A 283,094-nucleotide genomic window follows, 5' to 3' on the forward strand; every position below is an offset into this window, starting at 1 on the left:
GGTCTTCTCTGCGGGGGCAGCAGCCTCCAACTCCTGACCGTCGCAGCGTGAAACAGTGCTGGCCAGTGTTAAGTCTCAGTAATTAAGACTTCACGCTGTTCGACTTTAAAAGCTCCTAAATGGGCCTCCCGCAGCCCCCCGACCCTCCCTGTTGAAAGTAATTTATTCGATTTGACGTGAGTTGTGCTTCACCTCATCCTCGCCTCTCCCGCAACACACGCCTGTGTTGCGGAAGAACAATAGAGTTCCTCTCCTCCTTTTGTCTGTATTTGCTTTTGTCTTCCCCACTTCGCTATATGATCATGGTTGTGTTTAATTAAGTCACAAGTGCCTCCCTTTAAAAGAGAGCTCAGATGATTAGGAAGTCAAGTGGTCAATCAGGAAACTATTGTAAAAAGACACAAAAGTCCAAGACAAAGAGAGGCACTTCCTCCCTGCCATACTAGGACGATCTTCTGGGGTGATGAATTATTGTTGCTTTTCAGTCCATTATACCCTAAAAGATCCAGTGAGCTTCTTAGTTTGGTTCAGTTTGTTTTTAATGTTGCTCGCAGGATGGCAGTGTCAGTCAGTCGGTCTGCCACTTTTGTCCAGACTGAAATATCTTAATAACTATCAGATGAATTGACATGAAATTTTGTGCAGACATTCACATTCCCCAGAGGATGAATCTCACTGACTTTTTCTATAGCTCTACCATGTGGTTGACATTTATGGTTTTTATTGAAACTTCTGGATGCATTGGCAGGAAATTAGGTACAGATATCAACAATGCGCAGAGGATGAATCATAGAGATTTTGGTGATCTCCTGACTATTAATGTAGCCCCAGCCTCAGCATTTGCCAGATGGATTGGCGCACATGTTGCACAGACAGTCATGATACCCAGAGTGAAAATCCTAGTGTGTTGGTGAACCCTTGACTTTCCCTCTAGCGCCACCATGAGGTTGAAATTTGTGGTTTAAAGTAAAATGTCTCAAAAATGGATTGCCATGCAATTTAATGCAAACTATAGTGATCTTCTGACCTTACATTTAGAACTTGTATAATACATTTCATCTAGAAAATGTCCAATACTGGCTTATATATTGTAATAGTTGGGTTTTCTTTACTTCACAATGAGTATTGCTAGTTTGACTGCACACTCTTAATCATGTTTTATTTGTGTAACTGCTTAGTTAAAATCTGAGGTTAGAAATAACAAAAAAAAAAAAAAAACTCAAACAAAACAAAATAACACGTTTCAAGAATGCACACAAAATGCACAAAAGACAACTTAGTAAGTGGAGTATATGTGTTCAAAATTAGAAAAAACAATATGTCTGATAAAAGAAAACAAGCAACATTATTCAGTAAGATAATAATTATATAATAATAACAATAATATGGCATGATATGACTATATAAATCAGAAAATGAATGGAGTTGTACTTCGAAGAATACAGGCCTCTATCTGCTTTAGATATGGGAATGCTCTGTCTACTTCTGCAATAAGTCAGAGCAATAAATCAGATACGTTAAGGCCGCGCTGATATTGTTGTAGCAGAAAAGCACATGTTCTGACTGTAAGCCCGAGCCCTGGTGATACATCATCCAGCCGAACAGCTGAGTGTGACAGGCTCATCTGTCCCAGTCAGGAAAGGTCTCCCTGTTAGATAAAAGACTGAGAGGTGGGCAGCAAACACAAGTAAGAGCTAAAGTGATGATAAAACATTATAAAACCTAAACTAGCCGACTGATTAGTAATAAGCTGAGCTTGCCAGGGCTTACAGTAATGTGAGGTGAAGGTTTATGACCACTCATCTGCTCCAAGGACTCGGAACTAACAACAACAGCCTCCAGTGGTGGTCTGCTGGCTGCTGAGCTCTGACAGCACACACTGAGGCAGGCAGCAGTCACATATGAACGTGCACAAATGTTCACAGTTGGTGGCAGCAGAGCAGAGAGTGGCTGGCCGGCCCGGCTGTCAGACTGCATCCAAACAACCCGAGCCCAACTGTTCACGGGAAGCATGCAGAGTATCAGACGCAGGGAGTGTCAGATTAGATGCTGTTTCTTGGGCCTTGTAGTAGTTGTGGGCTGACAGACAGACACAGGCAGGTGAAGGAAACAGAGCTTTAACACTAAAAATAACAAGGGAGGTCTCAGAGGACAGCAGGCATGCAGACAGACAGATAGGCAGACAGACAAAAAGACAGACAGAAATCCCTGTAAGTGATCGATGGTGGGCTTTTTTTTTTACTACTTTGTAATGCCAGAAAACATTTGCATTGCATTGCTGTCGGAGGCATGGAACCACGTAATGTCAAAGAAAAATGAGAGCAATGCAATTTGAGGGCAACAAGGGGGATTTATAAGAGCATTCAGAGCCCGAGAGGTCACATAAAAGACCAAGAAATCATTTAGTTCAAGTGAAAGCTTTTCCAACCATAACAGCAATATTATAATACATTATATGTATAATATGTTCAGGACCATAAGAAGAAATAATGAGGTCCACATCACTCCAGTGCACAGATTTGTCATGTTTTATTTAGTCAGTTAACTTACTGTATCAGCTATATTTTATTTTTTATTCGGTACTGTATCAGTTATATCTTCTGTAAATGTTACTTACCAACATGAAGGTCTAAACGCTCAAGTATTAGGCTTATTTAGGTGTATTTACCTTTTCTTTGATCAAAAAACTCATCTTATCAGACTACATATTATTTTCACAAAACTTTTCATTTAACATTGATGCATAGACCAGTTGTGTATAATATGTTTAGTAAAAAAAAAGAAAAAGGATGAAAATTTAAGTATATCGAGTCTGAACAGGGTCTGTCAGTCAATGAGTTCAGACTGAAATATCCAAACAACTATTGAATGGATTGCCATGAAATTTGATACAAATACGCCATCATCAAGTATAAATATAAACAATAATAAAACTAATGGCATTCCCATCAGGCTTAGCTTAGTCTTAACTGTATAACATAAACTTCCTCAGGCACTTCATATATTTTTCTAACTTAAAGATGCAGGACCTCTCCATTTCTAGCTGTATTTGAATTGGTTCTGTACAACTGTGTGTTGTTGTTTCTGTTTATATACCCTGAGGACATTTCCCAGGGAACATTGCATTGTTTTGTAGGGATTAAAATTCACTGAAGATTATATCTGCTCCAGCACTGCAGAACAATGACGGGGGATGTGGGGGTCTCCCTGTCACAGCCCGTAAGATGGCTGCCCACCCATTCTGATCAGAGCCTGTAGCATGCCATGAGCCCAATTAGAGCCTGATCCATAAGAAAAACTTGGAGCCTTGTATGTAAAACTCATGTAATGGTGTGCCCCTTTACTCTCCAACAGCTGCCTGTGTCATCAGTGGGCAGCAGCGATGGTCAGTCTGCCAAAAGGAAGAACGATCCTATGGATATTTTCTTACCATCCTCAATTCCCAATCGGTATGTTTATACCTTATTTATTAGGCCCCAGAGAAAACCACTCTGTTATCCCAGTTTAATTTCATATTGTGCAATAAGATATGCTGCTCTCAGTACTTTTCTTTAAACTGTCTCTGGAAAATTTTCTGAGTCAGCACAGAGAAACGCAGCCTCACAGTGCTTCAGCAGCAAGCTTTTCCACGGCAGCAGAGCGGGCTGGGAAAAGCACACGGGATCTGTGAATGGCCCCCAGTGCAATCTAGAGTAACAATGTGGCTCATCGATGAAAACCTTCATTGTCTTTGCTCGCTGTCTCAGAGGAGTCGCTGCACAAAGGGGTTTTTGTCCCCGTGCCCAACCTCTCGTCTTTGTCGAAAGTACGCCCATCTATACTACAAACAAGTCAAATTTACTGCTGAGAGGTGAAGTATATGTAGGATGGTTTGTGTGATGATTCAGATAAAAAGCAGTGAGCTTTTTATCAGAGAATTTTCCTTTGCTTCTGCCTGTGACAGAAAGAAAAGCCTACAGGAAGGCATTTCTGAGATCAACACTGCAGCACAACGCAGATAATTAAGACTACTTACATTATGCCTGTCACGTTGGTGATATACTGCGTCATTCAAATCCTCCATTGTACATCAGTATGGTAACCCTGTATTTGTGGCCTGTAAATCACAAAAGGCAGAGTGAAACAGTAGCTTACAAACAGTCAAACCAGAGGCCACAGGCTTTTTCCAGTGTTATGCTGCACGGTTTCTTACAAAGGCAAGAACAAAGAATGGAAGATATTTTCTTTTGTCTGTTTGCCTTTGTGTTGTTTGGACTTTGTAGGTATGTGTGGATGTGTTAAACATTCTTTCATTTACTGCTTTACTTTGCTCATTTGTTTGGAAAAAAAGAAGAACAGAGGAAATTTTTAAAAACACAAAACAAAGAATGAAAATCTATGCGTGGCCTAAGATTAGGTCATCATATAAAATTACCTCTCTCCCAACAAATTAACCCAAACAGCATACGGAGGTGGGCCACTTCAGGTGATGATGCGCCTTCTTCTGGCCCAGACAAAATGGATGTGAGCCTCAAATGGCCCACATATAAAATAGCAAATATGGTAGAAATATCCCAAATCAAATGTGGGCCTTTTATTGGTAAAGATGTGGTGCTCTCAGGTATGTGTATTCTTGATGTGGGCCAGTTCTGGTTTATTTGGTTTGTTCTTGGTTGACATACGGCATCGTAATGGCTTGCTTGTGGCCCAGATCTGGGAAACAGGAGCGGATTGCCTAAGTGCATCATTCCACGCAATATATGGGCCAGATGAAAGTGCCGAAAGTAGCAAAATTATTTGTATTTTGTATTTGAATAACAGAAAAAAAATCCTCTTTTTATTTTTACTACACTTATAATTTTAGGATATTTAAGTGTCAGGTATTCTTCAATAACCTACTCTAACCCCAGTCTCCCAGACCACGGACATCTGTGCTGACCAGTCAGCCACAGCTCAGCTCCCAACCTACGTGCTGTTATTTGAATGTTGTCTTTTCTTCCGGAGAACAACATTTTAAAAATATTTGCATGAAATAAATATTCATAAAAAAACAAGGTCCAAAATGTATGTATGCATGGGCTCATTGGGAGAGGAGGTTTAAAGAGACAGAAGCTAATACGACCTGTTTCAGACAGAGGCTGAACTGAGGGGCTGCATAAAGGGCCATTATAAGATAAATAAGGAGTAAATCATGCATATTCCAGTAAAGCCTCAGAATATAAATATAGTTCTGGAAATGTGCATGATACGTCCCCTTTAAGAGTCTACAGCCATAGCTTTGTGAGGCTGTACTTTGGCACAGGGGCACTTTAGTTAGCATGCTAACATTTGCTAATTGGCAATAAACACCAAGCACAGCTGAGGTGATGGGAATATCATGTTTTACAGGTATTTGGTCATAAACCAAAGTATCAGACAATTCAAAATTGGCACTAGAGTAAAAAGTTATGGATCACCAGTTATTAAAATGAGAGAGACATGAATATGTGTACAAAATGTCATGAAAATCCATCTAATAGTTGAGATATGTTAGTCTGGATCAAAGTGGTGAAACAACTAAGCAACTTTAGCATTCCTATAGTCACGCCACTAGCATGGCTAAAATAGAAATAGAAAGAATAACCGGACTGCGCACTGAGACGAGATAATCTAAAATCAGCTTCTCCTTTGTAAAGAGAAACAAAAACAACGGCCAATGCCTCTGACTCAGAGAGATTTCTTTTTCATAGTGTCTCAGCCACAGGTGGCTGCGGCCCTGAAGCCTCACACACTTCACACCGAGAAGAGGGGCAGCGAGACCGCAGGCCATGTGACAACATTTTTGTTGTAACTGCTCCGCACTCTCCCACCCTCTGCAGCATTTCATTATTTCCAAACCCATGAGCTCAAACAATTTGTCTGTTCAGCTCAGTCAGCTGTGGCCTTTGATGTGAGCTCCCCGCTGCTGTGGTCGTGTTCATTAGCTAACAATCAGTGTTTTTGGAGAGTAGGCGGTGGGAGCACAAAACAGAAGTGGCTACCTCTCTCTCGTCTTCAGTCTGAATGAATAAAAGCAAGAAAAGTAAAAAAAAAACAAAAAAAAAACAAAACAAATTGCACACTGCTGATACGCAGGAGAAAACAGGATTTCTTTTACAAGAATAGTTTCTAAAGGTTAAATTTTGATGCCGAAGTCCATCTCCACGTTAACGTCTTTGGGTGGGGGCTTTAAAGAATGTTGAAAGGACCCGCTGCTGTTTTACGAGGTAACAAAACACATTTTGCTGACGGATTCATTAAGTGTGAAAAAATGCCCCTTGCAGCCATCTGCCAAAAACTTAAGAAGGAAAAAGGAGAGGTAACCCAAGCCCACCAACACAGCATTATTTACCCATACTGCCTGCACAAACATGCAGATGGTAGCAGTGATGGATTAGGCCGGGGTTATCCCAGTCAGGCAACACCGTGATAATAGAGTGAGTGCTTTTGGGCCAGGGTGACGTGGACGCTGGAGTGATGAAAGTGAAGTCCAAGAAGGGAGTTTACTGGCCAACATGCCATAGAGGATTAAGTATCTGGTTTCTCCTCCTGCTCTTAATCTGGACTGGAGGGAATGATTGTCACTTTCCTAAACAACATACATTGATAGTGTTCATGGCACTTCCAAAGCCAGGTTAACGCTGGGGATTAAACACAGGCACTTAGAGTGGGAGGGCCTGGATTAGGGATGCCATTGTAAATTCCTTTGTAAATGTTTTGAGGGCATGATTTCAGCATGACAAATTCACAATATTTAACCAGACACATCTTGCTCTCTGAGGGCTGCAGGGTGACACGAGGTAGCTGTGGGTGGTCAGCAACCCTCCAGTCAGCACAGGTGTGACAAAAACTCACTCGTTTTTCCCTGAACCGGTGATGAAGAGGGTGCTGAGTTAGACAGGATGGAGAGTTGCGTGAAATGGGTTACCGTCACAGGTGTGGACAGTCCAAGTGGCTGAAGATGACAGAGACTGATGGCCACCGGCCCTAAAAGAGACAAATGTCTTCACTTTATCTGTGGAGGAGAAGAGGCACTCTCTTTAAATCTATCTTATATCATCTTGATAACTCATCAACTAACCTGTCCTGTTATTTTTCTGATTTATTGATTCTTTATTTAGTCAATAAAATGTCAGAAAATGACTCCAAAGTCATGAGGTGATGCTCAGTTCACTTTTTTGTCCAAGAAATGGCCCAAAACACAAAGTGACTGAATTCACTGTGATATGAAACAGAAAAAAGCAGCAAACCCTCACATTTGGAAAGACAGAACCAGCAAATGTTTTATATTTTTTGTAACAGGCTAAATGAATAATTACTTTAATCAAAATAGTTAATTTTCTGTCGATCAACTGATGCTTCCTTCTTGAAGTTGGAAATATCCATCCATCCATTTTCCACCACTTACCTTGGACATATTGGTCTGACAACAATTCTTAACTAAAGGGCAACTAACTAGATTTCTTCTGGTGGTTTCAGCTGCATCTCATGACCTTTATCAGTTGGTGGAGCTTGCTTAATTGTCATTGAGATGGTTAAGTTGTCATCTCATAGCCTAAAAATGTAATTTTAGTCATTATTGATTGGTTATAAGATGGTGTCTATAACTAGAGGCAAGGAAAAAATCTAGTAAGAAGGCCTTGAGTTAATTTATGTAACTGATGGGTTATTCAATTTACTAGTTCAGCTTTTAACTTGCAATCCTGACTTGATAGTAGCTGTGACATTATATATTTTTGAAAATTTTGTAAAATGAGGTGATGTGGCTAAAAAAGTCACAAAAATAATACTGAAAAAAAGCAAAGAATGAGTTGACCCTCACCAATACTGACTAAAGACACTTCAGAAGATATTTTCTCATCACTATAAACTAAAGCCTAAAAATAAACGCTAAGTTGAATGAAGAATCAAGGGCTGTGACGGTCTTAAAGGGGAACAATTTTACACATCAAAGTCTGTTTACAGGTCTTGTGGATAAGGAGTACTCCCAATTAAAGGGGACATATTATGCTTCTTGTGACTTTCTGTTATTTATTTCATTTCATAATGTCGGATATCTATGTTAAACATAGTCAAAGTTCCCAAACTTGAAGTTAAGGTACGTAGAAATGCTCCGTGCAAATCAAACTCTAAATGCTTTGTTGGCTACTTTTTTTCTACCTTGTCAATGAGCTGACGTTAGATCATCGAGCATGCCCATAAACAGCCGTCAATTACATCCTTTACATTTCAAGTAAAGAACAGAAAGTAGTGAAACCCTACTAAAAAAGGCCAGTATAAGACAAATAACAAGTTTTTTTTAACTGTATATCATGCAAAAAGATTCCAGCCAAGCCCCAGATTAAAAATATAGACCTGTAAATGTGCATAATATGTTCCCAATCTGGCTGATGTGAATGCTGAAGTGAACGCTCTGGTTCAGGTCTGATTAAGTTCAGGCACAAAAACCAGGGGGTTTGATCATGATCTTTAGGGAAAGATCATGGTTTGGGTCAAAATTATCACTTTGTTAAGGTTAGAGAAACATGTTGTGTGAGTTAAAAATAGGCGACCTGCGTCGTCAGGCTACAATAACCACAGGGTTAAGGTTAGGGGATGATCGTAGTTATGGTTTTTAAAAAACTATCCTGGCTTGTTTGGAAATGTGAGACTCGTGGGTGGAAACGGGAACCGAATAGCAGTCTCCTCAAGTAGCAAAGTCCACTGTTGGGTCGATGAAAAAAGTGATGTCCCTTGAGTCAGTCGGGACTGAAGACTACAAAGTCTGAAAATGTAAAACATCTGTGGGTGTGGAGTTAGAGTGAGGTTAGACCTTTGTAGCTTCCTCCTCATCTCTGCTGAAGGCTAGTGTTGCTCAAGGCTACGTTAGCCGTCACTAACAAAACACATCTGAATCTGTACAGCCAAGTCGAGTTGGATTGTGGGTAATGTAGGCGCCTAGTTTTGACAAGGAAGACATATGCGTGGCATAAAAAAGACATTATCTCTTCAGCTGCATAAATTTTGATCCTCTTCTATTAAACTGTCTACCATATGTCTAATATGGGAATGCAATACTCTTTTTAACAGAAAACTATTTATATAGACATTGTACAGGTTTTTTTGTCTGTTATTTTAGGTATTGTACCTATTTTAAGTTGTTTTTGTAATTCTGTCCACCCCATATCTATCTATCTATATATCATCATCATCATCATATTTACACATACTCATCCAGTGAGGCTATGTAACTTTTGAAAGAAATGACTTAATCTTTGTTACATCCAATACACTGTATATTGCAAATACAGCCTTACTTGTTCTGATATGACCAGACATCAGTCAGTTTGCTTCTACTTTCTTCTTGTGCTACCGTTACACTACATTTTAGTGTTTATTTTACAGTTTAAACGTTTGTTTTAATCACAAAAATGAAACACAAAGAACCTCAACTGGAGACATGTTTATTATTTCTGGCTTGTGGCTCAGTCAGGTCGCCTCTAGAGTGACAGACCAAAGAGAATCTTTAGAAATGAAGGGAAATCGTGCCATTATCTTGTCATTGTGGCCACAGCGGTCAACGAACTTGTCACACTGAAGAAAAAGGAAGATGTCATCTCTGAAAGCAGAATGTCAGGACACATGTGAGTGCAATAATGGTGGTCTTTTATTGCAAACAAAAGGAACAAACTACAATCTACCGCACTTTCATCGCTGATTCCTGTGAGACATCAATCATTCAAAGAACAGCATACAAAATAATTGGTCAGAAACTCTCCAGAACAAATATAAAATGCAGTGAAAACAGGATTGCTCTCTATGTATCATGAGACAAGAGCTCCTCAAACGCTCGTAAGATAAACTAATACTCTGTGAAAATTACAGACCTCATACAAAAAATAAGATTTTTTTTTTTCAATAATAATAAAAAAACAGCCAGCATATATACAGGACAATAATATTTTCTATGAATCTGGCTTGCCTAAATTCCCAGTGAAACCTTACTTATTATGATTTTCTCAGTAACTAACTCGTTACATGTGTCCATTCAAAATGTATAAGGCATGACAATCAACCTTTTGTCTAATTTGATGTTTTTGATAACAGCAATTCTTAAATATCCAGATGGAAGACATTTTTAAAAAGGACCAGTCAGTCCTCCTCTCTAGTGATATTAGTAGCCTTTACTTTGATCCTTTCAGTAATTGTCATATTTTAAAGTTTCTGTGCATTGCTCAGCCCATCTAAGGCACCAACTATTCAGTAGGGGACTCCAGAACAAACTGTACATGAACTTATAAATCAAACGTCCGCTGAGATGTCAGCTGATCCTACGCTAACCTATTAGCATTATGTACATGTATATAAACATTAGTGATGAGAAATAATGAGCATAGTAGGCGGCGAATAACTTAATTTACATGCAGCCGGCTGGTGAGTGACCAAAACGGATCCGAAAAGGATAAAGAACATTCATCACTTCAGCTCATTATGCTTTTGTCAAACAGTCTTTAGAGATTAAGCAGAGGCAGATAAAAAGATCATTCTTTCCCTGGAATTTAAAAGCGGAGTTGGAGCGACTTTGCCAAATACAAAAAAAAAAAAAACAAGCTGACAGCTATGAATCAGCCAAATAAGAAAATGTGTTCATGCAGACACGGATGTGCTATATATCACCGAGTTAGAGCACTTAGTTGCCAAGTGTGATGAGAAAAAAATAAAAGTTAATTAAAAAGCTCAAGGTTTGAGGTGAGGACTGCTCTTTGAATATGGGCTGCAGAGAGCAGATGTATGGTGCCGGGTGCGTGTGTGCGACGATGAGAGTGAGAGCGAGCTCAAGAGATTAAAGTAGTTTATTCTCAGACTTCTTAAACCTTCGACCAAAAGCTCTGGCAGAGCCGTGTGGGAAAACAAGGGTGGAGAAGGGTTAAAAAAAAAAAAAAAAAAGTGCACCCACAGTCTATAAAACCCCAATAAGACACAAGGAAACCTCAAAATATACCTCCCTTCCCGTTCAGATCATAATGTAATACCCATATATTGTGCCTTGTTCTAGCAACACCCTGATTGATTGAGCAGGGATCCTTCCCAAAAAGGGTATGTTTTTCCTTTCCTGTGCGGCTTTGCAGAGGCCACTTTGATCCATGTATCATTCCTGAGGAAACAACACTCCCCCCCCCCCCTCCTCCCCCTCCCCAAAAAAGCACTAAGTAGAAAAGTGCAAGGTCAAATCAAGCAGTGAGAGATGAGATCACTGATGATGTCAACTCTTTTGTTTCAACTTAATGTCACTGGGTTTGTTGTTTGTAGGAGAGAAAAAAAAATAGTATATCCCTTGGAGAGCCATTACACAGACAGCTCTAACCTAGAGGGTTCTTAAACCAATTTTTTCACTTTGTGGATTAAATTTCTACTTTCCATGATGGCTGTGTATCCTCAGAGGAATTTCTGAGGAGCCAAACCTCAACTTAAGCCCGTTCTGTGATCAGTAGTGATGTCAGCCGCTCACAATGTTTCCAACTGTGTCGTAAGGTATTGGGATAATCATCCATCCAACACATGCAAACTGAAGCTTATTAATGCTTCTTTTTCTGCGCCGCCCTTTCAACAAGTATTTTGCTTATTTACCATCATAAATAACGACTGCGGAGTGTCGAGCGGGAGCAGTGAAAATGTCGGTGGTTTATGGAGCCGCATAACTTCAGATGATGACAGCTGGGATCGTCACATCTGGTATTTATAACACATCGCTTTGATCCCGCTTTTAAAATAAAAAACTATAATGACCAATTGGTGTTAGTCTTCCAGACAGAAAATCAGAGGATACAGAGGAGGCAAAATGGAAAAGGCAGCGATATAGCCTGTTATCATGGCGAGGTGGAGAAGTCGAGGGCTCGGTTGGCTTCTTTTTGATGTTTGCTGACAACTGTAATAGCGGAGTTGTGCTTTTTCACAGCGAGAATGTGACTGAGTTTACACATTTCAATACTGATGATAGTGTATTTGGTTAACGACAGCGATACGTGTAAAATAAATACGTTAAACTGAAGCTGAAAGTAAAATTACTCTGTCTGGTTTACCATTTCATGAATAATTTACAGAAGATATTGCAAGTTTGCCAAAGCCACTGAAGAACCACTGAGCAAAATTTTAGAAGGGGCAGTGTTTTTTTTTGTAACACACTTGCATCAGTCAGCTTGCTTTTCCCTCTGTAATTCTCCCTTTTAAACATGTGACTTTCCCTTTAACTTAATGATATTTTGTTTTTTTTTTTAAATCATGCAATATAACTTGCTTTAAATACTAGTTGCAGCCATGATGAACACCTGTATGAAAATGCTGTAAGCAATCAAGAGACCGTTTTCAAAATGCCACAGAAGTTGTGAGGTTTTATGTCAGTCAGGGATATAAATACTTCACTAACAAGGGTCTGAACACCTGACCTGTGACCTGTGTGACAGACAGGTGCACGAACATACAAGCAGAATACAAAACCTCATTCACATCAGTCGAAACTTCACCGTATGCCAAAGCCTCTTGAGCCTGCGCAGATAATATCAATGAGGCATTCCAGCGTATTTTGTAGCTCCGTGAAATGCTACAAAAGTGGTAACACAATCCACAAACAAGTCCTTAAGGTTAAGTGGTTACAATCAAGGCAGAGCAGTATTGTTCAAAGCGCTCGTTGTGAAACTGAGCTGAGAAATTGTATTCATCCTTTAACTGAAATGAAACAACCTTTAATGATACTTATATCTGTCACTTGTTAAATTATTCTCAGTCAGTCATTTGTCCGTTTTTTTTTTTCCTCCCCTTTCCTCACACATACCATTCCCTGCGTGAGATCACAGATCCGTCCATGTGGGACACATAGTCGCTGTCTGTACCATTGTCATAGCAGTCCTCCGGGAGGTAGGGGGAGCCGTTGTTCACTATGGGGCTGTGCACTGGAGGCCCGCAGGGGTGCATGTTTTGGGTGTTGTAGTGATCAGGGTAGTAGTTTCCCTCCGTGAGGCCCCTGTGGCCCTCCCCCCTGTCGACCCAGTCGTCCCTGTCCTTGCGCTCAGGGGTGTAGTCGGGGTAAATGATGTCTCCACCCAGTTTGGGTTTAAGCTCCTGGCTGCCTTTGCTCGTCTTGTCCCCGTAAACCTCCTGCAGCTCATGTGGCTGCAGCACGTCCAGCTGAGACTCCTTCTGCATGTCGGAGGGTCCCAGGTACTGCTTGGTGTAGTAGTCCCCTCTGAAGGTTCTGCGCTGGCGCATGAAGCATGCCCCACCCAGGATCAACAGGAGGATCAGGAACAGGACTCCACCCACCGCCCCGCCAACTATAGTACCCAGGCTGCTGTCAGGTAAGGAGGCCAGGGTCGGGGAGGTGAACGGGGCTCTCCGCTGGTCTGCAGCGGTGCCGGTTCCAGAGGTGTCGTGCAGCAGGGATGCGGTGGTGCTGGGGGTGGTCGTGGTAGGGGGAGGATCTGCAGAGTGAACAAGTGATGAGAAGATTAAACGAAAGAGGAAGGACGGCAGATGGACTGAGAAGTCATAAAAAAAAAAGAAAGACTGCACTTTATGTTCTGTAACGAATGACAAAGCAAGTGTGAATGGTTCTTAGATTAATTTATAACAACAATGTGCGCTGTTAGAGCGGAGACATGCCTCTCGTGAGACCAAAGAATCTATTAAAACTGTGCTGTAGAGCAAAAAGGGGGAAATGAGAGGGGCAGGAGGAGGTTAAGTGCAAAAAGTCATCGTGTGTGAGCATGAGAGAGACAAAGGAGGAGACAGAGAGGGAGAGAAGGACAGAGGATATGCACTCATGAGCATCTGACTGAGTGTGATTAGCTCTCCCCCCCTTTCTTTCTAAACCCTGCTGTGGGGAAGTCATGTGAGAAGATGAAACACTGTGATCGATGTGAGGTTCCTGCATCTGATTTGTCCTCCGGTGGCTGGCGTTTGTGATAGCAGCCAGAGCCAGAGACGGGCTTGCGCGGAGCTCAAGGTCAGGATAAGTGTCTCCATTCTGACCTGCAGCCTCTGGGGCTGAGAGCAGCCTGATACCACTCGTCGATCTCTGCAACAACACATCAAAGGCCTGACTACAAAGCAATATGACTCGTATTAACAGAGGTCTGCATCTCCGGGAGGTTTTTAGGTACTAGTTATCAAAAACCGGAATCCCTGTAGAGCTATAATGATTTCCACAATTTGTGTAACCGACTAAGAATCTAATTACTTGCAATTATATACTGTGTGTGTGTGTGCCCGAAGGATCAAGGATAATGGAGACAGATCAAGGTCAGCGAACTGATATACTGGCAATCACCTCCTTCGTCAGTCACTATCAATCCCACCCTAGAGGGGGACATTTTAAGCTCTCGTAGGTTATGAGCATCTGCAAACATGTAGCCGATCATCTGAGAGATGAGCAGCCAAAAACCACAAGGCCACAGGGACAACTGGGAATGTGAAACAGCTACACCAAGCAGTCACGGCGGGGGAGGGACTGTAGCTGCGCTCAACCTGGCTATCTCTACGGGGGGAAGAGAGGCGAGAGGCCGCATGCCCAATTCTTAATATTTGACAAGAGAGGCAAGATAATTGCTCAGTGCAATTCCTTCCTGGACAGGATGTCAGCTGTGCTTTCGTTTGGAGCAGGATTCCAAACCGGGCCTGTAAACAGATGGAGCCTGACAGCCTTTTTTTTGGGGCTTCTCCAACTCTTTCCTCTCGACAGTGAGAAACGACAAGAACTGTGTGTGTTAGCCGAAAACGTGTCCAAGAGCAGCAGTTGCTTTGTTTGGAAAAGGATTAAAAGGAGCAGAGGAAAAATGAAAATAAAAAGAGATGCCGAGTTCTCAGGATCCACACCCTAACTTTACAATGATGAACTCAAGTAGCAAAGCACGGACAGACACAGGAAGCAGACAGGAGTTGTTTAGTACGCTGTGAGTTTTCTGCTGAAGATTTATGTCAATAAATAACCAACATTTAACAAATCAGAGTCAGGAGACCTCCTCTGGATGATTGTGGGAGGTCCTCTGTCAGACCCACAGCTTTAATTTACTGTATGGAATGCTGGCCAACTGTTTTAAGAGTAAAATATACTGTTTAATAACACATTTTATGGGTTATATTCAAACTCCTGTGTTCTGCAAATCTGCGAACACAATTCATTATGTCCCTCTGTGAAACTTGACCTTAAACAAAACAAAGAAAAAGGCTACATGGGTGCATAGTTTGCTGAACCAGCAGGGGTAAACACTCTCTTCCTTATCTGAGAGATCTAATGTTTCCAAAACCACAATACTGGAAACGTTTGGTACTGATACTCTTCATCTGCACTCCGTGCTCCTCTGTTGCCAGGAATGTGTGAAAGTGGATCTGGGCAGGGACATTTATATGGAGACTTAACTCTGCTAGAAGTGTTGAACTGAGGGTGATCATACTGGGAGGGTAATCTTACTTCAAATAAGCCCGACGAATGTCAAGAAGAACATGGAGATTCAACTTAACCAGCAATTAAAGATCATGAATACAAGTGAGCAGATGGTAAAATCAAAAAGTACCTTGTACCCAGAACTTTACATCTTTACTGCGGAGACCGATGTCGTTCGTCACTTCGCAGCGGTAAACTCCGGAGTCATTGCGCTCCAACGGGCGAATGAAAGCAAAGGTGTTGTTCGAGATCTCAACACCCTCGGGCATCAATCCATCCAACCTGTGCAAAAACGATATATTACAGTGTGAAGAGCCGCATAAAAAACCTCAAAGTATACACGTTGTTGTGTTGTAACGTAGGAGACATCATTTGAAAAACCAAACGTGACTTGCAATGACATCACTGCTCTGCCGGTTCAGCTGGCCTGTTGCGACTATAATATGATCACATGACTGTGATAATTCGAGCTGACTGCAGTTCCATCAGTCAAATGAAAGCTTTCTACATGAAGACAAAGTTTTAACATCTGGAAAACAAAAGAAAATAAAGAGCTTGGCTCTCTAGACTTTACTGGTACTGTCAGCTCAAATGAGACCATATTTCTCCTTTTCAAAGCAAGATGATGACAAAGAGCTGCCAATAGGCCAGTGTTGCTCTGATGCATGAACTGTTTGGAATCTTTTATTTATAGCAGGGAGTCTTCCCGATGGGTGCAGCCGTGCATTCGACAGCTCCAGTGTCCAGGCTTCAAAGCTATGCTCTAGGTAATTATAGACAGTCGCTTCTTCGCTGCTTCATTTAAGTTTGTTTAAACACAGTTGAGATCTGTGCAACTGGACTGAACAGCAGCTGATCTGTCATGTAATATTAGTGATAACATTAGTCACTCAGAAAATGTACATCTTTTGGTTATTTTGATGATCAACAAAACAAATGCACACGCAGAAAGCTCCAGTTATATATTCTAAAAAGTTAGGACTACAGCTGGATCATATACAAAAAAAATAATTCATTATCTCCAGGAAGTTGCATTTCAGTCCACCGTAGACTCAAAAAGTCCATATTTAGATGTATGTAGCTCAGGTAGCCTATAAGGTGCAGCTCTGACTGGATTGTTCAAATAGTGCTGTTTTATTTCATATCAAGATACCCACCCATACAAGCCTTATTATCTAACAATTAAAACAATAACAAACTGAATTTCAGCCAAGAAACTCCTTAGAGAAAGGAGTCAGACTTTGAAAAAAAAACATGACTCTGTATTTCCAGTGAGAAGTTGAGGTTTTCCTTCATCACTTCAATCCAGTGAGGTTTGTTTTGGAGCCAACGTTGAGTCACCATTAGAGAAACAGCATCTTGAAACACTTCTGCATTAGCTTTATGTGTTTGTGGTTACTTGATATCACTGCATGTTATGGATTCAAATCATAACATAGTCTCCGACGCAGCTATCTCTCCTCAGCTACGGGACGACAACAACTTCTGAGACGGTTATTTGATCTGAGAGTTTTTCCACATCAAAGTAGTTTTTGGAGGGATACTGACCTGGTCCATGTGAAGTGATGGGCACGTGGGTTAGCTTTGGCACCACAGACGAATTTCACATTTTCTTGTCCCACATACCAATTTTTGTCAATTCCTATTATTGATACCATCGGTGCGACTGTAAAACAAATTTAAACAAAAAGTTAAAATGTTGACAAAATAAATAGCATCATTTACAAAGAACAGAAACATTTTTTTTAAAGTCTGTTTTATTTTTTTTTTATCTGCTGCAACAAGGTAAAACACTATGGGCTTAATAATCAGTCATTACGATCCAGGGCAGCCTGATGACAAATGAGCTTTTCCAGAAGGAACAAAGTGTGCATTATAAGCACAGTAGCGATGACAAAAACAAAGGCTTTACAGGACTGCGGCAGGGTACAGGATCTGCTGGTGAATGCAAGCCAAGAGAACAAACGAATGACCCTGGGTCGGTGGAAAGTTAGAAAATGACAGACTCACTCATACAGTAGATGTACTGCAGCCAATAATACACTCCACTGCCTCACCATGACAAAGAAAAAAAAAACAAAAGGAAGCAGTAGGAGTCCTAAATGAACCCAACACATGCCACTGTAATAAAACACAGCAAACACTGACTTAGATATCCAATTTTTCATTTTGATTTCTCTGGAGGACAAATGAGGAACTCATTACTGCACACAGGAAGAAGCCTCTGCTCGTGTTGTCCGCTGACCCTTTTCATACAGTTCAACGTTGAAATTGTGCTTCTTTTGCACTTAAAATCCCTTGCCTCTGCGTTTGACATGATTTATTGAACTGGAAAGCCTCTCCTCCTGTATAACCCTTGTTTTTTTTTTTTTTCTGCCTCTCTCCATCCGCTGCCCCTCCAGCAGCCTCCTGCTACTTGTGTTGCTGCTGAGGCCTGATCAATATTTCATAAAATACCTTCATTAGCCTGCACTCACACAGTCCAAACAGAGGCTAACCCTAGGTACCACTCGCCAGGGAAGTATGCATCAATGATTATAACATTAAGATGAGTCTTAAATGGCTCTTTTATGGGTGAGGGAGTAGAGGTAGTGAGCAGGCTATTCATAAATCAAGCTATCAGCACGGGGTAATATCGCTAAGATATACTGTACCTCTCTCAGGGCTGACAATTTAAAGCTTTAATAATCATTATTTTCTTAGATATTGTGATTATGATTATACATCTTGGTTATTTCAGGAACTAAATTATTTTGCTCTGTTCTTGACTGACAACAGTGGAAATTCAAAATTTCAATAGTGATTTCTGTATACTGCATAACTGTACGCAATTAGTCGAGCAGCCCAATACAAAGTGGTGAAAAACAGTTTGGTGCAGTTGGTGAAACAGACGGGATGATACCACAAAATCCCCCCGGACTAAAATTTGATTTGATTTATATCTATCGAAACATTTTGAGTTGGAGTTTAAAGGATAAGATATTCTATATTTTTCTTACTGTCATCAAATCCCACTTAAAGACCAAAACCAACAATGTGTTTGTCCGTCTTTCAATATTACTTCTCTGCTCTGTCTGTGGCACTCAGCCCCAAGCAGCCCATTCCTTCCTACTAAAGACATAAATCTTTAAAAACAGAGCATGAATATATACTTTCATACCTAAGAAAACATTGCATTTGTTGTACATTTGTTGGGGACAGCGGGCGTAGTGTGCTAGTGAGTATTTACACCAGCAGGATGGAGTTTGAGGAATTGACTCAAAATAAACTGCAGTGTCCGGGTTCATCATAATGAAGAGATATGTCACACAGCCACAGTACATGTACACAAAGTGTACAAAACACACCCACATCTTTCTTGTTCTGATTCTGAGTGGAAAATACTGTGACTGTGATTTCTGCCTCCCAAGGACTCGCAACATTGTTAAGTGCCTCTTTTAAAGTTTCCATTTCATTACATTATGAAAAGAACAACACTGAGCAGAACGTGTTCTTCTGTACTTGATGAAAAGCCAATTTTTATTACTTTTCCTAAAGCAATAAAATAGAAATTTGAAAGGTAGCACTTAATGTTATGAGTCGATTGTTTGGACAACAATGGAGGCCTGTGACACAAAGGAGTTACATCCGGCTTCAGTGACACAGGCAACACTTAGGTTCACGTAGGTTCAAGTCATTGTTGGTTTTGCTGTTTTCATGAGATTTGTTGACAATACGAAAAAAAATACATCACCAGCCTCATTCTTTAAGTTGTAAGAAAAGATAGGAACTGTATAATTCAACACTTACAGTGGACATTTAGCGTGTAGGGTATGCGGAACTCTGTTTGCAGGGCCGGGTGCCGCACCACGCAGGTGAGCGTCTTCCCCTGGGCGTAGCTCTGCGGCTGCCACAAGTAGCGCACGTGTACGGTGGTAGTGCCGTTGAGCTCATCCTGACTGTGGTTCTCACTTCTCCCCTTCAGCTCCGTCTCCCAGAACACCTCAGCGGCTGGACGGCCTTGCTCCGCTCTGCAGGTGGCTACCAGCGACTCGTTCCCGCCGTCCAGCAGAGCCGTGGGGCCGGCGGACACGAACACCTTTGGCTCCACTGTGTGAGGGAGAGCGAAGAGGGGGAGAAAATATTAGTAAATGAATATCGATCTTATTGTATACGTATATGAATAAATAATGTCCATCAGACATGTAGACAAGTGTATGGACTGAAGGAAGTGGCCTCAGTACACTTAACTGCCAGAGAGAGCAGATTGACGTCTTCCATTTCACATGTATGCATTAAAAATTGATGAAGCATGCTAGTCAATCATATGGAGGCATTTCAGTGGAGACTCTTTATTGTTGTGTGTTAACTGTCAAACATATAGTGTATTTGAGAAAGCATCTATTGGTCGTACTGTATGGATCTGACAAAAGCATATAAGTGCGTAAACTATGCATATGACTTTGGGAGGAAAAAACCCTGAACAAAGCAGAATCCGAGGTGGTCAGCACAGTGGTGTGTTTGTGTTTGACTGTATGTTGCTGGAAGATGAGAAGCTAAATTACTGTACACTTCTGCTTTAGAGCTGTGGTAATGTTACACTGGCTTTCTGAGAATAATAGGAGGTTTCGACATAACAGAGAAGCAAAACAGATCCATGAAAGAGGGATGTGGCCAAAATGACGCAGCCCTCTCTACCTGCGACACAAAGCAGTAAAGCAATTTATCCTACATTATTAACGTATGAGGGCCTGTTTAATAATCACAACCTGTCAGAAACGACACTTGGGGAGAGTTCAGCGAGCAAAAGGAGGATAAAGGACGGTCCAGATACAAAAGAGAGTCTGTTGAGGGAGAGAAAGGCCACGTCGGAGAGAAGGCACAGTAAACTGGCTACACAGGTTACACGAGACACTGATACCAAGCTGATTTTCCGTTTTCATCATTGCTTCCACTACTTGTACCATTCCTAGCCTTTCCCTCAGTCTTGTGTTCATTTTTTCCCTTTTTCCCTCCTACATCTCTGTCCCTCTTAAAAGAGCACTAACAGCTGTTCCACTTACTGCAATGGTGACAGTTTTAAAGGCGGCACGTGGAGGCACACACTGATCTAATCCACAAGACAAGGCCATCACCTTTAAGACATCTGCCACCCTCCTCCTCCCCTGCCGAGCACCGACTACAAATTCAAATAACTTCTGGCACCCCTTCTCCCAAAAATAACCTGGCGTCTCCTGTATCCAGCACATGGGCGGGGACGCGGTCCTCAGTCATCCACCTCACATTCTTCACTCACTTCTCTCTGCCCCTCCTCACAGGCATCCGACTATAAACAGTAGCTGCTCTATGTTTGGAGGCGAGCTGGCTGAACCTTCAGAAAGACTAAATCAGAGAGACGTGTTAATTTGGAGTCGCTGTCAGGAAGGGAGGGGAGCGCTGTGGATGAGTGGGAATGCTTTAGGGGAAAGGGTAACGATTTGCCTTCAGCAAACTGGCTGCATTGGCCCTTTCTCGCTAACATACACGCAGCTCTATATATGCACACTGAACACTGACGTCAGAGCGGGAACCCCTATGAAGAATGTTCAATGATTAGACATCATGTTTTGGACATTTTTACTAAGAAATATATCAACAAAAAACCTATAAGATGGCAGTTTTTATTGTTTAAAGCAGTCACTTTAGTATGATGATAATTTAGGAATTAGCAGCCACATTTTATGTTATAGATTTCGGATGCTGTGATGCACAAAGCTGTTGATGATAAACAACAAAGATTCAATGCTGTCGAGCACCAAAACAGGTTTTTAGTAAGAAAACCGTTAGCTAAGGCTCGCCTCATTAGCTGAATTAGTAAAACATGAGATTGTAGAACATTGAATATAGCTTGCTGTCATATTCTATGCAGAAAATACAGCATTATTTGAGAAGACTGAGAGGAGAAATGAACAACAGAAACACTTTGATGCTCTTCTTCTCTTTTGGGCTTTCATGAGTAAGCAACTCTTGATATCTCTGTGTGGCTGATTTTTCAATTTTATGACTCAGCAAAAAAAAAGAGCTGCATTATTGGCCACATGAATGAGCAGACAACTTTCCAAAATAAGAAGAAAAAAGAAAGCTGTTCATAGTGTGAGGATGAAGTTTGAATGCTTGTATTCATACGTAGTTGGAGAATTATCTGCAGCAGTGCTGTTTGTCATTAACATCAACCTTGTCAACTGAGCGTGTGTCTATGTTTTGTTTTTAAGAAAGTCGATTATTGTTCAGCAGATTTCCCATAAACCTGTCAGCAGTATAAAACAAAAGGTCATTCTAATTCATTCAGTGTGCATGTACTTCTCTCCTCTGCTTCCTTCCTATTGCTTACTGGTTGGGACTTTTGGCTAACGTACTGTCGCACACTTCCTCCTTAAGAGTTTCTTAAATGCTTGAGCCTTTTTTATCAGTAGTTGCAGACACACAGATGAAAAAGAAAGGAAGAAAGCTGTGAGCCAACAACGGGCGGGTGACAAATTAAAGGAAAAACCAACATGAACTGTCTCACTGAGGTGTTGAGCCACGACGTGCCGCCGGAGATCTGGTGACTATGAAGGCCGTAGCCTATGATTCACATCATTTTCACGCTAATCAAACCACTCAGTGAGCCCTCGTGCCCTTGTGAAAGTAACATGAAAGATTATGGGTTTATCGTTTATTGCTATATTGTGTGCTTTTTTTCTTTACTGTTGTACTACATGTCTCTGTCACGGGAAACTGTACGTGTGCGCTGGAGCTTGTGAGAGCATGATGTTGAACTCTGAACGCTGCCTTATATAAAGATGTACTTATCTTATGTGCCATTTCCTAATTAAGCAGGTTAAGCTTTAGCTAGTTTATCTTGTTTTTTCAGAGAGGTTAGTCGACTTATGTAAGCAGGACAACCAATTGTTTAAGACTCTCATGTTCTTTGGAACTATGAAAAAAAAAAATCACTATACCTCTCATTCCCTTGAGATGGTAGACTCCTGTGTTGGAAGGTTATGTCTCCATATATAGTCATAATATATTCATCTTCAGCCCTCAATGCTTGTGGGTGTTTGTTTCTTGAGTGCTAAGTATTTGCAGGCAATTTCCACAACATCCTGTGAATTGGGGCATTGTCATCCTGTCATCATTGTCATCATGGAAGAGAGACCACTCCCATCAGGATAGAAATGTTTCATCCAAGGATAAAGTTGATCACTCAGAACAGCTTTGTATTGATTGACCCTTTCTCCTAAGGGAAGGATCACTAGGCTAGTTTCTCGTCTCCCTCTCTGGAGGGACCTAAACCATGCCAGCAAAATGCCACCCACAGCATAAGAGAGCCACCAGATCCCCTCGCTGTAGGGGCCAAGCATTCAGGCCTGTACCGTTCTCTTGGCGTACACCACACATACACTTGCCCACTTGTCAAGCATATGGTGAAGGATGACTCATCTGACCATATCACTTTTTCCACATCTCTGTAGACCAGTGCCTGTCTTTTGCACCGCTGAACTCTCGAATGTGAATTCATCTTTGTAATGAGGGGTTTATGCACTGCCACCCTACTATAATATCCCTCTCTATGCAATTGTCGACGAACTGTTCTTGCTGACATTGACATTCTCAGTCACCTGAGGAAGAGTTGCTCTTCTGTTTTACCTTACATATCGCACCAATGGCCAAGAATCAAAGTCATCAAATGTGCACTGTCGACCATAATTTCCGACCCTGTTTAATGAGATATTTCCCATGGATCTAGATGCAGATGTCATTTTAGTCTCTGTTCCTATTGAAACACTAGCCAGTCGAGCAGTCTTTGTGACTCAAGCTCCTGCTATCCGTGCCCCGACACTGAATCCTCTTTCAAAGTCACTTGGATCTTTTTCTCTTGCCACCTTGATACAAAATCAGAATCAGCTGGGCCTGCTCGGTATTTTTCTACATGACACAGAGCATGATTGGATGTTGATTGCTTAATTGTACCATGCAGTGTACTGGTGTGGAAGCATCTGCATTCATTATGTTTCTCCACTCAATTATTCATTGTCTTATTATTGTCTTGTGATACTGATTTAACTGTAATGCTGTTATTGACAACGTTTCTATAAAGTGTGATGTCCACTGCACCTGGTAATCGTTATGATGTGTATTGTGACTTCATGGGTTTGAGCCTTTGTTCATTGCTTTGGTTCAGTTCATTTGAAAGGAATGAAAATTAAGTCAAGTGCTCTGTCATAAATCTCAAAGTATAAATATGAATCAAAACTGTGAATTATGAGTTGGAAAAAACAACTGAAATTGAAACAAATACACGCCGAATAACCAATATTCAGTATATTAGAACAATATGTTAATCAAATCTGGTTTTACATTAATATATTCTCCAGAATGTTTCCGGATGCTGCTGTTGCACCTTGTTCTCTCTCTAAACAGTCTTGTGAAAAAGGTACGAGTCAACCCAAAACAAAGCAGAGATGAGAAAGCACTTTCTCACTGCAGCCTTGGGAATTTGAATCTGCTGAGCTGAGGTCTTGTAATTGTAAGAAAAATACCCTATGGGATAACCTAATTCCCACATGTCATGTATCAAATTGCCCAGAACATACATTTCTACTATAATCACACCCTAATTACATCTGAATTGTAAAGGAGGCCTAAGCATGTGTTTGTGAATGGGTGTGTGTATATATATGTGTGTTAGTGTGAAAAAAACCACACCTGAGAAGCTGCTCAGAGAGGAGAGCAAGGTGTAATTGAACTCTGTGAGGTCCCAGACACTGTGGCTGTCACAGCAGCACTTAATGTACCACTCATTAGTCATCAGAGTCTCCTTCGGTCTCTGGGGGGGAGACGAGAAACTACTGCCTATAGTGCAGTCTCCTCTCAGCACTGCCTGAGTGCAATCTAACCACCCATTTAGGCCTTGAAACATGCTCTGCCCAGAGAGAAAGTTCAACACTCATGGCTCTCACAGAGGAGGGGCTATTGTGTCCATACAGTGCAGAGTATGGATGTACACATGACTGCACAGACTGTATAACATCATGTATGCCATACCCTGGGAAATCAAAAATAAAAGGTTTTTCACTCATATAATCAGCAATAAATAAAGTCTTTTTTTTTTACATTTATTACATACTGTGTGGCCAAGTTTTCTTTATCACAGAAAGGCAACCAAAAGCACCCCAAAGTATAGTATTTTTTTAATACACGTTTTACACTGCAGATTGCAGAGTATACCATCTGCTTGTTCATTGCTCCTCCTGAGAGCTTTACAAATGCTGATAACTTAGCCTGAGAAACACAGAGCCCAAGTTTTAGCGACAATTACTGGGGCTGAGGATGAAGAGGGCACGACCGACAACAACCTTCACTACCTAAAGGAAAATAGCTGCATATTGTACCATTAAGAATAGCGCTATATATATATATGAAACTTTTCCATGCAGCTTGGTTGAATGTAACCGAATTTCATGAGAGTTACTGTGCATCACACCCTACAATTAACTTGTTGTTGCATGCAACTTAATTGCAATACATTGGGACTGTCCGTACTTTCTGCATTCTGTTTATGTGTTTGCACAAGTACATGCTGTAGTCTGCAACTTGCATGAATATGTAATGGGGCTTACTGAGGAATGATGAAAGATTTCTAAGAAGAAATTATATTGACAAAATATATAAAAGAAGTGACAAAGCACTTTTTTTTAGGGTGAGTGACAGTGCAGTGAGTAAGATGAGTGGGACCACACCGCAGCAACGTAAACAGCTGCAGATTCCTACTGAGATTTAAATGTACATGGCATCTGTCCAGGTAGTTATTTTAAAGCTAGGTGGATTCAGGGAGTACTATTCCTGCTGGGCAAACACTTAGTGGCTCAATCACGACCAACGATGTCCTGCTTTGAAAAGTAAGATTAAAGACAGCACGAGGAAGCACTCAACACGATGAAGATGAAAGTGACACAGGTCTACTTTACCTAATACATTAACGTAGGCTGATGCTTGTGTATTTCCCAGAGGAAACGTCGCCACTTTGCAGGTGTACGACCCGACATCTGCGAAGCCGACTCCTTGAAGGATAATGGTGGCGTCTCGTATGGAGGGGGAGACGAAGGAGATGCGCTTGGAGTACTCTTGAGAGATGGAGATTCCTAATTCGGGGTTGAACACTGCCAAGGTAATGGTGCCTGAAGGGAGACGACGTTCCCAGGAACTCTGTGTGAGACTGAGGTTGGAGCCCACCTCTATTCTGCAGCCCAGTGTGATGTTCTTCCCCAGCACCGCATTCACTTTCTCAGGAACAATCACCTGGTTACTGCTCACACCTGCCGAGACAAAAGGATAGAGATTAGATTCGAATAAACAATGGGAACACACCATTGTTGCAGCTATAATTAAACTTGATTCAAAGATTACAGTTTTTGTTCTCTGGTGTCTGGCGGTGAATTAAAATCTAGATGATAGGAATAACATGTAGGTACGGGACTATTTTCTCCTGAAGTCGTATTATATGGTTTTGCAAGAAAAACATGGATTATAACGTCAATGAAAATGTGGTTTTCTACATGAGAAAATCATGAAATAGATTGCAATGTAATGATTGTGCTCTTTTTCTTCATCTTTTGAAGATCAGGACACAGAGCGGAGAACAGGGCTGTTCCTCTGCAATGACATGCTGTCAGTGATTTAAGGACCCTTGTTTCCCTGGAATGTACATACACAAGAGAACAAACATTTGTCTTTTTTGTAATACTCCTCAACAATTTGAGCCACTATGTCCTACTGCAGTAGCTCTCCTCCTCACCATGACATGTCATTTTTTTTAAATGTTAAAATTAAATTGCTGGGAATGTGTCTCATAGAGGTCTGGATACTGCTCTGTCACAATAGCTTACTCCTGTGACGGCTAAAACACCACTGAGGCAGACATGCTGACAACAGACAAGATGATGTGAGCGAGGGTGTAAAAAAAAAAAAAACAACCTGCTTCTCTGGAGTGTCATGTAGTCGAGGATAGTCATGTTGACGCTGGGATATAGGAGAGTGGTGTATCCTGATGTGATACGGTGCGTCTAACTGCACTGATGCGCATGTTACTGGGATTACATTTGTTTTATTGTTACTAGTGCCAACTCAAAGAACCATAGACCAAAAATATTAGGTTTTCCTTATTACAACCTCAAAATTTTTATATCAAAGCAGTCGTCCAACTTATATTCTTATTAAAGTCTTGATTATCTTTCTACAAGCTGCAGTCATGAATTCATTCCCCTCACTCATCGTCAATATTACTAGTCCTCCCATAGTCACACTAACATCCATTATTTATTTCAGACACGTTTATTCCTCGGGTTGAAAAAAAGACCAGACTTCATCTGTGCCACTCTGCTTTCCCTCTTAATAAGCAACACACATTCACCGCAGGACACTCAGACTGTCCCTTTTGCTAATTATCAGAGCACCTTTCAAGCAGGAAAGAAAAGAAACAACTCTGGACCGAGATGAAACAAAACGTGGAATTTGATGGTTTTATTCCTTCTTTTTATGAGGCCCTTAATTTCACTTAAGCCCACCGCAAGTTTTTCTTCTTTTTTGAGGATGATAGAGTTATTTTTAAGTAATGCAACATGTAAACTCTGTTTAGTACATTTAAGGCTCCTTTGATGGCTGTAAATTATTAATGTCCTGAAGTCTAAGACAAGATGAGCACGTGACACGAGCGAACAATCACGCTTCGACTTAAATAAAGAGAAAGATATCCACGTTAAAGATGATGTGATTTCATGTTAATAATGTGAGGACTATATGTTATAGTTGATGGCAAAAAAATTACCAGCTTTGTGGGAATGAATACAGTATCTTGGAAAACTAACCTGAAATAAATCCTAAATTACAGGTTATGGCTGCAGCTCTGAATGGAATAAAAAAATCCATCATAGGCTCAGGTTTTTTTGTGAGCACAATAACACATGAGTCATTGATAGAAACGCTTGAACACTTAAAAAAAAGAGTCTATACAAGGATTTACAACACTGGTCAAGACTGAATTGTAGAGTAAATTCACATTAAACCTTGTGAAAGTGCTTATTTTATAGGTAACGTGTAAAAAGGCTGATTTCATTCAAAATATTCAAACCATACATCTCAGCTTTCTTGACATGGTTGCAGTCAAGAGTAAGCTATATTTGGGAGCCATAAATTTCCACTTTGTACGTAGTCTCGGATGTGTATGGAGTAAAGCTTATAAAAGTGGTCCTCTGGCTGATATTTTGAGTCTTTGGCATGAATGCGAGCGGTAAGCCACAGCAATGCTATCTTGGTTTGTGAGGAATACAGCCAAGGAGGCTGAGGCTCCTTGTGCTCCATTACGTCCCCTGTAATTTCAGTGATTACACACACACACACACACACACACACACACACACACACACACACACACACACACACACACACACACACACACACACGGTTTCTCTCTTCCAAAATAAGGAATAAGTGTGTGATCTTATGTCTAAGAGTCAGGCATTTTGTTTGAATGGCTGTTGGATCCTAAATGTATGTTGCATTGTGTTGTGAAGTTTCCTGCTGTGCTATAATACTCGGGCAGGGTTTCCGCCAGAAAACTTGTTAGACCCAAGGGGCAGGACAGGGGGGCGCAGAGCACGAGTCTGGCCCGAAGTTGTCGTTAACTTCAGGGCTAACCCCCTTCACCTCAGCTGGGTGGCGAGCAAGATAGGGGAACTTGGCTAACACATTTTAGTTTTAATAAACATCTTAAAAATGCATTTTAAAAAAGAATTCTCCGATGCTTCGGCCCAGCTGGGAGTCAACTTAGGCCCAGCGGCCCACCGGGCTCGCAATACGCTGGCGGAAACCCTGCTCGGGCTTTCCTGTTTGTTTTTTCCTCTGCTGAGCCTGACCCACATTTTCAAAATATTTTCCTTGTATTTCTTGACTTACTGTTTAAACTAATCTGCACTGTATTTAGGCTTTTAACCTATTAACCTAAAGCATTTAATTCGGGCTGCCTTATATGCCATTCACTTGGAAAAGTCGCATCTCTCCACAATAATTTAGGGATCCGTTTACATCTTTTTTTCCCCCACTGTTGATTCATGAGCTGGTCTAAAAAAACCCTCACACTGCTATAATGCACTTTGCAGTGCATGTGTTGCCCAGTGTTTGCATTGCGTCTGCCAGAGTCCTCTGGGTGCACTGGTGTGGGGGAGAATCAGGGTCAGAGCTGTGTACGTTACGCATTCTCTACTTCACAGCAATCTGAGTTGACATGACAGCTGTTTGTTGTCACCTCACCAGTGCACCTTGGTTGTTCTACTTGACAAAATATAACAAAATTATACCATAGTGACAAAAGCTTGACTGTGAGGTAAATATTTACAAACAGACTGTATGTATATAATTGGTACAAGAATACAGATGCAAGAATAATATATCTGCAGTAGATGACTGATACAAATCCTCATGCAGCACCGGTTGCCTGTGTAATAAACTAACATGCTTGGCATGCATGACATTGTGTTGATGCATGCAGATTGCAGACACGTGTCTCAGACCAGGCCTCTTCCGAACATGCTCCACATACTGCAGCTACCTGACACGACACTCCAACTGCTACCGTACGTAGTTTGTCTATCTCACTGTGTCAGCTTTCAGGCCTGTCAAAGCATACGAAGAAACTGGACTCCATCCGTGCTATGTTCTGTTTGTTTTACAGTGAGCATTTGGGACTAAGTAGGAAAGCAGGGAGAGAAAGGGGGGAGTGCTTAAAGTGGGCTCCACCCTTACCGTTAGGGGAGGAGGCGAGACAGATGGCCTCTGCATGGGATACCTACAGCCAGGAGGAGAGTGGGGAAACTTGGCACCGCTAGCAGAGACCATGAAGAACACGGCCAGCGCTCGCAAACTAGAGCAGCGTGAAATATTACCTAAAATACTGCAGGCAAATGAAATGTAAACAGTGTGTTAGAAAAAGCTGTCATGCTGTTTCATCAAGGAAATAGGCATACAGCTGCAGAGCTCAAGACCGTCATTAGTTTCATTACTGGTTATCCGTCTTAACCAGCAAACCAACAATGTTCAGAATTTTAATGCGATTCACAGGAAAAACTATATTTCGGTTATGCTGCGTCACTGTTTTAATGTTCTGCAACCCATTTAGTTGACTCAAAATGTGACACCCTGCCCCAAAGAACAGGAACTGCCCTTGCCTGCAAAAGTTAACTAGACTGAAGAGGAGTAGGCTGCACTTTTGCCCCTTTTTCCTTGAGAAACCCAAGGAAAGAATGAACTCATGGGAAGGATATGCCTGCCCTTTGAAGAAATGCTTCATATTTGTTTCTCTCCCTCCTGACATCACTAATTGCGACAAGCTGCTCGAAAGACGCAATGCTAAATCAAAACCTTCCTCTTTGCCTGGCAACTAGCTTAAACACTCCACGTAGGCCGCTTGATGAGCCAAAATCTCCACCTACTCAGACCTGACCTAGCTTCAGCCCTGACCTCCCAGAGGAGGCTGTCTCCTGGCTGGAGATCCTTTCAGTGAAGCCTGCAATGCATGTCAGAACTGCGTGAGACAAGAGGGATCCGAGGCCAGAAACATTCATAAGCAGCAACAAAATAGACAATATGTCATGTTCATGTAGACAAACTCCATGCATAGATTATCATGTCAAACAGCACTCATGAGGGACTGATCTAAAGACCTCACAGGAGAAGAATGCAGACATGAGATCTGTGCAGCAGGGAGTGTGGTTTAGGACTACAGCAAGAGGAAACGCTGAATGCTCAGCATTCAGAAATGAATGAGGACACAAAGCAAGAAATAGGGCAGCTATTGAGAGGAAATTCAGGGATGAGGTGGACGGAGGAGAAACTGTGTGAACTATCATTTTTACAAATTCCTATGAGTACATGACAGGCAATGAGTCTGACAGATTGTTCTGTTTACACAGACTTGAAAGTTTCTGCTTTTTATATCTTTGGCTATCGTCTCTATTAGTTATGATAACATTGCACTTACTAAAGCAATGGTTGAGATCTGGGAACGCAGCAACAAAGCTACAACCAAGTCCAACCGGGCACAAAATATGATCAGACAGGTTGTCAACAAGCCAACAGTTTAGCAAGATTATCTAAGCCAAGTTAGCACACTCGTAATGTTGATTATTACCCCTCATTGCACAGGAAAACTGGGTGTACTATGCAGAACTACATAAGTGCAGTAGGTCAAAGTTGAACCAGGAATCGGGTCCATAAACTGGGATGGATGATTACAACAGAAGGTTTGGGTCACTATTTTACCATCCACCTTTGTTTTATCTCCCAAATAAGTTTGGTTAACCAGGTGGTTTATTTAAATCCTGAATCATCATCTGATTGTTAAAGTTTCTTGCCCCGTCGAACCACTTACTTTGGAGAATGCAATGTTATTACTGACAGAAAGGATGTCCAGACCTACAAACATGAGATCCAAGTTATACTGAACTAGAATTTTGGGGGATTAAACTTGGCATTAAACACTCTCTCCTCGTTAACATTTAACTACTGCAGCAAAACTGACTCTGCCCTGTTTAGTGACATCATACTGAAGATTTACAGGTAGTGGGCAAAAAGTTTAGGGTGGGTCTGGCTGTTTCTGTCACTCTCCAAAGTGCTAGCCTAGACTTAACACTCTTTCTCGCTTCAGTAATTTTCAAATGTGTGTAGGAGGTAGGTCCGGGCTGAAGGGCAGTGTCTCATCACTGTTTAATGAGTTCAGCAATTCACACTCCTTCCAGGCACTAAAGTCCCTTAGTTCAGTGTGGCCCAATGGCAACATTAGCTGACTATTAAACTTCCATCTGATTGTCAAGGTCACATTTCAAAACGTCCATTAACACACTTTCTGTGCTGGATAACAAACCGTTTTTATCATCTGAAAAACTCTGCCAACCTCACACAGAACAGCACCCAAACTGAATCCAATAAATGACTGATGAAGTGATTTAGTCGTAAAATAATCAATTATTCAATGGAATTTAAGAGCCCAAAACAACAACATCAACAAATCCTGACCTGGTCCAAGCTCTCCAAGAAGAAAAGCAAAAAAAATAGTTAAAGAGTAAGTAAGTTAGAGAAAAGCAATGGAGATTGACCTTCCTACTTTTTCTGAGTCATCTGTGCCTTTAAACACTGCAAACTCAATGGAGTCAATAGGCAACGTAAAGCCATTTGTTTGGTATTGTTACCACCTAGAGAGGAAAAAAAAAACAAATCACACAATGCCTATATGCGTAACACAGCCTTTGCACTATTGTGAGGCCTATAACTCTGACCCGATCAGTTAAAGACAGGATAGGCTAAGTGGTTTATGTTTTATAGCACGTCTTTATCGTAAGGAATATTTGTGCAGTGTGACAAAAACATTAGTCTCTACACCAACTCTAATCTACCCCCTTCCTTCCTAGCATTGTATCCTGTGAGGGTGTGAGGTTTTTTCAGTGGGCTAATTCATGGTGGAGACAAACACAGGCTGACAGGCCTTTAAAAAGAGGCGGGCGGGCCTCATTCACATGTCACTGTCCTCTTCAAAAACCTTTTCTCTTTCCTCCCCCATAGCGGTGGGGACTTCTGTGCCCTTCTCGTCCGAGTCACATTTGATTAAAGATCGGTGCTTAAAAGAAAAACATCAATACTGTTGACAAACAAAGCGTCAGGATAGGTTGCAACCTCTCTTCAGAGTCAACTGCAGCTACAGTTGTAGGTCTTGTGAAGGACAATGTCTGCCACTGTGTACCAAAGAAACACAAACATTCCTACAGCGTCCCGCCTTATTGTGTGGGACTTGTTATTGTTTGATGTGTGGGTTTGTGGTATTTTTAGTTATGTGCACACAATGCTATGGACTGAAAGATGGCAGTTATTTTGTTTTTCCACGCAGGTAGATTAGGCTATGTGTGAGAAAACATGCAATTATGGAATAGCAGAGACCATTTGCAAAAGGCACAGGCTGTTACAGGAGGCAAGAAAAGGCATTTTTCAATCTGCCTTGATAGTCTTTCTCAATTAGAGCTTAAGTGTATGACATCCCTGACACGTTATTGCTAATAGAGAGTGCACAACAACTGACATCACACCACAGTGTTGTTGAAAATTGCACTGCGGAAGTGCTGCAAACCACTCTTGTACTTTTTTTTAGGTGGCCGAGTGTTCTCAGAAACTCCTTTTCTTGTCTAAAAAAAGTTGACAGCCACAAATTGTTAAGACATTTCCTATATAAACCAGTTAGCCTTGTTTAATTAATTTCAGTAAATTATTCACAGCATCTCCTAAAATCTACTGTCAAGCCAAACAAAGGCAGCACTGACAGGCCATCTGGTGCTGACATGAAAGTCTAAGTCTCTACAACAGCCTCATAATAAAAGATTAACTGTTGAACATTTGCTTGACTTTGCCTCACTGCAGTTCCATCCCTCCTGAAAAGACACCACCCACCAACATGTCCTACACAACTGTGCTCCCAAACATTTTGGGAGAGAGCAGAGAAATGCAGTCTCCTTAACAATGATCAAGTGTACACCCAGAAATGTGCAATATAAACACACTTATGAACCAGATGCCATTTCAGAATGATACATTGTGCTTAAGCACAGGCTGATTCACCAAATTCAAACAACTTAGTTTGGAAAATACTGTAATTTTCTGATATAAAATCTTATAAACCTAAACATAATTTTCTTTCATTAGGACAGAAATAGATCTGGCCCATGTTGGGTGGGGGTGGGGGTGGGGGTGGGTGGGACTTTGCAGACAAGAGAGGAAGGGCTCTCTACTAATCACAGACTCCACTGCCCTTGACTGAGTCTAAATGGGCTACTGTACTTTCATTAGGCTGATCTAACATAATGGAAACATAGTTTCCCACATGCCACAGAGACCCCAGAGGGAACGAGACTGTTTTTCTTTAAAATGATTCCCATGATTGTCCAATTTTAGATTTCTTGCATGACGCCTTTATCTGCCAACAACATGTATTTTTCAAGGATTTACAGTGTGTCAGTGACTATCACATGTAGGCTACACATACTGCATATTTATTATCTGGAACTAACATAGATGTCTTTTATATTATTGGTGTAAAAGAGACGAAGCTAATGGTACTCATGGGTGGTGAACAACAAAATTTTATATAACCACACCATTATATCCAGCAGGACAAGTATGACAGACTACGAGTGAACAATCGTCAGTTAAAAAAAACTCTATTTGAACGTATTTATCGCCCTTTTTATTGATACAAGAAAAAAGCAACTCTATTTGCTATGTCTAGTCAATGTTTTCTCTTTCGCTTTCTCTTGGTTGACTGCTTTGGGGCAGCAGTGTTGAGAAGCGGGGGGAGGGTGGGGGGGGGGCAAAACTCTGGAGAGACTCAGCAGTTCAGCACTTCTCTGTTTAGGAGTGGCTGAGATTGACACTAAAATGAGAATAGCTGGTCCACCTTAAAGGTCAGTCACCGTAAGTGAGCCTGGTCAGTTTAGGCTAACCCCCTTCAGTCTTCCAGCAGTTGGGGAAACAACAGATGTGACTTTTCTTCATTTTGAGGACCTGTAGCATTTATTAACTGATACACTGTAGCCTGTACTGTACATTTAGTGCCAGACTGGCAACTTACTATTAACCTTTTCCTCTGATCTGCTCGTATTCACCGTCACTTTTCTGCCGCACGCTGTCTCCACTCGCTCAACCACACACACAATACGCACTCATTATGCACTGCCCTATTCCTTAAAGTCTATGTAAAGCAATAATAAATGTGTTCTGAGTTTTTCACACCACAGAAAAATGTCTTATTAACCACCCAGCCAAATTTGATTGATTAAAAAAGATTGCAGAATATAAAATAAGTTTCAAAATCGTGGAAAAACAAGCAGTATTCTGAACAGCCTGAGCCTCTGACAAATGCTCATGCCGAACTCCCTTAAAAAATATAAAATTTAAAATAGGCCTTGTTTGTTGTGTAAGACAAGCAACATGGATGATATTTCAAAAATAAAGTAATGCTAGTAAAGTAATGTTTAATTCAGCACATATTTTGTAGGTAAATGTGGACTTACTTCAGTAAAAATGTAACTTATATGAGTAGTTAACATGCGATCCATCATTATTATGTTAAATTGTCGTTTTTTTCAATGAAGTTCAATAACAACATTACTTCTTCACTGAGAAGCGCTGGCGAGGGGCTGAATGTAGCAGCCACAGGAGTACCAAAAGCACCGGAGTAGCGTCTGCAACGCAGACGCAGAGGCAGCGAAGGTGACACTGAACAGAGTGGCAGCCACATAAGCGTGGCTCCTGCAGCAGTGCTGCACCAGCAGCAGGCATGGATATATCCTCTGGGTGAACTGGAGCTTTAATACTGACTCTGCTTGTCAACAGATGCTTCAGCTGGGTTTGAAATGACACCTTGAGCACTATCATTGACCGAAAATGGCCCCATTCACCACTAACAGCTACTACCATGACACTGGCGGCTATCAACCCGGCTACGCCGGCCAGGACAGAGTGTAAACAAACGGAGCAAGAGAGGAGTGCTAAGGGCTATGAAAAGACTAACTCCTCATCGGCTATCCCTACCCAGCATTTCCCTCGCCAATGTATGGTCTCCGGTGAACAACATGCATGAACTGCCAATGCAGATCACCCCTCATAAAAGGATTATGGACTGCATCGTCATGATTTTTACGGAAACATGCTACATCCTCAGGGCAGATATAACAGTTAATGACCCTGGTAAGACCAGAGGGATGTGGGGGACTGTGCATTTATGTCAACAACGCTCGATGCACAGACAATGCAATTATCAAGAGGCACTGCTCTGCTAAACTAGAATATCTCACAGTTAACTGTAGACCTTTCTATCTGCGCAGAGAGTTTACATCTACTGTTTCGACTGCAGCATACATCCCCCCGGATGCTAATGCTAAGCCTGCAATGAAAGAATTGCATGCTGCCATTAGCAAACAACAGACTCCACACCCAGCTGATGCTAAGGTGCTCTAGTTATTATATAGTGTTAGGGGAGGGGTAGGGCTAGTTACCCCTCTATGTCATGGATCCACCATTTCAGGCCCGTCCAAAAAATCCTGTACACAGAAATGGTGACAAGCAGTTTAATGGTCTAACTCCACAATTCAGAAGTACATAGTTCACAGTCTTTTCACAGCTCATTGATATTAATGATCGTTTGAAATTTTAGCAGCAGTGCTCATAATTCTGCAGCGGCACACAAATATAGGGGAAACTGCTGCTAGTGCTTTGAAATTTGTCAGCACATAGGTTGAATAGTGACAGAAGGGAGTAGGTGCAATGCAGGTTTAAGTGACATTATTTGTGCAAATTCAAATTCACTTGCTTGTGTTTATTTAATACTATATATTGTTAAAATAACTAATATACATGGATTTGGGGAATAAAGGCCACATAACCTGTAAAAAACACAAGCAGCAATATAGAGTTAGAATAGGGAGTTATATGTTTTGATATAGGTTATAGATACTATTTGAATTAATCTTAGTTAGGCTTTGCTGTTTTACTGATATTTTTGTTTTTGGATTTGCCAAACCGTTTCGAGGTTCGAAGCAGCTCCTTCCATAGAATATGGATGCGATATTGATTGAGTAATGTGCTTTGGGCTTTCTCAAGCAATCAACACCACTGCACATGTCAGCAATCACCACTTCACGACAGGGGAGGAAGTAAAGCAGCCCAACAAAAACCTCTGTGCTGTGTGTATCCAGTGGTCAATAAAAACAGTAGTTTGGTTAGTGTGGCATTCCACCAGCATTATCCTGGTCAGAGGGAAGTTCATTTTCCTGGCACACCCACTTTTCCCGGCACCAACTCTCACCCTGTTTCTGCAACAGATTAAAGTGGCACTCTTGATTTACACTTACCACCCACTCTGAACAGTGGGAGCAAAGAGATTTGGTGCACAGGTCACTTGGGACACATAGTTTAAATAAAAATATCACAGCTGACATCTATAGTGACCTCAAAGAAAGCCACAGGTACATATATTTGACAACATACCAGGCGAAACCTTTAGCCCACTCCTCTATGATGACATTTTACGCCCTACATCCTGTGCAACTACTGTATCTCTCAACTTTATTCAAAGGAAGAACATTGACAAAATGTCAAAAGGAAGTCAGGTCTGTCTTAGTGATATATACTGGCCAGAAATGAGAGAAGTCCATCCCTTTCTAAATCTACAATGTCCACAGAGATTCAATTTGCTAAAAGACTAAAAAAGCCAGCAAAAAAAACATCCAAGTGTATTTTTCTGAGACTTAGGTTACATGTCTGATTTGACATGGTGTTCCCATAATATGAAGCTCACTTGGATTTAAAAGACCAATATTCTGAGAACATAAAAGGCAGTTGTACCCCATTTATTGTTGGTCTAACAGCTCTGGGCTATAAGATGCAATGCAATCCATGCAATATCTGATATTCCAACATTGTTTTTCCACCCTAAATAGAACTGGCCACTTGTTTTGTTATGATCCTTTTCACAATCCAAGTAGAGGCAAAAATAGCAACCACATTGAACTATCATGTTTGTCAGCAGTGAGCAGTAATCTATGACTCCAAAGTGTGACAGAGCAGCTAAGCTGTTAAAAAAGATAGCAGACTGTATGTTTTATCTTCTTTCATCAATACTAAACTGTAACTAATAACTAATCAAAAATGGGTAGTGTATTCAGCTTTACAGTCTATTTGAAAATAAAGAGAGCATCAGCAACTAAAACAGAAGCATGGAAACTTAAGTATGGGTGGGGGTAATGTGGACATGTGAGGTGTAGCAAGGATGGAAGGGCAATATAGGATAATTTGGCTGAATACATGCAGGGATATAGTTGTACAAAGTCCTATTCAAGACATTACTGCAATATATTTGCATCAAGGACCAGAGCTGCCTAACAAGCTAAATCAGGGAACTCCAAGTTAGGGGACAAGCCTTTTTTCCAGGGTACAAATTGCATGAAGGACCACTCCTTAAATCCTAATACAGCTTTGTCACAGACAAACAGTCTGCATATAGTGATGTAAGTGTTCCTGACTGAAATACAGGAATGAACTGCACCCTCACTAACAAGAGATTGGCTGGCTGATTCGACTGCTTTGGACTGTCACTCATGAGCAAGTCCATTATAGTAAATAATGCATGCAGTGAACATTTCCTGCTCAGTTATGGTTTTGGACCTGTTATCTCGGGATAATAAATGCTATGCTTTCTGTGTTTCCACTGCTTCATTCAGTTGCGTGTACAAATGGTTATTTGTTGATAAGCCTTAACAGAAGCTTCCCCTCAAATAGCGAAGACTAGATCAACTTTGCAGGAAGAGATTAAAACTGTTATTAACAAAAGCCATGACTGTGGTTGACTGACTTTGCTGAAATTGCCCAAATATCTTGAGCCAAAAGTCTCTTTTTGTTCTAAACACATATCACAGATTTGGAGACTAAATAAACACAGTGCTTAGAACTAGGATGTGGGTTTGTGTAATACTGACAGCACACTACCAAATTCAGATGGCTTCACATCCAGGCTGGACACAGAGGGCAGATGAAGTATCCAAGTTGCAGGTGTGACAAAAGCAATGAGAGATTTGTTCCATCAGTGACAGCATACTGCATGTCATTGGTAAATGAGACAACACCACTGATACCCCACAGACTACAGTCAGCATGGCCCAGTATTTGACTGGTGGGTGTAAATAATCTCCCACTTGGGTGGTAGGGGTGTGTCAATGTATACAACTGACTGTGTGCTCATCTCAAACATTATAACCACCTGACAGCTGAATGAGTGAAACAAATAAGGCTCGGAGGGTGAAAAGCAGCCACACCTGTTTCCCATAACCCCGGTGCACTTCTCCTGGGGTATTCAACTGCTGACTGTGCACATCCTGCATGTATACCTCTTTAATATAGACTGTGAAGCCACAGTGTATCCAAGTGACCCTAACCTCGGGCACATACTGTGATCTGCTCTTTCAGGGGAAAACCTTGACTGCTGAAAACAGCAGGCAAAAAAGGGTTTTAAAGGTTTCTCTCTGTTCATTCACAGTAGGTAATTAACCATGGAAATATCTGGAAGCCATTTATACAGCGCAGTTTCCTATGACTCAGTGATTGAAACAGTCAGTTCCTGTCTATGCTAGATTTACTCAGTAAAGACATACAAGCTAAGGCACATTGAAAAAATAGCTAATATTAGCATTCTCTATGTATTTTTCTGCCTTTTCCTCCCAATTTTGAATGGTTAATTACCCATGCACTGTGGTCCTAATGACTGCCAACTCTCAATGTTGGCCTAGGGAGGAAGTAGACACAAAATAATTGATACTACCAGAAGCACTGTGAATGGGTTGGGTTAAAGGCAAAGGCTAGCGTGATTCTATATTTGTGTCATTGTCATTAAATCCCATGCAAAGACCAAAATCAACATACATTAGTCTGTCTCTCAATACTTTCCAATTTCCCAACCCTGTATGTGGCCCTCAGCATCACAAATATAAAGGGTTTTTTTGTTTTTTAAAAAAAGCCAAGTTATTTCCTAAAACAGTGGGCTACAATACAACAGTGTGGCTCACTGATGTGTTTTTAATAGTTTCTAGACAACTATGGAGGTCTGTGGCACCTAGGAATAAACTCTATCAGGCTTTGGCTACGCAGACAATTCTCCTTAATAAAACCAACAATACATTGTTGGTTTTAGTCTTGTCATGAGATTTCTTGACAATAAGAACCAGTCTCAGATACAGTTAAGGCCTTGAGATGTTAAGGTTTAAAATTGGAAATGACTCTATTAGAGTTTAGAGAAGGGCTGTGACTAACGCCTACTTTGATTATTGATCAATCTGCCGAATAATCAAATCCTCACATTTAAGAGGCTGCAACCAGCAAATACTTGGCAGTTATGCAAATCTAGTTAAGATTACGGCTGACTGGGGTTAGATTAGGTGAAGGTTTATGTTTATGGTAAGAATACAGATGAAAGTTCAGTCTCTGCCCATTACTGCAGTGGGACTCATAAGAATGCAATTTAGACGGCCACATGTTTTCTACAATCCACATGGAGTCACCAAGCACTTTTTTTCTTTTAAGACAGGAGCTGCACTGAGAGGGCATATCTCCCATAGTTCACTCTACCGCACTGTTTCATTATAATGATCTGAGGCACAGCTTGAAGCTCAATTTGACCACTCACATAAGAACCCCCAGTTACAAAGTATTACGCATTTTCACTTCCTAATTTAATAGATTTTATCTGTCACATTTTATGAACAGCAATAAACACATTCAGAAATCTCTGTTTATTAGCCTGAATGCAACTAGACAAGTGAGTTAAATTATGAAACTGGTTACTGGAGACGGTCCTAAATGGACCAGTCATTGATGCTCATTCCTATTGAAAGCAGTGAACTGAAAGTGATCTACAACTGACTGCGGTGTCACAGACATTATTGTCCTCTTATTTATTGCAGTTACAGCCACGTCCAGAGATAAGCCAAAACTGGAAGTTACAGCTCTGAATTCACTAATGGACCACCGGGGAACAGCTCGCCCTACAGAGCCTCTGACAGTCACATCTGTCGGGGGAAGAGGAAGCAAAGAGTGGAGTCAACAGAAGCTGGTGACCACAGCCTGCTCCCTGAACCCCACACACTGCCACCATGTCCCACAATAAAGCAGCCCACTCATCTGCTGATGGCTTTCCTTCAAAAGGAAAACACAGCATGCATTTAATGTGGAGGGGTTTTCAGTCTGCTGCCTCACAACTGAGATTTGAGATCAAATAAGAGGATCGGATGAATGTAACAGCTGCGACCCACAGATGTGCATCCAAATGCTAAAAACTTACATTTAAGTCAATTCTTGCGTAAAATTCCAACAGCAAATAACCAGTGGGGATAATAAACCCCAGCCCTCACCCAAAGTTTGCCATATGGTGATGTATTTTGTCACTGGATTACAAGTCAGTATACTTTTCTAAGTTATGTTTAACAATATCCAATCATCATTTGGAAAAAAACATGGTAAAATATCAAGTGAGTCAAGTAAAATTCATTATCACAGCAAGTTTATGTCTCTACATACATGTATATAACACAAATGTTGTGTTCAAATTGACAATAACATTAAATGATCGCCTCCTCCAAACAAAAGGTCACAAAGAGTAGCCTGACCTGATCTGCCCTTCCTCATACAGTGACAAATCTGTAACTGTTTGGATTTTCAACGACGAACGTACTTTTTCTTAAACTACATCTTGTTGCTAATTAATAACCACTGAAGCACATTAACCTCTATATGGACCAAATTTTGCTCCGTCAGTGCACTGCTTTTTCAAATCTATTTCTGTTTTGAGTCTGTAATTTCGGTGGCTCCATTACTACATTATTTATTTAGATTGTGAATCATGCAACCCCAAGAGAAGAAACCACAAAACTATGGTCTTCAATTACAGACCTCACAGCCCATAGCCACGCCTTAAATGAATCCCCTCCTCACAACCCCTGTCTACACTACAGGGCATCAGAAAATGACACAGTCAAGAAAACTGACATCAAAACTGTTTGTGTCACTATGTCCTAAGTCACTAAAAACATCTGTGTTACGCTAAACACACAACAGAACGCCCAGGCCGCATGGGCTCCAACCATATGCTACTGACGGATAAAAAAAAAACTGCACAGATTTTTGTTCCAAACACAACACCTGGCGATTCTGCTGGTTAGTTTGTCCTCTGTATTAATAATCTGTGAATTTGGTTGTTGAGGTAATTGGTCTGAATGTGAACCTGCATACACATGGCACCGAACAGCACATGTTTGGAAGCTAATCAGCTTAGTTTACAAGAGTGCATTGTTTATCAGTTCTCTGTGTTGATTTATGAACCAGTGTTTTGTGGTTACAGACTGAAAAGTATGATGTGAAGACAGCTGTGCAAAAGTATGCAAGTGCGTGTGTGTGTGTGTGAGTGTGTGTGTGTGTGTGTGTGTGTGTGTGTGTGTGTGTGTGTGTGTGTGTGTGTGTGTGTGTTAAGCAATACAGAGATGACACCAGCGGCAGCAGTAGAGATACGACAGACTAAAGCCAGCTCCAGAAATTAACGTGGCCAATATATCACAGATGTTATGGACATATACTGCATGTTGACTGATAAATTTCAGGAAATAGCAGCGCAAGATGTGTCTGATAATAAATATCTTGGTTACAATTCTGTAGAAAAAAAAAATGTTTGATTGTGTTTATATGAAAAATATGGAGATCAGAAGATATATCGTCACTGGACTGTCAAATGTTGATATTGGCCACAAAAATCCAGTATAGACTGTGCTACACAAGCTCCACTACACTTTCAGCACTACTTTAGTAATCAGGAATCTGATCAACAGAAAATCTGTGGTCCTTTTTTTGTGTTAAAATGTAAAAAAATCACATAGTTCTTGTTCTCAAATGTGAATGTTTACTAGTTACCTTAGTTCTTCTTTGATTATAAAGTGAATATCTTTGGGTTTTGGACTGTAGATCAGACAAAATAAGGCATTTGAAGGCATCACCTCGGCCTCTGAGGAAACATCGTTTTCTGATGTTTTATAGACCACGCAATTAATCGATTAATCAAGTAAATAATCAGAAGATTATACAATTAACTATTAATTGCAGCCCTATTAGTATAGGCTTTCTGTATTTGTTATATGGAAAATGTTTATGCTCCTTTTTTTTTTAGAAACTGCTACTGCAAATCTGAAAAGTTTTTAATTGACCTTCAGGTAAAAAAAAAGGTGCATTCCTAGGCAGTATTTACTTTTCTATCCATCTGTCTCTTCTTTTGTCTTTGCAGGCCTGTCATCTATTGTAATCCCAGCTCAGTATAGGGATACAGCAAAGCTCTCCAGCTGCACCACTCGGGTCGGTGTGAAGACTGCAAGGGGCTCCGGCTGGCATGCAGCCCAACTGCAGGTCAATACTTCCAGAGACTCTGCGACTGCAGTGCCTCCCTCGAAATATGTCTTCATTTCCCCTGCCACCCCTCACGCCCAAAGCGCAGGAGCCTGCTCAGCCTCCCTTCTCCTGTATCACATAACGTTTATCCCCCCCCCCATCTGTAACCAACCACTTGGCAAACTTTTCACAAAAGAACCATAAGACACCCAGAATGCCCTTTCTCGTTTCTATTTTGGTACACCACGAATCACTGGTGCCTCTCAATGAGTCGCTGGCCATATGAGTGGGAGAAACCAGACGGTATTTCCCCTTCACTCTCTGAGTAATGTTAGCTATGATGTGACACACTGGAAGTAATGTTAGCTAGAAAATGTGCGCATAATTACCAACTAATCAGTGCCGCGCTTAAAGTTATCTCCTGTCCCGTGTAGTCATTTGGGCTGAACATTTCATTGAGTTAGCTTGTGTGTAATAAGCAGTTTCTCTCTGTTGTAGAGACATTAACATTAACTATTGTTGGTGACGTTAAAGGAGTTGAAGTCAAATGGGAAAGGCGAGCGAGGTTTAGCTAACGGTGAACCGACGCCAGCAGCTACTTTCCTAACGACGTAATGTTAGGATAACTGTCCAAAGGCAAGAACCGTTAGCTTAAACAAAGCTAGCCGGCTTTCATCGGAACATATCCCACTTCAATAAAGCAAGGACTAGCCGGTTTTGGCCGTATTGTATCGGTGACTAACGGTGGACAGCACTGCGAGCAGCTCCGCCGCAACTTCTTTGAATGGCCTCAAAAAAAAGAAGTGTGTGCGAAATGACAAAGAAACCCATAACTCACAGGTAAGTCCGTATAAGGTGAGAAGTGATGTTAAAAGTCGCAGTCCGTTTGATGGCAAAGTCCTCCTGAGCGGTGATCTTTTCTCCATGATTCCTTTCTGTCTGTGTGCGCTTTGGCACTGTCGGATCCGTCCCTGCTCTCTCTGCTGGCTGCTGGCTCGTGCTTCTGGTGGAGCTGCTCTCCATAGCGACCGATCCGCGTGGGCTGTACCACTCCTGCAAGACAACAAACAGACACACACGCAGCCTACGCACGCACGCACGCACGCACACGTCCCAATCATTCCCAATTCTCACTTTGCTAATGTACAATTTTGGGGTACTTGTACTTTATTTGAGTATTTCCTTTTGATGCTACTTTATACTTCCACTCCACTACATTTCAGAGGGAAATATTGTACTTTCTACTCCACTACATTTATTTGACAGCTTTAAGTTCCCTTTCAGATGGAGATTTGACACAATGAATAATATAACAAGCTTTTAAAATACAACACATTGTTAAAGATTAAACCAGTGGTTTCCAGCCTTTTTGGCTCTTAATATCTTACAAAAAGCAGTGTGTAGTCGAGGTCACATTTCAGATGTCTGTGACAGCTCCACCAAATAGTGATTTTTCCCTCTGAACTTCTCACATGATTTCATTTCAATAAATGTTCCAATGATCCCATATTTCACCAAAACTCAAAGATCAGAGAAAAATTCCAAAACCTGAAAACAGATTTGTGTATCAGAACTTTGTTTTTTCTTCTTTCCTCTCCCATTAATCATCTCACGACCCCTCATCTATATCCGGTGACCCTTTGGAGGGGCCTAGCCCCTAGGTTGGAAACCACTTGACTGAATTAGCCAACTGTATAAGTAGTTCAAACTAGCTCCACCTCCAGCAGCTACAACAGTAACATGCTGCTTACACACTGATGCTTTAGTGTTAGTTATCTAATGATGTCATATATAATAATACAAAGGAGTACTTTTATTTTAATACTTTAAGTACACTTTGCTGCTAATACTTATGTACTTTTACTTAAGTAGGGTTTTTCATGCAGGACTTTTACTTGTAATGGAGTATTTTTACAGTGCTGTATTGGTACTTTGACTTAAGTAAAGCATCTGAATACTTCTTCCACCAGTGATGGTAACTTAGCGGTACATCTGTTGAAGTAGTAACAGTAGTGATGCTACATAAAGTGGAAGAAGTAGGGCAGTAAAAAAGAGGAAGTTGAAGAAATAGAGATTGCTTAAATAGATTCACATACTGGATCCTCATGCATATTGCTTCCTGAAAATATTTGAGAGGACTTTTGCTGTTAAGTAGGACCAAGGCTGGATTATCATTAACCACTGACAGGTGAAGTGAATAACATTGATTATCTCATTATGATGGCACCTGTCAAGGAGTGGGATATATTAGGCAGCAAGTGAACTGTCAATTCTTGAAGTTGATGTGTTGGAAACAGGAAAAATGGGAAAGTGTAAGGATCTGAGTGACTTTGACATGGCCTGAATTGTGATGGCTAGACGACTGGATCAGAGCATCTCCAAAACTGCAGGTCTTGTGGGGTGTTCCTGGAATGCGGTGGTTTGTACCTATCAAAACTGGTCCAAGGAAGGACAACCAGTGAACTGGCAACAGGGTCATGGGTGCCCAAGGCTCATTGATGCGCATGGGGAACAAAGGCTAGCCTCTCTGGTCTGATCACACAGAAGAGGTACTGTAGCACAATTTGCTGAAGTGCCCATGCTGACCCCTGTCCACTGCTGAAATTGCCCACAATGGGCATGTGAGCATCAGAACTGGACCATGGCAAAATGGAGGAAGATCGCCTGGTCTGATGAATCAAAGTTTCTTTTACATCATGTGGACAGCCGGGTGCCTGAGTGTTGTTTACCCGGGGAAGAGATGGCACCAGGATACACTCTGGGAAGAAGGAAAGCCAGCGGAGGCAGTGTGATGCTCTGGGCAATGTTCTGCGGGGAAACCTTGGGTCCTGGCATTCATGTGGATGTTACTTTGACACGTACCACCTACCTAAACAGTGTTGCAGACCAAGTACACCTCTTCATGGCAAAGGTATTCCCTGATGGCAGTGGACTCTTTCAACAGGATAATGCACCCTGCCACACTGCAAAAATTGATCAGGAATGGTTTGAGGAACATGACAAAGAGTTGAAAGTGTTGCCTTGGCCTCCAAATTCCCCAGATCTCAATCCAATCAAGCATCTGTGGGATGTGCTGGAAAAACAAGTCCAATCCATGGAGGCCCCACCTCACAACTTACAGGACCTAAAGGACCTGCTGCTAACATCTTGGTGCCAGATACCAGAGGACACCTTCAGAGGTCTTGTGGAGTCCATGCCTCGACGGGTCAGAGCTGTTTTGGTGGCACAAGGGGTACCTACACAATATTAGGCATGTGGCACGAGGTGTACCTTCACAATATTAGGCATGTGGTTTTAATGTTCAGATCAGTGTATACTTTTATTATTTCAGTTTATATTGCACTTACAATACATTATGCATATCCTTAAATAAAATTGTGCTTAATCAGATTCCTGCAAATTAATTACTAGTTACTTATACAGACACAATATGCAGAAAGTGAGAGAAATAAGGGGGTCAGTAGGAGCCCACGGCTCATTTTTGCCCCAGGCCCTTACAGGGTTAATCTGACCCTTGAGAGGACTGAGTACATAAGTGGATAGCTGTTAATTATTTACATGGGGATTATAGAAAAGTCTAACATTGTGTGGATAAGTAGAGGATCCTTTTATTCCCAAGAAACACTTTTAAGATCCAGCATACTAAACTGAAACCATTAACTGTACAAATAAATGTTTTAATCATGATTATCTTCTTCATGGCAGTGACTGAACAGATGAAGTCTCCTTGAGTGAGACACTGAACCTTTATCTGTTTTCGGCAGGCCTCTTGGGTTTTTGTGAGGAGACTTGCAACTGTCACACTGTGGTTACACTGTCATCTCTCAAACCACTTAACCCACCCTACTTTATATTGTTTCATGTGCAGTTTTCTAATTGTTTGCTGATATAACTGTTGTTTTTCAGTCTACACATTTGGAAGAGCTTGCAGACTCCCATAGCAGGTTCAATCGATTAGAATGCGGCTACCATTTAAAGCCACAGCTATTATCACGTCATGCTAAGTAGAGTAAAAATATAGAATTATACACGTTTTTTGAGCCTATTAAGACATAATAGGCATATTTATCGTCAATTGGAAGAAACCACTAAACAGACCTAAGTCTACCTAAATGAGCAGACAACTAACATGATGATGACAGTCTGTGATGATGGTAACCAGTGTTATAAAAGTGTGGTGAAAACAAGGAAGTGAATGTGAAAGTTAATATAAACTCCAGGAAAACAGCTGCTGAAGGACAAAGAAGTCACATGCAACCAAAGCATCATTGATTTCCGTGTTTGAAAATGTGTTTTCTCACCAGCTTCAGAACAGGAACACTGTGACTATACTGTCCTAAAACAATGTGGTAATGAAACTCTTTCTTGCATTGTTCATCTTCTTTGAGATAATTACAGCTTTTAGACTGACACATTCAGGAATCCAGCGTTGTGTGCAGCACAGTGTTATTATCATGCACTGTACTGTACCTTGAACAGACAAACTTGCTCCCTCAGCAGTTTTAGACATCATATTTATTCACTGAAGATAAGCAAAAAAATGCTTGTTTCAATATGGTACGCTCATGCTGAGATACCTATTTCATTCTTCTGTGACGTCTTCATAGCCTGTATTAGCTCTGAGTCCTCATCAGGGGACATGAACTCTGCAGGGCTCTTCCATCTCCTTCAAAATTGAACCTGCTCCCTCTCCAGCGCTACAGCTCAGCTTCACTGTGATTAAAGCATGACCCATGATGTGTCACCACACTATACCCCCTGCCTTTATACCCTCTGGTGGTTTATTTATATCCTCAAAGAGCTATAAATCCCCAGGTGAAAGTGCTGCCCTTTTCACCAATCAATCTCCCCTCCTGGGCACTTTGCATCGCAACAGAAAAGTCAGTGCAACGAGGAGGCTCATGTATTTATGACATGATAAATCACATCTTATTTTCTTCCACAAAACATTTAATGTGTTGATAATGCCACCAATTTGGGTGAAGCAGCTTCAGTTCAACTTTTTCACACCATTGGCATAGATAGTTGAGCTGCATAAATGCTGCATAAATACTCAAACCCCCTCAGTAGCACTAAATAGTTTATGAGCATTTATGGCCCATGACCTTTGTAATTGTGGTTACCTCATTGAGGGTTTATGCTGCAAAAATACTTCCCTGTAAGCATTATTACGTTTTCTTCCAGGCAGGCAATGCTGCACTGGCACCACCTCCCCTGTGACCAGTGGGTGCACATCCACACAGACTGTCTGGGACATTTGGTTTTACAGTCTGTGAAAACAGCCTTTGTTAAACACAACATTCCTCTCTAGTCACACTGATGAGCCAGTCCTTGCACACCTCAAACCTCCCTCCCTCCCCCCTCCCATCGCCACACTCATGGTCTCATCTCCTGCCAAGGCTTGACCATCTAGAGCAAGGAGAGGTCACCTTGCTGCTGACACTACACTATTGTGTTTGCAGCTCCACATAGGTCTTCCCCATAATGAGCTCTGTCTGAAATGACCCTCTGCAGTGCACAGTGACCTTTGGAAGGCATACGTGAAGACAATTAAAGCAGCTTACCTGTCACCTCGCATATTTACACTACTAAAGGATACGATTCTACACTGTGTAGATTTGGAATAGACTTGTAGGTTAGGTGTGCATGTTCAACTTTCTCAAATACTTTATCAGTGTACAATTTACTGTGAAGGAAAGCACATAGGTGAGAGCAAACTGGCATAAATGGACTACATGTTAATGTAAGTTTACAATATAGTCTCATTAAGAGATCTCCAACAATGTAGGGTTTCAATTTAATCACAATCGCCAAACAAAATAGTATGGATCAGATCTGTTGGAATAAAAAAAAGAGATGGACAGTTTAGATATGAAAGTGCAAATGCAAGGAATCCAACTGAAGTGATACAAATTAAAAATGTGTTGCAATGTATTTATATCGCCATCTGCTGGAATAAAGCAAACAAAACCAGGCAAGTTATAACAGAATAACTAAGTGATTTCCTGTCTGTGTGAAGTCCTTTAAATAGAAAACTATCCAAATTTATAAAATATATTCTTGTTTTCCTCATATTTGTCTCATAAAAACATCATGATCCAACCAGTTTTCTTTTTAAACAAACAGCAGACAGCTTTGTTTTCTCTTCTGTCATAGTGTGGAAAGAGGTGACGCTGTAGATGATGTGATGACAGGGGGAGTGAGAAACAGTCTAAAAGCTCTACAGAAGGCAGTCAGGGTACGGGTAATTTGCAGTGAAGGTAGAGTTGTTGAGTGAAAAAGAGAGATACAAACAACAAGTAAAACAACACCACCTGCAAAGATATGCTCAGAAGATGTGAGTGGGAATCATTGGGGAATTCGTTCAATAACACTAACAGTAACATGCAAAAATGAATGTGGTACCTCCAACTGAATGATCGAATTTCACAATTACAGAGTTATTTAGCCAACTGTGTGGTGTCTCCGGGTTTTACGCTATTTACGAAGCAGATTCTGGTCACTTCAGCAAACAGAGCGTTTTCCAAGATGACCACAGAGGACGTTCTGTTCACATAGTTGGCACAAACACCTCTCATGTACGATATCCGATCACACCAACAATTAAATCCAAACAAATCTGAGATATGCTGTTTTCAAACTCATCCTTTGGCAACCTTATGAAATGGAAACATTGTTTTGCATCTATTTTTAGCATCGGTTAAAAATGTTTTTCAGTCATTTACACCCACTTGATGTTATAAAAGACTAGCCTGAGCAAGCTACATTTCATTTTCTGGTGGTATTGTGCAAACAGACAACCAAAAATAAAGTTTTGTGCATTCGATCAATACCTTTCCTTTATTATAATCAACTTTGATAAAACATAAACACAATTGAGTCTGATGCTGGTCAAGTCAAAACACAATACATATACAACACAGTCTTCTATGCTGCAGAGAGTTGATTACCATTCAATTCAAAACATCAAAACCAAACAAAGTGCTGAAATAAAGAGATGTGTCTGCATTATTTGATGTGAACATATAAATTTGAACAAAATCTAAGAATGAGACATGTAGTATGTTGCAGACATTGTAGAGGTGATAGAAACGTACTCAGATGTCATGGTTGTTGTGGTAGTGGTTGGTGAAAGTCATATTACTTTGAAGGCATATAAACAATTTTTAGGCTTTCCCCTATCTTCTGATACCTCTGGGTATTTGTTTCAGTCCTCTCGGAGATATGCCTCAGGCACGTCTTCCTCATCATTATTACTCTCTAAGGAGGCAGCGTGTTGAGACATCCGTTCAACCTCCATCACTTTAGTCTCAGCCAACTTCTTATCTGCGTCTTGTGAGAGTTTCCGTGCTTCTTCCACCTGGGATTGGGCCACCTGAATGTTTGTCTGCACCGTGATGGACGCCTGCTCAGCTCCTGGGAACACACACGTACAAACACACATTTTTTTGTCAAACTGCTGAGAAAGTTTAAGGGTTGACATAACACCACCTCAAGTTCAGACATTAGACGCAGGCACTCCTGTCCGTCATCTCCGTTTTGTTTTACACAAAGCCCTACCGAGTGACAGCAAATGATCCGTACACTGTCCAAAGTGTAATACTGACAGCAGCTGAATAGGAACAGGCGCAAGCAGTAGTGTATAAAGCTTTGAGGAGATTATACACAGCCACATGCTTTAATTCATCATAACAAGAGCCCTGAGAAAACCTGCCTCCACCCTTCAACCATGACATCCAGAACCATTCAATCACACAGCCGTATAACATGCAGACATTTTCTTTTTGCGCACCTGACGTGTACGCAGCCTCAGCTGCTGTTTCACACAACTTGACGGCGTTGACCCAGGTTGACTCGAAACGCCTGCATTCATCTTGTCTGTCACTAACCTGTCAGGACAGAGAGAATAACATAAAACACAAACAGCTCTGCTGCAGGTCCGCTGTCATATTTATGGTGTGGCGATAAGTACATGAGCACAAAAATTGATTGCTAAGTTCAGGTTTGTTTCAAACAACCTTTCTCCAAACATGACAACACAAACTAACCTCCGCTCGCTGGCCAATGATCACTTGCCAGATGGAATCCTCCTCTGCTGCAGTCAGTTTTCCCAGGGAGGCTACATAGCGTCTTTGGAGAGCAACGAGTGTGTGCACAGCCTGTTAGGAAACAGAGGGAGAACATATGCAGTCATTCACATTTAAAATTATGAACTATGGAGGCAGAGCAGCATAGAGGGTGATTTTCTGGGGGATGGACAATTTTCAAAGCATAATATGAAACTTAAGAGAAAAAAAAAAGCTGAGAACTGTTCACTGAGGTCTGTAGATTATCGCTGATGATCCTGGAATGAAATGTTTTTTATGCTCTGAGCACCACAAATAAAATGTTCACATCTTTTGTATTGCAGTGGCAGCAGAAATCTAAGAAATGGAGATTTTAAAGTCATGCCCAATAAAAACCAAAATTGTCTTCATGTCTATCACTTAAGTTAAGTGGGAACAAAATTACATGTTTTGTGTGATTTGGGCCTTTAAAGAGACATGACTGTGACAGATCTGTAACAGCTTTCACTGTGGTTTACATACGGTGCCAACATTTCCATCAACTCGTCTCTACACTACATTCTGCAGCACCAGAACATGGACAGACTTTTGCTTTTGCTTGATAAACATCATCAGGAGCTAGGAAATTAAAGGAAACTGAAGTTGTTTACATGACTTTGAGAGGATTAGGTTCTGGTATGTGTTTAAGTTCTCTCTTGCAAACAGTTTATGCACCGTCAGCCTTGTGGATACAACTGTTGTTTCATAACACCTCTACCTGCTCCTGCTTTAAAGGCAGAACTGAAAGTTTCAAACAGCAAATACACCTCCTGTGGCATTTATTTGAGTACACTTACTCTCATAAAACAAGAAAAATCACCATATTTGCCAAGAAGCCATGACAGCTCATTTACTTTTTCCAATAGATTTAAAAAAATCGAGCTGCCACAAGCACCACTGGCCCAGTTTTATACATATTTAATCTAATAACATTCAAGACATCCTCCATTACTTCTTGCTGTGTACAGCTCAGTGTCAACACGTCACATTGTGTAAATTTTAGCAGATTGTGTGGAGGATTAATGGATGAGATTGTTTACTATACATGCAGTACTTGGCAAATAAACTTCTTGAATCTGCATATGGTAATCCTAGTATCTAGGGAAAATGTTTAACACAAGATGAAAACTTACCTTTGAATACTCTGTGATGGCATCTATGAGTGCTAAGGTGGTCTGAGAGAGAAAAGTGCTCGAACTGCCTGTAACCAGAGAGGCTGCTCGTCTGATAAGAGAATCATGAGAAAGATTATCCACCTGCCAAAGAAACAGAATGTATGAATAAACAGTTTCACAATACACATTAGTTATACAGAACGCTTCGGTTATTTATTATATGCATTACCTGTGTGAAAGGGACAGCACAGAGCCCACCGCCCACGGTTAGAGATGCTATACTGGTGTACAGAATATTTGTCCATTTTCCCAGTTTGTGGACTGCAGGTTTCCTGCTGCTGAACAGGACACGAGAAGAACTCCTGTAGACAATAAACAGGGTACAACTTTATTTACAGGTCCCTTAATTTTACACTAATTTCCTGGAAATTTTCTGAGTAATTTGCAGGTATTTAACAATACGTTTTTAGGACTTTTGGTGCAATTTGGTACAAATTATAAGAAAAAAAACAGGGAAAAAAAGTATTAAGTTGGTTTAGTTTTTAAGTACAAACTCATTATATTTGTGTTCATTTGTAGTTGTTAATTTGCATAAATTCTTAATAAATTAGATTTACATAGATTAGCATATTACACTCTTTCTTATTACATGCTAATATGCTAATATAACGAGAGTCTAATTTATTAAGAATTTTTGCACATTAATAACTACAAATGAATACAAATATAATGAGTTGGCACTTACCAACAAAACCAAACTATTATTTTTTTTAGGAAATTTTACAGTAAGTGTGGTGCAATTTGGTAGAAATTATGAGAAAAAAACAAAAAAGTGTTAAGTTGGTTTAGTTGTTAAGTGCCCACTCATTAAATTTGGGTTCATATGTAGTTTGAAAAAATTCTTAATAAATTAGACTCAATATATAAGCATATTAGGATGTCTCTTACAGAGTTTTAAAGGAATAATCTAATATGCTAATATATTGTTTGACATAAAACTACACACAGAAAACTAAGTAATTTCTGTCTGTTAAAGAATTGTTGCGAGTCTAATTTGTTAAGAATTTATGCAAATTAACAACTACGTATGAACCCAAATATGAGTTTGTACTTACCAACTAAACCAACTAAACACTGTTGTTTGTTTGTTTATTATAATTTGTACCAAATTGCACCAAACTTTCTGTAAAATGTCCTAAAAATAATTGTTAAATACCTGTAAATTAGTCAGAAAACTTTCAGGAAATTAATATGAAATTAAGGAGCCTTTGAAGTTAAGCGTTACCTATAAAAACGTGTTTATAATTAGTTTTTGACAAGACTACGACATGTTAAATCCAGAGATTTTATATTACAGCTCTGAACTGCTGTCTGTGCTCGCTAACTAACAACGGAGGTTAGCTTCAAAATATATTCAACTGTGCCGTAATTTACTTTTCGTCTTGCATATCTGTGTGATGCTCTACAATCCAGAAAACGTGTACATATTGATCATTTTAGACAGTAAAAAGGTAGGTTTAAGGTGTGCACTGACAACTTCCGGTTATCGTTGCTAGTACTGATATCGAACAAAACATCCTCATTCATCAATGTTAAAGTCGACTGTGACATTTCATTCTTACGACACAGTTAGCGTAGTATACCATGCTTAAAAGAAATTACAAACTTTACCAATATAACGTTATCTTACTGTAGTACCTTAAGAAATTGAGGCAACCCGCCCACCTCCGGAGCGCTGCCATGTCGGTCCGCACAATAAAATGTTCCTCTCACTGGTCAAAGGTTCCTTTGCTTCTTTTTCTTCTCTGGGTTTTAACGGCAGCTTGCATCCTTGGTGTTGCATTACCGCCATCTTCTGGACTTAGTTAACTCCTACAGTGTCCGGTTTGTCAGATTTTTCCTATCAATCCTGTTTGATAAGAAAGCAGCTGACCAGGCACTTCCTGCCCCTGTTAGCCCTGATCTTTTCAGTCCCTCCATCATGTCCTTCTTAGTAATTTGGTAATTTTTCTATATCCTCCCCTATTTCTCTTAATATCTACTCTATTTTGTATTGCATGTAGTTGTCTTCCTCTTATCTCCTGATCACAGTGCTGCTGCCACTCTTTATTGGTTTTTTTTTCCATGCAAAACCCTTTCCCTCTGCTTTTGAAAGTTTAACTGGAGTGTCTATGTTTTGTTTTATTTTTTTAACAGCTTGTTTGGCTAGTTTGTCCACTCTCACATTACCCACAATGCCTATGTTCACAGGAACCCAAATGAGTGTGACCACGGTGCCTTGTTTTATTACTCGTGAGTGTATTTCCAGTAGGGGTGCATTCCAATACCCATACTACCATACTATTTAGTATTCCAGAAAAAGATTTAGTATGTCCCTATATATAGTATGTCATATGCAGTATGCCAAAAGTACTAGGATGTCCTACTACATCCAGTTGCATTTTGCAGTATGCAAGCCAGCATGTTTTTCTGGTTATTCTGGTCCACAATCCTCTGCACGGCGGAAGATACGTCACATCGACTGAGCCGCCGAGAGAGAATAGACCAATGACAGTGCATTGACGATGACAGATGAAGTAGTATGTCCCAATTATATGTATACAGCATGCATACTGCATTCAACAGTATGTACTAAAAGTAAAAAGTAGAAGTATTCGGAACGCAGTAGTTTTCCTTTGCTGCTGCACCCGCTTCATCTTCTTCTTCATCCTTGAGGTTAATTGGTGGTTGGCAAACAACAAATTGGTGCATTACTGCCACCAATTAGTATGCAGTTTAGATCAGAATGTCTAGTATTTGCAATATCTCAATCAAATTAGTTAGTCTAAGATACTGAAATAGGATTCAATAACACTAATTTCTTGAGTTCTTATGTAGAATATCTATTAGATTAAAGTGTACTTTTATCTCTAAGGTTTTGAATCAAGTGCCAGTGTAGCTGGTGTAGTGTAGCTGCTCTACTGTTTCTTCTTGCCCACAATATTCACATCTGCCTGTATTATGTTTACCTATTTTGAATAGTGTACTGTCTAGTCCACTGTGTCCAAATCCAAGTCTTGATATTATTGTTTCCTCTCTCCTGTTCCTTCCTGCACACCTCATTTCTCCCACTTTCCTTTGAACTCTGTAAAACCATCATCCTTTCCTCTCTTCCTCCAATGACTTTTGCCACCTTTCCTTCAATCTCTGCTTAATAATGCTCTCGATTTCTGTCTTGCTGAAGCTAACTGCCAAATGAATGTGATTATTTTTTGTGGCCTCCTTTGCAACCTTATCTGCCATTTCATTTCCTCTGATACCAATATGTACTGGTACCCGTAAAAATATTACTGTAAGACCCATCATTGGAATTCTGTATAATGTTTGTTGTACTTCTATCAAAATGTCTGGTCTGCTGTCTGAATGGCTGTACTGTAAACTGGCTAGTGATGAGCTTGAATCTGAAAAAATGATTGCTCTCAGTGGTCTTGTATATCCTCTATCATACTGCACCTTCTAAATGTCATGTCGATTAAAGCTGGAGTACTTATGAAGGAGAAAGACTTGGATTTTCTGGTAAACACCTTATTCATTGATAAATAATTAAAGGTTAAGACCCATATCAGTGGATGGAAGAATGGACTCAAACTATTTGCAAAATCTCTTCAGTTCATGACGGAGAGAAACACCCCAAAACCTTTTTCTTTATTAGATTTGTTTATGCTGCTTGAATAGGACCCTCACTCTCAATTTTTTGTTTTATTTTTGTCTTTGGTGCTGTTTCAACACTGATGTACGTTTTGTATTGTTGAAATATGCCATAAAGGTTTGTATTTGAATCTCGGAGAGTTTTTTTTTTAAAAAAAAGTAATTTTGTTATAAACCTAAACTGCAGTCTGTTCAACATCACCTGTCATGTCGAGGGTTTTTTTGTAGGGACCTGGCAACATTTCAGTGTGCAAAATGCACTTAGGCCTGTGCATTTGACGATTTCTACAGAGGGAAACACAGATATTATGTCCAGATGCAGAATCTGCTTTCTCTCTCTCATTTTCCCTGTGTAGTTGTGTGTTTCAGGGCATCATACCTCAAAGAGAAATGAGGGCAGTTTAATGCTTTTTTCATTTTACATTCCAATCATTGAAGGATAAAGCAATTACAATCTCCCTGTGAACACAAATTGAATGAATGAATTAAAATGAGAGTGAATTAAAGGTGAGTTGTAATGATGGCAGAGGATTGAAAGGGACTACTGATGACAGAGGAGGCAAATGTGAGTTGTGTGTGCTGCTAGTAACATAATATTTTTCTCAGTCATACTACGAGATCACAAGACATAAGGAAGCACTGTGTCAGCTGTGGAAACCTTCAGGTTTCTGGGATCTACAATCTCCCAGGACCTGAAGTGGGAGTCCAACATCAACACTATCATTAAAAAGGCCCAGCAGAGGGTGTACTGCGCCAGCTCAGGAAGTTCAACCTTCCTCAGGAGCTGCTGATCCAGTTTTGAGTCTGTTGAGTCATTGAGCCTGTTTTCTGCACATCCATCACTGTCTGGTTTGGGTTGGCCGCCAAACAAGACAGGAGTCAGACCTCTAGATTCAGGAAACAGGCAGGGAAAATCACTGCAGACCTCTCACACCCTGGACATAACCTGTTCCAACTTCCCCCCTCTGGTAGGCGCCACAGAGCCCTGTACACCAAAACTACCAGACACGGGAACAGTTTCTTCCCACACACCATCACTCTGATGAGCAGTTACCTTAGTCACTAAAACCTCTGCTGTACCTCCAAGCTATATGTGTTAATTTCAGTTTAAAATACAAAATGTGCAATAACATGTGCATATAATCCACTACTGTTAATTATATATTTGAGGAGGCTGTATATATACTGTGCATAACCACCTACTGTATATATATAAAGTAACATCATTTTTTATCCATATAATATTTATTTCAGCACTCTTTGATTCTTCACACCTTTGCACTATTTGTATCCAATAGAGAGAGAACAGTTTCACCTGTATATAGACACTCTATGTTGTTGTCCACTTGTTGTTTCTACATGTTTCAATTTTTCAATTCAATTTCTTTATCTATATAGCGCCAAATTACAACAAAAGTCATCTCAGGGTACTTTTCACATAGAGCAGGTCCAGATCGTACTCTGTAATTTAAAGAGATCTAACATTTCCCCCATGAGCAAGTACTTGGCGACAACGGCAAAGAAAAGCTCCCCTTTAACGGGAAGAAACCTCACGCAGAACCGGGCTCTAGGTGGGCGGCCATCTGCCTTGACCGGTTGGGTTGAGAGAGGAAGAAAGAGAGAGAGAGGGGGAAGGACAGAGAAGCAGAATAACAGCAATAATGACAATAACAATAGTAATAATAGAGATATGACTAGCAATAGCAAATAGCAGCAATAGCCGGAGAAAACACCAACAGGACCACGCCAGTATCCCGGCACTACTCCTGCAGTGAAGGCTCACAGCCTGGAACCCGGGGTTTCCTGCGAGATGAGAAAGCACAAAAAACTCCAGGGAAGAAGCCAAATTAATAACATGCATTAATGGTACATGAATGCATACAGATGGAGAGGAGGAGGAGGAGAGAGGAGCTCAGTGCATCATGGGAAGTCCACTGGCAGTCTAGGCCTATAGCAGCATAACTAAGGGCTGATCCAAGGCAAGCCTGGTCAGCCCTAATTATAAGCTTTATCAAAAAGCTTAAGCCTGATAGCTGAAGGTTCTGCCTCCCATTCTACTTTTGGAGAAACTAGGAACCACGAGTAAGCCTTCATTCTGGCAGCGCAGTGTTCTATTGCGGTAATACGGTACTATGAGCTCTTTAAGATTTGATGGTGCCTGACCATTAAGGGCTTTGTAGATGAGGAGAAGGATTTTAAATTCTATTCTGGATTTTACAGGGAGCCAATGCAGCAAAACTAAAATAGGATTAATATGACCTCTTTTTCTAGTTTTTGTTGGTACACATTCAGCTGCATTCTGGACCAGCTGGAGACTCTGTGTTTGTGTTTGTGTACACATACTTGGCCAATAAAGCTGATTCTGAGATTCAGCTAAAGGAGGTGTTTCAAGATTATTATATATAACTCAGTGGGGTGTATCATATTTATCTAAAACAGTATTTTATTCAAAATATCTGTTTACGCAACATGAGACATTGTAGTCTGGCCTTTAATGATTAGCACTTCTCTGCAGCGCCAGGAAACATTGAAAGTTATATTTGAGTGCAGGGTTCAACAATATATTTTATAAGAGCTCTGTAAAGTCATAAAAGTGCTGGCGATGATACAGATTTTTTTTCTAGTTGACTGCAAAAAACTATGTAGCCAAGTATTAAATGTTAAATATAAGATAACAGCATAAAATAATGAAAATAACACAAATATGTACACCTTACAACTATTAAATAAAGGTAAAATTACTGACAAAATTATATTCTATATTAAAAGATTTTGCTGTTAGACATAGTGACCATTTAAAGCACAACTAATGTGTTTAATGTAACATGCAAGGGGCATATGTTACATAAGCAATCATTGAAAAAAGTAACATTCATGTGATAGTCTGTCCAAATAATAATTGATTTGCATGCACATTTGTTCCAAAGTTCTGTGTTGTGTTTTGTGTCAGGAGTAATTGACAAATAAGTCTAACTATGTTTCCCTCTTTTTTTTTTCAGCACTGACTCAATTGGGGAAGTGAGTCCTTGCATCTACTGTATACTCCAGTGTCCAGTGTGTAAACGCAGCACGGTAGCATAGCACCATAAGCTACACTACTGGCATGAATCAACAAAGGGCAGTGTGGTAGTTGAAAGGTCTGCAAGGTCATAGGCTCAATATGAAACAGCCTGGTTATTGACTAAATTCTTCATTATTCTGCATTATAATAAAGTTATTTTTGCCACACGTCAAATTAAGATGTGAGTTATAACTACACTACTAAAACTGATTTTATTTAACTATAGTTTCTTATATATCAGAAACTGGAACATATTTTAATATAAATTCTGACAATATTAAATTCAAACATTTCTGTATCAGTAGTACTTTTATTCAAGATTGTTTTGTAAACTTTTAGGAGGTGTATTCATTAAGAACAGACATCAACAGAGTAGTCTTTAAATAATTAATGATGCCATTAACCATCACTTGTAATTAGTTTCACTGGAGTTCATTATTGCACACAAGAATACACATAGCTGGCTAATTATCATCATCATTACATTCAAGAAAACATGATCACATGAAGAAAAACAAGCCAAGACTTTGGACAAACAATAATCCCTCATGATATTCGAAAGTTAACTATCAGAAGTTGATGACTGTGCAGGCCACATACTGAACACAGCTGTGCATTTACATTACAAATATACTATATTTTTTTGATGTGTGTGTGATTAAGCACATTATAAATACTTATTGTAAAGTAGTATAGACCTTCCTGATTTGTTCGTTTATTACATTTCCATTCAATTCACACAATTTTGCATCAAAGATCAGAGGAGGAAAAAAATGAAATTTGAACATTAAAAACAGGCATCACATACAATACAAATCACTAACATTAAATAGTAACACAAATGCAGACATGCATATATACTGTATATTATATATGTATGTATGTACATGTTAAAAACTCCAATTCTCATAAAATACAAATAGCTGCTACACCGCACGAATATCATATGTGCAGCTTAATAGGATTTAGGGCATTATGAGCTACAGGTTCTTTACTGTCTCCAAACTGCCTACATTTATATGTGAAAGTCCTTATTGCTGCATAACAAATGGGTATATGTGGACGGTGTTCAAACATTCATTCATTTCAATAAGGCCGCAACAAAGCTCAGCGAGGGTCTTCAGCAAAAGATGCAGTGATGTCTGGCAAAAAAGTTGAACATGGCTCAATTTTGCCACAGTACAATGCAACATCATCCAACAACACTGGTAGGGCTGCAACTAGAAATTATTTTCATTATCAGTTAATCGATTAGTCTTTTGGTCCATAAAATCTCAGAAAATGGTGAAAAATGTCAATCAATGTTTCCCAAAGCATGAGATGACGTCCTCAAATGTCTTCTTTTGTCCCAACCAACAGTCCACAACACAAATATATTTAGTTTACTGTCATAAACACATTACTTCTCACATCACATTCGAGAAACTGGAATCAGAGAATGTAGACATATTTTCTTTAAAAATCACTCAAAACAATTAATTGATTATTATCTATATGTGTTTAAAGTCACATCATAGTGTGCAGAAAAGAATTAATTGAACACAATGTACAATTGTACAATTAATGCACCTGAGGCTTAAAATAAATTCTTACTTAGTATCTTATCTGATTATCATTGTATACTGCAGGTGTGTTTATATAAGTCATATTGGGTATCTGCAAATTGCATTACATTTTAGCACAATGATAATAGCCTGAGTCAAACTAAAAGAAAAAATAATAAAAACAGGGGCTTGCTGTGTTTTATTTACTGTTTTGTTGAACGGTAGCTGAGAACTGATTAAAGGAGCCCAACTACTGATATAACTCAAAACTTTTTTCCATCATTCAGTGTGTCTAATTGAAGGTAGCCACCAGTATGAGAAACATTTTTAGTGAGAGGTGATGACGACATCGAGGTGAAAAGCTAAAGGTGTTGTTATTCTCCTCAGTTTCTCTCAGATGGCTGAATCAGCATTAACTTCTGTCTTGGGAACTGTGTGCCATGATGCCACGTTAGTGCTGGGAGGGTTTGGCAAACTGAAGTAACTGATGTCTTTTGACTGTATGTGAGATACTATAGATGTATATTGTGTTTCCTCTGGTGAAAGTAAACTTCAGCTGCAGCTGTGATGCTTTAAAAAATGTTGATCTTATTATAGCAAGTGTTTCAGTTTCAGAATATGTTGACAGACACAGTTTAGATAATGACACATAATTTCTTGATTTCAGCTCTGTCTTCAGATCCAAATGGTCTGTATTCTGTATTTAGTTACAATACTGTTGATATATAATATAAACAAAAATGATGGACTTATTGTCTCATAAAGAATAGTTGCAGTGTAGAACAGTGTTGTGTGAGCTTGGTGAAACTGAGAATGAGGTTAAAGAATAGTTACAGTTGCAACCTTATGTGAAGTATAATTTAAACAAAAGACAAAGATCCTTATGTGCACAGTTACATTCAGGACTATTACCATTTGCCCTAGAGACCAGCACGTTTAATTCCACTCCAGAGGAGGACAGACTTTGTTGTATGAGCTCAGTGAAACTGAGAATGAGGTTCATTTTTTGTTTTACTGTCCTGTCTACGAGGAGGTAAAGGATGTAGTTTTAAGTAAAATGTCCTCCATTTATGTTGATTTCTTTGGGCTGGATGATTATGAAAAACTTGAGTTGTGCTTCAGGAAGAGAATCTTTTTTGTAGCAGATTTTATTTGCCAAGCTTGTAAGAGACGGCAGGATATTTTGTTGAAGACTGAGCTGTATAATAATCTATAAATTTGTAATGAAATTAAATGTCTGACAACAGCAACTATTATTTAGGTGTCTTGTAAACCCACAAGGGTTGGGCACTTTGTGTGCATGACACGAAAATAAAAGAAAATCAATCAATCAATCAATATTGAAATATATGGCTGATAATAACTCACTGGTTGGTGGTCAACCCTTATTGCGAAAGCTCAATTATCGGGTCATTTTAGTTCAGGTTTTGGTGACATTGTTCCTTTATATCAACTTTCTGCTGATCACAACCTTTTTTATGAAGCATTTCTTCTACACAACCATGCGCTACATCTTCTTTGCTAATACATTAGTGTCTGACTGTCTGATTTTAATTTTTACAAATACCTTGCTGATCATGAGCTATTTTCCTTTTACTATACAGACGTGGTTGTGTCTTATTATATACATTGTTTTGTCTCTGTACACTTTCGTCACACCAGTTACTCTGACAGCAATGACACTGGAGCGCTTTGTGGCCATTTGCATGCCCCTGCGGCATGCAGAGCTGTGTTCCACACGCAGAGCCCTGCACTGCATCCTCATCATTCACGGCCTCAGCTCCATACCCTGCATTGTTTTTCTCTCTGTCTTCTTTGCATCTGCTACCCACAGCTTCTACAGCCAGGACAGAATATGCTCTGTGGAGGCGTTCACAATTCACAGGTGGCAGGGTCATCTTAGGTCAGCTATAAGTCAGTTTTACTTCTCTATCATGTTTATAACCATTGTGATCTCCTATATTAAAATAATGAAAGTGGCCAAAGCTGCATCAGGAGAGAATAAAAAGTCAACATGGAAAGGGCTCAGGACAGTTATTCTTCATGCTTTCCAGCTGCTCCTCTGTCTCATCCAGTTATGGTGCCCTGTCATAGAAGCTGCTATACTTCAGATTGATTTCATGTTGTACATTGATGTCAGATACTTTAACTACATTACTTTTATTCTTGTTCCAAGATGTCTGAGTCCTCTCATTTATGGCCTCAGAGATGACAAGTTTTTTCTTGCACTGAAATATTATGCTCTCTGTGGCTTGTACAAGAAAAAGTCTTATGATTTTTCCTCTTGATAAATTAAAATCACCATTCTGTTTATGTCATATACAGTTTATTGCATTGCATCATGAACGTATCTTATTCATTCAGTTTCTCAGTATGTGTTCACACTTTGGTCTGTTTCTTGTTATGAGCATAACTGTGATTACATTGCTCTGATGGACACACTGTTCAACCATTAATGCCAAATTGAATATTTTTTTGCATTTATTTAGATTGTATTGACATCATGTAGTCCACAACTGGTTAATCCATCATGCAGTTGAAGGCCTCCTTTTGCACATTTCTGGAATGAGATAGTTTCAAAATGTCTTAGGTGATGTCAGTGACCTCAATGTCAAGAGTTTTGTAATTCTGCTGTGGCCTGTTTTACTTTCTGTAGACTACTTGTGTGGTTTGTTTGTCATTTGTGTTATGGTTCAATAAAAAGCTAATCACAAAAGAAGTCTAATGATTTGAACAATTTAAGCCACCACTTAAATTAAACATCCGGTTACATATTTCCTGAAAGAAGCAGCTTTGTTTTGATATTAAAATAATCTGTGCTTTGCATTCCTAAACACCAAAGCACACTGCTGGATTAATAATAATAATAAACTATATCAGGACATTCCCTTTGTCACTATCTATAGGATGGTGACAAAGGGAATGTCTTAGTCACAAAACACTAAAGTAGTGACTGTTATGTGAGCCACTGAAGCACTGCTAGCCTGTTAGCAGGGAAAAGTGGATGACAATGTCAACAAAGAGAGAGTATACCTTTTATTTACTTTGAAGAAGATAGAGGTCATATGACAAAAACAAGATGAAGAATTAATACATTCGTACATCAACTGTACAAAGATCAACCATCTCTTCTAATCAAACAGTAAATTAAAAGACAGTGTTTAAATTCAATTAATTCAATTTTCAGTTTTTGTTGACATTGTCAGAAAGGTGATAAGCAATATTACACAAGATGGTGTGTTTTACTGTCATTACTGGCATGACAGTGATGCAGTCAGGAATGAGGTGCTTGCACCGAGTTCTGTAAGCATCACCCTGAGGGGGTGCACAAAATATGTATAGGCTTGGTAAAAGTAGAATTTATGGCAGAGCTTACATTAGATTGCACAGGTGTTCCTTATAAAGTGCTTGGTGAGTGCATGTTTCGCTGTGAAAGCCAGTCTTGGTAGGTACAGTTAGGGATTCAGAAAGCAGACGTGAAACCCAGCAAAACCATCTGAGGTGAGCGACACTCCATCCACAGCTGTCTTCTCTGGTGTCTCACAAGCTCTCTACTCTGGTCCTCTGGAAAGTTTGTAATAAAAGAAAATGTTTTGTTATGTTTAAAACAGATGTCTTAAATAAATATGATAAATGTTCATATGATGGCCCAGGACCAAATTTGGACCAATGGCCCTGGACAAAAACTGCTAGCTACATAGGTAATTGTTTAATTAAGCCAAATTCCACATCCATGGGCCAGTTAAGTATATTTACGGTAATTATTTTCATTCTCTCATTCAACCCACAACCCAACTCGATTCGATTCAATATTGATACGGTTAGGTGTATTTCAGTTACAACACCAATTTTGCTTGGACATTAAAGAGATTCTCAGAGAACTAATGTGTAAATTGTACAAGGGACCCTCTTAAATGCATTATTAAAAGTCATTAATGTTTAAATTAAGAATTTACCTCAAAGCAGTTACATTGACGTACTTTTTATGTGTTAGCTTGGTTAGCTGTCAGCTCTGTTAGCCATTAGCTCTGTTAGCTGTTTGAAATATTATCTGTGAAATATGACATACTGAAGTTGCAGGGGTGCACCTCTGGGGGTATGGAGACAGTTATGTAACAAGGTCCGGGACGTTTTACCCTTAAAGGACCTAAAAACTTTTTTCTCATTCAGTTTCTTTCTATAATCAATGAGGTCGTACATCTGCTAAAGTTTGAACAGTTTTGTTTATTTTTGAGATTTCTGTATTTGTGGCCAGTTTGTGCTTTTCTCACTGGTTTGACATGGGTGGGGCTCTGATAGAAAAACGTGATGTCATGTATGTTGGTGCACCAATCAGCAATGTTAAGCAACATTTCAATCAGAATTTGATGACAGTTGAGGGGTTGTTATCTTATGTTGCTAGGCAACTGTCAATCAAGTCTGATCAAACCATGCCCATACAGTCCTGATGAAACAGATTTCTTCAGCATTTCCCTTTTAATAAATAATAATTAAGTATATTTTCTTCTTTCTTAACTTTAACTTAAATATTTTCTCATTTAGTCGTACAGACTTAATGTAATGAAGAAATACTTTGCATTTGAAACCAAGTTTTCAGGGGCTTTAACACATAAATATCCGGTAAAGCTAAAGGTAAAGGTTGTGCCTTGTCCTCTTCTGTCTTCTTCTTTGATAGTGGAGCAGTCATGCTAAATAAGTCACAGGAAAGAATCATGTGTTGCATGATGTTTTGAACTCTAATTGTAATACAAACATGTTGATCATAGTTTTGATAATACTGAATTCTTACAAAAATTGTCATACAAATAAAAAGTTTTCCAACTATTGTGTCATCCATTTTCACTCAGAGCCCAAATCAGCAGAGGATAGTTTAAATAATTAATGAGCCTATTACACCTCACCATTAATGAGTTTCACAGGAGTTTAGTCACCATACGAGAATAGTGATGATCAGCTAATTTGCATCACAGTTCTGTTTGGAGTCTAAATCCACATGGAGGAAATCAAACCATGACTTCAGAGTGCCACCATCAGTGCAACAAAGACAGCAATCCAAAACCTTTAACTATCCAAAATCCTAGGAAGTTTCATCATTGGCATGGTGTCCAAGAGTTCAACTCTGACTTTTCACTCTTACAGTAGCTATGCACACACACAGATTTTCTATGTAGTGAAGGACCTGCATTTCAAACCAGTCATATCCAGATAAGTGGTTTAGATAATACAGCCAAACTGTGGCTGTTTAAAACCTTGTCCTGTTGAACACTTTGAACTTAATTTCCCTTGAATCAATGATTTGTGCGCACAAATTAAGAAACAATCTGCTACATTGTAAAAAAGTAATGCCAATGAAAACACATTGTGTTTACTATCCTAAACCTAAAAAACAGTGTTGTCCCAAGCAGTTCATTTAAATTGTATGTTTTTTTGGTAATAGATGGTGCACATGCAACTATCGACCATCAAGGTACAAAAAAAGTCAAAACAACATCCAATGTAGCATCAACACCATGGGCATCAGCCTGGGCATTCCAGGCTGTAGCCCTGAAGATTTTTTCTTTAACACTGAATAATTCTCCACAGCAGTTTATCACTAAAGACGACAGTATTGTAATTTTGTATTTTCAGTGACAGGAATGGACGTAAGACTGGTCGACCAATCAGAGAGGGTTTATAGGAAATATGTGGAAATATTCATGTCTCATTGGCTGACAGGTCTTTGTGAATTCTTCAATTGACGGGGTTACTATGCCAAACGCTAAGGAAAAAAATGGATAAAAATGGATATACGAAGATTTTTTACCGGTAAAGGGGTTGAAGCTGAGGCAGTGGCACAAACATCCTCCGAATCAGGAAAACAAGGTCTGTAAATGTCCTTAGGAATTCTGGGTTACGTGAACATGATATGAGCAGAGCATAAGTTATATACAGCTAACGTACTTTGCATTGCACAGCTAAACCATTAGCAATGATAGCTTAGTTGTGCCTCCCCTTGGCTAGCGACACGAAACTAGTCTAGTGTTGTGTTAGATAGCTAAAAAGTTTTATATTATATAGGTCTGGTAGTCTTAAAAATAGTTTTCCTACCTGTACCATTGAGGTGGAAATTGTGGTTCATATCAAGTAGGTCCATTAGCAATGATTTTGCAACCAAATTATGAAAGTTTACTCGTAGTATTTGGTACTCTTACTTAGTCACTTTGAGTAGTTAGCCATTTTCAACTCACATTCATGAAATTGCCATTGTATTATGGGTTTTGAGGATTTTCCATCATGTAGGCCTAATAATAATGATAGTAGGTATCTGATATGACCCATTTAGGTTTGAGACATTTGAGTGGCTGGAATGTGCAGATTATATTGTAAATCAAATCCAAAGCCCTTCTGTCTCCAATTTTCACATTATCTAAGAAATGTGTAACCCTCACATGCCCTTGCAAGAAAACAAGACTAGGTTCAAACCTAGTATATGGCTGGACTGTGTATGGTCAATGTGCGAAATTCTGGCCAGTTTGTTACAGGGATAGTCAGTGTTAGGGTCTATAACGTCAATTCCTAGATATTAAATGTTCATCTGCAATTTTCTGCAGTGGTCCAAGAAATATTTGTTGTTAAAATGTACTGAAGTAGCATATCACATAATATGGTTAAGCTACATTTGAGTAATATAAAACATTATAAATGCATTGATTGTTATTTAGGGTACTTTAACTGTGTGCTCTCCCTCATGCCACTGGTGCAAGGATAGCTGTTTTCTCTCCTACTCTGCAAGCTAATCATTTAATCAACTAATTGTTGCAGCTCTCCATCCAGTGAGAGTAACTTGTAACATTGATGGCATTATTTTACTGTTTACATCATAAAATGTATGCACACTATGAGTACTTCAGTGGCTTAAAGTAAATGAGGAGCAGCAAGATCTTTGAAAAGGGTGTCAACATAAAGTAGTAAAGTATTTCAGTGCTAAGTAATATTTTGTTGTAGTTACTTAATACTAAAAACATAATACCTCTTAACAGGCATTAAAAATCTATATGTGCTCAAAGCCACATCATAGTGTGCAGAAAAGTATTAAACATTATATTAGTTAATGCATCTGAGGGTTAAAATAAAGTGTGACTTAGTATCTGATTATCTAAGACATTGTATACTGCCAGTGTGTTTATATTAGGGATGTGCAGAGGGCCCAGTATTTGTATTTGTATCTGTATTTGTACAGGCAGCAAAATTATTTGTATTTGTATTCAAATAAAAGTGGAAAGAGGCTTAAAAATCCTATTTTTGTTTTTATTATGCTTTTAGTTCTCTTTCATAATATTCGTTTCAGTGTCTCACTATGGGATGCACGCCTTACTAATGGAGGCTTAAATTCCTCACACCAGAGGTGATGGAGACTCCAGGGCCCGTCCCCTTTCGCTGTAGAAGTAAGATTTCAAGCAAAGGCACACACCAGATCTACTCGAGCTGCCTTTGGCTGGAACATGCCTGGCTAGCTATCAATGTTCCCAGCTTGTGTCAACACTGCGCTGTGTTCACCGTCAAAGGTCTCCACAGATGGCTAGCCTGCCAAGCTAGCTTGTCTGAACACGACCCCTACCTCCCCACCAGCGACCACCTGGTTGAAAGCGGAGGGGAGAGGGAAGTCACTGTGGGGGTTACACTGGCAGCTAACATCAGCTGGAGCTCATGGCTGGACCTGGCTCCGGTTCCCCCACCAGAGGAGGACGTTCTGGAATTGGACTATGGAGAAGGTGAAGATGACGCCTCAGATATCCTCATATCAGAGGATGACGAGGAGGATGGCATTTTCATCACTCCACCGCCTCTCTGGATGGAGATGAGAGCAGCACACCAGCTTCTCCTCTCCCCAGCTCGGACATGCTCGATGTGTGTAGTGTGTAGATGCGCTGCAGACCGACTGGCCATCCCCTGGCCTGCTGTCGTAATGGAGACCACCAGATCCCGCTACGAGGGGAAGAAGTTGCCCTTAGCTAAGAGTGCGACAAAGCAGGGCCAGGGTATGCCTCCGATGGAACCACTTGTTGCGGCCCACCTTCACCCGCAGCTGTCAACAATGTCCTCGAGGAGCCATACACAGCCATCTAAGTCTGACCAGTTTCAGTCAGCCTTGACTGAGAAGGCTCACAAAGTGGCAGCACTTTCGGCCAGAACGCTTAATGTCCTCTCCATGTTCAAGGCATACCATGCCGAGATATGCGAGCATTTTGTGCAGACACGGGACCCAGTTATGTGGGAGGAGATATTGGTTATCACTGACTTATGTCTCCGTATCCAAATCTGTACAGTCCAGGCCACGGGAAGAGCATTGGGAACCATAGTCCTACAGGAACAAGCATGGTGGCTCAACCTCACCAACCTGTTGGACAGAGAGACAATATCCTGGACATGCCCATTGTCCTGGAGGGTATCTTTGGCTCTGTGCTAGCTTCTATGCAGCGGCGGTGCAGGGGAGAGAGACTGAGATAGTGATGTAACTGACCTGCACGCTGGTATTTAACATTTGTATGAAACAAATATTCCTAAAAAACCCGCTATATGTGCTTTTCCAAATAACGTATTTTGTATTTGGGCACACCCCTAGTTTATATAAGTCATATTGGGTATCTGCAAATTTGCATTACACCACTAAACAATCTTTACAGTATGGCACAATAATAATAGCCTGAGTCAAACTAAAAGAAAAAATAATAAAAAACACGGGTTCACTGTGTTTTATTCACTGTTCTGTTGAATGGTATCTGAGAACTGGTTAAAGGAGCCCAACTACTGCTATAACTCAAAACTTTTTTCCATCATTCTGTGTGTCTAATTGAAGGTAGCCACCAGTATAAGAAGCACTGGTAATGAGTGGTGATGACGACATTGAGGTGAAAAGCTAAAGGTGTTGTTATTCTCCTCTCGCACATAAGATTTCTCTCAGATGGCTGACTCATTAACATCCGTCTTTGGAACGGTGTGCCACGATGCCCCATTAGTGCTGGGAAGGTTTGGTAAACTGACGTATCTTATGTGTTGATATATGGTATAAACAAAAATTATGGACTTATTGTCTCATAAAGAATAGTTACAGTGTAGAACATTGTTGTATGAGCTTGGTGAAACTGAGAATGAGGTTCATTTTTTGTTTTACTGTCTTGTCTACGAGGAGGTAAGGGATGTACTTTTTAGTAAAATGTCCTCCATTAATGTTGATTTCTTTGGGCTGGATGATTATAAAAAACTTGAGTTGTGCTTCAGGAAGAGAATCTTTTTTGTAGCAGATTTTATTTGCCAAGCTTGTAAGAGAAGGCAGAATATTTCCGAGCTGTGTAAGAATCTGTAGTTTTGTAATGAAATGAAGTGTCTGACCACAGCAACTGTGGACACTCTTTTGGTGTCTTGTATACCAACAAGGGTTAGGCACTGTGTGCATGACACCGAAATAAAAGCAAACTAATCAATCAATAGTGAAATATATGGCTGACAATAACTCACTGGTTGATGGTCAAGCCTTAATGCGGAAGATCAATGACCAGGTCATTTTAGTTCAGGTTTTGGTGACATTGTTCCTTTGTATCAACTTTCTGCTGATCACAACCTTTTTTATGAAGCATTTCTTCTACACAACCATGCGCTACATCTTATTTGCTAATACATTAGTGTCTGATTGTCTGATTTTAATTTTAACAAATACCATGCTGATCATGAGCTATTTTCGTTTTACCATACAGACATGGTTATGTCTCATCGTGTTTATTGTGTCATCTCTGTACAATTTTGTCACACCAGTTACTCTGACAACAATGACCCTGGAGCGCTTTGTGGCCATTTGCATGCCCCTGCGGCATGCAGAGCTGTGTTCTACACGCAGAGCCCTGCACTGCATCCTCATCATTCACGGCCTCAGCTCTATACCCTGTATTGTTTTTCTCTCCGTCTTCTTTGCATCTGCTACTCACAGCTTATACACCCAGAACAGAATATGCTCCGTGGAGATGTTCACAATTCACAGGTGGCAAGGTCATCTTAGGTCAGCTATAAGTCAGTTTTACTTCCTGATCATGTTTATAACCATTGTGATCTCCTATATTAAGATAATGAAAGTGGCCAAAGCTGCATCAGGAGAGAATAAAAAGTCAACATGGAAAGGGCTCAGGACAGTGGCTCTTCATGCTTTCCAGCTGCTCCTCTGTCTCATCCAGCTGTGGTGCCCTGTCATAGAAGCTGCTGTACTTCAGATTGATTTAATGTTGTACATTGATGTCAGATACTTTAACTACATAACTTTTTATCTTGCTCCAAGATGTCTGAGTCCTCTTATTTATGGCCTCAGAGATGACAAGTTTTTTCTTGCACTGAAATATTATGCTCTCTGTGGCTTGTACAAGAACAAATCTTTAGCTTTTTTCACTTGATAAATTAAAATCACCATTCTGTAACAGAAAATACTGTTTATGTAGTATGCAGTTTATTGCATTGGATAATGAATTCATCTTATTCATTCAATTTCTCAGTATGTGTTCACATAAAAGTTACATAAAAGACAGCTACATAAAATATCATCCAAATGCTAAAAAACAATTAAAAATACATTTAAAATCTGATGATGACATGCTGTTAGAGCTAAATTATGTGAACAAATCAATCTAAGTAAGGCAGGTGTATAAAGATACATACTAAACGTAAGACTGTTCCAAACCTGAGGTGTCAGCCTGGAAGGGTGCCTGGCCATGTTAAGTCTTTTAAGTGATGATTAGGATTTTAAAAATGTATCCTAGAATAAATGAGTTACCATTGGAAAGTGATAACTCTCTCTGTCCATCAGACACTGGGCCCCGTGTTCAGTCTTCACAACCAGCTGCTGACACATTGTTCAGCCTTATGTACATTTTCTGTTCTGTTTTACTGACAAATCTAATTATACACCCCACACACTTCCTGTTTTATTGTAATGCTGCTTAAAGGATAGTTATATGATTTTTCAAGTCTGTCCTAAAACAATAGTGAGGTGCCAACATGTACATTGAAACTGGGTTTTCTTGCTGTTATTGTTCCTCCTTTTCATACAGCCCTCCTTCTCTGCAGAAATGTGTGAAAAAGTTTTTTTGAAGCTAATATGAGGCTTCAGCTGTCCAAATCAGTCAAATCAAGTCAATAGAATAATAACTGATAACTGATGTGAAAAATTTAAGCCACAGCTTTTTGTTGTTGTACTCTTGTGTAACTTTTTACTTGCCTGGATTTTTCAGAAGCCTTTGCTGTATACCACATTCTCTTTCTTCTTTGCCTGTACCAATAAAAGTGAAGCTGCTTGTTGAATCCATTTTTCATTATATGACTCTCTTGGAGTGTTTGGTAAAATACAGTGGCCAAACTTTCCTAAACTTGGACAACAGTGAGGGAATTTGTTTTTAGCACAATATATTGGAGGAAAAAAACAATAAAATGGGAAACAAACATTAATAACAGAAATGAAATGGTCCTACATGTGCTGTGTTTTAAACTAATCCAAATGCATCCACTGTGGTATAATATCATGGTATATTTACATTAGTGACTCTCTGCTAAGGTTATTTTTTGGGCTTTCCTCATCAGTAGATTATAAAGATTACAGTAAAGATACAGAAATGAAACATGGGGGTAGAGAGAGAGTTATGCAGCAAAGTCTGGGGACGTTGCATTTACATCTTATCCGACTGGTGATTTTTACCCTTAAAGGCCCTAAAACCTTTTTTTTCTCATTCAGCTTCTTTCTATAGTCAATGAGCACTTTTATAATACACAAGCACTCAATTTTCTGCTAAAGTTTGAACAGTTTTGTTTATTTCCAAGATTTCTGTATTTTGTGCTTTTCTCACTGGTTTGACGTGGGCGAGGTTTTAATAGAAAAATGTGATGTCATGTATTTTGGTGCACCAATCAGCAATGTTAAGCAACATTTCAATCTTTTAATGACAGTTGAGGGGTTATCTTATGTTGCCAGGCAACTGTCAATCAATCTGATCAAACCATGCCCACACAGTCCTGATGAAACAGATTTCTTCAGCGTTTCCCTTTTAATAAATAATAATTAAGTATATTTTCTTCTTTCTTAACTTTAACTTAAATATTTTCTCATTTAGTCATACAGATTTAATGTAATGAAGAAATACTTTGCATTTGAAACCAAGTTTTCAGGGGCTTTAACACATAAATATCCGGTAAAGGTAAAGGTAAAGGTAAAGGTTGTGCATTGTCCTCTTCTGTCTTCTTCTTTGATAGTGGAGCAGTTACGCTAAATAAGTCACAGGAAAGAAGAATGTGTTACATGATGTTTTGAACTCTGTGTTGTTTTGGTGCTGGTTGCAATTAAGTACAAAAAATTGTAATACAAACATGTTGATCATAGTTTTGATAATACTGAATTCTTATAAAAACTGTCATACAAATAAAAAGTTTTCCAACTGTTGTGTCATCCATTTTCACTCAGAGCCCAAATCAGCAGAGGATAGTTTAAATAATTAATGAGCCTATTACTCCTCACCATTAATGAGTTTCACAGGAGTTTAGTCACCATACAAGAATAGTGATGATTAGCTAATTAGCATCACAGTTCTGCTTGGAGTCTAAATCCACATGGAGGAAATCAAACCATGACTTCAGAGTGCCACCATCAATGCAACAAAGACAGCAATCCAAAACCTTTAACTATCCAAAATCCCAGGAAGTTTCATCATTGGCATGGTGTCCAAGAGTTCAACTCTGACTTTTCGCTCTTACAGTAGCTATGCACACACACAAGTTTTCTATGTAGTGAAGGACCTGCATTTCAAACCAGTCATATCCAGATAAGTGGTTTAGATAATACAGCCAAACTGTGGTTGTTTAAAACCGTGTCCTGTTGAACACTTTGAACTTAGTTTCCCTTGAATCAATGATTTGTGTGCACAAATTAAGAAACAATCTGCTACATTGTAAAAAAGTAATAGCAATGAAAACACATTGTGTTTACTATCCTAAACTTAAAAAACAGCTTTGTCCCAAGCAGTTCATTTAAATTGTATGTTTTTTTGGTAATAGATGGTGCACATGCAACTATTAACCATCAAAGTACAAAAAAGTCAAAACAACATCCAGTGTAGCATCAACACCATGGGCATCAGCCTGGGCATTCCAGGCTGTAGCCCTGAAGATTTTTTCTTTAACACTGAATAATTCTCCACAGCAGTTTATAACTAAAGATGACAGTGTTGTAATTTTGTATTTTCAGTGACAGGAATGGACGCGAGACTGGTCGACCAATCAGAGAGGGTTTATAGGAAATATGTGGAAATATTCATGTCTCATTGGCTGACAGGTCTTTGTGAATTCTTCAATTAAAGCAAAAAATGGATGAAAATAGCTTAATTGTGCCTCCCCTTGGCTAGTGACACCAAACTAGTCTAGTGTTAGATAGCTAAAGAGTTTTATATTATATAGGCTGAGGTCTGGTAGTCTTAAAAACAGTTTTCCTACCTGTACCATTGAGGTGGAAATTGTGGTTCATATCAAGTAGGTCCATTAGCAATGATTTTGCAACCAAATTATGAAAGTTTACTCTTAGTATTTGGTACTCTTACTTAGTTACTTTGAGTAGTTAGCCATTTTCAACTCTCATTCATGAAATTGCCATTGTATTATGGGTTTTGAGGATTTTCCATCATGTAGGCCTAATAATAATGATAGTAGGTATCTGATATGACTCTCATTTAGGTTTGAGACATTCGAGTGGCTGGAATGTGCAGATTATATTGTAAATCAAATCCAAAGCCCTTCTGTCTCCAATTTTCACATTATCTAAGAAATGTGTAACCCTCACATGCCCTTGCAAGAAAACAAGACTAGGTTCAAACCAACCAATTTGTTACAGGGATAGTCAGTGTTAGGGTCTATAACGTCAATTCCTAGATATTAAATGTTCATCTGCAATTTTCTGCAGTGGTCCAGGAAATATTTGTTGTTAAAATGTACTGAAGTAGCATATCACATAATATGGTTAAGCTACATTTGAGTAATATAAAACATTATAAATGCATTGATTGTTATTTAGGGTACTTTAACTGTGTGCTCTCCCTCATGCCTCTGGTGCAAGGATAGCTGTTTTCTCTCCTACTCTGCAAGCTAATCGTTTAATCAACTAATAGTTGCAGCTCTCCATCCAGTGAGAGTAACTTGTAACATTGATGGCATTATTTTACTGTTTACATCATAAAATATATGTACACTATGAGTACTTCAGTGGCTTAAAGTAAATGAGGAGCAGCAAGATCTTTGAAAAGGGTGTCGACATAAAGTAGTAAAGTATTTCAGTGCTAAGTAATATTTTGTTGTAGGTACTTAATACTAAAAACATAATACCTCTTAACAGGCATTAAAAATCTATATGTGCTCAAAGCCACATCATAGTGTGCAGAGTATTAAACATTATACCAGTTAATGCATCTGAGGGTTAAAATAAAGTGTGACTTAGTATCTGATTACCTAAGACATTGTATACTGCCAGTGTGTTTATATTAGGGATGTGCAGAGGGCCCAGTATTTGTATTTGTATCTGTATTTGTACAGACAGCAAAATTATTTGTATTTGTATTCAAATAAAAGTGGAAAGAGGTTTAAAAATTCTGTTTTTGTTTTTATTATGCTTTTAGTTCTCTTTCATAATATTCGTTTCAGTGTTTCACTATGGGATGCATGCCTTACTGCAGCCCTCAGAAGCATTAATTTCATTACACCAATCCTGATTGGCTGGTGAACGTGTTCTTCCGCACCAGGTAGTGCCACCTACCTTAAATTGCTGATGCGGACACAATTTCATTCAAACAACTCTTCTCACTTGGCGCACATCTCGGGTCGAAGCTAGCCATCCACAGATGGATCTTATGTAGCTTCCGTCGCCGGACACTAGCTAACTTTGGATTTGCTTCTTCCTCCGATCACACTAGATCAGATATGGTGTTTTCCTCGCCGTCCATGGCTTGGTCATCGTTTCTCAGCTCCTCACCACAGTAGCTTGAGCTCTGTCGGGTGTTAGCATTCTAGCTAATCCCTCGGCTTCTTCACAGTTAGCACACCAGCTAGCTTCCTCGACTCTCTGCCTGCACACCAGCTCGTGAGGAATGGAGGCTAAAATTCCTCACAACAGAGGTGATGGAGACTCCAGGTCCCGCCTGTAGAAGTAAGATTTCAAGCAAAGGCACACACCAGATCTACTCGAGCTGCCCTTGGCTGGAACATGCCTGGCTAGCTATCAATGTTCCCGGCTTGTGTCAACACTGTGCTGTGTTCACCGTCAAAGGTCTCCACAGATGGCTAGCCTGCCAAGCTAGCTTGTCTGAACACGACCCCTACCTCCCCACCAGCGACCACCTGGTTGAAAGCGGAGGGGAAAAGGAAGTCACTGTGGGGGTGACACTGGCAGCTAACATCAGCTGGAGCTCACGGCTGGACCTTGCTCTGGTTCCCCCACCAGAGGAGGACGTTCTGGAATTGGACTATGGAGAAGGTGAAGATGACGCCTCGGATATCCTCATATCAGAGGATGATAAGGAGGATGGCATTTTCATCACTCCACCACCTCTCTGGATGGAGATGAGAGCAGCACACCAGCTTCTCCTCTCCCCAGCTCGGACATGCTCGATGTGTGTAGTGTGTAGATGCGCTGCAGACCGACTGGCCATCCCCTGGCCTGCTGTCGTAACGGAGACCACCAGATCCCGCTACGAGGGGAAGAAGTTGTCCTTGGCTAAGAGTGCGACAAAGCAACTTCTCCATGTCTTCCTGGAGCTGCGAGATGAGTTCACACGTTCATGGAAAGACTGCCCTTACAGCAGCAGGAGCCCGATACCTGGTGCCTTGTCCCTCGACTGCGAAGCAATGGAGAGCCAGGGTATGCCTCCGATGGAACCACTTGTTGCGGCCCACCTTCACCCGCAGCTGTCAACAATGTCCTCGAGGAGCCATACACAGCCGTCTAAGTCTGACCAGTTTCAGTCAGCCTTGACTGAGAAGGCTCACAAAGTGGCACCGCTTTTGGCCAGAACGCTTAATGTCCTCTCCATGTTCAAGGCATACCATGCTGAGATATGCAAGGATTTTGTGCGGACACGGGACCCAGTTATGTGGGAGGAGATATTGGTTATCACTGACTTATGTCTCCGTATCCAAATCTGTACAGTCCAGGCCACGGGAAGAGCATTGGGAACCATAGTCCTACAGGAACAAGCATGGTGGCTCAACCTCACCAACCTGTTGGACAGAGAGACAATATCCTGGACATGCCCATTGTCCTGGAGGGTATCTTTGGCTCTGTGCTAGCTTCTATGCAGCGGCGGTGCAGGGGAGAGAGACTGAGATAGTGATGTAACTGACCTGCACGCTGGTATTTAACATTTGTATGAAACAAATATTCCTAAAAAACCCGCTATATGTGCTTTTCCAAATAACGTATTTTGTATTTGGGCACACCCCTAGTTTATATAAGTCATATTGGGTATCTGCAAATTTGCATTACACCACTAAACAATCTTTACAGTATGGCACAATAATAATAGCCTGAGTCAAACTAAAAGAAAAAATAATAAAAAACATGGGTTCACTGTGTTTTATTCACTGTTTTGTTGAATGGTATCTGAGAACTGATTAAAGGAGCCCAACTACTGCTATAACTCAAACCTTTTTTCCATTGTTCAGTGTGTCTAATTGAAGGTAGCCACCAGTATGAGAAGCACTGGTAATGAGTGGTGATGACGACATTGAGGTGAAAAGCTAAAGGTGTTGTTATTCTCCTCTCGCACATAAGATTTCTCTCAGATGGCTGACTCATTAACATCTGTCTTTGGAACGGTGTGCCACGATGCCCCATTAGTGCTGGGAAGGTTTGGTAAACTGACGTATCTTATGTGTTGATATATGGTATAAACAAAAATGATGGACTTATTGTCTCATAAAGAATAGTTACAGTGTAGAACATTGTTGTATGAGCTTGGTGAAACTGAGAATGAGGTTCATTTTTTGTTTTACTGTCTTGTCTACGAGGAGGTAAGGGATGTACTTTTTAGTAAAATGTCCTCCATTTATGTTGATTTCTTTGGGCTGGATGATTATGAAAAACTTGAGTTGTGCTTCAGGAAGAGAATCTTTTTTGTAGCAGATTTTATTTGCCAAGCTTGTAAGAGAAGGCAGAATATTTCCGAGCTGTGTAAGAATCTGTAGTTTTGTGATGAAAAGAAGTGTCTGACCACAGCAACTGTGGACACTCTTTTGGTGTCTTGTATACCAACAAGGGTTAGGCACTGTGTGCATGACACCGAAATAAAAGCAAACTAATCAATCAATAGTGAAATATATGGCTGACAATAACTCACTGGTTGATGGTCAAGCCTTAATGCGGAAGATCAATGACCGGGTCATTTTAGTTCAGGTTTTGGTGACATTGTTCCTTTGTATCAACTTTCTGCTGATCACAACCTTTTTTATGAAGCATTTCTTCTACACAACCATGCGCTACATCTTATTTGCTAATACATTACTGTCTGATTGTCTGATTTTAATTTTGACAAATACCTTGCTGATCATGAGCTATTTTCGTTTTACCACACAGACATGGTTATGTCTCATCATGTTTATTGTGTCATCTCTGTACAATTTTGTCACACCAGTTACTCTGACAACAATGACCCTGGAGCGCTTTGTGGCCATTTGCATGCCCCTGCGGCATGCAGAGCTGTGTTCCACACGCAGCGCTCTGCAGTGCATCCTCATCATTCACGGCCTCAGCTCTATACCCTGTATTGTTTTTCTCTCCATCTTCTTTGCATCTGCTACCCACAGCTTCTACACCCAGAACAGAATATGCTCTGTGGAGTTGTTCACAATTCACAGGTGGCAGGGTCATCTTAGGTCAGCTATAAGTCAGTTTTACTTCCTGATCATGTTTATAACCATTGTGATCTCCTATATTAAAATAATCAAAGTGGCCAAAGCTGCATCAGGAGAGAATAAAAAGTCAACATGGAAAGGGCTCAGGACAGTGGCTCTTCATGCTTTCCAGCTGCTCCTCTGTCTCATCCAGCTGTGGTGCCCTTTCATAGAAGCTGCTGTACTTCAGATTGATTTAATGTTGTACATTGATGTCAGATACTTTAACTACATTACTTTTTATCTTGCTTCAAGATGTCTGAGTCCTCTCATTTATGGCCTCAGAGATGACAAGTTTTTTCTTGCACTGAAATATTATGCTCTCTGTGGCTTGTACAAGAACAAATCTTTAGCTTTTTTCACTTGATAAATTAAAATCACCATTCTGTAACAGAAAATACTGTATATGTAGTATGCAGTTTATTGCATTGGATAATGAATTCATCTTATTCATTCAATTTCTCAGTATGTGTTCACATAAAAGTTACATAAAAGACAGCTACATAAAATATCATCCAAATGCTAAAAAACAATTAAAAATACATTTAAAATCTGATGATGACATGCCGTTAGAGCTAAATTATGTGAACAAATCAATCTAAGTAAGGCAGGTGTATAAAGATACATACTACAAATACAGATACAAAGATACTAGACAGAAGACTGTTCCAAACCAGAGGTGCCGGCACAGCAAAAGCTCGACCCTGGAAGGGTGCCTGGCCATGTTAAGTCTTTTAAGTGACAATTAGGATTTTAAAAATGTATCCTAGAATAAATGAGTTACCATTGGAAAGTGATAACTCTCTCTGTCCATCAGACGCTGGGCCCCGTGTTCAGTCTTCACAACCAGCTGCTGACACATTGTTCAGCCTTATGTACATTTTCTGTTCTGTTTTACTGACAAATCTAATAATACACCCCACACACTTCCTGTTTTATTGTAATGCTGCTTAAGGGATAATTATATGATTTTTCAAGTCTGTCCTAAAACAATAGTGAGGTGCCAACATGTACATTGAAACTGGGTTTTCTTGCTGTTATTGTTCCTCCTTTTCATACAGCCCTCCTTCTCTGCAAAAATGTATGAAACAGTTTTTTTTTTAAGCTAATATGAGGCTTCAGCTGTCCAAATCAGTCAAATCAAGTCAATAGAATAATAACTGATAACTGATGTGAAAAATTTAAGCCACAGCTTTTTGTTGTTGTACTCTTGTGTAACTTTTTACTTGCCTGGATTTTTCAGAAGCCTTTGCTGTATACCACATTCTCTTTCTTCTTTGCCTGTACCAATAAAAGTGAAGCTGCTTGTTGAATCCATTTTTCATTCATTCATTCATTCATTTTTCATTTTCGACTCTCTTGGAGTGTTTGGTATAATACAGTGGCCAAATTTTCCTAAACTTGGACAACAGAAATGAAATGGTCCTACATGTGCTGTGTTTTAAACTAATCCAAATGCATCCACTGTGGTATAATATCATGGTATATTTACATTAGCGACTCTCTGCTCTGAACAGTTTGACCAGAGAATTATTTAAAAAATAAAATTAAGGTTATTTTTTGGGCTTTCCTCATTAGAGACAGAGTTATGTGACAAAGTCTGGGGACATTGCATTTACATCTTATCCGACTGATTTTTACCCTTAAAGGCCCTAAAACCTTTTTTTTTTCTCATTCAGCTTCTTTCTATAGTCAATGAGCACTTTTATAATACACAAGCACTCAATTTTCTGCTAAAGTTTGAACAGTTTTTTTTTATTTCCAAGATTTCTGTATTTGTGGGTTTGTTTGTGCTTTTCTCACTGGTTTGACGTGGGCGAGGCTTTAATAGAAAAACGTGATGTCATGTATTTTGGTGCACCAATCAGTAATGTTAAGCAACATTTCAATCAGAATTTGATGACAGTTGAGGGGTTTTCTAATGTTGCTAGGAAACTGTCAATCAAATCTGATCAAACCATGCCCACACAGTCCTGATGAAGCAGATTTCTTCAGTGTTTCTCTTTTCAGAAATAATAACTAAGGGTGGTTTTTCTTTCTAAACTTTAACTTAAACACTTTCTCATTTAATCATACAGATTTAATGTAATGAAGAAATACTTTGCATTTGAAACCAAGTTTTAGGGGCTTTAACACATAAATATCTGGTAGCAAAGGTTGTGCACTGTCTTCTTCTGTCTTCTTTGATAGTGGAGCAGTCATGCAAAATAAGTCACAGGAAAGAAGAATGTGTTACATGATGTTTTGAACTCTGTGTTGGTTTGGCGCTGGTTGCAATTAAGTACTAAAAGTTGTAATACAAACATGTTGATCATAGTTTTGATAATAACAAACTCTATTAGAAACTGTCATACAAATCAAAAGTTTTCCAACTGTTGTGTCATCCATTTCCACTCAAGAGTCCAAATCAGCAGAGGATAGTTTAAATAATTAATGAGCCTATTACACCTCACTGTTAATGAGTTTCACAGGAGTTTAGTCACCATACGAGTCATGATCAGCTAATTAGCGTCACAGTTCTGCTTGGAGTCTAAATCCACACGGAGGAAATCAAACCATGACTTCAGAGTGCCACAATCAGTGCAACAAACACAACAATCCAAAACTTTTAACTATCCAAAATCCCAGGAAGTTTTATTACAGGCATGGCATTCAAGAGTTCAACTCTGACTTACCGCTCTTACAGTAGCTATGCACACACACAGATTTTCTATGTAATGAGGGACCTGCATTTCAGACCAATCATATCCAGATAAGTGGTTTAGATAATACAGCCAAACTGTGGTTGTCTTTAACCATTCCTTGTCCTGTTGAACACTTTGAACTTAAATTTGTTACCCTGAGTCAATGATTTGTGTGCACAAATTAAGAAACAATGTGCTCCCTTGTAAAAAAGTAATGGTAAAGAAAACACATTGTGTTTACTATCCTAAACACAAACTTCACCATGCTGACATTGTGGGAGCAGACAACCTGTTTCCAAACTACCTACATCTAACAATAGGCTCTTTTATACAGAGATCCCGCATTATAGCCATAAAGAAGATCTGTCATTAAGCTACCTTTGCTTTTTTACACTGAACCAAACAAAGGCAGCATAATGCTGCCCTTGTGTGTGCTTTTACATAGCATGCTGGTGTCCTGGATTCAGAGGTGTGACTTGTAACACAACAGTGTCAGCTCCCTGTCAGCCCTGTCAGGGACAAAGGCACATGCCCCGCTCAGTTGAACTGCTCCAGAGGGGAGAACAAACATACACAGGACAAAAAAACAGGGTCAGAGGCAGTAAAACTAGTCAATACGAGCATTTAATTAATTAATTCCTTATCATTTTAATTGATATGTTCGTCAATTGATACATACAGACGGGTGGCAAATTAAAGGAAAAATGGGTACCAGTCTGAATGCTTGACCCAGTGAGGGGATCTGGTGGCTCTGTTATGCTGTGGGGGGCATTTTGCTGGCATGGTTTGGGTTCACTTGTCACCTTAGAGGGAAGGGTCACTGCAAATCAACACAAAGTTGTTCAGAGTGATCACTTTTATCCTATGATGAAACATTTCTATCCTGATGGGAGTGGTCTCTTCCAGGATGACAATGCCCCAATTCACATGGCATGAGGGGTCAGTGAATGGTTTGATGAGTATGAAAATCATGTGAATCATATGCTATGGCTTTTGCAATCACCAGATCTCAACCTAATTGAACACCTATGATTTTGGACTGATGTGTTAGACTGCGCTCTCCACCACCATCATCAAAACATCAAATGAGGGAATATCTTTTTGAAGAATGGTGTTCCTCAGCCTTGGCATTGATTTTACAAGTCTCTGGAACTCTTCTGGAGGGATGGACACCAATGAACTGAAGGAGAAGCTTTTCATAAAGCATAAAGCAGCAGATAAAACATCAGATACTGTAAGAATCACCTACATTCATTTATAGATCAGCGCAGACTGATATAGACTGATACGACTTTCCTGCTTTAACAACATTTAATGCTATTTTGTGTAGTGATTTTGGTTGAAGAGTGTTTAATTGAAATAAATTATTTATATTCTAATCATTAATCCGTTGTTGTAGCAACATTCCAATCTTTTAATGACAGTTGAGGGGTTATCTTATGTTGCCAGGCAACTGTCAATCAATCTGATCAAACCATGCCCACACAGTCCTGATGAAGCAGATTTCTACAGTGTTTCTCTTTTAATAAATAATTACTAAGGAATTATTTCTTACTGAACTTTAACTTAAACATTTTCTCATTTAATCATGCAGATTTAATGTTATGAAGAAATACTTTGGATTTGAAACCAAGTTTTAGGGGCTTTAACACATAAATATCTGGTAGCAAAGGTTGTGCATTGTCTTCCTCTGTCTTCTCTGATAGTGGAGCAGTTATGCTAAATATGTCACAGGAAAGAAGAATGTGTTACATGATGTTTTGAACTCTATGTTGTTTTGGCACTGGTTACAATAAAGTACAAAAAATTGTAATACAAACATATTGATCATAGTTTTGATAATAACGAATTCTAATAGAAACTGTCACACAAATCAAAAGTTTTCCAACTGTTGTGTCATCCATTTCCACTCAAGAGCCCAAATCAGCAGAGGATAGTTTAAATAATTAATGAGCCTATTACACCTCACTGTTAATGAGTTTCACAGGAGTTTAGTCACCATACGAGTCATGATCAGCTAATTAGCGTCACAGTTCTGCTTGGAGTCTAAATCCACACGGAGGAAATCAAACCATGACTTCAGAGTGCCACAATCAGTGCAACAAACACAACAATCCAAAACTTTTAACTATCCAAAATCCTGGGAAGTTTCATCACAGGCATGGCGTTCAAGAGTTCAACTCTGACTTACCGCTCTTACAGTAGCTATGCACACACACAGATTTTCTATGTAGTGAGGGACCTGCATTTCAGACCAGTCATATCCAGATAAGTGTGATATGACTGTGATTGTTTAAAAGAAGGGTAAAGGAAACACACATAACTGAGGTAGGAATCATGACAGTTTACTGCCTTAAACACAAAGTGTTTTTAAAAAAAAACAAAAAAAAAACGGCTTTGTCCCAAGCAACTCATTTAAATTGTAAACTTTTTTTGGTAATAGATGGTGTGCATGCACTTATTCACCAGCAAGCCAACGCAGAAGTGCCAAAAACTGCAGTTCCTCAAATGGTCACTTGAGGCTGGCTCCAAAAGTGAGTCAATCCCCATAGACCCCCATGTCAAAATGCCCAACTTTACAGCAGAAATAAACATGTTTACATTCTGGTAAAATAAAACGGTTTTGCTCTCTAGAGCTAATTTCCCTGTTCATGACAACTGTACAGGGCTGGTGCCTTGCTTTGGATGAATGTTTCCTTTTTTGCTGGATCATCCAGTGAATAGCTGTCAATAGGAGTACTGTTTCAAATGTGACTACACGACCAATACAAATAAACCAATTCTAGTTTCTTGCTTCTTGTTTACTGTATGATGATGTTGATAGGTCAGAATTTTTGAGTTACAGTGCATTTTGCAAATGCCAGATTGCGAGCAGCGAGCAGCCTCTGCTCTTTCACTCAGTGTACAGCTTGCACATTGCACAGAGGAACAGAAGCCTACCGTCCACTAGCTACTTGCTTTTAATATAGGTTAAGATAAAAACCATGGCGAAACGAAGTAGTTTGCTTAAGATTGTCGAGTAGTAACAACACAGGCATGGCTGCTAATTCAGCAGCAACAAGCTGTACTGTTGAAAGACTCTTTTCAGTTGTCAGTGGGATAAAAATTGGCATTGCGGCATCAATGATGACATACAGACTGAAATCTTTGTCCCTGCTCTGCTTGGAAAGAGAACTGACTGAAGCGTTGGACTATAATGAAATAATTTCAGTGTTCAGCACCAAGCCCTGTCGTCTCCTGTTGTAATCATCAAAAGTAAGCTAATTGACCATGTAGTAGCCTATTGCCTCTTGCAATATTATTGTTTATTGGGTATAGTTTTTATTGGGTGTACAATTGGATTTTACGCTGATTTTGCTACATCTGTCATCAGTGTGTGTGTGTGTGTATGTGTGTGTTGGGCCTGGCGCCATACTCTTAGGTGGCTTAGCCCCCTTAGTTGTATTTTTTGCCCCCTCTGTTTAAGCTCTATGTAAGAAAAATAGCAAAAATAACAAAATTTTTGGCCAAGATACATGTGACTTTGTTTAGTTGTTTCAGAATTATGGACAGCGCTGTTTGTTGTGTGTATCATGTTAAATGTACAATATTTCCTTCTGAAATGTAGTGAAGTGGAAGTACAAAGTAGCATAAAATGAAAAAACCCAAGTAATGTACAAATACCTCAAAATTGTACTTAGTTATATTCCACTTTACACATGCAGCAGTAACTGGCGATGACGACACTGTGGAGTGCAAACATTCATCGTTCCCCTTGTGTTACCGTTGGCCCTATAAAGTGTTCATCCACAGTCGTCTGTTAGAGGGCTGCAGAGATCTTAGCAGGAGGAGTCTGCCTTTGTGTTACTTCAGGTGTGCACTTTGTTAGTTTTGGTCAGTGCAAATTGCACTTACCTTATTGCCACTGAAGACAGATTTTATTTGGTTATTTGGTTACAAGACAGAAATATGGCTAAAAACAGCTCACTGGTTGGTGGTGAATCCTTAATGCGAAGCATTAATTACAGAGTCATTTTAGTTCAGATTTTGGTAGCAGTTTTCCTTTGCATTAACTTTCTGCTGATCACAACCTTTTATATGAAGGATTTCTTCTATAAAACCATGCGCTACATCTTATTTGCTAATACATTACTGTCTGATTGTCTTATCTTGATTATATCAAATATCCTGCTCATCTTTGACTATTTTCGTGCAACCATGCAAATCTGGTTATGTCTCATTTTCTATATTTTGTCATCCGTGTACATTCTAGTCACACCGTTTACTCTGATGGCAATGACCCTGGAGCGTTACGTGGCTATTTGCTTGCCTCTGCGGCATGTAGAGCTATGCTCCACACACAGAGTTCTGCCCTGCATCCTCATCATTCACAGCCTCAGCGCTATACCCTGTATTGTGGATCTCTCTATCTTCTTTGCATCAGCCACACTTAACTTCCATAAACAATACAGGGTATGCTCTGTGGAGGTGTTCACGTTTCAACGCTGGCAGGGTCATCTTAGGTCATCTATACATCAGTTCTACTTCTTTATCATGTGTGTAACCATTGTGTTCTCTTATTTTAAAATAATGAAAGTGGCCAAAGCTGCATCAGGAGAGAATAAAAAGTCAACATGGAAAGGGCTCAGGACAGTTATTCTTCATGCTTTCCAGCTGCTCCTCTGTCTCATCCAGCTGTGGTGCCCTTTCATAGAAGCTGCAGTACTTCAGATTGATTTCATGTTATACATTAATGTCAGATACTTTACCTACATAACTTTTTATCTTGCTCCCAGATGTCTTAGTCCTCTCATTTATGGCCTAAGAGATGACAAGTTTTTTCTTGCACTGAAATACTATGCTCTCTGTGGCTTGTACAAGAAATACTCTTTTCATTTGACAAATTAGAACCTTATTCCTTGTATAAAAATGTCAGTGTAATATACTGTTTATTATATGTACTATACTATATTTATTGATTTTTTAAATCAGTGAATATTCCCTCCAATCAGTTTGTCTTCACAGTTTATGAATACACTGTTCAGCTATAATCTAAATCTTATGGTCAAATTATACAGCATGCAGTTTGTGTTCTGATGCACAGACATCAGTATATATTTACTTCTATACTGCTTATATTAATGGTGCTGCTGGAAAAAAAAAAACTTATTCTTGATCTCTTTGTGTACAGCTGTTGATGAATGGTTAATCCTCTCTGTGGTTTTGCTCTGTAACTCACACAAATTTCTATTAGTTATTAGTTCCAAACAGGCCTTTGTCCCTTTTTCAAATGTAATGTTTGTTTGTTTTTTTATGTCAGTTATTAATCATGTGGTTTACTTGTTGTATATGGTTCAATTAAAAAAAAGGATTGCAAAAAAGTATCCAGGTGTTTACAGTTTAAATCACAGTTGATTCTCTCTTTTCTTGTATTGTTGCAGCTTTTTATTTGAGATGACCTCCAATGTAGCATCAGAACTAGAAGAGAAAGAGCATGTTGAAGGAAAAGGACAACAGGAATGACTACAAATAATTTAATATCAATTTTAAGGCAATTAATATATTAGCAGCCCTGTAATAAAATATAGCTGTTGCTGAACTAGGCAGTTCAGGGGTAAAAGTGATTCAGGGCTGTAAATTATTAGTTTGTTGCAATTGAAATTTAATCATTAATTTGTGCACACTAATTAAAAAAAAATGTGACCACTGGTTCTTGGGAAGGTCACAACTAAACAAACGAGACCTAGATTAGGACAAAAAATGGGAATTTTCCTTTAAGATTGCAGGGGTTCAACAGTGTAGAGAGGGAGAGGTGAGCGTTAGCCATTCATTCACTCCTTTCCAGTTAACCCTCTGGTCACAAACTTGCCTGCATTTTAGGCCAACACTGCATCAATGACATACAACTTTTATTTCTGTGCTATTTGCAGGCAAATGTTTGTGTATCTGACATTTACTGTCAATCATACCAATGTACTACATCCATTTAACGCTGTTGAAATGGAAAATAATTCAAAATAATATTAAAATTTGAAAAAATAAAATTAACAAAATAATTTTCCAAGGGAATTCAATAGTCATGAATTCATGACATAGTCATGAGGCCTTACCAGGGGTTAAAGTGGGCTGGAATAATCCGGAACGGCGTTCCAGCACCTTCAATTAATAAGTAAATAAATCTGATCGACAGTTTCATACATAATAATGTCAAGTGACTTCATTTTTCATGGAGAAGGGTCTGTCTGCTGCCTGTAGACCAAGCTGCAACGTCTGGGGCTGAAAAATGAAGCCAATGCAGAAGTGTCAAAAACTGCAGTTCCTCAAATGGTCACTTGAGGCTGGCTCCAAAAGTGAGTCAATCCCCATAGACCCCCATGTTAAAATGCCCAACTTTACAGCAGAAATAAACATGTTTACATTCTGGTAAAATAAAACGGTTTTGCTCTCTAGAGCTAATTTCCCTGTTCATGACAACTGTACAGGACTGGCGCCTTGCTTTGGATGAATGTTTCCTTTTTTGCTGAATATCCAGTGAATAGCTGTCAATGAGTATTGTTTCAAATGTTACTACACGACCAATACAAATAAACCAATTCTAGTGTCTTGCTTCTTGTTTACTGTATGATGATGTTGATAGGTCAGAATTTTTGAGTTGCAGTGCATTTTGCAAATGCCAGATTGCGAGCAGCGAGCAGCCTCTGCTCTTTCACTCAGTGTACAGCTTGCACATTTCACAGAGGAACAGAAGCCTACCGTCCACTAGCTACTTGCTTTTAATATAAGTTAAGATAAAAACCATGGCAAAATGAAGCAGTTTGCTTAAATTTGTCACAAGATGCCGTGAGGAGCAGGAGGAAGAGAATTCAGCTCAAGTTCAGTCATCATTCTCAACCTAGACACCTCCTCATGTGCCAGTTTCTCCTCAACAAGTGCAGAGTAGTAACAACACAGGCATGGCTGCTAATTCAGCAGCAACAAGCTGTACTGTTGAAAGACTCTTTTCAGTTGTCAGTGGGATAAAAAACTGGCATTGTGGCATCAATGATGACATACAGACTGAAATCTTTGTCCCTGCTCTGCTTGGAAAGAGAACTGACTGAAGCGTTGGACTATAATGAAATAATTTCAGTGTTCAGCACCAAGCCCTGTAGTCTCCTGTTGTAATCATCAAAAGTAAACTAATTGACCATCTCAGACTGTAAAAGCCTATTGCCTCTTGCAATATTATTGTTTATTGGGTATAGTTTTTATTGGGTGTACAATTGGATTTTATGCTGATTTTGCTACATCTGTCATCAGTGTGTGTGTGTGTGTATGTGTGTGTGTCGGGCCTGGCGCCATACTCTTGGGTGGCTTAGCCCCCTTAGTTGTATTTTTTGCCCCCTCTGTTTAAGCTCTATGTAAGAAAAATAGCAAAAATAACAAAATTATTGGCCAAGATACATGTGACTTTGCTTAGTTGTTTCAGAATTATGGACAGCACTGTTTGTTGTGTGTATCATGTTAAACGTACAATATTTCCTTCTGAAATGTAGTGGAGTGGAAGTACAAAGTAGCATAAAATGAAAATACTCAAGTAAAGTAAAAATTAAAATTGTATTTAGTTATATTCCACTTTACACATGCAGCAGTAACTGGCGATGACGACACTGTGGAGTGCAAACATTCATTGTTCCCCTTGTGTTACCGTTGGCCCTATAAAGTGTTCATCCACAGTCGTCTGTTAGAGGGCTGCAGAGATCTTAGCAGGAGGAGTCTGCCTTTGTGTTACTTCAGGGATGGTTTGGTAAACTGAGGGATTTTGAGCTGTTGATGTGTTTCTACCACATTTATTGTGGATATACTGTATAACATATGCTACTGGTGTGCACTTTGTTAGTTTTGGTCAGTGCAAATTGCACTTACCTTATTACCACTGAAGACAGATTTTATTTGTCTTGTATATTTGGTTACAAGACAGAAATATGGCTAAAAACAGCTCACTGGTTGGTGGTGAATCCTTAATGCGAAGCATTAATTACAGAGTCATTTTAGTTCAGATTTTGGTAGCAGTTTTCCTTTGCATCAACTTTCTGCTGATCACAACCTTTTTTATGAAGGATTTCTTCTATAAAACCATGCGCTACATCTTATTTGCTAATACATTACTGTCTGATTGTCTTATCTTGATTATATCAAATATCCTGCTCATCTTTGACTATTTTCGTGCAACCATGCAAATCTGGTTATGTCTCATTTTCTACATTTTGTCATCTGTGTACATTCTAGTCACATCGTTTACTCTGATGGCAATGACCCTGGAGCGTTACGTGGCTATTTGCTTGCCTCTGCGGCATGTAGAGCTATGCTCCACACACAGAGTTCTGCCCTGCATCCTCATCATTCACAGCCTCAGCGCTATACCCTGTATTGTGGATCTCTCTATCTTCTTTGCATCAGCCACACTTAACTTCCATAAACAATACAGGGTATGCTCTGTGGAGGTGTTCACGTTTCAACGCTGGCAGGGTCATCTTAGGTCAGCTATAAATCAGTTCTACTTCTTTATCATGTTTATAACCATTGTGTTCTCTTATTTTAAAATAATGAAGGTGGCCAAAGCTGCATCAGGAGAGAATAGAAAGTCAACATGGAAAGGGCTCAGGACAGTTATTCTTCATGCTTTCCAGCTGCTCCTCTGTCTCATCCAGCTGTGGTGCCCTTTCATAGAAGCTGCAGTACTTCAGATTGATTTCATGTTATACATTAATGTCAGATACTTTACCTACATAACTTTTTACCTTGCTCCCAGATGTCTTAGTCCTCTCATTTATGGCCTAAGAGATGACAAGTTTTTTCTTGCACTGAAATACTATGCTCTCTGTGGCTTGTACAAGAAATACTCTTTTCATTTGACAAATTAGAACCTTATTCCATGTATAAAAATGTCAGTGTAATATACTGTTTATTATATGTACTATACTATATTTATTGATTTTTTAAATCAGTGAATATTCCCTCCAATTACTTTGTCTTCACAGTTTATGAATACACTGTTCAGCTATAATCTAAATCTTATGGTCAAATTATACAGCATGCAGTTTGTGTTCTGATGCACAGACATCAGTATATATCTACTTCTATACTACTTATATTAATGGTGCTACTGAAAAAAAAACTTATTCTTGATCTCTTTGTGTACAGCTGTTGATGAATGGTTAATCCTTTCTGTGGTTTTGCTCTGTAACTCACACAAATTTCTATTCGTTATTAGTTCCAAACAGGCCTTTGTCCCTTTTTCAAATGTAATGTTTGTTTGTTTTTTATGTCAGTTATTAATCGTGTGGTTTACTTGTTGTATATGGTTCAATTAAAAAAAAGGATTGCAAAAAAGTATCCAGGTGTTAACAATTTAAACCACAGTCAATTCTCTCTTTTCTTGTATTGTTGCAGCTTTTTATTTGAAATGACTGATTCTTCAAGTGTTTGACTCCTGAAGTATTTAGATGTCCCAAGCCAATGCTGAGGATAGGTATCAGAGGTAGGCCTACATTATCAGTTGTTGCTAATTGACATTAATTCTGTGAGTAACTTGATGACAGAACAAAATGAAACTTGGCTGTTGTTTATTTTGTTCTGTCATCAAGTTACTCACAGAATTAATGTTAATTAACTACAGCTGATGTGGCCTGCAAAAGTTGTTTTTATGTGCTATGCTATGTGCTGAGGTTTATGTGCTGTCTCTGAGCCTGTACCTGTACTCATCCAGAGATCATTTATGATGGGAGAAACTTATTTATTAAAATGATCTATCAAATCACCTCATATCAATGCCAGGAGTGGCATTCACCCAGTTAAACTTTCATTCATATTAATCATTGGAACTGATCAACTTGATAGTCTTGAACCAGGGCGTTCAGTGTTTGGATTAAGTTGCTCATAAAAATAAAATGTGCCAAATTTAGTTGACTACATCTGTTATTTCAATGTAGCAGATACATATCTAATCAACATTTCATAATATTGTGCTGCTATGTAAATATGGGATACCTAATATTAAAGGACTTGGATCTGGATCAGAGCAAAAAAACTCGCTTGGGACATCCCTAATTTAAAAAGAAATCATGTGACCTGAGAGTAGGTGGACTGAAAAAATCAATATAATTCTTGATTCCTTTACCTCTGAGCATACATTTTTGCGCAACCCTGTGACAAGAGTAGTCAGAGTATTCCATATTCAGACTCTCCCAAAAGAGGTACCAAATATATGGGAAACCAGGTGGTTAATCCTGCGTTATCATTCTCTGCAAGGACAGCAATGGTCAACAATGCTCTACAGCAGACTCTATAAGGACCAAGAGGTTATCCTGTTCTAGTGTCTCCAACTCTGCAAGCTGGCATTTACTGACCAAGAGCCTACACTTTGCATTAATCTAAGAATTCCTCAGAAATTAAACCTTTGGATAAGAATTCATACTCACAACTCAACTCACATTGAACTTACAACTGACTCTGTGTTCAATTCTACAATAGATGACTGTACTGTAGCTCCCCCTTCTGCCACTGCTTCACATGACCAAAAAAGAGACAAACAAAATAGACATCAGCAGGCCTCAGTGCTATCCTCAGCTGGGGCCCAAGAGATGTACCACTCTCCTGGACATGGGAAATGGATGACAAGAGTCATAAAGCCTTGAGCTGATGTTTCCTATCTGATGAACAACACAGTCACACCAGGATATGTGTACAATCTAAAAATTTGATATATAGCACAGTGTTTGACGCTGCCCCAATGCCCCAGTATTGCTGACAGTTTTGCAGCTATTCAAACTATTTAATAGTTGTTTTATCAAATGTTAAAAAATAAAGGTAAATGGCTGCATTTATGTAGCGCTTTTATCCAAAGTGTTTTACAATGATTCTGCTGCTGACTCACCCCTTCACACACAAACACCGATGGCAGCAAGCTACCATACAGGGTGCTGGCGCAACCATCGGGAGCTATTTGGGGTTCAATATCTTGCCCAAGGACACTATGACATGCAGACAGGAGGAATCAGGGATCAAACCATCAACCCTCTGATTAATAGATGACCCATTCTACCTCCTGAGCCACAGCTGCCACTTTTCAGACTTCCTTCAGAACAAAAGTTAGCAGAGCATGGTTTAAATAATTAATGACCCATTTAACTGTCACATTTGGTGAGTTTCACAAGAGTTTATTATCCATACAGAAATAGAAATGGCTAATTAGCATCACCGTTGTGTTTGTAATCTAAATCCACATGGAGAACAAGCCATGACTGCAGCGTTCACCATTAGTGCAATATTCCCTCATGATACGAACATTGACAACAATCCAAAACTCGAGTGAAAGAAAACCAACTTTTTACTACTTTGATCGTTATACTTAGCAAAACTATAGCTTATACTTATTTTTACCACATGAATTGCATTTTTATCAAACATGAATAAATACCAAACCACAAAGACTTGAATGCAATAACAGAAAAAATATTTATTACAGGACCCAAAGAAAAGAACCCAAAGAAGATACTATATCATTGGCGCACTTGTTGGAGCTCATTTGAAATCCTGAAGTAAAATACTGTCTGCACTCACTGATCCTTTTAGACTCAGACGGCTGTTAGTAACTGTCTTTTCAAACCCTCTGTCCAGCGGTGAGCAGTGCTTTGGAGAAACCTGTTCTGAGGCTCTGTCCATTTGCAAAAGGCAGGTTTCTCTGGCATACATCGGCAAGTCCTGAGCACCTCTACTGCAGCAGCATGTGCCTCTTGCAATATTATTGTTTATTGGGTATAGTTTTTATTGGGTGTACAATTGGATTTTACGCTGATTTAGCTACATCTGTCATCAGTGTGTGTGTGTGTGTGTGTGTGTGTGTGTGTGTGTGTTGGGCCTGGCGCCATACTCTTAGGTGGCTTAGCCCCCTTAGTTGTATTTTTTGCCCCCTCTGTTTAAGCTCTATGTAAGAAAAATAGCAAAAATAACAAAATTTTTGGCCAAGATACATGTGACTTTGTTTAGTTGTTTCAGAATTATGGACAGCGCTGTTTGTTGTGTGTATCATGTTAAATGTACAATATTTCCTTCTGAAATGTAGTGAAGTGGAAGTACAAAGTAGCATAAAATGAAAAAACCCAAGTAATGTACAAATACCTCAAAATTGTACTTAGTTATATTCCACTTTACACATGCAGCAGTAACTGGCGATGACGACACTGTGGAGTGCAAACATTCATCGTTCCCCTTGTGTTACCGTTGGCCCTATAAAGTGTTCATCCACAGTCGTCTGTTAGAGGGCTGCAGAGATCTTAGCAGGAGGAGTCTGCCTTTGTGTTACTTCAGGGATGGTTTGGTAAACTGAGGGATTTTGAGCCCTTTGAGCTGTTGATGTGTTTCTACCACATTTATTGTGGATATACTGTATAACATATGCTACTGGTGTGCTACTGGTTAGTTTTGGTCAGTGCAAATTGCACTTACCTTATTACCACTGAAGACAGATTTTATTTGTCTTGTATATTTGTTTAAAAGACAGAAATATGGCTAAAAACAGCTCACTGGTTGGTGGTGAATCCTTAATGCGAAGCATTAATTACAGAGTCATTTTAGTTCAGATTTTGGTAGCAGTTTTCCTTTGCATCAACTTTCTGCTGATCACAACCTTTTTTATGAAGGATTTCTTCTATAAAACCATGCGCTACATCTTATTTGCTAATACATTACTGTCTGATTGTCTTATCTTGATTATATCAAATATCCTGCTCATCTTTGACTATTTTCGTGCAACCATGCAAATCTGGTTATGTCTCATTTTCTACATTTTGTCATCTGTGTACATTCTAGTCACATCGTTTACTCTGATGGCAATGACCCTGGAGCGTTACGTGGCTATTTGCTTGCCTTTGCGGCATGTAGAGCTATGCTCCACACACAGAGTTCTGCCCTGCATCCTCATCATTCACAGCCTCAGTGCTATACCCTGTATTGTGGATCTCTCTATCTTCTTTGCATCAGCCACACTTAACTTCCATAAACAATACAGGGTATGCTCTGTGGAGGTGTTCACATTTCAACGCTGGCAGGGTCATATTAGGTCATCTATACGTCAGTTCTACTTCTTGATCATGTGTGTAACCATTGTGTTCTCTTATTTTAAAATAATGAAAGTGGCCAAAGCTGCATCAGGAGAGAATAGAAAGTCAACATGGAAAGGGCTCAGGACAGTTATTCTTCATGCTTTCCAGCTGCTCCTCTGTCTCATCCAGCTGTGGTGCCCTTTCATAGAGGCTGCAGTACTTCAGATTGATTTCATGTTATACATTAATGTCAGATACTTTACCTACATAACTTTTTATCTTGCTCCCAGATGTCTTAGTCCTCTCATTTATGGCCTAAGAGATGACAAGTTTTTTCTTGCACTGAAATACTATGCTCTCTGTGGCTTGTACAAGAAATATTCTTTTCATTTGACAAATTAGAACCTTATTCCTTGTATAAAAATGTCAGTGTAATATACTGTTTATTATATGTACTATACTATATTTATTGATTTTTTAAATCAGTGAATATTCCCTCCAATCAGTTTGTCTTCACAGTTTATGAATACACTGTTCAGCTATAATCTAAATCTTATGGTCAAATTATACAGCATGCAGTTTGTGTTCTGATGCACAGACATCAGTATATATTTACTTCTATACTGCTTATATTAATGGTGCTGCTGAAAAAAAAACTTATTCTTGATCTCTTTGTGTACAGCTGTTGATGAATGGTTAATCCTTTCTGTGGTTTTGCTCTGCAACTCACACAAATTTCTATTAGTTATTAGTTCCAAACAGGCCTTTGTCCCTTTTTCAAATGTAATGTTTGTTTGTTTTTTTATGTCAGTTATTAATCGTGTTGTTTACTTGTTGTATATGGTTCAATTAAAAAAAAGGATTGCAAAAATGTATCCAGGTGTTTACAATTTAAACCACAGTTGATTCTCTCTTTTCTTGTATTGTTGCAACTTTTTATTTGAGATGACTGATTCTTCAAGTGCATGCTACAGTGCATGCCATGTTGATTATACTTGACTCCTAAGGTATTTAGATGTCCCAAGCCGATGCTGAGGATAGGTATCAGAGGTAGGCCTACATCATCGGTTGTTGCTAATTGACATTAATTCTGTGAGTAACTTGATGACAGAACAAAATGAAACTTGGCTGTTGTTTATTTTGTTTTGTCATCAAGTTACTCACAGAATTAATGTTAATTAACTACAGCTGATGTGGCCTGCCAAAGTTGTTTTTATGTGCTATGCTATGTGCTGAGGTTTATGTGCTGTCTCTGAGCCTGTATCTGCACTCATCCAGAGATCATTTATGATGGGAGAAACTTATTTATTAAAATGATCTATCAAATCACCTCATATCAATGCCAGGAGTGGCATTCACCCAGTTAAACTTTCATTCATATTAATCATTGGAACTGATCAACTTGATAGTCTTGAACCAGGGTGTTCAGTGTTTGGATTAAGTTGCTCATAAAAATAAAATGTGCCAAATTTAGTTGACTACATCTGTTATTTCAATGTAGCATATACATATCTAATCAACATTTCATAATATTGTGCTGCTATGTAAATATGAGTATGGGATACCTAATATTAAAGGACTTGGATCTGGATCAGAGCAAAAAAACTTGTTTGGGACATCCCTAATTTAAAAAGAAATCATGTGACCTGAGAGTAGGTGGACTGAAAAAATCAATATAATTCTTGATTCCTTTACCTCTGAGCATACATTTTTGCGCAACCCTGTGACAAGAGTAGTCAGAGTATTCCATATTCAGACTCTCCCAAAAGAGGTACCAAATATATGGGAAACCAGGTGGTTAATCCTACATTATCATTCTCTGCAAGGACAGCAATGGTCAACAATGCTCTACAGCAGACTCTATAAGGACCAAGAGGTTATCCTGTTCTAGTGTCTCCAACTCTGCAAGCTAGCATTTACTGACCAAGAGCCTACACTTTGCATTAATCTAAGAATTCCTCAGAAATTAAACCTTTGGACAAGAATTCATACTCACAATTCAACTCACATTGAACTTACAACTGACTCTGTGTTCAATTCTACAATAGATGACTATACTGTAGCTCCCCCTTCTGCCACTGCTTCACATGACCAAAAAAGAGACGAACAAAATGCACATCAGCAGGCCTCAGTGCTGTCCTCTTTGCCTGGGAGCTGGGGCCCAAGAGATGTACCACTCTCCTGGACATGGGAAATGGATGACAAGAGTCATAAAGCCTTGAGCTGATGTGTCCTATCTGATGAACAACACAGTCACACCAGGATATGTGTACAATCTAAAAATTTGATACATAGCACAGTGTTGCCCCAATGCCCCAGTATTGCTGACCGTTTTGCAGCTATTCAAACTATTTAATAGTTGTTTTATCAAATGGTAAAAAAAGGTAAAAGGCTGCATTTATGTAGCGCTTTTATCCAAAGTGTTTTACAATGATTCTGCTGCTCACTCACCCCTTCACACACAAACACCGATGGCGGCAAGCTACCATACAGGGTGCTGGCGCAACCATCGGGAGCTATTTGGGGTTCAGTATCTTGCCCAAGGACACTATGACATGCAGACAGGAGGAATCAGGGATCGAACCATCAACCCTCTGATAAGTAGATGACCCATTCTACCTCCTGAGCCACAGCTGCCACTTTTCAGACTTCATTTAGAACAAAAGTTAGCAGAGCATGGTTTAAATAATTAATGACCCATTTAACCGTCACATTGGGTGAGTTTCACAAGAGTTTATTATCCATACAGAAATAGAAATGGCTAATTAACATCACCGTTGTGTTTGTAATCTAAATCCACATGGAGAACAAGCCATGACTGCAGCGTGCACCATCAGTGCAATATTCCCTCATGACAACAATCCAAAACTCGAGTGAAAGAAAACCAACTTTTTACTACTTTGGTCGTTATACTTAGCAAAACTATAGCTTATACTTATTTTTACCAGAAGAATTGCATTTTTATCAAACATGAATAAATACCAAACCACAAAGACTTGAATGCAATAACAGAAAAAGTACTTATTACAGGACCCAAAGAAGAGAACCCAAAGAAGATACTATATCATTGGCACACTTGTTGGAGCTCATTTGAAATCCTGAAGTAAAATACTGTCCGCACTCACTGATCCTTTTAGACTCAGAAGGCTGTTAGTAACTGTCTTTTCAAACCCTCTGTCCAGCGGTGAGCAGTGCTTTGGAGAAACCTGTTCTGAGGCTCTGTCCATTTGCAAAAGGCAGGTTTCTCTGGCATACATCGGCAAGTCCTGAGCACCTCTACTGCAGCAGCATGTGTGGTAGCATCTGAAGCAAACTACCCAGAAATTCACAAACACCAACAAATTTCCTGTCTTCTAAATATAAATGTCCATTTCAGACTTACTGTACTCACTTAGTGTCCATACTCACTCAGAAACTCGGTGCAAAATGTGTTTCCCACACACACTTGGTCTCTCTGCTAGCAAGGGCGATAGCTAATGTTAACTAGCAACAGTTTATGGGTATGGTTATGGTTATCGCATTTACGCCAGTTTAGTAGAACTGACAACTTGCAGAGGCTCCACAAGTCTTTATAGCACGTGTTCTCTTTTGTCAGAAAGTGACTACACAGCAAAAAAGGAAAATAACTTTGTAAGAACTATTGTGGTACGCAGAACAAAGTAAACAAAGACCAGAAATGGTAACAAAGAAGACACCATGAGGACAGGAAGGACAGAGATCTCCTGAGAGCTCAAATAGCTTCGGACAAGCTTTTGGGGTCCATTTCCTCTGTCACTCGTGCTTTAAGAGGCTGGAAGAGGAGAAGGCGCAGCTGAGCCACCATCTGCCACTTGCACCTTCTTCTAGCCAGAGAGGAGACGAGGTGCATCATTGCAACACCACAGTGAGGAGAAAAGCGTGCAGGCTGGACAGAGCACAACCAGCTCCTGCCACATCAGCCATCTCCCAGAGTGGCCCATGCTGAGTTGAAAAACACAGACAGATCCCCACAGAAGTTGGCCTACGCAGGGGGCAAATCACAACAAAAGTCATCTCAGGGCACTTTTCACATAGAGCAGGTCTGAACTGTACTCTTTAATTTTCAGAGAATAGACAATATGTTGCAATATATTGGTGAATTTAATGTTACTTGATTGTGATTCCTGCCCTTTTAGCACAATTTAGCTCAAAAGTAGCTAAAATCAGCCTAAGTGTGCACAACTCAGTATGCTAGCGCTTGCTTCGGTTGGAGGTAGCAGGGTGTGTTTCCAGAGTGTGAAAGGCAACACCCTGCACTCCCTATTTGGGAGATCCTGGCTCCAAAAGGAAAAGATGTCACCCACCATAAGGTGCAAATTAGACTTTAGTCTTTAACACTGGCCCACATAACATATACAAGCTTTCTTTCTACACTGTTTGTAATACTGTATGTATTTGTCGCGTGGAAACACTGTAACCCCTAATATTTGCTCAGAATAGGCAGGTTACTTATGTATTGCATATTTGATTGTATATAACTACACACACACGCACACACATACAAACATACTTTGCAAACCTGATATACAGTAGGCAGGTATTATGAGTTGTTTGCATTTCTGTGGGAAAAAACAAAAAAAATCTGGAGGACTTGATGGTGCATGTTGTTGCCCTGGCTCTGTTGTCCAACTGCTCCTATAAATTCTGCACTCATGTACAGCCCTCTCTCAAAAGGCGACACAGAACTCTGCAGAGGGCACTCTGCAGGCATGGTTTGGTAAACTCAATTATCTTATTGTATGCTCTTGACCTGTTGATACATTTCTTTCAAACCTTCATATATGCCATATAATATTGCTGGGTTTTGTGTTTGTTTTAATCAAAGCAAATGTTTGTGGACTGAAATTATTTTATCTTTCCACCACAGAAAAGCACCTTCCTTTAGAAAACCTTTCAGATTATAGTAACACAGTTTTTATATAGATCATTTCTTTAATTTTGATTTGTGTTTAGAGATAAAGGAATTGTGCCTAAACTCCTTGTGTATTTGATTATAGCAGAGAAATATATGGCTGATAATAACTCATTGGCTGGTGATGAATCTGTAATGCGAAAGATCAATGACCGGGTCATTATAGTTCAGGTGTTGGTGTCAGTTTTCCTTTGCATCAACTTTCTGCTGATCACAACCTTTTTCATGAAGGATTACTTCTACACAACCATGCGCTACATCTTATTTGCTAATACATTACTGTCTGATTGTCTGTTTCTAATCATGACTAACACCCTGCTCATCTTGAGCTATTTCCATTTTACCATACAGATGTGGTTGTGTCTTATTATATACATTGTTTTGTCTCTGCATACTTTTGTCACACCATTTACTCTGACAACAATGACACTGGAGCGATACGTAGCCATTTGCATGCCCCTGCGACATGCAGAGCTGTGCTCCATACACAGCACTCTGCAATGCATCCTCATCATTCACAGCCTCAGCTCTATACCCTGTATTTTTATTCTCTCCATCTTCTTTGCATCTGCTACCCACAGCTTCTACACCCAGGACAGAATATGTTCTTCACATATGTTCATGTTGCGGGGTTGGCAGGGTCATCTTAGGTCAGCAATAAGTCAATTCTACTTCTTGATCATGTGCATTACCATTGTTTTCTCTTATGTTAAAATAATGAAAGTGGCCAAAGCTGCTTCCGGAGAAAACAAAAAGTCAACATGGAAAGGACTCAGGACAGTGGTTCTTCATGCTTTCCAGCTGCTCCTCTGTCTCATCCAGCTGTGGTGCCCTTTCATAGAATCTGCTGTACTTCAGATTGATTTAATGTTGTTCATCAATATCAGATACTTTAATTACATTACTTTTATTCTTGCTCCGAGATGTCTGAGTCCTCTCATTTATGGCCTCAGGGATGAAATGTTCTTTCATGCACTGAAATACTATGCTCTCTGTGGCTTGTATAAGAAACAATGATCAGGTTTATTTTGCTCAACAGATTAAAGTCATGATATTTGGTACTAAGATAAAATGTTTTGCATTTTGTTTATAACTTTATTTATGATGCTATTTTATGGAAACATGATTTATTGAATCCTGTTGCAACAACGACAAAAATGATAGAAAATCATGCATGTTTTTGGGATGTTTACATTTGCTATTCATGAAGTGTGATTACGTTGTTCCAGCGTGTACATTTACTAACAAGATATTACACTGACTCATACAATATTCTGCTTTTCATTCCTAAATTGCTTTTAATTTGATATCATTTATTTACTTACTTACTTACCTATTTATTTTGAAAATAAACACTTATGCTGTCTATTTTGCATGTGTGTGTGTTTCATTATAGTGAAGGCCCTGGCTCCATGAATCCACTGCTCTTTGAGTTGTTTTTTCAGTGTGTCCCTCTCACGAAGGTCCAACAGCAGAAAGTGTTATTACATCTTCTGCCAGGCAGGCAATATTGCACTGAAGCCACCTTTCCGTCACATAGACTGTTGGAGCATTTGAAAACAACTTGACATAACATTCATGGCATATTGGTGAGCCAGTACACTTAAAAGACCCCTCTCATCTCACTACTGACACAAATCACTTGCTTTTGCAGAGATGTGCAGATCTTTGGACAGTGTACTTAGCATTATCTGATGTATTTCATTCATTTTGGTACAACATACTAGGAGTACAAGTGTAAGAGTAGTAGAATGAGAGACTTAAATGTGTTATGATTTAAAATAATTAAAATCCATGCACAATGGCAAGTTTACAAGCTGGTTGAGAGAGAAATAGCTAGAGGTACACATGAATGGTACATTTTTCCATCCATCATGGACCTCACAGGCCCACAATAGAGTTTATGAGGTGAGGCTGGGCTCACCCAACCTTTTCATTACCACTACAGACATAAAATAACTCTCAGCCAATAGTTTCACTTGGCTGTAGACTGCAGAATGACTACAACCGTAAAGATTATACTATACATGAAGGTTACCAAGCTAGAACAGAGTTGCTGCTTATGGTTGGTGGCATCTTTTTTATTTGGAGCCAGGACCTTCAAAGTAAGGAGTGTGGGGTTTTGCCTTTCACATTCTGGAAACATGCCACACTACTTCAGACCAACTCTACCTTACTGGGAACACTAAGTGGTGCACTTGAGCCCCAGAACCAGGGAGAGCAGCAGGTGAGCAAACAGCAATGCCCACATGGCAGACATCAAAGCTACTATAAGTCTTCAAACCTTATTAACAGAGCAATGATTTCCAAAATCACCACTAGAACACTTATTAGAGGACCTGAATGTAGCGATTGAGACCAATATGACTTGCTTAAAAAAGTGATTGACTTAGTATTTCTAGGGAGATGTTGACACTATTTTGGTAAGTGAGACTGCTGCTGAAGCTTTGTTACCCTCAGATGAACTTCACAATGCAGTTTCATTTTGCACAACTACTTAAGAGTGACACATGCCCACTAGGGATGTGCAGAGGGCCCAGTGTTTGTATTTGTATCTGTATTTGTTGAGGCAGCAAAATATATTTGTATTTATATTTGAATAAAAGTGGAAAGAGGCTTAAAAATTCTGTTGTTTTTATTACACTTTCATTTTTAGAAAATTACAATAAGTGTTCATGAATAAACTACCTTATGAAGGAGGTCCCCACAACAGGTCTTGAACTGGAGTCTTTCAGATCATAGATGACTGTGCTGACTACTGAGCTAAAACTTTACTCATCGCCTCATTGCAGACAGACCTCTACCTATTTATACACCCATAACACAGAGACAGCACACTGTGTAACGTGTAGAGAAGAACTAATAAGGCGACTGTTGCTTTGCACTTTTCATTTATTGCCTATTTTTATACAACCAAAGTTTGTGGAAAGGAGAAGGGGAATAACAGGTTATGGAGAGTCCCTCGAGAGCACTTCCCATGTGTCACTAGCTCAGCTTTATCTCTGAAGAACACCCCCAACTCCGGGACTGATGTCCAAATAAGGAAATGTGCGTCATGTAGCAGGTGGATGTGACTCCCCTCACTGAGACCTGCTGATAGACATAACAGCGGAGCAGAGGAGAGACTGAGATAGTGATGTAACCGACCTGTGCGCTGGTATTAGACATGTTTTTTTTTTCTTTCCGAAAACAACCAGGACAGTGGTTCTTCATGCTTTCCAGCTGCTCCTCTGTCTCATCCAGCTGTGGTGCCCTTTCATAGAATCTGCTACACTTCAGATTGATTCCATATTGTTTGTCAGTGTCAGATACTTTACCTACATTACTTTTTATCTTGCTCCGAGATGTCTGAGTCCTCTCATTTATGGCCTCAGGGATGAAATGTTCTTTCATGCACTGAAATACTATGCTCTCTGTGGCCTGTATAAGAAACAATCATCAGATTTATCTTGCTTGACAAATTAAAGTCATGTTATTTTGCTACTAAAATAACATGTTTTGCATTTGTTTCTAGCCTTATTTATGATACTGTTTTATTGAAACATGATTTAATGAATCCTGTTGCAACAACAAAAATGATAGAAAATCATACATGTTTTTGGGATGTTTGCATTTGCTATTCATGAACAACTGTGTGATTACATTGTTCCAGCCTGTACATTTACTAACAGTATATTACACTGACCCGCACAATTTCCTGCTTTTCATCCCTAAATTGCTTTTAATTTGATATTATTTACTTGTTACAATGAGAACTGTCTTGAAAATAAATACTCTTGTGCTACCTATTTTGCATGTGTGTGTGTTTCATTATAGTGAAGCCTCTGGCTCCATGAATCCACTGCTCTTTGAGATTTTTTTCTAACAGTGTGCCTCTCTCACGAAGGTCCAACAACAGAAAGTGTTATTACATTTTCTGCCAGGCAGGCAATATTGCATCAAAACCGCCACTTCATCACATAGGCTGTTGGAGCATTTGAAAACAACTTGACATAACATTCCTGGCATATTGGTGAGCCAGTACACTTAAATGACCCCTCTCATCTCACTACTGACACAAATCACTTGCTTTTGCAGAGATCCTCTCTATGTGCAGATCTTTGGACAGTGTACTCAGCATTATCTGATGTATTTCATTCATTTTGGTACAACATACTAGGAGCACAAGTGTAAGAGTAGTAGAATGAGAGACTTAAATGTGTTATGATTTAAAATAATTAAAATCCATGCAAAATGGCAAGTTTACAAGGTGGTTGAGAAAGAAATACCTAGAGGTACACATGAATGGTACATTTTTCCATCCATCATGGACCTCACAGGCCCACAATAGAGTGTATGAGGTGAGGCTGGGCTCACCCAACCTTTTCATTACCACTACAGACATAAAATAACTCTCAGCCAATAGTTTCACTTGGCTGTAGACTGCAGAATGACTACAACCGTAAAGATTATACTATACATGAAGGTTACCAAGCTAGAACAGAGTTGCTGCTTATGGTTGGTGGCATCTTTTTTATTTGGAGCCAGGACCTTCAAAGTAAGGAGTGTGGGGTTTAGCCTTTCACATTCTGGAAACATGCCACACTACTTCAGACCAACTCTACCTTACTGGGAACACCGAGCGGTGCATTTGAGCCCCAGAACCAGGGAGAGCAGCAGGTGAGCAAACAGCAATGCCCACACGGCAGATATCAAAGTTACTATAAGTCTTCAAATCTTATTAACAGAGCAATGATTTCCAAAATCACCACTAGCACACTTATCAGAGGACCGGCATATAGTGATTGAGACCATAATGACTTGTTGAAAAAAGTAATTGACTTAGTATTTCCAGGGAGAAGTTGACGCTTTTTGAATGGGACTCAGTTGGAGCCAGTTTTTGGAGCCAACATCCAGCGGCTGTTGGTGGTATTGCACTTTAAGGTACTTCCGCGTTGGCTTCAGCCTCAAGCCATAGAAGTTGCTACTTGTGTCTGGTGCCAGGACAAACACAGATGGTAAACCTACTAATGACTACCAGCACAAACCTACTAGATTTTGGTAACTCAGACTGCTGCTGAAGCTTTATGTTAACCTCAGATGAACTTCACAATGCAGTTTCATTTTGCGCAATCACTTAAGAGTGACACATGCCCACTACCACCAAATTAGGAAAAAAACCTTCCAACATCAAAGGGTACGTTCAGTTATTATCAACATAGAATATTAATACATTTCATCCAGTGAACAAAAGTGTTTTTTCTCTGGAGGCTCCTTCATCATGGTTTTGTTTGCAGGCCATAGTTAGCTTGCTTGCTCAGGCTTCTGCATACCTTACAAATAGACAGTGATGATGACCACAACACATTCATTACATTGTTCACTGCATTAATTTAAATAGGCAATCTATAATTAAATATATATAATTCCATTAGGCCTGCTGAGATGTGTAAATATATAGCCAGCTGTTTTACATTGTGAGGCTTTTTTATTTGGCATGATAAAATAAAATTCTCAGAGTGAAGTAAAAAAACATAAACATTTCCTATGGAAAGGAGCCTAATTACTGAGGTCACTCTAGAGATTTTTAGATTCTAACTATGGATAGCCAATTAGTGATACTAGTAGTAAGGGGCAGTGATGACACTGCGTTGAGCACCAAGTTTCATTTGGTATCATTCTGGTATGTTCTAGTCACTCCTATAAAATCTTCCTGCACCACCTGTACAGAGCTCAGCTGAAGCCATTACTCTTTGAATATGGGCCACAATGTGGCCCACATTGAACAGCCACATGTTACTGAAGGGAAGGTTTGATTTTTGTCTTTTACCTATACTGTAATAGCATCTAATGACTTCAAAGAACAATGGGCTTAACATTTATCTTTATGTAATAAGATATATGTAACATATATGATATTGTTATTATAAGATACATCAGTTAACTTTTGGTAGTGCCTAAAATATTTTAGTATGACTAATGATTCATCGGTTGGTGGTGCATACTGGCAGCGTTATGGCCAGGTCATTATAGTGCAGCTTCTGGTGGTAATCTTCCTTTACATCAACTTGTTGCTCATTGTAACCTTTTTTTCAAAGGATTTCTTCTACAAAACCATGCGCTACATCTTATTTGCTGTTACACTGCTGTCTGATAGCTTGTTATTAATCATGTCTGATATACTGCTCATTTTGACCTATTTTCGTTTTACCATGCAGATTGGCATGTGTGTCATTATGTCTATTGTTGTGATTCTTTACACTTTTGTCACACCAGTTACTCTGACAGCAATGACCCTGGAGCGCTTTGTGGCCATTTGCATGCCCCTGCGGCATGCAGAGCTCTGCTCCACGCACAGCGCTCTGCAGTGCATCCTCATCATTCATGGCCTCAGCTCTATACCCTGTATTTTTATTTACTCCTTCTTCTTTGCATCTGCTACCCACAGCTTATACACCCAGGACAGAATATGCTCTGTGGAGATTTTCATCTTGCGTAGTTGGCACGATCATTTTAGATCAGCTATAAGTCAGTTCTACTTCTTGATCATGTGCTTCACCATTGTTTTCTCTTATGTTAAAATAATGAAGGTGGCCAAAGCTGCATCAGGAGAGAACAGAAAGTCAACATGGAAAGGGCTCAGGACAGTGGTTCTTCATGCTTTCCAGCTGCTCCTCTGTCTCATCCAGCTGTGGTGCCCTTTCATAGAATCTGCTGTGCTTCAGATTGATTCAATATTGTTTGTTAGTGTCAGATACTTTACCTATATTACTTTTTATCTTGCTCCGAGATGTCTGAGTCCTCTCATTTATGGCCTCAGAGATGAAATGTTCTTTCATGCACTGAAATACTATGCTCTCTGTGGCTTGTATAAGAAACAATCATCAGATTTATCTTGCTTGACAAATTAAAGTCATGGTATTTTGCTACTAAAATAACATGTTTTGCATTTGTTTCTAGCCTTATTTATGATACTGTTTTATGGAAACATGATTTAATGAATCCTGTTGCAACAACAAAAAAAAAAGATAGAAAATCATACATGATTTTGGGATGTTTATATTTGCTATTCATGAACAACTGTGTGATTACATTGTTCCAGCCTGTACATTTACTAACAGTATATTACACTGACCTGCACAATTTCCTGCTTTTCATCCCTAAATTGCTTTTAATTTGATATTATTTACTTTTGCATTTGAAAACAACTTTACATAACATTCCTGGCATATTGGTGAGCCAGTACACTTAAACAACCCCTCTCATCTCACTACTGACACAAATCACTTGCTTTTGCAGAGATCCTCTCTATGTGCAGATCTTTGGACAGTGTACTCAGCATGATCTGATGTATTTCATTCATTTTGGTACAACATACTAGGAGCACAAGTGTAAGAGTAGTAGAATGAGAGACTTAAATGTGTTATGATTTAAAATCATTAAAATCCATGCACAATGGCAAGTTTGCAAGCTGGTTGAGAGAGAAATAGCTAGAGGTACACATGAATGGTACATTTTTCCATCCATCATGGACCTCACAGGCCCGCAATAGAGTGTATGATGTGAGGCTGGGCTCATCCAACCTTTTCATTACCACTACAGACATAAAATAACTCTCAACCAATAGTTTCACTTGGCTGTAGACTGCAGAATGACTACAACCGTAAAGATTATACTATACATGAAGGTTACCAAGCTAGAACAGAGTTGCTGCTTATGGTTGGTGGCATCTTTTCCATTTGGAGCCAGGACCTTCAAAGTAAGGAGTGTGGGGTTTAGCCTTTCACATTCTGGAAACATGCCACACTACTTCAGACTAACTCTACCTTACTGGGAACACCGAGCGGTGCACTTGAGCCCCAGAACCAGGGAGAGCAGCAGGTGAGCAAACAGCAACGCCCACACGGCAGATATCAAAGTTACTATAAGTCTTCCAATCTTATTAACAGAGCAATGACTTCCAAAATGACCACTAGCACACTTATTAGAGGACCGGCATATAGTGATTGAGACCATAATGACTTGTTGAAAAAAGTAATTGACTTAGTATTTCCAGGGAGAAGTTGACGCTTTTTGAATGGGACTCAGTTGGAGCCAGGGAGATTTTGGAGCCAACATCCAGCGGCTGTTGGTGGCATTGCACTTTAAGGTACTTTCGCGTTGGCTTCAGCCTCAAGCCATAGTAGTTGCTACTTGTGTCTGGTGCCAGGACACAACACAGACAGTAAACCTACTAATGACTACCAGCACAAACCTACTAGATTTTGGTAACTCAGACTGCTGCTGAAGCTTTATGTTAACCTCAGATGAACTTCACAATGCAGTTTCATTTGTGCAATCACTTAAGAGTGACACATGCCCACCACCACCAAATTAGGAAAAAAACCTTCCAACATCAAAGGGTACGTTCAGCTATTATCAACATAGAATATTCATGCTTTTCATCCAATGTACAAAAGTGTTTCTTCTCTGCAGGCTCCTTCATCATGGTTTTGTTTGCAGGCCATAGTTAGCTTGCTTGCTCAGGCTTCTGCATACCTTACAAATAGACAGTGATGATTATCACAACCCATTCATTACATTGTTCACTGCATTAATTTAAATAGGCAATCTATAATTAAATATATATAATTCCATTAGGCCTGCTGAGATGTGTAAATATATAGCCAGCTGTTTTACATTGTGAGGCTTTTTTATTTGGCATGATAAAATACAATTCTTAGGGTGAGGTAAAAAAAAACATAAACATTTCCTATGGAAAGGAGCCTAATTACTGAGGTCACTCTAGAGACTTTTAGTTTCTAACTATGGATAGCCAATTAGTGATACTAGTAGTAAGGGGCAGTGATGACACTGTGTTGAGCACCAAGTTTCATTTAGTATCATTCTGGTATGTTCTAGTCACTCCTATAAAATCTTCCTGCACCACCTGAACAGAGCTCAACTGAAGCCATTACTCTTTGAATATGGGCCACAATGTGGCCCACATTCAACAGCCACATGTTACTGAAGGGAAGGTTTGATTTTTGTCTTTTACCTATACTGTTATAGCATCTAATGACTTCAAAGAACAATGGGCTTAACATTTATCTTTATGTAATAAGAGATATGTAACATATATGATATTGTTATTATTAGTATGACTAATAATTCATCGGTTGGTGGTGCATACTTGCAGCGTCAGATCAATGGCCAGGTCATTATAGTGCAGCTTCTGGTGGTAATCTTCCTTTACATCAACTTGTTGCTCATTGTAACCTTTTTTTCAAAGGATTTCTTCTACACAACCATGCGCTACATCTTATTTGCTGTTACACTGCTGTCTGATAGCTTGATATTAATCATATCTGATATAATGCTCATTTTGAGCTATTTTCGTTTTACCATGCAGATTGGTATATGTGTCATTATGTCTATTGTTGTGGTTCTTTACACTTTTGTCACACCAGTTACTCTGACAGCAATGACCCTGGAGCGCTTTGTGGCCATTTGCATGCCCCTGCGGCATGCAGAGCTCTGCTCCACACGCAGCGCTCTGCAGTGCATCCTCATCATTCATGGCCTCAGCTCTATACCCTGTATTTTTATTCACTCCTTCTTCTTTGCATCTGCTACCCACAGCTTCTACACCCATAACAAAATATGTTCTGTGGAGATTTTCATCTTGCGTAGTTGGCACGATCATGTTAGGTCAGCTATAAGTCAATCCTACTTTTTGATCATGTGCATCACCATTGTTTTCTCTTATGTTAAAATAATGAAAGTGGCCAAAGCTGCATCAGGAGAGAATAAAAAGTCAACATGGAAAGGGCTCAGGACAGTGGTTCTTCATGCTTTCCAGCTGCTCCTCTGTCTCATCCAGCTGTGGTGCCCTCTCATAGAATCTGCTGTACTTCAGATTGATTTAATGTTGTTCATCAATATCAGATACTTTAACTACATTACTTTTTATCTTGCTCCGAGATGTCTGAGTCCTCTCATTTATGGCCTCAGGGATGAAATGTTCTTTTATGCACTGAAATACTATGCTCTCTGTGGCCTGTATAAGAAACAATCATCAGATTTATCTTGCTTGACAAATTAAAGTCATGGTACTTTGCTACTAAAATAACGTGTTTTGCATTTGTTTCTAGCCTTATTTATGATACTGTTTTATGGAAACATGATTCAATGGATCCTGTTGCAACAACCACAAAAAATAATTAAAAAAACAAACATTTTTTGGGATGTTTACATTTGCTATTCATGAACATGTGTGCAACTACATTTTCCCGGCCCCTTTCCTGTACATTTACTAACAGTATATTACACTGACTCACATGATCTCCTGCCTTTCATCCCTGAATTGCTTTAGATATCATTTACTTGTTACAATGAAAACTGTGTTGAAAATAAACACTCTCATGCTGCCTATTTTGCACATAAGTAAGTAAGGAAGGAAGGAAGTAAAGTTTATTTATATAGCACCTTTCACAGACACTAGTCACAAAGTGCTTCACAGGCACACACAAAAAAACAATAAATAAATAAATCAAAGATAAACATCAAATTAAACACACAGGAGAAAAGCAGGCATAAAACACAAGGAAAAACATAAAATACCACATGCTACCTAAATGCCTGTCTGAACAGATACATTTAAAACTGCTTTTTAAAAGAGTCCACAGAGGGGAGACTATTCCAAAGCTTAGGTGCTGCCAACTGGAATGCATGCTCTCCTTGAGTCTAAAAATGTGTTTGAGGGACACTTAGGAGCCTGGTTAGAAGACATAAGAGCTTGGTTCGTGGTGTGGGGGTGCAGAAGGTCCACGATATAATGTGGAGCCTGGCCATACAGGGCTTTATAAGTGAGCACCAAGATTTTAAAATGAATTCTAAAATTAACAGGAAGCCATGTAGAAAGGTAAAAATAGGTGTTATGTGTGACAATCTGTTGGATCATGTTAAAAGCCTAGCAGCAACATTTTAGACAGTTTGTAAGTGGTCCAAGGAAGATTTATTAAGGGAATTACAGTAGTTTAGACGTAAAAGCATGTATTAGCATCTCCAATTCAGCTCACATACCTGCCTTTGGCTATGTTACTGAAATGAAAGAAATATTAGTCTGTCAGCGTCCTAATATAAGCATCAAAACTCATGGATTGGTCAAAAATCACACCAAGATTACGCAGACTAAACCGAGAGCAAGGATAAGGCACCAAGGTTCTGTCTGATCACTGAATGAAGGTGATCAGGAGCAATAATCAAGACTTCAGTTTTATCTGCATTTAACTGCAGGAAATTATTTGCCATTCAGTTCCTAATTGCATCTAAACAGTTGTTCAATACAAACAGTCAATATGGATTTCTTCAGCAAACAAATGATAGGAGATGTTGCGGAAACAAAGGTTATGATATTGTAACCCTAGCTCTATAAGCACAGGCAGAGCCCTCTACTGGACTCTATGGGTAATACTCTCCTTCAATCACACTCACTGAAATTTGCATGTGCGTAGCCTGCCAATCAGGACATGCCTACCGATTACATGTCTCCCGCACCCTATATAAGCAGCATCTCGCTGCCGCGCACCATCCAGAACCACTTCAGTGGACAGCCTGGGAGCAGTAGGGTCCCACGTGTGGAGGGCTCCGCCTGTGCTTATAGAACTAGGGTAACAATATCGTAACCTTCATTCTATCTCACACAGGCTCCGCCCTCTACCGGACTCCATGGGTACAGTTGGCGGAGTCCGATGAATGTATGCCTTGCCATGCCATATCATCAGACTGCCTCACTGAGCCTGGCCAGTGCCGCGGCCCACCTACTGCTTTATAATCCCAGCCGCTTAGCAAAGCAGTAGGGGGCCAAACCCAGTCAAGTTAACATGGACCAGAGCTGGGTGAAAAAAAATGGCCTAACCTCGCAGGGGTCATAGGTTATATACCAAAGACCCTGCACACCCCATTTCCCGTGTCATCTTGAATCACAGGAGAATACTGGCGTATAATTGCCCAGGGGGGGGCAATTATACGCCAGTATAATTAGAGGTTACAAATTTAGCAATAATGACTTGTTGAAAAACGTGATTGACTTAGTATTTCTAGAGAGAAGTTGACACTTTTTGAATGGGACTCAGTTGGAGCCAGGGATTTTTTGGAGCCAGCAACTAGCGGCTGTCGTTGGCATTGCACTTTAAGGTACTTCCACATTGGCTTCAGCTTCAAGCCATAGTAGTTGCTGCTTGTATCTGGTGCCAGGACAAACACACACAGTAAACCTATTAATGTCTACCAGCACAAACCTACTAGATTTTGGTAACTCAGACTGCTGCTGAAGCTTTATGTTAACCTCAGATGAACTTCACAATGCAGTTTCATATGGCACAATCACTTAAAAGTGACACATGCCCACCACCTCCAAATTAGGAAAAAATCCTTCCAACATCAAAGGGTACGTTCAGCTATTATCAACATAGAATATTACTGCTTTTCATCCGATGCACAAAAATGTTTCTTCTCTGGAGGCTCCTTCATTGTTGTTTTGTTTGTGGGCCATAGTTAGCTTGCTTGCTCAGGCTTCTACATATCTTACAAAAAGACAGTGATGATTATCACAACACATTCATTACATTGTTCACTGCATTAATTTAAATAGGCAATCTATAATTAAATATATATAATTCCATTAGGCCTGCTGAGATGTGTAAATATATAGCCAGCTGTTTTACATTGTGAGGCTTTTTTATTTGGCATGATAAAATAAAATTCTCAGCGTGAAGTAAAAAAAAACATAAACATTTCCTATGGAAAGGAGCCTAATTACTGAGGTCACTCTAGAGATTTTTAGTTTCTAACTATGGATAGCCAATTAGTGATACTTGTAGTAAGGGGCAGTGATGACACTGTGTTGAGCACCAAGTTTCATTTGGTATCATTCTGGTACGTTCTTGTCACTCCTATAAAATCTTCCTGCACCACCTTAACAGAGCTCAGCTGAAGCCATTACTCTTTGAATATGGGCCACAATGTGGCCCACATTGAACAGCCACATGTTACTGACGGGAAGGTTTGATTTTTGTCTTTTACCTATACTGTAATAGCATCTAATGACTTCAAAGAACAATGGGCTTAACATTTATCTTTATGTAATAAGAGATATGTAACAATATATGTGATATTGTTATTATAAGATACATCAGTTAAGTTTTGATAGTGCCTAAAATATTTTGGTATGACTAATAATTCATCGGTTGGTGGTGCATACTTGCAGCGTCAGATCAATGGCCAGGTCATTATAGTGCAGCTTCTGGTGGTAATCTTCCTTTATATCAACTTGTTGCTCATTGTAACCTTTTTTTCAAAGGATTTCTTCTACACAACCATGCGCTACATCTTATTTGCTGTTACACTGCTGTCTGATAGTTTGATATTAATCATATCTGATATAATGCTCATTTTGAGCTATTTTCGTTTTACCATGCAGATTAGCATGTGTGTCATTATGTCTATTGTTGTGATTCTTTACACTTTTGTCACACCAGTTACTCTAACAGCAATGACCCTGGAGCGCTTTGTGGCCATTTGCATGCCCCTGCGGCATGCAGAGCTCTGCTCCACACGCAGCGCTCTGCAGTGCATCCTCATCATTCACGGCCTCAGCTCTATACCCTGTATTTTTATTCACTCCTTCTTCTTTGCATCTGCTACCCACAGCTTCTACACCCATGTCAAAATATGTTCTGTGGAGATTTTCATCTTGCGTAGTTGGCACGGTCATGTTAGGTCAGCTATAAGTCAGTTCTACTTCTTGATCATGTGCATTACCATTGTTTTCTCTTATGTTAAAATAATGAAAGTGGCCAAAGCTGCATCAGGAGAGAACAAAAAGTCAACATGGAAAGGGCTCAGGACAGTGGTTCTTCATGGTTTCCAGCTGCTCCTCTGTCTCATCCAGCTGTGGCGCCCTCTCATAGAATCTGCTGTACTTCAGATTGATTTAATCTTGTTCATCAATATCAGATACTTTACCTACATTACTTTTTATCTTGCTCCGAGATGTCTGAGTCCTCTCATTTATGGCCTCAGGGATGAAATGTTCTTTCATGCACTGAAATACTATGCTCTCTGTGGCTTGTATAAGAAACACTCATCAGATTTATCTTGCTTGACAAATTAAAGTCATGGTATTTTGCTACTAAAATAACATGTTTTGCATTTGTTTCTAGCCTTATTTATGATACTGTTTTATGGAAACATGATTCAATGAATCCTGTTGCAACAACAAAAATGATAGAAAATCATACATGTTTTTGGGATGTTTGCATTTGCTATTCATGAACAACTGTGTGATTACATTGTTCCAGCCTGTACATTTACTAACAGTATATTACACTGACCTGCACAATTTCCTGCTTTTCATCCCTAAATTGCTTTTAATTTGATATTATTTACTTGTTACAATGAGAACTGTCTTGAAAATAAACACTCTTGTGCTACCTATTTTGCATGTGTGTGTTTCATTATAGTGAAGCCTCTGGCTCTATGAATCCACTGCTCTTTGAGTTGTTTTTTCTAACAGTGTGCCTCTCTCACAAAGGTCCAACAGCAGAAAGTGTTATTACATTTACTGCCAGGCAGGCAATATTGCATTGAAACCGCCTCTTCATCACATAGGCTGTTGGAGCATTTGAAAACAACTTGACATAACATTCCTGGCATATTGGTGAGCCAGTACACTTAAACGACCCCTCTCATCTCACTACTGACACAAATCACTTGCTTTTGCAGAGATCCTCTCTATGTGCAGATCTTTGGACAGTGTACTCAGCATGATCTGATGTATTTCATTCATTTTGGTACAACATACTAGGAGTACAAGTGTAAGAGTAGTAGAATGAGAGACTTAAATGTGTTATGATTTAAAATCATTAAAATCCATGCAAAATGGCAAGTTTGCAAGCTGGTTGAGAGAGAAATAGCTAGAGGTACACATGAATGGTACATTTTTCCATCCATCATGGACCTCACAGGCCCGCAATAGAGTGTATGAGGTGAGGCTGGGCTCATCCAACCTTTTCATTACCACTACAGACATAAAGTAACTCTCAACCAATAGTTTCACTTGGCTGTAGACTGCAGAATGACTACAACCGTAAAGATTATACTATACATGAAGGTTACCAAGCTAGAACAGAGTTGCTGCTTATGGTTGGTGGCATCTTTTTTATTTGGAGCCAGGACCTTCAAAGTAAGGAGCGTGGGGTTTTGCCTTTCACATTCTGGAAACATGCCACACTACTTCAGACCAACTCTACCTTACTGGGAACACCGAGCGGTGCACTTGAGCCCCAGAACCAGGGAGAGCAGCAGGTGAGCAAACAGCAACGCCCACACAGCAGATATCAAAGTTACTATAAGTCTTCAAATCTTATTAACAGAGCAATGATTTCCAAAATCACCACTAGCACACTTATCAGAGGACCCGCATATAGTGATTGAGACCATAATGACTTGTTGAAAAAAGTAATTGACTTAGTATTTCCAGGGAGAAGTTGACGCTTTTTGAATGGGACTCAGTTGGAGCCAGTTTTTGGAGCCAACATCTAGCGGCTGTTGGTGGCATTGCACTTTAAGGTACTTCCGCGTTGGCTTCAGCCTCAAGCCATAGTAGTTGCTACTTGTGTCTGGTGCCAGGACACAACACAGACAGTAAACCTACTAATGACTACCAGCACAAACCTACCAGATTTTGGTAACTCAGACTGCTGCTGAAGCTTTATGTTAACCTCAGATGAACTTCACAATGCAGTTTCATTTTGCGCAATCACTTAAGAGTGACACATGCCCACCACCACCAAATTAGGAAAAAAACCTTCCAACGTCAGAGGGTGCATTCAGTTATTATCAACATAGAATATTACTGCTTTTCATCCAGTGTACAAAAGTGTTTCTTCTCTGCAGGCTCCTTCATCATGGTTTTGTTTGCAGGCCATAGTTAGCTTGCTTGCTCAGGCTTCTGCATACCTTACAAATAGACAGTGATGATTATCACAACACATTCATTACATTGTTCACTGCATTAATTTAAACAGGCAATTTATAATTAAATATATATAATTCCATTAAGCCTGCTGAGATGTGTAAATATATAGCCAGCTGTTTTACATTGTGAGGCTTTTTTATTTGGCATGATAAAATAAAATTCTCAGCGTGAAGTAAAAAAACATAAACATTTCCTATGGAAAGGAGCCTAATTACTGAGGTCACTCTAGAGATTTTTAGTTTCTAACTATGGATAGCCAATTAGTGATACTAGTAGTAAGGGGCAGTGATGACACTGTGTTGAGCACCAAGTTTCATTTAGTATCATTCTGGTATGTTTTTGTCACTCCTATAAAATCTTCCTGCACCACCTGAACAGAGCTCAGCTGAAGCCATTACTCTTTGAATATGGGCCACAATGTGGCCCACATTGAACAGCCACATGTTACTGAAGGGAAGGTTTGATTTTTGTCTTTTACCTATACTGTAATAGCATCTAATGACTTCAAAGAACAATGGGCTTAACATTTATTTTTATGTAATAAGATTTATGTGACATATATGATATTGTTATTATAAGATACATCAGTTAACTTTTGGTAGTGCATATAATATTTTAGTATGACTAATGATTCATCGGTTGGTGGTGCATACTGGCAGCGTTATGGCCAGGTCATTATAGTGCAGCTTCTGGTGGTAATCTTCCTTTACATCAACTTGTTGCTCATTGTAACCTTTTTTTCAAAGGATTTCTTCTACACAACCATGCGCTACATCTTATTTGCTGTTACACTGCTGTCTGATAGCTTGTTATTAATCATGTCTGATATACTGCTCATTTTGACCTATTTTCGTTTTACCATGCAGATTGGTATATGTGTCATTATGTCTATTGTTGTGATTCTTTACACTTTTGTCACACCAGTTGCTTTGACAGCGATGACCCTGGAGCGCTTTGTGGCCATTTGCATGCCCCTGCGACATGCAGAGCTCTGCTCCACACACAGCGCTCTGCAGTGCATCCTCATCATTCACGGCCTCAGCTCTATACCATCTATTTTTGTTCACTCCTTCTTCTTTGCATCTGCTACCCACAGTTTCTACACCCATGACAAAATATGTTCTGTGGAGATGTTCATCTTGCGTAGTTGGCACGATCATTTTAGATCAGCTATAAGTCAGTTCTACTTCTTGATCATGTGCATTACCATTGTTTTCTCTTATGTTAAAATAATGAAGGTGGCCAAAGCTGCATCAGGAGAGAACAAAAAGTCAACATGGAAAGGGCTCAGGACAGTGGTTCTTCATGCTTTCCAGCTGCTCCTCTGTCTCATTCAGCTGTGGCGCCCTTTCATAGAATCTGCTGTGCTTCAAATTGATTCAATATTGTTTGTCAGTGTCAGATACTTTACCTATATCACTTTTTATCTTGCTCCGAGATGTCTGAGTCCTCTCATTTATGGCCTCAGGGATGAAATGTTCTTTCATGCACTGAAATACTATGCTCTCTGTGGCTTGTATAAGAAACAATCATCAGATTTATCTTGCTTGACAAATTAAAGTCATGATATTTTGCTACTAAAATAACATGTTTTGCATTTGTTTCTAGCCTTATTTATGATACTGTTTTATGGAAACATGATTTAATGAATCCTGTTGCAACAACAAAATAAAAGGTAGAAAATCATACATGATTTTGGGATGTTTATATTTGCTATTCGTGAACAAGTGTGTGATTACATTGTGCCAGCCTATACATTTACTAAGAGTATATTACACTGACCCACACAATTTTCTGTTTTTCATCCCTAAATTGCTTTTAATTTGATATTATTTACTTTTGCATTTGAAAACAACTTGACATAACATTCCTGGTGTATTGGTGAACCAGTACACTTAAAAGACCCCTCTCATCTCACTACTGACACAAATCACTTGCTTTTGCAGAGATCCTCTCTATGTACAGATCTTTGGACAGTGTACTCAGCATGACCTGATGTATTTCATTCATTTTGGTACAACATACTAGGAGGACAAGTGTAAGAGTAGTAAAATGAGAGACTTAAATGTGTTATGATTTAAAATCATTAAAATCTATGCACAATGGCAAGTTTGCAAGCTGGTTGAGAGAGAAATAGCAAGAGGTACACATGAATGGTACATTTTTCCATCCATCATGGACCTCACAGGCCCGCAATAGAGTGTATGATGTGAGGCTGGGCTCATCCAACCTTTTCATTACCACTACAGACATAAAATAACTCTCAACCAATAGTTTCACTTGGCTGTAGACTGCAGAATGACTACAACCGTAAAGATTATACTATACATGAAGGTTACCAAGCTAGAACAGAGTTGCTGCTTATGGTTGGTGGCATCTTTTTTATTTGGAGCCAGGACCTTCAAAGTAAGGAGCGTGGGGTTTTGCCTTTCACATTCTGGAAACATGCCACACTACTTCAGACCAACTCTACCTTACTGGGAACACCGAGCGGTGCACTTGAGCCCCAGAACCAGGGAGAGCAGCAGGTGAGCAAACAGCAACGCCCACACAGCAGATATCAAAGTTACTATAAGTCTTCAAATCTTATTAACAGAGCAAAGATTTCCAAAATCACCACTAGCACACTTATCAGAGGACCCGCATATAGTGATTGAGACCATAATGACTTGTTGAAAAAAGTAATTGACTTAGTATTTCCAGGGAGAAGTTGACGCTTTTTGAATGGGACTCAGTTGGAGCCAGTTTTTGGAGCCAACATCTAGCAGCTGTTGGTGGCATTGCACTTTAAGGTACTTCCGCGTTGGCTTCAGCCTCAAGCCATAGAAGTTGCTGCTTGTGTCTGGTGCCAGGACAAACACAGATGGTAAACCTACTAATGACTACCAGCACAAACCTACTAGATTTTGGTAACTCAGACTGCTGCTGAAGCTTTATGTTAACCTCAGATGCACTTCACAATGCAGTTTCATTTTGCACAATCACTTAAGAGTGACACATGCCCACCACCACCAAATTAGGAAAAAAACCTTCCAACATCAAAGGGTGCATTCAGTTATTATCAACATAGAATATTAATACATTTCATCCAGTGAACAAAAGTGTTTTTTCTCTGGAGACTCCTTCATCATGGTTTTGTTTGCAGGCCATAGTTAGCTTGCTTGCTCAGGCTTCTGCGTACCTTACAAATAGACAGTGATGATGACCACAACACATTCATCACACTGTTCACTGCATTAATTCAAATAGGCAATCTATAATTAAATATATATAATTCCGTTAGGCCTGCTGAGATGTGTAAATATATAGCCAGCTGTTTTACATTGTGAGGCTTTTTTATTTGGCATGATAAAATAAAATTCTCCAAGTGAAGTAAAAAAACATAAACATTTCCTATGGAAAGGAGCCTAATTACTGAGGTCACTCTAGAGATTTTTAGTTTCTAACTATGGATAGCCAATTAGTGATACTAGTAGTAAGGGGCAGTGATGACACTGTGTTGAGCACCAAGTTTCATTTGGTATCATTCTGGTACGTTCTTGTCACTCCTATAAAATCTTCCTGCACCACCTGAACAGAGCTCAGCTGAAGCCATTACTCTTTGAATATGGGCCACAATGTGGCCCACATTGAACAGCCACATGTTACTGAGGGGAAGGTTTGATTTTTGTCTTTTACCTGTACTGTAATAGCATCTAATGACTTCAAAGAACAATGGTCTTAACATTTATCTTTATGTAATAAGATTTATGTAACATATATGATATTGTTATTATAAGATACATCAGTTAACTTTTGGTAGTGCCTAAAATATTTTAGTATGACTAATAATTCATCGGTTGGTGGTGCATACTTGCAGCGTCAGATCAATGGCCAGGTCATTATAGTGCAGCTTCTGGTGGTAATCTTCCTTTACATCAACTTGTTGCTCATTGTAACCTTTTTTTCAAAGGATTTCTTCTACACAACCATGCGCTACATCTTATTTGCTGTTACACTGCTGTCTGATAGCTTGATATTAATCATATCTGATATAATGCTCATTTTGAGCTATTTTCGTTTTACCATGCAGATTGGTATGTGTGTCATTATGTCTATTTTTGTGGTTCTTTACACTTTTGTCACACCAGTTACTCTGACAGCAATGACTCTGGAGCGCTTTGTGGCCATTTGCATGCCCCTGCAGCATGCAGAGCTCTGCTCCACACGCAGCGCTCTGCAATGCGTCCTCATCATTCACAGCCTCAGCTCTATACCCTGTATTTTTATTCACTCCTTCTTCTTTGCATCTGCTACCCACAGGTTCTACACCCATGACAAAATATGTTCTGCAGAGATGTTCATCTTGCGTAGTTGGCATGGTCATTTTAGGTCAGCTATAAGTCAATCCTACTTCGTGATCATGTGCATTACCATTGTTTTCTCTTATGTTAAAATAATGAAAGTGGCCAAAGCTGCATCAGGAGAGAACAAAAAGTCAACATGGAAAGGGCTCAGGACAGTGATTCTTCATGCTTTCCAGCTGCTCCTCTGTCTCATCCAGCTGTGGTGCCCTTTCATAGAATCTGCTGTACTTCAGATTGATTTAATGTTGTTCATCAATATCAGATACTTTAACTACATTACTTTTTATCTTGCTCCGAGATGTCTGAGTCCTCTCATTTATGGCCTCAGGGATGAAATGTTCTTTCATGCACTGAAATACTATGCTCTCTGTGGCCTGTATAAGAGACAATCATCAGATTTATCTTGCTTGACAAATTAAAGTCATGGTATTTCGCTATTAAAATAACATGTTTTGCATTTGTTTCTAGCCTTATTTATGATACTGTTTTATGGAAACATGATTCAATGGATCCTGTTGCAACAACAACAAAAAATCTTTTAAAAATCATACATTTTTTGGGATGTTTACATTTGCTATTCATGAACATGTTTGCAACTACATTTTCCTAGCCCATTTCCTGTACATTTCCTAACAGTATATTACACTGACTCACATGATCTCCTGCCTTTCATCCCTGAATTGTTTTAGATATCATTTACTTGTTACAATGAAAACTGTCTTGAAAATAAACACTCTCATGCTGCCTATTTTGCACATAAGTAAGTAAGGAAGGAAGTAAAGTTAATTTATATAGCACTTTTCACAGACACTAGTCACAAAGTGCTTCACAGGCACACAAAAAAAACAATAAATAAACAAATCAAAGATAAACATCAAATTAAACACACAGGAGAAAAGCAGGCATAAAACACAAGTAAAAACATAAAATACCACATGCTACTATCAAAACTCATGGATTGGTCAAAAATCACACCAAGATTACGCAGACTAAACCGAGAGCAAGGATAAGGCACCAAGGTTCTGTCTGATCACTGAATGAAGGTGATCAGGAGCAATAATCAAGACTTCAGTTTTATCTGCATTTAACTGCAGGAAATTATTTGCCATTCAGTTCCTAATTGCATCTAAACAGTTGTTCAATACAGACAGTCAATATGGATTTCTTCAGCATACAAATGATAGGAGATGTTGCTGAAACAAAGGTTATGATATTGTAACCCTAGCTCTATAAGCACAGGCAGAGCCCTCTACTGGACTCTATGGGTAATACTCTCCTTCAATCACACGTACACTCACTGAAATTTGCATGTGCGTAGCCTGCCAATCAGGACATGCCTACCGATTACATGCATCCCGCACCCTATATAAGCAGCGTCTCGCTGCCGCGCACCATCCAAAACCACTTCAGTGGACAGCGTGGGAGCAGTAGGGTCCCACGTGTGGAGGGCTCCGCCTGTGCTTATAGAACTAGGGTAACAATATCGTAACCTTCATTCTATCTCACACAGGCTCCGCCCTCTACCGGACTCCATGAGTACAGTTGGCGGAGTCCGATGAATGTATGCCTTGCCATGCCATATCATCAGATTGCCGCACTGAGCCTGGCCAGTGCCGCGGCCCACCTACTGCTTTATAATCCCAGTCGCTTAGCAAAGCAGTAGGGGGCCCGACCCAGTCAAGTTAACATGGACCAGAGCTGGGTGAAAAAAAATGGCCCAACCTCGCAGGGGTCATAGGTTATATACCAAAGACCCTGCACACCCCATTTCCCGTGTCATCTTGAATCACAGGAGAATACTGACATACAATTGCCCGGGGGGGGGGGGGGGTCAGGTGAACCACAGCTGACACACACACAACCCTTTTCACAAGTCCTGAGTCGCACAAGGCGTAGACCAGGATGTCGCCATGCATATATCCTCGACACTCACTCCACCAAACAAGGCTGTAAACGCTGCCACACCACGCGTGGAATGCGCTCAGACCACAGTGGGGGGGTCCTTTTCCTGCCTGACTGTAGGCTTGGGAGATGCACTCACAAAGCCAACTAGCTAGGCGCTTCTTGGATAGGGCTTTACCAGCCACTCCTTCTCCATAGCACACAAACAGCAGTTCAGTGTGCCGAAAGGGGGTTGTACATTCAACATAACAGCCTCCCTAGCGTCCCCATGGGGTGGAGGACAAAATGCCTCTATCTGAATAGTTTTTGACCTAAACGAGTTCCTTATGTTCTTAGGAACAAAAGAGGGTTTTGGTCTGAGAGTAGCACCACTGTGGTCACCACAAAGCAGCAAACAGCTGGGGTGAACCAACAGAGTGCCCAACTCGCTTACTCTCTTAGCTGAAGTCAGCACAAGTAGCAAAGCTGTCTTGAATGACAATGCCTTTAACCCCTTAACATCCACCCTTTTTGTAGAATTTTCACCTATTTGGCACACCCAAATGGAAAAGCTTATAACAGAAGAACTGTAAGGCCACAATGCATGTATTAGGCTTCATTTGACAAGTGACATCTTCTAGTTTCTGGAAATGTGCTTGTTTAGCATGTGGCTAAAACACAAACAAGATTACATCAGTTCAAATAAGGCTCAAAAAAGTGTTTTTGGTCCTCGTCTATCATGAGTCATATTTAAATAACAATAATTTGGACATGCTTTATGCCACAACTATGCAGAACACCATATACCTTCTATGTCTTGTCAACCTGTATAAAATACCAGACCTCTAGGCCTAACCTCACGGGAGGTCAGGAGTTTTTAGTTTGTGCTGTCACTGGTGTCCCCGAACCTCTCCAATCATCTCCAATTGGCCAAATTGTGCCAACTGCTTTTACTCATTACTGCATGATGCTACCACCTACAACTGGCTTAAGTGGGTCGCCAGCTACCCGGTGGATTTTAAAGGATTAAAGAGGAGTGCTCTAGAGGCTCATAGGGATCACTCACTAGAGCACCACAGGCAGTTCCCACTGGGGGATGGACACATACCTCATCAACCGTTGTCTCCTGGCCCCTTGCAGGAAACGCTTCACAAAGGGGTGGGCGAAGACAGGTCTGTCCCGCCCTTGCTGCTGAGAGGTTGGCCTAACATGGGCGGTGTGCCTATCGAGCCCACTTCCTGGGACAAAGTCCCCCACACCTGGGGAATAGACCAGGGCTGGGCACCAACATCTGAGCTATCTCTGCATACCACTGCACCAAACAGCAGTTCGTGGCTATCAGGATGACCGACAATCGCTCTTGTCTCACTCTCTCCAGCAGGGAGGGAATGAGACAAAGAGGGGGAAAGCGGTAAAGCAGCCTTTCAGGCCATGACGTGTGTGCAAACGCTTCCACCCCCAAGGGTGGATCGTTGTGTGGCATCAGGGAGAACCAGAATGGGCAGTGGGTGTTGTTTCTACTAGCAAACAAGTCCACTACTGCTCTCCTGAACTGGTTCCAAATCTGCTGCACCACCTCGGGTTGCAGCACTCACTCATCTGGCAGAGGGCCACCCCTTGACATGAGGACGCCCCTGTTCACCAGACCTGGAACATGGAGGGCTCTCGGAGACAGAAGATGTTCTGAGGGCCAAACCAACAGGTTCTCCGCTATCTTCAACAGGGCTGTGGACTGGACTCCACCCTGTCTGTTGATGTAGGCAACTGTGGTGCAGTTGTCTGTTTTCACTGACATGTGTCTCCTCTGAAACGGATTCAGGGAGTGTTGGAGAACCAGGAGCACCGCCTGAAGGTCAAGGAGGTTGATGTGTCGGTTTTCTCCTGAAGGCCACACACCACCTATCGCTCTCCCGAGACAGGTGCCCCCCCCATTCCGTCAGGGACGCAATCGTAAACACTGCTATGTATGAGGTCACTTGACCTAGTGTCCCTGCCAACAGATGTTGTGGGGACTCCCAATAGAGCAGGTCCTCTGCTGGACCACTGCTTATGGTCGGCGCCATCTTTTCTCTCTGGAGCCAGGACCTTCCAAGAAAGGAGTGCGGGATGTTGCCCTTTGTGTTCTGGAAACATGCCCCACTACCTCGGACCAAACGCTTCCTTACTGGGAACACCAAGCAAGTGCACTTGAGCCTACTGTAAGTCTTCAAATCTTGTTAATGGAGCAATGATTTCCAAAATCACCACCAGCATACTTATTAGAGGTTACAAATTTAGCAATAATGACTTGTTGAAAAAAGTGATTGACTTAGTACTTCTAGAGAGAAGTTGATACTTTTTGAATGGGACTCAGTTGGAGCCAGGGATTTTTTGGAGCCAGCAACTAGCGGCTGTCGTTGGCATTGCACTTTAAGGTACTTCCACATTGGCTTCAGCTTCAAGCCATAGTAGTTGCTGCTTGTGTCTGGTGCCAGGACAAACACAGACAGTAAACCTACCAATGTCTACCAGCACAAACCTACTAGATTTTGGTAACTCAGACTGCTGCTGAAGCTTTATGCTAACCTCAGATGAACTTCACAATGCAGTTTCATATGGCACAATCACTTAAAAGTGACACATGCCCACCACCACCAAATTAGGAAGAAAATCCTTCCAACATCAAAGGGTGCATTCAGCTATTATCAACTTAGAATATTACTGCTTTTCATCCAATGTACAAAAGTGTTTCTTCTCTGCAGGCTCCTTCATCATGGTTTTGTTTGCAGGCCATAGTTAGCTTGCTTGCTCAGGCTTCTGCATACCTTACAAATAGACAGTGATGATGACCACAACACATTCATTACACTGTTCACTGCATTAATTTAAATAGGCAATCTATAATTAAATATAAATTTAAATATATAGCCAGCTGTTTTACATTGTGAGGCTTTTTTATTTGGCATGATAAAATAAAATTCTCAGAGTGAAGTAAAAAAAAACATAAACATTTCCTATGGAAAGGAGCCTAATTACTGAGGTCACTCTAGAGATTTTTAGTTTCTAACTATGGATAGCCAATTAGTGATACTTGTAGTAAGGGGCAGTGATGACACTGTGTTGAGCACCAAGTTTCATTTAGTATCATTCTGGTATGTTCTAGTCACTCCTATAAAATCTTCCTGCACCACCTGAACAGAGCTCAGCTGAAGCCATTACTCTTTGAATATGGGCCACAATGTGGCCCACATTCAACAGCCTCATGTTACTGAAGGGAAGGTTTGATTTTTGTCTTTTACCTATACTGTAATAGCATCTAATGACTTCAAAGAACAATGGGCTTAACATTTATCTTTATGTAATAAGATTTATGTAACAATATATGTGATACTGTTATTATAAGATACATCAGTTAACTTTTGATAGTGCCTAAAATATTTTGGTATGACTAATAATTCATCGGTTGGTGGTGCATACTTGCAGCGTCAGATCAATGGCCAGGTCATTATAGTGCAGCTTCTGGTGGTAATCTTCCTTTGCATCAACTTGTTGCTCACTGTAACCTTTTTTTCAAAGGATTTCTTCTACACAACCATGCGCTACATTTTATTTGCTGTTACACTGCTGTCTGATAGCTTGATATTAATCATATCTGATATACTGCTCATTTTGAGCTATTTTCGTTTTACCATGCAGATTGGCATGTGTGTCATTATGTCTTTTGTTGTGATTCTTTACACTTTTGTCACACCAGTTACTCTGACAGCAATGACCCTGGAGCGCTTTGTGGCCATTTGCATGCCCCTGCAGCATGCAGAGCTCTGCTCCACACGCAGCGCTCTGCAATGCGTCCTCATCATTCACGGCCTCAGCTCTATACCCTGTATTTTTATTTACTCCTTCTTCTTTGCATCTGCTACCCACGGTTTATACACCCAGGACAAAATATGCTCTGTGGAGATTTTCATCTTGCGTAGTTGGCACGATCATTTTAGATCAGCTATAAGTCAGTTTTACTTCTTGATCATGTGCATTACCATTGTTTTCTCTTATGTTAAAATAATGAAGGTGGCCAAAGCTGCATCAGGAGAGAACAAAAAGTCAACATGGAAAGGGCTCAGGACAGTGGTTCTTCATGCTTTCCAGCTGCTCCTCTGTCTCATCCAGCTGTGGTGCCCTTTCATAGAATCTGCTGTGCTTCAGATTGATTTAATGTTGTTCATCAATATCAGATACTTTACCTACATTACTTTTTATCTTGCTCCGAGATGTCTGAGTCCTCTCATTTATGGCCTCAGGGATGAAATGTTCTTTCATGCACTGAAATACTATGCTCTCTGTGGCTTGTATAAGAAACACTCATCAGATTTATCTTGCTTGACAAATTAAAGTCATGGTATTTTGCTACTAAAATAACATGTTTTGCATTTGTTTCTAGCTTTATTCATTATGCTTTTTTATGGAAACATGATTTAATGAATCCTGTTGCAACAGCAAAAATGATAGAAAATCATACATGTTTTTGGGATGTTTGCATTTGCTATTCATGAACAACTGTATGATTACATTGTTCCAGCCTGTACATTTACTAACAGTATATTACACTGACCTGCACAATTTCCTGCTTTTCATCCCTAAATTGCTTTTAATTTGATATTATTTACTTGTTACAATGAGAACTGTCTTGAAAATAAACACTCTTGTGCTACCTATTTTGCATGTGTGTGTGTTTCATTATAGTGAAGCCTCTGGCTCTATGAATCCACTGCTCTTTGAGATTTTTTTCTAACAGTGTGCCCCTCTCACGAAGGTCCAACAGCAGAAAGTGTTATTACATTTTCTGTCAGGCAGGCAATATTGCATTGAAACCGTCACTTCATCACATAGGCTGTTGGAGCATTTGAAAACAACTTTACATAACATTCCCGGTATATTGGTGAGCCAGTACACTTAAACAACCCCTATCATCTCACTACTGACACAAATCACTTGCTTTTGCAGAGATGTGCAGATCTTTGGACAGTGCACTCAGCATGATCTGATGTATTTCATTCATTTTGGTACAACATACTCGGAGGACAAGTGTAAAAGTAGTAAAATGAGAGACTTAAATGTGTTATGATTTAAAATCATTAAAATCCATGCACAATGGCAAGTTTGCAAGCTGGTTGAGAGAGAAATAGCTAGAGGTACACATGAATGGTACATTTTTCCATCCATCATGGACCTCACAGGCCTGCAGAAGAGTGTATGAGGTGAGGCTGGGCTCACCCAACCTTTTCATTACCACTACAGACATAAAATAAGTCTCAACCAATAGTTTCACTTGGCTGTAGACTGCAGAATGACTACAACCGTAAAGATTATACTATACATGAAGGTTACCAAGCTAGAACAGAGTTGCTGCTTATGGTTGGTGGCATCTTTTCCATTTGGAGCCAGGACCTTCAATGTAAGGAGTGTGGGGTTTTGCCTTTCACATTCTGGAAACATGCCACACTACTTCAGACCAACTCTACCTTACTGGGAACACCGAGCGGTGCACTTGAGCCCCAGAACCAGGGAGAGCAGCAGGTGAGCAAACAGCAACGCCCACACGGCAGATATCAAAGTTACTATAAGTCTTCAAATCTTGTTAACAGAGCAATGATTTCCAAAATCACCACTAGCACACTTATCAGAGGACCCGCATATAGTGATTGAGACCATAATGACTTGTTGAAAAAAGTAATTGACTTAGTATTTCCAGGGAGAAGTTGACGCTTTTTGAATGGGACTCAGTTGGAGCCAGTTTTTGGAGCCAACATCCAGCGGCTGTTGGTGGCATTGCACTTTAAGGTACTTCCGCGTTGGCTTCAGCCTCAAGCCATAGAAGTTGCTGCTTGTGTCTGGTGCCAGGACAAACACAGATGGTAAACCTACTAATGACTACCAGCACAAACCTGCTAGATTTTGGTAACTCAGACTGCTGCTGAAGCTTTATGTTAACCTCAGATGAACTTCACAATGCAGTTTCATTTTGCGCAATCACTTAAGAGTGACACATGCCCACCACCACCAAATTAGGAAAAAAACCTTCCAACATCAAAGGGTGCGTTCAGTTATTATCAACATAGAATATTAATACATTTCATCCAGTGTACAAAAAGTTTCTTTTCTGCAGGTTTCTTCATTGTTGTTTTGTTTGCAGGCTATAGTTAGCTTGCTTGCTCAGGCTTCTGCATACCTTACAAATAGACAGTGATGATGACCACAACACATTCATTACACTGTTCACTGCATTAATTTAAATAGGCAATCTATAATTAAATATATATAATTCCGTTAGGCCTGCTGAGATGTATAAATATATAGCCAGCTGTTTTACATTGTGAGGCTTTTTTATTTGGCATGATAAAATAAAATTCTCAGAGTGAAGTAAAAAAAAAACATAAACATTTCCTATGGAAAGGAGCCTAATTACTGAGGTCACTCTAGAGACTTTTAGTTTCTAACTATGGATAGCCAATTAGTGATACTTGTAGTAAGGGGCAGTGATGACACTGTGTTGAGCACCAAGTTTCATTCAGTATCATTCTGGTATGTTTTTGTCACTCCTATAAAATCTTCCTGCACCACCTGAACAGAGCTCAGCTGAAGCCATTACTCTTTGAATATGGGCCACAATGTGGCCCACATTGAACAGCCACATGTTACTGAAGGGAAGGTTTGATTTTTGTCTTTTACCTATACTGTAATAGCATCTAATGACTTCAAAGAACAATGGGCTTAACATTTATCTTTATGTAATAAGAGATATGTAACAATATATGTGATATTGTTATTATAAGATACATCAGTTAACTTTTGATAGTGCCTAAAATATTTTGGTATGACTAATAATTCATCAGTTGGTGGTGCATACTTGCAGCGTCAGATCAATGGCCAGGTCATTATAGTGCAGCTTCTGGTGGTAATCTTCCTTTGCATCAACTTGTTGCTCACTGTAACCTTTTTTTCAAAGGATTTCTTCTACACAACCATGCGCTACATCTTATTTGCTGTTACACTGCTGTCTGATAGCTTGATATTAATCATATCTGATATACTGCTCATTTTGAGCTATTTTCGTTTTACCATGCAGATTGGCATGTGTGTCATTATGTCTATTGTTGTGATTCTTTACACTTTTGTCACACCAGTTACTCTCACAGCAATGACCCTGGAGCGCTTTGTGGCCATTTGCATGCCCCTGCGGCACGCAGAGCTCTGCTCCACGCGCAGCGCTCTGCAGTGCATCCTCATCATTCATGGCCTCAGCTCTATACCCTGTATTTTTATTCACTCCTTCTTCTTTGCATCTGCTACCCACAGCTTCTACACCCATGACAAAATATGTTCTGTGGAGATGTTCATCTTGCGTAGTTGGCACAGTCATGTTAGGTCAGCTATAAGTCAATCCTACTTCTTGATCATGTGCATTACCATTGTTTTCTCTTATGTTAAAATAATGAAAGTGGCCAAAGCTGCATCAGGAGAGAACAAAAAGTCAACATGGAAAGGGCTCAGGACAGTGGTTCTTCATGCTTTCCAGCTGCTCCTCTGTCTCATCCAGCTGTGGCGCCCTTTCATAGAATCTGCTGTGCTTCAGATTGATTTAATGTTGTTCATTAATATCAGATACTTTAACTACATTACTTTTTATCTTGCTCCGAGATGTCTGAGTCCTCTCATTTATGGCCTCAGGGATGAAATGTTCTTTCATGCACTGAAATACTATGCTCTCTGTGGCTTGTATAAGAAACACTCATCAGATTTATCTTGCTTGACAAATTAAAGTCATGGTATTTTGCTATTAAAATAACATGTTTTGCATTTGTTTCTAGCTTTATTCACTATGCTTTTTTTATGGAAACATGATTTAATGAATCCTGTTGCAACAGCAAAAATGATAGAAAATCATACATGTTTTTGGGATGTTTGCATTTGCTATTCATGAACAACTGTGTGATTACATTGTTCCAGCCTGTACATTTACTAAGAGTATATTACACTGACCCACACAATTTCCTGCTTTTCATCCCAAAATTGCTTTTAATTTGATATTATTTACTTGTTACAATGAGAAGTGTCTTGAAAATAAACACTCTTGTGCTACCTATTTTGCACGTGTGTGTGTTTCATTATAGTGAAGCCTCTGGCTCCATGAATCCACTGCTCTTTGAGTTGTTTTTCTCATCAGCTGCAAGGTTCAAGGGCAATATGTCACCTTTTTTTTAATGAAGAAAATCGAATTTGAACATTTCATCTACCCATAACCTGAGTTGTGCAACATCAACATTTGCACATTTGCTATTGTACTTTATACCTGGGTAATATTTTCTGTATTAAATAAACTGCATTAAACAAATTATAAACAGACCCAAATATCATTGACTTGTTACTAGGCGTGTCTGGAAAACAATACCGTTTATTGTTTTAAGTGTTTTACTTTATCTGTAATAATGCAGCTTATCACTTTTTCAATGAGCTGAAATAAAAAATGAATTTAAAAACACTGTGCCTCTCAAGAAGGCCCCTGAGCAGCATTGTGGCTTTTAGTATATTCAGATTACTTGTGAGTCATGTTTCTACACTGGTAAATAAATTGTGTTGTTTTGTTTGGTTTTTTTTCAAATGTATTAGTCTTTGGTTAAGTATTGTAGGAGAAAAAAGCATTGGAGAACAAAGAGAGTTGTGACATATGTGCTTGGATTCTACAAATCTGCATTCATGGCTCTTTATTAATTGGTTGAAAAGTTTTAAAAGGTCTCCAGAAAGCTTAGGATCTATAGAGTCAAATGCAGCTTTCACACAACGTATTCATCTTCAGACAACCCGTTAAAGGTAGAGATGACAAGGATTCAGACCCTTCTTGTTGTGAGGTGACTGTTCAGTTGTAGGAGCCACATTACAGTAATTTAGGATTACATGATATTGCAACAAACAAGACCCCATTGACACATATATACTGTATTGAATCAAATACATATTTTATTTATTATTATAATCTGAACAATGAAAAAACAATACAAACAATAGTTTTATATAAAAAAAAGAACTGTCTTTGTGGCAACCAACACACAACAAACAACACTGTGAGCCCATATATACTGGAGATTTGATAATAATTTTCCAGAAGCTCCAAAAGCATTCACTAATCAAATAAATAGTCTTAAATAATGATTGATGCAGTAAAGAATTACAAATTGTTAGCAATTTATTTGATTCCCTTCTCAAAATTAGATTTTCTTTGTGTAAAACATCCTACAGGCTCAAAAAAGAAGAGACGTAATAGGGAAATAATACATTGTAGAAAGCTCAAAGCTTTTGAAGGTGAATCCATGTCAATATGAAATTAACAGCACTTTAACATGCACTTATTTTTTTCCGGCTATCTAATATCTCTGACTATTTGTCTTAGTCCTCCCGTAGATAGGCCTCGTGAACCTCAAGCTCCTCACTATCTTCTAGGGAGGCATTATATTCTGCCATTCTTTGGATCTCTTCTACTTTAGTCTCGGCCAACTTCTTATCTGCATCTGCTGACATTTTCCGTGCCTCCTCCACCTGGGACTGAGCCAACTGAATGTTTGTCCTCACTGTGATGGACGCCTGCTCAGCTCCTGGGAACACACAAATGCAAACACACATTTAGTCAAACTATTTGAGTAGATGTTGACCTTAAGAAAACTTTTTAAAATGTAACACTGACAGCAACAACACTATTCCTAAATACCACAATATTCAGCATTAAATCATGCCTCAGGAAATCCAGCTGAATAGTTACTTAATCTGTCACCAGAAATGATAATTATTATTTAGTTAAGTTGATTTATTGAACAGTTCAGGCACACTTTCTACTCACCTGAAATGTACGCTGCCTCAGCTGCCATTTTACACAAATTGACAGCATTGATCCAGGTCGACTCAAAACGTTTGCATTCATCCAGTCTGTCACTAGCCTGGCAGGGCAAAGAGACAAGACAAACTCAATATGATACCTCTATTTTCTTAAATTGATGAATTTGATAGGAGAAACTGAATGATCGAGTAGTTTTAAACAACTTTTCTCCAAAGAGCACAGCACAGACTAACCTCAGCTCGCTGGCCATTGATCACCTGCCGGAGGGAGTCCTCCTCTGCTGGGGTCAGTTTTCCCACTGAGGCCAAATAGCGTCTTTGGAGAGCAACACGTGTGTGCACAGCCTGTTAGCAAACAAAGGGAGGACATACAGTCAGGGACAGTACAGGGCAATTTTTAAACACTAACCATTAGTTTGACAGTAGTTTTTTTCTGATCAGACAGGTGTGTCTATTCTTCACAAAGGCGTAGAACAGATTTCGTTTTTTAGTCTTATGACTCCAGCCCAAAGGATGTGTAAACCTCATATTAAATGCAGAAACAAGACAGACAGGAAGACTCTATATTTAATTATCACTTTGTGGTGCAAGTGTAGAAAAAATGGAAGACCAAATTTGGAGACAACTGCCAAATCCAAAGTAGTTTTCATGGTCATTACTTAGAGGTATTATCCTCACTGTGATATACTCAAATTATTTTCAATATATATGGACTTCAACAAACTCTGAATCGTGGTGATGTACCCTCTAATACAACCATTTCTCCTAATGATGAATGAAACTCTACGACTTAGGTTGGTAATCCTCATATGTGGATAAAATGTTTCAAATGAGATTCAAACCTACCTTTGAATAGTCTGTGAGGGCATCTATGAGAGCCAAGGTGGTCTGGGAGAGGAAAGTACTTGAACTGTCTGTGACCACTGAAGCTGCTCTTTTGATCAGGGAGTCATGAGAGAGGTTTTCCACTTGCTACAAGAAGAAGGGAAAAAAATCTGTATTTTAACTCCATCCTTCAATTTGTATGCACAACGTATGAAAGAACAGGAAAATGATTTGTGCAGCTGCAGGACATTGGACTAGTGTATGTATATTATATTCCCACCCACCTGTGTAAAGGGAACAGCACAAAGCCTGCGGCCAACACTTAAAGACGCTGTGCTTGTCTGTGCAGTATCTTTCCATTCCCCCAACTTCTGGACTCCAAGATTCCTGCTGCTGAAGAGGGCATTCTCAGAACTGCTGGAGAAAAATTAGGACAGGTTGTAAGTTACTATGGTCATGAACAATGGCTCAAAGTTTGGTAGTGCTGTGAGTTGAAATGATAAAAATTTTAATCTAGCGGACAAGATCACAAACAAAATCTTTAGGGGATGTTTGAGAAGTCAAATCTATAGTTGACATACACATTTTTTCTGTTAAATATATCTTCCATGTAAGAGTGGTAATGCTGTATAGGTTACATTCTAGTTTTCACAGGAAGAATGGCAAAATCACAAGTAAATAGCTGAATGCCTAAAATTGTTCAGCTTTACGGTGTGTTTTTAATGCATAAGATGTCTTGCAATGCAATGTGCACAAAGTGTTCAAATCCTTTGCATGTTTTTGTTGGCGTAACATCATCTAGATATCTATAACCTACCTTAGGAGACGAGTGCAGGCAGCTCCTCTTCTGAGCACACTCTTGTTGGTCCTCAGCAGTGAAATGTCTGCCTGATTTCGCAGAAGTCCTCCAGTGGTACGGCTGGCGCACACTGAACACTGTCGAACGGCTTGCATTTTGCAAATAAATTAGATCTGCTGCAAATGTAGGATGTATTTGCTACGATCTGTCTAAAGTAACTTGCTGCTGGCTGTAGGTTTTCTTCCTTTTCACAATTTAAACTAATCTGCTGTCCACTCACAGTAGATTTGTAGAATTTATCTTGGTAAAAGCAGAGAGAAAAGTCTTGCTTGTAACCCTTCAGTCTGCTTGTCGTCTACCAACTGTCATGTCCTGTGAGTATTTGTAAGGCCCCAGCACCCTCTCCTTGCGTAAAACACATTGATCTGTTGACTCTGCCAGCAAATGTGCGTATTTGGCCTTATCTGAAAAGGCCCACAGAGACAGAAATTACGTTAAGGTTGCAGAACCTGATGTGTTAATTGTTTGTACAACACTTGTTATTCACTCACTCACTACTCTTTATACACAGTAATAGACATTTACTATATTGTCTATACAGTTAGCAGTATTTTTTTTAATTTTATTCATATTTTATGATTTCCACAGACAAAGGACAAACTGTGACATGACGTAACACTCAACATTTACAAAACATACACAATGTTGGGGAGGAAGAGGGTACTATGACCTTTTTTTTTTGTGAATCAGTTCAGGCTTTGCACTTTCTCAGCAGCTCTCCTTACTGATAATATATGTCTTTACATACAATTTACTTTGTCCAGTGTGGTTTTGTTAAAGGGTACATCCTGCTTGTTCCATCGTTAATATGTCCATATATTCTTTGAACTAGTTATCCAGTCTATAGCGGTCCTCTTTCTGTATTTTCCATTTCTTTAAGATTGTCTGTCTTACTACCAGAAATGCAGATGTTACAAGGCCCTGTGTGTTTGCTTTTGTTGTACATTCTGAAGTCATCATAATTAATCTAATCATCATAATTTTACATCATCACTGACCACTGTAGAGTCAACGACAATTTTTACATCTATAAAATGTTGCACATTGCATTGTGGGATTGTAAATTATATACAATTAATATAGAAGTGCATTATCTGAACAAAAATACTTGGAGCTCCATTTTTGTATTACTGGTTCATAAATGTCTGAAACAAAGATGCACATCATATACTATATATGTTATACATATATAGATCTGCTATATACTATAGATAAGCCAGGTGTGGACTGTGTTATTAGATCAAATATACAGTGCCAGCTTTTAGGGTGTTAACCGCCACATAATATGAAACATATAGGAACTGTTATGCATTGTCCCCCAATTTTAGTGGCCAAAAATAAATATAAATATCTATGACTATAAGAAGTCTACAACCAATAGACATCAGCACACACTTGATATCTTCCTAAGTGGTGCTCTGCCAGGCCTGTTCTGCAGCTACCGTCACTTATTGCTTGTTTTGAGGCATTTTTGTCTCAACTGAGCTGGCCAATCAAGATCCTTCCACTGTTTAGTGAAGTCTACGATCATGCTAGCAGCTCCATGCCATGTCATTGTGATTCATCCTGCACTTCACACAAAACCAAAAATGTGGCATTAAAGGAAAAGTCAGGAATCAGTAAAGTCAGTATGTAGCACACCAACATGGTCATATCTTTGATTCCTCCCTTATCATCTACAAGAAATATAAGGTATCCTTGCTGGAGACGTTTATTTTAGGATCATCTTAGGTCATCTATAATCAGTTCTACCTCTTGATCATGTGTGTCTCCATTGTGTCCTCCTATGATAAAATGATAAAAGTGGCCAAAGCTGCCCCTCTGTCTCACCCAGCTTTGGTGCACTTTCATAGAAACTGCTGTACTTCAGATTGATTTCATATTGTTCGTTCAAGTCAGGTACTTTAACTACATCATATCTGTTCATGCTCCAAGATGTCTGAGTCCTCTCATTTATGGCTTCAGGGATGAAACTTTTTTTTTTTTTTGAGCTTGAACAGAAAAGAATGGCCTCAGTTCAGTTTCTTTGTAGTTACAATTTAGAAAGATGTTCTCCATTTCTGCTTTTTCTATTTCTATTTCTTGTTATGAGCATGACTGTGATTAAATTGCTATGATAACTGTTAACACTGTTAACAACTTCAGTCTGATGGTATAAGTATGAACAACTTAATGACAATTTAACCTGAACACTTGTGTCCTATTCTTGTCTATTTGTCTTTTACAGGACTGGACTTTTTAAAAGTCTTTATCTTAATGCTGTTGATTATAGACCTATGTAGCAAATAACCTGGTAACAATTAATGTCATACACTTGTTAAAAGAAGAGCTGGTTCTGACAATAAATATTCCTGTAATTCATAATTGTTATTTTGGCCTGCACTTTGAAAGTTGTGTCCTGCTCTGTCAATCCACTTTACAGTTTCTCAGTATGTTGAATTGTCTGAGTCAGACTGTGGCCAAGTTTTATTAAAGATGGACAAAAAAGCACAAAAACTGTACTGTACTTTACTTATGATCATGTTTAGTTTGTTCTCCTACTCAGTCATGTTTGTCACCATCATATTCTCCTATGTCATTAATGTTATAATGAAACCAACCAATATACACATTACATAAATTGTGCCAGAGGTTTTCTTCGTGTGTGTAAAATCTGTATTGCACCTTTACTATGTCAGCTTTTTAATTAATTAATTTGAATGAATATAGCCTTGTTTCATTTGTCCATGTCATTTAATATTTCACTAAAACTTTTGTTGCCAAAAGTTTGGCAATGGCTGTCATTCTGCCTGATAGCCAGCAAATATATTATCTGCTGAGGTTGCATTCACTGGGGCTTAGAAGCAGAATTTGTTTTGGACACAGATTTTGGTCCAACCCCCTGCAGTCCTGATTACTGACGCAGAACTTGCGTAAAGAGCTGACGAGCCTAAGTGAGCCGCTCTCAGCAGAGTCAACTTGTTTGCCAAATAAATGGAAATTTCAGGTTGCACAATTAGACTCAGGAGCTTTATGTTAATAATCAACAGGTCTGTTAATTACTAAGCAGGGAATACAGGACTTGCTCTCTAACTGTGCTCTAGAGATATCACACAGTACGTCTCTCCAGTTCTGCTCATTAAACTGTAGGGATGTCTCTGTATGTATGGGTTTCATCATCTTCTTCAAAACAATACTGATTCTACTCCTGTAAGTTACCGCTCTACTGTGATCACTGACCTCAAAATGCATTAGTGTGACACTGGAGTGCTGTCAAAAAAGATAATGCATTGCATCAAAAATACCACCTGTTCTGTGTCAGATGAGGTGTTAGTCAAGGTGTTTGTTCATCTTTTGCACTGGAGTTCACAAACATCTGAGCAGCCTTATAAACATGTATGCAACTGGAACCAGTGGTTGAAGAATAGAAATTTATATGGCACATTTTGCGAGACCGGAGTCAGGTTAATCCAGGTAAAAATATTTATCATCCCACCCACCAAAAGTGCTATCTACTGTTCATCCTTTATTGATATTTAACTCCCAAAAGTTTCTAATGTAATTACCATTATATATACACACTCACTGAGCACTTTATTAGGAACACATGTGCAATGTAATGCAATCCAATATGAAAGCTTTGTCATAAATTCTACTTTTATGAACCTTATGCAAGTGTTCCTAATATTTTTCATACCCAATTACCATACATGAGGGTGACAAAATATTAGGAACACTTTTCAATAGGAAAACTTTGGCATTTTGCCAAGTGCTTCTGAGTTGGCACAAGGGTTGTCTATGGAAATTGGTGTTTCAGTGACTTTTCACTCCTGACTAACAGGACATTGCATGAAGTCAACTTCTATGGACGACGTCAAAGAAGAGAACCATAGCTCACAAAATGGCACAAAACTGCAAGATTAAACTTTGCCAAAGAACATTACAAGAAGCCTGATGAATACTGGCGGCACATTCTTTGGTCAGATAAAAGCAAAATAAATTTGTTTGGAGCAGATGGGGCCCAGCATGTTTGGCGTAGACCTGGCCAGGACTACCACAGTAATGATGGTTACGATATTGTGACCCTAGTTCCATTAAGCACACACCCAGCCCTCTACTGGACTCTATGTGTAATATTCTCCTCCAATCAGACACACACAATCACCCACTGAAGTTTGCATGTACGTAGCTGGCAAATTAGGACATGCCTACCGATTCCATGTGTCCACACAGTATATAAGGCAGCGCCTCACTGCCTCTCTCATGCAGAAACCACCTCAGCGGATAGCATAGGAGTGGCAGGGTCCATAGGTAGAGGGCTCCGCCTCTGCTTACAGAACTAGGGTTACAATATCATAACCTTCATTCTATCTCTCACAGGCTCCACCCTCTACTGGACTCTATGGGTACAGTAGGCGGAACCCAATGAAAGTTCGCCCTGCTGCGACATGTCATCAGACTGCCTCACTGAGCCCAACCAGCTATAGGTCAGTTGCTGCAGCCCACCTAGTACTTTATAATCCCTGTCCCTTAAGCGGAGCAGTAGGGAGCCCAACCCAGCCCAGTAACATGAACATGAACTGGGTGAAAACATGGCCTAACCTTGCAGGGGTCACAGGTCAAACAAAAGATATTCTTCTTGAATCACAGGAGAATGGGGGGTGGAGGGGTCAGGTGCTTTGCCTGAAATGTACCATCAACCACATCACAACGAAAGCTGTCTGTATGTAGCCTAACTGTTTATCTGAGTTTGCCACGTATCCTAACATTTGGCAAATTTAGTCATTGGCTGGGACAGTCTTAGCTGAGGCGTCTGGCAGTAGCAGTGGCGTCAATGGGGCACTGGATGAAGCGAATGATGGGACTCATCATTGACGCAGGGGTCTATCTCAAGCTTCAGGTCGCTCTCATCACAGCAGAGCAAGATGTCATACAGCCGAAAATGGTCCCACTGTTGCCGGCGTTGAAAAGGAAGTCCAGGGCAATAAATGCAGAGCGGTGGCTGCATCATGCCATGAAGCAGAAGAGATTATGAAGCACGACAGGCAGGAACAAACTTGCTGGAGCTCCATCTGTGGACAGGTAAGATCATTGAGCAGATTCACCGTTGCTGAAGAGAGAAGGATGAGGGTGGCAGTGAGGCAATGACTTATATCAAAATAGATGGAATTGGCATGTCGTGATTGGCCAGCTACGTACATGCAAATTTCAGTGGGAGATTGTGTGCGTGTGATTGGAGGAGAGTATTACTTATAGAGTCCAGTAGAGGGCAAAGCCTGTATGAGATAGAACTGCATAGTCCCAACCAAGAAACATGGAGGTTGGAGTGTGCTGCTTTAGAGCTGCATGTGTGCAAAAGGTGTTGGGGAGATGACATTCACAGATGAATGCAGGTTTGTATATCCAAATACTGATTGAAAAGATGACTCCCAGTCTCAAGAAGATTGGCAGGAGAGGAATTTTCCAATATGACAATGATCCCAAACACACTGCAAAAATCACACAAGAGTTTTTAAAGAAGAAAAAAGTGAAAACTCTGACCCGACTAAGTATGTCCCCTGACCTGAATCCAATAGAACACCTCTAGAGTACTTTAAAGAGGAAGGTAGAGCAACAAAATCCCTCTAGCAAAGAGCAGCTAAAAAGATCTGTGAAGAATAACAGAACATCTCTCCACAGATTTGTGCATGACTGGTATCATCCATGCCCAGGAGGATTGAATCTGTCATCAAATACAAAGATACAAAGGACATGCAAAATATTAAAAAAAATTAAAGAATAGAGTCTCACTAATGAAGGATATGCCGACTATTGTTGCAGTTCGTTGTTAAATATGTACCTTTCATTATAGTTTAATTGGTCAAACATACTGTTTTTCAAATGAATTGGCTTAGTACTTCTTGGGCATTGTCTAAGCACAAATAAAATCATATTAAATGGAAAGGATTTGTAATTACTTAACATTTTAGTGATATAACCAGGGTGTACTCAGTTTTGTTATATACTGTATATATGTGTCAGTTTGGATTAAAAAAAAGTGGAATAGATGCTCATAAATCCAAAGTTGCAGTTTATATTTTGCACAGAGTTGATGCTCTGTTTACAAGCAGGTATACTGTAGCACAATGCGCCTAATTCCAGGATAGCAAGCAAACAGTAGACAAGTACAAATATACAGTATTGACAGTCCTGATCTTTATGTTGACTGTCAACACGATTTAGCCCCATTCTCTCTCTCTGACCAGACTGGTAACATGTGTTCAACCAAATGGACTATAACTTCCATTTGAAGTGCAATGTCCATTACCCCCTCACTTTAACCCTGATCATGTTATGTGCCCATGTTGTTTATGTGTCTGAAGTTTATGTCAGATTTAACCAAAGTTGCTAAATCTATCAGCAAGAGTATTTTCAGCTTATTGGCTGCTGATATAAACTGATAGGTAGTTGAATATATCTTACTTACTGCACCTTTTGGAGAGTCAATTGAAACAATACACTTTTAAATATCTACTGATGCTTTGTTAAGAGCCAACAATGAACTGCAGTGCAGTAATAAAGTGATAAGCCTACATAATACCAATATACTGACACTTGAGTTTATTGACGGCATCATGTACAGCTCACAAACATAAACACTGACTTCTGCAGTCACACCAGATTTGGACTAAACACCATTATAAACGCTGAGGGCCCCTGCCAAAACATTTTGCTCACAAACTGCACTGTACAAGATCTAGCCGGAACAAGTGAGGCAGCTCGCTTGTGGAAAATGACCACTCAGCAAAATCATCACAGTGCCAACAATCAATACGACAACTCGCCCTCCAAGCTGGAAAAGACTCAGTTCAGAGTCTGCAGTTGTTGGAATTTTTTTTTTTTTCTCCAATTTCTACTTACTGCAAAGAAGAAACGCAGCAAATATGTGGCAGTTTATCAAATGGTAACAGTTTTTTTTAACTAACATGTATTGTACAGTGTAACAGTTCATTTGATTGTTCACAGCTTGTAGCTTCAAGAGTCCCCTGATCTGCTGCATTAAAGATTTTGAATTAATGAATAAATGAGTCAAAACAGTTGTCAAAATTCATCATACAAACTGATATTAATATACTGTGTAATAATTCACCATATTTACGCACCTGATATAAGTACTTAAAAGAAGAAAATTGTACATTAAATGTTAATTTCATTCTTTTGAAATAAAAACAACAGCCACCAAAAGGAACATGTGGCATTTAAACAAATTTACAAGTTAATAATTATTAACACAGTTTATATCACTGCTTAAAACAAGAAAATCATGTGGCATTACTCTGAGGATCCCTCTGTGTCAATGTTGCAGGAGTTGGATCCGGCGCTCTCTCCTGGAGACAGCGAGGCCTGCAACAACCCCACTTAGTGGGTTTGCTCTGAAATATTAAAATACTCTTCTGTTACAATGGTATTTCATTCTCAAAGTCAATCACAAGTCTTGCGGATGAGCGGAAAATCATTTGCATGGTGAAGAAAAACCCTTTCATGACTGCACAGCAAGTCAAGAATGCTCTCCAGGATGTTGGAGTACATGTTTCCTTGTCAACAGTCAGGAGAGATCAGGACATTATGACCATAACCTCCAGTCCTCCACAGTAAGATTGGTTGATTTAGTGAAAGAGAGAAACATGAACAGATATTAATGCACAAATTGTGCAAGGTGGAATACATAAATTAGGGAGTCTAAAACTAACCATGGACCAGAGTAAAGTTTTTTGTGATGGTGTCTTTGCTCTGTCTTGAAGCTAAATTTACAACCAAACAGGTGCATAACTGTAATACTACAAAGAGAGAGAGAATGCAGTCAGGATCATTTAAATGTATGTATCTCATGGGTCCTAATAACATTATAGAATAGAATTTGTGATTTCCTTTAACGGATGTCTCTGTGTGTGTGTGTGTGTGTGTGTGTGTGTGTGTGTGTGTGTGTGTGTGTGTGTGTGTGTGTGTGTGTGTGTGTGTGTGTGTGTGCGTGTGCGCGTGTGGTCTTCTTTGGCACAAGCACAATGCACACAGAACTGACAGCCTACCACCAGCTTTAGCAACTGTCTACCCATAAACTGAAAACAATAAAGACAACCACATTTTGGTATAAGTTACTGGACAACTTCAAAGCATTTGGCCAATTCTGTCTGAAAAACTGTAACCATGTATTTTAGTTAGCTTGAGGTTTTAGGTTACATACTACTTGGATTACTGGCATTGACTTTACTCCAACCACTATTACTGAAATATGAAAAATTATGCTTTTGCCTGGGTTTTTGTTCCTGGTTCTTACTGTTTGCTGGTCAGTGGAACGTCACATGGAAGATTTTTTATTGTTGTACTCAGATGGAAAATGTTCTTTTTTCTATCATTCTTATGCTATACATCATTGACTTGACTGCCTGTTTGATTGTCTGGTAAACCACATCAATACTGTCTCTACATGTACTACACATTAGCTTCATTATTAACCCATTAGCCCCATCTCCCTACTGAAATGTGTTGCTAATGAGAAAAATAATGCTTCATGACGATAGCATGGAATTAATGTATCTCTGGAGGAATCAGGCCTGAATCAAACATACTGGAACCAGACCAAACATATCAGATAAGGAGAGGATCATCCCAGAGATGTTTCTCGTTGAAGAAACATTGTATGATAAGTATAAAGCTCGGTCAGTTCATCTGACTGATGAAAACATTCTTAGGTGAGTGATCATTAATTCTGAATGTGGAAATGTATAAATTGTTAAAAGTGCAAATAGTCTCTTTAAAAGGGTTAATGAGGAAAGACAAGGTATTTTTTCTTGGCGAAATTGGTGTTTGTCTCTCAATTGTTAAGCATTTATAGACAGTATGCTGCTCTTTAATCTGTATTTTAATCCTATTTAGATAATAAGTGTGTATTTATTTTAAATTTCTCAATATGTACAAAGGCCTTTAAGTTATTTCTCTCTTTAACAGGTTTGCTCCAGTCCACGTGCACATGAAAAAATGCAGAATCTGACTGAATTTCCACTCAATGCAACATCCCACAAAAGCCTGTCTGTGATAATCAAAGTGTGTGTGGTTATCCCCTTCTTCTGCGTCTTCCTCTGCTGCATTGTCCTCATGCTTCACATCTTTGCGTCTCACAGGCAGTTTCTGGACACCTCACGCTACATCCTGTTTGCCTACATGCTAGTCAATGACACCCTTCAGCTCCTGTCCTCTGTCTTGCTCTTCCTCTTTGTCATGGGCCAGGTAAAATTTGCCATTGTCTACTGTGTTCCTCTGCTGTTCATATCCACAGTCACTTTCCAGAACACACCCTTAATCCTGGCCACCATGTCACTGGAGCGATACGTTGCCATCATCTATCCTCTCCAGTGCCCGGCCACCTGGCGCTCAGACCGCATCTGGATCATTATACTGTCTCTGTGGCTCATCAGCTGTATCTCCCCTGTCATTGACTACTCCATTGGGAAACGTTACCCTGCTGTGGATGCCTTCTCTACACCTGTGCTTTGTAAAAATGTCGTCATCAACTCATCTCCAATCCAGACATTAATCAGAGCAGCTGCGAGTGTGCTCTTCTTTGCAGTTGTGGCTGTCATCATCCTCTTCACATATGTGAGAATCCTGCTGGAAACCAGGAAGATGAGACAAGACCGAGTGTCTGTGAGCAAAGCCATGCACACTGTGCTGCTGCATGGCTTTCAGCTGTTGCTGTGCATGTTGGCCTACACTCTCCCCATCACTGAAACTCTCATAGTGCTGCATGCCAACTGGCTACCAGAAGACATCGCCTTTTTCAATTACTTCTGTTTCATCCTCATTCCACGCTTTCTCAGCCCCCTCATCTACGGTTTTCGGGATCAGAGTCTCAGGGTCTACATTGGGAAAACTTTCCTCTGCTGCACAAACAAGGTCAAACCACGTGTCAGAGGCAAACCGCAGGACTGCTTTTTAAACTGACTGATTTAGTTTTGACACAGCTCTTAAATAAAATATACAAATGACAAAAGATGTATTTGTCATGTTTAAAATATTTTCTTTATATAGAAATACAACAAATGATTAAGTTTTATTGTAATCTGAAGATTTACAAACTATAAAACATTTAGAAATGCTGAAAAAAAATCAAAAACTCTAAACAAGAATTTCTCATTAATAGAATAGAACTCTTTTAACCTCTGCTGCCCTCAGAGAGCAATCATAACCCCTTTCTTTTATTTACACATTGGCACCGTTTTTAGAGACAAGTTCAACAGTTTTATAGATCTACCTCAGTTAAATATAAACCAGGCCATGACCGTACATCTGACCCAGTATCATCAATAAGGAGAGAGTTAATTCAAGGTGTTCTACAGTAAAGTTTAGATTCAGTCTCCAATTCTGGCTGCAGTGCTGATCACACAAGATTTATGATGAACTGTGTGACTGAGTTGCAGGGAGGCTGACTCAAAATGCTTCTGGCCTTCTGCCACTTACCTTTATTAGGCTCTATATGCACAAATATTTAAAAGACAAAAACTCAGAAATCAGACAATCTGTGCTTTGTATTTCAAGCCCTACTTGCAGATAAGCATTGTAATATTTGGATGTAAATCATGTATGAATTGAATGTGTATACATATAGTTATCATATTTGATTTTTGTCAGACTGTGTTACAGGTCTCAATTAAAACAATCCTGTAAGGCGTTGTCACCCTTGGGGACCTGTAATGGGAAATTGCTGATCACTCAATAAACACACAAAGAGAGCATTGTCAGGTTATGAAATAATGTAATCAAATAATACAATCAGAAGTATAATGCATCATAGTTCTGGAGACAAAGATACATACCACCTAGCTATCTTTTCTTTGTCTGAAAGGTTGGCACTCAACCAGTCCCTTAAATACTCGTACAGAATTTAAGACATCTGTTTACTAACCTTATAGGTCAGCAACCAACCCTCAGATAGAAACATAAGTCAAAAGTTCAGCTAACCTAGGAACAGTCTTTCCTCACGACCATATATGACAGTACATAAGCATGCACCAAGTAGCATCACAAAACAACATTACTACTATATTAAATTAAGTACAAACCACACTATCCTCTAAAGCTTATCAGTTTTACACATAAACATCTACATAACTACAGTTTATCTTATCACTGGCTCAGGTAAGGGTATAACAGAATAAACTTAACTGTTAAACACACAACTGCCTCATCTTACACAGCAAAGAACTAAGTTTAGAATAGACATAGCACAGAGGAATTTAGATCATGTGTGAAACACGAACTAACACTAAACTGAACTTAAACACTATCTGAAACATGTATGATATATTCAAGAAATCAAATGATAACCTATTATTCAGTTTTCTTTTACAGACCCAAATATTCAAATTATGTGTGAAAATGTGTACTTTCTTTGTCATAATTTAACTATGAATTTGAATAATACCATTTCTGTACAGTTTTTATATTTGCGCTTTCTATGACAGGGAAACTATACAGAACAGATATCAATATACTACATAATTATTCTTTTATTGTACTTTTTTATGCATGCATGTCATACACTTAGTTATAAAATGATGCATTTATTTGTTTTGGGGGAAAATAATAATTTTTAATAAGTTGTTCCCTATAAAGTCATTGTATGCTGGTTTCTTGTGTTATTTTCAAATCAAATTACTAATGCCACTATTTATTTTTATATTTAAGTTAGCTTATTTTGTGATGATAATAATTTAGCTTTTTTTTTTTTTTTTTTTACTCAGCCCATCATTTTTGTTTTTTCTGATTTATATTAAGTGGCTGCTGTACCACTGTGTAATTTCCATTTGGGATTAATAAAGTACTCTATCTATCTTTTACTTTATCTATCTATCTACTACTGTTTAAATAGCACATATAATAGTATGAAATAACACTATATAGCGATAATTTACTGCTCTCTCTCTTTCTCACTCAAATGCTGAAATGTCTGAACTGAACAGTTTTATTACTGCAGCTTGTTGTGCAGAACATCAACCTGCAGGTGTCGCTACAACTCCAAACTCAATACCAATATGCACAAGTATTTGATTAAAGATTTAACATGAAATACACATAAGATTTAGCCTAATTTTTTTAAAAAAAACTTTTTTTTTTAAAGTAAATGAATGATGATACCGTGGTATAATTAATTTGCATGCAGCCAAGCACAAACTGAACGTGCAGCTGGTTTAATCACAAACTGGCGCTGGACACAAACTCAATAAACTTTTACGCAGCCTATTTTTGTGATTATTGAGCTAATAAAGCTGTCACGTGCGCGCGGTAATGTGAAAGTGCTGGTGCTTTGAATGCAGGCTGCAGGTCTGTCCCATGTCTCAGACCTGAAGGAGATCCCAGAGAGGACTGTAGAGGCACGTTTGTGAACCAGGGGAGAGCCAGGAGGCGCAAACCCTGAAGATCCTCAGTGCTGTTCAGTACACTGAGAGGAAACAGTCAGTAGCTGCTGGAGTAACGCCAGCTTTATTCTCTGTCTTGGAGATGAAGTGCATTGCATGTGTTTACATAAATTGGGGTCTCCTGGCTTCAGCTGTGATCCCCGTTTCTGTAGGTGAAATGTATACGTCGCTGCTGAACGTAAAGCAGGCGATCAGTGTTGAACGGAAGCTGATCAATTACTTGAGAACTTATATTGACCACGAGGTGGAGAGACTGGAGGACATCAAACGGTGAGTGACAGGCATGCAGAGATTTTTGATAAGAGATAGCATTCCTTGTCATTTGCATGCCAGAAGTGTAAATAATCAGTCTAGTAGTGAAAAAGCGCCAGAAACAGCCTTGTACCTCTCTGTAGGGAGACAGTCTATGGAGAAATAAAGGAAAAATCCACACTAATCCACAGCTTTGTTTTAGTTGGAGAAAAACTTGAATCTCTCCTAATAGCAGAGACACAAGACCGATCGGTGACAAATCCTGGAGCTGTTTCACAGACAGTGAATAATAATTGAACAAGCTTTAGAAATGATGATGACAGCACATGTGGAGGTTTTCACAGGATGTGGTCACATTTTCTGATGCACAGCTGGGAGTCCTGCATCCAAATCAAATAGTAAACCTCATTTGGATCTCATTTTTCTGACACAGAAATGACAAACATCATTAGCTCATATTTGACTTATACTGTCAAAACCTATTGGGATAATATTAACTAGAAGGAAAATGAAATGTTAGGTTTTACAGGCGGTACATTCCTCCAGTCAGAAACCCCCTTCATGACTGCACAGCAAGTCAAGAATGCTCTCCAGGATGTTGGAGTACATGTTTCCTTGTCAATCAGGAGAGATCAAGACATTATGACCATAACCTGCAGTCCTCCACAGTAAGATTGGTTGATTTAGTGAAAGAGAGAAACATGAACAGATATTAATGCACAAATTGTGCAAGGTGGAATACATAAATTAGGGAGTCTAAAACTAACCATGGACCAGAGTAAAGTTTTTTGTGATGGTGTCTTTGCTCTGTCTTGAAGCTAAATTTACAACCAAACAGGTGCATAACTGTAATACTACAAAGAGAGAGAGAATGCAGTCAGGATCATTTAAATGTATGTATCTCATGGGTCCTAATAACATTATAGAATAGAATTTGTGATTTCCTTTAACATTACAGATGTCTGTCTGTGTGTGTGTGTGTGTGTGTGTGTGTGTGTGTGTGTGTGTGTGTGTGTGTGTGTGTGTGTGCACGTGTGTCCGCGTGTGGTCTTCTTTGGCACAAGCACAATGCACACAGAACTGAACTGACAGCCTACCACAAGCTTTAGCAACTGTCTACCCATAAACTGAAAACAATAAAGACAACCACATTTTGGTATAAGTTACTGGACAACTTCAAAGCATTTGGCCAATTCTGTCTGAAAAACTGTACCCATGTATTTTAGTTAGCTTGAGGTTTTAGGTTACATACTACTTGGATTACTGGCATTGACTTTACTTCAACCACTATTACTGAAGTCTCACACTGAACAGTGAGTGAACTATGTAGTTTGCTTGATACCATTTTTATTTTGCCTCAACACTCTAACAATGAAATACGAATATAATGAAAATTTCTCACTTCCCACTTATAAAAGTGCAGGGGTCACACTAACTTGCAGGTTGTAGCTCCCGTCTTCACACAGCTTGTACATGCCTAGATCCACACAGCTGAGCAGGACCATCAGTAACCACGGCAACCATGTGGAGGGAGAAGTTAAGGTCAAAACATACAGGATGCAATATGTTCATTCATTCATTGACATACCTACAGTAATATGACTAATAATGACAATAGTAGTAGTAGACATGGGACATGTGGATTGTCAGTGATAATTTGATTATTGGATTATTGTAATCGATGCATCGTGTAAGCAGCATTTTAATGTTGCAGCTGGTCAAGCTGCAACTAGATTTAACTACTTCATACACTTTTCTTTGCTTTAATCAATAAAATGCATATATTATAACCACATCATTTTTTTGTGTGTATAATCTGAATATACAAAGTAACTACCGGTAGCATCAAATAAAATTGCTCAAGCCATGGTGCAAAGAATACACTGTGATTGTGCATGAATATGGGATTATTAGATGTTAGGAAAAAAATAAATATGAGAAATAAAGCTTTTGCCTGGGTTTTTGTTCCTGGTTCTTACTGTTTGCTGGTCAGTGGAACGTCACATGGAAGATTTTTTATTGTTGTACTCAAATGGAAAATGTTCTTTTTTGTATCATTCTTATGCTATACATCATTGACTTGACTGCCTGTTTGATTGTCTGGTAAACCACATCAATAATGTCTCTACATGTACTACACATTAGCTTCACTATTAACCCATTAGCCCCATCTCCCTACTGAAATGTGTTGCTAATGAGAAAAATAATGCTTCATGACGATAGCATGGAATTAATGTATCTCTGGAGGAATCATGCCTGAATCAAACATACTGGAACCAGACCAAACACATCAGATAAGGAGAGGATCATCCCAGAGATGTTTCTCGTTGAAGAAACATTGTATGATAAGTATAAAGCTCGGTCATTTCATCTGACTGATGAAAACATTCTTAGGTGAGTGATCATTAATTCTGAATGTGGAAATGTATAAATTGTTAAAAGTGCAAATAGTCTCTTTAAAAGGGTTAATGAGGAAAGACAAGGTATTTTTTCTTGACAAAATTGGTGTTTGTCTCTCAATTGTTAAGCATTTATAGACAGTATGCTGCTCTTTAATCTTTATTTTAATCCTATTTAGATAATAACTGTGTATTTATTTTAAATTTCTCAGTATGTACAAAGGCCTTTAAGTGATTTCTCTCTTTAACAGGTTTGCTCCAGTCCACATGCACATGAAAAAATGCAGAATCTGACTGAATTTCCACTCAATGCAACATCCCACAAAAGCCTGTCTGTGATAATCAAAGTGTGTGTGGTTATCCCCTTCTTCTGCGTCTTCCTCTGCTTCATTGTCCTCATGCTTCACATCTTTGCATCTCACAGGCAGTTTCTGGACACCTCACGCTACATCCTGTTTGCCTACATGCTAGTCAATGACACCCTTCAGCTCCTGTCCTCTGTCTTGCTCTTCCTCTTTGTCATGGGCCAGGTAAAATTTGCCATTGTCTACTGTGTTCCTCTGCTGTTCATATCCACAGTCACTTTCCAGAACACACCCTTAATCCTGGCCACCATGTCACTGGAGCGATACGTTGCCATCATCTATCCTCTCCAGTGCCCGGCCACCTGGCGCTCAGACCGCATCTGGATCATTATACTGTCTCTGTGGCTCATCAGCTGTATCTCCCCTGTCATTGACCACTCCATCGGGAAACGTTACCCTGCTGTGGATGCCTCCTCTACCCCTGTGCTTTGTAAACGTGTCATCATCAACTCATCTCCAATCCAGACATTAATCAAAGTTGCTGTGAGTGTGCTCTTCTTTGTAGTTGTGGCTGTCATCATCCTCTTCACATACATGAGAATCCTGCTGGAAACCAGGAAGATGAGACAAGACCGAGTGTCTGTGAGCAAAGCCATGCACACTGTGCTGCTGCATGGCTTTCAGCTATTGCTGTGCATGTTGGCCTACACAATCCCCATCACTGAAACTCTCATAGTGCTGCATGCCAACTGGCTACCAGAAGACATCGCCTTTTTCAATTACTTCTGTTTCATCCTCATTCCACGCTTTCTCAGCCCGCTCATCTACGGTTTTCGGGATCAGAGTCTCAGGGTCTACATTGGGAAAACTTTCCTCTGCTGCACAAACAAGGTCAAACCACGTGTCAGAGGCAAACCGCAGGATTGCTTTTTAAACTGACTGATTTAGTTTTGACACAGCTCTTAGATAAAATATACAAACGACAAAAGATGTATTTGTCATGATTAAAATATTTTCTTTATATAGAAATACAACAAATGATTAAGTTTCATTGTAATCTGAAGATTTACAAACTATAAAACATTTATAAATAAATATCTCAACCATAAGAAATAATTGAAACAATCCTGTAAGGCGTTGTCACCCTTGGGGACCCAAATATTCAAATTATGTGTGAAAATGTGTACTTTCTTTGTCATAATTTAACTATGAATTTGAATAATACCATTTCTGTGCAGTTTTTATATTTGCACTTTCTATGACAGGGAAACTATACAGAACAGATATCAATATACTATGTAATTATTCTTTGATTGTACATTTTTATGCATGCATGTCATACACTTAGTTATAAAATGATGCATTTATTTGTTTTGGGGGAAAATAATAATTTTTAATAAGTTGTTCCCTATAATTTCATCGCATGCTGGTTTCTTGTGTTATTTTCCAACAAATCAAATTACTAATGCCACTATTTATTTTTATATTTAAGTTAGCTTATTTTGTGATAATAATTTAGCATCTTTTTTTTTTTTTTTTTTTTTTACTCAGCCCATCATTTTTGTTCTTTCTGATTTATATTAAGTGGCTGCTGTACCACTGTGTAATTTCCATTTGGGATTAATAAAGTCTTTTACTTTGTCTATCTATCTGTAAATACCATGTATTTTAGTTAGCTTGAGGTTTTAGGTTACATACTACTTGGATTACTGGCATTGACTTTACTCCAACCACTATTACTGAAGTCTCACACTGAACAGTGAGTGAACTATGTAGTTTGCTTGATACCATTTTTATTTTGTAACAACAAATAAATGTTTTTATAGAGATTGTCAGCATATAGCTGGTGCATGTTCTTTTTCCTTTACCTCAACACTCTAACAATGAAATACGAATATAATGAAAATTTCTCACTTCCCACTTATAAAAGTGCAGGGGTCACACTAAGTTGTAGGGTGTAGCTCCCGTCTTCACACAGCTTGTACACACCTAGATCCACACAGCTGAGCAGGACCATCAGTAACCACAGCAACCATGTGGAGGAAGAAGTTAAGGTCAAAATATACAGGATGAAATATTCAAGATTCAAGATTCAAGATTTTTATTTGTCAATTCTCTACATGTGCCAAACATACAGAAGAATCGAGAAAACGTTTCTCAGTATCCCGTGGTGGCAACATTAAAGTAAGACAAGTAAGACAAAAAAGTGCACAACAAATAGACATATACTAAAATAAAGACTATGCTATAATAATAAATAAAATAAAAAAATAAAATATATATTGTCCTGTAGTGCAAATAGTGCAGCAGCATGATATTGTGCAGTGGTAGTGCAAAAGACAGTCCGTTTCTGAAGGTCAGGGTTCAGAGTCCAGGGTGTCCAGGAGGGAGTGGGAGGGTGGGGAGAGAGTTCAGCCTCCCGACAGCCTGGTGTATGAAGCAGTTAGTGAGTCTGGTGGAGCGGGCACGGAGGCTTCGGTACCTTCTCCCTGATGGCAGGAGGCTGAACAGACTGTGTGCGGGGTGGCTGGCGTCGCACACAATCATGGTCGCTTTGCGGGTGAGATGGGTGTTATAAATGTCTTGCAGGAAGGGGAGTGGGGCACCAATGATCCTTCCAGTTGTGTTCACGATGTGCTGCAGGGTTTTCCAGTTCTGGATGGTGCAGCTCCCGCCCCACACAGCGATACAGCTGGACAATATGCTCTCAATGGTGCCCCGGTAGAAAGTGCACATGATGGGAGGGGGAGCTCCCGCTTGCTTAAGTTTGTGGAGGAAGTAGAGGCGCAGCTGTGCTGTCTTCGCCAGTGATGCAGTGTTGGTGGTCCAGGATAGGTCCTCACTGATGTGCACCCCCAGGAATTTGGTGCTGCTCACTCTCTCACTCTCTCCACCATTGATGGTCAGTGGAGGGTGTTGAGTGTGGCCTCTCCGGAAGTCAACAACTATCTCTTGGTCTTGCTGACGTTTAGCAGGAGGTTGTTGTCTTTGCACCACGTGGTCAGAAGTTTGACCTCCTTCCTGTAGTGGGTCTCATCATCCTTGGTAATGAGACCCACCAGAGTTGTATCGTCCGTGAACTTCACCATGTGATTTGAGCTGCAGGTTGGTGTGCAGTCATGAGTCAGCAGGGTGAAGAGCAGGGGACTGAGCACACAGCCTTGGGGGGGCCCTGTGCTGAGTGTGATGCTGCTCGAGATGTTGTTGCCGACTCGTACTGCTTGTGGCCTTTCACTAAGGAAGTCCAGCAACCAGTTGCAGAGGGAGGTGTTGAGCCCCAGCTGGTCCAGTTTACTGATTAGCTGTTGTGGGATTATGGTGTTTAATGCTGAAATGAAGTCTACGAACAGCATTCTCACATATGAGTCTTTTGTGTCCAGGTGGGTGAGGACTGGGTGGAGAGCAGAACAGATTGCATCCTCTGTGGACCGTTTGGCCCGGTATGCAAACTGGAAGGGGTCCAGGGTGGGGGTAGGATGGATTTAATATGTGACATGACTAACCGTTCAAAGCACTTCGTGATGATGGGGGTCAGTGCCACAGGGCGGTAGTCATTGAAGCTGGATGGAGCGGGTGTCTTTGGCACAGGTATGATGATGGTGGACTTCAAACATGATGGAACGGTAGCCTGCCTCAGCGAAGTATTAAATATATCTTTGAAGACATCTTTAAGCTCCTCTGCACAGTCCTTCAGCACACGACCAGGGATGTTGTCTGGACCTGTTGACTTGCGTGTGTTGATGGCGAAGAGTGTCCTCTTCACGCTGGCAGCTGACAGGCACAGAGTCTGATCGTGGGAGGGGGGTGGAGTCTTCTGTGGGCGTGTGTTGTTTTGTGCTTCAAAACGTGCAAAGAAGCTGTTGAGGTTGTTGAGCAGAGAGATGTTGCTGTTGCAGAGCTGTGGTGCGGGTTTACAGTCTGTGATGGTCTGAATGCCCTGCCACAGGCTCCGTGTGTCTCTGCAGTCTTTAAATTGGCTGGTTATCTTGTTTGTGTATTCCTGTGTTGTTTACCTGATGCCGCAGGACAGGTTGGCTCTTGCTGTTCTCAGGCCAATTTCATCCCCAGCTCTGTAGGCGTTGTCTCTGGCCCTCAGCAGCCGATGGACATCCCCTGTCAGCCATGGCTTCTGGTTAGCCCGAGTGATGATGGTTTTTGTGTGGGTCACATCATCGATGCACTTGCTGATATAAGAAGTAACAGTGTCTGTATACTCCTCAATGTCTGTGAGGTTGTTGTGTGTGGCTGCCTGCTTAAACATTTCCCAGTCTGTTGTGTCAAAGCAGTCTTGGAGGGCAGAGGAGGCCCCCTCTGGCCACACCCGTACCTGCTTCTGAACCGGTTTGGTGACTTTCACTCTTGGACTGTATGCTGGTATTAGCATAACAGTGATGTGATCAGAGAGTCCGATGTGGGGCAGGGGTGAGGCCTTGTATGCCCCTTTGTGGGTAGTGTAGACCAGGTCCAAAATGTTGTCTCCTCTTGTTAGGAAATCAACATGCTGGTGAAGTTTTGGGAGGAAAGTCATGTTCATTCATTCATTGACATACCTACAGTAATATGACTAATAATGACAATAGTAGTAGTAGACATGGGACATGTGGATTGTCAGTGATAATTTGATTATTGGATTATTGTAATCGATGCATTGTGTAAGCAGCATTTTAATGTTGCAGCTGGTCAAGCTGCAACTAGATTTAACTACTTCATACACTTTTCTTTGCTTTAATCGATAAAATGCATATTTTATAACCACATCATTTTTTTGTGTGTATAATCTGAATATGCAAAGTAACTACCGGTAGCATCAAATAAAATTGCTCAAGCCATGGTGCAAAGAATACACTGTGATTGTGCATGAATATGGGATTATTAGATGTAAGAAAAAAAATAAATATGAGAAATAAAGCTTTTGCCTGGGTTTTTGTTCCTGGTTCTTACTGTTTGCTGGTCAGTGGAACGTCACTTGGAAGATTTTTCATTGTTGTACTCAAATGGAAAATGTTCTTTTTTGTATCATTCTTATGCTATACATCATTGACTTGACTGCCTGTTTGATTGTCTGGTAAACCACATCAATAATGTCTCTACATGTACTACACATTAGCTTCATTATTAACCCATTAGCCCCATCTCCCTACTGAAATGTGTTGCTAATGAGAAAAATAATGCTTCATGACGATAGCATGGAATTAATGTATCTCTGGAGGAATCATGCCTGAATCAAACATACAGGAACCAGACTAAACACATCAGATAAGGGGAGGATCATCCCAGAGATGTTTCTCGTTGAAGAAACATTGTATGATAAGTATAAAGCTCGGTCAGTTCATCTTCTTAGGTGAGTGATCATTAATTCTGAATGTGGAAATGTATAAATTGTTAAAAGTGCAAATAGTCTCTTTAAAAGGGTTAATGAGGAAAGACGAGGTATTTTTTCTTGACAAAATTGGTGTTTGTCTCTCAATTGTTAAGCATTTATAGACAGTATGCTGCTCTTTAATCTGTATTTTAATCCTATTTAGATAATAAGTGTGTATTTATTTTAAATTTCTCAGTATGTACAAAGGCCTTTAAGTGATTTCTCTCTTTAACAGGTTTGCTCCAGTCCACATGCACATGAAAAAATGCAGAATCTGACTGAATTTCCACTCAATGCAACATCCCACAAAAGCCTGTCTGTGATAATCAAAGTGTGTGTGGTTATCCCCTTCTTCTGCGTCTTCCTCTGCTGCATTGTCCTCATGCTTCACATCTTTGCATCTCACAGGCAGTTTCTGGACACCTCACGCTACATCCTGTTTGCCTACATGCTAGTCAATGACACCCTTCAGCTCCTGTCCTCTGTCTTGCTCTTCCTCTTTGTCATGGGCAAGGTAAAATTTGCCATTGTCTACTGTGTTCCTCTGCTGTTCATATCCACAGTCACTTTCCAGAACACATCCTTAATCCTGGCCACCATGTCACTGGAGCGATACGTTGCCATCATCTATCCTCTCCAGTGCCCGGCCACCTGGCGCTCAGACCGCATCTGGATCATTATACTGTCTCTGTGGCTCATCAGCTGTATCTCCCCTGTCATTGACCACTCCATCGGGAAACGTTACCCTGCTGTGGATGCCTTCTCTACCCCTGTGCTTTGTAAACCTGTCGTCATCAACTTATCTCCAATCCAGACATTAATCAAAGTTGCTGTGAGTGTGCTCTTCTTTGCAGTTGTGGCTGTCATCATCCTCTTCACATACATGAGAATCCTGTTGGAAACCAGGAAGATGAGACAAGACCGAGTGTCTGTGAGCAAAGCCATGCACACTGTGCTGCTGCACGGCTTTCAGCTATTGCTGTGCATGTTGGCCTACACTCTCCCCATCACTGAAACTCTCATAGTGCTGCATGCCAACTGGCTACCAGAAGACATCGCCTTTTTCAATTACTTCTGTTTCATCCTCATTCCACGCTTTCTCAGCCCGCTCATCTACGGTTTTCGGGATCAGAGTCTCAGGGTCTACATTGGGAAAACTTTCCTCTGCTGCACAAACAAGGTCAAACCACGTGTCAGAGGCAAACCGCAGGACTGCTTTTTAAACTGACTGATTTAGTTTTGACACAGCTCTTAAATAAAATATACAAATGAAAAAAAGACATATTTGTCATGTTTAAAATATTTTCTTTATATAGAAATACAACAAATGATTTTCATTGTAATCTGAAGATTTACAAACTATAAAACATTTATAAATGCTGAAAAAAAATCAAAAACTCTAAACAAGAATTTCTCATTAATAGAATAAAACTCTTTTAACCGCTGCTGCCCTCAGAAAGCAATCATAACCCCTTTCTTTTATTTACACATTGGCACCGTTTTTAGAGACAAGTTCAACAGTTTTATAGATCTACCTCAGTTAAATATAAACCAGGCCATGACTGTACATCTGACCCAGTATCATCAATAAGGAGAGAGTTAATTCAAGGTGCTCTACAGTAAAGTTTAGATTCAGTCTCCAATTCTGGCTGCAGTGCTGATCACACAAGATTTATGATGAACTGTGTGACTGAGTTGCAGGGAGGCTGACTCAAAATGCTTCTGGCCTTCTGCCACTTACCTTTATTAGGCTCTATATGTACAAATATTTAAAAGACAAAAACTCAGAAATCAGACAATCTGTGCTTTGTATTTCAAGCCCTACTTGCAGATAAGCATTGTAATATTTGGATGTAAATCATGTATGAATTGAATGTGTATACATAAGTTATCATATTTGATTTTTGTCAGACTGTGTTACAGGTCTCATGGGTTAAATATCTCAACCATAAGAAATAATTAAAACAATCCTGTAAGGCGTTGTCACCCTTGGGGACCCAAATATTCAAATTATGTGTGAAAATGTGTACTTTCTTTGTCATAATTTAACTATGAATTTGAATAATACCATTTCTGTACAGTTTTTATATTTGCACTTTCTATGACAGGGAAACTATACAGAACAGATATCAATATACTACATAATTATTCTTTGATTGTACTTTTTTATGCATGCATGTCATACACTTAGTTATAAAATGATGCATTTATTTGTTTTGGGGGAAAATAATAATTTTAAGAAGTTGTTCCTCATAAATTCATCGTATGCTGGTTTCTTGTGTTATTTTCCAGCAAAATTAAATTACTAATGCCACTATTTATTTTTATATTTAAGTTAGCTTATTTTGTGATAATAATTTAGCTTTTTTTTTTTTTTTTTTTTTTTTTTACTCAGCCCATCATTTTTGTTTTTTCTGATTTATAGTAAGTGGCTGCTGTACCACTGTGTAATTTCCATTTGGGATTAATAAAGTACTCTATCTATCTTTTACTTCATCTATCTATCTACTACTGTTTAAATAGCACATATAATAATATGAAATAACACTATATAGCGATAATTTACTGCTCTCTCTCTTTCTCACTCAAATGCTGAAATATCTGAACTGTGCAGTTTTATTACTGCAGCTTGTTGTGCATAACATCAACCTGCAGGTGTCGCTACAACTCCAAACTCAATACCAATATGCACAAGTATTTGATTAAAGATTTAATATGAAATACACATAATATTTAGCCTAATTTTAAAAAACAAAACTTTTTTTTTTTAAAGTAAATGAATGATGATACCGTGGTATAATTAATTTGCATGCAGCCAAGCACAAACTGAACGTGCAGCTGGTTTAATCACAAACTGGCGCTGGACACAAACTCATTAAACTTTTACGCAGCCTATTTTTGTGATTATTGAGCTAATAAAGCTGTCACGTGCGCGCGGTAATGTGAAAGTGCTTGTGCTTTGAATGCAGGCTGCAGGTCTGTCCCATGAACAGAAAGCTGATCTCAGACCTGAAGGAGATCCCAGAGAGGACTGTAGAGGCACGTTTGTGAATCAGGGGAGAGCCAGGAGGCGCAAACCCTGAAGATCCTCAGTGCTGTTCAGTACACTGAGAGGAAACAGTCAGTAGCTGCTGGAGTAGCGCCAGCCTTATTCTCTGCCTTGGAGATGAAGTGCATTGCATGTGTTTACATAAATTGGGGTCTCCTGGCTTCAGCTGTGATCCCCGTTTCTGTAGGTGAAATGTATACGTCGCTGCTGAACGTAAAGCAGGCGATCAGTGTTGAACGGAAGCTGATCAATTACTTGAGAACTTATATTGACCACGAGGTGGAGAGACTGGAGGACATCAAACGGTGAGTGACAGGCATGCAGAGATTTTTGATAAGAGATAGCATTCCTTGTCATTTGCATGCCAGAAGTGTAAATAATCAGTCTAGTAGTGTCAAAGCGCCAGAAACAGCCTTGTACCTCTCTGTAGGGAAACAGTCTATGGAGAAATAAAGGAAAAATCCACACTAATCCACAGCTTTGTTTTAGTTGGAGAAAAACTTGAATCTCTCCTAATAGCAGAGACACAAGACCAATCGGTGACAAATCCTGGAGTAGTTTCACAGACAGTGAATAATAATGGAACAAGCTTTTAGAAATGATGATGACAGCACATGTGGAGGTTTTAACAGGATGTGGTCACATTTTCTGATTCACAGCTGGGAGTCCTGCATCCAAATCAAATAGTAAACCTCATTTGGATCTCATTTTTCTGACACAGAAATGACAAACATCATTAGCTCATATTTGACTTATACTGTCAAAACCTATTGGGATAATATTAACTAGAAGGAAAATGAAATGTTAGGTTTTACAAGCGGTACATTCCTCCAGTCAGAAACCTCCATTAAACTAGAATCAAGATGACTGAAGGGGAACAAGTCTTGAAACTTTAATATAAATTGGTGGGTCACTCCCTACCAATTTATATTTATATGAGCCCTTTTGATCATGCAAGTTAAAACAGTAATTGATCAGCCTTTATTCATCTGCCCCGACATAATGATGATGATGATGATAGCGGCTTCCTGCAGGTTAGTCACAGTCTCTGTTCTTTCCCTACAGTTTTTATGCCAAAGTGTCTGACCTGCACGCTCAAGTTTACAAAGGTCCTGCAGCTGCGATGGCGAACCCGCTGGTGGCATTCACTCTGATCAAGCGCCTGCACTCAGAGTGGCTGAACGTCGTCTACAGCAACGAAGCCATGGAGAACACACAAGGTTGGCTTCTTTACAGACACATCTGGTGGTGATAACTAAGCGCCTTCCACCCACTTCTCTGCTGTCACCACCCAACCCCCGCCCCCCGTTCACCTTTTGGCCTTTCTGCTGTCCAGCCCTCAGGTCCAGTTACGAGGAGGAAGAGGCCGGTCTGCCCAAACTGGAAGACCTCCAGGGGGCCGCTAAGGGGCTGATGAGACTACAGGATGTGTATGCTCTCCAAGTTGCGAGTCTGGCAAGAGGTCGATTCCAGAGGGTCACTAATGGCAAACCTATTGATATCTGCATACCTGCAGTGTCTGTCCCACTATCTGGTGATGACTGCTTTTTGGTTGGAAAGGTACAGCATGCATGACTTTCCTTTATATGGCAAAGAAGTGTGATGGGAGTGTTGAAAGAAGTCTGTTATCTTTCTGTAAAATAAGCTATGAGTGCTCATGTGAGGTAATGAAATGGAGAGATTTTTGGAGGATGCGGTGAAAATTTCCATCCCTGATTAACGTCTCATTCCAAAGGTCTGCAAAATAGTTTTAGTCCAAACCTGTCAGTCATTGTGTGGTGGGACAGTCAGCCTGGAAAAAGTGGAATTCTTCCCATTACGTGCCTGGGAATAATTTTAATATGAAGATGAATATAATATTATACAAATATGAAAGAAAGAAAAATAAAGATTTCCCCACAATAAGTTCCACTGTTTATGTACAGTGGTGATGTGTAAGGGCAGGGCACTGTGTGGGAGAGACATCCTCCTGTATGGAAAAGACATTATCTCACGCAGCAGAAGTCTAGAAGTGTTTGGAGCAAAAGAGCAGAGCTTGCCTTCACTTGTTCAGAGGCTGAGATTATCTGAGGCATTCTGTAAACAGAGATGCTTAGTTTAAGGGTGCTGTCAGCCTACACATGCTTTTATATGGCTGTTAAACTGTCCTTCAAAACAAACAGAACGTTGTAGCTGGTCAGTTGCTTTAGGAGAAAGTTAAAAAGATGTTTGAATTGTTGGAGGGAACCATCCTCTTACCACTGATGCTTCATTTAGGCAATAAAAAGCTCTGCAGACTATTTTGTCTTTTTTCCTATTAAACTATTTTTAAAAATTCATTGGCTCTTTAGGCTATTGCCGTAGCTCACAAATTATGGGGTGTAATGTTGTGAACTGGTTGTAAACTCATGGCAGGGAAGATAAGTCGAAGTCAGTGTGTCTGATTAGTTGAGTTGAGCTTGTGTGTGTTTGTGTGCTGTCTGGAGGGATTGTGGCTGTAATCTGTGATGGGAGGAGCCCAATGCCACCTTGTCTCTACAGTATGTGGGTGCTGTCAGTCCTTTTCTCAACACCTACTTAATCAAGTCCTGCATGTCAGTTCCAAGCTGGGTTTGAGACCATGTTTGCAAGTCTGAGACAGAACAGTGTTCATAACTTTTTAAATGTATAAATAATGCTTAAGGTGTTTCTTAAGGATCAACAGACATGTCGCTCCATTCACTGAGATGGCTTGATATCAAATCTCAATATTGTGATGTACTGAAAGCTGACATCAAATGTTTGGTCAGATTTATAATCATGTTGACTTCTATGATCAGAAAGTTCTTGCACAGCTGCTTGTGTTTAAACATGTATTTATGGAGTTTAACTCATTTTGTTGAATAGAAACTGGGTTTTGGAAAAAAAAAATTTCCCCTTTATCATTTCCGAATGATACTGGGCCATCTGGACAGTCTATGTTTCATCAACTTTAGGAAAAGGTCAAATATGAATGGAAATAGTACTTTAGGGTGTTTTCAAACCGCTTGTGCGTTTTCTCCAGTCTGAGTCAGTGGATGAGTTGTTAAACTTGGTTCATTTTATTCCAAGCAAACCAAAATGCATCAGTAAAAGCAAGATGAGAACATTCTTTCCTCTCATTGGTCAAATGTGTGTGGTGAAGGAGTGAGAACATAAACACAGAGAAATTCCTGCAGAAGCTCCTACGAGCCCAAATTGTACTTTGTTGTTAGTCCAGGTGTAATCTCTAAATTTGAAAATGCATGAAGATGGACTAGACTGAGAAACAAAGCCAGATGTCAAAACCCCTAAATGGATGAGACTAAAGCAGCCATGATAGTCAATTAATTGATTAGCTCATCAAAAGAAAATTCATCTGCAACTATTTAGATAATAGATAGATAGTTTGAAGACGTCACTTTAGGCTCTGGAGAAACTGTGAGCGTCCTTCAAGACTGACATTGTTATAGACTAAACTATTATTCAAGAAAATAATTTGGCAGATTAATAAATAAATAAGATAACTGTTGCAGCCTCTAGATAAGACCAAGAAAAGTCAAAACGGGCAGAAGATCAAGGTGGTATTCAACCATTATGGCAATCCAGCTCACATTTAGTCCTCTAGTAACAGAACACACCAGAGCGTGCCAACACTTAGCTGCCATCTGAATGAGTGGGATGGCTATCAGGGACAAATACCATTTAAACTGCCAAATATCAGTAATTAAAAGTAACCCAGGTGTCACTTTTCACAGGTGGCCTATGAGCAGGAAGACTATTACCACTCAGTGCAGTGGATGGAGGAGTCGGTGCGTCTCTTCAGGGGAACAAGAGGAGAGTGGAGCCCTGAGAATGAGGGGACTTTAGAGGACGCTCTGGATCACCTGGCTTTCTCTCACTTTAAAGTCAGTGAAAGACCTCGAGAAAAACAAGCACTTGTAAAATGTTTGATGAATTGCACTGCTCTAAATTCCTCTCATTGTTTCAGACAGGAAACGTCTCCTATGCTCTTAGTCTGTCTCAGGAGTTACTGCATCACGGTAATTTTTTTTTTTGTCTCTGTCATATATATACAACTCTCTTCACTGCTGGTACCTCATAAAGAAACATGTCCTGTAATGTATTATTATTCTACTTATGTGTTTCTTCTCAGATCCAATGAATGGAAGAGTTTTGCAGAACGTTGAGAAATACGAGAAGCTGCTGGTTACGATTCCACCCAAATCAATCAGGAGTGATGGGTTGAGGAGACCTACTTCCAATTATTTAAGGACCAGGGACACTTATGAGAGACTCTGCCAGACCCAAGGCTCTCAGGTATTTTCCACCATTAATCATTCTGTGCACGCACTGTGTATCAAGAAAATATCCGGGCAGGTTAATACGACCACTAGAGTAATCTTAATTGTATAATACTAACCACATGTGAACAAGAATGCTGCTTTTTCAATGCAAGTTTATTCCACCAGGCACATATAAACATTTTCAATTGTTTTTCAGTTTGGAAAAAGTTGTTATTTACAGTTTAGCCAACGGTAAGTTAAATGTAGAAAGAGGATGTTACATAAGCAGTTTCAGAGCAGAGCAGGAGTATATTCTTTCATTTAAATCATATTCAGTTAGTTCTCTTGTTTCAACCTGTATCCAAGAATTTACCCAGAAACAAGTTTGTGATTGAACTTTTCTCTGCCTTGTCAAGACTTGTAAAACAATTTCAAAGTTGCATTTTCCTTTAAAGGGGACTTATCATGCTTCTTGGGTTTTTCTGTCATTTATATTCTGTCTATGTTAAACTTAGTTAATGTTCTAAAACTTGAGGTGAATGTATGTAAAAATGCCACCTTCAAGTCAAAAGCCTAGGCTTCAACCTGATCTCAATGCTGATCCATTAAACTGACATCAGATTGTTTACACATGCCCATAAATGGCCGTCTGTTCAGCAGTCCTTGCTGCTAAGATTGTCCTATGGCCTATTTGTCCACTCGCATATTTCAGATCAGATTCAGGCTTGAACATCTACAGATGTATTTGAGAAGTTTATAGTTTCTCCTGTAAAGTAAAAGGAAAAAGAAGCAAAATCAGACTACTTCTGTTTGCTTATGTAGCCTCTGGAACTAGCGGAAATCTGCTGAGAGGCAGCTTCTGGGATCTGGCCAATCAGAACAGAGTAGGCTCATTGGGAGGGGAGCCTTAAAGAGAGAGGAGCTAAAATGGCCTGTTTCAGACAGAGGCTGAACTGAGGGGCTGTATAAAGGGCCATTATAAGACAAATAAGGAGTTTTTTGAACTGTAAATAATGCAAATATATTCCAGTAAAGCCCCACAATAAAAAGACCTGGAAATATGCATGATACGTCCCCTTTAAGCTTACATGGTGAGAGAAAAATTGTTTGTTGATGAAAAAGAAAAACAATTCTTGATTTGACCTTGTTAATTGACTTCAGAATCATGTTTCTTTCTAACAGCCAATGCATTTTAAAAACCCCAGACTATTCTGCGACTATTTCAACAATGGCAGTCCTGGGCTGCTACTGCAGCCAGTAAGACGTGAAGTACTGAGCCTGCAGCCTTATGTGGTTCTGTATCACGATTTCATCACTGACAAAGAGGCTGAAGATGTCAAGAGAGTCGCTCAGCCAGGAGTAAGTGCCAGCAGTGTGCATGTTTCTCATCACTTGTGGATAAACCACAAAACATTTGTCTCCAATATATCAGCTTTTGAGGAATTAAGACATAGAGCCACATCTTTACAATTAACACCAAGCATTTTTTTAGTTTATCCAATTAGATCATCCAATGGCTGTGCTATTTTTTTCCACATGGGACTCACAAAAACAGGAAGAGTTTAAGAGAGTCTGTTAAAGTTTATTGAAATCAACAAATACATGAACTGTAATGTTTTGCCGTTGCCATGTGAAAATCTGGTACCTCAAAGAAGTTACACAGTGTTTTTGTGATTCTAAAATTGAAGACAGTCAATTATTTTCTTATCGACTGATAGGAGGGATATACTAGAAATATATTGTCTCTATGGCTTTTTAAGCAGAAACTAGCCTATGTTGGTGTTGCCACTGCTCTATTACTGTTATACATTTTCCTACACATTTCTATTTCTCTTTCAGCCTCCTGGACATCTTCCAAGTTGTTAGTTTTCCATTAGAGATAAAGATCATATTAGCAGCCTGTGACCATGACTTTAAAATTGTCTTTTCACTTGTAATGCAATCTTTAATAGGCATATTTGCAATTGCCTTTATAAACTAGTTCATCCTAGACGGCCTTCAAGATGGCTTACAGCTTGAATGCAAATGCTGGCAAGAACTGTGCATTCATAGGAAAACAGCAACTTATTTTGTCTGACCAATACTCACATTTTCATCAGTGTCACTGTTTCTAAAGTTTTCTTGCTCTTGGACAATGAGCAGTGTAGAGCTTTTTCTTTCACTGCAGAAAAACAAGTTCGCTTAATGAGATTTTGTTGTCACTGTCCAGTGCGGCATTTAAATGTTTGAGAAGTTGTGAACAATGTTTTCCTCTGGGTCATTTAGTCTCTCTTGTTGCAACAAGCACACTGAAAAGGAAACTGATCTTGAAGTCAGGAGGCAACATTTAACTACAAGTGCATGACTCAAGATTGAATTTATGTTTGTTTTATTAAGAGGAAGAGTGTTCATGATAAAAACATTTCCTGCAAATATGCATTATTACTTAGTTATCCAGTCTTGCTGTGGGGCTCTCTGGCTGCTGGAGTCTAAGCCAACCGTGTACCTTTTCCTGCTGGAAAGATCCTGGAAAGACCCTGTGGAGGAAGAGTTGGTCCGTTTCCCAGCCTTTAGTAAGGCTTTAAGGAATGAGGGATATATCACTCTGAAAACTTGGCTGAGTGCCTCAAAGTGTCTACCAGATCCTGCTGAGCTCTACAGGCACACTCTCATATTGCATCAGTATCTATCCAACAGTAACTATCAATATTCTGCTCATCTAAATGAAAGCTACAGAGCATTGTCCTCAGAGCTTCTTACAGTATGCTGACTCAGTTCCTTTAGGAAATATTTGGTGGGCTAGCTCAATTGGTGCCCTATAGTTTCTGTGAGGTTTTGGCATTATTCAATGAGTTTTCCATCCTTTGCTCAGATGGAAACCCTTGTGCTTATTTCATCATTATGTCAGCTTGTGGGTTGATTGAAAACAGGCCCAGAGTACGGTATTAGTTTGGAGCAGTGAGCAGCATTCGTTAACCATGACCACGGTTTACACTTTGTTCTCTCTGGATCGCAGTTCCTTATTTGGACCGCCTGGGATCCAGCAAGAACACAGATCCGTTGTTTTGAGCAGAGAATAGGTTTTCTTGGTGATGAATTGATGGGTGAAATGATAAGTTAGTAGTTTTATAGTATTTTCCTTCTTTTGAAATGGTTTGTGCCTGTAATGACATCATTTTGTGTAGTTTGATCTGCAAAATCCATCAGAAATATCACTTTACCAGATTTCTGCTTTAGAGCATTGTACCAGTTTTTGTACCCACTGCAAACTGAAAAACACGTTTAAATTAAATGAACAGAACGCAGTGTGACGAATCTGCAGTTTAAATAAATCACAGAGGCTCAGTTTTAAGGGCGGTCCGAAACATCTGGACTTCCCCAGACTGCTTTCCAAACTCAGACTTCGAGGTAAACTTTGACATGCCTGTGTGTTGGTGAAGTCAGTGAAGGCACTTATGCACATTTTTGCATCCTTATTGATTTTCAGTCAAGAATTAACATTCACTCACACACTCGTATCTCCTCTCCCCAAGACTGGGCACACAAGATGAAAAAGGAATGCAATTCCATCATTGTGGCAGCTTTTGAAACTGTTTTTGCCAATTTTTGAATCTGCATTCTTGATTTTGCTCTTATCTGGTCTCGGTTTTGCATTTTTGAAATGCCACTGGGTCAAGTGTTCATGCTGTTAATCACATTTTGTCAGGGATTGCAGCTGGACATCAAAGCTTGGCTGCTCTAACAATCACAATCACGAAATGTTTTGTTTTCTGTCTTTGCTCACAAGTTGAGAAGATCTGTTGTGGCAGCTGGAGAGAAACAAGCAACAGCAGAATATCGCATCAGCAAGAGGTACTAAAGTTTATGACATGTTGTTTATTATCAGTCATTTAAATTGTACATCTTTCTGCAGTCAATTAAAATACATTTGTTGGAGCAGTAGAACAATTTATGGCATGTATCAGCTGTAATTTGTAAATAATAAACCACAAATAATTGCCAGTTTCTGTCCATAAAATAGAGAATGCTTATACTCAATCCAAATCAAAAGAGGAAAGTTAAATGCCTAAATGATTACCAGGATTTTGATAGATATGATTAACAATATGTCTTACTTCTAGTGCATGGCTGAACGTCTCAGCTCACTCCATTGTTGAGAAGCTGGACCAGAGGATCTCCATGCTCACAGGTCTGAATGTGAAGCATCCATATGGCGAGTACCTCCAAGTGGTGAATTATGGGATTGGTGGCCATTATGAACCTCACTTTGACCACGCTACCGTAAGTTACAGACTTGTTTATAGGTTCTAATACTCGATTAATGTATATTTTACATTTTTTATCCGTATACCAACTTTTTACATTTTCATGCAACCAGTCACCTTCGAGTCCTGTGTACAAGCTGAAAACCGGGAACCGAGTGGCAACCTTCATGATATATGTGAGTGAAGTATTCATCTAACCCTCTTATGACTCTCTATGGTCCAGATAGCTGCCAGAGCTTCTTGGGCAGATTCCTGTTGGCTGTCCCAAGTCTAAATTAAAAAAGAGGTCAAGCTTTTGCCACGAGTACTGCAAGACTTTGGAACAACCTGCCGTAAGAGCTCAGACAAGATCTGACCTTACCTCAGAAATACGCTTTTAAAATTTTAAATTATACTTTTATAGATATTCTGTCATGCAATAAACTTAAATCAGATGTCTCCAACCTCCATTATACAATTTACTTAAGTATTCCTGCCCTATTTCTTTGCTTTGTAACTGTGTTTTAAAAACATTTTATTGTTATCAAAATTAATCCACAGCGAAAGTTTGAATGAAAGTGGTTATAAAGGTTTTCGTGAGACTCTGAAAACAGTGTGGCAGACAGAAAGTGGCTTTTCATAACATGAGCGCATAAACACAAGACACAATTCTGAAGGAATGTCCTTTTCCACAGCTCAGCTCTGTCGAGGCAGGTGGGTCCACAGCCTTTATCTACGCCAACTTCAGTGTTCCTGTCGTGGAGGTAAACACACTGCGAATGTCTCAGATGAGCTAAAAGTAGCCTCTTTTTATCTGTATGTCATTTTTGCCTGAAACTAGAGCATTTTCAACTCACTCTGCACCTCACCCGCATTCTCTGGCACAGCTGTCAAAATGCTAAAAGGTCAGATCATAGCAACAACAGCCATGAGATTTCTTACCACAATACTGCTATTGTATGGTTGAGCCTCTGTGGAGGTTGAGGCTGTTTTTGGATTGATGAATGAGCTGCTGTGGAAGATTTACAGTACCAGGCCATCCCTGTGGTTTAACCTTTCTCATTTCATTTTACTGAGATCTCATTTCCTGTCTGGGCAGCAAGAAAATAACTGAACCTCATAAACTGATAGGATGACCAATAAAATAATATAACTGCAAGAGTGCTTGTTCTTGGCTCCTATTTCCTAATATTTGTCACATATGTTTAGTTAGAACACAGCTTTAATTGAGAAGTTTAGACCAAAAAACATTTCTAACTTCTTTTTTTTTATCACAGAAAGCTGCCATCTTCTGGTGGAATCTCCATAGAAATGGTGAAGGGGATGTAGACACCCTGCATGCTGGCTGCCCTGTGCTTATTGGGGACAAATGGGGTAAGAGTCAGTATATTCAGTGTATGATGTAATTATGCTGCCAACAGAGCCAAAAAGTGATGTGAATATGGAAATATAGCAAATTACAGGAATTAGTCAGACTCCTTGCTGTCTGTTTTAAAACGTTAATCTTCTTGCATCATTATCATGGTCTGTCTCTCATAACAGTTATCCAGTGTTCAGCATTCATATTGTACAGGAGCCCATCTATGAGAGCTAGGGCACATCTGTGCTGCATTATGCATTTAGAGATGTTACAGAGTGCAGTTCAGACACCGAGCACTGATCTTGGGAGCTAAATGTCTGCTGCCTGTTGGCAGCTGAAATGTGTGTTAGTTAAACTAACAGAAGGATATTAATCACAAATAAGCTGCAGAAGCATTTCCTGTTTCATTAAACTGATTGTTATCAGAAATTAGATATTAAGGCTATAACATAAAAAATGTAGTTCTCAAGCTGAATTATTCAAAGGCTTAAAAGAAGCTCAAACAAGAATAATTTTAATTTGTACTGTTGTTTTTAGGCATCCTAGCAGCATGGCTCTAGGGCTGGCAATGTCGGTCTGTCGGTCAATCGGTCCACCACTTTGATCCAGACTGAAATATCTCAAGCAGCTATCAGATGAATTTCCATGAAATTTTGTACAGACATTCCATGTGTTCAGAATATGTATCCTATTGACCTGGGTGACCATCTGACATTCCCTTCAGTGCTAACGTGAGGTTGACGTAGTTGTTTTTAGTGAAATATCTCGACCATTACTGGATGGATTTCCATGGCATTTGGTGCAGATTTTGATGGTGCCCCAACAGTGAATCTTAATGACTTTGGTGATCCCCTGACCTTTCCTCTAGCACCACCAACAGGTCAAATATTTCACTTATCTAATGAAGTATCTCAGCACACAGACATTCATAGTTCTCAGTATCCTACTGAGTGGGGATCCCTTGACTTTTCCTCTAGAACCACCATGAGGTTGACGTTTATGGTTAGGAGTGAAAAGTCTCAACAACTGTTGGATGGATTGCCATGAAATTTGGCACATTATGTCCCCATCAGATTGTAATAACTTGATAATCTGACTTTTATAATGCCATCATAAGGTCAAAATTTCAATTTTTTCAATAAAGTTCTGACCAATCACTTGCAAAACTGACATTCTCATCAACCTCAACTTAACTATGTGTTTTGAGCTAATTATCAAATCAAAGCATGCTAACATGCTAAACTAAGATGGTGAAAATGGTAAACATTATACCATCAATCATTTCTGTTATTAGCATTTAGCTCAAAACACCTCTGTTCCTATGCACAGCCTCACAGAGTTGCTAGTGTGTCTGTAGACTCTTAGTCTTGTTATGGAGCATATTTGAACTGTTTCCAAATGTCTGTATGTTTCAGTGGCAAACAAATGGATCCATGAGTACGGCCAAGAGTTCCAACATCGTTGCAGCCTGAATCCTGAAGAGTGAGAGGGGTGGAGCGTTAGCTGGGCCCCTTGGAGTACAAGAGCCAGCCTCTACAATTGCAAGGCACACTTGCAGGCGGAGAGAAGGAGGCAGCCAGAAAGTGAGCACACAGGCAGGGGAGGTGAGAGCTGTTGAGGGGCAGCCTGCATCTGTGATTGGAGACCCGGGCCCCAGGGAGCCTGGAGCATGGAGCATACAGCTGACACTGCTGCAGTGGACATGGATAGCGCAAGGCTGAGCTGCGTTTTGGAAGGTGGGGTGGAGGAGGAGTGGGGCAGTTGGCAATCAGCCCCAAGAGGCCAAATGCTCTCTTGCTCTTACTGGCCAGTTCCTGTGGATGGAGAGAGGCCTCTGCCTTTGCACACTGTGCTGGTTTCAGTTAACTGTGCAGGGCTGTTTGCCTCCTGCCCACAGTTTGCTTACAAACTGGCATCTTATGCAGCAGTTTTTCTACACAGGCCCTCTCAGGGTCTGTCAATATAAATGTTCAACACAGCTGAACTTTGTTCAGACTCTCAGAACTTTATTTAAAATGTGTGGATGCCAAAGTTTACAGAGATACCTAATGTGCCTGGCTGAGCCACAGTGAAATGTATATAAAATGATGCACAAGGCAACTGGAAAATAAAAATAAATGCTGCTTTTGGATTTGAATACTGATCAACATATGTGTGATAATGCTGAAATAAGCAAAGAACATGTGACGTTGTTGTACAGAGTGGAAAAATTATTTTGTGACTTTAAGAGTAATATCTGTGTTCAAGGGGTTAAAGAAACAATGTTCAATGTACTATTTACATGTTTTCCTGTTTGGTTGGTACACTGCAGATTATCTAAAGAGATTTTAGTGCAAGTTCTTCTGTAATTGTTCATCTCAGACCTCAGGAGTGCAGTTCACACTGGTGCTATGAGTCAAAGGAACAAGTCAGTGTGAGTGTGGCTGTTTATACCCGGCTGACTGAACAATGTGGTCATCACTGTGGGAGACTGTTTCAATTTGGTTTGATGTAACTGACTGACGTAATGGAATAGATGAACTAGATCTGTCAGACGCTTATTGAGCTTCAGAGGCTAGCCCTCATTAATCATGCTCTGCACGCTAACTGATCTGGAACCCGTCTGCTTCATCTGATTCATGTCTGAACTCACACAACAAACTCTGTCTGCATACCACTCAGATATCTCAGATATCAGTGTCTAAGTAGGTCATAACCCATCTAAAAACCAAGTGAGGTGGGGCATGCACAGTATTAAAATTCACTTTTCTTTTTTTTGGGAATCCCTGCTGCTTGAGCAGCAGGAATAGGTGAGAATGAAAAATAAGGGACAGAGGGATAACACCTCACCTTGCCAAGAGTGATACTGTATACTATAAGTTTTTCTTTCCAGCTCACCAGAGTGTACACAAACACTCTCCATGCACTCTTACTCACAGAAAATATAAGAACAGGCCATATACTGGATACATGCTGCACATTCCTGGGTACACAGCAGGACTTGATTATTTTCCCTTGGAGTTGATGGATAGAACGGCTCTGCTTTGGCTGAAGCTCTTTCTACTAAGTTTCACTACAATATGAGGTTCATGTTATTAAAAACAGTGTTAAGTGTCTAATCAATTTAGATTAAAAGATTGGACACAATATTGTTTAATAAAAGGTTAATAACTACTGTGGTCATATTGATAGAAACACAAATTGTAGTTATGTATGTGTATAGTTATGTTTTATTTCCAATGCAAATCATCTGCAAATGTGTGTTTTCAGTTTGACTTGTGCAGTCTAATAAAAAACAAAATAAACTTCCTGGAAGGAACAGAGCTTTAAATAAATCTTTGCACTCTTCCTATACACCCTCAGTGGCCCTCTCTGTTACCATGATCACCACAACAAACATGGCTGCAGAAGGATTTGTTGCTATGCAGGAGAGAGATTTCACCACCAACATGTTTGACGACTACCTAAAGCATATATGAGTGTACCTTAGGTCCACCTCAGCACATTGTCAAGTACATATAATATTTCTGCACACTGGAAGACAGACTTTTCAACATTTTGGGAACCTTCCCAACATATTTACAGCTAGCTGATTACTTATAGAGTCAGTAAATGTACAGAACTGGCACTGACACTTAACAAACTGCACAGCAACAGCAAAAGAGTAAAACAGAAATGAAACACACAGGCTTAAGAAAGAGCAAATTACTACATAGTCCTATGGCACAGACTCTCCCAGTGACACATGACACTGAGGAATTTCATGAATTAATTTATTTTCATTTTCATTGAGTTACTGCCAGAAATTGTGGTTAAAGGAAAAATACATAACTTACAATAATCATACTAAATTTCTGAGATCATTTCAATTCATCAAACATTTCATTTCATGTTTTTTTTTTGTTACTGAATTTTTTGAATCGAAAGAGAAGAAGTATGCTGGCATCTAATACAATAAAAAAAAGTATGATCTGCTGTGAAGGGTTCAGTCCTTGCTCTCAAAAAGCTTTACAAAAAGCTCCTCCACAGGGACACCCAGAGCTCTTTGTTTTGTCTCAGAGGTCAGCAAGTAGTTCCTTACAGGCCTGCCAGATGCATAGTCGTTTAATTTAAGTATGAATGTCACGTAAATAAACTACATACATATACTGAATACATGTAGTTACATACAGATCAGTTAAACAAATGCATGGCAGCACTTTCAGAGAGTAAATAAACTACTAACCTTGGAAATCTTTGCTTTTATATACTGTAAGTTCTTGATAGAATCTTTTCTGGAGTCAATATCTTCCTACAAACATGTTTCTTTTATGTTCTTGTATAGACAATAGGACAATATGTATAAAATACACCCTGCATCTTAAAAATATTTCAAAGAATATACATAAAAATATCAGAGAAAAAGAGAAGAGGTTCATCAATGACTGTTGCTGATAGAGGAGGAAACAGAGAGGGCGTATACAACAGTAACTCAATTTTCTTTGTGACCTCATCAAGGGCAGTTCAGTTCATATTAGAGGCAGAGAGCACTGAGGAGAGCTGAGAGTGCATCTTCTCCAGTCTCTCTTTCAGTTTCAGCTTTCAGTTCATGATCTTCAAATCTGCATTATGCTGCACCTTCTGGACATTCATTCTGTTCCAGTACCACGTTGTCCCTTTTCTGATCAGCCAGCTCCTTTGCTTTGACCTTTTTCATTGGGATCCTGTCAAAAACACAAAAATTAACCTATCCCATACCAGTCCCGAGTTTCTCATTTATGAGGTCCTCCTTTACTAGGTTTCATATAATTTTGAATTGAACATCTCTGGGTTTTGTCTCATGGGTCAGCAAGCATAAATAAATAAATGTAGAAATACAGAAATAGCCTAAATAAAATATTATTTATGGAAATGTAGAAAATAAATCAACAATTATATATTAATTATGTCCTTTTTCATTACCATATGTGTTTATTTATTTATTTATTTATACTTAAGTCATTTTCGTCCTCCACAGTAGAGGGCGAGCTGTCAGCACAGACCACAGACTGTCCGTCAGTGAGCTGATGACAAGGTCAGTGCTTCCATCTGCTGGTGACATAAAAGAAAGCATGGATCTGTTATCAACCAATATGGATCACAATCTGTACTACCCTGACTTTTATAATTGTAATACATTTTAGGATGCAGTAGTGGAACCACACCAAGACAGCTGTCATATAAGTCCATTGGAAAAAATAAATAAATAAAGAGCCAACACACTTTTGAGTATTGCCTTCATGTTTGTTCAGACCTTAAAATTTAAATAAATTATATTATATTATATTATATTAACCATTTTGTACACCATGTATTGTAATCATTATATCTGTTTCCACGAGATTCGGGTCAATCAAAGTGATCACGGGCAACTATAGCCATTTCGAGTATTTTTAATCTCAGATATATTCACCTAAATATTGGTATCGTTGTTATCACCAATCAGCGTCCGTTCAATGTACAGAAATTTGTCAATTTCCTACAGAAACGTCACTTTTAACAACGCCAACATATGAAAACTCGATTTCCCAGAATGCCTCTGCGACAGGCAGCGGCAGCGGAGGCGGGACGAAAGTTATCGGTCGGACTTCGTTGCTCGGGAAACAGTTTTGCGCGCTGCGGTTTGTGTGTGTCGGTGTGTGTGTGTGTTTAGGCCGAGCAGCCCTGTTAAACGGATTATTAGTTTGCTGGAGTGTGATTAAAATAAATAAAAAAATCATGCCTGCTCATAGTGCAGCCACTGCTTTGTCCAGGCTATCATCCACCATTTATATTTACTGAGTGGAGGGATGAAGAGCAGGAAACAGAGGACCGTCAAAGCTGGAGGCAGCAAAAAGAGAGGTAAACTGTTGTTAGCTACCTGTTAGCAATGCAGCTAAGTAGTTAAGTAGCTGTTAGCGTCAGCTGTCAGTTTCACAATAGGTAATGTTGCATTGAGGTAATTTATTCTCGCTTTCTATCGGTTTGTACTGCTGTTTTCGCATGTGTTGTCAATGTTGTCAATGTAGCTAATGTGCTCCATTAAGCATGTGTTTATGTTAACGCTGTAGTATGTTTTGGGGCAGTTTGTGAAGGGATGCTAAACATTGTTAAGCGTATAGCAACATCAGCTTTTATCCTAATTAAGTAAATGAACTGAAAAGATGTAGACGAACACCACTTATGAGTTTGATTTAAATATTAACTCAGTTGTGTTGTGAAAATATGTCTCTTACAATGTTGTATTCCTGTATTTGTTGTTGATAAATGCTGCTGCACATGTTTGACAGATCAGGCACTTTGCTTGTTAGCTAAAGATTAAATACATTTTGCAGTACAGTATTCACAACAATTGCAGTACAGCTCCACTTTCACACTTGCAACTTTAAGTCATTGTGAAATACTTGGTGGTCCAGGTGAAAGTACTATGCCATAAAATAATTGTCAGCACAATTTCAAAGAGTATCAAATCATATTGCTTACATAAAAGAAAAAACATTGTTAAGTTACTACATCATTACTGTCAATAATACTTGTTTTACTCATTTTGCTATCAACTATTGCAACAGGGATTAGTACAGCAGCTCATAGGGATTTATTGTGGGTATTTTATGTAGTGTGATACATTTATAAGCTTTCTGCACATTTGTGGATGTGAAGAGTAGGGCTGGGCAATATAGGTGAAATTCTTATCACAATATTAATAGGAATATTTTCAGACATTGATATATCACAATATAGCAAATGTTTGAAAAATCATATGCAAAAGAATCAAGTTGATCTTCAGACTTCTTTCACCTTTATGTATTACATAGAACATTTCATCTGTGTAAAACAAAAACTTTTAATTTCAGTTTGTTCAAAGTCATTAATTTGGACAACATGCTAAGATTGACATTGCGAAGATTATTCTGCAAAACATTGATAAACAATAATATTGAATAATTACACTCTCTCAACAGTACCTATATGAACTCATATGTTGATCATATGTTGACTGTTGATTTTAGATTTTACAGTGTTTGAATTTATTTCTTGACTTTGCTGTAATCAAAAATAACTCTTTACAGTCCCCAGCGATGTGTCCCCCTCCACCAGCCTGCCTCCTCTGGTCGAGGGTCAGCTGAGATGCTTCCTGCGGGTGACGATAAGCCGGGTGTTATGGACGATTCACAAGCCTCCGTCTGCGACATTTGTCAGGTTGCGTTGGTGGGGGGAGTCGTCTAATGGTACACACTTCTTTCCAAGAGATGGATCGCAGCTGTCACAGAAGACCATCAAGACCACAGCGTGCTTCCCAATCCGCTGTGGCCCAAAGCAGTTCACCTCATATCTTACAGGTAACTAAAAAGGCTTTAATATGTTTGAGTCTGATATGTTTAAATCTATAGTTAATCTGTCATTCTTAAACAGATATGGGTTCTTTGGTGCTGGAAGTTCTGACAAAACCAGATCATTTGCCGATCGCACGGGCTCAGGTTGCTGGCATTTCCCGTCTCTCTCTGTCACATCCCATCAGTGGATTTTACACTCTCGTATCGCCAACATCTGAAAAGCTGGGAGAGTTACAGGTCAGTGGAAATTTGAATTAATTTACCTGTCAGCTGCAGAATAGCAACCTTAGAATAGCAACTCTGAGTGATGTTTGGTTTCCTACAACAGCTTCTTGAAAATCAGACAAACATTCAGCCACAGTAAGAATTGTTGCTGGTGTTACTTTCACAAATTGTATGTATTTAGAAAATTATCAGATAATATTGAAGCCATTGTAAACAGACTTCATCCCTTCCGGATACATTAGGAGCTATATAGCGAATAGGGATACTCCTCTTAAACTTAAGAGTTAAATTTGTTATTGAGGGAAGTAAATGTCCTGGTGAAGTGCTGAAAGGCAGGCCAAACAATCACTACCAACTGCTGGGATGCTGTTCAGCAGCTGACTCCAGCTGAGACCTTATTCATTAACAGAATTAATATAATTGCTGCTCAGCTCTGTGGCCACTGAGTCTGGATTTGATCTCATTGTCTTCTCAAATAATCTTGCTTTTGGTTTGACATGCTCGTATTGTTGATTTCTGGTTGACATTGTGGGTGTATGTGATGTGCTGTTGTGTCTGGCTTTGTGAAGTGTGTCCTGTGTGTTTTTTGCTTTGTACTGTTTGTTATTGTGCTGTTATATGTTTTAATTGTAAGGGGCTGCAGATGAGAATTAGCTTGAAGCTAAATCTGGTGCAGTGCATCATTTATGTTAAAAACTATACACTGTCCTGATAAATAAATACAATACAATAAGAGGCATCCTAATATGTTTATTGATATGTGTCTAAAGATGAATCTAGAGAGAGGAGAGAGGACCATTTATAAAGCAAAAATCACAGCCTTTTCTGTTAACTCCACAGGTTTCCCTTAATTTGGAGCCTCTGACTGAAGCCTATGACAGCAGCAGCTCAGGTCCTGCCACAGATATCAGCATTGAAGGACCACAAGTCACCACACTGATTGTTCCCTCGCAGCCAAGGTCGCTTTCGGCTGGTAGCGGGAAAGGATCAGTGGGAGGCAGCGGTAGAAACACACCAAGGTTTGATATTTCTTGTGTTTTTTCTGTTTATCTGTAATGGAATGGTAATAGAACATCAAATACTAAGTTTAAAATTCTGCATTTGTTTTCAGAGGGAAAGATCACTTATATTTCCAAAATGCCCAGAAAGAAAAAAGCAAAGAGGAGTCACTGGAGAATCAGATGCCAACTACAAACAGATCTCAGAACAGTCAAACAGCTGGTAACCCTTCATCAGGTCAGGAACCTTGTGGCCAATCAACCAATGATATCCTCTCAGGTTTGTTGTAACAAGAGTATGCATCCGTTTTAAATAATCACACAGGCATAAATCTGACCGCTTCTTAAAAAATTCGCAACATTTTCTCTCATCTCAGTTATTCTAGAGCGTGGGAACAAACTCAGAAACGCTATGGTGGTATCAGCTTTGAAATGTGACATGGATTCTGCCCCAACTCTGAAAGACACTCCTCTTCCTCTCCCAAAAGATAACATCCTACCACCTTCCAAGTTAGTGTTTCAAAGGTTTTTAAAGAAAAAACAATGCTTTAAATCACTGTAATACAGTTTATAGTACTTTATTCTTGTGTCTGCAGGCCCTTTCCTTCTCCCTCTGGGAGGTTTCTTCAAAATATCCTGCATGCTGATTCAACTCTCAAGCACTCTGATGATGTTGCTGTAGTCTCAGATTGCGGCCTGGACTGTCCTGCTGACATGGATAACAGAGCCGTTGATCTTCTCCTCGGCAGGTACCCATGTGCCTTTACTTAAATACAAGCAATGTATTCCTTAAAGACATTTGTAGGTTTTTTCCCTAAGATGTTTAGTTTCTCTTTTTGTTTAGCTTAAACACATCTCCTATACCTCCCTGGGATGGTGAAGGCTCCTCCCCTGTATCTCTCTCCGGGCATAGCAGTGTGTGTGGGGATAGTGAACTCAATGACCCACAATATGATCAGAGCTTACTGGAAAACTTGTTCTACAAAACTCCTGTAAGTACATGAATTTCACATGGGTTTCTTGTGTAATGCCATCGTCAGTTTACTTCTCGCTGAGGGTTATTTGAACGCATTTTTGTTTTGTCTTTCAGATGTCAGACAGCAGACCAGATGACACCGAGGTGGATGTTACAGGGACAGTGTCCTTGAGTAAAAGTCAGCCAAAACATGGCTCACCAAGAGCTGAGAAACAGCCAACACTGTCTGGACACAAGATTAGTGAAAAGTAAGGGCCTTTACTTGCTTTTTAAGCCATGCTGTTTGGAGAGTAAGCAGCAAAAGCTCCTTTCAGAAGCTAGAGGGAGATGGATTTTTATTTATCCTCTCATCTTTAAAAATACCAACTCTAAAAAAAGTTCTTAATAATGGTCTGATCTTCAGCTTAGTTACGCTTGAATTTGAGTACTTGAGAATAGAGTAAACAAAAGCACGTCACTTACTTTACATCCAGAACACATATACATTTATCATGTTGTGACTTTGTCAAGCCCAAGTTCAGAGCCTCAGCGGTCTGCAGATGATGGTGGTTTTCCTTCTGGCTTGAGTTTGGAGCAGCTGAGTTTGATCCGACTGGCAAAAGTGACCATCGACTCCCTGACTGTACGTACAGGCAGCACAACCACCACATCCAGAAAGACCTCTAGTAGAGGGAAACCTCCTCAACCAGTAACCAGCAAGAAATGGTAGGCAAAAGATTTAACACTGTTTTCATCTGATTTAAAATAACATTGGCACTATGAGTAAGAAATTTCTGTTATGTCTCCTATGTTTCTGTAGCACATTTTTCGTTGAGTATATGTTCCCGATGGCTTCCGCTTCTAGTCGACATGATCGCAGTAGGGCTGCAGATGGGGATGTGACCAGAGCCGTTTCCAATAAAGTCACAGGAGGAGGTATGACCAGCTACAACCTGCTTTAATTAAACCCTCCTGAGTGAAAAAAACATTTTTGTCAGTCTTTGTTCAGGTTTGTGACTGTATCTGACACACACTATTTTGTGTTTTTAAGAGGTGAAGTTTCATCAGCAGTCAGTGTTTCCTGTCCACTTAAGTACAACAGCAGTTAAACAGTGGTGGGGAACTGACCTCCTCTTCAAGATTCACTCAAGAAAGAGCAACCAAAAGAAAGTACGTCTGTAACAATAACACATTAAAAGTAGCCAAATGTTACTCTTATTTGTTCAAATGTTGTAAAGATGAGTGACCATGACACTTGAGTTTCTTGAGTTTGTTTTCACAAACATTTCTAAAGGTTTAATATTGGTTCTAGCTTCCAAATTATTTCCTTTTTCTGTTAAATACTTAGAAACACATATTCACTTTCATCAAAACTCATCATTATAAACTCTTGTTACAGCCTGTTCTCATTGGTAAAGCAGTTCACCCACTGCGCTGTCTGCTGCAGAGCAAGCAGCTGAGTCAGTCTGTCATCTTACCTGTACAGAGCCTTGAAGGGAACAGTGAAATGAATGAAATCGGACCTCTCAAGGTAATAAATTGTTTTTTTTAATCAGGCGTTATTGTTTCCAAGTCTGACATCTGTTTTCCAAATGGCTGTAATATTCATGTAGAAGTAATATTAATGTCTTTTCCAGGTGTCACTAGAACTTGTTACAGACAACAAAGACTTCTCCTCTGAAAAAAGGAAAAGCAAGCTGGCCTGGAGAGACACACCACCTTCACACAACGTACCCAGTCCTGAGAGAGAGCCCAGCGCCAGATCTCAAAATGTTGACACTTGCACAGAGGACTTACCGGCTTGCTCTTTTGTAGACTCCAGATTGAATGTTTCCAGTCCGCAGAAACCCTTAAAAGTACCCTCTCCTCATCCCGACCTCCACACATTTCCTCATAAATCATGGCAGCAGGTGGAAGAGGACCCCGAGGTACTGTTGCATACTTTACTCATGGTGCCAGATGGAAAGAATTTCAACTGTGGGCCCATGCAGGCTCCAAACGTGTACTTGAACTGTAAGCTCTTTTGGTGCGATGAGACAGCGAGATCTGTCGTCAGCTGGGGTCAGGCAAACCCTTCCTTTAACTTTGTTCAGGTTAGTGGCAAAGTTAATTTTTAATTTAACTCTGAGACTGCAAAGACGCAGATAGTTAAGCTATGTTGTTGCGAATGCTGAATTATACTGAGCCAAATGAGTTTCTTTCCTTCTTTTGTCTCAGGTAACTCCTGTGGCCTTAACAACGAAACTTCTGGAGAGGATGAAGAATAATGTGATGGTGATCGAGGTGTGGCAGAAGATGGGGAGCTCAGGGCAGGATCGGCTCCTCGGCCTTGTTAAATTACCTCTCCACCAGTTCTACATGTCATTTAGGCAAGTCATGGCTAACTTCATTTTTTTCTTTTTCTTTTTGAACAGAATACAGGGGAAAACACTTGTTGGAGTAGGAGGAAAGTGAGAAAAACTGTGAATGACCATTAAATGTTCCAAGTTGTATGGTAACTGTTATGGTAAAATGACAAAAGCAGCTGTGATATTTGTGTTCAAAGCAGGCAAAATACTAAGAAAATGTAGGGTGTATATTCAAAGTACATGCTCTTTTATCTAATTTCCCCACTGGGAGGCGCTGTGGTACACCACACAGAACATGTTTGTAAGGTCTTACATCCCACATAACAGAAACTTGAACTCTAAAACTTAACCTCAAGCAGTTTTCCACCACATATTCCTCTTTGTACAATTCTTGTATAAATGTAATTGAAATAACCTGCTATGATGAGGCTGCATGTGACACCAGTAACTCCTCTCTCATCTCCTCTCTTTCTTCATCTTCTCCAGGGATCCAAAGATTGCTCACCTTCTTCTCCAGGCACAGTACCCCGTTTTAGGGGTGGACTGCTACATGCCAGTCATTGATGTCTTCTCAGGTAGTTGCAAAGGAAACCTCAGGGTTGTTTTGGCTATGGGCCAATCAGAGCAGATAATCGCCCTCCAGCGTACAAGGGACGAAGAATACGACTCTTTGTCTCATCTGGTGAGACCAGTTCATCTGCTTGATCACCAGCCACACGCACAAACAAAGGTCAGTGGCAGTTTTGGAAAAATTAAGTACATTTTCATGTCAGTGTTGTTGTGAGACAGATATTTACAGGTATTACACGCTCCCCAGGCCTGTTGATGGGAGGGTGCGGGAAAACACTTACTATTAATGACACCATTTTAAAATAATACCAATGATTTACTGAGCAAAGTAGTTTCAACACTGCTCTCATACTTGTATCTCAAAAAGTTAAGACTGAGTGGTTCACCTTCCTCTTTCTCTGCTTATCAGGAAAGAATGTCATTCCTTCCAACAAGCATGTTGCAATGTCTTGCTGGAAGACGTCCTTTCACCTCCTTTCACCTTTGTGTCTCTCTCTCAGGTGAGTGCAGCACAAGAGCAAATGAGAGAGCATCTGTTTGTGATAAGGGTGGAGAAGGTCAATGGGTTGACACCGCTGCAGTCTACAGTGTGGGGTGAGGCCGACTGCTACGTGCAGTACAGTTTCCCATGTCAGGAAGGTGACCCTGCCGCACAAGTGGACCAAAACCTCATAGAGAGCAGTAAGAGACATTTTATTGTAAAAAACCCTCAAGTTTTTCTTTACTCTGCATCACTCTAACCTGCATCTTATCTCCAACAGGCATGAACTTGAAGCCTTTTCGTACCACTACCACTCTCTGTGTGCCTGACCCACTGTTTGGCCATACTGAGACTCATGTGCTTTTGGCTCCTGAGGGAGTGCCTGTTCAGAGGCTGCTGCTCAGCTCTCTTTCAAGTCAAGGCCTGAGCAGTGGAGGGGGTGTACAGTTTGAAGTGTGGTGCAGGTTTGTGGTTTTTACTGTCTGATCCAGCTGCAAAAAACTGAAATATCATAATAAAAATAGCCCTGACATACCCCAAAGCTTGACTTCCTTAGAAGCCGTAAGACTGAGTTACACTTCTTTGTTGCATTGTTTGTGTTTCCTACACATTTCCTATTTGCAGAGGCTCTATGTATGTGTTCTACTGCAGCTGATAATACTGATGATAAAAATGCTATGAATGTAACACAGTGCCTTTTATAATGCATGACATACGCCTCAGTTTTAAACTTATATGTGGTTTAAAATGACATGTTTCATACTTAGGATATATTTCTTTCTGCAGATATTATTATCCAAATGTCCGAGATCAGCTTGTGGCCAAAGGGATGCTTCCATTGTCCAAGCTGTGTGCCATGGTCACCATGCAGAGACAGCATCCGGATGAAGCCCAAATGTTCTCCCTGCCACTGATTCCCAGGACTGACAGTCCCACAGGGCATCAGCCTCAGCCCTCAGGTAAACACACGTACACATCAATGACAATAAAATACTGTGTGGACACACATTTAACATCTTTAATGTTGTGACTATCGTGTGATGTCTCTCAGGCCTGCTAGATGTGTGCATTCGGTACAAGCACCGGCCCGTGAGACCTGAAGGACAGACTGGCAGAGGAGCTGCCTCTCGTATTGTGACACTCGTGGTTCAAGTGCACAGAGCGTCTGGTCTGCAGGCCGCAGCAAGGTACATCACTCCCACTGTCCTCTTGGGAGCTTTATGTGTTTTATATTTTTAAATCTGGTGTTTAAGTGGAATTCACACATACAAAGATAAAATTAGAGGCTTTTTGTTTGGTACATACAATATGTAGATGGATCATTTATCACAATCTATCACATGAAAAAAAACAGAAATTCCTCTTAGCACTGTTATTAAGAGTAAAGCAAGCCACAGACCCCTAATGTGAATTCATTTAATCATTACTGTAGTGCTTTTAAAATCTAAAGTTTGGGAAGAAAAAAAACAATGGATTATATTAGTTGAATCTCATGTTTGTTTTTTTTTACTAAGTTCTTCCTCATACATATGTTTACTCAACTCTAAGAGTACAGTACTCTGTAGCTTTTAAAACTTTTAAAACTGATGCCATATTTGCAGACACTGGCCCAAGGTCTTCAGTTTACTATTGTGCCTCTGTCTCTCTGTTGCAGGGTATTATCAGAACAAAATGAAAGGTTCAGCTACTTTGCTGCTGTGGGAGTGAACACATTTGTAACAGTCCAGCTCTCCTTCTTGCCTGAGAGTGAGAGGAGGTGCACCCGCATAGCTGCCAAGACCTTCTGCCCGGAGTTTGACCACCACATGGAGGTGTGCTGTGATCTGCTGATTCAGAGGAGCAGCGGAGAAACCTGCAGTCTGGCAGAACAGCTGGAGGAGGCTTCCGCTGTTTTCACTGTCTGGAACAGAGACAATCGCAAAGGTTTAAGAAATATTTTTTTATGCCTGTTACTAATTTATAAACATGTTGAATAATGTATGTTATTAGTTTGCCCCAGTAACACTTCCCATGCAAGTGATTTTATTTTTTTTTTCATTTTATCTGGCAGTATTTCTTAATTTGTCCTGCTCATCCTTTTAAGAACAAATGTCTATAATGTGCAGGACAGGATAAATGAGACAGGATAAATGACAGTAAATAAGTACACATAGTTAGTTTGTTATTGATAACAGAGCCTCTGTAAGGTATGTAATGATGACAAATTATCTCTTGTGTTTTTGTTCAAAATATTAGTTAATTGAAGCAGTAATTCATTTATTTATTCTGTGCTATTTTTTGCAGCAATGGATGCTTCCAAGCCTAAGGATGTGATGTTGGGCACAGTGAAAATACCGCTGGCTGATCTCATTCTTAAAAGAACAGGTATGCTGCACTCTTCACTGCACAGTCAATAGATTTTCTGATGAACACACAGTCATTGTGTTTCCTTTTCCAAACATAAAGGTATTTCCGGCTGGTTTGGGGTCTATATACCTCAGGAAACAAGTCCTTCTCAGGTCCAGCACATCTTGGTTGGGGGCCTTGAGATCTCGGTCAGCTTCGCCCACCATTCAGACAGAGAGAGAGCCATTAAAGCTGCTCGGAGTGTAGGCTGGGAAATGGCCCAGAGTGACTGTGAAAGGCATGATGATGAAGGAGCCTGGGAAGAGAGCATGAGGAAAATGTCTCTGACCTTATCGATGCCTAGATTGTGGATACCGGTCCACTGCTTGCTTCTGCCAGGACACAGTGAGCTGCAGCGCTCCACCTACTGCTACTTCAGGTACAAATTCTATGACCAGGATGCCTTTTGCTCTCAGATGAAACACCCCTCTATCATGGAGGGTGGGGAGGAAGGCCAGGCCACAGTGAGTTTTGAAGGAAGTAGGACAGTTGAGCTGAGGAGCACCCAACCTTTGATGTGGTACCTTCGAGAGGAAAGGCTGGAGATTCAGGTGTGGGTTACCTTTAAGAAAGACAAAACTCAGAGGCCCCGTGACACAGACCGCCTGGTGGGATCAGCATTTGTCGAACTGTCCTCGCTGGCAAAGACACCCAAGCAGAAGCTGACTCTCAGTGGTATGAAATAATTAATTACGCAATAATTAAGCAAATCATCAGTGCTTTTGTGAAGTTAGAATTATATTTATGGGCGTAATAACAGTTTTGTGGTTTCCTAGGAGTGTATCCGCTGTTCAGACGCTCAGCAACAGACCTGCAGGGGGCTGCTCTCAGGGTGCACATCACCCTGACCGCTGGTTGTGCCCCTAGCAAGACATCTGCAGTAGCTGACCAACAGGTGGACTCTGACAGCCAGGGGGAGCTCTTATCAGAAGAGATGGAAGCAGCAGATCAAGTCCCCTCGCCCACCACACCTAAACGCTCCCACGCACAAAGCAAACACCAGCATAAAACGTCAAGAGCAACTCCAGACATCACATCTTTGCAGCACACAGAAATGAGCGTGGATGAATCCTTCCCTGTGACGGTAGCAGTGGACAGAGCTATGCACCTGAATCTGAAAGGTAAGCATGTGACCTGGAACGATTATTCTCCTCCATTTGTTTTGTATGCAATAAAAATAATGTGTGTTATCTTTCCCTGGCAGGCTGTCCACTAGCTGAACGCAGTGAAGGGACACCATGCTGCTGTGTTTCATATGTTACTGCTGACTCTGATGAACCAGTGTCCACGGCTCTAGTACCCAACACTGACTCCCCTGTGTGGGACCATCAACATGAGTGCAGGTTAGTGCCATATCACACATAATTTACACTTAAATTACACTCAAACAATCAGTTTTATCAGATATCAGTCTGATGTATTTTGTGAATTTTACAGGCTTTCAAAGCAGCTTCTGGTTGATCCACAACAACATCTGGTGTTCAAAGTCTGGCACAAAGGAGGTACAGGAGGTACTTTCACTTTATGATCCGTTTTACATTGATCATTAAGATATATTAATTTGGGGTATTTTACTCCCATAGAAATGGAGAGGGTGCTTGGATTTGCCTCGGTAGACCTGTCCCCCTTACTATGTGGATTCCCGTCAGTGTGTGGTTGGTACAACATCACAGACTTGAGTGGACAGTGTCACGGCCAACTCAAAGTGTCCATCACTCCACTAAAGGGGGTCCAAGACCTCCGTGGGCAGAGAAAAACTGCGAATGAAGAAGCTGCCAAAAACTCACCGGTGGGAGAGAGTCAAAATCTGACTCCGCATGCCACATGTTCTCCTTTCTTCATTTGGTATAAATCAAATGTCTAGACTAATAGCAGTGAATTTGTTTTATTAACAGGCTTTATTCCAGGTCTTCCCTCTCAGCTACCATACCACAGCCACATACAGCAGCTTCCCGTCTCACATCAGCCGATACCCCGAGCAGCAAATCTCATCACCTGACCACATAGATAGACTGTTCTCTGAAAGGTTTGTTTATTACTCTGCCATTGTTTAAAATGTGGCCCTGCATGCTGAAATAATCCCATACAGTCCATCACTACATTTATTTGTCATCTTTACAGTTGTCCCAGGTCCAGTGAGAGTGACCGTCATCATGAGCACATGGACAAAGTGCGTCTTTACCATGAGAGTCTGCAAGAGCAAACGGCATCTCACTCTGTCTGCAGCAGCAGTGCTGTTGACATCAACCCCTCCAGCTCCTTCCTGTTTTCAGCACTCAGGTACCAGTACACACATAGACGTTGAGATTGAGATTGTTTTCTCTAAGAGTGACATTTAACGTGAGCTTGTTCTTCCAGGAAAAAGCTGAGTGAGCTCGACAACATCCAGAGATATTTCAGCCGTAAGATTTCAACTCCCACATTCCCGTCTGTGAGTGAGCAGGACTGTCACACCAAGCCAGAGGAACAGCGGGAGTCTGAGATAGACACATGTCAGCTTCTTCGCAAGTCCAATCTGTTAGTCGGAGAAGTCAACAATATCATTAATGGTGAGCTTCTCGCTTATGCTGAAGAATTGGTCTGAAATTACCAGCAACAAATGCCAAATGCAGGTAAATATTAGCATTAGAAACATGTAAGATGAATGGCACCTTTCTATTTAAATTGTCCAGTCGTTGTTTAACCCTTTAAAAATCATTCTTGGCAGGTAAACTTTGTACTAGTTTACTAGTCACACTTTAACCATAAAAGGAGGTACCCCGGTGTCTTTTGACTTCTTCAGTGCTCTGTAGAAAGCTAAGTGGTGCTGAAATGTCAGCAAATGGAATAAAGTCAACATTGCATCACTGTCACTCTGAAAGTGCTCCTGTTATATGAAGTTATTGTACAGCAGTCGTTAGTTTATGTCTGCTCATTTTTGGACACAGATGACATTTAATAATCTAAGTATTAAGCTGTAAACAGGTCACAACCAACAGTGTCAAGTTTTAAGCAAAAAAGGTGGATAAGTGTGCACATCCAGGTGTTTTTTGCAGGACAAAAAGCAGCAACAAGGAGAAAGAGAGACTGTCTGCACACTGAAATTTGCAGGCTCCAGACAGCCTCTCCTTTTCCTAAGTTTTGGTTTAAAATCATTACCTAATAACATAACTCTTAAAGTGAATGAATATAGAAGAAAACATACTAATGATACCTGAAGTAGCTGATTTTAGTGCTTGGGAGTTGAGAGAGAAACAAAAATGGTATGATAAAACATTTACATGATCTTCTTAAGAGCAGTAAAAAAAAATATCCACACTGTCCTCTTCACTTAGGTATACAAAGTCAACACCTGGAAACGATTCCCTCCAACCCCCAGAGCAGCTCGACAACTTCCCCTGTTGGACACGACGACCCTCACACTATCCCTGAGATTATCTCCAGTCCACGCAGAGCTTCAAATTCATCCCATGAAGACTTGTCTCCGCTGATGTCACCACTTCCAAAAATGTCTGAGGAGCATACGGACTCTGAGGCCGAGGAAGAAAAAGACAACCAACGCTGCCCAGCCACTGTGTCGGAGGATGAAAATGGAGAAGGAATAGATGATGATGATGATGAAGATGGATCAAGCTGCAGAAGGGATGATGATGATGGAGAGGAAGAGGAAGATTACGAAGAGGTTGTGCTGAAGCCGAGGACTTTAAATGAGGTAACCTCTTTAACGGACAAAACCAGTCCTTGGACCAGCATTATGTCAGACCCCGACCTGGTTTCTCTGGAGAGCATGGAGGCACCAGAGGAGCCGGACCTGAGTCAAGACGAGGAGGACAAGAGTCAGTTAACATCGCAGAATGTAAATCTGCACGCTCAGCAATCCGGTGGGGAACACAGATGTTCAAGACAAGAGGAAAGAGAACACCATCAAACTGACAGTTTTAATAGATCAGCAGGTGACGCTTCAGACACAGAGAGAGACGGTGACAGGACACTACAAGCCCCAGATGAGGGACAAGTAGAAGAGTCCAACATGTGGTCAGGTGATACAGGTTCATCACCCACACCGGCGCATGGCACATTCACCCATGATGCTTCATGTTCCCTGGAAAATCAAGACACAAGACTCCAACTGTATCCTTAATCATTGTTTTTTTTATTGTCTTTCCTGGCTCTTACTGTATTTGCTTTTGAAGGCCAAGTAAGATCAAAGATTCATGACAAAACTAGTTCAGTGGGAGAATTATCTTGTTTAAAACCAGTAGCTCAGGATGGCACACCGGGCTCCCTAAAACATGGGATGTAGATGATAGTAATATATTTGTTTCATGTATTTTAAATAAAGAACAAATGAACTTAGTTTGAAAAAAGATCTTATCTATACCTTCTTCAAAGAGTGACTGACTTGATGATTGCTTCATATCGCTTCTGGGACAGATTTGACAGAATGACATGCTGTGACAAAGGATGATACATTCCCAGTCTCCAGTTAATTGGATACATTTGCCTATGTCGCATCTCTTCCCTATTCAAACATTGGCTGCTCCAAAATTAACGTGGTATTTGACATGCTTTTATAATGGCATGAAAGGCTGCAGGTAGCCACATGCTGCACAAGGGGTGTAGTCATAAAAACTAAGTTTTATTGACATTTTTGTGTTATTTTTTTTATAGTGGTTGCCAGTTTCAACCTGTCTCATGAATCTTTGATCAACTTGTCGGATCCCATCATCTGTTTTTTTTTTAACATTCCACATTAAGCTCGGTCCCTGCGGAGGTTCCTAATTTCTTCCTTCCCTCTCACCAACTGGAGGCATCTATGAGAGCCATACGCTTAGCTCCGTCTTTCTCTCAGTCCTGCAGTGACCCTGTGAGTATTTGTCACCAACTCTCTACGTCTGACATTCACACTCACTCACACTTCCCCCCCCTCTTTACTTTTCACTCCCCTCTCACTGGGTACCTGAATATCTTGGTCATAATAATATCCTTTTAGTTTTAGCTGTTTGTTAAATGGGATCCTATTGGATTAATTTGTCGCTTGAGATTTCAATGACAACTAAGACATTAAACAAAGAAGAATCTGTGTTCATCAGGACCCGGTTGACCCGGAGATGTGAGAGAACAAGAACATGATGTAACCAAAGGTCAGCTGTAGTCGTTTTAGTACAGGAACAAAACATTCCTCCTCTGCCCCGAGTATTAACCCTTTCCTTTACAGAAGGAGATCAGGTATCTGTGCTGACCAAAAATTATTTTCAAGTGTTTCTTTTTTTAGGAATGGTAACAGGTGGTTTTGTTTTTGAAATGTCACATCATTAGTTAAACTTCTTAAGTTACAACAGCGGCTTGGAAAGTATTCAGACCCCTTCACTTGTTGCACATTTGATTGTGTTATATATTTCATTAAAAATGGATGTAATCAACTTTTTTATCACGATTCTATACACAATAACACATAACAACAGTGAAAACAACTTTTTAGATTATTTTGCAAATGTATTTATTTACTATTGGTGTCCACATGTGACAAATTCAGTTGATTTGATGTGATTTAAGACACACACCTGTGTATATAAGATCCCTTATGGACACGTTTGAGACAGCAGTTAGTTAACTCAGTTTGTAGTTGGTGTGATTACAAACATTCATCAGTCTTTCAGCTTGAGCCAAATTGCTGCATTCTTAAAATATTCTGGCATTATGTTAGTTGTCTGTAATTAATACTATGTTTTTGCACACAAAAGAAACTTTATAGTATCAAGACATGTATTAAATTTGTGAATTGTTAGTATCTTACAAAACTGAGGAAGCACATTAATACACACATACTGTATAGTAGTCCATAGTGTGTGTTGAACAGTGCAGCTGGGTGACTCCCAGTCAGCTGTAGAGATGGAAAAGAATTTCTGCATCACACCAAGGTTGATGGATCCAGTTTCAAGGAGGGTGTGGAGATAACATCATGTAGTTAGAGGTGAGAGTTGATGTGCTTGTGTTTGCAAGAGGGGCCGTTTTTAAAGCCGGTTCAAACTAGTCACTTGTTGATCTCAAGATTATACTCCATGCACTACAAACTGGCACATGGCAAGCCTGTCTATTGTTCACATTCATACCCATTAACTATAGGAAGGCTTGCTCTGTTTGAGTGGTGACTCATGTTTCCACAAACCTCCAACATGCAATAAATGATCTGTTAGCTGAATGGCATGCTCGGGTTGTAAACATGTTGTCTCAGTACACAGTTCATTTTTTTCAAGTACTATATAAGAACAGTTGGAAATAGTATTCTGAAGGTCTTTATTTTTATTGCTACAGCACTTTTTTTTTTTTTAATCTCTCTAGGGGCTGAACGCTCCAGTTCACAGCATTCCTCGCAGAAGTCCTCGACAGCGTCCCGACATGTCGCCATCATCCATGAAGAAAGAGACTGAAAGAATAGCAAAAATATTTGCAGCTCACTTTGATGAGGATCATTAGTATGTAGTAGTTTTGGTTGGACAAACATTCATGGGTAACAATTCACTCTATGTCCCCCTATTTAGCAATTATAAACAGTACATTAACATTTAATAAATGGTTTATAACACTGTAATGTAGTTATAAGCCAATATAAGGACATTTTAAGTGTGTATTAATGTATGGTATATGTCAACACATAATTTATACTATGAAGGCATATTTATATTTACTGTTTTACATTGTCACTCAGTATTTTTTAATACACCAGCCTATAGTTGTTGACAAATACATTAATTAACACTTATATCTGCTAACAACTACATTATAGTGTTTTATAAACTATTAACTGTTTATATACTGTTTATTAATGATAAATAGGGGAACATGAAGTATATTGTTATTGTTTTACTGCTGTTTACTGTTTTCAGGCCATCATGTAATATAAGTGTAAGATTTTGTATTAAATATTTGCTATGTTTTTTAAATTTGGGTGTCATTTTTGTAACAAGAACAGACTGACTGTTGCACACTTGAACAGCACATTAACCAATGAAGACAACAGACCAGACATTAATTAAATGTGGGCTGTGCATGTGCATCAGTACAGCAGATGAATCATGTTCTAAAAATAATTGCTGCAGGCTATTAGACTTTTGACACTCGTAGGTGCGGAGCAACGTATTTGCATCCGGTGTGTCAGGTTTTCACGAAGGGCGGTGCAACAGCTGCTTTGTTTAAAAGAGTGAGCAGAAGAGGCTGGATTCAGGAGAGTACTGTACAGTTACAGTCAGCTCTTTGTGCTGCCGTGCAGTTATTGAGGATACTGATTTTTTTTTTTTTAATTCATATTTTACACTGGAATGGTAGTTTGGAGCTTTTTTATGGCTGATGGCACAACTAAAAGACTCGGCTTTCAAAAGGCAAACTTTTCTTTACCTGAAACTTGATGTTGTCGTCTGGACTTGATCCCAGAGAAGGACGTCATTAGAGGACATCTGATTCTGCTACACAAATATGTGTAATCCTTTAGTGCGGACACGGGACAGAAGCTGCTTTGTCTCTTTTTAATTTATGGTGCTGCACCACGCAGGGTTTGTTTACACTGTTGATCCTCTGAGCTCAATCATTGATCATGGTTGTTGGAAGAACTGCTGATTTGGCCCCCACGGCTGCTGTCAAGATCTTTTCAGCCGGAACAGCTGGCTGTGTGGCCGACCTGGTCACTTTCCCCCTGGACACAGCCAAAGTCAGGCTGCAGGTGAGGATACACTGCTTGTTGCAGGGCTGTAGTCTGAATCTTTGAAACACTGAGGGCGGGAATCCCCCGACCCAATCTCCCCCATGCCTAACCAACTAAGACCTTTTTCTTTTCACATTTTATGTTCATTTAGCTGTTCTGATTCCCTAAATGATTTTGTCAAAGCAAACAATCAATAACAATGGCAGAATATAATTCTAGTGCAGAAATATAAATTCTCATGTATTTTTTGGCCTAAAAAACAAAAAATTTAAGAAAATTGACTCTTAATACCAGAATCAGGCCCTGTTTTGCACTGTACAGGAGGAACAGGAGGAACCAGTGCATGTTGCTACGTGTCATGCAGGGATGTAATTATCACTTGTATGAAAAGCAAATTAATAATGGGTGTTTAATCTCGATAAGAGACTGATTTTGAAGCCCTCAGTTCCCACTTTTTCTTCCAAATATCAACAGTGAGCTGGGAGGGCATCTTCAATACAATTGTTGTGCATTTATGTTTACTTCAGATTCAAGGTGAATCCAGGCCCTCATTGGAAGGCCAGAGGGCGAAATACAGAGGTGTGTTTGGCACCATGTTCACCATGGTGAAGACTGAGGGGCCGAGGAGTCTGTACAGTGGACTGGTGGCAGGTCTGCAGAGACAGATGAGCTTCGCCTCAGTCCGCATCGGCCTTTATGACACCATGAAGCAGATCTACAGCAGGGGGTCAGAAAGTATGTGCATCAAGTGGAGTGACACTGCTGAGATCTGTTTGTGTGTTAAATTATTGATATATAATTTGGCTTATTCTACTCCAGATAGAAACAGTCTTGTTGGATATTGTGCATGTCACAGAACATTTGCTCCGTTTTTACTGGCTTCATTAAATCTGATTACATTACTTATTCTCTGACATGCTAAACATATGGAGAGCCAAGAGTGCTTGAGATGCCTGAAAGCGTTACCTAAAAATAAGTATTTAACATCAACTAGTGAGTTCAAAATTATTTACCACTGTGTTTATTGAAGAGCAGCTGCAAGACTGCTCAAAATACTTCTTACAAGAAGCCTTGTAACAAACAAGACAGGCATGTAATGTTTGCACTTTTTTGTGTGCATTGTGACAACGCACACAAAGCCTGACGTTTGTGTTCACAAATATACTTCTGCTCAAGTGCAATAATGGAATTATTTATTAACCATTTTGACTGTTCCTTTATTTATTTCATCCACTCCCTTAACTTAAATATGTTCTGTGCAATATATCTTCAAATGCAATAATCTGTTCTATGCAATATTTCTCCAATTTGATGCACTACTAGCTCAACTTGCTCCCAGTACCAGACATTTTACATTTTTTATTCTGTGTATATATACGGTATTTCATTTTTATCTATTTGATATTTTTTGTATCTTATGCTGTATAGTGTCTGCATATATTTTTTATAGTTTTCATTCTTAATTAGGCAGCTATAAACTTGTTCCAAACAACATTTCCTTGTACAGTGAAGTACACTAAAGTACAGTAAAGTGATCTTATCCTACAAGAGCTGCATTCTCTGAGCTCGCTTTACAGAAACAGCTCCAAGATGTAGGGCACAGGGCAGATTCCTCTCTCAGGAAAGATCTGTGTTTATGCCGCAGGCGTGAGCCTCCTCCTCCTTCTTTCTCTACCTGTTCCACCTTCATCAAGGCAGCATCATTAACTTAAAGGCTGACAGACATGGAAAGACCTCAAATTTTCTGTCCTCATCCATCACAAGTTTGCAGATAACTAGTTAAACCAGTTTGAGAGTCAACAAGCACAGTGGTTTGCTTGAAGTTTTACTGTTTTTGTCTTCAAAGTAAATGTTTTTTTGCAAATGTTTAAACTTCAAAATTTAAGGGGGGGGACTGCAATGTACAGTAGGAAGAAGCATGTTGTCATTTCTTATTGATTGCCAGTAAAACAACTTTAGGGTTTAGGGTCCTGGTGTTGTATGTCAATGACAAGTCAAAGTGTCTGCTTGTGTCACAGATGCTGGGATCGGGACTCGGCTGCTGGCCGGCTGCACTACTGGAGCGATGGCGGTGGCCTTCGCTCAGCCCACAGATGTGGTGAAAGTCAGGTTCCAGGCTCAGGGCCGGCTGCCCGAGAGCAGCTCTGTGAAGAGATACAGCAGCACTATTGATGCCTACAAGACCATTGCCAGGGATGAAGGGGTTAAAGGGCTCTGGAAAGGCAAGTTATATTGGGGGGGATAAAGATATCTGTAACTGTAAAAGTCAGTAATGCTGTATTAGCTTCTACAGAGCCAGAATTTTAGAATTTATGTAAACTGTAACTGAACAAAGACTTTACTTTTATCACATTTTTTATTTTGTCAATGATGTTTAACTTGTGAAATACCTCTTCTTCAGGTTGAATTTATTGTTCAATAGCTGTTCAAACCGTCTTTTCAGGTTGTCTGCCAAATATAACTCGCAATGCCATTGTAAACTGCTCCGAGCTGGTGACATATGACATCATCAAGGAGCTCATCCTGAAGTACAACCTGATGACAGGCAAGTGCAAACACTTCAAATAAATCCTCAGCATTGCTGGGGCCTCACTTCACCTCTTGACTGTTGTTCCTGTTTTGTGGCCCTTCATACCAACAGAAGGGAGCGTTGTATGTTATTTATCTCTACTGCCAAAAATGCCTCATGCAGATGGAATGATTTGCAAAAAACTTTGAAATTAAAATCTCATTTCACTTTTCTAAAAAGCTGTACTCAAGTATTTGCAATTCCACTTGTAATTGCTTTTCTTAATGTGAAACTTGAATGTCTAACTCGAATTCGCTGTCTGTCCACATTTAAACTGTATATGTTACTGTACACAGATCATGTTCTCAATGAGACTGTTTAAGTAAAGGATTAAATATCTGACACAAATGTTTTGTTTCCAACAGACAACATGCCGTGTCACTTCACAGCAGCTTTCGCAGCAGGTTTCTGCACCACTATTGTAGCGTCCCCGGTGGATGTGGTAAAAACACGCTTCATGAACTCGGTGCCTGGCCAGTACAGCGGTGCTATTAACTGTGCCTTAACCATGCTGATGAAAGAGGGACCCTCAGGTTTCTATAAGGGGTATGTGCTGTAGTTATCTAAAGCATGCATGTCAAAAAATTAAATGAAGCAGAAACTAAATGAGCTTTGCCATGTGATTCTTTTTTAGCTTCGTGCCCTCGTTTCTTCGTCTGGGCGCCTGGAACATAGTGATGTTTGTGAGCTTCGAGCAGATTAAGAGAGCCGTGATAAAATTTCAGCAAACCTGGGATTCTCCGCTCTGACCTGTCTGACAGCTGGATGGTTTGGCAAAGCCGAGATGGTTTAAATCGCATCAGTAGCAGCAGCACGCAGTCATCCTGAAGAGAGACAGTCTGGTTATGACTGCTGCTGGTCTGGACCTGCTCTTCCTCAGGCATAAAACTGCACGTGCATCTTATTAAAGAGGCCACACTGCAAACAGACACTGCAGGGATGATTCATGTTTGAGGTTTGATGACTGGTTTACATAATTGAAGTTCATGTTGTCTATTGTTCTCTCATTTATAGAGTGCAGTCTGGTGTAGATGGGGATGTCATTGACAGCGTTGTGTAAGCACAGTAACTTACTGGCTTTCTAGATTGTCTCGGTAGGGTTTTTGTATTTAATATCCAGTTTTCCTGTTTGTGAACGTGTTACACAAGATGAGGGCTGCAATTAATGATAATCTGCTGATTATTTTTTTTACAATTATCAAGTCATTTGGTCTATAAAATGTCAGAAAATAGTGAATCATTATTTCCTAAAGCCCAAGCTGGTGTCAACAAATTGCTTGTTATTTGTTTGACCAACACTCCAAAACCCAAAGTTATTCATTTTATCATCAGATAAGAAGGAGAAAAGCAGCAAATCCTCACAACTGAAATGAAATGAAATATTTGTCATATTTACTTGAAAAATTCCTATTAAGATTAATAGTTTCTAGTTGTTTTTTCTTTTCAAATCAGACTCTCAGCTCTAGTAGGAATGAGCCAAAACTATGTGCTCTATAGTAAATTTTAGTTTTGGGACAGAAATTATCTTTTTAACACCAAAAATACCAGAGATGTTTTTGATACTATGTATAATGTTGAAAAATGTCATTTGTACTTGTAGGTGAATCATACATTTAAAACTGGAACCTACAAGACATTCAAAAATAAAATAAAGTATGAGTGGAATAAACCAAAAATATTCTCTTCTGCTTTGTATCTAAAGTCTGTCTGAAGGGACATTTAACAAAAGGTCAACCAACAATGACCCACATTCGTACACGATGAAAACCCCACCACGTGTCACTCCATACCTGCTCTGCTAGTGGATGCTGTTATAGATACTCTACTGTATAATCCCCTTCACACGTGACGTTTCAGAGGAACAATGTGTAGATAAAACACCCCTAACTGTGAGATACAAGTCAGTACTAACAGGCCTCTGATGTGTTTGCACTAAGAGTATAGTTTAATATGTGTAACCATATTTTTAGAACAGTAATTTAATGATATAGCGTATTAAATATGCTTTTCAGCCTGGAGTGGCTTTGTTTTTATGATTTGGGAACCATTTGAAATATAAATACTGTGTGTAAGAGCTCATTAAAACAATGTCCTCCATCAAAGAATGCAGAGATGTGCAGGTGAATGAGGCGAGAAGAACAAAACAATCAGCTGACAGACAAGAAAATTGCCCAATTTGAGTCTTATGGGACAAAAGGAGCTGTTGACATCGATGTAACAGAAGTCTGTGGTGTAACAAAAGCCTTTGAACATGCTCCACCTTGCTAATCATCTCCTGTAGTGCCAGGGAGGTTTCTTCATGGTTGAATTGGTATGGCAAGCTTTACCGGGGCCGTATGGCACTCTGGCTAACCCTCGCGAGTGGCAGGGCGAGTTCATGGTAAGCACACGAATGATGAATGAGTGAGTGAAACAGTGTTGTGACAAGCGTGCGCTTCGCCTTTTATCAAAATGGTTACAGTTAAGTATTAGTGAGGACAGGGTTAACTGTGCGTTTACAGAAAAGAAAGTGCTGTTCATGCTCCTTTGCTGACCTTGGCAGGAGTCTCTGCACACTAATGAGCGGAGGTATCTAGTGTCAGGTGAGCAGTTCAAGTTCACTCCAACTTCTGTTCACTGTTTTTCTCGCTCAGGAAACACGTTTTTTTTTTTTACCCGCTTTTGACACACGTACTGTATTTTTCCTTTCCTGTGCTACCAGCTGTATAAAATTGTTTTTTTTTGTAAAATGGGTGTGTTGTCACCACATTGTCACAGTCAGCTGGCGTAACTGGTTTTCTCAGTTTCAGATGTGTTTACAGCAATGGAACAAACTATTTTAAGTCAACAAACATCCAATATTGAGTTCAGTTGAGAAACCTTTCATGCAAACAGTGATCAACATCTGTGGCCCCTATGTGCAGAAACAGCTATTTGTTGATGCACACAAACATTTCTGATTCTGTTTTGTTGTCTTGTGCACTATTTCCTACAGATAAATGGCCAAATGTGCATCACAACATGTTTAGAAGTGCTGCTGCTAGTGTTACAGTAAACAACAGCTATTTCTTAATGTAATCTTTGTAATGGACTGAAGGCAACGTCAGAACCAAGAACCATGACTTTCTAGCAAATGTAGGAAAACATCAATCTCACGACAACACGGCAAGTTAAAAATATCAGCATTAAGTTATGGTATTGTCCTTCTGTAGTAGTGGACTTGCACAATGCAGATTGAGTAAATATTCATCATTCATTCATGTCTCAGTTTTAAAGGGGCAACTCTGAAAGTTTTAAGAGTCTTATCTTTCCTGACTATTGGGTCAAAGATGCTACATTAAGCCTGGATTTGGATTGCTGTCCTCACAAGAAAAAAGTGCTAATTTATTTGGGAAATCCAAGTCAAAAGCCAGAGACTATATTACCAGAGTTGGCAAAAAACTGATTTATCTACATCTGAACTAAATCATTATGTACAGCTGTCTCAAATCAGTGTTTATTAATGTTGTCTGAACTCAAACAGACACTCAAGAACTAAATAAATTCTCAAAATGAATAAAATACTCAAATTAGTTAAGCGACTTAAAGAATAAACCTATTAAGACTAAATCTGACCAAACATTTGATGGTTTTTGATACACAATACTATGTTCACACTTCAGTCACTACTTAGTGATATCCAGCTCTTTCTATGCCTTTTCAATTAATCAACATCAAAGTCTTAACTTGTATCCTGCGTCTGGAGCTTCATTGTGGTGCCTGTTGATGCCTCCTGTGCTCGACTTTCAGTGGCTGAAGACGGACGGGTCTCGTTGGCCATTTGGGGAACTTTCCTGGACGTGGGGACTCATCGCTATCAAAACAAAGCGATAAATGGTGTGGACATTGGGCAGTGTTTACATGGGGACCAAAGGGCATTAGGAATGGAGGAGTGTGGACTTGGAGAGATGGGAGGGAATGGCAGCAGGCGGGCAGGACGAAAGCCGTGGTGAGGCTGCAGACTGGGAGGCAGGGATTGTGGACATGCTGGTGAAACCCCATGGATAAATGCTGAGGGTGAATCTCACTGAGTCTTTCAGTTGGTTTAAGTTCAGTCCTCTCCTGGAGTTTTTTCACCAGAACCAATCTGATGTGGTGCCGCTTCCGCAGGCTGAGAAAGGAGCCCAAGAAATCTGCCAGTGGCATTTCCCCCTCCACAAACCTCTGAAGCAGCAGCTGTTTGGGGAGATATTTTCAGACACACATAGTCAGTGGACAGTTTTTACTCCAGGTTAGACCTGTCCTTTGCAGCCACAAGTTTGCAGGGAACTGGCTTTGTGAAAAAAATAAGCTAACATGAACTATTTGTCTCCTTATCTCCCCCAGCACTGATATTTCTTTTTTGTCACATTCTTTTTAGTCACCACTTCAATGCTGCATTGTCCTCCAGGCCTTTTTTTTATAATGCTTTGTTAGTGTGTTGCCAGAGGATGTAAGAGTGTATCTATTACCTGAAAGCAGACAGTTTATTCTTCTTGTTAATAGCCCAAAGTGTAGCTCGTCTTCAGTCAACAGTTTATCTGTTATTTTTTATGTCTTAACTACAGTAATAACCACTAGCATCTTCTAGTATTAGTATTATTTCTTATAGAAAATGCATTAACATGCATAAAAGAGAATTTACTCCTCACCTCACACTCCTCCTCATCATGATTTATCTTCTTCAGGAGACACCGCTGAACGTAATGAACGCTGTATTTTTCTGCTACAAAACAAAGCAACATCAGAGTTTCAGCAGAACAAAAACACCAACTCCAGGGAAACGGCAAAGGAATTAAGGCAGCCAAGAATTAAAATAAATAAATATAATAATCAAAACTCACCAAGCTGTTCTTGTTTGGCCTGGATGATGCTTCTAAGTTTTTCAAGTTCCCTGTACTTCATTGCAAGTAGCAACTTCGCATCTCTAAATTTAGGTTTTTGTGAAAGACTCGCTTTTGCTAGTTTTTGATTTGAAACCAGTATCTTCTGTGTAGCTCTCTGCAGTCCCTGAAACTGGAAATGTCAGAATTTAATATAATCCTCGCATTGCAAGTAGAGAGAAAATATAGGCAATGTGTTTTATTATTATTATGATGATCGTAAAAGAGCATCTATTATCAGCGTGAAATCATCCGACTTTGAGACCAGTATTTTTATGCTCCTCTGTCACATGTTGCTCACCTTCTCGCTGCACTTGACTATGTGATTTATTTTGTCTTCGTCCTCCAGCAGCTCCCGCAGCTCTCTGGTCCTCAAAACCCCAAACTGTACCGACAGAGACATGATGACCCTCCACCCTGCATGCTCACTGCTTCGTCAAAGTTTGGTACCTGTCCGTTACTGATGCGTCCTGCTGGGGCGCAGTGAGCTTGTAGGTGCTGCGTTCAGGCGTTGTAGGAAACCGCGGTTTTATACGACAACGGCGCACTCGACACAAATGACCTTAAAAAAATGACACTGTTTGGCGACATCTTATGAATTTGAGGTAAGATAAAGATGTGTTTTTAAGTTAATTGCTAGCTATTTGTTTTAGCTTTACACAATCAAACAAAATTGTAACAATTATACCGCATGTTTTTGTGTGTGGCCTATTCTATCAATTTTTTGAGCTTCAAGGCAGATTGAAACACTGATTTAATGGTTGTTTGTGTGAAGTGTCTGCTGCACTAGAACATGTTGCACAGCCTGGAAATAATTCATTAAAAGAATTGAATTTTCTCCCCAAAAAAATCAAAATGCTAACTGACATGAAATGCATCTTTAATTTAGGCAATTTTGGATAGCAGGTTCCAATATTGACAACAAAAATCAGCCTAGTAGAGCTGTTACCAATATTCAATCGTTAAGAAATAATCTTTACATTTTTCAAATCACTCTTACAGTCTGCATCGATTTTCTTTTAAATGCCTCAAATAAGAGTTTGAAACAACAAAAACGTGCAACAGCCTACACGTTTATAGCCTTGCAAGGTACTGTGGTTGCAGTCTATTTAAATTTAGCCTGTGCAGATCGAGTGTATCAGGCCTGTTACCTTTGCATGTAGTCAAAGCATAATTCTCCTCATGTTTAAGGATGTTATTCCTACTCTGCAGATAAGAGGCTTAAACCAGCTCCCACAGGATACATGAGGGCTTATGAAAATATATAAGAAAATTACATGTGATAATGTGTACATAACATACATATTGCAGAATTAATGCTGCTCTGCCATTGATGAGAGTACAACCACCTATTTACTATATGTGCATATCAGAAAATGTTATATGCAGTGATTAAAGGAGAGTAAAATAAAAACATTATAAAACATTTTTCAGTCTATGTAAATACAGTATATGGTGATTGTCTCATACAAGCTAACAAAAGTATGTTGTTGACATCCTGTTACTACCACTGTGGGCTTTTCTCCTCCTTTACAGACTCCAGATCATCCTAATGTCCTGTGTGTGTGTGTGTGTGTGTGTCCTGTCCAGACCAGGATGACGCCTGTCAACACAGCCCACTATCCAGGTGACCACTGCGGGCCTCCCTCAGAATAACCCTGCCTCGGCTATATGTGGCCTCAGTTAATCCTTAAGACGGTCTCTCCCTGCTCATCAGTGAAAGTCCTGCACTGAGACACAAACCAGTTTCTCCTCCTGAGAGCGGCGGGGCAACATGCAGATTAACTGCACCAGCCCTCAACACAGGACACCAGCGCTTTGTAAGTAAAGCAAATAATTTACCTCATAGTTCAGCTTACACAGAATTGTATTTGTGTCAGAAGGGTTCAGATGAGAGTCAGGCTAGGATATCTTAACTAAGAAATGTTTATCAGTTTCAAGAATCATGTTTTACAGGTTTACATGTTGCTTTTTTTCCTCATCTTGCACAAACTGTAGCAGCCTTAAAACATACATAACATGCACAACAAACATAGTGGTGTGAATCTGCTCTGAATGTTCAAGCTTTCTACTGTGTTGCATAAGAAGCTTTTCAGTTCTCTGTGTTGTATTTTAGGAAACAGTGAGTCCCGCTCATAAGGATCCTAGTGTCAGAGGGTGACATTGCTCATTTCCTGTGTTTGTTTTTATTTATGTTACCCACAATTCTTATCTGAGGCTTGTTCCAACTGTTAAAGGAAACTCAGGACAAGAGAACAGTAGTTGTTTTTTTCAAGCAGCAGTTTGGGGGCCAAGAGGCTCAAACGCAGAAGGAAATAAACAGATTGTTAATATGATGAATATTATTTTTAATTTGATTTGATCTTTATTTAATCTGGCAGTCTCATTGAGCTTAAGATCTCTTTTCCAAGAGAGACCTGAGGACAAGAAACACTCATAAGACAAGAACACAACCAGCAGACAGAAACAACACAACAAACAAGGAATAAATAAAAAACAATACATGAATCATAAAAAACATCAGATAATCAAGCTTTAAACTCTCCAAAGGGAATGTAAGACTCAAGTTTTAGGGCAGTTTGCAGTTCATTCCTTTTAAAATTCAATTTAATGATGGTAGTACAAGTGACCTCTAATACTATTAAAAAGAATAAGTAAGATTAAATCAATGTTGTTTATATAATCCGAAATCACAAATTTGCCTCAAAGAGACCTTTTTAGAGCAGACGTCGACTTGGCTTCGCAGAAAAAGCAGAGATAATACTTATAACATGAAAGACGACTTTATTCTATTTATGTGAGCCAGTCCATGGATACATGCTGACTCATCGGAATCATTTACTTGCTTAATGGAACGGAGCCATCGTTAATGTTATTAGTTACGCTTGGACCTTTCCTGCGATGAGTCAAAATGTCTGCTGTGAAAAAGGCCTGATCAGCACAAGTTTGCTAGTCATTCAAGAAGAGGTGCTACTGATAAATAAAACAAGAGTATCTGAATTAATCCACTGAATGTAAAGTTGAAAAATCAACAATGTATTGAATGTTAATGGTGTTATTAGAACATAAACGAGTAGGCTACTCCAAAAATAGGAATAAAAGATGATAAAAATCAATGCAGCAGAATCAGAGATATCATCTTTTTTATTCCACGCATTCTTCTTCCTTCGTCAAAACCTGTCACCTACATTACCCACAATGCAACTCAACTACATTCTCTCAACTATGCAGGTTCAGGTGTTTTATGCTAGAAGGGCTAGCTTCAAGCAGAGATGAGTAGCGGGCCACAGAGGTCTGGTAAACTCACTTCTTTCTGGTTCTTTACATCCTGATATTTTTTTCCTTTTCAAACTTGAAGTCTTCAGTCTTGACTGACACTGACCGAAGTGACATCAGTTGAGGCAATTTATGAGATTTTGCACAGCTCTCTCTGGAGTCCCAAAAGGCTTTATACAACTTTTTTATGCAGTAGCTTTTCCTAAGACAGACTTTGTAAAATTGGTGGAGTAACAGAACAGAAACTTGTAATTCTGTGACAAAGAGGAATTTCTCTTATTATGTAACAGACAAAGTTTCTTGAATTTTATAAAATATTAAAGGACTATACTACTTGTGTTTTTTAAGTTTTGACCCATTAACTACAAATTGTTCATAGTTTTCCATACCATACATTTTTAGATTGACTTCTTATCTTCTACCCAGCCACTGATTTTCATTCATGCAGTATGGTATGAAGATCCGCTTGCAAGAGTTGACACCTGCTTGGGAGCGTTTTCTCTCAAGTCAACTTGACATCCCAGATATGAGTCAGCTTCTAAGAAGCTATGCATCTGCAAGCTATAGTGTCAGAAAAACAAACAATAAGCATATTTGAATTTTGTTTCTTGAACAAAAAAGGTTGCTGTTCTGTTGATGACTGTCAGGGTTTAGAGTCTGGATTTTGAAGCACTTCAACAGCAACACAGAAGAACAGTACAACATGATAAAAACATACATTTGACAAAAAGAAAGTCAGCTTAACTAACCAAGTCTCACATCTCTGCTTTTACACCTCTCAGCGCAGTGATGCATCCTCAGGTGCTTTCACCAAGCCAGCTCTGGGACGTTCAGCTGTGAGTGGACGAGAACAAACCACCATGAGCGCCGACACCGTCTGCAGGGCAGAAATGGACTCGGAGCACCACGCCGAACTGGATGACTTGGTGGCAGCCATGAATGTGGCTGCCAACCGTGTGACCCCGCCTAATGGCTACAGGTCGGGTGCTCCGAGGCCCACCAGCTCTCACAGAGCTCGCCTCTCTGACAGGAAGATGTCGCTGCAGGAGCGAGGGAGCCGCATTTCTCGGCAGCCGACCATTGAGACCAAACGTGTGTCCATCACAGACGCTGATGTGAGGAGTCTTAAACTGACAGAGCTGGATTTTTGACGTAATTTGTTACTAATTAGATGCTTTACTGATTGAATTCCCCCTGTAATTTCTGCAGGACTGTGTCCAGCTCAACCAGTATAAGCTGAAGAATGAGATTGGAAAGGTGATTAATAAGCATCATCCAGTAATTTAGGGGACACAGGGAGGATGTCAAAGGAATTTAAAATACACCTTTCTTCTTTTTACACCCCAGGGTTCATACGGAGTGGTGAAATTAGCTTATAATGAAGATTCTGAACAGTATTATGTAAGTTGAATCTTATATTTTGTGCATTCAAGGCCAAAGTGTTTGCATGTTAGTTTGTCGTCATAATCGTTCCCTTTATCTCATTTATTCAGGCAATGAAAGTTGTTTCAAAGAAGAAGCTGATGAGGCAGTGCGGATTTTTGCGTGAGTGAAATTTCCATGACTCAGATCTGTCCATTCCTGTGCTGTTGGTAGCAATATGTTTTCTGATTTCTTATCCATCTGTGTGTGTTTGTTTGTGTAATTTCAGGCCGCCTGCCTCCTCAAGGATCAAACTCCCAGCAGGATCCATTCCCTAAGGCCATGTTGCCCCTGGAGAGAGTCTACAAGGAGATCGCAATCCTGAAGAAACTGTACCATCATAATGTGGTGAAACTAGTGGAGGTCAGACATGTCCTGCATTACTACACACTAGTTTATTTCAGTGATTACAGTGGAATCAGACTGATTAATGGTGACAACGGAGGAGTTGAACTTAAAAAAGCGATTACGCTGCAGTTTGCGGGTCCCATGAAAGGACTTTGAGTAAATTTCCACTGTAGTTTGGCATGTTTCTGTATGACATAAGATAGAGATTGGGATTAAACAAACTACACAAAGAAAAAAAGGTTTGTTTTGATATATTCATGTGCTAAAAAATATATTTTAGTGTGTATAACAAGGCGTGGGTGTATAACAAAAGCAGAAAAATTCAACCAAAGACATGTGAAAAGAAAATGAATTGTTTTGTTTTTGAAATGTTTTTATTTATTGTGGCTGATTAGACCTAGGTAGGAGGAGCACTAAATGTACTAATATGAATGATAAAGATGTTTCACACAAATCACAGGAGAGTGAAAAAGTGTCAGTCAGGCACAGCTTGAACACACCTACACAGTCCTAAGAATCAGCAAAAATAACTGATAACACCTGTGTGAGTTCATGAGCTATACAACCCACAAAAGCATCTCATGTTACAGTTACAATTACATCTACAATAAAATAATAAATAATTGGACTATATATATTTTTGTAAAATGAGGCAGAGTATGCGATTTCTAATGTTCTTCAGGTGCTTGATGACCCTGATGAAGATGGACTTCACATGGGTAGGGTTTCATTTATTCTTTTCACAGTAGTTGGATTTATCTCCTAACGTTTCAATACAGAGTCAATGTCATTCAATTCTGATTATTTGTCCTCAAGCCTTCGAATTGGTGCCGAAAGGGTACGTTTATTGTGCACATTAATGTCTGCTGTCAAGCTCCCAAGTAGAGACCGGTTGGACATGAATAAAATCGTTACTGGTTCTATGAAATTTAATATATCTATTTAATTTTTTTCTTTTTTTTCTCCACTTCTCCTATTGATCAGACCAGTGATGGAGGTGCCTACAGACAACCCTTTCACAGAGGAGCAGGCTCGCTTTTACTTTCGAGACATCGTCCTGGGAATAGAGTATTGTAAGTTTTACTGATAAGATATTTTATATAGAGTCAAAACATTTCATGTACTCATAACCTTTGCTTTATTCAAAGTCATAAAGCTTGTGATTACACTCACATCAAATCTGCTCACTGGTTTGTTAAAGCCATTACATGTAGAAAATCTCCAACTTTAGTGCCCCGAACAAGCTGAAAGCGGTATCTCTTTCCACACATACTGGTTTTTAAAAGTCAAAATAATATAGCTAGTTTTGCTTGCATATGTTGTTCAATTTAAAATCTGCAATTGAATTGAAAAATTACAACTCTTTCTCACTGGCTATTATCACAGTTATTATTATTTAAAACATCTTCAACCTTTTGCACTGTTAAAGACATAAAAAAGATCATTTCAGTATCATTGGTATGTTGATTTTTTTTCATAATATTGGTACAATTATAGCAATTATACCAAATTATCATATTAGCTGATCAGCAGACATTCATCACGTTGGCATCTCTGCATTTCTGCCTTGTCCAGTGCACTACCACAAGATCATCCACAGAGACATTAAACCTTCCAACCTGCTGCTGGGGGACGACGGTCATGTCAAGATCGCAGACTTTGGAGTGAGCAACGAGTTTGAGGGGTCAGACGCCCTCCTGTCGAGCACGGCAGGGACGCCGGCCTTCATGGCCCCTGAGACGATGACTGAACACGAGCAGAGCTTCAGCGGAAAGGTGGGATGAAACTTGTTGTGTTGGTCAGCTAGAAAACAGACTGTGTTAATCACTGAATATGACTCATCATATCAGACTGTGTTTAATTGCAAGACATTATCAAGAAATTATGTCCTAACGCCTACTGTGAGCGTCTCAGTAATGACACAGTCCTGATAATTACCGTGTTTGTTTACCAGGCATTAGACGTGTGGGCGATGGGAGTCACACTATACTGTTTTGTCTTTGGGAAGGTAAGCAAGTTCTCAGCACAATTCACACTGAATAAAAAGACAGTCAAACACAACATTTTAATATTGAAATAATTTCCTTGTGATTGTCCCATTGCAGTGCCCTTTTTATGATGAATATATCGTTTCTCTGCACAACAAGATCAAGAACAAACCTGTGGAGTTTCCAGAAATGTAAGAAACATTTAGACAGCAGGCATGGCTTATAACAATTAGATTAACTTGCTTTGTTTGCATGTTTCCTCAGTATAGGTCCAAACTAAGGTCTCTTCATACAGTGTATGATGTTTTTCTCTAGACAGACAATTTTGGCAACAAGTGACCAATTTTTTATAGATATTTTTCTTGATTTGAGAGAAAAAAGTGATGAACTGAAGCAGAAGGCTTATAAACAACAGGTGTTCATTTGTTTGTTAGTGGGAAGACGTTAATACTGGGAAATATATCACATGTTTTTAGTCTATTGACTGACTTGTGTGTGTTTCTTTCAGTCTCCTTTTTTGATACTCATGATGACACATTGCATCTGTTCATGCTGACATAAGTCTTTCTTTTTTAAAGAGGCAGACAAACTGTTTGTTACTTTATGTTTTTTTCTGTCTCACAGGCCATCGATAAGTACAGAACTGAAGGAGCTCATTGAAAGGATGTTGGATAAAAACCCTGAAACAAGAATCACCATCCCTGAAATTAAGGTGGCTGGTAAAGAAAAAATGAATAGAAACAACAGATTATGTGTCCACAAGTCTTTCATGATGGAAGTGTTGTTTTATGTTTCGCTGTCGCAGCTCCATCCGTGGGTGACAGAGAACGGCTCAAATCCTCTCCCTCTGGAGGAGGAGCACTGCACGGCGGTGGAGGTCACAGATGAGGAGGTGCAGAACAGCGTAAAACTCATCCCCAGCCTCTCCACTGTGGTGAGTCGCAAGGACTGCTCCATGTGTTGACATTATTTAACACTATAGAGGCCATGTTGCCTCCCACTGAAATATATATATATATATATATATATATTAAATATATATATCAGATTTACTCCTTTAGACCTTCTCTTAAAATCCATTTCCCTCTGAGATCCTATAATTTCCATTTCATACTTAAACAACTTGCTCAGAGACTAACTTTTATGTCACAACCATTAACATCTACCAGACTCTCAAGACACAGAGGTGCATTTAACAAAGAAAGGTGCACAATTATAAAGTCATAAGGAGTTGGTGTGGCAGGCAGGACAATAACAAACACAGGATGACACAGATGTGCTTGACAGATGACACAAAAATGCAATTTTTTCGATCATATTGCCTTTAAAGTTGTGAAATTGCAATAGTTATATATGACAAGATAGATGAATTATCTGTGATGGTATTCTCAGCACTACAAACTATGAAGTAACCGCTCAAAAAACAGCTTTCCAGAAAATTAAAGTGTGATTATTTAAAGGGATTTCATTTAAAATTTAAAACTTTTTTAAGTGTACACTTTGTTGTGGAGAATTAGCTGATAGTATCATAATGTTGTTTGTTTGTTTATTTTATCGTGACTCTCTCTGATGTCCGCTGCAGATTGTGGTGAAGTCCATGCTGAGGAAGCGGTCTTTCAGTAATCCCTTTGAGTGTCAGGTCAGACGGGCAGAGAGGTCCATGTCTGCCCCTGGAGGTCTTCTTACGTAAGTAGCCTACTCTGCAAATCCTGCCTGCTCTGCTCTGCCAAACTGCCAGCTCTGCGATTAGGCCTCTAACAAAACAAAGCAGCAAGCAGATGCTTGGATAAAAATAGATTCAGTTGGTTACATATATGTGTGGAGAGTGTCTCTCATATTAACTATATTACATAGCATAAGACAAGTCTAATATACCACCATATCTGAACCACTAATCTTTGAATACTGACTGTAGTTCTTATGATGTGTATTTGTTTTGTTTTAGTCCATAAATTAGCAGCCCGCGCAGGCAGATAAAAGTATTTCTCCTCTCCTGATAAGCTAAATGGAAGCCCCTGCGGCAGCAGTAATGGCTGCGCTGCTTTTGTTTTCCATTAACAAGCCAGTCCCCTCTGTGGGGGGCCGCTGGCACAGCTAATTACACCTCCATGGGAAGAGATGTGGCACTGCAGCTACATCCTCCTCCACACTAACCCAGTCACCACCAGTACAGTGTACAACGCCGCAGTCTCCCACACAGTTAAATCTGTGGAGAGAGAGAGTTTGGATCAGGCTGTCTGTCTATCTGACACATGTGATGTGTAAATGGTGAAATCATGTCAAGGCTGATGGTGAGATTGAGGTGATAAATATATGTTGAAGGTCTATTAGAGTGGCTGAGAGAGAGGATGCTGTATATTTTACAGTTTGAAAGGTGTAGTTTGGCTCTTCAGTCAGCTTTAATAAGAAGATCTAAATTGTTAAATTTGATCTTCTTGGAGGGATGATGTGGCAGTTTGTTCCAGTGTTTAAATATTACACTTATGTGTCTACTTTAATAGCAACAGTTTTATTAAAGTTTACACTTTCTATTCAGATTTGATCTCTGATCCGTTTTGGCAGAAGTTGGAGGTGGTAGTCATGAAATATTGTGAATATAAATAAATGCAGACGAAATATAAAATATTACCATGAAATTGTAAAACAATCCAGTAAATAAATAAAACTCATCCTCATGAATCATTATTTAATCAGGCTTCTTTTCATGATATGTTGTATTTAATTCCAGTATTCTTTATTTCAAAATGTCTTTTTTCCAAATAGTTATGTAATTGGTTTTCTGTAACAACCAATCACACAACTGTTTCAGTCCTGTTTGTCTTGTTTGACAAAGACTTTGTGACAAAAGTGTAAAAGTGTCATTTTAGAATAAAAACTATGGGAATTTTAAAAAAAAGCGTTGTTGTGAAAAGAAGGTAGGGATGAAATAGTGTAGCTACAATAATTAGCTGAGCTTTAAAATGTATTGGATTGTTTCCCAATTTCATGTTAATATTACATATTTGTTCTGTATTCATTCATATGACTATCTATTTCATAAGATTTTATTTGTCAAGTTATTTTTAACACTTTGGGTCTCTATATGTTCTGGAATAATAAACCAATAACCAATAAACCAATAATAAACCAACTGGCCTGATGGAGGCACTGTAATAATATTTACAGATTACAGAAGTTTAAAATTTCAAACTTTGAAGCTTTAAGGAATAGTTTGACATTTTCATAAATACACACATTTGCTTTGTTGGCGAGAGATGAGAAGATTGATACCACTCTCAACTTTGTCCTTTAAATATGAAGCTACAGCCAGCAGTAGATTAGCTTAGCTTAGCATAAAGAGCAATTTACGGTTTTTAATCACCACTGAGATCACAAATTGTCATTTTCGTGTCAGTTTTTGTACGGATTGATCAAGACTCACTCATGGTCGGTTAGTCGCACAAAAATAGACAACAGCACTGTATGCCGTTTCACTAGCATCGCAGAAAACATGCAGTTTGATCGCCTGAGTTTGGTTGAATCTCGATTTGGTACCATCTCAGAATGGCCACCCGGTGGAGCTTCGACAGCTCTGCACACCACTGATCCCATCTGTCAGCCAACAAGTTCATTAGTGGTATGATGTTATACTGTGTTAAAATAAATTAAAATGTTCAGTCTCCTCGCTGGTTTTTCTGACACATTCAGAATCATCACCACTTTTGCAGTTAGCATTGACATTAACTGTGTGTGCTTGTAAAATTTATACTTAAAGACTCGTTTTGTATTTCTCTGTAATGTAGCACAGTGTTGACGATGTTACTTAAAAAATATTTCTAAACCCTGAAGCTCAAACCATTTCCTGATGCCCCACAAAATATATATTTAAATAATTAAATGAATATCATAAACATGTGACTAGTCGACTAATGGCTTGAACTAACAACTACTAGTTGACGAGGAAATTCTTTGGTTGTAGGTAACCCTAGGATTTCGTTATATTTGGATAGAACCAGGCTAGTTGATTCCCTGTTTCTAGTCTGTATGCTAAGCTAAGCTAACCAACATATTTAACTGATTGGTACCAATCTTCTCATCTAACTCAGCAAAAACGCAAAGAAGCGTATTTCCCTAAATGTCGGGCTATTCTTTTAAACCACCCCAGTCCTGCTATAATCAAATCAAATTTGGAGCAAAGTGACATCGTCACTGTCGAGCCCAACATTGTTTATTGTTTATTGTTTATCATTAATGGTGTTGCTAGTGGACAGCGCATAAAGTCTGGCCTTTTATACACAATCTCCTCTTTCTTGCAGTGACTCTTGGGGCTTAATAGGGTCTTCGCCTCATCTTCATCCTTCCTTGAGGTAAATATTTCAGGAGCGTTTAGGTTGAGCTTGTATGTTTCATACTCAGCTCAGCTCACCAGTTGTTTGTTAAACCTTAAGAGGATTTAAGAGGGACAAGACAACACAGAGCTCTCAACAACGAGCTGTACCCAAAATAAATGGACACACACAGCTGAGTGCTTTGTGCTCCTGTCTCTCATGTGTCCTCTTGAGGTTGATGTGTATGAAAAGTGATGAGCTGTGCTGTGGAGGACATGTATTCTATGACATTTTTAGTCTAGTGTTACCCGCACCCCGCTCCACCTCCTCCTCCTTCTCATCTGCAATCTCACTTAGTAGCTTCGACAACATGATCGAGCGTTTGTCGCCCACAGGAAAGTCAGCAACGAGGGGAGCAGAGACGGAGAGCTGGAGGACCTGTACGAAGATGATACATTTACTGAGTGCACGGATTAAACAGATGTATCATGAACACAGATAAAAAGAAGAAGAGACCGTTCATTTTGTACCTGTCTTTACATCTCTTTCCTAATTTGTTGCTTTTGCTTCATACTTGCTACGCTTACATGCTTGCATATTTTCTCACTTTAGTGCAGAAGATTGTGATACAGTAATTTTGTGATATACTCAATATAGAAAAGACGGGTAGAAACGCACGTATGCATTCAATAAAAGACATGATTACATATGAGATTAGATTTTTGTCTGTTCACTCTGCTTGTCTGCTGTCGTGTGCATATTTAAATTCAGTAAGGCATGATTGATGAATGAATTCTTGAATGTAATGTAATTTACTAATATTGGATTGTGTTAAAAATGTAAATATGCTCTATAATGAAGATATTTTTACATTTTCCTACAGCTGTTGAAGATAATAAAAGATGACATTGAAACGTTGACTTTAATTGATTGTAAATAAAAAGCTGTGGAGTTTTTTTTGTGTAATATATATATACATATATATATACATATATATATATATTACATGATGGTTTTGTAGTGTTCAATGTGAAACACCAGATGGCAGTCTCAGTTACGTATCCAGAAACAGTACTTCTGTTTTTTCCAAAGTAACAGCATGTAAAAATGTACAAATTCACACTCCAACATCACCATGTATTGAAGACAAATCTTCAAAAACACCCTGCAGCCAGCTGCTGTAGCCTGAATTCATTTTTAGATCTGACTCATTTCAATATCAAGACTCATTTCAGTATCAAGGCACTTCATTCTCCATACCAGTAGAGGGCAGCATTGTTCTGTCAGTAAGGGGATCACCTTTAAACCAGCAGACCCATGTTTGAGCCCATGTGACAGCAATAATCCACCCTGTTGAGGTTCCACTGAACAAGCTGCAAAGACCCTGATCTTACAGATTTCTCCTTTCAGGATCCATCTGAAATTTCACACAATTTACTTAGATTTTCCTACTGGATGAGGAAATATGAGTATAATTGTGCAGCTTATACTTGCCTACCTGGTTCAGTAAATATGTGGTGACAGCACTTTATCGTATTAATAAACAGACACACTATTATGAGGGAATTTCTATGTTCTTGTTCACTTAAATTTATCGTAGGTGGTGAATTACAAAAGCACAGTACAGCTCTCACGGGTGAAGTGGATAGTCGTGTTGGAAATCATTTATTTGCAGTATGTTTTCTACCTGAAGATTACTGATCTTTACTGTAAGATTTAAAAAAAATTTTCCTCCATGAAAGTTCTCATATATTTCCTGGAAAATATGAGAATTGTATTTTGAGGATTCTATTAAAAACCCCATCTGTATAGGGCACCTTTTATACATATTTCAGTAAATGCATACTGTATCCCAACACTGCTCTCTTCTCCTCTTTGATTGTGCAGCAAAAATAGAGCGTTCAGTTCCGATGATATAAGGAGGAGGCATGATGCTGCAGAATGTAAAATCCCTGAGCAGGAGTGCCACTGCCACTCACCATCTCAGCATTACTGTCCCCAAACAATCCTGATCCGAGCTAATTTCAGGTTCATCAGATTGAGCTGTGGACCCACCGTTGGATTTATTGAGGTAGAGTGGGCCTGAAGGTTTTTCTGGAGGTGTGTAGTAGGTGGAACAATATCTCTGATGGTCTAAGAACAGTTCAGTATGGAAAATGGAAAAACAATGGCAAGAAACAGAAAAGCTGCGGTATGGTTTTTAATTTATTTTTTTTAAATTTTATTTTAGTATTTAGCTGGAACAGGATAAAACTGTGTGACAGGTGGTGAAGAGAAACAGAACAAGTGGTAAAGGATACTTTAGTAAAGGAGAAGTTGTTTTATAGAGGTTAAATTGTGCAGCTGGTAGAATACTAAAAGTTTAACTCCACATTCACCACATCCACCTGAAAGTATCAGAGGTAAGATTAAATTAAACTGGGGTGCAAAATATAAAATGGAATAGAGAATCGTGATCAAAGATACCATCCATAACATAAAATATTCACATTAAAGACCAAGTAAGTTAGAACAATTTAGTCATATGATGGATATGGATGATATTTGATAGCATGTGTTTAGAATTTGTTTACTAGTAGGCCTGCATGTATTGTCAACAATGTTAGCAGCTCTGTGAGGCTGTACTTATGTACAGCAGTGCTTTGAGCTAAATGCTAACATGATCTAGCATGTTGATGTCTAGCAGGTATTATGTGCTCACCTTCTTAGTTTAGCATGTTAGCAAGCTAACATCTACTAGTTAAACACAAAGTGCAGCTGAGGCTGATGGGTATGTCATTAGTTTGCAGGTATTACTGAATAAATTGACATTTTGACCTGCTGGTAGTGCTAGAGTAGTAGTAGTTAATTGTAATTTTTGCCCAAATGAACATTGAAACAGGTTTTTCTTGCTGTAATCATTCCCCCTGTTCATACTGACCATTAGAAGATCCCTTCATAATGCACTTATATGTACGTGATGGGGGTCCAAAATCCACAGTCCTCCTTCTGTGCAAAAATGTATTTAGAGTTTATTTAAAGCTGATATGAAGCTGCATCCAAATTGGTCAAATCAAGTCAATATCTTTCACAGTTACTAGACTCACAGGTCAGTTACAGTCATTTTAGTGCCAGATTCTCTCTCTTTTAGCTACTATCCCTCCACTGCAGCTGAACAGGGAAACGCTGTCCATTGAGACTCAAAGAGGGATTTTTTTTACTTAAAGAACTGTAACTGTGGAAGATATCCATGTTATTTAACTCTTAGTTATTTGACTGCTGAAGCCTCATAATATCTTCAGATAAACTTTTAAGCTTTATATGAAAGCTTGGTATGTGCACATTCAATCATTATTACTGTCTGATCAGTTAAAGTCACATGTTTATCTCTATCACACATCCTGTATCCTTGAGCATCCTATAGCCTCCAATAAAATACAGTCTTTAAGATGGTTTAGATTATGAAATTTGTCAACACTCATGTCACATTCTCTGTGCCAGCTGCTCCTTAAATACATTAAAATACAGATAAAAACAACTCTTTAGCCCCTGCAAGCGTTCATGAGACCATTTGTATTCCTGCAGTCAGCCCATTTTCTGTCGCTGCAGTTATGTGAAGACCAAAGAGGAGTGTTTCAGAGCAAAGATTTCTGTGGAAACTGTTGCCATGCAACAGCACAATACTGCGCTCATACAGAGTAGTAACTTCACTGTATGACTGCTCTTTTTCTACAGCTCCCTGCCTGCACGAGTAATGTAATGCTCTATTCTATTCTATTTCTTTCTATTCTATTCTATGCTACTGTATGTCTAAATACATAGTAAGGTCTTTATTTTTGGGGCTGTAACTGTGGTGTCATTGTTCCATCAATGGGCAGGGGAAACTTTGCGTCTGGTTCCACACCCAAACTCAGTTTCCACACTCAGAGCCAGCTGTAGTTCAGCCTCAGCTATTTAGCTAAACACTGACCCTTGGCTCTTACTGTTAACCCTCTATTCTTGTCGCCACGCCGCATTTCACCCCTCCAGCCTCAGCCGACTCCACGTCACCGGCCCTTCTCTGTCTCTCTCTCTCTCTCTCTCTCTCTCTCTCTCTCTGTGCCCGCGATCCACCACGAGTGACCCCACTGGCCTGCTGTCAACTCAATTGTACATCCCCCTGGGCTGCAAAGTGCAGAAAGGTTTTTCTTTTTTTTTTCTTCTCCTATCCTGTCCTGTTGGGAATCCCCTGTGCCCACATATATAATGAGTCACCAGCTCAGATATCAGGCAGACCCACAAACATGAAGGGTATAGCCTAATTTTTTCAACCAGTTGGCACCTGAGGAGCTAACTGTAAAACAAAGCACGAGTGGCTAGATGTTGTGTTAAGGTAGAAGAACACACAGACACCTCACATTGATGAACAGCAGCATAAACAACATTGGTTTCAAGAGTGAGCCTGCCAGAAAAAGCTGGAAAAACAGACCATGAAATGCAAGAAAAACAGCTTAATAATGATGAATCTTCTATCTAAATCCAGCGTTAACAGATAATCAACAATACCCAAAGTCTTCATGTCACATTTAAATCATTATCAGTTAATTATCACATTGTGAGCCTGTCTGGAGTGGGAGTTAAGACTTCCAAAATAGATATTACATATAATTTGCTGCCTCACACCGCTGCTTGTCAGACAGGTGATGTGATGTGATGTGATATCATTTCATTCTCACTTTCATTTTTTTTTTTTTTTTTTTGTCCTCTGGTAGACTATGGTGACATCCATGACAAACATGACTCTGAACTAAAAACGGAGGATAACATGTCAGCTGAAATAAGAAATCACTCTCTAATACAGATGCAGCTAAATATAGCCCAACATTAGGCGTTAACTGTTTCACTGTGTGTGGCCTCCTCCGAACCCCCCACACCCCCCACCCCATCCCCCTGGTCAGCTCACTGTCAGTCAGAGGGGGTCACACAGATAGGTGACCTCCTCTGACAGTGATCTGACTGCAGAGGATCTTCCGACTGTACGACTGTCAGACGCAGTGAAAAAGTTACTTTCCCATCATCACTGTTAATATTAGAACAACACAAGAACAGTCATGAAGTTATAAACTATTAAAGACGTTTAATGGTGTTGAATGATGCCATTTGAAGAAATTAAATGATCATCAATTTTTCATATCTGGGCCTGTATATCATGCTTCATGGGCTACTTGGAGGAACAGACAAAAGGGAAAATGACAGAAAAATACCTGCAAACATCAGCATTTAAACAAATAAATCCTGCATGTTGTACTGTATATAGAACTGTTGCGGAGAACAGAATGATTACAAAAATCTGCGTTCTTACTTTGCTATTTATTAAAAAACAATCTCAGGTGATGTACATTATACCTTTGCTCTAACTGGTCTGAAGTCTTTGTGTCGCCTATTGAGATGTTATTGACTTTTGTCACCTAATGTACTGTATACTGTATGTGCCCAGTGCCCATTATAATTTGTGTAAGATTTGTATAAACTTATTTTGCCAACATCTTGGTTTGCAAGAAGAAAATCAGAAAATTAAAGTAATTTTTAAAGTGAAATTTAACTTCTTAATGGTCTTAACACATTAACATATTCAGTACATGTTGACACTTGGGGTTGGGGCCCAAATTAAAGAGCTACTGCAGCCAAATAATACCAGTAGGAATCTGAAGTCCTTGGATCAGTGTTTGCTGGCTGTCGCTCGTTTCAGGCTCAAGACAAAAGGAGACTGTGCTTTTGAAGTCGCAGCTCATAAACTTTGGAACTCTCTCCCATTGGACTTATGATCTGTGGACACCTTTAAAAAGCAGCTCAAGACCCATTTATTTAGACTTGTTTTTATTTAATTAGTTGTGTTTATTTCTGCTTTTGCCTTGTCTTTTTAGTTGTATGTCTGTATGTAATGTTTGTTGCTCTGTCTCTAACATGCTTTTTTATTTGCTTTTTGTTTGTTTTTCTTGTGAAGTACTTTGTGACGTCTGCTCTTGAAAGGTACTATATAAATAAACTTATTATTATTATTATTATTATTATTATTATTATTATTATTATTATTATTATTATTATTATTATTATTATTATTATTATTATTATCATTGGGTTGTAAAGGGAACATTCAGGGTTGACAGCTGTAGTGATACAATAAGTCTGCATTGTAAACAACAAACACATAGTGAAAACGCATGTACCTATGTGGTTTTAAAAATAACAACTATGAGTGTTGAAAATGTGACACAGTTAAAGTGTTGAAATCTTAACACTTTTGACTACTGACTAGTGTGGATCTATATAAACACTGGGCCAGTGCGGCTATAATGCTTTTTGTCTTCTCTCCATTAGTAAGGCCGTGGCTGTGATAAACTCTTAAACTGCAACTATATTTCTGACAGCTGAAATAAAGGAGAAAAAGAAATTACATTTATATTTGTGAGATTCAGATAACAGTGCAGTCACTGTTGATTTTAGGAAAAGTGTATGATTTTTGTTTGTACCTAACTGCTCAGTGTTCTTCATTATTATTCAGTCAGGGGGTATTTTTATTAGTTTGCGGTTGCTGTGACTTAAAGAGTTTACTCATCATGAGGAGTAACATTCATCCTGAAAACAGATGTATAATGTCATTTCTGGCTCTAGAAGGAGGCGTCTAAAGTCTGAGAAAATAACCCCAATGATGCAATCTTGGTGTTTGGGGTTTTGAGACTTCTGATTTTTAACAGACAGCCTTTGCTACTCTTAAATCTTATGTCAAAGAACAAGCTCTATTCTAGGTTTTACAACAATTTACAAAACACAAAATATTCTATGTGATTTGTTAAAAACATGAAGTTATCTGCTGCAGTAAAAAGCTTGTCTTTACTTATCAGACTGGCTGGCCGGTTAAAAGATGGTACAGTGGGGCAAAAGATCCTCCAAAAACACTATTTCTGTTCTGACAAATTATATTTTTTAACAGAGGATTATTCACAATAAACTAAACATCTCCATGAATTCTAAGATGTGGAAAAACATATCAAGTGTCAATTATTTAAATTATGAAGTTTGAGCATACTTGTGTGTTGTTGTTTTTTTTAAATTAAGATGTTATTTTGTCAGGGAACGTGGTGTGACTGTGATTCTCCTGCAATGGGAGGCCTTGAAAGAACATGCAGAGTGACGTAGCTGAGAAAGAGGGAGGGATGGGGGGGATGACTTAAATTTAGAATCACCTTTTTTACAAACTTCTGTTCATCACACGAGCCTCTGTAGTTATGAATAATCACCTCCTGTATTATTCTGTGGAATCAGTTTGATCATCAGAAAAGGCAAAAAGCAAATTACGTAAAGACTGAAATGACAGCAGTGTTGTATGTTGTGTTTCAGGCCAGATGGAGAGCATTTGGGGGGATTGAAGCTCTCCCAAAATCATGTGATGACATTTTCCCACCGCCTATCAGATGCAATGTATCCTGGGATGTTTTGGGACAAGTGCTCCCTAAAATAGTCTCTTAAAACCTTCAGCTGAACGTTGTGGCACTTTTTGATAAATAATACAAAGTCTAAATGTTAGCTTGAATAATTCATTTTGCAGCAGTCATGCATACAGCTGTCTTTGTGCCCCAAAGAGTCAGCGGCACTCTTTGTCTTAGCATAACTTAATGCTGCGAAAAACTACGGCTGAGTAAACTTTAAGAAAACAGCAGACATCGGACTCGATTGTTCGTACTGTATCATGTGTGTAATTTCATGTCATGTCATGTGTTTGCTCAGCTGGGGGTGAAAGTGATGAATCAGACTCTCTTAACTGAAGACATGAACTCTCACCATCCACACAGAGTCTCTATATTGGAGAGGCTGTCACATTGATGTCTCTGGTCTACTCAATGTCTACTCACAGGCTGCAGGGAGGCCTATTTATAGATCTGTCTCTGTTCTCTGCTTCTACATCGGTCCCCTCTTTCCCTCCATCTCTCGTTTCTCTCCCCTTCCCTCCCTCTAATGGGTTGATATTTCTGGAGCTGCGCAGCTATTATCTTCTTTGCATCTTTGAGGTGCAGATCACGTTGAGTCAGATCATAAACTTTTCAAAATCAGACGTATCTGTCTGTTTTATCGGTATGCTGCGCCGAAATTTCATCTCATCATGTCACGAAGAATAGTGAAGCATTAATCCAAGGTTTTATTTCTAACATCTAATTGGTCATGAGCTGCCATGTTACACCTCCAGGCCTCATAAATCACAAAGATCAATCTTTATCCACCATGTTTTGAAATTATACTTTGAGGGAACATCTAAAGTTTTAGTCTGTCTGTTCTCCTGCTGCTGCCATCCAGTGTCCAGTCCAAAGAGCTGCCACTTTCACCCCACAGCCCACAAAACAAGCCACTCGACTTGCTGTTTGGTTGATGATTGTCTCAACAACGACTGAGAGAAGCCTACGCCACAGAGGGTAAATGCTTTTTAATGCAGAAATGTGTAGACAGCAAATAAATGCTGTACTCATTATGGAGTTAACAAATGAAAACAATGATCTGCAACAAAGCTCAGACCTTCTGACAAAAAATTACTGACTTCATGTATTTTGGATGCAGCACAGCAAACTGTAAGGATCCTGAACATGAGAAAAAGGTAGTCTGATGATCCAATGTCTAAAATTACCAATTAACAAGGGGAAAAAGGCTGTATTAAAATCTTTCATCAGGCAAATGACCAATATGATAAAGAACAAGGTTGAAATGTTGCCTTCAGTCCAATAAGGTTTTAGGATCTTAAAGGATGGGTTCACAATTGTTCAAGTCTGTCTTAAACCAACAGTCAGGTGCCATAATCCTTGCTGTGATCATTTCTCCTGTACAAACAGTCATTATGTGCAAAAATAGAAAAGTATGTTTACAACAGTTGGATTGCCATGAAATTTAGTTCAGACATTCATGGTACACAGAAGATGGATTTTAACTTAAATTCTCTGGTCAAAATTTCAGTTTGTCTAATACTTTGGTCTGTGAGCAGATAGCCTCCTTGCAAAAGTGATGACATTCCCATCAGCCTCAGCTGTACGTTATGTTTAGTGATACTTATCACATTTGAGCATGGTCTTGATGAGATGGTGAACATGACAAACATTAACATCAGCACGTTGGCTCTGTAATTGTGAGCATGTTAGCATGTTGACATTAACATTTAGCTGAAAGTGTGTGAAGTGGCCTACAGCCTCACACAGCTGCTAGCATAGCTGTAGACTACCTCCGTCATTGAATCTGGTATCCTGCACCTGCTAAATAGAGGACAGGATGTGCACACAACTATCTCTCTACATACTTGATAGTAAAATTCAGAGAGGTGCTTTGACAAAAAAATGACCAACCTGTATCATCTTCAAGATACACCTGGCTTTCACTGTTTATTTTTAATCTATCATTAAAGATGTAGATTATTTTAGATGATCAGGACCTTTTCAATGAGACGCTGAGGAAACGTGGCATCACAGTGTTCATCCACTGATGCTAACGAGGAATTTTATCCAGTGATTTAGAGGGCATTCGCCCATGAGTGACATAGTTATGGTTCGATGATCACTTAGGCCTTGTCTGGACTACATGCGTCCCCTTAGGGAAATAATGCTTCATCTGATGAAAGTGATCAGACAGAACAGTTATTGTATAAGTGGAAGTGAACAATTTTCTGTTTTGTAGCTACATATCCTGTCGATGTGACCTTTAAAACATAATCTTCTCCAGGATGATTACATCAATTAAATAAATTGGCTTGATTAGATATTTATGTTTATTGTAAACAGCACGAATTACACCATACTTTACAAGAGATATCTGTTCATTTTTTACTTTAATTGATCAGAATTGCATCATGAGAAGTGCTAAATTGAATTTCTAGCTGCTGGAGATTCAATTACATGTCCATCAGTGGGCCCCAGTGTGTTTTGGGAGGTGTAATGTCTCCAACATTTACCAATAAAGATGACACCAGTGTCCCTGAAAGTGTAGCAGTGCATTAAAACACAGGCTGGAAGAGAGGTTGGTGCTGAATCCAAATGCCTCCTGTGTGCTTTGAGCTTTCATTTTTTACAGGATGCAATAGGTGTCTGAGCAGTGCAGCAAGGAGCCGGGCTAATAGTGGGATACTTATTATAGCCCTAGCAACAGGAATGGGATTGGTGGCTGCGGAGAGTGAGCCTATCAGCTATTGGCTGGCGAAGACGACCGTTCAAAGCACAGAATTTCATCTCATGAAAGCTTCAGTGCAGCAAGCTGCAGCAAGAGGCTGCAGTCTGAGGGTGGGCGATCCAACAGCTTGCCACTTCAGCTTATCAATCAGTGTGGGGGCTCAACTCCCAGTTTGAAATGCAAAGATATGCAGAATTACTCAGATAAGCCCAACCTTTGGGTGTTAAAAATACAACCTGCATGTGAGTTTAAAACCCTGAGAGATACAGATTCTCCATCTATTGTCCATCATGAGATGCAGGAGTTTTATTTCATTTTATTGCAGCGCTCCTGCTGCTGCAATCATAAAATCTCTTTTGAAGCCATATTCTTTGATCTATGCCCTAATTTAGTTAATGATTAGCAAAGCGGCCTTAAAAAGAGCCTCATTTAAGACATAGTTGTTCTGTGAGCTGGCAGCGTCTCTGCACTGCAGCTGAAACAGACTCCATCTCATACGTTCACCCACAGACACTCAACACATGCAATGGTGCAGGCGTGTACAATACACGCACAATCCAGATTTGGATGCACACACACACACAGGCACACACATCACACACATCAGTTATGTGACCCGCAAAGGGTTACGTTAGGTTATACTGACTTCCTGTAAGTATGTGTGGGCAGGCGTTCTTTACTGTAAAAGTCGTTTCAGTAATGAACTTACAGAATGAGAAGGAATGAGCTGTGGTGTGTCTGGTATGACTGTAAATGGCTATGTTACAGAGAGAAATGAAAATATAGAATAATACCGATAAACAAATAACTTTAATGGGCAACAGATGGCAACCAAAAATTCCTCAGAGCATACAGTTTGTATCCCATTTTCTGCTATCGCCCCCCTCCCCCCTCTTTACTAATTTCCAGGTCAGCTCTTCTTTAATCTAATATGTGATTCAATTGTTTTCTCCTCAGAGCTTGTATTTGTATGTTTTCATGTCACAGAAACAAGGATCAACATACAAAATAAAGAAACTTAAAAATAAAAACACAAACCACAGAAGAGAAAGAGACAAAAACACAATGCATGTATTCTTGGCAATGAGTGAAAGTCTCCTGACATGGTTTTTTTTTCCTTCCAAAATATCAAAACAAAAAGTGAGAGAAAATTCAGCCTCCGCTCATTTTTAACACACATGACTTGAAAATTGAAGTGTAGGACTCGACTTCATCCGAATATTTATAAGCTGTGTGAGCAGTCACGCAGAATGGCATTAGGATTTCATGCTATTTGTCTGGCAAGCCTTCAAGACCATCAACTTTATACTACATTAAAAATAAATCAAAGCAGCTGTGACATACAGCGTGAGCTCATGGAGGCTGACTCATCATGGTGACATAATTGGCATTCGCGAACAAGGTTATGTGACTGACCTTAAGGCTTTTAGGTTTCTCTCATAAGCCATCACATCTGAAATAAAAATTAAAGTCTCAGAAACTGCCATCTGTGTTAATATATTAATGTAATAATCTATAGAACTAGCAGCATAATGAATCCGTTCAGCAGCTTCGTGTGCTCTTAAGCAGCTTCCTAGTGTCTAAAGTTTGTTCTGAAGAGGTGAATTTTCACAATCGCTAATCAATAACCAATTCTACCGTATTGCCTATGCTTTCCCTTTGACTCTATTTGTGCATTGGTGTTGAATATTCATATCTATGTGCTGTACAGAGAGCAGTACCATCTGACACACATGTAAAAGTGAGGAACCATTTGTCAGTAAAATATTACATCTTGCACACATGCTTGCAGGAACTTAAAATACTGGCAGATAAATCCTTTTTCTGTAAAGGTTAACTTGCAAATGAGGCATATTAAATAATGATACAGGCACAAAAAGAAAGCATATACTGTACTCGGGGCACAAAACAAAGTGTTAAAACATTTCTGTATGAAATGGTTTTTCCTTAAAAACAAATTTACTTATGGGTGACGATACAACAATACACTAGACCACCACGGAAATGGTGCATTTATAATTTAGTCATATTCTTTTTTATTATCATAGCTATTATTTCGGTTCTTGTGCAACTGCTACATAATGACTCACATTCAAGATATTTTGTCACTCAGGAACAGCTAAAAGGTATAAAAACAAACAAAAAAAATGTATACTGTCAGAAATAAAATATGGTCCATGTTGTGAATTCATAACAGAAACATTGAGCCTGAAAACGTCACCATTGTTAAAACTGGATAGCATGACAGAAAAAGGTACTTAAATACTGTTCAAAGAACAAAATATAGCATAATCATACTTCAATGTGACAAACACCAGCTGGTAAGATTAAGTGATCACTGGTGGATTTTTATCTTCCATTTTTTTTTCTTTCATTAACAAATTAAATACACATATTGCATGTCACTATAGCAACGCCCATTACAGGTCAATTTTTACAATCACCATTTTGGTATAGCAAATCAAAAACCATAACAAAATGAAATAAATTAGAAATTAGAAATCAACATCAGACAAAGCCTGTTTTTCTCAATCATATGAATACTTAACACCCACAGTATAAGTTAATAAAGTCAAGCTACTGTATATAAATACATCACCAGCATGCACAATATTGAATAATCGATATTATTGTTGTCATCATCTTACACTGAAGAAACAGTATAGTAGGCAAGTGCATTTAATAAAACAAACACAGAAGTAAACCACAAACTCTGAAGCTGCTTTTACTTTATTTTTTTGTGTCATTTTTTTCGTTTTATATTGTTAAGTCTCTGCCTTTAGTAACCTTCACCTCCAAAAGAAACCATGGTTCCAGTGACATAGTTGGAGTAGACTATTCTGTTAGATGCCAAATACACTTTAGACTAATGGAGGAGGGGAGGGAGGGGGGAGAAGGGTAATTTTTATTCTATTCAATCCTCATTTTCACACCCACATAATTTATCTTTCAAAATTTTAGAGAATTAATCGGGTTTTAAAACTTTTCTCTGTGGTAGAGTGAGATTAACATCAATGGCTTTCCAGGCCCGTTCTCATATATAGACTACGACTGGAACCAATGCAAACTAGTTTTGTGAGGCATTCCCATTCAAGCATTTTCTCTCTCAAGTGACTCAAATGCATCTCTATCACGCAAAAACCTAACTAAGCAGCTTATCTTGACAGAACAAGACCAGTTCCTATGCCAGTGTGAGGCTGCCATTTCAATCCAACAACAACCACTTCAGGCTGATTGACTGACATATCAGTGGTTTTGGCAAATGTCAAAGAGAAAATCAAGAAGACGGAGGCCCTTTCAACTGTATATATATTTCTATATATATTTAAACTAAGATTTAACCTCCACTCTCACCTCTCTTTTGATTCTTTTCTTTTAACACATGGAAAAATAAAGAACTGCTGCTGCGGTAGTATCATCGGCAAAAGCGGCTGCCAAAGTCCACCGGCCCTTCATATTTTTTCGAAGTGTGGTTTCTCTTTAATTGTTGCCCTCCCCTCCCTCGTCATCCTGCTGGTCACTTGTCCACAGTGTCAAGTTGTCTCGGAGCAGCTGCATGATGAGAGTGGAGTCTTTGTAGGAGTCCTCGTTGAGGGTGTCGAGCTCGGCGATGGCGTCGTCGAAGGCGGTCTTGGCCAGATGACAGGCCTGCTCTGGGGCGTTCTGGATCTCGTAGTAAAACACAGAGTAGTTGAGAGCTAAGCCCAGGCGGATGGGGTGGGTGGGCTGCATGTGCTCTTTGCTGATCTCGTGGGCCTCGTTGTAGGCCTTCTCCGATGACTCCACCACTGTGGCCCTCTTCTCCCCCGTGGCCACCTCGGCCAGATACCGGTAGTAGTCGCCCTTCATCTTCAGGTAGAACACTTTGCTCTCGTGCTGTGTGTCGCTGCAGTTCTTGATCAGGAAGTTGTCCAGGAGGTTGAGCACATCCTGGCACACGGCCTCCAGCTCCTTCTCAATCTTCTCCCGGTAAGCCCGGACCATCTCAATCTTCTTCTCATTTCCGTCGGCTGAGGTCTTCTGCTCAATGCTGGAGATGACCCTCCAGGAGGAGCGACGTGCACCCACCACATTCTTGTAGGCCACAGACAAGAGGTTCCTCTCCTCGTTGGACAAGGCTTCGTTCAGCTCTGTTACCTGAAAGAGGAAGAGGAGGGACCATTTAATCACCACCACAACCCTTGATACAACTTACAAACAAAAATGTCGTCCAAGCACATCCCGTTCGAGCCTTTTTACATGAAAGAATCCTAACTAGCAGCACAGTCCATAGCACAGGAGATGAGCAATATTTCATGTGTCATGTGCAATTCCCTGTTTCCATGGCAATCCTTTCACTTAGTGCACCAGCAGCTCCAGCTGCCACGTGGACAGTTAATGCTAGTTAGTGAGAAGCGATATTCAAAATAGTCAGCGGCAGTGGGGGTTGGGAAAGGGGAAGGTGAAAGGAGGGTTGGAGATGGCTAAAATGTTCCCACGAGCACTGTGGGGCAGCTGCACTGTAAGTGAAAACCATCACTGCACAGGCGGTTCACGTGTCCCAGTGACCTTCTCTCTGGCTGAAGCTGACCTTTTTACCTTATCTAAAACGCCATGCCGTGACATCACTCTGAGTTAGATTGTTAAATTTAGATGGATCAGGGTGATGGTTGAGCAGTGATCAAAGAGACTGTGTTGCTATAAAAAGGACATTTGTAAAAGCAACCTTGTGTTGGAACATGGCTTCTGTCAGATCAATAACTGCACATGGACTGAAATATATATATATATATATATATATATATGTATATACATATATATAAAATAAAGAATAAATGGCTTAGGTTTAACAAATCCTTTCACCTTGTGAGAAAATACAGTTTATGATTGGCTTTTTTGTGAAAAGCTTCTACTTGATGTGCTAATATTTCTCTTTTCTCATGAGCTGTTTTGGCATTCTCAGCTCAGGCAGAAGAGCACAAAGATGGCGCAGGATCGCCGACGTCACACACACACACACACACACACACACACACACACACACACACTGAGTGGATGGAGAGGAGGGCTCAACCTATAGAGATGGCGAGGCTTCATTCTGCCTGTTCAAAACCCTTACTGATCCATTTCAAATGCAAATTACAAATGTGTGTGACGTACAGTCAAATGAAGCAGATTTCTATTGATCAAATAACTTATCTGTTGTATTTTTAAAAGGAATCAATTAGGTCACCACTCTAAATATAATGCATTGATGTTTGGGAAGCTTACTACCATGCCAACTGGATTACAGTTACACTCATAAAAATGAGCAGAAATGCATCACGTCATATATTTTATGGGCTTGTTTGGCTAATCCACACTGACATGACAACTACCTATGCCATCATTTATAGCTAAAAAAATAACAAGCATAACCATAAAAAATCACCCCGAGAAGCTGCCAGAAACCTGTTACGATGAGAATAGTGCTTTTTTTAAAAATGAGGAACACAAAGGTGAACAGTAGTCATTTCGGGCTGCAATGGCAAGGGATTCCCTTAGATTAGAGAGTGAGAGTACACACCCCTGCAAAAGGGCCTAGTTTGGATCGCACTGACATGGCAGATTGTTTAAAGGGGAAGGAATCCCTCCCTGCACACACATCATCCCACCTCCTGCAACCAGAAACCCTCGATGACAAATGATCCGCGGGGGCTCACTTCATCGCCTCTGAGGAACATAAGACAAAATGTTCCTTGTATGAAGCACGTATAATGGTTTTAATCTATAGGTGACTGAGCTCATACTGGACTACAAGGATGCTGTTAGTTCCAGTAAGAGCTGGTGTGACACAGCATTTTTTTTAACCCACTAGTGAATCCAGTTCCCAGAATTTCTTAAGGGGCCAGAAAAAAAAAAGAAAGAAAGAAAAGAAAAGCGGACGCAGGCTCAGTCTTCAACCCTGACCAATAATAACTGAGAAAGATCCCGTGGGGCAGGCCACCCATGTCATCTTCTTTCCATCAGTGTCTACAGCAAATATTACACTACTTAGTCAGGGTCATTAACCCAAAATGACTTCAAATTGGTGCTGGATTGATATCATGCCCTGACACAGAGACAGCACATGCACTGACTGAGACACATGAGCATGTACGAGGAATAAAGTGAACAAGAGAGGAGAAAACAAAGCCTACTGTACAAATCTGATCATATTGACTCACTGCAATATGACAAAGAATATTCTAGAGAGATTATACTGCCTCCTACGTTTGTTTAGAGTAAAGAGCAGTTACTGGGATCTTTATTGACCAGTGGATGGCCAAAAAAAAAATGCCTCTCATCCAGTATGAAAAATGCACAGCTTCTCATAATTTATATCATTTTAATTAATGTGACAAAGAGAGGAAGAAGAGGAGGAGGAGGAGGACGAGGAGGAGGAGGAGGGGGCAACAGCAGCAATTGATAGGCTTTTTTCCCGAGCAACCTCACATGGTTCCCAGCAGCAGTAGCTATTAGAAATTCGGCATAATGAAGGGACGGGAGGTGGGGTAGAAAAGGGAAAAAAACGGCAAATGCAATAGAGCAAGGCCGTTATATGATATGAGCCTCTTATTACCGAGAGATCAAGCTAAGGCCTGTGTGAATTTTCATTGTAATATCCCTTCATTGAACGGAACGGCTGACAGAAAGGCACCGCCCAAGGAGCAGACGATTTGGAAGCGACTCAGGGGGAAAAAAAGCCAATGAGCAGTCGATGAATTGGTGACAAGACAATAAACACATGAAATATTATTTGTCTATGATGCCTAATTATAGTACAGAAATTTCACGCCAGTGTAACTCCAGATTTACAGCCAACAGTCTGAAAAAAAGTCGAGATTGCGCGCCGCGCTTTTACGCAAATTGACCTGTGATATTAACATCATTCACACACATCTAAGTCATTATTGTGATGTTTTTGAATGGACTTACCGATTTCATAGCAGCTGCCATATCATCATATCTCTCAGCCTGTTCAGCCAGCCTGGCTTTCTGCACCAGCTGCTCGCGATCAACCATTTTTTAAATGATATTTGGTTGCTTTAGTCGAGCTGCTCTACGTGGGTTTTGGGGATGAAATGACTGATATTTTAAATCGCAATGCAGTGAAATCCTACGCGAACCTAATGCTGCAGCTGTTCCCTGCTGTCTGTCTGTGCTCCGCGCAGACGGGACACCCTCTCCTCTCTCCTCTTTCCCCCCCTCCTCACACACTCTCCCCCGGCTGCGTCATCACTCAGAAAGGTGGGTGTCTATGGCAATGATGTAACACTCCATACATGGGAACCAGCGAGCCAGGCATACAGGGCTGGGATGGGAGCAGCGCTGGGATAAAGGCCTTGTGGGAAATGAAGTCCCTGCTGGAGCCAGGGGCGTGTCCAGGCTCAGTTACCATGAGGGAGGCCAGGTGTGACACAGCATCCCACTGTGGAGGCTGCTGATGGGGCATGAGTTTAAAGGATAGGTTCGCAATTTTTCAAGTCTGTCTTAAAACAACAGTCAGGTGCACATACAAACATCGAAATAGGTTTTGCTTAATGTAATCATTCTTCCTGTTTACACTGGCCATTAAAAGATCCTCTCCTAATGCACTTACAATGTAGGATGGGGGACAAAATGCACTGTCATGCACTGTTTTGAGCAAAAATATATTTAAAAGCTTATCTGAAGCTTTGGCCGTCTGAGTTGTGGGTCATTTTGGAAGTTATTTGTCCATTAACAAGATTGGATGTCTTTGATGTCTGCTGTGTGGGTGTTGATTGACAGCTGTGTCTGACAGTTCACTCACCTGCTGCTCTCCCTGGCTCTGGGACTCGCAATGAGTCAGGCTGTTGTCACAGTATTTTGGTAAGTTTAATTTTACTTGATAATGACACCTGTGCTGTTAGCGCAATTTAGCTTAAGTAGCTAACGTTAATCCAGGTGTGCACTGGTCCGTGTTTCCAGAGTGTGAAAGGCAGCACCCCGAACTCCTTATTTGAAAAAGCCTGGCTTCAAATGGAAAAGATGGCGCCGACTATAAGCGGCAACTCTGGGCTTCAAACTGGGTGATTGGTGATGGGTGCCAATGGGCGATGTCACACCTTGCTACGTCCATATTTACATACAATCTATGGTCTTGATGGACAGTGTTTTCCTGTTCAGCAGCAGCAAAAGGAGAGTAAGACTGTAACTTTATAGTCTCATGATACCAGACATCAGAGATCTCCACCTACCAAAGTCCGGGGATTTCTAAATGCATGGTAGATGCTTGAACGATGACAAGAACGGCCGGTAACAAACCTACGCCCCTTACATTTTGTCAAGGACACGCCTTGCCGAGAATGATACTCTCCCCTCATTCTCCTCCATAGTGAACTGGATGTCACTGCTGGGCCGCCCAAAAGACTTTGAATTGGTTCTGCAATGCAGGGTTTTTTTAAACTCTAATTTTTTGCACTCAGTTTTAACAACGAAACGTAGGATATCGTCCTCAGTCTCTCTGAGTGAGAGTCTAGTAACTTTAAAAGATATTGACGTGAATTGACTAATGTGGATGTTTAAGCTTCATATTAGCTTCAAATAAACTTTGAAACATATTTTTGCACAGAAGGAGGCTTGTGGCTTTTGGCCCCCATCACTTATATTGTAAGTACATTATGAAGGGATCTTCTAATGGACAGTACGAACAGGAGGAAAGATTACAGCAAGAAAAACCTCTTTCAATTTTCATTTGAACACCTGACTGTTGTTTTAGGACACGCTTGAAAAACTGTGAGCCCTTCCTTCAAAGTATCACCGTCAACTTTAAATTCCAGCAGACAAACTGGTCTTCAGACTGGGGTTAGCGTCAAATTTCTATTAGGGTTAAGATGTGAATCGAGTTTTAAGGTGAAAAATCTGATTCTGGTTTCCCAGTCTGACAATTGACCTTTGATTTTTTTTTACTTTTCCCCCCTGAATCAGTTATAAGGTGAAGCAAGGTTTGTTCTTAAGGCTGTATTGTTCAAATTTAAAGACTAAATGATTGTTTACTGTAACCCTAATGCCACGCAGATTCTGATACGTTAAATGTCACATCCTGGGTAGACTTTGTCTAATGTTCTCAGCATTTCTGCCACACATCACCGAATCCAGCTTATAGCCTACTTTTGAATTTTCTGTATATTTTTAATCATGACCTAATCATTTTTTGGAGGGCAGTTCGCAGGGCGTCCCTGAACTGTAATCTGAGATCACAGCATTTCCTGTCCTCAAGGCCACATGCTAGAGAGCGATGCAAAAGGGCAAACTCTGCTGGTGAGGTCAGATGTGTGCAGTCATATTTCATAAGTGGTGGCGAGCAAACTGAGGGTAAAACATGCTCATATCATTATCTTTAAATTCAGCACCACACATTGGCAGTCAGGAGAGTGTGTTACAGTGAGTGTGAATTATTGTGCTCTGGTTTATGTGTTGAATCTGTACCAATCTAGCTGAGCAACACAAGCTACTTAAGGCAGACTATTTAACGGTTTACAGCTCCCCCTTGTGGATGAAAATGGAAATATCTGAGGATGAGACATCATGTTTTACAGTGAGTCTTCTGGAAGTAAAGGATTTTGTTTTGTTTGTAGCTCTTGAAACCACAAGACTTCAGTTTGAAACCTAGAATAATAAAACTGTTTTTAGTTTGACAATACAAACACATATTACTGCTTTAAATAAAATTTAATTAAACTAATACCAAAGATAGGTAAGCTAAGGTTTAACCAACTATCAATATCTCACATTTGATAAATGTTGTTGGCCAGCTGTATTTTCAAATGTATTTTCAAAAATGAGACTGTATGTGCATATCTGTTTGCGTGGTGCCCTGTTGATAGCTTCCCACCAATTTCTCTAATGAGTTTAAAGATCATTCAATCAAAAACCCGAGCATGAATAAATGTTGGCAGATATGGCCACTCCTCATGCCTCCCTCTTTCTGCCTCTTTCTCTCTCTTACTCTCACATAAACAAACACACACAGAATTGTTAAACCTTTCCCTTCCTCCACAGGAGGAGATTATCACCTGCTGACCTGGCCTGAGGTCAAAAGAGGAAGTGTTGACTTTCAGTGACATGTAAACTGGGTCAAGTCATGATAGGATAAGAAGGCGGGCCAAGTCATACAAAAAAAGCCAAAATGTTGCCTCTCAGTGAACCATTTTTAATGACTATTGGTACTAATATTGAATGAGCATGTTGTTGTTTTTTTTTAATTTGGTTTAAAATGTGTTTTCCTCATTTTATCTCTTAACTAGTAGATGCAAAACTAAAGGCAACATTTTCAGGAAATATCTTTTCATCAAAACCTAAATTTCATCACTTCTCCCAGTCAACTAAATTGTTTCAAAATATGATGTTTTTTTCTCAGTAAAGCAATAGCAGTTTTTGAGAAAATCAAAAGTTTATAACTCTTGTGTGGAAATACAGTCTTACAAAATTGATTATTTTTTTGTCTCTATAAGAGTTTCATTCAAGCGTGTATTTATTTTGCACCTTTCAGTGATATTTGACAGACACTAGAAGATCTCAAGTTGCCAAATGTTGGATAGATGCAGCCCAAAATAGCCTAGATAACATATCTGTAGTTTATTTTTTAGTAAATTTTAATCCTTTTACTTTGCATTGCACAGTCTTACAGTGCAACAGGCTGTGCTGAAGCATTGAATGTATCCACTTGCTTCAAAGAGGATTACTGTACCTTGTGCTTAGCTTAGTTACCTCAAATTAGGATAAGGGTAAGGATTTCTGCTGAGGTCTGCCTTCTACAGTGGCCATCTGTCTGCCAAGTGGACAGTCGAGAGCTCCTGCTGCTGTAAATGGAGAGTCTGGAGTTAGATGTTTTGATATACCCAAATGAAGTGAGGATTGCTACTCCGGAAGACCTCAGAGAATGGGAACTTGAGACTGCGAGCCAGGTGTCCACACCCACCGTCCGGCTCTTTGTGGCACTTTATCCATACAATCCTGCTGCAATGTCTCCGAACTACGACACGGCTGCAGAAGAGCTGCCTTTTGTACCAGGCCAGATAATCAAGGTAAAAACCCCTTGTGACGTTTCTCCCTCTGTTGCAACTTCTTCTTATACTGTGAAACTGTTATAATCGTGTACAGATCTTTGTGGTGTTCTTTAGGTGCATGTTTGTGTGAGTTGTGTTTCCTCACTTTCGATCGGTTGAAAAGCTCCTTTGAAAGAACATGATGGTGTTTCCTGTGTGACCAGCTGAATGTGAAAAAAGATGTGCACTTCCTTTCTATATACCCTGTCAAAATTTTCAACTGGTTGATTAGATTTGCCACCATTCGTCTGAAACCTGTCTGCTGCTACCAAGTGCAAATGTACACATGAATATATTTATTTCCTCCCAAACCTGCTAGACAGTAATATAACTAAATGTCTCTGCATCTATTAGGTGTTTGGAGATAAAGACTCTGATGGTTTCTATCACGGTGAGTCTGGTGGCCTCTCTGGTTATGTGCCAAGCAACATGGTGGCTGAAATCCCAGTGGATGATGAATATCTGAAGCACCTACTCATGCAGCAGGGATTCCTCCCAGTGGACCACACAGGTATCAACCATCTGTCTGTGCAGGACACTGATAGTAAGTTAGGAGCAATATGCAGATATATTTTAATCTGGATGCATGAAAATAACTCCTTTACTTTCAACAATAAATGTGTTGTGACCTTTGAGCAAGGTACAGTCGTCTCCATCTGTATGAGGCTGCTTACATTGAGTGTGAATGTGCATAACTGTAGGAAGCTATAAAATGAAAGTAAAAAAACACAGTTCTTGAGTCTATTTTACAAAATGATTTCAGTTAATCAGCTCAAAGGTGTTTGTTTATTTATTATCTTAGCTTTTTCAACAGTTAATTTTTTGAAGTTTGATGCTCTTACTGGCCTGTGTGAAAACTGATTTTCCATTTAAAAGTTGTGCCATTTCAAATGAGTTTTTGTATTTTGGCCCACAGGCATGTCTTTAACGCCAGATCTGAGTGACGTAGCCAGTATTCCTGATGATGTGGTTGTTCGCAGAATGGTGGCCTTATTTGACTATGATCCGTGGGAAAATTCACCCAACGTGGACAGTGAAGTAAGAACTATAATGATACATAATAATCTGATACATAATCTGTTGCTATAAATTCAACAAAGTGGTTTATGATGTTTCAAACTTAAACATGTTTGTCTTTTCTTTAACAGGTTGAACTTGGCTTTCGTTCAGGAGACATCATATATGTTCTAGGTGACATAGATCAAGACGGATTCTACTATGTGAGTGTCATCTCTACATTTTTACATTTATTGCCACCTAGTTTTTAACCTCAATGTTTGCTCACAATTATTGTCTTTTTATTTCAATTTTAGGGGGATCTGCAAGGACGGCGAGGTTTGGTCCCATCAAACTTTCTGCAGGCACTACCGTGGAATTAGAATAAAACGCCACATTAGGTACCAATGCCAAGTCTTGGACACAACAGGATATCAGCAGTATTTTTATATATAAAAAAATATTTAAAAAATAGCTACATGGACATTTTATGTGTCAAAAAGATTTTTATATTTTTATATTGTAGTAAAGCACAGCACCTGCTTTAGATGGCAAATCAGTGAGAGTCTATCTAAATTAATCAGCTTGATCAGAATGCTGCAAAGTAAAAAGAGTTCTCGTCATACACTGGTCAGGTAAATCATTTATTGAAGAATTATAACAGTAATTACACATTTGTTTGGTAAGAAATACAGACAATTACAAATCATATTTTAAAAAAGCATACAAATCTATGTTATTGTTTTATTATATAACAATTCACCGTGGAAGAGTTTCAGTTTGCAGTTTGCTTTATTTGTCTGGTAAATTCACTTTGCTTCTACTTTATGCACTTTCACAAAACAAAACAGTTATATATCCAAAATTACGTTTTTAAAATTTAAAATTAAATGGAATTTCAGTCATACCTGCTTGCAAAGGATAGATTATTTTAGCCTTAAGGATACACTTATAGTCTCAGTTTTTTGAAGACCACAGTGTATCACTATAGCATGTCCATATTTGCCTTACACCCTGTATATATATTTTCTATAATGGGCTCATAGTCTTTTCATATAGAGTCATTAGGGGATTTTTTTTTTTTTTTTTAAGTTTTGCGGTATTTTTCATGTGAAACAAAAAACAGAAACTTTGTAAAAAAAAAAAAAAAAAGAAGAAGGAAATGATTAGTGTATCACCAACAAAAAGCAAAAATAAACTCTTGAATTTGTACACTGCTTTCCCGCTTTCTTTTAACTGTAGAGCGACTGTCTGTGCAGGTATCTGATTTTACTACATTAAGTAAAACAATTATGGTTGAATTTTGCATTTACCTTCATCACATCAATCTGTCAGAAATTAACAATTTCCAAAAAAAAAGAACAAAACAACAAAACAACAAAAGCAGCAGAGAAATTCAGCAGGTTTTCATGATGGGCCTAGAAGTTTTCAAACTTTTCACATAAAGTCCGTCGGTTTCTTTTTTCTGTTAGATTCCTCTGCAGCCAACAGTATACTCATCCATAAAGTAGGAAACACTACACTGTGTAGTGAAGTTTAGTAGTGCTTTCTACTTTATGGGTGACAACACTGTACATCAGTAGCCTCTTGTCGCTCCAACGCAAACACTGATGATATGATGGGTTGACTAAAGGCAAGTTTTTACACATTAAATATGACACAGTTTCATTGTCTAACATCATTTCATAATTGATAAATAATAAAACAGTTTACTGTAAGTTTCATATAGAGTTTCCGTAGCATTTTGACATTTTGGCATTTCCTTAAAAAGATGCTGATACAGTACATTGACAAGGCAGTAAAATCAATCTCACTTAGTGAAAATTCTGTAAATTTAAATACATTTTCATTGTAAAGATACAAAAAACAAAGAAAACAGAAATGATCGGATTTCAAAAATATCACTTGCTGTCATGAGTCTTACCAGTGCTTGGGCTCCTCAGAAGAAAGGAAACCCAGAAGTGAACGTGATCTTTTTATTAACCGTGTCTGAGCCACGTGGTTAACACAGGAAAAGCTGTGGCTCTAGTCACACACACACACACACACACACACACACACATACACACATACACACATGCACACACAAAGACACACACACACAATTTATACATGCAGGGAAGTGTATGCAGATGTGCACATGCTTATGCATGCATGCACACACACACACACACACACACACATACACACATAGTGGCGGAAAAACTATAAAACTACTACTGTAAGATATTTACAGAAAAAAATATCAAAAATGCTCTCATGTTTGTGAGAAATTATAATGTTAATTTGTTTAATTCAAACCTGTAGCTGCTCTATCTGGTCCAACTACTGTATGTGAGTGATTCTAACTACTCAGTACATTTTATTTAAAGTATCACATATCATATAGAGCATCATATATTTTCATTTACAATCTTACTCTTTAAATTACCTGTAGCCATCAAGTAAATGTAGTGGACTGAAAAAAGCTCACAACTTCACTCAAAAGTGGCCAGTATCTCAAAATTGTACTTACATTTTAGGGAGTGTACTTAGTTACTTTCCACTTCTATACACACACACATACACACACACAAACACACACAAACACACACACACATGCAAATTCAAAGCCTACGCCCATGAAACGCTGACAGACTGCACCACTGCTGCCAAGCGTGAGCTCATCCCTTTTATGGACATACAGTTACAAGGTGACACCTGTTTTTTTTTTTAAAAAAAAAAGAAGTCAGATCCTGGATATTGATCCCATTAATAATTTATATGTGTATCCCAGTTATCTCAGGACTAAATGATGTTTTCTGATGCAACACTGAGGTGTGCCCTGACTGAAATAGCAACGTAATGATAAAAGATCAAAGTGAGATCCTTAGATGAAACATTACAGCACACTTATTGATCATTTTAGAAATAATGTTAAATGATTACGTTAGCAAAGGGAGTATGGTGCGCCTAATCGCTGGCCTCAAATATGTCATATTTTACTGCCGTGCAACTCTTAAGTCGTCTGTATAGATTACAGGAAGAGCTAACACTTCATATCTCGTTTATATTTCTGAGAACTCACTCACGCCTGTGTGTTTGTGACAAGGTGTGGGTGGGGGATGGTGCAATGCCTCTTCCCTATCCCAGCAGCAAATGTGCAATATGCTTGCAACAACAGAAACTTCGCAAAATGGGCGATAGACAGGCCTGTGTCCTCCGTTGTCTTGACAACCCTAACCTCAGAGTCACACCAAGTGAAATAAGAGGAAGTGGGGGATGGGTGGCGTGCACAAACCGAGAAAAGATGTCCTTGTAAGAAAGAAAAAGAAGAAGAAAAGACAAGCAGCCAGTAATGTACAAGACTGAAAAAAATCAGGTTGCAAATTAAGAAGTTTAATTTGTTGCAGGGAATCACACAATATACTCCTTTTTTCTATTCAAATAACACCTGCACACACATAAAGGTTATAATAATGAGCCTGTATGTGTCTTGTCCAAGAAAACAAAGAAAGAACCACTGCAGCAGGCAAGCATGACTGTGCATCCTGCAGATTATCTCAGCACTGTTGCGCTAGAGGCTGTGCTTGCATCAGACATCTATTCCTGTGCAACATGGGATTATATCCAAAGTGATCTCCTCGACTACTTAAGGTGATATAGATAGCGTCAGGATGCCAAAAACAAGCGCAGCATCTAATGACACCAGTAGGTATTATCCTCTCAGGTCACTTCTTAGGACTGATTGAATTATGTTTTACCTATGATGATTGATCTCAAACTCCTCTTCTCTGTGACTGTGTAGCTGAGACACAGTAGCTGGGAATGTCTCTTTCCTTTGAGAAATAAATTTTAAGTGTTCTTCTTCAGTGTTTATTCAATCAGTGTCACCAAGAGCATAAAAATGAACCGCGTTGAAACACGTACTTATGTATGTTGAAACTCGTCTTATAGTGGACACCTGCTGGGACATGTGTGGTGTCTACAGTACACACACCACAAAAAGACATCATTCCTGTTTCAGAGTCTAACTTTCTCATTACATCATCCTGCTGTGGTTAGAATCACGGGTTATAAAATGAGAGATTAAACTTCCCCAAGACTCCTAAAGATAGAAAAAGAAACATTTGAGGATATTCATGCACTATATTAGAACTGTACGTACAGTGTACAACTACTACCCAGGGTTCACTGCAAGCACAGCAAGCCGAACCAAGTCATTCAGAGTTATTCAGTGCTGCCACTCTGTGGATGTTAGTGGAACTGGAACTGATATTGTCCAGTTAGTGTGGATTATAGAGAAGTCATAGGCTGTATTCACATTACATGCTGAATAGCCCAAATCCTTTTTTGTTTTTTGTTTTTTTGCCTCCAAATGACTAATCTGATCTCTGACTATGTGACCGCTGTCTGAATGGTCAGATCTGCAGCACTACTAGCTCCACTTGCTCCGAGTACTGGACATTTTACTTTTTTCTGTGCATATACAGTATTTCATTCTTATCTATTTTATATTTTTGTATCTTATACTGTATAGTGTCTATATATTTTATATAGTTTTGTATTCTTAATTAGGCTATCTATAGGTTTGCTCCAAATGACATTTCATTGTACTTCTGCAGTGACAATAAAGTATCTATTCATGTGGTTTTTTTAACTTCTCACTTCTCATGGTAAAAATAAACATGGAGGAGAGTAATAACAGCACCAGGGGTCAATAGAGGGATGAGGAAGTTTAAAATTTGTTGGGCGAGCTAAACTGGAAGTAACTTATAGTAGCTGAGCAGTTTTTTATTTGTTTTTTGGTGTTTGTTGCAGTTTAGGACCTCGACTGTGCTCACAACGGTTGCAAAGAATAACGTGAACCATCAACACAAAATGATTGGATCTGTCTAAAAAATCAGAAATGAGCATTAAAGGTTCTGTATATACGTTTCAGAAATTCCTTCTCATTACACCTGTGGCCATTAAGCTGCAATCAGCATCTTATTGCTCGTGCTTGTGCTCGCACTCTGTCAGTGGAATCGAGCAGTGGCGCGAGACTATTGCAGTTGATATCTTCTTCCTCGCTTTCACTTCTCATAATTATATAAAAGATCTCTAACTTTGTGTTTTGCACCATGCTTCAGCAAGGCATCTCACTCCCAGTCAGTCAGTTAGACACAAAATCACACATACTGTACGGTAGATTCACACATACATAATTTTATATACTTTTAAATATACAGTACAATATATTTTATGCATTTGACAATAATTAATGGAAATGGTCCTTTTGACCATCAGAACAGGACTTTGGCATTCATCCTGCGGTGTTCATGGAGAACGCACCAGCAGTGGATACCAGCACTGAACTGATGAGCAGTACAGTGCTAACCACAACAACATGGCCTCCAGAGTAATAAATCTGCCTTCCATTCAAGGGTTGCACTGGTCTGTAGGTTTTTCTCATCTGGTTTCCATCAGAAAACTGAAGGTGGTTGAATGCAGCAAGCTGTAACAGAGATGAAACCACAGCAAACAGGTGAGTATTTACTCTGCAGGGTAATAATATGCCTGAATAAGACAGGTGATGTTCTATAGTTTTGTTATTGTCAACAAATCCTTTGAAAATACCAAAATCAAGAATACATTGAGCATACTAATATTGCCTGTGTAGCCAAAGCCTGATACATCTTATTCCTCTGTGCCATAGACCTCAATTGTTGTTTAAAGGGGATGTATCATGCACATTTCCAGGTCTATATATTTATTCAAGTGCTCTATCTATCTATCTTTTCATGATTTACAGTTCAAAAAACTCCTTATTTATGTCATAGTGGTCCTTTATATAGTCCTTCAGTTCAGCGTCTGTCTGAAACAGGCTGCTTTAGCTCCAGTCTCTTTAAGGCCACTCTGTTCTGATTGACCAGCTTCTGGTAGCTGCCCCTCAACAGACCTCCGGTGGTTCCAGAGGCTATGTAAATGAACAGTAATAGGAAGATATCACTTCTTTTTCTAGTTCTTAGCTCAAAATATTATCTTCTCAAATGCATTTGTACATATTTGAACCAAAATCTGATCCAAAATATTTGAGTGGACAACTAGCAACAAAGACTACAGAGCAGGCCATTTGAGGGCATGTGTAATTAATCTGACATCAGGTCGATGAGGAAGTAGAGGTAACATTGCAAACAGGGTTTTACATACATTCACTTCAACTTTTGGAACTTTGACCATGTTTAACATCTGACCTTATAACAGTGCATAAATGACAGAAAATCACACAAGTATGTTTCGTCCCTTTAAAACTATCAAAACACATCTGTGAGTAACACTTAAGATTAAGATTTCTTTATTGTCATTTCTCAGTACAAACATACATTGAAATCAAATTGATCTGCATTTGACCTATCCTATAAACACACACTAGGAGCAGTGGGCAGCCACAATGCAACACCCAGGGACCAACTCCAGTTCTTTTCGACAGTGCCAGTGGTCAGGGGCACTGACAGGAGTATTAACTGTAACATACATGTTTTTGATGGTGGGAGGAGACTAGAGCACCCAGCGGAAACCCATGCAAACATGGGGAGAAATACAAACTCCATATAGAAAGGACCTGGGATGGCAGGGGTTCTTTCTGTGAGGCAACAGTGCTAACCACTTAGCCACCATGCTTGCTGCACCTGCTGCTGTAAAAACTCACCAGAGCACCAAATATTTATTCATCCGCCGCCTATCAAATGCACAATTTAAGAGTAACAATTTCTAGGAATGAATGGGCATAGTCCTGACAGACACACACAAGGTGGGAAAGTTGGAAAATATTGCGAGACGGACAAATACATTGTTGGTCTTCGTGTTTTCATTTGGTTTGTTGTCAATATAAAAAAATAAAGATTATTGCCAGCCTCATCCTTTAAATAAAAATTTGCAATGTCATCAAATTCTCCATTACAAGGTCTTGCCTATTTTTTACTTGATGAGAGTATTGTACTCAAATGTCAAAAGACAAAACTGTCTTTTTCATTAATCTGTACCGTATACGTTAATGCATCAACAACAGGAATCTCCAAAATTGGAGATTTCTGTTGTTAATGAACAACATCATGAAACATCTTGTATCTCCAGTTTGGGGAAATGCTGCATGAATTGAGATAAAGTGAAATAATGAAGTCTTACATAATATAACTGCTTAAGTGAAGTACCAGCACTTCAGTGATGAACCTAAAGGCAGTACTTCAGTAAATTAACTTCTTTCCTCCATTGAGTAAATGATAAAATATTGTCATAAAATTACCTGTTTCCTGCTGAGTGGAATAGTGCTTTCAAACAGGCTCCAGACAACAGCTTCAGAACAGTTGGGTGTAGTGAGGGAGCCTTTATAGCGAAAGTACTTGGTCATATTCTTCTGAGAAGGAATGAACATATCCAGGGACACACCTCTCAGTGTTGTGCTGTTGGCTGGTTTTTGAAATATTAAGAGGACAATGAAATACACTACAAAAGCTATTATTAATCAATAAATGTGTTCAAGGGAACAACTTCAAAGCTCTAATTGATTTATTGCTGGGGTGTAAGAAAAGGGTGTTTTATGACGTTGTGTTATGTCATGACATTTGCACTTTAGCCCAACGCTGGAACAATCTGCAACACATTTAGGACCCTACAGACAATGTGCCTGGAAGACAATAAAGTACAATTATGCTATTTTTCCATGTCAGCAGATATAACTTACTGGGTCGAGTGATACTCTTCAGGGCATTTATGAGGGGATCAAATTTCTTGTTTGCAGAACTTGATTCCTGAAATGAAAGAACATGTTTAAGTGCCTGAAATCATGGATGATTTGGATGAAGCAGACACTTAAATTGTTTGAATTAAATCATTAGACACTGAAGTCCCAGGAAACATGACATTATCCAGAAGGTTCAGGATGGTAATTTTATGCTTTGTGTGTCCTGATGAAAGAGACGGTTCTCTGAAACGTGTGAGAACAATAACATTTATTGAAGGATTTCACAATTTCTGTGGTGTACCTCAAGGCTCAATTCTTGGACCATGTGTTTTCTTCTTTAAGGATGCCATTGTTAATGGACAAATTCAATTAAATGTCTGTTACCTCCATTCATCAAAGCTGCATCTGAGAATCCAGGAGCTCTCTTTAAATTTTGGATTATGTTAATTTACTAGCTAGGCTACAATTATATCGATGTAATCCCTCCTTCCTACCTCTGCTATACTGTAACATCCTGTTCTTCTGTCTCAGTTGACAAGCTATGGTACAGTGTGAAAATATCATCAAAAATTTCAACCATCTTCTAAGCCTAGGTGTGTATACTTATTAATAGGAATGTGTTCATTTTCATTTTTGACAATTCATATTACACTTATTTTATAGGAAAACATCCATGTTAAGCTTCTCTCTGCTGTTTTTGATAAAAGAAAAACAAATAAAATCACCTGAAAAAAAAATCCAAGAACAGCCACACCTTCAGGGTCTCTTACAGCCTGGGATAAAGAGTCGTATTCTTCTTTTATGTGGACAATATGCATCTGTAGAGGGCATACAAAGGTTATTAAAATGGATTTGAATGTGGTGCTAATTTTAACACACAGTGACCAAATCTTATACCTCCATGGGAGCCTGCTCTCCATCAACCGTGTGTTCAGACCCTGGGCCTCCATCTTTGCCCCAGTGAAGGTGGAGTTCAGCTGCCTTGTATGTTGTGACCAGATTTCCCCCACTGATCCGTATACTGAATGGCAAATGAAGTTTAACTAGAAAAAAAAAGTAATAACTGAAAAATTCAGGTAGAAAAATGATGCATTGAAACCCTTCCTGTGATGACCTTTCTGGACTTAACTACAGTGCAAATTTAAAAAGAACATCAGTGTTTTTTAGCATCTCAAGGGTCATGAATCTACTTTTGGGAGTCATTTTACATTAAACCGGGCTGCAGCACCTTTTTTTCCTTTCTCTTTTATTACACATTTTTCCCCTCTCTTATACCGTATACTGTAAAACCATTATCTCAGCAGTTTAGAACTGAGGCCTTATGACTATTTTACAACCAATCAAATTGATGTCATCCACTCTGAAGGCAAGGCAAGGCAAGGCAAGTTTATTTGTATAGCACATTTTAGCAACAAGGCAATTCAAAGTCCTTTACATAGAGCATAAAAGGCATCAAAAACAGAATATAAAAGCAACACAAGTAAAAAGACATATAAAAACAATTAAAAAGTGTTAACTTTGGAAATAAAAAGAAGCTAAAAGGGAATAAAACAGATAAAACAAGAGAATAAAAGTTACAGTGCAATGTAAAATATTAACCCTCAAATTTGGTCTACTAAAAGGCAGCGGCAAACAGAAAAGTCTTCAGCTGTGATTTAAAAGAAGCAGAGACCTACTGTCTTATTTGTTTGTTTTTCATTCAAAGCTGCAATTATTATTTTTTCCTAATGCAGGTTAAAGGGGTTACAAAGACATACCGGTGTGACCATTGTTTATAAGGTGACCATGAAAAGTTTCTTGATAGCCAGTGAAGTGGAAAGGAGTGAGACGTTCATCTACTAGCACTCTCCTTGTAACGATGTTAACTGGAGACTGGGATCTGCCACTGCAGGCCTGCGAAATCACTTCCCATACGTCTGGCCCTGTAAAGCAAGAAGATAAATAACAATGTTCACACGCTGCTGCATTCAACTCTACTGGGTTTTTTTCATTTTTATGGCGAGCAGTTTGTCTTGAGTTTTACCGGAGCAGGTGTGATTGCATGAAACTTGGGACTGGTAGCACCAATCTGGAACAAATGGTTTGAAATAAGTTTATTCAATATGAGATCAAAAACAGCTACAGAATTACTCCCGGCAAGGAAAATTATCAGAAAGAAAACTGTGTTTTTGTCACAGACGCATACACTTCTTCCATTAATTGAAGACTATTCTGCTACTATTTTGGTTCCATATAACATGATGTAAAAGAACATCAGATACCAGACAACTTATTTACCACCAACCCATTACTGAAACTGAATATATTTAATAAAATCTGTCCAAATTTGCTGTATTTCCGTCAATTAAAATTATTTTAGTGAACTTACCTGCGCCTGTGACAATCTTCATGGAAGATGCAATGAAAACTAGAACACTTGTTAGCAGCATTGTAAATGTAGTGTATCTATCCCAGTCCGCCTGTATTAAACGTTTTGGAAGAAGATGTCAGAAACAGAGTTCAACCAGACTGTTATAAGACAGGTGGGCCTACCTATGAATCCTGCTCACACCCGCCCACATGCTTTGCTTTTATGACCCCTGATTTCTGTGACCACTGATGCACTGATATCTGAAGGCTCATATTCAGAAGATAATGAATAATGAGCCCTCATTCAGAGGGTTTGGCCTGAAAAAACTCCCAGCTGGAATATGCAGTTTAGCTTTGTTTGTCTTATTAAACTTATATAAGAACAAAAACATTTTTAAAAATGGTTTTCTTAATCATTTCTTGAAGGCAGACCTATCACTATATGACAGTAAGAGGATAATGATGGCTAGTACTGTACTGTATGTTATTACTGCTGCTGGTTTAAATACTGCATGGATACTTGTATAACTATTTCTATTATTTATACCATCTCATGTACCTACACCAAATTTCTGGAACTCTATTCAGTATTTAAATGTATTCCTTATTTTATCCTTATATTTTTCTTTTGTATGTCTCCGAGTTCATAATAATAATATAATGCCTTATAACTACTACCTCTTGCAACTTCAGCAACTGGTCTTACATTCAGTTCATCCACCAGCACAAGCAAAATACAGCTTTTCAATTATTGCATTCCAGTATTAAAAACTGACTTGCTTCACAACATTTTGATTAACATATTTTTAATGAATTCAACTGTCATAAGGAGGTGCAAAGTACAAATTGTGGTGAAAATCATGAATAGAAGTGCGAATATATGTTATTATGAAAAATGGACATATAGAGTATGAAATGAATTAAAATTGCATGAACTCTGCACTATTGGATACTGGACCATGATTGGATCTAAATACAGTAGTTGTGATGTCACAAATCATGCTTGTAGTAGGTAATTGGCTTAAACTCATAGAAAGAAAAGAAGAGTTCAGAGAAACTTTCCACCTTGTGCAGATTAATTTGAAAACAGCCTTCTAGTGTTAAACTCTGTACATACATCATTCTGCACATTGAAGGTTAAATATCACAGTCAACTAACAATAAGAAAAACGTTTTGGTTTTTTTTTAGAAGAGGAGGACTTTAATAATAGGCCTTAATGTTTGAAGCCCCCCTCCACTCAAAAATGTGTTTTGTGCATTGTTCCTTCAGTTGAATGTTTGAGTTTCACTGTGCAGAATGATGTACGTGCAGAGTTTGAGATTTGAAGGATGTTCTCACATTCAGCTGCTGAAAGTGGAAAGTTTCTCTGTGCTCACCTCAAATCTGAGGTTAAGAGTTATACGCTTGTATGCATGATTTGTGGTGTGTGATGTGGAAACTTGAAGCATCCAGTTCACATACACTGAGAATTAACTTTACAGTGAAGAAGGAGACATCTCATGTCCAGCAGTTAAACTTTTGAAATAAAAAATATCTACACATTCATAGACTGTGGATTTTTAATGAGGTAGAAGGTGTAGATGTCATTTTAAGAATTCTAACCATGTAATTGAACTTGTTTTACAGAGAAATTATATCAGACACAAATTATTATTCACAGCTGAGTACCTTCATATGTCTTGAAACATGTGAAACATGAATATTTATGTTCAAATTTAGTTGTTTTAATCTCTGGCCTAAGAGATTGGTATTCCCATTATACAACAACATAGAGATGATTGACCTAGCCCTTGAAAATGCATTTTTGTGCGAAATCCTACACTTCGCTGTTGTCCTGAATGCAGCACAATGACGTATTGTACATGGGCGGAGCTGTGCGCCTTCCAGCGTGCTGCGTTCACGGGTACGCAGCTTCAGGGACAATATTCTGCAGTATTCTTCTAATTACTGTCAGGATTTTGTGTTGACACTATAGTAGGAACCGTGTGTCGGTGTGATGGACCGCTGGAAGGGCAGGGTGGCTCTGGTGACTGGAGCCTCGGTTGGGATCGGGGCGGCCGTTGTTAAAGAGTTAGTCCGGTATGGTATGAAAGTGGTAGGCTGCGCCAGGGACCTGGAGAAAATACAGGTTTGCCCTAAACTTTAAACTTAATTTCTGCACTTGGGGGGATTCAGGGAGTAACAGCCCACTACAGACAAGAAGTACAAACCAATGTTACACTGCTAGAGAAGCTAGAGCTACTTAGCTAGCTAAAAACTGAAAATCAAAGACTATAAATTAAAAATTGAAGGTGAGGTCAGGTGACTGATCAGCTGTACATGAAGCACTTTATATTCAAAATAAAAAATGAAAGCACATTAACCTTAAAGCTATTTTTGTTACAGTTAGATGCCAAAATCACAAAGAAAGACTCAATCACACACAATATAAATTATTGTTCTACAGTAACTGTGTTAAACACTTTTAGCTGAGTCACTATTATGTAAGTCAGAGTTAGTTAATGTTTCTCCTGATCTCTGCCTAAACCAAGAGAAACCAAAACACAAAAAGTGACCTTTTCCTACCCGCTTAAATACTAGGCCTAATCATTTCAAACCTTGCTGTAAATCATATTAAGTCATAATGCACTGAAAGGTTGAAAGATATCTTCTTGATTTGACTAATTTGGGCAGCTGAAGCTTCATATTAGCTTGAAAAATTGTTGAATTGTCCTTTTAATGTTACTGAAAATGGAAAACCATTTCACAAAGTTGTCTCGAAAGCTGATATTCTGACTTTTTTTTTTTCATTTGGATTTCAGAACCTGGCAGCTGAGTGTCAAAGTGAAGGCCACAGTGGTGTTTTGGTGCCCGTCAAGTGCGACCTGAACAATGAGGAGGAGATTCTGTCCATGTTCTCTGCCATCAAAGCCCAGCACAAGGGTGTGGATGTGTGCATCAACAACGCTGGCTTGGCTCATCCTGAATCACTGTTAGCTGGCAAAACCAGTAGCTGGAAGAACATGCTGGATGTAAGAGCTAAGTTTCTTTATTTTAGGAATTAAATATAATTCTGTGGGGAATTATGGCCGGAGGATAAAGGCCCCTGTTGTCATAAATACATATAATAGAATATATGTATTTATACGTGACCTCTAGTTTCACTGTATTTATGCTAAAATTTAGTCAATATACAACTATTGGATTGTAAAACTGGGTCAAGTATCATCTAAAAAATACGAAAATGTCTCCTACATCTGCATATTAGCTCATTTATAGACTAGAAGCCATTATCTGGTGAGTAATAATGCTGGGATATTTCTGTGATTTCATATATTCTTGCAGGTGAACGTCCTTGCATTGGCGATATGCACACGTGAAGCTTATCAGTCAATGAAAGAAAGAAATATTGACGACGGACACATCATAAACATAAACAGGTGCAGTTATATTAACTGATGATTTATGATGTTAATGATCAAATACTGGCGCTGACCTGATTTAACCTTTTCTACAACTCACAATTCATCTTTTCTTGTCGCAGCATGAGCGGACATCGTGTGGTTCACAACACTGATGTGCATTTCTACAGCGCCACCAAGTTCGCTGTGACAGCCCTGACAGAGGGCCTGAGGCAGGAGCTGCGTGAGGCCAAGACCCACATAAGAGCCACAGTGAGACTTCATCACTCCCCATCCTCACTTTAAATAAATATTTTCACTCGACACATTCAGTCAACTCTGATAATGTCTTCTTTCTGCAGAGTATATCCCCTGGTGTAGTGAAGACAGAATTTGCTCCAAGGCTCCACAGCCAGAACACTGATAAAGCTGCTGCTGCATACACAAAATTTAAGGTAAAAATATTATCTCAAGATGCCTAGAGTATTGCTGATATAATTACTAGAATATCAATATAATTTCTAAAACATTTTAGCCGCTCTAAATGATTAAACGTTTCACTTCTCTTTCAGCCTTTGGAAGCCATAGATGTAGCAAATGCTGTTACATACGTCCTCAGCGCCCCTCCCCATGTGCAGGTTTGTGGTTTCCTTTCTCATGTACATATTTTAGTGCAACGTATCACAAAGGGTTACAACCTTTGGTCTTTCACTGTCAAAATATCAGTGGTTTAACTCTAATGTGATAACCTCTACATCTTTTCTTTCAGATTGGAGACATTCAGATGCGACCTGTGGAGCAGGTGTTGTAGCAAAGGCAACATGTGACAGTTGAATTAATGTACTGACACATTCATCATCTGACTCATTTCCTACAATAATTGTGAAACTCATTACTTTATCTGATCATATATGAACTTTTGCTCTTTTGTTCGCTCTGTAATCTTGCACCTAAAGAATAAATATCTCAATTTGGAAATGAAATTTGTTTCACAGAATTTTGGTTTCCTGCCAGGCAGTAAACAAATACTGTAGTGATGACAAACACAAGAACATACAGTCACAAAAATATATGAATATGAAGAATATAAAGACTATAAAAATATTCAAAAATTGCACACAACTTATTTGATTTTACAAAAGTTACAAGTTGGGATCTGGTAATAGACTTGTTCTTCTGTCAGAGGTCAAAGGTCAAGAGCATGTTCAGCACAGTCACTCTGCAGCTGGTGACGTGCAGGAAAACCATTATGTCAAAACAAGGCAAAAATAATAACAGTTTATGTGATATTTTTTTAAACCAGTTTCCTAATAATTTAATGATTTCACCAAAATAATCCCCCTTTATTATACAGTATATTTATCAGAAAGATAAAAAAACATTGCCTACAATGTTCATGGTTTTCCATGATAGACTACATGTTGTTTTATCTTTCCTGGTTTGACTGTCTTAGAACAATGGTCAGGTGCCCAAATGAACATTAACACATTTTTCTTGCTGTAATCATTCCTCCTGTTCATACTGAACATTAGAAGATCCCTTCATAATGCACTTACAATGTAATTGATTGGGAACAAAATCCACAGTCATCATTTTGAGCAAAAATGTATTTAAAGTTTATCTGAAAATAATATGAGGCTTCAACAGTCTGAGTTAGTCAAATAAAGTGGATATCTTCCACAGTTACAATCTTTTTAGTAAAAAAAATCCTTCTTTGAGTCTTGATTGACAGTGTTTCCTGTTGAGCTGCAGTGGAAGGATCATAGCACAAAGATGAAATTGGGCTCTAAAAAGACTTAAACTTTGAACAACATTGGTTTGACTCATTTCGACAATTGAAGCTGCATATTAGTTTCAAATAAACTTTTAAATACATTTTTGCATGGAAGGAAGACTGGATTTTGTCCCCCCTTCAATTACATTGGAAGTACATTATGAAGGGATCTCTTAATGGCCACTATGAACAGGAGGAATGATTACAGAAAGAAAAACATGTCATGTGTTCATTTGGGTCTCTGACCATTGTTTTAGGACAGACTTGATGTCTTCTGCTTCACTGAAAACTATGTCCTGGGAGTTTTTGGTTTCCATGTCACACTAGTGTCAAACTCTGCTCATAGTCAAACATTCAAGTGAAGCAGCAATAAACAAAACACTTTCTGGAGTGGAGGGTCACTTCAAAAAAAGGAAATTCACAGCAGCAGCTCTGATGCTGGCATGCTTGTGCCTCACCTCCATAGATGTTTGTCAGGTTCATATCTGCAGTCATTCTCTGTCCTCAAAGACTTGTCACAGTCCGATATCAAAACACACAGATATGGTCAGGGGTCATCGGATTATCTCTCCTGTAGATAAGAGATTTCCCTTGAGTAATATGGAGATATGAGGTTAGGTGTTACAACAGTGTTTGCCATCTATCAATGAAATGTGCTGCTTATGTAACACAACTACTATAGCCTGTCTGAATGAAAATCTGTTTTTATGAGACTTTGTCCATTTCCTTGTTTGTATAGATTAGATGCAGTGTTAGTATAGGGGGTGTGTGTGGGGCAGGGATCTCATTAGCAGTCAGATACTGTACAGCAGAATTAGTCCTGTTTTGACCTGTGGACTTTTTACGGCATGGGTACACCTGACACAAAACTCCATAACATTTAAAACAACACATTAGTAACTAGGGGTGTGCCTGAAATCGAATACATTATTCAGCAAAGCACCAATAGTGGGGGTTTTTACGAATATTTGTTTCATACAAATATTTTTAAAAAATTTTCAGAAGAAAAAAAAACATGTCAAATATCAGTACGCAAGTCGGTTACATTGCTATCTCAGTCTCTCCCCTCTGCTTCACTGTTACGTCTATCAGCAGGTCTCAATAAGGGGAGTCACATCCACCTGCTACATGATGCACATTTCCACAATCCTGGAGTTGAGAGTGTTCACCAGGGATAAAGCTGAGCTACTGACGCACACGAAATGCTTACAAAGGACTGTCTATAACCTGTTGTTCCCCATCTCCTTTCCACAAGGTTAGGTTGTAAAAATCAGGCAATAAATGAAAATTGCAAAGCAATAATCGCCTTTGAAGTTCTTCCCTACATGTTACACGGTGTACTGTCTCGGTGTTATGGGTGTATAAATAGGTAGAAGTCTGTCTGCAATGTGGCGATGAGTTAAGTTTTAGCTCAGTAGTCAGCACAGTCGTCTATGATCTGGAAGACTTCAGTTCGAGTGTGGGGACCTCCTTCGTGAGGTAGTTTATTCATAAACGCTTGTAACACTTTAATTTTCTAAAATTAAAAACATAATAAGAACAAAAACAAGACTTTTAGGCCTCTTTCCACTTTTATTCAAATACAAATAATTTTGCTGCCTCAACAAATATAGATACAAATACAAATATGGGCCTTCTGCACATCCCTATTAATAACACTAATATTAAGAATAATAATTAATGCAATATCTGGTCTAAAATAATTCAAATCTATTACGTGCATAAACACTGTGTTATATGTGTGTTATGTTTTGTAGTTTTTTATATCCTGGTCCACAGAGAAACAATATTTAATTCAGCTATACTTTCTTTATGGTTAAAATTTCAGATGAACTTCAACTTGTTTATGTTGGTACAGTGTTCTGAAAGTGTATTTCACAGTGGTTTGGTGCCTCAGTACAGCATAAGGATGTTGATAAATGTGTATTGGCGGTAGAATTGAATTTGAATAATATGTGGATTGATGTAGATTCTTTTTCTGTTTTTTCATGAAGGATGGCGAGGGTTAACTTTTGTAGAAAACCAAATGAGGAGAGAAGTTGCCAAGAAACACAGATGCAGCTGATTGTGAGCGAAAAATCAGTTCTTATTCATATAAAAATTGTCAGCCTCCTAATGTACAAATATGCCAATGAGAGACATCTAAACCTTCTTCACAGAGGTTTCCAAGATGCCCAGGAGATGTTGACATTGTGGCCAGTGTCTATGTGGAAGAGGAAGAGTTCTGGTGAGACAAGTGCAAGAAGAAAGAGGTCAGACATCACAAACTTTATGGTTTCTGACACAATGGTTTTAAAGTGGCATTAAAGTGGCATTAAAAATGTTGCAAATAATAGAAATATCGACATTTTGCAAGGATGTTTTATAGACTGAGTTAGAAGAATTAGGATATTAACAAGAGAAAATCAACCCAAGTGGTTTAGTAAAACTTTTAGTAAAATATTTATAGTCAGTTTTCAGGCACACAAAACTGTCCCACAGAAGAGAAACTTAGTCCTTTAATGTCCACTAGATGTCACTACAGAAGCTGCTTCAGATACATTTCAGAATGAGATGTGAATGTGTGTATCAGTGTCATAATCTAATTTATTTGCTGACTTATAAATGATGCTTTTGGTGCTGCACATCATCGTCACACAGTTGTTATGTCTGATACAGCCTACAGGGGAAAAACAGAACAGGCTACAACTCCTCGCATTTGACACACTAAGATACACATTAAGATACATTTTAACTGTAATAAAAAATGTACCTTTATTTTTATTCAACAAAATCTAAATTATTTAAATCACAATTAGTGTGTTGTCATTGTTTGAAATGATCTCTTCAATGTTTATCTGCAGCACTGACACCCACATGGATGCTCGGGATGGTCTGCAGGCTCACCCACAGACCTACGAGTGGCTGCACAAGATGCTTGTTGATGGTTTGAAGTCAGCAGAAGATGCCAACTTGGAAAAACTTGGAGCTACACACAAACCTGGAACTGGATGCCTTTGTGGAACAGCTGGAGAGGCACAGAGACAATGAGAAGGTAGCATCCTTACGTTTTTGTGCCAACAAAGTGACATTTAATGTTAATGCATGTTAACAGTGTTTTATTCTATAACTCTCAGGCCTCTATCACATTAATTTGGGTCATTTGGGCCTTTAAGCGACAAACAACCACAATGGGAAAATGAGAAAATAGTATTTGCAGTGGTGTTGTTAATATTGAAAACATTATTATAAAATGATGAGAAACAATGCCACAATGTGCAGTTTTGCAGGTGTTAATAGTATATCTTAAAGACACTAGTTGGTCTTCTAAAAAAAAGAGCAGTACAGTTACAAGATGTGTAAGTTAAACCAAATGATGTACATTTCATAGACATACATGAGATCTGGATTTCCACCACGCAGTATTCCTTCAGGCTTTGCCCACTAGAGGTCACAAACACAACATTACATGAGGTTATGAAACTTACTGTTTGACTTCAGACTTGTTAGACAAAAATTGGCAACTTCATAAGGACACGCTGTGGCTTTGATGCTGATAGTGAATGAAAAGTGAGTGAAAAATACCCTCTCTCACTCGGAGGGAGAAAACATGTTGGTGATATGTGAGTCTTCAGAAGTGGGGAAGTAAAAGTAGTCCTGTGTATTTAATGGATTAAAGTAGACACAAAGTTAAGGGAAGTGAAATGATCAGTATGTTTTGGTTATCATCTTTTCTATATAATCATATTTCAATAAACTTTTCTTATTAGGTTAAAAGCTCGTAGCTTCTTCAGCTGATACAAAAACAGAAAATTCAGTTATACTGCAGGCACATTTAGTTAATTCCACAGTGAGGAAAAGATGAAACAGTGACAGAGAGCTACTTTCATATTTCTCTCCAGCTTGAATGACACAGAGGAGATGACAAAAGGCAGATAATGTAATTTTTTTTTTCCTTCATATTTCATGTTGTTGAAAAAAAGCAATTCTGGTGAAAGAAAGGGAGTCATATAATGCTTATAATGCTTTGCAGCAGTATGGAAGTGACATGTTAAACCCTTACACATGGTTTCCTTACAGTCAGGTTAAGGGAAGGTCCTTAACCTACTTTTATCTACGACTATGTTTCTGCCAGAGAAGTTCCTGCTTAGTTTTCTGTCCAGAGGAGAGCCAAGAGTAGCTGGTGACTGCCAACCACCACTCACCGTCTTTCTGATGCTAATGAACACCCATTTACACAGAGAGCACATTTATATACGAATACACAAATGTTGGCAAAGCACTCGGCTCAGTGTTTTTGGCCATGAGCGTCGGACAGTGTAAAGAATCTCCTCTTGTGCCAGGCTGCAGCTCCTCACACCCAAACAGAAAATGTGTGTCAGAGGAATGGGCGCAAAGACTTTTTGTGTTTTGGTCACCTGCCATTACAGGAGTAAAACATATCACCGGGTTTGTATAAGAAGCAGAAAAAGGCAGGAAACCGTACATGTCATTGTGTTGTATTATTAAACTTTTCCAATGCAGTTCATCAATACTTTTTGTAAAGAGTTAAATGGGAAATTCAGGATTGTCTGTAAAAACTGTAGAAACAAGGATGGCAGAAGCAGAACATGCACTCCCTCATCCATCAGTGCCAAAACAGCCAATTTACACACTACAGGTTAGTTTTTCTCAATCAATAAATTCTGCTCTGTGTGGGTGAATATAATGGATTACTGGATGCTTCAGTTAATGGGATGCCACAGAGCGTGATGTCCACTCATTATCACCCATACAATGGACTGTGTATCCCTTTGTGTGTTTTTCTGTCTGACCAGAGCAGTCAGGGGTGTACCTCACAGCGTAACCTCCCAAATGTTCAAAGCCATCGGCACTGTAATAGGCCCGGGGTCAAAACCCTAACACGACCCCTGCACAGTGGGCATCCAGCCAGTACCCTGGGGAGTGGCTGTCAGATGAGTCTATCACATACTTTCAGGAGATCCTCGAGTTCTGGTGGTGATTATTGTCTAACCACATAATCTTTTAGATATTTCATGTGACATGTTGCCTGCAAATCTTTCCTTTTAATTTTAATTAATGGAGAAATCAAGACTGTCCAACTCTGTGATCTGAGAAAAAGTATTTCACACCTACATTTCTTGTTGATTTGTAGCCAAGCTTCTTTGTTCCTTCTGCAATTTATCTACAACACTGTTTCAAGGCTTATTAGTGGCACAAAAAGTACACATCACCCCTGTGCTGGCCTCCCACTGGTTTACAGTGCTTCAAAGAAGGTGCACTGGAAACCAGAAGATCAATGACTTTATTTGTCCCCAAAGGGCAATTAGTTGTGCAGCAGTGAAACAAAGGATAAAAACGCAAAAAACACATGAACACATCATATACGAAAATACAAAATAAACATGTAAAATCTTAAGGTATTAAATTGTAAATTTCTGTAAATGTGTGTTGTTAAGGCATTAAACACTCTGGCGTCTTACATTTCATCTCAGATCTTTGACCACTCAAGTCTCCTCCGCATCTCTAGACTGAAGCTGTTCACTGTTGCATAAGAGGGAATTTTGCTTTTGCTGATGTGACCCTAGATTGTGGAGATACCTCCCTCTCAATGTCAGCTGTGTCCACTACATGGCCAAAAGTATGAGGACACCATGAACATTTATCTGCAGCCATAACAGCCTCCACTCTTCCGGGAAGATTTTGGAAGCTGGCTGCAGGGATTTGCTCCTCATTAGGTCAAAAGAGCATTAGAGAGGTCGCCCCCTGATGTTGGGTAATAAGCCCTTGCTCACAGTTGGATAGGGTTGAGGTCGGGGCTCTGTGCAGACCAGTCAACTTATTTCACACCAAACTGAGAAAACCATTTCTTTGTGGACCCAACTGAGGACAGGCCTTCCCCACATTGTATGCTGTAGCATTAAGATCTGCCTTAACTGGAACTAAGAACCTCTAGAAATAATAAAATACAGCTTCAGACCAAAATACACAAAAGTATGTGTCCACATACTTATAAAAATATATTTCATGCAACACTACATTAGTTGAGTCAAAAGGAATAAACTTTTGCTCACCAACATGATTGTCTGAAACCAAGACACCAAACAAGGACCACACTTCTCTGTACCGCAAAACAATCAAGTCGTGGACTAATTCCATTTTAAGGAGAAAAAAAAACAAAAAACTCCCACTTATTGCTCACTTATTTCACATTTCAGGAAACAAGAAGTGTTCATTTTTTTTAACCTGTTCTTCATTGTTTTATAAAATGCAGCTGCAATAAAATCATTTATTAATCTTGCAGACACAAGAAGAACATATTTGTAAAATTAGACTTGCACATAAATTCAGTTATATATTTAATGAAATGTTGTGCGAAGATAAAATTGCTGGTCCGTATATGAAGTATAATTCATTTGCAGTTGTTCATGTTGTATAATGAAAAACCCCATTTTTCGGGGTATTTCCTGATTTCATTGTCTTAGGAAGTGCAACACACTTCAGTATGCTAAAGTGTCCACTTGTTCCATTATCCAACTTGTACAAACTTGTACTCCTTAATTATTATCAGCTGTTTTGCACATGATTTGGATTATTTGCTGTGTGACATATCTACATATATGGGAGAAGTGAGTTAACTGAACCCTCGTCAGTCATATATGTAAGGATTAGGGGTGTTTTGACATGCATTTTTGATTTATTAAGCTCACAAATCTGTACATCACCAGCGATGTGTTTGTGCATGCAGACTACAAAGTAAAGAAATGTCGTAAATAATATAATGCCATGTGTCTTATTTGACAGGTGTGGTATCTCCACTGGTATGCTGATGCATAAACTCACCCAATGACTGTACCAAGATAACTTGGAAACAGCCAGAGGAAAACTGGAAGCTGATAAGTAGACTTGGTTTTAAGTAGGGTTTTTTTGTGTGTTAACATCCATATTGGGTTAACAGTGAAGCCACTGTAGCCCCCTTTTTAGGTAGTCTGCCAACTGTAGGACAATGCAGGAGGAGGACAATCCTAAATATACTGCAAATGCAGCCGGGGAGTTTTTTTTATGACCCAGCAGTGGGATGTTCTCCACTGGCATTGTCATCATCTGACCTCAGTCCAGCTGAGCAGGTGTGTCACTTGCCAAAAATCAGACCAAAGGCAAAATTCCAGTTTATAGTTCAGGTCCGACATAGGATCACCAGGGGAGATATAAGTGTCCTCTGGGATCACAGACTTCAGACATTCAATGACTGAAAACAGTTTGACACCAAATATTAGATATCATGATAAAGTTTGTTTTAATTGGCCAAATGATCTTTGGTCTGCTAGAATTGGAGGACTTTAGTTACAAATAAAAACTAAAGCTATAATTCCTACACTGTTCATCTGTGGATGTAAACACCATCAAGGTAAAGAGGAAAGATTAACCTCATAGTCATGTTACATTTCAAAGCCAATGTGCTGAAGTACAGATTAATTACAACTGAACTAACAAATATGTGTAACGGTGAAAATAGTCTTTTTTGAACAATTGTGTTACAGTTCTCTTATTAAACCTTTGCTGCTGCACAACTTACCATTACATATGTGGCTCTACAGGGGTAGACAAACAATATGTTGGGACTTTTTTCAGGGAATTTAGCTTTAATGTTTTTCAGGTCTACTCACTCGTACCACCATACTGGTTCCCTTCACTTTGTTCACCTTTGTTCACCTGGCAAGACGTACCAGCACTCAGGGGCATGGAGGTATGTGTAGTAAAAGTTTAAGTGAACAGATTCACACTGAATTTACTTAATCTATTTTAGACAATTTGTTTTAAACTTAACAAAACATTTTCTTTTATTACAGAGTTTCCAGAGGACCAGAGTACAGGGCTTGTGAGACACCAGAGAAGACAGCTGTGGATGGAGTGTCACTCACCTCAAATGCTTTTGCTGGGGTTTCATGTCTGCTGTCTGAGTCCCTAACTGTACCTACCAAGACTGGCTTTCACAGCAAAACATAGTTTTGTTTCAGTGCAAAGGACTAAGACACACATGGTAATGAGTCTTTACAGTTATTGGAAATTTAAAAATAAATGAATTTAAGAATTTGTATTAATCAGTGATTACATACACAGTCTGGCCTAATTCATCTGTTTGAAAGAATGCAGCGATCAAGAGAGGCACCACACAGTCTGAATGATGGACTTTACTCTGCTCTCTACTTATTAGCTAGTTAAGCTGCTAGTTTCCCTCTGGTTGTTTCCTAGTTATCTTGGTGCAGTCATTGGGTGAGTTAATGCATCAGCATACCAATGGAGACAGATGTGGGACCATACGTGTCAAAGAGGACACATGACATTTATTATATTATTTACAACATTACTTCACTTTGTAGTCTGCATGCACAAAAACATTGCTGTACAGATTTGTGAGCTTAATAAATCAAAAATACATGTCAAAACCCCCCAAATCCTTACACATATGACTGACTGATATATGATATAACGTGAACAATTGCAAATGAATTATACTTCATGCATGGACCATGTGTGTTGGTCTCTGTAAGTGTGTTAATTATTTTCTATCCCCATATACATTTTATTTTGGACAAATGCAAGCATAAGCTACACATATGACTAAAACTAATACTTATTGTCAGTATGCATTTGAATTGTCAAGCACTCTTGTGAGGCAGAGTTGCATAGCTTGTGTAAGCACTCAGGCATACGTTATATATTAGTGGGTACTCTGGTTATTTTGTCATAGTCAGCATTCGTGATTTAAAACCCCAACCTATAATTTCAATCTGTATGCAGATGTTGCTTGTTTATGTGAGCATAAATCTGAACCCAGAATATATTCTGAGAGGTCATACTTGCAGATGAAATGGAAAATTCCTGCCACTTTTTCTTTCCCTCGCTCTGAGAAAAGGCTTTTTCCCAGATCCAGCTGTGTTACTCGCTCTGCCATTTCAGCTTATGATTGTGTGTGAATGCCAAGCTCCTTTGCCAAGGATTTACACAAGATAATCGGAAACTATGCAGTATATCTGAAAATCTTCCTTTGACAAAGTGCTGCTTATAATTGCATACATGTCAGATATGGTGGACATCTCATTTGGATGTGTCACCCTTTCAAAACTCATTCTGATAAATTCTTCTTATGCAAGCATGTGAGGATCAGCTGACCTGGAGGATTTCAGCCTATGCGCTGGGTGTTAAAACTCCTAGTGGTGAGGGGTGAACATAATGTGCAAAGTGAGCACCTAATCTGCGTGGAGAATGACCCTGCCTTAAACCACGATGGGGGTGGCAACTATAAGGCTAAAGTCCTCAGTCCCCTTGAACAAAAGAGCACAGTGCATAAACCTGCAGCATTTTTGGCTTGGTTCCTTTGCATGCTATGTGTGGAAAAATTCAAGCTAAGCAGGTTAAGCCACTGAGTTTAAATTTTCCCCTTTTGATTAAATATTTCCAGCTGAGATAAGGAATGTGCTTTATCTAACTATGTATCCATCTATGCATGTATGTGTCTATCTATCTGCTCATAATGTCATATTTTACCTGAGTTATATACCATTTCAGATATCTACAAAGACATTTAAAGGAATAATAGTTTTGACAGTCTTAGATCGATACCACTCTTATGTCTTAGCAAAAACTATGAAGCTACCGCCAGCAGCCGATTAGGTTGGCTTAGCTCAAACACTTGAAATTGGGAAAGTCAATGCGCCCAGCCAAGATATAGTCTTAATTAGTGTCTTAATTAGTGAGTTTTAGAGCTGCTGTTTGGTGTATTTTGTTGTGCTAAGCTAGCTGTTTCCTCATTTTCAGTATTAATGCTTAGCTAAGCTAACTGGCTGTTGGCTGTAGCTTCACATTGATCGTAGAAACATTTGAGTGATATCAGTACACTCATCTCGGCAAGTCAAACTGTTCCTTTAAAACAGGAGAATTTAACTTTTGTTTTATCTCTACATATAAATTAAAGCACTCATACATTCACAATCATTCACACATTTTATTGTAGACATGCAGAATACAATATTACAAAACATGATTCTTACATTACAATCACGTATGATTTCTGTCAATTTCTGTGATTTAAATGCTGAACCTGAAAAGATTATACTGTCAGATTTTTTTTTAATGTAGGCTAGTGTTTAACTCATCATGAAGCAAGCTTATCCAATCATCAGGAGCTAGCCTAGCCAGCTAAGTTGCCTTTTTTCAGCCTATCCTGCTATGTTTGCGCCACATGGCTCATTGTTGTCTAACAGACAGCGCTGCTTTTCTTCTCTTCTTCCTGGAGAATTGCTCTTTTACTCTCTCGATAGATAGCTGAATTGGGCTCATAAAGGGAGTGGTCGAGGTGGTCACGAGGGGCTTTGAGTTTTCAGATCTCTGTAAATTGAACTCTTTAGTTGTGGTGACTTTGGATGACATGGTTGTAAATGTCATTGTTGTATGTTCAGTTTGTTTAGGGACAGAAACTCTGTCATTGAGAGCAGCAGGCGTGGCTTTCTTTCTTGGTTTTCTCTGCTGTCTGATTGTCTGCCCATGTCTTTTGGTTATGATAGAAGGGACAGCTGTTGTAAAAAGCCTCCATTCACTGTAAGTTCCTATCTCTTCTGTAAGCCTGCTACTTGGAGTAGTTGTAGGACTTTTCAGTGCTCCTCTTGTGTCTGGAGATGGGAAGATATGAAGCACATTTTCAAAGCTCTTGTGAAAAAGTGGATTTTCACTTGAAAGAGGTAAAGCTGTTTTTCTCCTTCTATTTCTCCGTCCTCTGTCCTTTGACCTTTGCCCTTTAGACGCGCTAAACGAAGGCTTCAGAGCTGTAATGTGGACAGGCATCCTCCCTCCATAAATGTCCAGCCGGTGAGAAACCTGCTGCTCCATGGTGGGGACTGATGGCACGGTCGGAGCCCCGGTGAGAGGGGTCACTTTCAGATTGTCTGCAGAAGTATTTTCGTGGGCAGTGGCCACAATGGGAGAAGCTGAGCTGACTTTCCCCCTTTTTTTCCTCCCCTCCCTGTCTCCTCTCTCCTTTGACCTGTTTCTTTTGATTTTGGAGATTACAATGGGGGTACCGGCTGTGCTTACTACAGGTCGCTTTTCAGTGTCACTCCCAAAACTTTGTTGCTCGGGCTGTGCCATTGCGGTTATGGTAATAATGGCAGGCACAGAAATGATACTTAAGTTGTCTTTTGTTTTTGTTATAGATTGGGCAATATTTGAAACAACCTCTTCAGAGCGAGGAAAAGTAATTTTCTTCCTCTTCTTTTTCTCCTTTCTTAACCATCTGTTTTCTGCTTTATGTAGAATAACAGTAGTTGTGCTTATTGGTGTAGAAAGAGTGATTTCCTCTGCTATCAGTGCATCATCATCCATCTCAACTGGCTTCTTCTGATCTGTCATTGGTGATGTAATGGAAACCTTCTCCTTATCCATCGCTGGGTCATCTTTCATGACTTCATTGGAGGGCTCCTCTTTTCCTCTGAGCTCATATTCATTGTTATCAACTCTGTTTGTGTTTATACTTGACTGATCATGTTTATGTGACTCACTGATGAAGTTACTAAGAGAGATGACTTCTTCTGCCTTGCTGCCAGAGGGTGAAACTGTTGCTCCTTCCTCTATTTTAACAACTATCTCAGCTTTCTGCTTTTGCTTCCTCCCCTTTCCTTTTCGCTTTTTGGTGGCTTTCTTCTTTTGGCCTGTGTTCTTCCTCTTCTTCTTCTCAGAGCTTTCTGTCTCACCTTTGTCGGAGTCAGTGGTGGAGCTTTGAGAAGTGGAGACGGTAGCAAGCACCTTGATGAAGTCCTCAGCAGCGGTGACCACGTTTCTGAGTGAAGGCTCTTCAGGCCCTGATATTGTAGACTGTGTTGTACTCTCTGTTTTCTCTTCGTCACTTTTCTTGGAATCTTTCTTCTTGGGAGGACCAACCGTCAGCTCATCGATGACATCAATACCTCCGAAGTCATACGGGACAGCCTCTTTCAGCACAGCAATGGGGAACTTCTCATATCGTTTACACCTATGAGAGTGGAGGAAAGGGAGGTTGTATGTAGTGATTTCAGAAATAATAATAATAATAATGTATTACAATTATATAGTTCTTTATCTTGATACCCAAAGTGCCTCACAGTGAAGGGGGGAAACACACCTCAACCACCACCAATTTGTAGCACCCATCTGGGTGATGCCACGTCAGTCATTTTGCATGAGAACACTCACCACATATAGTTTGAGGTGGAGAGGACGGGAATCATTGAGCCAATTACACTGGGGATGTTAAGGTGGCCAGATGGAGAAAGCCAGGCTGGGAATTTTGCCAGGACACTGGAAAAAACCTACTCAGTGCTATAAGAGCCATGGGATCTTTTAAGGGGACCTATTATGCTTTTCCTTAATTTCAGTCATATATATAATGTTACAATGTTGGATGTTCATATTAAATGTGGTCAAAGTGTCAGATAATGAGGTAAATGTATGTGGAAGTGATCCCTGTGAGCAAAAAGCACCAGCTTCAGACTGATCTGGTTTCCAACGTTTTTTCTCTACTTTCACCCAAAGCCGACATCGACTCATGGTGGATTTCTTTATACGGTCATCTGCTCCAATCATAGTGCTCAAGCTAACTGATCCACTCAGCTAACATTATGGCATTTTTCCATTGTTTTGGGGGTAGTGCAAATTGAAATAAGTTGTTTACCTGTTGGAGGTGTGCTGGTTGTCTGCAGCTCTTCATCAAACATCATCATCACTGTGGCTGTTTCTGCTTGTACTATTCATCCCTGCATTATTTCTCACTGATCCGGTGAACAAATAGTTCCAAATATTCCCATATATTGTTGTGTCGACTGGTTTTAGCGCCGCTAACAAAGCTAATTCAGTAAGGAACACGTTTCATTTCCTGTAAATTCTTTGCAATATAAATCCCCCACTATTTAATCATTTAAAAGCTTTTAATATAAAGCCGCAAAGCAGGAAATATTTGGTTTTCATCAGCAGTAACTTAACACGACTCTGATATGGATGTGCCTCGGCAGGCTTCTGGAAAGCTGGCCAATCAGAACAGAGTGGGCTTATCGGGAGGGGGGCCTATAAAAGACATAGGAGCTAAAATCGCCTGTTAAGTGACAGAGGCTGAACTGAGGGGCTGCATAAAGGGCCAGTATAAGATAAATAAGGAGTTTTTTTTAACTGTGATTCATGCAAAGCTACTCTAGTGGAATCCCAGAATAAAAATATAGAGTTGGAAATGAGCATAATAGGTCCTTTTTAATGACCAAGTGAGTCAGGACCCCAGCTTAACATCTCATCCAAAGGATGTCATCTCCTACAGCACAATATCCCTGTGACTGCACCGGGGCACTGGGATTTTATTTGGACCAGAGGGAAGACTGCCCCCTACTTGCCCACTAACACCACTTCCAGCAGCAACTTAGTTTTCCCAGGAGGTTTCCCATCCAAGTACTATCCAAGCCCGCGCCTGCTTAGCTTCAGTCATTCAGCAAAAACAGGGTACATGTTGGTATGACTGCTGAAAGTAGTACAACTCAATAAGCTACTTACAAGCAAAGATACTTACACGCCATACCAGTGCCGCTCTGCACACTGTTCTTCATAAGAAAACTCAAAGCAAGGCACACCAATAACATTGAAGAACGCCTGACCAACAACCCTGGAAGATGTGTCATTGACTTTCCTCAGACAGCTTCTCAACCTGCAGAATGTAAGAACAAAAATTCACTATTGGAAATTATTCAACCATAAAAGGAAATGGCAAGTTTGATTAAAAGTACAGAAGTATATTTGCTGAGTTTGACTTTGTGCTACGACTCCTCTCCTGCAGATGCTCCCTGCTTTGATGATACTGTGCAGCTGAGAAGATTTTAATTCATATGTATTGACCTATAACTCATCTGCAAAGTATCAAGCTGTCATTAGTTTCCAAAATTTAGATAAGGTTATCCAAAATATTGCATGAATCCCTACACTCAGTTTGAAGCTGTCACATCATCATTGGAATAACGTTCTGATCATCCAGCTTTATTCTTTTCCTTTAGAGTCATGATCTAACCAACAGTGACACATTTAAGATGTTGGTTCTTTGTGTACTCTTTGTTAGCTCAGTTGGTCTTCCTGATATTTTACTGACATTAACCTTTAACCGTTATGACTCACACCTGCCTTCATTTTTGTCAGAAGCTTCATTTCAGACTGTTTTTTCTAAAAGAATAATAATTCATTTATGATGGAGAAGTCCTTGAAAAAAAAACAGTGAACTGGAGAGAAAATCTGACCAGTTACATTTGTCAAAATAACTAAACAGCTGTTTCAAGTTGACTGAATTAATTTTCACTGATTCTAGATTATGTAATTAATTCTGTTGCAGGTCTTTAAAATTATATTCATAATGGTATTAACCCCCCCCAGGCTAATTCCTAAAAATGCTGATGCAAAATTTTACATAGCTTTTTACGAGCCTGAGAAAACATTCATTTTTACAGTGTGGGAGGGATGGACCTTTCAAACTGTAAATGGATCATTATGTGTCACAATCCTGGCTCGATTTCTATCATTTTCATTACACAACATTATCCAAAACACATATCTGTGCAGTTGCCTTTCCATCTCTGCATTCAACATCTATTTTTTTCAAATAGGCCTATACTAATAAATTAAAAATTAACAAATGCCAAATTAACAGTAAATCGGGCCTATATGCAATAGCAACCACTTTTGGTCTTATACATAAAATTGAGACTTGACGCGAGAGTACATAAATAGGTTGTAAATTTTTTACTCACGCCTGATCACAGTCGCAATGACAGATGGAGTGCCACTTGAAATTAGTGTGACCATAATTTGAAGAGAAGGCATGAATGACATGGGGACAGTGATCATGCGTACGGCAACAGCTGTCAGTGTCTGCAAAGTCTCCTAAAACAAAGATGTAGGCAATGATTAATAATGTAATATCTGCAACATGCTTGGTTAAACATCTAATGTCACAACCCACCTAGCTGGTTATAATTATCAGCCATGTTGCCCGCTCCACACCAAAGTGTCCCAGGATACGTAAAGCCTCTCTTGGATCTTTTTAAAACCTTGTCCTGGAGCTCAGAGTTATCATTCTCTTCCACCCTGCCGGCGCGCTCCGACCTCTTTTTAAATTCCCGGCACATCAGCTTGGCTTCATCCATGTGCGCAAAACGCGTCTCCAGATGATGCCCGGCTTTCTGCTCTTTCAGTCCCAACCTGCACTCATGCATGAAAGATTTCACCTGCATCTGGTTCACTATTACAGAGCAGTTCACCAGCATCCCGGAGGGGCTGACCACGGAGCGCACCACCTCGGCTCCGTCTGACACCTGGTACAGGAAATTCTCCCCTACGGCCGACATTTTTGCGCAAAAGGTGCCGTTGATCATGGAGAACAAGTCTTTGCTCTCCTTCTCGGCTTCCAAAGCTCGGCTGAGGAGGTCGCCCTTGACGAAGTTTCTGTCCAGGTAAGACAGAAAGACAAAAAAGACCGACCACATGATGCGGCGAGTGGCACTTTCAGCACCATGTGTCACGGAGACAGTTCCTGTCGGGTTTCCAGCCCTCTCGAGCAGCCCTCCCACTTTTAAGGCGAAGCTGAAGTCGTGCGATTATTAATAAGATAAATGGCAACGCTGGGAGGAGTCAGCCGAATTAACCTCTTTAGATTTCCAGCCTGGTTTGAGTATATCTATCTATTACGCGGCTGCTGAGCGTTGATTCATACTGAGATTACCTCAGTGAATAAAAACCTGCAGGAGTCGAGCAGAGGGTTAATATGTGGGTGTGTAGCTCATGAACCTCCAGCACCTTTCATTGCAGAGAGAGATGATGACCGCAAGTTACCTCCCAGCCCCCTCGGCTAAACCCCCCAGAAAGTGGAGATTTACTTTGGGAACACGCATGGAGGAGGTTCTAGTTTGCCCCGCTTTCCATGGTAACAGGCATGGGGTGATTGTGCCAACCCAGGAGATTGGACATCTTTCAATTGCCACAAAACAGGCACTGAATTGGTGATGACCTAAATCACAACGTAGGGACAAAACTCTTTCATTGTGGAATGTGGAGAAACTTTGGCTCTGTGGCACGCAACCATAGAGAGTGAAGGACCTCAGCAGCTCAGAGTCTGAAGCTGAACTGATGGTTGAAAACTCATTCAAATAAACGACCGGTAAATTGACTGTATGGCACTCAGGTATCCTGAGTAGTTACCATGAGCTACATAAACCGAGTTGGTCCACTTAAGAGCTTCAAGTTGCATTTAGGTGATGCTGCTATTATTGTTATTATTTCATTTTTTTTGGTGTGTATTATTAAAAATATATGCTTGAATTGGATCTATTTTCATCATGTTAAAATGTGATAAACTCCTCTGTATCACATTCATCAAATAATGTCTCAGTCAAAAATCCCCACTTAGGATTTTTTCCCATCATGTGAAGGAAATCATATATGCATGTTCAAAAGAAGTATGACCTGAATTGATATTCTTGCTATTTAGCTACTGAAGTTGTCAGATTCAAAACTTTTCAGGAGGAAAATACAATATGTGAGCTGTGTGATTTGGGCGAAGTGAGGTTAGTACTATGTCCGTCTGTATTTTACATAATATGATTATTTAAGAGTGTCAAAGGTCCATGAATTAGCTCAACAAAACCCTGAAATATTCAGGTGCACAGATGGTCAAAAATTGAATGGTTGTTACATTTTGATGTGTTGAATTGTGCCAACTTTATCTCAAAAGCATGGAAAAGAGGGCAAGATTTAGTTATTGTGATTTCTTCAGTATTTCACAGTACATGTTTTATCAGGGATTCATGAATTTTGTTGTGGACAAGTAGGTCTAATTAATGATTGTGAAAGGTATTCAAATAATATTTCTTTATTTATGGACTTTTTATATATTGCAGCACTGAATGCCATTGCACATCCTTTACAGCAGCCCAGTGAGGAAACCTGTTTAGTGCATGAAAGTATTGTATATTGTATAATAATTGTATATGTGGGTTTACATGTGAAATATTTGGACAAATTTTCACAAAAATCACATTATAATTAAGAGAATGATGCACTTCAGAGTCCTCTGCATCTCGTAACAAGTGACCATTCCCAAAGAAAACCCTCTTGTCAGATTGGGCTTCTAATCAGCCCAGTGTTTTGTCACATGGTTGGTCTTACAGAGCTCTAGAGGCGGAGATCCAGCCAACTCAAGGCACTGAAATCGGATTGTTGGAAGGCGGAGAGAAATGATGTAAAATCACCAGAGGCAACATTCGACCAAATCTTGAGTGAGAGAAAAAAAAAAAGTTTCTCATTAATTAAAGTGATCTCTACAGGAGGGGATTTGGGGCAGAATGAGGTTAATACTCCTGCTGTTGACCGGGAAAGATTTGGAGTCCATGTGGAGTCAACTAACAACACACAGTGAAACAGAAAGGTGACACTTGATGAAATATGTATTGTACTGATTCCTGCTGGGTAAGACTCATTTTATTTGCTCTCCTCCAACTGCAGAACAGCAACCCCTGGAGGTGATGAGGAGTCAGACAGTCTCTGTGTGAGTTCACTGCAGCATCCTGGCCTGCTTACAAAGTTCATAAATGAAAAATGAAGTTGGTGTGGAGACACTTTTTCAATATGTGTGCTGTATGAAGTGTCCTGCATGTGGGTATACTGAATATAAAGTCAAACACTGACTTTTGTATAAAATAAATGCACAATATTGCTTAATCGTCTAGTTTAATTCATTTTTTCATTTTTCTACTCCACTCCTATTTCCTTTTTTTGCTGCATTTAGCTGTATTAAAATCGGTATTGCAATACACCAGAATTAAACTTAAACAGAGTGTTAAATGTAAAATGGGGGGTCTTGGGAGTGCATCAAATTGTCCAAATCATAAAACTCAAATTTAAAAATGTTTATGCCTGGTGGTATTTAGCCATGCAGATCATTTTGATTTTATTTGTTCAGGTTTTAAAATATCTGTGTCTGACATTTCTATTGCCTGCCACCTCAATAAAATGAAAGGGAACGGTTTTTGATTTGTGGTGCTCAGCAGCAACTCATCGTAGTGGAAACAACATCCTCAATGTGAACAGCATTTCAGATTCCATGCTTTAAAGTGAGACTGTAACACAATCTTCCTTTTACAAATAAAAGTAAAATTCATAAGCAGTAAAAACAAAACTTTGCTTGATTCATTAAATTCTTGATTTTTCTTGCCACAGCCTCACTTGGTCTGGTATGACCAGTAACTTATCGTTAGCAAATTTCAAGGCCCTAGCTGTATTGACATTTCTGCATCAGTTTGCTGACTTTATAATTCCTCTCTACTACTGTTACACTACATTTAAGCTAATTCAGGTCTGCTAATGATCACAGATTTAAAGCAAGTGACACAAGCATGTTGAGATATGAAAGGAAATTAAGTGTGCAATGATCCTGTAATTGCCACTTATGACCACAGAGGGCGCTGTTAAGCAAAAATAACATAGTCTTGCTTTAATTCTTTGAGCAGAACCAACTTAAATCCTCAGTATATCATATAAATAAAACATTCTGCATGAGAAAGTCAGAGGATTTTAAGTTGATGTTAACATCTGATAATATTTATTAGCTTGTAATCCTTGTAATGGGGGAAAGTAAGAAAGCAAGGTAACATTCTGGTGTAACATTTAAGTTCATTAGGTTCATGACAAAGTGAAAACTGTGGGAAAGCACAGTAACTGTTGGCAGAAAGGTGAACACTGCGTCTGGAGCTCAGCTTGAGTTCTGTTGCATAAAACTAGGATGAAATTTCAGATATCAGTTTGTTAAATAACTGTAATAAGTCATTCAGGTGAGAAATATACTGTGAATACAGTCAGCTCCATGTTGACATCATGGATTTTGTTGCTCCAGCAGTGAACATGATTACAACACGAGCTTATTCAGACACTGATCCTCCAGTGAAACTAAACACCTGAAGGTAAAAGCTTGAAGACAGTAACTCGGAGAAGAATAACAACCTGAGGCATGCATGAAAAAATACTAGTCACAATTCATTCAGTCCAGTGTAACTATAACTATTATTACGTAAAACTAAAATGTACAGTATCACTAAAGTCAAAGTTCATTAGGATTTGATTTTGGTGCACAACAATATGTGCACAAACTGCATAGATGCAACTAAAAACAAGTGACACATTCTTGAACTTTTATTACCTGAGTGTGTTCAACATTAGAGAGAATGACCATCTGCTGTTTTAGTCACAATGTTTAATATGTTGAAAGCCAACAGATTGCTTTGTGATGACACCTGCTTGTTCAATGCCAGAACCAGGTCATGTTATATGAAAGCTGTGTCTAAATTTGACACTCTACCCAAAAATATCTCTTTTGAGTATGCAACATTGATCCCACATAAGCTTGAAAAGGTGGCTGTCATTTAAAGCACAGGTTCACAATGGTTCAAGTCTGTTTTAATACAACAGTCAGGTGCCCAAATAAACACTGACTCATGTTTTTCTTCTGTAATCATTCCTCCTGTTCATACTGACCATTAGAAGATCCCTTCATAATACACGTACAATGTACATGATGGCCAAAATCGACAAGCCTCCTTCCATTCAAAAATGTATTTAAAAGTTAACCTGAAGCTAATATGAAACTTCAGTTGTCCGAATTAATCAGATCAAGTTAATACCTTTTAACGTTAGTCTTTGTAATGCCAAATTCCCTCTTTTTACTAAAAGACTGTAACTGTGGCATTTATCCACTTTATTTGACTAACTTTTAAATACATTTTTTCTCAAAACGATGACTGCGGATTTAGTTCATTTGGGAACCTGACTATTGTTTTAAGACAGACTTGAAAAACTGTGAATCCGTCCTTTAAACATCATTCCTGTAACAGCAAACATCTGGTAAAAACACAAATTTAATATAATGCATTATCAAAAAGTAAAAATAATGCAGTTGAAGTGATTATTGAACTTCCATGCAAAATGCCAGCATGTTATTTAGCTGATGATCAGTTGAAATGTCCTCTTGCAGTCTCAGTTTAAGGACAATTCTGTTGTGTTTTTTGCCCTTTTATTCCAAATTTCTATTTATTTTCTTATTTTCTATCACTAGCTTTTTCCAGATTTGTCAGCAAGATCAAGATGCATTATTTTTTTAATACTAGTATTCATAACCATAATATATTTGATTTCACATAACCCATAGACACTTTATATACAAAGTGTCAAAGTATTTGGTTTTGTTAAAATCACAACAGTGTGAAAACATATTATTTAAATTAGTCATGTATTTATTATCTACCTATATGATGGTTTAAATATTGTTTCAAAGAATTCTCCACACTACCAGGAATATGATTCTGGTGGAGAAATATTAAACCTCTTCCTTTTATTTTAATCTAACTTACTGTTTGGCTTAAAAACAGACACATTTAAAGATACAGACTCTGAAAACTATCAGAATAAGCCTGAAAAGAAAAACACCATGTGTAAATTGTCTGTAATTGAAGAATGTACTCCCGCTTGGTTGTTAAAATCCCCAAAGACCCAAGAACATATATCATGTCTGCCTTCAAGTTACTTCTTATGCAATGTGGAGTATTTCATTCAGTCTGCATTATCACATAAAATAATGTCAGAATACAACATAATAAAAGATGACATGATGTTTATTGATACCTTACATAACTCCTGTAAGTTTATTTTTTTATGCATTTTAGGAATACTGCATGCCTTAGAAAATAGTCAGCAGTTATGTCAGTGACTGATCATCAAATGATTATCTGACTAGATTTTGAATTAAAAATCCTGCAGCAACTGCAGGGAGCATAAATGACATAGTCCAGTGTTATTAACAGCGCCCTCCCACCCACCATTCACCCCACTGGAACCCGATATGGGAGACTTGCTCATTCACAGTCCAGTTCATTCTCCCCAGTTTCTTCGTCGAACAGCTCAGAATTATTTTTTCAAATGGATGCGTTGTCCATTCCTGCAGACAGACATAAAGGATGGTACCTTTCTCTAATGGCACCCAACACTAAGGGACCGACATTTGCCTGGCTGGATCCATCAAGACTTTACTGCAACTCCCAGGTACAATTTGTGGAATGACACTGCTACTGTACCTTGTACCAGGCTGTTGAAGTGTTGATACTGTTTCTGCTGTCTTCCTTAACACAGCAACTTATTTTTTACTGCAGAAATATACACACTGTGTGTGTCATTCACAAGCACACTTTGTAATTTGCACATTCACTGTCTTTGCTCTTGATTCAGGCTATTTCAGACTGTGTCAAAGACCTGCTCAGTCCATTCCACAATGACACTATTGACCTTGTTGCCGGGATAGATGCAATGGGATTCATTCTAGGTAAAAAGAAATAAACCAAATAATTTTAACCCTCATTGTGTTGCAGGTAAATTTGACCCATTTCTGCTTCCATGTTTTGCTTTTGTCTGGAATACTGTTTTCCTTCTGTTTAACTCCCTGAACTCCAGTGACTTTACCTCATTTAGGAAAATTTAAGCGTTAAGTCTGGACACACTGACTTGTTGTGGAAAGTCTGTACCAAATTTGTATACAATAATGATGTCGGTCAGTTTGACCCAAATGCTTTCATGACAGATTTAATTGTGTTGGTTGGTTAAAAAAAATGTGATGTAAAACTTGTATTCAATTTATGAATTATTTCTTCTCTGGATCATTAAATAAGGTTGCTTGGCACTGAGGTTGTTGAGATTTGGGAGGTGTGTATATCGGCTCCTCTTCAGGGCCTGGTTATCCATAACACCCTTCTCTGTGCAGCATAAACGTTTACATGTATATATATATTTACATGTTACAACACAAGCATAATTGCATGATCTGCCTCTCTCAACAACACAGTAAAAAATCAGTCACAATAAAAGAAGTGAGGGGATAATATTGACAAAAATAATGAAATCTTACCTTCAGTGAGTGTAACTGGACTTACAAAGTATAAGAAAATATGGGAGTACTTAGGGAAAGTGAAGATCCCTGAGAAAGGACATTTTTATTAATAGTTCTTACTGAATTCTTTGAGGAACCATCACAAAATTTTACATATTGAACTGATAATTTGTGAGTGTATTTAAACAGTGCAGGTCACTTTGACCCATGACATACAGTAATGGGTGTAATTTTTTACATAATCAGAGGGTTAAGAAGGAAAATAAATAGTAAGTTAAGAGCACTATTTGTTGGACACATGGTGTGTCACGCTAATTTTATTTTACTGGCCAGTTACCCTACTTGACATGTCAGGAAACCTGACCCACTGCCACAGATACTAAATTTAGATATTTGTGTCTCACTGCTCTAAACAGACACCGCCTTGTGGCTCAATGTGTGAAAGCATTACTCGTCCAGTTTAAACTGGAGATTTGCCATATGAGGGTCTTTTGCTTATCATTCTGTCCATGTAGATGAATGTTTTCAATCTATTTTTCAGGGGCGTCTGTTGCCACCACCCTCGGAAAAGGTTTTCTGGCAATCCGCAAAGCAGGACACCTGTGTGTCGCAACCCAAAACCAAAACTACACAGACTACACAGGCAGAGAAAAGACTATGGAAGTAAGACTGGATGTGCTAAAACCAGGTTAATGTTTACTTCTTACCCTTTAACCATGTTACATACTCCTCTTGAGAAGACGATTGTTTACTCAGCTGTGTGAAAGCTGACCTAACTAAGATATAAATAAGTTTAGACTGGTGTTATCTGTATTTATTTATTTTTGTTTATTGTTTATTATTTACTTTTAGTTGAATAATTTCCATGAAAAACGTAATAGGTTTAGTTATTCCCAGAGACTCTTTCTTGCAGGGAAAGCCAGAGGAAGATCATCTGAAACTGAAACAGTTTTTAGCTTGGTGAGCATAGGAAAACCTGCAATGCACTTCTACTGTATATTTGTATAGAAAGATTAAAATAATAAACACAATCTAAATTAAAGGCTGGAGGACGACTTGACAAGATTATAAAAGATTTTTTAATATATATATATATACCCAATATATCCGTCTAACCCTGAACAATACATGACCAGAGTTAAACCACAGGTTTCCTTTACTTTACATCTATTCCCTGTGACACAGCACTCCCCAGTGTTGCTTGAAGCAAATTACAGCTGAATCAGTTCAACAATGACTAACGATCCAGTAGAGATTCTGTCTTTTTGAGGTATTATCTTTGACGGCATATCAGATATTATGAAAGACAACTCTTTTAATCAGCTTTAATACTCCAAAGATCATCTTAGTCCAGTCTGTCTGCAACAATTCTGGAGGAATAAGGAAGTACCTAAGATGTTCAGGTCTGCTTAGCTCAATGGAAGTTGATCAGATTGAAATGTTTGAACGTATGTGGTAACTACTGATTCAATATTTGCATTTTTCCTTTATTAAAAATTAAAACAACCAGTAGATATGAGTAGATGACATGACTTTCCATGCTACAGGTCTGAGGGTGCTGTTAGTGGACCAATGGATAGAGACTGGAGGCACTATGAAGGCCGCCATCCAGCTAGTGGAGAGGCTGGGCGCCACCGTTGCAGGTAAGTCAAAATGTTTGTGAATTAAAATGTCTTAAGTCTGTGAAACTCCACATTTTAAAGTAAATATCATAACTTCATCTCCTGCAGGTGTAGCAGCTGTGGCCATTGAGAACACTGAAGGGGGGAAGTGGATTAAGGAAAATTACAAATTCTCTCACTGCATCCCTGAAGAGCTTCAGAGCCAAATTGATAGGAAGCATCTCGATTCCTTCAAAAGCTTCAACATCTGAACCAGGAAACATTATTAAAGTTCAGGAAAGGAGAAAGGTGATATTTTCTAAGACTGAGATGATCAAGACATACTTTTCATGCATAATGATGTCGTATTTAACAACTGCAGTGAGATCCCTGTTTAATCAGATCCTTTTTTAAAATAAAATAAGCATTACTTTGATTTTAACTAAATAACCGCTCGCCTCGATTACTGCAATTCCCTTTTCACCTGCCTTAGTGCCCTGGCACGTCTTCAGCTTGTACAAAATGCAGCAGCTAGGCTATTAACAAGGACTGACTGTAGATCTCACATCACTCCTATTTTAGCCTCACTGCATTGTGAAGTTCAGGATCGATTTTAAGATTCTTTTAATCACTTATAAGGCCACAGTTTAGCTCCAGCCTACATTTTCATGCTACTAAACCCTTACGCTACCGGGTGGTCACTTGTGTGTCAAACTAAAAACCAAAGGCGCCCAGGCTTTGTCCCTCCAATGTCCCTCCACCACTAGATCAGGTGGATCTGTTAACTGTTTTAAACATTTCAAAAAACACTTTTTTAGAGTGTCCTTTCTATAACATTTGATAACTTCAAGGGTATGCTCTGGATAGTGACTGGTTGCTGTATGCTTTCTGTGTTCGTCTGTATGTATTCTTGAATGTTCTCCATTTCTTTCTGTGTTGATGTTGATGTAAAGCACTTTGTAACCTGCATTAAAAAGGCGCTATATAAATAAAGTTTTACTAACTTACTTACTTAAACCTTCCTTTAAATGTACTTTATTTCCATAACAGTTGAATGACATTTTCTTTCCTTTTATACTATTTTTTATTAGATGTAAAGCATACTAGGATGAGGAAATATGAATGTACACTGTTTAAGTTTTTAAATATAAAAAATTATCCAAATTCAGTCATTGATATGATTGTAAACTAAAAGCAAAAAGTACCTATGAAGCATACACTGTAGATAAAAGGCTGCATTTACATTACAACAATGGTTCTCAACCTGGGGGTCAGGACCCCTACAAGTAGTCACAAGATGAATCTGAGGGATCACAAGATTATTAATAAGATTGGAAAGCAGAAAAAAAACATATTTCTGCTACAAAAAAATGACATTAATTTTTCATACTTTCTTCTAATCTTGCTTCTAGTCATGCAAAAGAGACCATGTACCAAATAAAAACAGTCCGTTAAGGTAAACCAGAGTATAAAATCTTGATTGTAAAACAAACTGAAGCAGCAAAACTGAATATTTAATTCAAGCACTAAGTAAAATAAGCATCCACACATCCCCTACATACATCACGTTAAAATCATCCACAGTCATTCTTTGGCATGCAGGGCGGCAGTCAGTACTGGAAAGGTCATTTTTGTGTAATTGCTGTGTCACTCTGTAACTCCACACAAGTTAAACTGAGCAACACCGCAAGAATCCACATCCCACTGAGGAAAAATCTTTCTAGGGCAGGAAAAACTGAATTCAAACATGTCCGGAAGTTAAGACTCCAGTGTCCCTCCTCCTCCTCCTCCTCCTCCTCCTCATCCTGCTTTAACCACAGAATCACTCCCATGTGCTGGAGAGCAGCCACAGTCATTTTTCCACAGAGAAAAAATCCTTACTTTCAGTCCGTACCTTTGACTTTATAAACTCTCTCATCCTTAGTGACAGCAGTTCGGCTGCTTCTTCTTTGATGTAGAGTACAGATTGCTTGAGGTGCTGTTAATTCCTGAAACACAGCAGCCAGGGTGTCAAACTCTGACACCACACGTGAAGGTTTTCATGATTACAGAGAAAATTGTTTGGATACTTACTGACTACGTCTCCGATTTGCCTCGTTCCACTTTTCTCCAGCTCGGCAAGAACGTTGGTCTCAAATGCCAATGATGCAACCCGGAAGAAAAACTCTCTCACGTTTTCGCCTACAGCACCAGAGAGATACAGATCAATGAGTTAACAGTGGGGTTAGCGGCATTGATCCGTTTTTCTGTATTTAAATCCCAACACTCACCTGTCAGTGACGACACTGCCCAATACTCTGCGCTTATCTCCTTCGCTATTTTGAGGGCGTCTTGTTCGATCTGAGAGTACTGAGCAGGAGACTGTAAGAGAAATAAGTGGAGACCAAAATGACAATGTTGACCCAAATCAAACCCCAACACAAAAAATTTAAGCCTCTTAATGCAACGCAACATTTTACTGTACTAAGTACTGTACTGTAAGAGCTGAAACAATTAGTTAATTGATTGCTGAGTGATTGAAAAGTTGTTACAGTTGTTTAATTAAGAAAAAAAAGGAAAACATTCTTTGGTTCCAGCATCTCAAATGTGAGGATTTGCTGCTTTTCTGTGTTTTATATTCATTTAAAATTAATCTCTTTGGATTTTTGACATTTAAGGACGTCGCTTTGGACTTTCACAACTTGCAAAAGGCATTTTTGTACTACTTTTGTGACATTTTATAGACTATAGAAAAAATGACCAACAGATAAATTGACGATGGAAAGAATTGTACTGGAATATTTTGCTAACTACAAGGAAATGACTTAACTGAAAGAGTAGCAGTCTGTTTCATATCTCATAATCTTCTCTTAGATATTAACATACTGCTCATTTTCAGACTGTTTTGGTAATTTGTTGTTCTGTTTACAAAAGCCACAGCAAGACAAAGTCATAACAGAGTACGTATTACGATCTCTACAAAAATTACAATGAGAATCGTTAACAAACAGTCTTCTTGAGATACAAAAATAACTCAAGTAAAAGCAATGAAAAAGTCAGCTTCTTGCTTTCCACTACTGCTACATTACAGTTTGTAAGGTCTTCACCCCTCTATCTCAAAGGCTTTGGGGTCTAATGAGGGAGGGGAAACTACATTCCTGAGGTTTGAGCTAGTACACCAACTCTTTGTGCTGCGGGCATCAATCCAAACACTTCACATTTGACTTTGGCTCCAATAAAAAGGCACAGGCATGTCCACCTCAAACACTTTAAAGACATACACTCAGGTCTTTCTTTGTGCCCACAAGGAACAGCTGAACAGCGGTGGGGTCGTTTTCTTTCAAGGCGTCTTCGAGCCATTGCCTGAGGACGGACAAAGACAACTTTAAGTCCTCCAACTAAAGAGTGCAAACAAAACCCTCGTGATAAATAAGCTTACCTCGTATGTCCCAAAGAGGCGACATCATTTACGTCAAAGACGATAATCACGACTGGAAGAAAAGAAAACTTCACATCAACCACTTTAACTGTTTTAAAGGTGTATTTTTCCCTCCTGTGGCACTTTGTTAATGAATTTGTGCATGGAGGGAGAGATCTTAAACACTTTACCCTGTGCTCCTCTGTAGTATGTAGAAGCGATGCACTTGAACCTCTCTTGACCTGCAGTGTCCCACCTGTAACGCAGGCGAGACCGACCGCTGAGTAACAGTGCGTCACGTTCAGTTTACTGACTCTGACGTACAATAAAGAAGAAATGAGACTCACAGCTGCAGACTGAAGGGAACACCCAGCACCTCAAACCGCTCCATCTCAAAGTCAACACCGATCGTCGCTTTGTAGTTCTTGTCAAAAGCATCCTTGCAAAATCTGAAAACAAAAAGGTCGTGCTTTCAGGACATCCAGGTAACAGGCAGGTATTTATACCACAGCAGCCACTAATGTATCTGATCTATTTAATTACCTCCATAGTATTAATACTATTTGTTTGTTATTAGGATATCTCAAAAATCAATCAAAAAGATTTCAGCAAAACATGAGACCATAGATGAGGAAAAAAAAGTGATTTGTCTTTGGTTTTAATGTGAAATCATATGTGGAGCTAGACATTTTTTAAAGGGTCAGTCCAAATTTTTAAAAAAACAACAAATTGAATCAATTTCTTTGGTTATAAAGTAGTTCTAATGAAAACTGTGGACGGTGTGTCATGTAGATTATTGAGAGCGACATGGACTCTGTTTCTGGAAACAGATGTTGCTGTTCTGAATATTTCAACATAATTTTTTAACTGTGTAACACCCTCCCTTTGCCTTACAGAGCAGCAAACGCCCTTCGTTTTTTAAACAGAAAGGAAATTATCTTTTTAATTTGGGGTAACTTTATTGACTTTACTGGTATCATTTGTAATGTTTTACCATATTATGATCAAACTATTTTACTTCTCATTCGTTTTCATTTTAGTTTTTGGCCAAATCAAGTTATTATTATTAATGATAATATAAGCAGCACAAACATAATTCACCACAAGTGTATTGTACTGGGATGGAGACAGAAATATCAGAGAGTGATGTCTCAAATGAAAACCTTTCTGCATGGCTAAATACCAAAAAATGTGTTTCTTTGTACTTTGGGAGGACAAAGATTTCTTATCAGAGTGAAATTTCAAAGGAGGTTTTGTAACATTTCACAATGTATTAGTTTATCTGAATGAAAACTAATCACTATTTGATGCAAGATTGTAGAAAAAAAAGATTATCATGCTGTTTTAAAGGTCGTAGCATTATCTGAGTGTTTCCTATGTCAAGTTATCCATTTCCCAGAAGTGTAAGTTAAGTGAGAATTTTTGAGCTTACCTATTAATCAGACAGGTTTTCCCCACAGCCAGGTCACCCACCACAATGACCTTGGAGATTTTAAATCTGCTGAGAAGAATAAAAGAAGGAGCGACAAGTAAATAAGTGCTACAAAACACCACATACAGTAATTCTCGTCTGTCCTCTGGTTTCTGTGCTCACCCCACTGTGCCGGTCCGCTGCTCCTGACACGCAGTCTTCACTTTATTGTTGAAATCCTCCTTAGTGTGGAGAGCTGCATCTTTCCTGAAATACTACAAGAGAAGAAGTCAGACTTTGTGAGGGAGTGCAGAGTTTTACAGACCGCGAGGCTTTTATAATGAACGTTTTACCTGAGGGAGCTGAGCGATGATTCGGTCCTTTCGAACAGGAGGAAGAACGCTCATGGCTGAAACTCGGACTGACATCAAGTCTCCAAGTAAATGTTTATCAGAGGGACATGTGGTGTGCTGACCAGAGAGAGAATTATATTAGCTTGTTGCTTCATTATATTTAGAGTGTGGTGCCTGTTTTTTTAATCTGAATCTTTTTAATCTGATCATCAGGCCAGGCCAATTTTCCTCTTTGCTACAGGGAATAAAACTTACAAGATGAGAAATGAAGCTTACAATGAATCTGAATCCAACACAAGAGACAGAAATAAACAAAAATAAATAGATAAAATCTACTAGAAATTCTTGTTACAGTCAAGGATCTGATTGACATCCTGCAGTACTGAATACTGGAGCTGAATTGATTAGTCGACTGACAGAAAATGATTCAAAAGCTATTTTGATAACTGAATAATTTCATTGTATTAAGCAGAAATCCGCTGATTCTCATATGTGAGAATTTGATGCTTTTTTTCTATTTTTTTATTTCTGTAAATTGAATATTTTTGAGTTTTGGACTGTTGGTCGGACAAAACAAGACATTCAAATACGTCACCAGGGCCTCTAAAAAAAACTGTGATCAGTATTTCTCACCATTTTCTGACATTTCATAGACTGAACAGTTGATCAATAAAAAAAAAGAGACAGCAGATCAATCAATCATGAAAATAATCATGTGTTGCCACTGAATTTAAACTGCAACTGTTTTTATAATAAATGAATCATTTTAGTGCCAATAATTCAGGGCTCTTACTGCTCAAATGAGAATATTTGCTGTTTTTCTTACTTCTCTATGATAGCAAACTAAATATTTGGAGCTTTTGGGACTTTTGGAGTCACCTTGGACATGTGAGGACTTGTGAAGGGCTGTTTCCCTGTTTTCTGACACTTAATAGTCCAAGATGAGTAATCAGCAGATGAATACATAATGGAAACAATTAGTTGCAGCCTGCTTTCTCATACATAGCACTAATGATGTAACCCTAAGACCATTTTTAAGAAACAAACCAGAAGCATATTTGACACAAGTGTAACTTAAAGTTCGGGTAGAGTTCATGTTCTCAGGTTTTACATTTGTTTTTGTTTTTTTCTCCCCTGGTAGCCAGAATACAATATAGACTCCAAAATGAACTTCAACTTGCATACACACCTTCCTCCTGTCTGTCACTGTGTGCAGCTCCCTGGGAAAAAAGACACAGAGGCAGAAAAAAAACCAAGTCACACAAAACTGCACTGAGAGAAACCGTTTGTCATCCATTGTGTAGCTACAGAGCTTCATGCAGAGCCAGACCAGACAACTATAATCAGTTGATCCCCTTAATGTAGATCTGCTTTAATCCTATTGTTCATCAAAGCTGCTGGTAAAAAAGAAGAAGAAGCCTAATTTACTAGATTTGGTTTGTTCCAACATACATGAAACAAAACAGCTTTTAAACTCCGTTTTAGATCCTTTAACTGCAGTTAATGTGTTTTCTTACATCGGTAAAGTCACACGTTAAGAAAAACCACAGTGAAATACACATGTATGACCACATTTAACTTTTTAAAAACAGCGTGTTGAAGCAAAAAAAAAAATCTGTGGGGATGTTACAGGATACCTTTAACGAGGCAGGATGGTCCGTTCAAGTTTTCTTCTCCTCCTCTTTCTCTCTTTCTTGTGTTTCGGGCTCGTTTTCTTCCAAAAAAGATATGTCTCTTACTGTAATGTAAACCAGCTGAGTTTCACTGTTAACTTGTGAAGCGCTGAGTTTATGCTGAACGGAGCTGAAGTCGATCCACGGAAGTTGAAGGGGGGAGAAGCAGCCAGGCTGGACCGCTGCTGCTGATCCTCTCTGCTCGCTCCCTGCTGGAGGAAATGAGGAAGGGAAGAAAACACTGGCAGCATATTAAACTCAGTGGAAACTCAGTATGAAGTCAACCCTGTTCATATTAAAATATACAACAAAAAATATATACATCTGAAAATGCAAAAAAAAACAACAAATCATCGTTAAGGACCATTCATTCTTTCTTTCTGGTTGTATTTTTTATTTATTTATTCTTATATTCTTACGTCATTTGCATGTATGCTTATTTACTTTTTTTAAGCAAAAGAGTAAAGATAAAACTATGGGTTAGAAATGAGTTCATGATCGGAAAAATATCACTAAATCCTCTGCAAAAAAAAAAAAAAAGACTCGTTTCCTGTTCTTCAGTTCAATATGTTACCTGTAGAGGGCGCCATAAGCCTGTTCTCACTACACTATTTGGTCTGTATGATAGACATACAGTAAAATAACGAAATATTTTATAATACTAACAATATAATAAACGATTACAGTTACATTACTAGTATTACTACTACTGAATTAATTAGGTGTTTCGGCTACGTTAGAAAATAGATTTTAAAAAGCATTATAATTTATAACACAAACAAAAAAAACTATTCAGAAAAGCATCCAATCCTCACATTTAAGAAGCTGGAATCAGCAAATATATATATTTATTTTATATATATATATATATATATATATATATATATATATATATATATATATATATTGCTATTTTGGTAAAATGACTGAAATTATTTATTGTTTATCACAATAGTTGCAGATTAACTTTCTGTTGATCAACTAATTGATACATTGACTAATCATTTCATGTTTATACTGCATGGATGTAAAACATCAAACAAATAGCAGAGGACATATTAATACAAAAATAAACAAACACTGTGATTTGAAATACTTTTTTAATTCATGGTATCACTCAGCAAAAATACAGGGCTCCTAAAAAAAACTGTTCTCACAATTCACTACAAGATACATTACACACTATTGTGGTCAAATTAATCTATATGTTTGTCTCCAAAATCTCTGCTCGGCAACAATCAAGCTTTTACAAAAGCATACAGATCATCATTCTGTGCTACATATTTACTTTATTATTCACACACCATCTTTGTCTCTGTTTATTTTTTATTTTTGGGAAAGGCACTGTGGTAAAGGCACTGCAGCACAGCTCAGACACATCTAATCTCTGTCCTGGTCTGTTCGGGTTCTCTTGGCTGAAATAGAAAATGAAATGTACTGATCATTAGGTTTTTAATTGACACTGTCAGCACTTATGATTTATGGCATGATCAGAAAATTAGCCTTTTTAAGTCTACTATATGGTCAACTTGTATTACCATTTGAAATATATCAAACATGAATGCACATGAGGACATTATTTACAAAATGCTATATATCCATTTTAGATAAAAAGAAGAAACACATCTTAACCTGAAGGTCGTCACTCAATAGCTTTTTTTAAAAAAAAGGGGGGGGGGGGGTCTATTCAGTAAAATAACTGTTATTTTGCAAACAAGCAAACAAGGTTCACACTTAATCTCTTTACTCTTCTATTACTCCACATCTACTGATGATGTGATATTGTAGTGATTGTGCTGCGGCCGCTCATTATGAAGGGTTTCTCAGGGTTTCCACTTCCTAAAGAGCTTAATCTGACTGTTAGATGGCAGGAAGATCCAGCTCCAGCTCCAAGAATGTAATAAGAGTCCAATTTTCCTGTACTGTTGTGTGTGTCTCCAGTTCAATGGTCCTTGACTACCAGTTCAGTCACAGCCCATTATCTCTTCAGCCACAAATGGCATCATAGAGATGCAGGGAGAAAATGTATTGTATGTACACATATATTATTAAAATGTGAGCCGATGTCGGAAAATCCCAGCTGGCGGGTGGTTCGTACACCCAGGGAGAGAAAACTGAATTACATGTCATTTTCTCCTCATAATAAACACATTAAAGATATAACATATCTTAATATCTCATAACATAAACAGTAGCTAGTTTGTCAGCAAACAATGTTAGCAACTGCAAAATGCTTTTTCACATTTCAAATGTATGTGTTTCACACAGGTTGTTTGTTGGATTAAAGAATGGAATAAAGTTACTGGATTCACTTTCTTGCCAAGAGTTAGATGAGAAGATTGATGTCGCTCTCACAACTATGAGTGGTGTCGACCTTCTCATCTAACTCTCTGCCAAAAAGCGAATGAGCCTGTTTCCCAAAATGTCAAACTATTCTTGGTGCCGAAAATGAATCTTAAATATGCTAAAAGTGGTAACATGATGTCAAGGGTTTGAGAAATGCTGCAAACCTAGAATTTTTAGCTTGATTTGGAGCGCTGTTGCATTATATTTTTACCCGTGAAAAGCCAAATTTCGGACTTTACAACAGCTCTTGAAAGCAGCATCTGAACAAGGCAGCGCCCTGTTCCACCAAAAGTTGTTTGGGTTTTTTTTTTCTTTGGCAGTGATATGCGATACGATGAGGGAACTTGTCGTCATGAGGATTGGTGTCAGTTATGGTTTAAAAAAGACAAAATGTCTAAACTCCCACCCTAAACAAAAGTCCCATGAACCTTCCGGTCACTCACTGAGAAACTTTTTGGAGTTGTTATTATGCATCCCGTTCTGTCCCACATAGCTCTTACTATGAGGGAAGAAGTCTGCACGGAGCAGGCGGTAGAAATAAACCAGGATCATAATATTCATCACCACCATGGTGATGAGAAAGTAACCGCCGTGGTCCAGCCAGGAGTAATTGTTGACAATGTACCAGGTGAGGTAGAACTGGGTGCTCAGACGGAAAGCAATGTAGGTGAAGAGGTTGGCGAGTTTGTTGATGTGGTACATGGAGGAGGACTGAGCTCCGGACAGCTTCAGCATCAGCCTCAGGTGCAAGGTGACACTGTTGACCTCTACAAAGAGAGCTATCACAGCGCCGGCTACATACAGCTGAGTGTAGAGGGCGTACAGGAAACACCAGATCACCTGAGGAGGAGACAGAAAGAGAGGGAGGTGTTTATACAGCTAACAAACATGTTTGATGATCACATTGGTTTTTTTTTTATGATCTCACTGTTTGTTCTTTTTTGTATTTGCCTTGCTTTTATTGTTTGCTTTTCCCTGTAAAGCTGTTAAATGTAAGTTCACCACAAAAAAAACATTTTTTTGGGGTAACTTTTCTAGTGTTAGAGTATCTAAGCATGCAGATAGTTTTGGTTTAATTCATCCAGATCTTGAAATATCCTTCTCTGATGAGGGGTGAATGGAATTTCATTTGTGGTGCTCACATAATTGAGAAATGACATTTAAAGGAGGACTATTTGTTCAGTTAGAAAAAAAAATCAGCTCCAATGAAAACATTGAGGGTTTGTTGATTATCCAGACTAACTGGAACGCTGTTTCTGGAGAGACAGGTTGCTGTTGGACTTTAGTCATGTAGTTTTTCCAATTCTGTGAGCACGACAAACTAACTTCTGTCGTATTGGGGTAGTGGAATGTGGTATGATTATCTAACTATCTAACTATAACTATCTACATAACAGTAGAAATAAGAAAATTCTTTGTCTTGAATCCCGACACAGGAGCAAAAAATATAAAGTTTGACCAACAATAGAGACTTAATGATGTTCACTATGATGGTGGAAGTTTCTTGTCTCTGCAGGTTTGGCTATTGCCCTGTACGTAAATATATGGTAACCAATGGCTGCTTTCAAAGAGCTAAAAACCCCTGTTGAGCTTGTAATATGGTCAAGAATTACCATTAAGTATCTGAGATATGCTCTTTTACTAATTTTTACTAATAAATATTTGTATCTTTCTCAACAATGCTCCTCATACAACCTCTTAAACTCCAACACTCACTACACTCACTACAAACACGTGCTGTTCAGCCAAACATGGTTCAAGCCCACAAAACTTTAATTTAAAATCTAGTGAAGGTGCCAAAGTTTCCAAACATATCAAATCTCTCAAGTAGAATTTTGGGAAAATGTGTTTAAAATGAACATCTAGAATATAATACATAAAAAATGAAGTCTTTAAATGTTTCACTTAGTTTTAACATCATATACCTTCAATGAGGAGATGGAACAAAAAGATACACAACGGTACTATCAGGCATGATTGATGTTTTCTCCCTTAAGGTTACTTCAGAGGGAAATTAAAGGAAACTGGATGTCACAGGGAGCACCGAACAAAAATATATTCTACGTGATTCAATGATACAAATAAGATGATGCAAGTCTGCCAGTTGATCTCATGATTGCAATGATATCCGCTCAGTGGCATGATTGCATTCAGCTCAGGTCAGTGCTGTGCAAATAGTCTGTGTTATTTCACTGTAATGACTCCCTCTCTCTGGATTTGTTTGCTCAGTGGATACATGATAAATTATTAAACAGTATTCAGTATATAAAACGAGTCTTTAAGTCTTTATGTACAGCACAGGACGTTTAGCTGGATGCAATACATCTGATCACACAACCACATTAGCAACATTTCATGATTTTTTTATTTGATCTATATATTTCTCTGTCTATATATTTAGGACCAAACATTGCAGCAAGAATCAACTTCTCAAAATAAAACACAACTTTCTCTTCTTCTCTCTCTGACTTTCACACACACACACACACATATGAAACAGGCTACCTGTGCAGATCACACGTTCACATGATCACATGATGTTCACTTCCTTCACAGGTGTTGTGCAATCAAGTTGCTGAGCTCAACATACCGGCAGCAATATATAATCTGAACCAGACACGCAACCTGGTTAGAGTTGAAAAGAAAACGTGGCCACAGGCACATCGCCTTACCAGTGCATGGTGGAGCAAGAATTCCCATGATCCTCTTGCGTGTCCTGTCAGGATAATATCACCTGCGTCTTGCACGAAGTATCCTGAGAGGAAAGAAAAATAATAAACTGACTCTGTTACCGGCATGAGGCTGTGGGGTTCATCAGCTCAGAAAAATAACTAATATTAAATCACTACTGATAAATTGTGCAGAATTTCATGCGATACAATGGTTGACAAGATCATCTATACATACTCAAAACTCTTTTCCATGATTTCAATTACATGCTTATTTTCAGCTTCTTTCATATTTTCATCTTCCATTACATTTGACAATTTCTTTTACTTGTAAATACATCATTTTACAATTAAGCTGCACTCGACAACGCTGTGTACATTCAAACATCACATGAAACCAAAAAGCAAACATTATTAAGTGTCTGTTGTTGCAGAGTAGTAGTAGTTGAGTAGATTAACTGCAGGTATTCAGCTGAAATGTCACGGTCAACCAGACAGGTGCGACTTGACAAACCTGACAAATCTGTGGTTTGGTGTTTCAACCACACTGCAGCATACTGATGGATATAATAAAGATCAATTCACTGAAATTTCAGCTTTAAGAGACTACTCAAGGCTGACGTGAAATCTTAGCAAATTCTGAAACTCATGTGCGCACTCTGAATTCACCCCTTAACTATTCAAACTATTGCCATTGTTTGTTTTGTTAATGGCACTTAATAAATCAAACTACCATTAAAAGCATGTCGCTGGCGATCACCTTTTTACAAGGTTGTGTTGAACACATCTTACAGATTTCAACAAACATCTTTGTTTATGGAAATAATCTGACAGCAGAGTTTATCTCTTTATTTATGAGTCATTATTTTTAGAACATGCCAGCTAAAAAAATCGCAACATATCCATGGTTATCAAACTGTGTTGGCCTCATTTAACTGGAGGAATTCAAGTGACTAAGAGTCCCTTTGTGCCTGGGAATGACTGGCATGCTGTGGATAGTGAGACACACAACCAGTCACTATGTTAAAGAACATGACCTCCAGTATCTGGCGTCGATGGCCTCTGTGGAACTAATAGCTACTTGTGGTTGTTAGGGCAGATCTCCATAGGTTTGCGTCGTCATGGTTACACAAAGATGCACATAAGACCTGATCATATACAGCCCAGACCAGACCCCTGAGTCCTCAGGGGATTGGCTTTGGTGTCCATGGTGATTTAGAGGATCCGCCCACTCGCCTGTTCTGAGGAACAGGTGAGAGGGCGGATCTTTTTGTTGTTTCTCTGAATAGCAGTAACTGGAAAGGTGGCAGTTGTACGCCTCAGGACATGTGCATTCTTGTGCATAAAACACTACAAACAAGACTATTCCTCTGCCGACTGCACGTTGATCAACATGTGTAAAATCAAACAATAAGACGAATAACTTGTGTGCACCAAAACAAAAAATTAAACATTGCAAATTAATCTTCATATAAATACCAAAACCTAACTTGTATTTATTTTACTGTTATCCTCGAGTGTCAATTCCTTTTCCACGATGCTTTCACTGACCTGTTGAGACGCAGACGAGCAGGTAGGATAGCGAGGTGTGGTAAGAGTGGATGTTTCTCAGCGTCTCCGGCCAAACCACCACACTGGAGAGGGATACATGTTATGGATAGATGGGTCTGTATTCGCCTCACTCAGACATACATGGGCTCACTCCTGGAGAGAAAAGCCTGACTAAGCAGAGACATTAATATCAGGTGTTACGGATTTTTTAACCCCCTGACTAATAGATGTAGTCGTAATAGAGCCATTAATGTTTAATGCTCTTTACTATCTAGTTTATATGTTTATGTATCTAAAAAAAACACTATTTCTGCAATTCTACTACTATTTTATTCTAAAATAGACTCATTGATGTTACATTTTTCTTTGTCACTTCTTATTGCTGTTTAGCAAAAGGGTCACACCTCAAAAAGAAAGGTTTCCCTGTGTGTCCCCTCCCTTTATAAATACACCAAGACCAAGAAGCATTGTTAATAAATAACCTACTCCTTACATGACATTTAATGCAGTGCACCTTTTCACATGTTACCTCGGCACTACTTTTGAGTGCACCTTTGTGCGTTTGGAAGCAAAACAACCTCCCTTTTCAATTTGAAAACTTACTCCGCTCACCTCCACTGAAGCTCTCAGCCATTTCTAACTCATACTTCTACAAATTAAATGCAGCTGTCGTTAAGTGAAAGCACAGACATTCCAAAAATTTGACCTTGGTCCCACTTCTTGCTGTTAAAAGATGAGTCACAAGCATGGTCCCCGCCCCAAAAACTAGTTGCTTTAACAAGAATCGTTAAGCCAGCAGGTTTTTCCAGTTGATACAGACTTGAGTAACCCATAATACTGGCAGACTGTTAGATTGATAAGATTTGATTTGAGTTGTACACCAACTCAACGGTACAAGCCTAGTAGCAAAAAGAGCTTTGTGTGGCCCATACTGTACAGTGGCATTTCTCTCCCCACTTCAAAATGCCATTGTCTCCCCCGTCCCTCTCCCTGTTTGAACATGCCCTTTTCCTCCTCC

At 39.3% G+C, this 283,094-nt stretch overlaps 33 protein-coding genes and 1 long non-coding RNA gene across 45 annotated transcripts in view; 24 read left to right on the forward strand and 10 right to left on the reverse strand.

Annotated features, from left to right (window-relative positions):
* Positions 1-9,625: 9,625 nt before the first annotated feature.
* nectin3a (nectin cell adhesion molecule 3a) lies at positions 9,626-47,158 on the reverse strand. The gene is made up of 7 exons (XM_044354130.1): positions 46,996-47,158; positions 43,257-43,502; positions 25,381-25,728; positions 19,202-19,501; positions 16,961-17,078; positions 15,543-15,694; positions 9,626-13,451 (listed from the first exon to the last, which is right to left on the reverse strand). Exons 1-7 carry the CDS (start codon positions 47,057-47,059, stop codon positions 12,796-12,798), a joined length of 1,884 nt encoding a protein of 627 aa, XP_044210065.1. The 5' UTR covers positions 47,060-47,158; the 3' UTR covers positions 9,626-12,795.
* A 2,077-nt stretch (positions 47,159-49,235) lies between these two features.
* LOC122984713 (diablo homolog, mitochondrial-like) lies at positions 49,236-53,443 on the reverse strand. Its single transcript, XM_044355317.1, has 6 exons — positions 53,337-53,443; positions 51,868-52,000; positions 51,657-51,779; positions 50,467-50,577; positions 50,211-50,307; positions 49,236-49,834 (listed from the first exon to the last, which is right to left on the reverse strand). Exons 1-6 carry the CDS (start codon positions 53,378-53,380, stop codon positions 49,626-49,628), a joined length of 717 nt encoding a protein of 238 aa, XP_044211252.1. The 5' UTR covers positions 53,381-53,443; the 3' UTR covers positions 49,236-49,625.
* A 7,779-nt stretch (positions 53,444-61,222) lies between these two features.
* Positions 61,223-62,218, forward strand: LOC122984240 (odorant receptor 131-2-like). The gene has a single exon (XM_044354574.1). It carries the CDS (start codon positions 61,280-61,282, stop codon positions 62,216-62,218), a length of 939 nt encoding a protein of 312 aa, XP_044210509.1. The 5' UTR covers positions 61,223-61,279.
* Positions 62,219-62,953: 735 nt separating this feature from the next.
* On the reverse strand, positions 62,954-66,378 carry LOC122983426. Its single transcript, XR_006403687.1, has 2 exons — positions 65,734-66,378; positions 62,954-63,494 (listed from the first exon to the last, which is right to left on the reverse strand). It is a non-coding gene; the product is annotated as an uncharacterized LOC122983426 (long non-coding RNA).
* Positions 66,379-69,199: 2,821 nt separating this feature from the next.
* On the forward strand, positions 69,200-70,529 carry LOC122983425 (odorant receptor 131-2-like). Its single transcript, XM_044353140.1, has one exon. The coding sequence runs from the start codon at positions 69,407-69,409 to the stop codon at positions 70,343-70,345; it is 939 nt and encodes a 312-aa protein (XP_044209075.1). The 5' UTR covers positions 69,200-69,406; the 3' UTR covers positions 70,346-70,529.
* Positions 70,530-76,888: 6,359 nt separating this feature from the next.
* On the forward strand, positions 76,889-78,465 carry LOC122984119 (odorant receptor 131-2-like). The gene has a single exon (XM_044354438.1). It carries the CDS (start codon positions 77,293-77,295, stop codon positions 78,229-78,231), a length of 939 nt encoding a protein of 312 aa, XP_044210373.1. The 5' UTR covers positions 76,889-77,292; the 3' UTR covers positions 78,232-78,465.
* Positions 78,466-84,496: 6,031 nt separating this feature from the next.
* LOC122984329 (odorant receptor 131-2-like) lies at positions 84,497-85,456 on the forward strand. The gene has a single exon (XM_044354711.1). The coding sequence runs from the start codon at positions 84,497-84,499 to the stop codon at positions 85,433-85,435; it is 939 nt and encodes a 312-aa protein (XP_044210646.1). The 3' UTR covers positions 85,436-85,456.
* A 3,035-nt stretch (positions 85,457-88,491) lies between these two features.
* On the forward strand, positions 88,492-89,430 carry LOC122984241 (odorant receptor 131-2-like). The gene has a single exon (XM_044354575.1). It carries the CDS (start codon positions 88,492-88,494, stop codon positions 89,428-89,430), a length of 939 nt encoding a protein of 312 aa, XP_044210510.1.
* Positions 89,431-93,072: 3,642 nt separating this feature from the next.
* Positions 93,073-94,011, forward strand: LOC122984242 (odorant receptor 131-2-like). The gene has a single exon (XM_044354576.1). The coding sequence runs from the start codon at positions 93,073-93,075 to the stop codon at positions 94,009-94,011; it is 939 nt and encodes a 312-aa protein (XP_044210511.1).
* A 4,567-nt stretch (positions 94,012-98,578) lies between these two features.
* LOC122984186 (odorant receptor 131-2-like) lies at positions 98,579-99,680 on the forward strand. Its single transcript, XM_044354516.1, has one exon. It carries the CDS (start codon positions 98,636-98,638, stop codon positions 99,554-99,556), a length of 921 nt encoding a protein of 306 aa, XP_044210451.1. The 5' UTR covers positions 98,579-98,635; the 3' UTR covers positions 99,557-99,680.
* Positions 99,681-104,490: 4,810 nt separating this feature from the next.
* Positions 104,491-105,429, forward strand: LOC122984243 (odorant receptor 131-2-like). Its single transcript, XM_044354577.1, has one exon. It carries the CDS (start codon positions 104,491-104,493, stop codon positions 105,427-105,429), a length of 939 nt encoding a protein of 312 aa, XP_044210512.1.
* Positions 105,430-107,657: 2,228 nt separating this feature from the next.
* On the forward strand, positions 107,658-108,602 carry LOC122984244 (odorant receptor 131-2-like). Its single transcript, XM_044354578.1, has one exon. It carries the CDS (start codon positions 107,658-107,660, stop codon positions 108,600-108,602), a length of 945 nt encoding a protein of 314 aa, XP_044210513.1.
* Positions 108,603-111,728: 3,126 nt separating this feature from the next.
* LOC122984246 (odorant receptor 131-2-like) lies at positions 111,729-112,673 on the forward strand. The gene has a single exon (XM_044354582.1). It carries the CDS (start codon positions 111,729-111,731, stop codon positions 112,671-112,673), a length of 945 nt encoding a protein of 314 aa, XP_044210517.1.
* Positions 112,674-115,159: 2,486 nt separating this feature from the next.
* LOC122984247 (odorant receptor 131-2-like) lies at positions 115,160-116,098 on the forward strand. The gene has a single exon (XM_044354583.1). It carries the CDS (start codon positions 115,160-115,162, stop codon positions 116,096-116,098), a length of 939 nt encoding a protein of 312 aa, XP_044210518.1.
* Positions 116,099-118,359: 2,261 nt separating this feature from the next.
* LOC122984248 (odorant receptor 131-2-like) lies at positions 118,360-119,304 on the forward strand. Its single transcript, XM_044354584.1, has one exon. The coding sequence runs from the start codon at positions 118,360-118,362 to the stop codon at positions 119,302-119,304; it is 945 nt and encodes a 314-aa protein (XP_044210519.1).
* Positions 119,305-124,189: 4,885 nt separating this feature from the next.
* On the forward strand, positions 124,190-125,134 carry LOC122984250 (odorant receptor 131-2-like). Its single transcript, XM_044354586.1, has one exon. The coding sequence runs from the start codon at positions 124,190-124,192 to the stop codon at positions 125,132-125,134; it is 945 nt and encodes a 314-aa protein (XP_044210521.1).
* A 2,482-nt stretch (positions 125,135-127,616) lies between these two features.
* Positions 127,617-128,561, forward strand: LOC122984251 (odorant receptor 131-2-like). Its single transcript, XM_044354588.1, has one exon. It carries the CDS (start codon positions 127,617-127,619, stop codon positions 128,559-128,561), a length of 945 nt encoding a protein of 314 aa, XP_044210523.1.
* Positions 128,562-129,801: 1,240 nt separating this feature from the next.
* LOC122984130 (diablo homolog, mitochondrial-like) lies at positions 129,802-132,631 on the reverse strand. 2 transcript variants are annotated; one of them, XM_044354456.1, is made up of 6 exons: positions 132,270-132,631; positions 131,737-131,866; positions 131,474-131,599; positions 130,862-130,972; positions 130,632-130,728; positions 129,802-130,389 (listed from the first exon to the last, which is right to left on the reverse strand). In XM_044354456.1, the coding sequence occupies exons 1-6, from the start codon at positions 132,404-132,406 to the stop codon at positions 130,184-130,186; spliced, it is 807 nt and encodes a 268-aa protein (XP_044210391.1). In that variant the 5' UTR covers positions 132,407-132,631; the 3' UTR covers positions 129,802-130,183. The 2 variants fall into 2 exon arrangements, with proteins under 2 accessions (XP_044210391.1, XP_044210390.1); XM_044354455.1 differs by having other exon boundaries at positions 131,737-131,869; positions 132,270-132,608.
* An 8,606-nt stretch (positions 132,632-141,237) lies between these two features.
* LOC122984645 (odorant receptor 131-2-like) lies at positions 141,238-142,332 on the forward strand. Its single transcript, XM_044355216.1, has one exon. The coding sequence runs from the start codon at positions 141,306-141,308 to the stop codon at positions 142,266-142,268; it is 963 nt and encodes a 320-aa protein (XP_044211151.1). The 5' UTR covers positions 141,238-141,305; the 3' UTR covers positions 142,269-142,332.
* A 4,844-nt stretch (positions 142,333-147,176) lies between these two features.
* Positions 147,177-148,637, forward strand: LOC122984252 (odorant receptor 131-2-like). Its single transcript, XM_044354589.1, has one exon. It carries the CDS (start codon positions 147,675-147,677, stop codon positions 148,635-148,637), a length of 963 nt encoding a protein of 320 aa, XP_044210524.1. The 5' UTR covers positions 147,177-147,674.
* A 4,524-nt stretch (positions 148,638-153,161) lies between these two features.
* On the forward strand, positions 153,162-154,311 carry LOC122984575 (odorant receptor 131-2-like). The gene has a single exon (XM_044355117.1). It carries the CDS (start codon positions 153,326-153,328, stop codon positions 154,286-154,288), a length of 963 nt encoding a protein of 320 aa, XP_044211052.1. The 5' UTR covers positions 153,162-153,325; the 3' UTR covers positions 154,289-154,311.
* Positions 154,312-155,963: 1,652 nt separating this feature from the next.
* Positions 155,964-168,109, forward strand: p4ha3 (prolyl 4-hydroxylase, alpha polypeptide III). 3 transcript variants are annotated; one of them, XM_044355204.1, is made up of 14 exons: positions 155,964-156,180; positions 156,297-156,414; positions 157,175-157,329; positions 157,446-157,669; positions 159,844-159,993; positions 160,077-160,128; positions 160,242-160,405; positions 161,554-161,730; positions 164,138-164,202; positions 164,472-164,631; positions 164,729-164,791; positions 165,290-165,358; positions 165,872-165,968; positions 167,370-168,109. In XM_044355204.1, exons 2-14 carry the CDS (start codon positions 156,302-156,304, stop codon positions 167,438-167,440), a joined length of 1,560 nt encoding a protein of 519 aa, XP_044211139.1. In that variant the 5' UTR covers positions 155,964-156,180; positions 156,297-156,301; the 3' UTR covers positions 167,441-168,109. The 3 variants fall into 3 exon arrangements, with proteins under 3 accessions (XP_044211139.1, XP_044211138.1, XP_044211140.1); XM_044355203.1 differs by having other exon boundaries at positions 155,964-156,414; XM_044355205.1 differs by lacking the exon at positions 156,297-156,414 and having other exon boundaries at positions 155,965-156,180; positions 167,370-168,108.
* Positions 168,110-171,537: 3,428 nt separating this feature from the next.
* On the forward strand, positions 171,538-188,149 carry c2cd3 (C2 domain containing 3 centriole elongation regulator). 2 transcript variants are annotated; one of them, XM_044353386.1, is made up of 33 exons: positions 171,539-171,792; positions 173,001-173,270; positions 173,344-173,501; positions 174,330-174,508; positions 174,601-174,767; positions 174,865-174,997; positions 175,084-175,236; positions 175,332-175,479; positions 175,578-175,711; positions 175,974-176,168; positions 176,263-176,378; positions 176,494-176,612; positions 176,842-176,973; positions 177,080-177,535; positions 177,660-177,811; positions 178,277-178,520; positions 178,861-179,041; positions 179,122-179,305; positions 179,628-179,800; positions 179,893-180,028; positions 180,496-180,764; positions 181,125-181,205; positions 181,287-181,901; positions 182,003-182,347; positions 182,431-182,569; positions 182,664-182,728; positions 182,810-183,015; positions 183,122-183,252; positions 183,348-183,506; positions 183,585-183,775; positions 184,541-185,336; positions 185,964-186,072; positions 187,548-188,149. In XM_044353386.1, the coding sequence occupies exons 1-33, from the start codon at positions 171,741-171,743 to the stop codon at positions 187,680-187,682; spliced, it is 6,723 nt and encodes a 2,240-aa protein (XP_044209321.1). In that variant the 5' UTR covers positions 171,539-171,740; the 3' UTR covers positions 187,683-188,149. The 2 variants fall into 2 exon arrangements, with proteins under 2 accessions (XP_044209322.1, XP_044209321.1); XM_044353387.1 differs by lacking the exons at positions 185,964-186,072; positions 187,548-188,149 and having other exon boundaries at positions 171,538-171,792; positions 183,585-183,838; positions 184,541-184,626.
* A 56-nt stretch (positions 188,150-188,205) lies between these two features.
* On the forward strand, positions 188,206-193,801 carry LOC122983573 (mitochondrial uncoupling protein 2-like). Its single transcript, XM_044353394.1, has 6 exons — positions 188,206-188,922; positions 189,432-189,639; positions 190,923-191,126; positions 191,348-191,449; positions 191,839-192,019; positions 192,108-193,801. The coding sequence occupies exons 1-6, from the start codon at positions 188,797-188,799 to the stop codon at positions 192,220-192,222; spliced, it is 936 nt and encodes a 311-aa protein (XP_044209329.1). The 5' UTR covers positions 188,206-188,796; the 3' UTR covers positions 192,223-193,801.
* A 90-nt stretch (positions 193,802-193,891) lies between these two features.
* Positions 193,892-196,855, reverse strand: LOC122983572 (vacuolar protein sorting-associated protein 37D-like). Of its 2 annotated transcripts, none has more exons than XM_044353393.1 (4): positions 196,655-196,855; positions 196,315-196,486; positions 196,123-196,193; positions 193,892-195,667 (listed from the first exon to the last, which is right to left on the reverse strand). In XM_044353393.1, the coding sequence occupies exons 1-4, from the start codon at positions 196,754-196,756 to the stop codon at positions 195,200-195,202; spliced, it is 813 nt and encodes a 270-aa protein (XP_044209328.1). In that variant the 5' UTR covers positions 196,757-196,855; the 3' UTR covers positions 193,892-195,199. The 2 variants fall into 2 exon arrangements, with proteins under 2 accessions (XP_044209328.1, XP_044209327.1); XM_044353392.1 differs by having other exon boundaries at positions 196,123-196,196.
* Positions 196,856-196,865: 10 nt separating this feature from the next.
* Positions 196,866-208,608, forward strand: camkk1b (calcium/calmodulin-dependent protein kinase kinase 1, alpha b). 2 transcript variants are annotated; one of them, XM_044353391.1, is made up of 18 exons: positions 196,866-196,958; positions 197,944-198,173; positions 200,412-200,744; positions 200,839-200,886; positions 200,977-201,030; positions 201,123-201,174; positions 201,281-201,414; positions 202,082-202,118; positions 202,216-202,237; positions 202,384-202,472; positions 202,975-203,174; positions 203,354-203,407; positions 203,505-203,578; positions 204,012-204,099; positions 204,193-204,321; positions 204,970-205,073; positions 207,683-207,733; positions 208,090-208,608. In XM_044353391.1, the coding sequence occupies exons 3-18, from the start codon at positions 200,490-200,492 to the stop codon at positions 208,169-208,171; spliced, it is 1,473 nt and encodes a 490-aa protein (XP_044209326.1). In that variant the 5' UTR covers positions 196,866-196,958; positions 197,944-198,173; positions 200,412-200,489; the 3' UTR covers positions 208,172-208,608. The 2 variants fall into 2 exon arrangements, with proteins under 2 accessions (XP_044209326.1, XP_044209325.1); XM_044353390.1 differs by having other exon boundaries at positions 196,881-196,958; positions 197,890-198,173.
* Positions 208,609-218,640: 10,032 nt separating this feature from the next.
* On the reverse strand, positions 218,641-225,055 carry ywhag2 (3-monooxygenase/tryptophan 5-monooxygenase activation protein, gamma polypeptide 2). Its single transcript, XM_044354328.1, has 2 exons — positions 224,786-225,055; positions 218,641-221,986 (listed from the first exon to the last, which is right to left on the reverse strand). The coding sequence occupies exons 1-2, from the start codon at positions 224,870-224,872 to the stop codon at positions 221,330-221,332; spliced, it is 744 nt and encodes a 247-aa protein (XP_044210263.1). The 5' UTR covers positions 224,873-225,055; the 3' UTR covers positions 218,641-221,329.
* Positions 225,056-228,156: 3,101 nt separating this feature from the next.
* Positions 228,157-231,305, forward strand: si:ch211-105f12.2 (RIMS-binding protein 2-like). Of its 2 annotated transcripts, none has more exons than XM_044354329.1 (5): positions 228,157-228,897; positions 229,273-229,462; positions 229,835-229,956; positions 230,067-230,138; positions 230,232-231,305. In XM_044354329.1, exons 1-5 carry the CDS (start codon positions 228,679-228,681, stop codon positions 230,295-230,297), a joined length of 669 nt encoding a protein of 222 aa, XP_044210264.1. In that variant the 5' UTR covers positions 228,157-228,678; the 3' UTR covers positions 230,298-231,305. The 2 variants fall into 2 exon arrangements, with proteins under 2 accessions (XP_044210264.1, XP_044210265.1); XM_044354330.1 differs by having other exon boundaries at positions 228,159-228,897; positions 229,273-229,429.
* A 3,843-nt stretch (positions 231,306-235,148) lies between these two features.
* ca4b (carbonic anhydrase IV b) lies at positions 235,149-240,096 on the reverse strand (the record flags this gene model as incomplete). Its single annotated transcript, XM_044354590.1, has 8 exons — positions 235,149-235,390; positions 237,179-237,342; positions 237,617-237,683; positions 238,342-238,434; positions 238,514-238,659; positions 239,374-239,538; positions 239,640-239,684; positions 239,985-240,096. Coding segments are annotated over 8 exons (984 nt in total), but the record flags the coding sequence as incomplete, so codon positions are not given.
* Positions 240,097-241,828: 1,732 nt separating this feature from the next.
* On the forward strand, positions 241,829-244,329 carry LOC122983935 (dehydrogenase/reductase SDR family member 11-like). Its single transcript, XM_044354139.1, has 7 exons — positions 241,829-242,094; positions 242,768-242,977; positions 243,291-243,385; positions 243,490-243,619; positions 243,709-243,801; positions 243,919-243,984; positions 244,116-244,329. The coding sequence occupies exons 1-7, from the start codon at positions 241,963-241,965 to the stop codon at positions 244,155-244,157; spliced, it is 768 nt and encodes a 255-aa protein (XP_044210074.1). The 5' UTR covers positions 241,829-241,962; the 3' UTR covers positions 244,158-244,329.
* Positions 244,330-255,085: 10,756 nt separating this feature from the next.
* proca1 (protein interacting with cyclin A1) lies at positions 255,086-261,299 on the reverse strand. The gene is made up of 4 exons (XM_044354253.1): positions 260,116-261,299; positions 259,904-260,036; positions 258,682-258,816; positions 255,086-257,124 (listed from the first exon to the last, which is right to left on the reverse strand). Exons 1-4 carry the CDS (start codon positions 260,636-260,638, stop codon positions 255,348-255,350), a joined length of 2,568 nt encoding a protein of 855 aa, XP_044210188.1. The 5' UTR covers positions 260,639-261,299; the 3' UTR covers positions 255,086-255,347.
* A 4,739-nt stretch (positions 261,300-266,038) lies between these two features.
* zgc:174895 (uncharacterized protein LOC100126024 homolog) lies at positions 266,039-269,639 on the forward strand. Its single transcript, XM_044355077.1, has 5 exons — positions 266,039-266,237; positions 266,421-266,514; positions 267,617-267,763; positions 268,623-268,718; positions 268,806-269,639. Exons 1-5 carry the CDS (start codon positions 266,115-266,117, stop codon positions 268,946-268,948), a joined length of 603 nt encoding a protein of 200 aa, XP_044211012.1. The 5' UTR covers positions 266,039-266,114; the 3' UTR covers positions 268,949-269,639.
* Positions 269,640-270,169: 530 nt separating this feature from the next.
* On the reverse strand, positions 270,170-275,739 carry rab34a (RAB34, member RAS oncogene family a). Of its 3 annotated transcripts, none has more exons than XM_044355074.1 (13): positions 275,475-275,739; positions 275,027-275,057; positions 274,717-274,764; positions 273,838-273,954; positions 273,668-273,759; positions 273,506-273,574; positions 272,421-272,522; positions 272,265-272,329; positions 272,095-272,146; positions 271,937-272,018; positions 270,947-271,037; positions 270,750-270,857; positions 270,170-270,664 (listed from the first exon to the last, which is right to left on the reverse strand). In XM_044355074.1, exons 3-13 carry the CDS (start codon positions 274,723-274,725, stop codon positions 270,597-270,599), a joined length of 855 nt encoding a protein of 284 aa, XP_044211009.1. In that variant the 5' UTR covers positions 274,726-274,764; positions 275,027-275,057; positions 275,475-275,739; the 3' UTR covers positions 270,170-270,596. The 3 variants fall into 3 exon arrangements, with proteins under 3 accessions (XP_044211009.1, XP_044211010.1, XP_044211011.1); XM_044355075.1 differs by having other exon boundaries at positions 273,506-273,571; positions 275,475-275,738; XM_044355076.1 differs by lacking the exon at positions 274,717-274,764 and having other exon boundaries at positions 275,475-275,738.
* An 857-nt stretch (positions 275,740-276,596) lies between these two features.
* tlcd1 (TLC domain containing 1) overlaps positions 276,597-283,094 on the reverse strand; it is a 7,322-nt gene continuing 824 nt past the window's right edge. The window contains exons 2-5 of one of the 3 annotated variants that reach the window (XM_044355063.1): positions 282,077-282,159; positions 280,529-280,611; positions 278,482-278,696; positions 276,597-276,925 (exon numbers count right to left, since the gene is read on the reverse strand). In XM_044355063.1, the coding sequence (XP_044210998.1) occupies positions 276,787-276,925; positions 278,482-278,696; positions 280,529-280,611; positions 282,077-282,159 (520 nt within the window). In that variant the 3' untranslated portion in view covers positions 276,597-276,786. Of the gene's footprint in view, positions 276,926-278,299; positions 278,697-280,528; positions 280,612-282,076; positions 282,160-283,094 lie in introns of all 3 variants that reach the window. The other 2 variants (XM_044355061.1, XM_044355062.1) reach the window with 2 other exon arrangements.

This window comes from Thunnus albacares, chromosome 6, assembly GCF_914725855.1.
Source record: "Thunnus albacares chromosome 6, fThuAlb1.1, whole genome shotgun sequence".
NCBI lineage: Eukaryota > Metazoa > Chordata > Actinopteri > Scombriformes > Scombridae > Thunnus > Thunnus albacares.

Excerpts from the sequence above, each read along its gene's own strand:
- nectin3a (XM_044354130.1), bottom strand. The coding sequence starts at position 47,059 with ATGTCCCCTGATGAGGACTCAGAGCTAATACAGGCTATGAAGACGTCA. Across the intron at positions 25,729-43,256 it reads CACCTTATACGGACTTACCT|GTGTGAGCAGTAACCAGGTG; the intron begins GTGAGTTATGGG and ends TTGTCTCGGCAG. Across the intron at positions 19,502-25,380 it reads AGCCTACGTTAATGTATTAG|TGGAGCCAAAGGTGTTCGTG; the intron begins GTAAAGTAGACC and ends TCCCTCACACAG.
- LOC122984713 (XM_044355317.1), bottom strand. The coding sequence starts at position 53,380 with ATGGCAGCGCTCCGGAGGTGGGCGGGTTGCCTCAATTTCTTAAG. Across the intron at positions 52,001-53,336 it reads GGTTGCCTCAATTTCTTAAG|GAGTTCTTCTCGTGTCCTGT; the intron begins GTACTACAGTAA and ends TATTGTCTACAG. Across the intron at positions 50,308-50,466 it reads TCATTGGCCAGCGAGCGGAG|GTTAGTGACAGACAAGATGA; the intron begins GTTAGTTTGTGT and ends CTGTCCTGACAG.
- LOC122984240 (XM_044354574.1), top strand. The coding sequence starts at position 61,280 with ATGGCTGATAATAACTCACTGGTTGGTGGTCAACCCTTATTGCGAAAG.
- LOC122983425 (XM_044353140.1), top strand. The coding sequence starts at position 69,407 with ATGGCTGACAATAACTCACTGGTTGATGGTCAAGCCTTAATGCGGAAG.
- LOC122984119 (XM_044354438.1), top strand. The coding sequence starts at position 77,293 with ATGGCTGACAATAACTCACTGGTTGATGGTCAAGCCTTAATGCGGAAG.
- LOC122984329 (XM_044354711.1), top strand. The coding sequence starts at position 84,497 with ATGGCTAAAAACAGCTCACTGGTTGGTGGTGAATCCTTAATGCGAAGC.
- LOC122984241 (XM_044354575.1), top strand. The coding sequence starts at position 88,492 with ATGGCTAAAAACAGCTCACTGGTTGGTGGTGAATCCTTAATGCGAAGC.
- LOC122984242 (XM_044354576.1), top strand. The coding sequence starts at position 93,073 with ATGGCTAAAAACAGCTCACTGGTTGGTGGTGAATCCTTAATGCGAAGC.
- LOC122984186 (XM_044354516.1), top strand. The coding sequence starts at position 98,636 with ATGGCTGATAATAACTCATTGGCTGGTGATGAATCTGTAATGCGAAAG.
- LOC122984243 (XM_044354577.1), top strand. The coding sequence starts at position 104,491 with ATGACTAATGATTCATCGGTTGGTGGTGCATACTGGCAGCGTTATGGC.
- LOC122984244 (XM_044354578.1), top strand. The coding sequence starts at position 107,658 with ATGACTAATAATTCATCGGTTGGTGGTGCATACTTGCAGCGTCAGATC.
- LOC122984246 (XM_044354582.1), top strand. The coding sequence starts at position 111,729 with ATGACTAATAATTCATCGGTTGGTGGTGCATACTTGCAGCGTCAGATC.
- LOC122984247 (XM_044354583.1), top strand. The coding sequence starts at position 115,160 with ATGACTAATGATTCATCGGTTGGTGGTGCATACTGGCAGCGTTATGGC.
- LOC122984248 (XM_044354584.1), top strand. The coding sequence starts at position 118,360 with ATGACTAATAATTCATCGGTTGGTGGTGCATACTTGCAGCGTCAGATC.
- LOC122984250 (XM_044354586.1), top strand. The coding sequence starts at position 124,190 with ATGACTAATAATTCATCGGTTGGTGGTGCATACTTGCAGCGTCAGATC.
- LOC122984251 (XM_044354588.1), top strand. The coding sequence starts at position 127,617 with ATGACTAATAATTCATCAGTTGGTGGTGCATACTTGCAGCGTCAGATC.
- LOC122984130 (XM_044354455.1), bottom strand. The coding sequence starts at position 132,406 with ATGCAAGCCGTTCGACAGTGTTCAGTGTGCGCCAGCCGTACCACTGGA. Across the intron at positions 131,870-132,269 it reads GCCTGCACTCGTCTCCTAAG|CAGTTCTGAGAATGCCCTCT; the intron begins GTAGGTTATAGA and ends ATTTTTCTCCAG. Across the intron at positions 130,973-131,473 it reads CCCTCACAGACTATTCAAAG|GCTGTGCACACACGTGTTGC; the intron begins GTAGGTTTGAAT and ends GTTTGCTAACAG.
- LOC122984645 (XM_044355216.1), top strand. The coding sequence starts at position 141,306 with ATGCAGAATCTGACTGAATTTCCACTCAATGCAACATCCCACAAAAGC.
- LOC122984252 (XM_044354589.1), top strand. The coding sequence starts at position 147,675 with ATGCAGAATCTGACTGAATTTCCACTCAATGCAACATCCCACAAAAGC.
- LOC122984575 (XM_044355117.1), top strand. The coding sequence starts at position 153,326 with ATGCAGAATCTGACTGAATTTCCACTCAATGCAACATCCCACAAAAGC.
- p4ha3 (XM_044355203.1), top strand. The coding sequence starts at position 156,227 with ATGAAGTGCATTGCATGTGTTTACATAAATTGGGGTCTCCTGGCTTCA. Across the intron at positions 164,792-165,289 it reads TGGCAACCTTCATGATATAT|CTCAGCTCTGTCGAGGCAGG; the intron begins GTGAGTGAAGTA and ends CCTTTTCCACAG. Across the intron at positions 165,969-167,369 it reads GCTTATTGGGGACAAATGGG|TGGCAAACAAATGGATCCAT; the intron begins GTAAGAGTCAGT and ends TGTATGTTTCAG.
- c2cd3 (XM_044353386.1), top strand. The coding sequence starts at position 171,741 with ATGAAGAGCAGGAAACAGAGGACCGTCAAAGCTGGAGGCAGCAAAAAG. Across the intron at positions 180,029-180,495 it reads GGTCTGCAGGCCGCAGCAAG|GGTATTATCAGAACAAAATG; the intron begins GTACATCACTCC and ends TCTCTGTTGCAG. Across the intron at positions 181,206-181,286 it reads TCTCATTCTTAAAAGAACAG|GTATTTCCGGCTGGTTTGGG; the intron begins GTATGCTGCACT and ends CCAAACATAAAG.
- LOC122983573 (XM_044353394.1), top strand. The coding sequence starts at position 188,797 with ATGGTTGTTGGAAGAACTGCTGATTTGGCCCCCACGGCTGCTGTCAAG. Across the intron at positions 188,923-189,431 it reads CAGCCAAAGTCAGGCTGCAG|ATTCAAGGTGAATCCAGGCC; the intron begins GTGAGGATACAC and ends TGTTTACTTCAG. Across the intron at positions 191,127-191,347 it reads GGTTAAAGGGCTCTGGAAAG|GTTGTCTGCCAAATATAACT; the intron begins GCAAGTTATATT and ends CCGTCTTTTCAG.
- LOC122983572 (XM_044353392.1), bottom strand. The coding sequence starts at position 196,756 with ATGTCTCTGTCGGTACAGTTTGGGGTTTTGAGGACCAGAGAGCTGCGG. Across the intron at positions 196,197-196,314 it reads GGCCAAACAAGAACAGCTTG|CAGAAAAATACAGCGTTCAT; the intron begins GTGAGTTTTGAT and ends TTTGTTTTGTAG. Across the intron at positions 195,668-196,122 it reads ATGATGAGGAGGAGTGTGAG|CTGCTGCTTCAGAGGTTTGT; the intron begins GTGAGGAGTAAA and ends CTCCCCAAACAG.
- camkk1b (XM_044353391.1), top strand. The coding sequence starts at position 200,490 with ATGAGCGCCGACACCGTCTGCAGGGCAGAAATGGACTCGGAGCACCAC. Across the intron at positions 202,238-202,383 it reads TTCGAATTGGTGCCGAAAGG|ACCAGTGATGGAGGTGCCTA; the intron begins GTACGTTTATTG and ends CCTATTGATCAG. Across the intron at positions 205,074-207,682 it reads GCCCCTGGAGGTCTTCTTAC|TGACTCTTGGGGCTTAATAG; the intron begins GTAAGTAGCCTA and ends TCTTTCTTGCAG.
- ywhag2 (XM_044354328.1), bottom strand. The coding sequence starts at position 224,872 with ATGGTTGATCGCGAGCAGCTGGTGCAGAAAGCCAGGCTGGCTGAACAG. Across the intron at positions 221,987-224,785 it reads TGGCAGCTGCTATGAAATCG|GTAACAGAGCTGAACGAAGC; the intron begins GTAAGTCCATTC and ends TTCCTCTTTCAG.
- si:ch211-105f12.2 (XM_044354329.1), top strand. The coding sequence starts at position 228,679 with ATGGAGAGTCTGGAGTTAGATGTTTTGATATACCCAAATGAAGTGAGG. Across the intron at positions 228,898-229,272 it reads TACCAGGCCAGATAATCAAG|GTGTTTGGAGATAAAGACTC; the intron begins GTAAAAACCCCT and ends TGCATCTATTAG. Across the intron at positions 229,463-229,834 it reads GTCTGTGCAGGACACTGATA|GCATGTCTTTAACGCCAGAT; the intron begins GTAAGTTAGGAG and ends TTTGGCCCACAG.
- LOC122983935 (XM_044354139.1), top strand. The coding sequence starts at position 241,963 with ATGGACCGCTGGAAGGGCAGGGTGGCTCTGGTGACTGGAGCCTCGGTT. Across the intron at positions 242,095-242,767 it reads GGGACCTGGAGAAAATACAG|AACCTGGCAGCTGAGTGTCA; the intron begins GTTTGCCCTAAA and ends TTTGGATTTCAG. Across the intron at positions 243,802-243,918 it reads CTGCATACACAAAATTTAAG|CCTTTGGAAGCCATAGATGT; the intron begins GTAAAAATATTA and ends CTTCTCTTTCAG.
- proca1 (XM_044354253.1), bottom strand. The coding sequence starts at position 260,638 with ATGTGGTCGGTCTTTTTTGTCTTTCTGTCTTACCTGGACAGAAACTTC. Across the intron at positions 260,037-260,115 it reads TGATAATTATAACCAGCTAG|GAGACTTTGCAGACACTGAC; the intron begins GTGGGTTGTGAC and ends TCTTTGTTTTAG. Across the intron at positions 258,817-259,903 it reads CATTGCGACTGTGATCAGGC|GTTGAGAAGCTGTCTGAGGA; the intron begins GTGAGTAAAAAA and ends TACATTCTGCAG.
- zgc:174895 (XM_044355077.1), top strand. The coding sequence starts at position 266,115 with ATGGATGCGTTGTCCATTCCTGCAGACAGACATAAAGGATGGTACCTT. Across the intron at positions 266,238-266,420 it reads GACTTTACTGCAACTCCCAG|GCTATTTCAGACTGTGTCAA; the intron begins GTACAATTTGTG and ends CTCTTGATTCAG. Across the intron at positions 268,719-268,805 it reads GCTGGGCGCCACCGTTGCAG|GTGTAGCAGCTGTGGCCATT; the intron begins GTAAGTCAAAAT and ends CATCTCCTGCAG.
- rab34a (XM_044355074.1), bottom strand. Across the intron at positions 273,760-273,837 it reads TCATCGCTCAGCTCCCTCAG|TATTTCAGGAAAGATGCAGC; the intron begins GTAAAACGTTCA and ends CTTCTCTTGTAG. Across the intron at positions 272,019-272,094 it reads GCCTCTTTGGGACATACGAG|GCAATGGCTCGAAGACGCCT; the intron begins GTAAGCTTATTT and ends GTCCGTCCTCAG.